Source organism: Mustela nigripes, chromosome 2 (genome assembly GCF_022355385.1).
Source record: "Mustela nigripes isolate SB6536 chromosome 2, MUSNIG.SB6536, whole genome shotgun sequence".
In the NCBI taxonomy this organism is placed as follows: domain Eukaryota; kingdom Metazoa; phylum Chordata; class Mammalia; order Carnivora; family Mustelidae; genus Mustela; species Mustela nigripes.
In genome coordinates this window covers 144,605,216-144,893,573 of record NC_081558.1, presented here as the reverse complement: position 1 = coordinate 144,893,573, position 288,358 = coordinate 144,605,216, and the positions used below count along the sequence as shown (strand labels likewise).

The 288,358-nt window shown below is 38.1% G+C and overlaps 4 protein-coding genes and 1 long non-coding RNA gene across 13 annotated transcripts; 3 read left to right on the top strand and 2 right to left on the bottom strand.

Annotated features, from left to right (window-relative positions):
- Positions 1–13,657: 13,657 nt before the first annotated feature.
- Positions 13,658–48,681, top strand: CPB1 (carboxypeptidase B1). The gene is made up of 11 exons (XM_059388093.1): positions 13,658–13,728; positions 13,835–13,910; positions 21,084–21,208; positions 29,795–29,894; positions 29,982–30,083; positions 30,917–31,018; positions 34,016–34,126; positions 34,216–34,306; positions 34,984–35,186; positions 46,588–46,672; positions 48,494–48,681. Exons 1-11 carry the CDS (start codon positions 13,658–13,660, stop codon positions 48,679–48,681), a joined length of 1,254 nt encoding a protein of 417 aa, XP_059244076.1.
- A 5,767-nt stretch (positions 48,682–54,448) lies between these two features.
- On the top strand, positions 54,449–85,671 carry CPA3 (carboxypeptidase A3). Its single transcript, XM_059388092.1, has 11 exons — positions 54,449–54,521; positions 54,620–54,695; positions 57,271–57,395; positions 67,304–67,406; positions 67,553–67,654; positions 68,664–68,765; positions 70,080–70,190; positions 71,127–71,217; positions 72,453–72,655; positions 74,480–74,564; positions 85,096–85,671. Exons 1-11 carry the CDS (start codon positions 54,454–54,456, stop codon positions 85,281–85,283), a joined length of 1,254 nt encoding a protein of 417 aa, XP_059244075.1. The 5' UTR covers positions 54,449–54,453; the 3' UTR covers positions 85,284–85,671.
- Positions 85,672–134,450: 48,779 nt separating this feature from the next.
- LOC132012147 (uncharacterized) lies at positions 134,451–179,066 on the bottom strand. The gene is made up of 5 exons (XR_009402537.1): positions 177,032–179,066; positions 154,715–154,881; positions 137,653–137,772; positions 135,532–135,680; positions 134,451–134,885 (listed from the first exon to the last, which is right to left on the bottom strand). It is a non-coding gene; the product is annotated as an uncharacterized LOC132012147 (long non-coding RNA).
- On the top strand, positions 176,502–210,675 carry GYG1 (glycogenin 1). Of its 4 annotated transcripts, XM_059391773.1 has the most exons (9): positions 176,502–176,721; positions 179,076–179,211; positions 181,063–181,237; positions 181,530–181,692; positions 193,296–193,422; positions 206,569–206,788; positions 208,685–208,735; positions 208,998–209,210; positions 210,485–210,675. In XM_059391773.1, the coding sequence occupies exons 1-8, from the start codon at positions 176,715–176,717 to the stop codon at positions 209,169–209,171; spliced, it is 1,053 nt and encodes a 350-aa protein (XP_059247756.1). In that variant the 5' UTR covers positions 176,502–176,714; the 3' UTR covers positions 209,172–209,210; positions 210,485–210,675. The 4 variants fall into 4 exon arrangements, with proteins under 4 accessions (XP_059247756.1, XP_059247758.1, XP_059247755.1 ...); XM_059391775.1 differs by lacking the exon at positions 210,485–210,675 and having other exon boundaries at positions 179,081–179,211; positions 208,998–209,860; XM_059391772.1 differs by lacking the exon at positions 210,485–210,675 and having other exon boundaries at positions 208,998–209,860.
- A 4,960-nt stretch (positions 210,676–215,635) lies between these two features.
- HLTF (helicase like transcription factor) lies at positions 215,636–269,064 on the bottom strand. 6 transcript variants are annotated; one of them, XM_059391767.1, is made up of 26 exons: positions 268,845–269,064; positions 267,500–267,707; positions 258,035–258,201; positions 256,426–256,559; positions 255,544–255,641; positions 253,812–253,886; positions 253,044–253,235; positions 250,523–250,618; positions 247,051–247,126; positions 245,933–246,023; positions 244,305–244,384; positions 244,177–244,218; positions 243,253–243,342; positions 240,949–241,046; positions 235,317–235,460; positions 234,812–234,950; positions 234,005–234,140; positions 232,351–232,530; positions 227,245–227,369; positions 226,600–226,790; positions 224,731–224,856; positions 223,891–224,003; positions 223,386–223,566; positions 220,153–220,233; positions 217,645–217,816; positions 215,636–216,813 (listed from the first exon to the last, which is right to left on the bottom strand). In XM_059391767.1, exons 1-25 carry the CDS (start codon positions 268,862–268,864, stop codon positions 217,664–217,666), a joined length of 3,036 nt encoding a protein of 1,011 aa, XP_059247750.1. In that variant the 5' UTR covers positions 268,865–269,064; the 3' UTR covers positions 215,636–216,813; positions 217,645–217,663. The 6 variants fall into 6 exon arrangements, with proteins under 6 accessions (XP_059247750.1, XP_059247751.1, XP_059247749.1 ...); XM_059391768.1 differs by having other exon boundaries at positions 217,650–217,816; XM_059391766.1 differs by having other exon boundaries at positions 215,636–217,816.
- Between the last annotated feature and the right edge of the window lie 19,294 nt (positions 269,065–288,358).

Sequence of the window (288,358 nt, the reverse complement as noted above, 5' to 3'; positions counted from 1 at the left end):
ACAGCAAGACAGAAAAAAGAGAAATTAAGGAGTCAGTCCCATTTACAATTGCGCCCCAAACCATAAGATACTTAGCAATAAACCTAACCAAAGAGGCAAAGAATCCGTACTCAGAAAACTATAAAGTACTCATGAAAGAAATTGAGGAAGACACAAAGAAATGGAAAAATGTTCCATGCTCATGGATTGGAAGAACAAATACTGTGAAAATGTCTATGCTACCTAAAGCAATCTACACATTTAATGCAATCCCTATCAAAACCCCATCCCTTTTTTTCAAAGAAATGGAACAGATAATCCTAAAATCTATATGGAGCCAGAAGAGACCCCAAATACCCAGAGGAATGTTGAAAAAGAAAACCAGAGTTGGCAGCATCACAATTCCAGACTTCAAGCTCTGTTACAAAGCTGTCATCATCATGACAGTATGGTACTGGTTCACATACAGTCACATAGATCAATGGAACAGAATAGAGAGCCTGGAAATGGACCCTCAACTCTACGGTCAACTAATCTTTGACAAAGCAGGAAAGAACGTCCAGTGGAAAAAAGACAGTCTCTTCACCAAATGGTTTGGGAAAACTGTACAGCCACATAAGGAAGATTGAAGCTGGACCATTTCCTTACACCACACGTGAAAACAGACTCAACATGGATGAAGGACCTCAATGTGAGAATGGAATCCATCAAAATCCTTGAGGAGAACACGGGCAGCAACCTCTTTGACCTCAGCCGCAGCAACTTCTTCCTGGAAATATCACCAAAAGCAAGGGAAGCAGGGGCAAAAATGAACTTGGGTCTTTGTTAAGATCAAAAGCTTTTCACAGCAAAGGAAATAGTCAACAAAACCAAAAGACAACTGACAGAATGGGAGAAGATATTTGCAAATGACGTATCAGTTAAAGAGCTAGTATCCAAAATCTATAAAGAACTTATCAAACTCAACACCCAAGGAACTAATAATCTGACCAAGAAATGAGCAGATGACATGAACAGATATTTCTTCAAAGAAGACATCCAGATGGCCAATAGACATATGAAAATGTACTCTACATCAGTTGGTATCAGGGAAATACAAATCAAAACCACAATGAGATACAACCTCACACCAGTCTGAATGGCTAAAATTAACCAGTCAGGAAATGACAGATGCTGGCAAGGATGCAGAGAAAGGGGAACCCTCCTACACTTTTGTTGGGAATGCAAGCTGGTGCAGCCACTCTGGAAAAATGTATGGAGGTCCCTCAGAAAGTTGAAAAGAGAGTTACCCTACAACCCAGCTATTGCACTACTGGATATTTACCCTAAACATACAATTGTAGTGATCCAAAGAGGCACATGCACCCTAATGTTTATAGGAGCAATGTCCACAACAACCAAACTATGGAAAGAGCCTAGATGTCCATCAACAGATGAATGGATAAAGAACATGTTGTATATATATACAAGAGAATATTATGCAGTCATTAAAGCCCCGAAATCTTGCCATTTGCAATGATGTGGATGGAACTACAGGGTATTATGCTAATTGAAATAAGTCAATCAGAGAAAGACAATTATCATATGATCTTTCTGATATGACGAATTTGAGCGGCCAGTGGGGGGTCATGGGAGGTAGGGAGGGAAAAAATAAAACAAGATGGCATAGGGAGGGAGACAAATCATAATAGACTCTTAACCTCATGAAACAAACTGAGGGTTGCTGGGGGGTGGGGGAGTAGAGATAGAGTGGCTTGGTGATGGACATTAGGGAGGGTATGTGCTATGATGAATGCTGTGAAATGTGTAAGCCTGATGATTCACAGACTTGTACCCCTGGGGCAAATAATATACTTTATGCTAATAAATGAGTAGTTTTGAGTACCTTAAAAAAACATAAATTTATTATCTTATACTTCTGAGTGTCAAGTCCACAATTACTCCTTCTGGGATAAAAATCAAAGTGTTAGCAAGGCTCTCTTCCTTTTGGAGGATCTAGGCAAGAATCTGGTTCCCTCTTTTTTCTAGCTTCTAGTGACTGCTTGTGTTTCTTGACTTGTGACTCCTTCTTCCATCTTCAAGACTCTTTGACTCTCAAATCTTTGCTTCTACATACAGATGGCCAACAGACACAGAAAAAGATGCTCAATATCATTCACCATCAGGAAAATACAAATCAAAACTATACTCACCTCACACCAGTCAGAATGACTAAATTTAACAACACAAGAAACAACCGGTGTTGGTGAGGATGGGGAGAAAGAGAACCCTCTTTCACTGTTGGTGGAATGCAAACTGGTACATCCACTCTGGAGAACTGTATTTCGGTTCCTCAAGACGTTAAAAGTAGAACTACGCTGTGATGGAGTAATTTCACTACTAGGTATTCAGTCAAAGGATACAAAAATACTGATTTGAAGGCATACATGCACCCTGATGTTTATAGCAGCAATATCAACAATAGCTAAATTATGGAAAGAGCCCAAATGTCCATCAACTGATGAATGAATAAAGATGTGGTATATATATATATGCAATGGAATATTGCTCAGCCATATAAAAGAATGAAATCTTGCCATTTGCAATGACATGAATGGAGCTAGAGAGCATTATGCTAAGTGAAATAAGTCAGAGAAAGACAAATACCACTTGATTTCACTCATATGTAGAACTTAAGAAACAAAATAAACAATCATAGGGGAAAGAAAGAGAGAGGCAAATCAAGAGGCAAATCTCTAGAGAACAAACTTATGGTTACCAAAAGGGAGGTAGGTGGAAGGATGGGTTAAATAGGTGATGGAGATTAAGGAGTGCACCTGGGATGAGCACCAGGAGTTGTATGGATCTGTTGAATCACTAAACTGTATACCTGAGACTAATATTATACTGTATGCTAACTAACTAGAATTTAAATAAAAAGTTAAGAGGAAAAACCCTCGAAAAAAATAATTCTATAACTCAGAAATTAGCAAATTACTTTTGCTCTTTAAAATTCTAAATAGTTTTCTTTTAAAAATGTATGTTAAGGATGGGAAAAAAGCAAATAAATAAGGAAGAATTTCTGGTGCTCATACAGATTTTAACTAATAGTATTAAGCAAGCCAAAGTCAAGAATGTTCTACAGTCTATGGGAAAATGTCAAGGACAACAGAAAAATATTTACTTGAATCATAAATTAACAAGAATTGCAAGAAATGGGTCCATCCTCCTCACCTCAATTTTGAGAGATAGTATCATAACTAAACAATAGAAAGGAAGTATACATAAGTACACAGATCCTAGTTGTTCCTGTCCCTGCTCATCTTCACTTAGAAAGGGTAGAAGGAATTAAGCCCAAGAAAAATAAGGAATAGTAAGAAGTTTCCAGTCTATTTACTATGGTCACAGCCTCTAGGCTCAGCTGGACTATGCAAAGAACTCAATTTCCTTGAGGGACTGGAAGCACTTGTAGATGTTCAGAAGGTATGAAGTATGGAATATTAAATCAAAATATTTCCATTCAAGTAAAGCCTCCCTCCCACTCAGTATCTACTGCCTTCTTTGCAGGCAACTTGTCACATCTCAGCTTCCATTCTTTAAGCCATGCTTAAGGATTTCTTTTACCCTGGGTAAAGTTCTTCCATTTCATCTCACAAAACTGAAGCCATCTACAAGGCTGCCAACTTCTCTCACTGTTCTGCACAGTTCCAAAGAATAATCTATTGGAGCAAGGATAGTTTTCATGCTAGCATGTAAGTACCTCATTGTTGCTGATACTGTCTTGTTAATTAATGCTTTAATAGGGTCTTATTATGCCAATGGAGCCATCAAAAAGCCATGATTAATGTCTAATCTAAATATCCTACACATACAACTTTTTTTCCTGATTTGTCTCTCCATCTGTGTCTACAATCTTATTAAAGTTCAAGGAAGCCTTAGCTATATTTGGAAACAAGCTAATCCTATCAGTAGGCCAGGGTTCTCAATAGGAGAAGCTTATCCCTGAGGAGACATTAGGCAATGTCTAAAGACATTTTTGGTTTCACAACTCAGAGGGAGAAAGGGAAATTACTGCTGGCATCTAAATGGTACTATCAGGAAACAGTACTAAACATCCTACAATGCACGTAACAGCCTGCACAACAGAGAATTATCCAGTCCAAAATGTCAAAAGTGATAAGACTGAGAAAACCTGCAGTAGTCTAACAAAATATTCTAATTCCAAGACTATAAAGTCATTTTGATTTGACATGTATTCTTGGTGTATAGAATTACAGAACCTGCCTTCAAAGACTAAACAATAAATGAGCCAGAATATAAGCCTGTTCTGTATATCTGTCATGCATACATTTATACCACAGAGATCACCAGCCATCAGATAAAATAATGCACGTTAAAAGCATTGTTGACTTTTTAAATATTATTCCCCAAATACATGTAAGTTATTAATATGAATAAATAATTAACAAATCATTTAGTAAGTATAAGAAAAAGGAGTTACTAATGGTTTCTATGCATAATTTTCATTTATGACTCTGTCTCCAGATTATTTGTTGGCCTCATTTAAACTTTACCTGCATTTAACATGAAATCCCCTCACCATAACCAGGAAGAATATTTAAGGAGTCCTTCTTTCATATCAGGTGGTCTGTGCCACACAGCTGACCCTACATAGCTGGAGTGTATATTCTGGATCTGCCTAATGTACATCATGATGCACCCACACTGTTGTACTGATTCATGTAAACATTTTGTTTGTTGGGTAATATACTAAGTAGAACCATGAATGATACATGGTTTAAAAAACATATATAACTGAGAGAGTGAAAAGGGAAGAAAACCAGGAACAAACAGAGAGAAAGAGGTTTTTGTTTCTTCTTCTTTTTTTTTTTTTTTTCATCATTAAGGCTTATGCCAGAGATGTTGGGGATAAATTACTTCAGCTGTGTCCTCGCTCTGCCTCTGAAGCCCTGCCATCGTCCACAATTTGTGACCTGGTCCTGTATATCTCTTGATCAACTTGTCTATCAGTTAAAATTTTCCATCAAACAAAACTTTTACCAAATGCTACCCTTATGCCCATTGGACTTAAACCAGCTACTCTTCCCCACATTTTATACTCTGAATTAAATTGTGTGTGAAAATTACCTTTTATTGACTTTAGTGAGAGCCTTATACAAAGAACTGAGGGCAGATTTCAACTGCCCACTGCCAAAATAGCCCTCTGTCCCATCTGTTGGATGCACATATCATTAAGACTTTTATTATCCTCAGAAATAGAGAACTCATTTTACAGTTAGCTAAAAATCTATGAAAGTCCTTGAAAAGCAGCTCTTCCTGGTCCTGGTAACCACTGCAACTCAGCAAATGCTGCTAAAGAACAAGACTAGCAATAGATATCAAAAGTATAAAATGCTTCTAAATGATAGCACCAAAATGTAATTCCATGTCTATAAATTCATGCTCTACATTAAACTCTTCAAGGAAAATCTATCTACTGTGCCTCCAAAAGCAGAGAATTTTTAAAATTAAAGTTTTAAAGGAATATTAAGAAAAGTTCCTCAGAAACATTGGAAAGATATAATGTCTTACAGAACTATGAAGTAAAGACATGGCATAAGACATGGCATCAAAAGAAATCAAGAACTTTCTTGGAAATGAAAAGGTTGTAAAGGGCTTAACCATTAGGGGCCCAGGGAGAAGTAATGACCTTTTACCAGAAGAAGAGAATAAAATCATGGAAGCCTAATATGGCTTTTTACAGTTCTGCTTACAATTATGCACTAGACAATTTACCCCTTGTGGATGAGTTCCTAAAGCCTGCTGAGATGTTGCACTCAGAGAACGTATACATGCTGTTTTTTCTTCTGCTGTGGTTCATTTTTATTAAAACAAAAACTCACAACAACTAAAAAAAAAAAAAAATTCACTTTTGCTGAATTTTACTCTTTCCGAGAAGACTGACAGCATGAATGAACATTTGTCCAATATTTGTAGTAAGTCCAACAATAAAAGACAATGGCTTATACATTCATGCCCAGTCAATGTCCTATGGGCTGGAATTCATAAAACAAAGGCAGCAGATGGCATACCTAAATTTAATTTGCTATTTGATTTATCCTTGTGTTACCATTCTGAAATGCAGACACTGAGTGTTTTCTAAAACTGTTAGAAAACATAAGACCATGGTTTGAGGAAGTTTATCATATAATCTGATGCTGGATCATCAATCCTCAAAAATGAAAACTATATTCTATCCACAAAGGCGCTCTTCTCAGATTAAGGGGAACCTGTCAACAGCCAATATTCCATGTGTCAGGGATGCCATTTCATGTAGTTTGGAACCACTACTCATGGCAATAGAGCAATACCAGACGTCATCAAAAGGAAGAATGTGCTTTTGATTCTGCTGGACTAATTTGAAATTAGCAGGGGCATTTCTTGGTTTCATCTTTACTTTCCAATGTTTCCTGAGAAAACTGATGTTTTGGTTTTTTGGGTTTGTTTGTTTTTTTTAATTAATGTGATCACTTTTCCTTGTGGGTTCTTCTCTTGAACACTGCGCTACCATCTTTGATTGCCTATTAGTATGCATACAGACCAATATTCTAGGCTACCACATTCTAAAATGAGAACTTCTTAAGCCTTATGTTACTGCTTCTGGCAGCTGTCAAAATAACTCCTGCTGATATCATGTTTAACAGACTTGCCTCCAAGTCAGATCAATGTTGGGAAACAGCATGCAGTGTTACAAAATTAGGTCATTAATTGTGAAGCAACCTCAACCCTCCTTGCATTTGGAGACAAAAACTTTTGAGGTAAAAGGAAACAGCAATCAAAGAGTCTGAATCTTTTTTTTTTTTAATCTCAATTAAGGTGTCAATTTAGGTATTTAATTCTCAAAATTCTTTGGAAGGATTTTATTATTTTAAAAGTACAGTGATAAGGTATTTAGTTCTTCTAAGGGACTGTAGAACATTCCAGCATAAAACATATATCCCTCCTAACAGGGGAAAACTCAAGTGCAAATATCCATTGTACTGATTATCTTACAGCACTTAAATGTCAACTTTTTCTAATAACTCCAGGAGAATCTGTTGTCAACCTGTTACCCTCAAATATCAACCAGACTAATCATCCTAGGGTTAGTCTATCAAATGACCTCAAGTAATATAATAGCAACGTAAGAGTCTCAATGAGTTAGAGTCTGGGAACAGAAAAAACAATCTGGTAGTTAGAACCAGACTGCCAAATGATAGCATCAGCTGCATTATCTGTGTGCCTGGAGGTTGCCCTTCCAAACTAATTTTAAGAATAAATTGAAATTGAACTGGAGCCATGCAAAGTAGAACACAGACCTTTTCGAAGATTCATATCAGGTAAATATTAAACAGGTTGTCAGAAAATACTGACATTTTCTTTTTTGAATTGATTGTATGCTTTTATTTCTCTACCCATACAGCATTTCATATTATTAACATTTTATTTATTAAAACCCTGCCCTTCCCTCAAAAGGCTTTAAGGGACTTTCATGTTATGTCACAGCATATTAAGAATAAAGATAATTCCCCACTATCTTACAAACAGCATAAAACAAATATTTCGTGTATTGAATTAAAGGTAGAAATGTACATCTTCCCACAAGTTTGTTTTCAATAAAATAAAGACATTAATATTCAAATATAACATTTAATTTATTCATTTAATAATTAGAAATACCTTGGAATTTCTTCTTAAAATCCATAACCTAATACACAAATATCAAAATATTAAGATGGCCTATAAGAATTAACAAAGATAAATGTAGGTGCAAAAACAGGTTGATTTATTTGGCACCATTCCAATTTACCTCCCCCCTCTTCTGTCCTGATTAATTGCCTTCAGCAAGGAGCTGGAGCCTAGTTATGCTGTTTCCTTAATTCCTGTTGATGGAGTGTTGATATAAGGAAAGACAGAAAACCAACTGCCTTTGAACTAACCCATTCTTCAAGAGTTAATCAATCATAACCTGTCCATTTTAATTATCTCCCAAATTCCAAATAGAGATATGTTTGCAGTTTCCAAATATTTGTTTGATTAAAGATGTTTTCCTTATTTCAATAAGAAACTTCAAATTGATGAGTCAGGTGGTAAGATTTATGGAATGAAGTAGCCCAGTTTATCTTCCAGTTTTCAAAAATTCTGGTCTGCAATTCAACAATAAACAACATTCCCCCAGAGATATGCAGACTATTCCCATTAATGATGATGCATATATATATATATATATATTTATATTTATATATATTTATTATATATATATATATATATATATATATATATAAAAATCAGTAGATCTCAGAGAGAAAAGCCTGCCAAGAAAATGTTTACTAGCCTCCCTCTTCATATCCATAAAAAAACAGTTCATTGGAATATTAAATATAATTACACAAAGCTAACAGGCCATTGGTGCACCTGGATAACATTTTTGGTTGTTTTTGCCCTCCTTGGAGCAATACCAACAGATAGGGTCATCAATCAGTTATACCCATCAAGTTACAGGGAAATTCTGGCTGCCTCACAAACAACCAGACAGTTCAGTTAAGATACGGATTTTAGCAGAATTTTCCCTGAATTGACTAAACTAATTAGTTGTCTTAATTAGATGCACACAAAAACAAAAGCTAACTCTTCCTGGAAATAATTCCCCATTTAGGAGCTGTGTTTGTAACATCAGAATCAAAGCACCAAAGTTCTCCTCTCATAGACCTTTCATGGTCTAGCAATGATGATAGAATATGATGATAATGATGACTATGATGATGATGATAATACAAGATTTCTGAAAAAGATAGTTTTTATATAAAATTTCTCCTGTTTAATATGAATAAATGCAAATACATGTATAAAGTACTTTTAAGACTTAAAAAAGTCAGTTAAAACTGTTTTCTCTGACATAAGAGAAATTATACATTCCCTAATTCATCTCTCTTCCCATAGATCATTCAGTCCTTTAACAGTGAAGAAGAGCCCTCACCCACTCATTCAATATAGTTTGCAAGTTGAGAGAATGGTTTACTCAGAATCACCAATTGACCCAATTATTAAATCCACACTTCAAAATAAAAAAGGAAGATGTCAAGAAAACTATTCCTTTAATATTTGTACCTAACCACTTCCATGCCTGGCACAGCAGGGCCTGAAGAGCAGAAATCAAGCTCTTTTCATCTCTGAGTACTCCACAGCACTTAACCCTGTGACCTTAACATTGAAGTCATAATAAACTCCTCAGCCTTGAACAAAACAGACCAAGAATGTACAGAACCAAATTTTAAGTTAATGTGACTCCATTTATGAACTCAGTCTAGAGTTTACCAAAATGTGTTCCCAAAATCACCAGTCCTAATTGATGCTTTTGAAGAAATATGTTTCACAGCCAAAAATACTGAATGTAGCAATGGTCCTAAGTCTTCTAATTTTACCTAGACTTAACCAACCTGGCACTCTACTATGAGATATATTTGGGAAATGCTGTCAGGGTCCCTTTTTGATGATTTACCATACATATTTTAAGAGTCTTTAGACTCTAAAAAGCCCCCCTAAAGGAGCTTGTTTGTTTTAGTGTAAAGCAAACACATTTGACTTCAGAACCCTTTCTTATTTAACACCATGGAAGGTGTTTGGAGAAATGTTTTTCCAAAAACTGAGACATCATACAGGATGAATTATAACACCATGGGGCAGTTTACAGACTCTCCACAATCTCACGCTGTTACATGAAACACAAACAGACACAAAGGTGCCTCTGGGCTTATTAATCACCAAGCTGTACATAAAAAAGAAGAATTTAAATATATAAACATGTGATGGGAAGCAGAAATTTCAATATCTATGGAAAAATTATTACAACTAACAAAAACAAATTTTAATTACTAACTGAAAATCCTAATTATCCTCCTCTTGCATTCACAAAGCATCAACTAAAATAAACTGTTTACTATGTTTAAGTCCCAAGATCACACGTCATCCACAAATGATTTATCCCCTTTAGTATATATTTGTCATTCTTTTTAACTGGCCAGATCTGAATCCCTGCTCTAAGTTTGGAGAATGTTCTAGCTAAAGAGCAATACAAGGCTCCCATTATTTAAGTTAAAATTTGAAATCCTACTTTCCCAGCTTCTCTAGAAGCTAGGGCACTGACCTAAGATCTTGACCTTGACTGACTGCTTAAGATCATCCTGGGAAGGGTAACAGTATCAACAGTAATAGCTATATTAGATATTTTGCATGAGGTGTATACTAAGGTTCCAGGGGGTGGTCAAATGACTTAGGCTTGGCCAATCAGCACATCTCACCATCCTGACTATAGAATTGCCTCAAGGATAGAGAAGTCAGTCCACTAGGATTTAACTGAAGATCTGGGTTAAATTTTTGAGAAGAAATTAGTTTTCCAATAGATATATACACACACACATACATATATATAATGTGTATATATATATATATATGTATGTATGCATATATAAATATGTGTATATATATGTATATGTGTGTATATCTTTGTAAAAATATAAACATCATCAACTGAACTTGTGAAGCCAGCACCATCGCTGAGGATTCCAGCTGCATGAATAATGAGTTTTCTCTTTCATTCAGCTAGTTTAGACCAGCATTGTTATGCATGATAGAATTGCCATAGACTCTCTCCTTGAAGACCATGGTAGAGTTTGTACAGTAGCTAATAGATCCTGCTGTAACTGTATTATTGTCTCAGGGAAAGTGAAACCGTCAATACCGAAATTGAAGAAGAAAGCTACCTGTCTCTCTAAAGCAGATATTGATAGTTTATGGAATCTTCAGCTAGTTGGGTATGGTACCCTAGAAAGGAATGGCTGAGGTCAATGTTACAGATTAGTTTCATCATGCTTCTTAGAGTCCTATTGATACTAACCTTAACTAAATACAACACTAGATAAAAATGAATGAATTTGGTCCTAGCCCCTGTCAGTAAGATTAATCAGAGTGACCAACAGAGCAACATACTCACAAGGAAATTCACCAGAAGTGAAGAGCATATAAAAAAAGGTAGGTATTGTTGAGAAAATTCTCCATGGATCCCTCTCTTTCAGCACATCCTATGGCAGATTTTATTCTGGACTATCTTTTCAAAAAATGTTTATATAACAAAGAGTGTAGAAAACATCTCCCTTTGGGGCAAAGGGAAGTTCTGTTTTATAGGACAATAAAGCTAATGTCTCCTGTAAGACAAAAGTTGAGCAGATTTGCTAGCAGCTGCCTCGTGAGATTGAGAGTTTCCTAAACTCAGTATACCTCAACTGTGACACAAACCTCTGCACCCAGTATCTAGCTGGAATGCCTTTACATCATCCCCCATAGGACAGGGAAATTAAAGGACTGACACACAAAGTCTATGCTGTCTGCTAGACCATATATAATAAAGCCCTTTGCTTCTGACCCAGAAGTTTCACATCTTCTGCCAGCTCTATGAAACTGGAACAGGATAACTTTGTATCTTGTAAGTAGGATAAAAACCCAGACCCTTCCACTTTTTGACAAAGACCCAGATTAATAAGAGATGACATATGTAAGAGCCGAAGACTAAATATTGTAATTATATCAGTTCTCCCCAAATTGATCTATAGATTCAGTGCAATCGCAATCAAAATTCCAGCAAAATTTTTCATTGAAATTGATAAGTTAATACTAAAATATAAATAGAAAGGTAAAGTATTTGGAATCAAACTTGGAAAAGAATGAAGTTGTGGGATTTACATATTATTTGACCTTAAGTCTTACTATAAAGTAAAAAAATCAAGACACTGTAATAATTGTATAAAACTAAACAAATAGTTCAATGGGACATAATAGAAAGTCCAAAATTACACCACATATATATAGCCAAATAACTTTTGACATAGAAACCCAAGTTAATTAAATGGGTAAAGAAGTCTGCTCTATATATAGTACTGGATCTACTGGATATCCATATATTAAAAGTTTTGTTGATCAGGGTACCTGGGTGGCTCTGTCCATTAAGCGGCTGTCTTCAGCTCAGGTAATGACCCTGGGGTCCTGGGATCGAGCTCTGTATCGGGCTCTCTGCTCAGCTGAGAGCCTGCTTCTCCCTCTCCTTCTGTCTGCCACTCTGACTACTTGCATGCTCTCTCTCTGTCAATAAATAAATAAAATCTAAATTAATTAATTAATTAAAATTTTTTGATCCCTACCTTATACCATACATAAGACCCAAATGACAAAGCTCTTTATAAGAAAATGTAAGCAAATACGTTTGAGAACTTGGGATAGGAAAGATTGCTTGGAAAGAATGTAAAAGGCATGAACTATAAAGAAAAACATGGATAACCTGAAACTTCATCAAAATTTAAAACTTCTGCTCATCAAAAGATAAAATTGAGAAAATGAAAATAAAAGTTACATACTGAGAAGAAATATTCGTGATATACATTTCTAATAAAGGACTTGTATCCAGAATATATAAAGAACTGCTACAACGCAATAATAAAGCCAAATAACAACTTTCTTTAAAAAGGCAAATAACTTCAACAGATCCTTCACAAAAAAAGATTTACAAATGGTCCTATATATATGAAAATATATTCAACATCATTAGTACCAGGAAAATACAAATTAAAAGCACAATTAGATAACACAGCATACTCTCCAGAATTGTCAAAATTAAAGACTAAAAATACCAAAATCCTGGAGAAAATGGAGAGCTACTGGACACTGGTAGAAGCTTAAAATGGAATAACTACTGGACACTGATAGAAGCCTAAAATGGAACAACTACTATGGGAAAATGTATGACAGATTCTTATAATGTTAAACCCTCACCTACATTAATATTTAGCAATTCCACTCTAAAGATATTTACTCCCCCAAAGTGAAAACATGCCAACAAAAAGGTCTGTACAAAAATGTTTACTGCAGCTCTATTCATAGTAACACCAAATTGGAAACAACACAAATATCCATCAACAGGAAAATGGATAAACAAACTGTGGTATATTCATACAATAAAACATTACTTAATATTAAAGAACAAGTTAATAATGCAAACAAAAATACTAATATATCATAAAAACAGTACCTTGAATGAAAGAATACATACACAAAGGAATATTTATGGTATGACCTTATTTACATGAAGTTTTGCCTGAAGTACAGGCAAAACTAATATATGAAGCTAGAGATCCAAATATTGATTTCCTGAGGGGAATACAGAAAGAGACTGGAATGATGCTCAAAAGAACTTCTTAGGGTGATGAAAATGTTCTATACCTTCACTGGGATCTTTGTTACATGAATGTATGCACTTGTCAAAAGTCATCAACTATTACACTTATATCATTGTATGTTATACTCAATTCAAAATGAAAAAAAATACTACAAAAAAATGACTAAAAAATGTATTTTATTTAAAACTCATTTAGCTCCCAACTATTCAAGGTCTGACATCTAAACTAGATGGGTTGAACTTGAGATTATTTGCTCTGTATCCACAGGTGTTGAGAGAGATATCCTCTCTGACTTTACACAGCTACCAAGGCAATAATGCTAGGAAAACCATTAATCAAAATTTGATAGTGCCTATCTGCAATCAGAAGAAGAAAACAAAGAACACCTTGGACTATAAAAGCAGGTAAAACACACCCAAAGGATCTAGTCAGTCACAATGCTGACATTCTTGCTTCTTGTGACTCTGGCCCTAGCATCTTCTCACCATTCTGGTGAGCACTTTGAAGGGTAAGTAAGCAACTCCTTAAAAGATTAAGTCCTCTTCCTTGCTATCCCAAAAAATGTGAATGCACTACCCAATTTTAAATTTTGTCTTCTGCTACCCACCATTCAGTGAGAAGGTGTTCCGGGTCAATGTTGAAGATGAAAATCACATCAACTTACTCCATAAGTTGGCCAGCACCACCCAAGTAAGTAATGATCCTGTAGTACAGGTTTGCTTTACACTTACTTTAAAATCTTAGAATGTACTGTGATTCCATAAAAGGAAGAATGACTAAAATATTAACCACAGCAAGAAATAACTTGAAAAAAAAAACATTTAATGCCATGATACCTTCTTTTCTGCCTAAATTAGATTGTCATGGCCCTACAGTATTATAAATCCATGAAAACATTTTAAGGAGCTGACAGGACATGACAACTGGATGAGATGGAACTGCCACAAAGGTCACAGTACATCTAATGTACAGTCACTTGCCTTCTAAGGCAAAAGTGAAAAATGATCAACTTGGATATTACTGAAAAACTGGGCTTCTGTCCAACTTGAAATTCATTTCCACATCCCATGTATCATCTGTTCCCTTTGATTTTCTTTCATTCCAAATCAAACAGCTTGAGTTTTCATGACCTTGATTCAGGCCCTCTTAACGATATGACATGAAGGGCTGGGGCGGGCAAAGGAGGTAAAAGCCATGAATGATTTCCATATTTGTTTTTACTTTCAATAAACCAAAATCTCTATGCTAATTTTTTAAAAATCCACTGTATATGGGGTGAGAACTGATATTTTTAATTACATATGCATTTAACAGGAAGCTATTGCTGACCACAAATGGTTCACTTGGGCCAAACCTGTTTCCTCATGAAATATAAACCAAAATAATTTGCTAGCCCCTAAATATCCATCTCCTATTTATATCTATATCTATATTTATATCTATATCTATCTATCTATCTATCTATCTATCTATCTACCTTTTTATAGGTTTTTTTCTTTTAGCTTTTAAGGTATGGGGAGAAAAAAGAAGATACAGTATCATAATCTGAAACAGATTCAAAAGTTTAGAATTTAAAGAAAATAAAGTCATTTATTCCAACTCAAACCTGGAATTTCCTCCATAGAAATATCATCCCTGGTTTTTAGTTCCAACAACACCTGCTTGAGCACCTCCAGGGATAGCAGGAATACTGCTTTCAAAGTAGCCCATTTGCCTTACAAGTCATTCCAATTGTTATATGAAGCTAAAAATCTACCTTCTCCAACTCTAGCCCATTGGACCTAGCTGAGCCAAATATTGTGTATCACCCTCTAAAATTTGTTTTATTTTATTTTATTTTTAATTTATTTCTTTTCAGCGTAACAGAATTCATTGTTTATGCACCACACCCAGTGCTCCATGCAATACATGCCCTCCATAATACCCACCACCTGGCTCCTCCAACCTCCCACCCCCCACCCCTTCAAAACCCTCAGATTGTTTTTCAGAGCCCATAGTCTCTCATGGTTCATCTCCCCTTCCAATTTCCTTCAACTCCCTTCTCCTCTCCATCTCCCCATGTCCTCCATGTTATGTGTTATGCTCCACAAATAAGTGAAACCATATGATAACTGGCTCTCTCTGCTTGACTTATTTCACTCAGCATAATGTCTTCCAGTCCTGTCCATGTTGCTACAAAAGTTGGGTATTCATCCTTTCTGATGGAGGCATAATACTCCACAGTGTATATGGACCACATCTTCCTTATCCATTCATCCGTTGAGGGGCATCTTGGTTCTTTCAACAGTTTGGCGACCGTGGCCATTGCTGCTATAAACATTGGGGTACAGATGGCCCTTCACCCTCTAAAATTTATTTATTCTAGGCCTTTTATAATTTCTCTTAGCATGGGTTTACAGACACCTGATCATTCTGGTCACCTCTGGATATAGCTCAATCTTTCTGTCTATATTTCTTTTTTTAAATGTAGCTTTCAGAATTGACAATGGACCCCTAGCTATGCTCTGATTAATACATACTGCAGGACCATTGCCTGTCTTCATCTGTAAAATGGACATTTATTAAGGAGGCCTGAGATTCTTTTCAACATCTTGAACAGTTTACAGAATAATCTTGGGTTATAACAAATATATTGGCCAATTGAAACCATTAGGTTATTCTTTTTTCACATGAATCACCTTCAAACAAGATATTACTTCTTCTTGCCTAATTTATTTTTTAACCTAAATGCAGGATTTTGGATTTACCCTGTTAAATATGTCTTTATAGCCTGTTTTCAGCAGGTTGAGATCATTTTTATAATGAATTCAGTCACCCAGGGAAATAATTCTTCTCCCTAACTTTATATTACCAGAAGTTTGACAAGCATGACTTTCCAACTTTTATCTTTGTCACTGATAAAAATATTAGGTGAATGAGGGGTCACCACAGAATTAGAGGCCTCCTTCATGGCTTATTCATTCAATACATACTTATCATGAGTTTCCAATGTGTTAAGTACTGAAAGTGATGCATTAACCAACCATCCTCAGGTAAGTTTGCTCAAGTATCCACATTACTGTTAGCTGTAGCTAACATTGTATTTTCCAGCTTATAAAGAATATAAATGCAGAGACTTGGTCAAATGTTTTGCTAAGATCCAGATTCAGCATTCCATCAGGATAGTGGTCTTTTTCAATAATAAGATGAAGTTCATTAGGCCTGACCTGACTCACTCTTGCTTTAAACCATGTTGGCTCCCAGGGATCATAGCTTCCTTTTCTGAACATTCACAATCCATCTACTTCCAGTTTACTCTGCAGCTTTGCCAGAATCCACACCAGGCCCCAAGGAGCTCCTGCTTCTGGAATTCACCTGTTTTCCTATTTCTGAAATCCAAGATTTACCCTCTCCACTCTTTAGTAATTCCTTCAAGCTCTGATTCCTCCAAGGGTGCTGAGAAATTTCTGCAATCACACATGCAGTTATTTTTTTAGTTACCTAAGATTCAGCATTTTAAAATAGTCGAGAGCAGAGAACCTGGACTCAGACTCCTGGATTCAATTCCTGGCTCTACCACTTGCTAGCTGGACCTTGGACACCTCTCTGGGTCTCAACTTTCTATTTTGTCAAATGAGAATACTAGTATTTACCTTATAGGATTGTTGTGAGATTTAAAGGACTTACATTAAGTCCTCTAAATCTTTAAATCACTTAGAAAGAACTTATATAATGATATCTATAGAAGTATTTGTTATTATTACCATCTTTAGAACTGGAATCTTGAATGCAATTTACATGGCCAGTATAATCCATTCTCTCCTCATCTATCTTGGGCCTCAATATTCTCTTTCCAAAGAAGGTGTTTCTGCTAAAAATCCTAACATGTGAAAATTTTTTTACTTATGGTTATTTTTTCTCTCTAGAAATAGAAGAAACAAGAAATAGTATACCCCCTGAGAAAAGACAAAAGTCAAACAATAGTTAAATAGAGTGACTTTCTCTCTCCCAGCTGCAAACATCAAGCTTTAGCTCCAAGCAATGGGACTGCATGTTTGTTCTTTATTCATTTTATTTCCAACATGAATGAAAAGATTTTTATTCTCCTCAGCAATTTTGCAAGTGCAGCATAGTCTGGACTGTAGCCTTCCTGATAAGATCATTACAAGGGCATCTAGTCTTTGTATTCATCCTTGGCCATGTGTCCTTCCTCCCAGCTTTTGAACATATCCTTTTCTAAGCTGAATGTACAGGAGAGCTGTGACCACATGGGACACTGGTAGCCTCCCCTTTTCATCTGTAATTATACAGTAAGTGTTTTATTTCATCTCCTTGCAATCAGAGTTGCACTTGTTCCTCTATTGGAGACATTAACCACAAAACCTATTCTCTTTTCTCTATGCTTTCTTGGACCTTGTTTCTCTGTGATAAGGTGCAAGTTAATCTATGGCCAAAGTAACATCATTACAGTCTTCCAGGGTTCCCATTACCCCTACTATATTTTTCTACTAAGTTCTTCCCTGCTCTCTGGAACTGAGCCTCAATTAGAAGTCACTTTTTCTTCTAAGAGGAAAAGAAAATTCCATTATATAAATGAAAAGTCCGTCAGATGTTCAACTTAGAGTCAAATGCAATGTGAAGAAACAAATTTATATAAATTTATAAAGAATCAAAGACTCCTGATACCAATACCAATATTTATTTTCTTCTAAGCCCTAAAAGAATGTATAGTGGATACACTACTTTATCTTGCTTTTGTGCTGGTCTCTTAATATATTAAAAAAGGCTCTTCAGTTATTAGCCAGCTGGCTGATTAAGTTGACATTCCCACAGTATTATCACATAAAGATACCCCATTACCTTCCAACAAATGTCCTTTATGATTTTTTATAACTCAGCTTCCTAGAATTGTAATTTTATAACCTCCATTTTATAAATTATTAACACATAATTCAATTCTCCATATCTCATATCATCTTTTGCTCTATTTCCATATTTCAGAAATAGATCTCATTCACAAGGTCTTGATAATTACTGAAATGTATATTTACTTCCTTGTGATAACATTTTTAGTTTATTATTTGTATCCATACTTCATGTATTGGTGAACATCTATGGGGCTATAGAGTTGCTTCTGATTTTTGGCTCCATTTCTCCTAAGAAGCACTGGGAATTAACTTCAGTAGTAAGTCTGCATCACACTTGGAAAACTTCATACTGCTGGATTTTGGTATATATGTTGATCAATCTTCTCCATGTCAAAATGAAATCTTAAGGTACCTCAGGTTAGGTCTGCAAGTTTTCTGTTGAACATTTTCATGAGATTTATCTACCCCATTTTAAAGAATCCATCATTCTCCCTACAGAATCTTAAAAGTCTTTCTCTCTGTGTGTATCTCTCTCTTCTTTCTCCCTCTCCTCTCTCTCTGTACATATATAGAGATATCTGCATATGTAGATATGCAGATAAATATATAGAAAGAAAGAGATCAATCTCCCAATAATTAGGAGAACCAAGACCAATGAGCAAGAAATAAGACGTTAGGAAAGGTAACTTTCAACTTAATATAGCAAAGAAAACCCATTCATAAAGCAATTAGGCTATTCTGAAGTGATACTAAATGTACTCAAGATTGTATTAAAACCATCACCAAGACGGTATGCAGGTATATGCTGCTGTATATGAAAAGGTAGTATCTTAATATAGATTCTTCAAAGCAGAATCGTAGACAAAGATTTCAGGCCAAAGATTTTGTGTGGGAAATATAGGGAATACTGGTAGAGGAGTGAGAAGTGATGTAGAGAAGGGAAGGCAGCTAACAAAAGGGATACTATTAAGACAGTTAGCACAGAGTATGACTAGAGCTTAATCCAAAAGAGAACTCAAGGAATGGGTGTGTAAATCATACACCTTAGAATTATTTATCCCACCTACAAAACAAGGGAATTGGAGTATTTAGACATCTATTTTCCAGGGTCACTGGTTGAGCACGTCTCTGGAAAGAGTTTTATTTGTTTGGGGGTTTTTTGCCATCCCCTGCTTGCTGCGAGCTGTTCGTTTGGTTTTTTCCAGTTCTAGGGGAAAGAGCTTTCAAACACAGAGATGCAGATCTTGGCAGTGGGGAGTTCCCTGAGTATGCTCAAAGGTCCCTGCATTATGTATGGGTGCAGCTCAGTCAAGTTGCCTACAGATGCCTGGAGGGCTTTATGTGCTCTACCAATTCTAAACCTCTGTGACTATAATAAAGATATACATCCCTGTCCCATCCCATCTTGGAATGATAAGCATTTATTAGAAACACAAATTCAGTTAACTTTTAAAAATATGCTTTCTTCCATAATATGCTTGTCTTCAGTGTCCTTCTCTTTACAATGTTGGCTAACTAGAATTCATCACCAGCCCCTAGCTTTTTCTGTTCTTATCATGGCATGTCTTTGTATTTCCCCTACTGTCTCTTAACCTTTCATCTTTATCCTCTCATCTTTGACTCACTAGATCACATTGTGTAGCCAATCCTTATCAAATCATCAATACTGTCACCTTTCAACACCTTAGTGACAACCACGCTCATATTTTTCTTCTGGAATCCCTTCTGATATTGTCCCAATGTCCCTGCCTCATACTGCCCTTATACACTCTACAGCCCTGACTCATCACTCAGCACCCACTAGACATCTACAGTGGTCTGAAGATTACCAGGACAAGACATAGATTATTGGATTCTCCCCAGGCAAGTGTATCTGAAATTGAGTCATCTTAATATCTTACCTATTAGTTTCTATTAAATGAACTCTAAGTATTGCCAAAACTTGCTTCTAAGTTTCCAAGCAATGGTCCTAAATATCACCTGTAACATCTCCAGACTAAGACCAGCTCATAATTACCTACAGGGATTGGGTGAGAATCAGAGGCAGAGAAAGACCCATTGTCAGGCTCATCTCAAGCTCACTTTCCTCTGCTCAAAGAAGAAACAGAAAACAGAAACCTGAGAGAGACAACACACCCTTGGTTAATGTTTTTCCATGAAAAAAGGAGATTTGAAACCACACATCCACAAGGAAAAGCATTAGAATTATCAAATATGTTATTCTGTTATTTTTGTGCATAATTTTCTCCAAAATCTCCCCCATAAGAACAGAAGCTATGTTTGATTTGCTCACTAATGTAATTCTAGTCTCAGGCACAAAGCCTAGCACATAGTAGGTCCTTAGTAAAAGCTGATGAATAACTGAACAAATGAAAATGTCTGGATCTTTGAGAGCATTTTGTTTCTGGCCATGACGACAAGATGACCACTGGAGAAAGATGTACGTTCCTTTCCAATATATCCTCCACAGGTTAGAGATGTAGATCCTGGTTCTGCACATTACTGTGAGTGCTGAGTTCCAAGTACAAATTAATAAAATAAATCATTTAAAAAGTAAAAAGGAAAGCTCAATTTCTTTCTATTAAATTTCGTGGCTGTAGTTAATTCATCATCATTCATTCAGAACATTTATCCATTATCACAAACACTACTATCACAATAAGCAATTGCTACAGAAAATCAATAAATAGAATAAGAGCCATTATAAAATACTGGTATTATGGGAAATTAACTAGCATTATGGGAAATAATTATATGTTCTTCATGCTTGATGATAATCAGTATATATATGTATATGTATATATATATATATAAACATTTTTATTGACATACTGCTTGGTCCCAACTCTTGTTCACTCAAGGAGATATTTTTAAGAGATTTCATGGATAATTTGAGTTTGAAAATAACTCAGTGAGGTAGAGTAAGAGTGTGCTTGCTGATGATAACTCACTATCATTGAATTCACTATCACTGAATTATAGGTGTCAAACATAATATATTTTTCTCCTTATTCAGATTGACTTCTGGAAACCGGATTCTGTCACACAAATCAAACCTCACAGTACAGTTGACTTCCGTGTAAAAGCAGAAGATATTTTCACTGTGGAAGATTTTCTGGAGCAGAATGAACTACAATATGAGTAAGTTTATGTTTTATAGCTATTAAAATTCTCTCCTATGTATGCTTTCATCTGAGCCTCTGAATAACCCTGGGAAAGTAAAAGTAAGACCAAGACCATGGCTTCCCTGAGACCCCACAAATAGCTGATGGCAAAACTGGTCCTAGATTCCAAATTGTAAGACTTTAAGCCTGGTAGATATTTTGTTTAGTTCTTATTCCAATTTAAAAAAAAATGGTTTTGACTCCTGAACCCCAATTCAGCAAGATATCTGACCTGCTAAATGGTTATAGATAGACTATAGGCCAAACCAATAAACACTGTTATCAGCTAGACACAGTTTTAGTCCCAAATAACATCAAGTCTTCCTTCCAACTGAGCAACCAGACCTATTAGGAGCTTTAAGGACTCCTCAGGCTTCTTACTTTTCGTGTATGCATACCAGACTCAATCAATATTTATTTCAACTTAACCATTCATATATTTTCTTATCATTTGATTGTTTTTTCATCATAATAAGTATACTCTTTAATCTCCATCTTCTATTTCCTCCACTCCCCGACCTATCCTCCCTCTGGTAACCATCAGTTTGTTCTCTATAATTAAGAGTCTGTTTTTTGGTTTGTCTATCTACTCTTTGTTTTTCCTTTGTTTGTTTTGTTTCTTAAATTCCACATATAGTATTTGTCTTCTCTGACTTACTTCGCTTAGCATTATATTCTCAAGCTCTATCCATGTTGTTGGAAATGGCAAAATTCCATTCTTTTTTAAGACTAATATTCCATTGTGTATATATGCCACATCTTCTATATCCATTCACCTATTGAAAGACACTTGGGGTGCTTCCATAATCTGACTACTTTAAATAATGTCACAATAAAAGTAGACGTACATGTATCCCTTTGAACTAGTGTTTTTGCATTTGGGGGGTAAATATACTTCCTGGATCACAGAGTAGTTCTATTTTTAATTTTTTGAGGAACCTCTATACTTTTTCCACAATGGTTGCACCAATTTGCATTCCTACCAATGGTGCAAGTGGGTTCCTTTTTCTCCACATCCTCACCAACACTTATTGTTTCTTGTGTTTTTGATTTTCACCATTCTCATAGATGTGATGTGATATCTCATTGTAGTTTTGATTGCATTTCCCTGATGAGTGATGTTGAGCATTTTTTCATATGTCTGTTCATTTCTTTTGCTCATCTAAAATTGGATTATTTGCTTTTTTCAATATTCGGTTGTATCAGAGCTCTTTATATATTTTGGATACTAACCATTTATCAGATATGTTATTTTCAAATATTTTCTCTGATTTCATAGGCTGCCTTTTAGTTTTGTTAATTATTTCCTTCACTGTGCAGAAACTTTTGATTTTGATATAGTCCCAATAGTTTATTTTTGTCTTTATTTCCCCTGCCTCAGGAGACATAGCTAGAAAAATGTTGCTACATCTGATGTCAGAGAGACTACTGCCTATACTCTCTCTTCTAGAGTTTTTATGCTTTTGATTGTCACACTAGATCTTTAATCCACTTTGAGTTTATTCTTGTGGATGGTGAAAGAAAGTGAGCCAGTTTCATTCTTTTGCATTAGCTGTCCTGTTTTCCCAATATCATTTGTTGAACAGACTTTTCCCCATTGTATATCCATTCCTCTTTTGTAAATATTACTGACCATATAATTGTGGGTTTATTTCTAGGTTGTCTGTTATAATCCATTGATCTATGTGTCTATTTTTATGCCAGTACTATACTGTTTTAATTACTACTGCTTTGTAATATAACTTGAAATCCGGAAATGTGATACCTCCAGTTTTGTTTTTCTTCCTCATACTCCTTTAGATTAAGGACAAGATTAGGGTCAGACTGAATGGTTCTCTGTCCTTTTATCCTCCACAGCCCTCACCACTATTTCTAATGATAGAAGTCATAGAGAAAATACGAAAAAAAAAAAAAAAAAAAAAGAAAAAGAAAAAGAAAGTGATTCCCCAGAGGCCTAGAACAGAGTTAGCTAAGCTGATCATCACATGTCTCCTCTCCCCAAATACCACACTGGGCCATGTAACCCTTTTTAGATGAAAGTGTCTTCCTAAGTAGAAGCAGTTGTCCATTGTTGATCAAAAAACAGACAGTAAGTGCCTACCTGTACCAAGCACCATAAAGGATAGATATGGTCCCAACCCCTTCAGAGGAAAACAGAGAATTTAACTTTAAACAAAGAATTTCAGAATTGTGTAACAGATGTTAAGAAGAATGAAGTGCTAGAGATATAGGGGAATTGAGCAGCTCTGGGAATCAAAGGCCACAAGAGGAAATGAGTCTTCACCTGAGAACTGAGATGAGCCAAAGTTAGCCAAAGAAAAGGAAAAAATTATACTCTAGGCAGAGAACTGACAATATGGTAAGCTTAGAACTTGGAGAGATCACGCTAACCTGGAGGTATCTGCACTAGAGAGAAGAAAGAAATGAGGTATTTTGTTCAAAACAGTTCTTCCTCCAGGGAGTGGATCAGTAAGAAGCAAACAGGCAGTATCAAGCTCCAGTCCTGAACACGCAAATGTTTATCCAACAATACCCCACCACAAGCTCAAGTCTTCATTAATTTTGAGTAAATGTAACTTAAAATTTTTTAACGGAAATTTTCTCTTGTTTTTCACATTTTAAAAATATTAAATAGTATTTATGCTAGTGAAGATGTCAGAATTATTACCTATAAAGTCTGTATCTCATCAGGAGAAGTGGTACAATATAACATAACAAGTAAATGCTCTAGGAAAAAACAAAACAAAACAAAAAAACCAAATTCAAGTCCTAACTCTGCAACTTCCTGAATGTGTAACCTTAGATAATTTACTTAATTTTTCTTTTTTTTTTTTTAAAGATTTTATTTATTTACTTGAGAGAGACAGTGAGAGAGAGCATGAACGAGGAGAAGGTCAGAGAGAGAAGCAGACTCCCCATGGAGCTGGGAGCCTGATGCGGGACTCGATCCCGGGAATCCAGGATCATGACCTGAGCCAAAGGCAGTCGTCCAACTGAGCCACCCAGGCATCCCTTTTTTTTTTTTTTTAAAGATTTTATTTATTTATTTGACAGAGAGAAATCACAAGTAGATGGAGAGACAGGCAGAGAGAGAGAGAGGGAAGCAGGCTCTCCGCCGAGCAGAGAGCCCGATGCGGGACCTGATCCCAGGACCCTGAGATCATGACCTGAGCGGAAGGCAGCGGCTTAAACCACTGAGCCACCCAGGCGCCCCAGATAATTTACTTAATTTTTCTGAACTTCCATTTCCTTATCCATAATATGAAGATATAATACCTCTTTCAAAGGACTGTGAAGATGAACTAAAACAATATGTAAATAAATTGCTACTGGCATTACTATTGTTATGGTTTATTATTATACTAAGAGAGAAATGAAATATTTCTTAAAGATCAAGAGAAACTGTTTTGCTTAACCCCATTATCAGGCTTCATATAGCTTAGCTACCTGCTTCTACCTAAGGGAAGTGTCAAAATGTGACCACAAGAATGGACTGTCTTTTTATTTTTTTTCTTCTGTTTTTAATTTTTTATTTTTTATAAACATATATTTTTATCCCCAGGGGTACAGGTCTGTGAATCACCAAGTTTACACACTTCACAGCACTCACCAAAGCACATACCCTCCCCAATGTCCATAATACCGCTCCCTTCTCCCAAACCCCCTCCCCCCAGCAACCCTCAGTTTGTTTTGTGAGATTAAGAGTCACTTATGGTTTGTCTCCCTCCCAATCCCATCTTGTTTCATTGATTCTTCTCCTACCCACTTAAGCCCCCATGTTGCATCACCACTTCCTCATATCAGGGAGATCATATGATAGTTGTCTTTCTCTGCTTGACTTATTTCGCTAAGCATGATACGCTCTAGTTCCATCCATGTTGTCACAAATGGCAAGATTTCATTTCTTTTGATGGCTGCATAGTATTCCATTGTGTATATATACCACATCTTCTTGATCCATTCATCTGTTGATGGACAAACTATGGAAAGAACCTAGATGTCCATCAACAGATGAATGGACTATCTTTTTAAAACAAAGATATAACACAGTTAAGTTTCAAAATTTGATTAAGACTCATGTCTGTGACTTTTTGCTCTTCTTATTACACTAGGAAGAACTTTTAAAATCCTAGCCTTTAGGAGCCTTTGGTAATTTTTTTAAAATATTTTTTTAACGACAGTTTCTTTATAATTCTTTGATAAAAACAAAAGGAAGATCAGACACCATAAGCTAACCCTAGCTACCTAAATGACATCCTAATTCTACCTATATCACAAAGTAGCAATATGGCTTCTAATTGCATATAAATCTCCCTTTATCAGATGGAAAATTTATATCCTTTTTTAGTGGATAAACTTCTTGGGAATTGGATATGAATGTTATCTCATGTAGAACATTGGAAATTCCCCAAGAGCTAAACTCTTGTTAATTTTTGCTTCTCTGTTCACTGCTTAGCACACATGTAGCATACAATTTTCTAAATACTAAATAATTATAAGTCCCTAGAGACTTTATTGCTGGAGGAGCATACCAGCAATATCCTAGCTGGGACTGTAAGCAGTCCCTGTGCATCCCATTATTATCTCATATGGTAACTAATTTGTATTTAGACAGGTTCTTGCTGGCAAGAGTTTGTAATCATGTTTATATCCAACAGGAACCATCTACTACTGCACAAGTTCCACCAAAATAGCTTTGCAGACTTTTCCATGGTTGCATCCCTCTTCACCAAGACTTGTTATCACTTTGGAAGCTTTAACCAATTTCTGAGTTGCCATGGGAAAAAATTCAGAAAGTGTGCACCAAGAATAATAACTGTATCTTTATGTTTATGCTGCACCCTTAGATACAGAAAGACTAGGAAATGGATGGTGCAAATCTCCAACTTATTGTTTTGAAGCCGTTAACAGACTTTTTGGTGGGCAGGCTTTCACAGAATACCTTCCTACAAATTACAGGAATGTTGCCTTTGCCCCCATCCAATCCCGGGAGAGACTGTTAGTAATATAACTTCCTATAACATTATTTTTCTGTGTATTTCAGATTAAGACAGGAACATGTCCTTGGATAGCAATGGGTACATAACAATGTTCGTCACTAGCAATGGGCATGTAGTAGAGGAACTAACCAAATACTCATTTTTCAAGAATGTATAAGGGGGAAAAAAGTGAGTCATGCCTCCTTTTCTCAGATATTCTGTTCCTTGTTTTTTTGGGAGTCCCTGTTATCTAATTAGCCTGCATGTTTATAAAAAAGAAGTTGGATAGCACTATAAAAGGAAAATATGAAAGTATGAACAGTGTACACACCTCTATTTTGGAGCTGTAATGCAGTCTCTATTACATTAAGAGGCATTGTTTTAATCTCCTAGAATAGAAGCTCATTATTTAATAATAATATTTGTAATATAGCTTAAGTAGTGCTTTGTCTTAAATCTAATAAAATCAAATAATCACAAGGCTGGAAAGGATCATTTGAGGTCAATCCCCTGCCTTCAGGCAAAAGTAAGCACCACACTTCTACCTCATTTTGATGCTCTTTTGCAACTTACTAGAGGGTAGTTATACTCCTGGGTGTCATCTTAAATTTAACAGGAAGTTTGCCTGTTTTTTTTTAATGCTTCTTTGCCCTAATTATTAATGTAAAGATTTAATAGTTAACATAGTAATGACTCTAACAGAATGCCTCATCTAACTACCAAACAAAACACTAATCCCTACATAGTCACTGATTCTCCTAAATAATGTGAATTTGAGGATTAGGTGCAGAGAAAGGATAGCAATATTTTGTGAAAGGTCTATTGTTCCCTCTACTCAGGTGGTTCCTGATAGAGCAGAGCTTCCTATGGTTATGGTCTTAGATCCAGTTGAGGCTGTGGAATGCCTGTGAGCATTTAAGTGATTATTTCTTTTCTCTGGGCACCACTAACAATCAAAATGTCCTAGATGATATTGTACTCACTCATTGACAATGAAAAATCTTGTTCAAGTGATTGTTCAAGTAGATGTCATTTACCATTGCCTCTTGGAGTTTTAGTTTTGCCATTCAGCCAGAAAAGTTCAACCTTGTTATACTGCATTTGTTCTTTCAAACTGATGATTTCGGTATATAGTTGTTTTCTTTAAGATTTTGGCCAGTCGACTTTTTTGTTTCAAAGGTTTTTGTTTTGCTTGTTTTGCTTTGGTTTTGTTTTTTGTTTTTAGTTTTTATAAATGTTGTATTTGAAAATCATTTTCCTAAACTATCTATTTTAGGTGTTTCCTGGAGTTTTTGAAGTTTATGGTAACCAGAAATTTCAGTTTAAATTTTTTTTCATAAACCTTGAAAGACAACTATGACCAAGGCCTACAGATTTGAGTCAAGTCACTGCATTTTAGAAAAGAAAAGGACATTTAATGTCAGCCAATCAAATGCCCCATTCTAAAAATTATAAAAGTAAGGCCCAGAGATTAAATGATTTTTCTGAAGCCAATTTATAAGTTAGGCAAAACCATGACCCCTGACCTTTTGATTCTAATTCTGGATTCCTTCTACTTCTGTTCTATCCTAACAATCCAACTTGGGTATTGAATATAATTACAGCACTTACTATAATCATTGTTATAGTAACAATGCCTAACTGAAGCAGGCAGAATGGTGTTCCTGCCCCAAATGTCTATATCCTAATCCCCAGAACACCTGAATGTGTCACGTTCCATGCCAAAGAGGAGTTAGGTTTGTAGATGGAACTAGAGTTGTTGAGCAGCTGAACTTAAAATAGGCAGATTATTCTACATTGTCCAGAAAGGTCCAACATGATCACAGGGTTCTTACAAGTGGTAGAGGGAGGCAGAAGATGGGGTCAGAGTGATGTGACATCCAAAAGACTTGAGCTGTCATTGCTGGGTTCAAAGTTAAAAGAGAAGGGCAAAGAACCAAGGAATGTGGGCAGCTTCTAGAAGCTGGAAAGGGCAGGGAATCAGATTCTTCCCTAGAACTTTTAGGTAAAAGCACACCACTGCTGACACTTTGATTTTAGCCCACTGAGACCTGTGTTGGACTTCTAACCTACAGAACTGCAAAATCATAAATTCATGTTGTTTTACATCACCGTATTTGTGGTAATTTATAGCAGCCATAAAAACTAATACACTAACAGAGTATTAATGGCTGCTCAAGGAGAAATTTTCTTTCCACAAGCTAAATCTTAAAATCCACTCCTTTTCCCCCTTTTTTTTTTTTTTTGGTAATACCACCTTAAGATAGTTAAGACCTTAAGACAGTATTTGCCACTTGCTAGGAAGAAAATATCATTTAGTATTAATTTACTGCATTTTCCACAAACAGACACAAGTTCATTCCCAAGTTAACCAAATGAAGAAGAGACCAGGAGGAAGGTTCAGAGGACGTCCCTGACATACTTCATCAGAATGCCCTTGGGGCAGCCACAGGAGAAGTACACTTTTTGATGTGTGGCTGCAATTCTCTCTGTGTCAGATAAAAACATTTCAAGGCTTGACTGTGGATAATAGAAGCTTCTGCAAACTAGCTTCTGTCCATAATATTCACAATGTTGTGATCAAGAACATTAATGGTCACAAAATTTTGTCCTTTCAGAACATACTTTCAGCAGTAGCAAAGACAAATGAAGTCACACACATCCACACATTCCAGCCTGCCTTTTATAATAGAAACTTTCACCTAAACAATCCCTTATAGAAATACACAGGCCTCAAAGTTCTGTCACCAATTTTCATACTACCTTGCTTTAGAACCATTCTTTGGTTACTTTAAACCAGCCAAAAGAAAAACAAGCAAAAACTAGCTCTTTAACCCAGCATTTTTTGCCTAATAAATATTTAGCTTATTAATATTTCTAAATTTCTACCTTTCAATTATTTTTCTCAAAACCTAGAGAAAGGGGGCGCCTGGGTGGCTCAGTGGGTTGAGCCACTGCCTTCGGCTCCGGTCCCGATCTCAGGGTCTTGGGATCGAGTCCTGCACAGGGCTCTCTGCTCAGCAGGGAGCCTGCTTCCTCCTCTCTCTCTGCCTGCCTCTCTGCCTACTTGTGATCTCTCTCTGTCAAATAAATAGATAAAATCTTTAAAAACAAACAAACAAACAAAAAAACCTAGAGAAAGGCCCTCAAGTGACCAACTGTCCCAGTTTACCTGGGATGTACTTGTTCCTGGGACATTGGACTTTTAGTGCTAACACTAGGAAAGTCCCAAGGAAAAAAGTCCACAGATAGGACTCAATTGCATATTTTTGGGTGGCAGCCCAAGGCTGTTCCAGAATGCTCCAGGTTCCAGATGAAACCATTTTCTGAATTCACAGTCCAAGGACACTTAAATATGTCAAGTTTGGGCTGAGAAAGGGTCTGCCTTGCTTGCAGTCTTCAGTGATATATTCACTTTTTGTGATGAGCAGCTCAGGTTGAAGGGTATCAAGAACACTCAGAGGATACAAGTAACTCCATGGAGAATGTACTGCACAATTTACTAAGGCAGCAACTCTGCTTTTTTGCATGTTCACTAGGAAATACTCTTTGTTCACAGGAGCACATCCTTTGGTTTATTGCAGGGTATTGATAAGCAACCTGAGATCTGTGCTGGAAGGTCAATTTGACAGCCAGGTCCGTTCAACTGGACACAGTTATGAGAAGTACAACAAATGGGAAACGGTATGATGTGCACATGATTTAGACAGACATTGTTATGGGAACTGAACTAAGAATGGCACATTAATCTACAAATGGTTGCATTGGTAGATAGAGGCTTGGACTCAACAAGTCACCAGTGAGAATCCAGGCCTCATCTCTCGCAGAGCCATTGGAACCACATTTGAAGGACGCACTATGTACCTCCTCAAGGTAATCATTTTTACCCTTGACCTTCCCATATCTGAGGGCTTTAAATCAATGAATTCTAACACATTAACATCTGTTTCACAGACATGCTTATCCCAAACATTGCTATAACTCTTTCCCTGCCTATATGCCCCAGGGAGTCAAACAGATTCCCCAGCTTCTTTTATCATATGTGGATTTTTAAATCATTATTTTGATTTATTCAAAAGGAAAATGCAATAAAATACAAGAAGTCCTATAAATTTAACCACATTCCTGTAAGCAATGTAAATGATTACCTACCTTGAAGAAATTCTTCTCTCCCAGATGTTGTTTGCAAATCCATTTGTTAAAGAGATTCATAAACTTCACGTCTATCAGACAACATTACAGAGCGTATCAACGATTTGCTTCTGTCATTCTCTAATGCCATTTTTGTCATGTAATTCTAATGAAGAAAATAAAAAGACAAGGAGTAAGTAGGAGAGAAGGAAAACTCTTACAAGATTAGCAACAATCATCATTACTTCTAATTACTCATCCAGTTGTCTTGGTCATGTCACCTAATAATAGCAGCTGAAAATAACCTCCACGTGAGTACAATTAAGCAGGGTAATCAGCATCTTCTGAAAATATGAGCTTGTCAAGCTTAATAAAAATAATAAACAGCCATGTAAGCTCAAACATTGTATCTAGAGGCAAGAACATACTGTGCTAGTATTGTGTTTTAATTTAATCATGGGATATATCTCTTGCTGCTGTCAAGTTTCACCTGTTGAATCCAAAGCCCAGACAGGTAGTGAATGTTAACTCCTGACTGTGATGAATCACAATTTCCCTTTTTTTGTTTGCAATAGGTTGGCAAAGCTGGACCAAATAAGCCTGCCATTTTCATGGACTGTGGTTTCCATGCCAGGGAATGGATTTCTCCTGCATTTTGCCAATGGTTTGTGAGAGAGGTCAGTATGTAGAATCATTTTTGGTGGAGGGAAGTAGAAAGTATTTCATTTATTTAAATCAATTTCTTATAATCTACCTATAATAAGAGAGAATAATAACAGAAAAACTTTGTAATTCCAAGTTCCCATTTCTGGGTAGTAGTTTTAGCTTTCACCAAGAAATCTTTATAAGGTAAGATTTTAAAACAGCTGTTAAATTGTATTTATTTATATTTGACTCATCTGAACTTTCTCACCCACCTTTGGTGGAGAGACCAACCAGTAGTATAATACATAGGCCATTTAAAAATTAAAGATTGTGGATAAGCCACTAAGTTTATTATTATCTCCTGAACAATAATCATTATATACTTCAATGGCAATCCCACTGTAAATGATACTGTTTTTCATTCCTCATAATTCTAATGATAAGATATATGTGAAAAACCTTTAACTAAAGTTTTTAAACATCTATGAGCCCATTCTAATATAGATAATTTGTTCAATAAATAAAGAGAAGAGAAGGAACAACTCCTTCTTAAAGAAGAATTATAACTAATGGATGCACAAAGAATGAACAAAATAGAAAACTATCATTAGAACACCACAGTAATAATATTTCACAAAAACCTATGTACATATGTAAATTAGTGAGCAAATTTTTTTTTTAAGATTTTATTTATTTATTTGACAGAGAGAGATCACAAGCAGGCAGAGAGGCAGGCAGCAAGAGAGGAGGAAGCAGGCTCCCTGCTGAGCAGAGAGTCTGATGCGGGGCTTGATCCCAGGACCCTGAGATCATGACCTGAGCCGAAGGCAGTGGTTTAATTTAAACCACTGAGCCACCCAGGTGACCCAGTGAGTAAATGTTTAAAGACAAATAGGATAATTCCTATCTCAAAGTATCCCCCCCAAAATATGTATTACATTACAAAAGCATAGTTTACAGTAGAGAAACTTAGCAGAAATTATTTAACCAATTGATCAAGGTTAATATCACCAGCATTAAGACAAAATCAGTATCATGTACCCCCTGATACTATGTACTGAAAAGATACATCATCTGTATGGTATTCTTCCTCAAAATTCATAACCTTCCTCTAATCATAAATATATATATATATATATATATATAGAGAGAGAGAGAGAGAAAGAGAGAGAGAGACACACAAACCTAAATTGAGGGACCTTCTTCAAAGTAACCGGACCAGTACTCTTCAACTGTGTCAAAGACATAAGAGACAAGTAAAGACTGAGAACTCATAGATAAGAGGAAACTGAGGAGACATGATAACCAGTGCAATGTGGGATTGTTTGTATATTGGATCCTAGACCATAAAACGGATAATAGGGATGCCTGGGTGGCTCAGTCGTTGGGCATCTGCCTTTGGCTCAGCTCATTGATCCCAGGGTCCTGGGATCGAGTCCCACATCGGACTCCCTGCTTGGTGAGAAGCCTGCTTCTCCTTCTTCTCCCTCTCCCCTGGCTTGTGTTTCCTGTGTAACTAGCTATCTCTCTGTCAAATAAATAAATAAAATTTTAAAAAAGAAAAAGAAAAAGGGCAAGAGTGGAAAAATTGGTGTTATATGTAAACAATGAATCTTGGAATACAACATCAAAAACTAATGACGTACTACTATATGTTGACTAACAACATACTAAAAAAATAATTAAAAAATAAAAAATTGGTTAACTCTAAATAAAACCTATAGTTTAACTTTATTACTGTATTAGTGTTAATTCCTTCACTTTGATCATTGTACCATGGTTAAGTAAGATGAAAACATTAGGGGAAGCTGAGTGATGGGTATATGGGAACTATTTCTGACTCTTCTCTAAGTCTAAAATTACTTCAAAATTAGAAGTTTAAAATATTGAAGTACTTTTAAAATTAAGAATATTACTATATACAATATACTGTCTTTTGTGTGAAATATTTCTGTATCTATTTGTCACGGTCTTGGTTTCTAGACATGTTATGTGTCCAATTAGAACCATTTAACTTCAATGGATATCTCACCATATGCCCTCTAGAATGAAGAAATTTTATCACTACTTTGGTTATCTCCAAGATTAAAAGAATGTGGTTCACTAAAAGAATGTGGTTCTATAACTCCTCCAGCCTAAAAATCACTTATTTTATCATGTGCTATTATAATAAATACAATGTATAGAGTCACAAAAATATATAATAACTATTAATACACAGAAGCCTTAAATATTTTAAAGTCTATTCAAGAAAGCCTGAGAAAGAGTTGAATTTAAGTTTAATATGATCCTGGGGCTGGGGAACTATGACTAAGAGAACATAATAAATGAGCATGAAGTCCTTCATTCATAAAGAAGTCCTTCATTCATAGAGAGATCACTTAGAAATCATCACTTAGCAAGGAGAACTAGTCTCTTAACTCTTACTCAGTGTAGAGGAGTAAGAAGGATACTTTCATCATTATTCAGCCTGGAGCCTTGGTGAGAACCACCCAAAATCCATCAGTGTGAGCTCACTTCATAATGGGAGGCCTTCTTCATTCTTCTTCCTTATTGGACACACTCTCTAGTGCAACCATCTACTTCACAACTTTAAATAAACTTCTAGATGATATTAGACACATGCACAGCCATCCATAGACATTCTTTACTTACTAAGTATAGGTCTTACCCTCACATCCTACTCACTCTGAAAAAAAAATTATTGCAAAATAAGTAAACACATGTATGTTTCTTAAAAGTCTATAATGTTATTAAATCTTTTGTTCATCTTTAAAGTAAAAAGTGAAATAATTATGTGAGTTATATATGGATATAAAAGAATATCCTGGAAACAAAGAATTAAAAACAACTATTTTAACCAAAATTATAGGTAATATTTTACTAACTGCCTTTTAAATATTAATAATGTCTACCTCAAAGAGACATGGCTTCCATTACAAAAGTCAATATTCACCCAGTCTATGTAAATTTTAGTAGCATCACGTATTCTATTTTTCCATGAAATTCTCTTCCTCATTGATACTTAGGCTATCCGCACCTATGGACAAGAAATCCACATGACAGAACTTCTCGACAAGTTAGACTTTTATGTCTTGCCTGTGGTCAATATCGACGGCTACGTCTACACCTGGACCAAGGTATATGAGCCAATACTGAAAGGGGATGATGAAATTAAAACCAACCCACTTTCTATTATACTTGGCCTAACCACATAATCCACTTTCAGAACCGAATGTGGAGAAAGACTCGTTCCACCCAGGCTGGAACTACCTGCATTGGCACAGACCCCAACAGAAATTTTGATGCTGGTTGGTGCAGTAAGTATCAGGATCACCATTTTGCAAGCATCTGTTGAAAAAGCACAGAAGAAAAAATAATACAAGAAAACACAACAGTGTCTAAAACAAGAAAAAATATAAAATTTTATATTTTAGAATTCTAACTTTCTGAAAGCCACAGACAATAAATGGTTTATTTATTTATTTAAAAAAAACATATTGTGTGCTCTACTGCATTCCCAGCTATGTTAGAAGCTGGAAACACAAGACTGAGAATACAGACGTAATCCTACTACTTCAAGATATATAATCTAAAGGACACAGTCATTAAATAATTGTTTAAATAAAATTGTGATATAATTCTAATTTTGTGATTCAACTCTCAGAGAAAGATTAGAGTAATAAGGAAATTTCTCATGGATATTAGTTTGTCCCCTAATTATTAATTTTTTTACACTATATTGATCTCATTGTATATTATTACACAGGGACACACTGGTGATTTCACATGCAACTTTTACCCCATAAGCTTAAAAACATACCACCCCTAATCTTGTGAGTAATGCATGCATGCTTTATTATATACATATATACATACATTATCATAAGGATCCAGGTAAAAATAGCTTATTTTTAACTTTCTAATTTGAAAGTTTGAAATATGCCTTGTGGTAACTTCCATAGATGACCATTCCATTAACAACCTGTTTTTCTAGAAATCGGAGCTTCTCGAAGCCCCTGTGATGAAACTTACTGTGGACCTGCTGCAGAGTCTGAAAAAGAGACCAAGGCCCTGGCTAATTTCATCCGCAGCAACCTCTCTTCCATCAAAGCATATCTGACAATCCATTCATACTCCCAAATGATGCTCTACCCTTACTCCTATGATTATAAACTCACAGAGAACAACGCTGAGTTGGTAAGTGGTCATGGTAGTAAATATGGTATTTCACAGTTAAGATTTTCTTAAATCCTATTCCTGAGAAAAAATTCTAAGAACAATTTTTAAAGATTCCATTATTAATTACTGATAGCAGGAGCAAAAAAAAAAAAAATTACTACAGATTTATAAGGAATCCAGAATTGGCTAGATAAATTAGCTAAAAGAGATAGGATTTTGATCCAGGAAACAGTTCCCAACATGTTAAACTGGTTTAGTCTTCAAAATGACAATAGGTCACTTACCCTGGCTTCACCACAATACTAACTCACATGATGATTTCAGATGCATCTGGGATAATCAACAAAGTAGTTCTGTCTCACACACAATTAGAAAGTCAATTTTGTTAAGTTGCCTTGAGCTGGATTTGACATAGGCAGAAGCATGGCAGATGTAATTAGGAACCTGGCACATTTGGTTGATAAGATCCTAAAATTATTTCACTATTTGATTAGGCGAGACACAGAAATAAAGCAATCAATGAACAAATGGTATGACTGGATCCTTACTAGATACAGGAAGCAATGTAAAAAAATTTAAGTAGCCATGACTCAAAAAACTAGCAATCTTGTTACAGAATCATGATATAACCACATGAAAAGTTAAATAAGAGTTTTATAACATTCCCATTAACAAATATCACATATCAATGCATAATTTTTTTAAACCAGAAGTTTTGAACCCTTTGCACAATATTTTTTTTCTAACTTATAAAACATCTGGCTGCCAGAAGTTGGGACCAGTGATCTAAAAGAATAAGTGTAAGATTTAAAGCATTTGAGTTATGCCAAAAAAAAAAAAAAAGAAAGAAAGAAAGAAAGAAAGTGCTCCACTTAGACAATGACATAGATATTTGGCTTACCTAAATGCATAAATTTGAAGACCCAGTAACTTTAACAATTGGAAACTGTTGTTTTGTACTTTTAGTCCTTCAGAAACCAAATAAAACATGTAATGCTATAAATATTTTGTTAAGAGTAAAACAGAAAATAACTTAGCCTCTTAGAAAATTGATAGCTAATAGTTGGCCAGGTCCTCCTCATTAAAAATGACAATAATAGGGGCACCTTGGTTGCTCACTGGGTTAAAAATGACAATAATAATAATAATGTTATTTTCATAAAGCTTCCCATTTTCCTTATCCAGAGCCAAAAAAAAAAAAAAAAAAAAAAAAAAGGAAGGAAAACATCATTAGTTGGAACCTTTAACTATTTCAGTTTTCCAGTTATGCTCCATCTGTTAAATGTTCCCAGTGGGTGCTCACAGTCCTGCTATCCCAGAGATGGGTGTGGTCAGCTCCTCATTTCAATCCCAGATTTGAGTCCCAGAGGAGAGAAGGTGGAGCTATGTTGTTTGCTTTATTCAAGTGAATATTTAAATTGTACCACATCAGAAAAGAAAAAGACAAAGCCATAATAACTAAGCACTAATGAGTTAATAAGTAAAATATTAAAACTAAAATTATAAACCATATTAAGTGTAACAATAATATATCCAGTTTTGCTTAATATAGCTAGTTTTAAACACAAATTCTAAAAGACAAATGCTTACAGAAAAACAAAGTGTTCTCTGGAAATGAGCTGTTTCACAAAGTTTCAATACCTTTTCCTATTTGGGGAATAAGTTAATTCTAATTAACAAAGAAGTGGAATAAATAGAATTATATCACAATAAAATATTCATAATCTATTCTCAACAAAAGCACAAACCATAAAATAATCTTATCTTGGAAGTTTAATTATGTATTCACAAAACTAATAAATTCAAGAAGTACATGCTACTTCTTATACTTTCTAAGCATGATAAGATGGGTGGCTAAACTATAAAATTTAATTGCACTTATATCACATTAATTGATTTTAAAGTTATTTTAATTTCTAATATTTTTTTTCTATGATTAATCTTTTGCCTCGCATCTTAGAAGAAATATTTAAATGAATGTTAATTTGATTAGTAAATTCATTGGGAATCTGAATTTAGTTCAGCACCCCCAAAGCAACTTAAATCTTTTGAAAAACTAGAGATCCTTTCAATCTTTTTCTTATTTTGCATAATTCCAATTCACTTACTTCCTAAGCACATATGGCAGAACTCATAACTATAGTGTTAATGAGTATAAATATATGTGTGTGTGTATATATATATATATTATATATATATATAATATATATATAGCCAAATGAGAATCTGAATCTCTCATAAGGAAAAATATTAGCTTTTTCATGGTTTTTATTTGCAATGAGAATATTAAGGAAAAAGGTAAAAGTCATGATAAATGTTCCATCCAAATCTAATGCTTCTGTATGAATTTTCAGCTAAAAAAATGTGACCCTGCTGTAGAAAACTAAAGGTAGGAAAAGATTTATAAGATGCCTTCTTGGCACATCACATTATGGATAACTCAGAATTTCTTAAAGTATTGTCTTACCTAGAATTCAGTGTATAGATATAGATATGATTCTTATTTATCTTTACACTTACAAAATTTGTAAGATTATATCTGTAGCAAAAAAAAAATGCTTCAAGGAGACTATGACTCCCAACAAAAGGAAATAATTCTTTACTTCTAGTAACATTCTCAGCCCAAATTTAGGATATACACAGAAATCTCTGATATCTGAGTCATGATAAAAATGTATGTGGCTTCATTTCTGAAAGATCTTATATGTAGATTGCCTGATTATTCACATCATGAGACAACCTTCAGAGGGAAGAAAGGCAGAGATGAGAATGCAAAAGACCAATGAGGTAAAAGAATAGAAGTGACAGCATGGATTACAAAGAAAGCTACCAAAAATATCTTTACAGCAGATCAGTAAAAAGAATGAGAGATCATAAAAATACCTTACATATATAATGCTTTTCAGTTTGCTAACTGTTTTTACACATACTATATTATTTAAAGAAAAAATACAAAGTATACTGTGAGTTTCCAATGGCTTCATACACCTTCCAGTTCCTCAGTGTTAACTTCTTCAATAGGAAGCTATCACTATCTTTAAAGGAAGCTTTAAGATCCACGAGAATAATATACTTTACATTTTCAAAATTCTGAAGGATAATGAAATATTGAATTGTATGACCTCTTTATTGTGAGAGTAGTTCTCTTTTTATTAAGAAGACTTAACTGAAAATGTTCCCAAACCTATCCATATCTTTGCATTTATTGAGCATAGAAGAAGCTCCAAATCTTTGGTCTGCCTACCCACCCCAAAAAGGCACATGTGTCACTGTTACTTATTATTACTATTTATCATAATACCATTTCTAAGTCCAAAAGCAGGAATGTAAAATAATAACTGGTCAACCAAGTATCTTGACCCATTCCCCAGACTGACCAAACTGGAAGTTGATATGCACTCCACAAAGGTGCTGATCCAGGGCATACAGCTGACACCACATGTCTTCATTAAAAGCACAGAACTTTACAGCTGGAAATCTTTGAATTTCTCTGGTTCTGCTTTCTCATTTTCCAGCTGAAGCAATGAAGGCTTGGCTAAGCCAATACAGTAAAATAGGCAGCCTTGGGCCTAGACTTATTGAATCCTGAAGAATTTCCTAGACTGACCCAATTTCCAAAGATACCCACACATATTTGTATGGCCATGGGTACCCCATGTAGCTGTTTTACAGAACATCCATCAAATAGTCTTTCATCCCACAAATACCTTATTACCTCTGTCCCTGGACATTGCTAAGGATTTGCAGTGGTCAGCTGGGACACCTAAATTCCCAGGACCCAGTCTTTATGATTTTGGTCCTATGCTTTCAAGGGCATATATTCACTAACCAGGAGAAAAATGACAATCTTTCTGAAAAATTATTAAACTTGACCAAAATATAAGAATCCACTTCTAAACTCTAACACCTTCCAGTACAGTGGCACCTCCCTCTTAATTAAAATGTGAGTTAATGAGCCACCAAGATAGATATCTACTGTTCCACCCAAGTACTGAGCATAAAGCAAGACCATGATTAGAGATAAACATAAAAATCAGAGAGAACAAATGTTGTGATTAGAAGGTGGATAATTGCAGGGTCATGTGCACACCCTATCACAGCTGTCCCCATGGCCCTGCCTAATAACAATAACAAGTCCATAACCCCTCCGTCAAGCAGGCTACCAGAACCTAAGGAAGACAGAATCTGAGGCACAAAATATCCACATCTGACAACTGCAGAATTTATTTAATTAGAGAAACTGTTGTTGATTTATCACTATACATTTTAAAAGACTTCTTGGCTTATTAAGATATTCCTACAGAGGCCTGGTCAGAACAGAGTTCATCAGACAATTATCAGAAATTTCACTGAGTACCTATTAAGTACTCAGCATAAAACATGGTTTTTGCTATTAAGAATGTAGGATCTTACTGAAATTGTAAGACTCATATATCAAAAACCATATAAGAGACGTACAAAATTTGGAGTTTCAAACTAAGCATGGTAATAGGAATTTAGGGCAAGAAAATGGTAATATGTAATGAGGCTGGTCAGTGAAAGTTACGGAGAGGAGAAAAACCCCATTTATTCTGGGCCTTGAAGGATGGGCAGGATTTGGGCAACAAAAGACAGAAGAGTGCATTTTAGGCAGAGAAAAGAGCCAACAAATGGCCAGCAATAAGTTTGAAAAATGGGGAGAGAAGAAAGATCAACCTGTTTCCAGTGTTCTTGTGAAGGAAGAGATAATGACATTACCCAGGAGACTTAAATGTCGTAATGAGTCCTGTGTCACAGCAGGCTCTAGAGCCAGTAACTTGGTAAATAGGATTGCCGAGTCAAATACAGGGCTCCCAGTTAGATGTGAATTTCAGATAAACAATATAATAATAGTGTAAGTATTGTCCAAATATTACAGATTTATACTGAAAAAGTATTCACTGTCGATCTGAAATTTACATTTAACTGGGTATGCTGTATTTTTGGCCAAGATTGGCAACCCTGCTAGTAGAGGGATATTTTAGCAGCACTGAGCTAGCAGCAGTATTTAAGAGACACCTGTACTATCATCAGCAAAAAAGACAGGCATTCAGAGCACCTTCAAAACAAGTTGTCTTTCTTTTTAATTCTTTCTCCAAAATACATTCATGTTTACCAGAATTATGTCTTTTATCTGATTTCTTTCAAGCTAATTCTGTCCCCTCCCCTACCTCCTAGGAGATATTTGGCAATGCTGGGGAGACATTTTTGGTTGTTGTAACTGTGGGAGTACTATAGGCATCTAGTGGGTAGAAGCCAGAGGATGCTGATAAACATTCTACAATGCACAGGACAGCCCCCACAACAAAGAATTCTCCAGCACACATGTCAGGAACGCCAAGGTTGAGAAACCCTGCTTTATGCTAAGATAAGAACAGAGTCACATTCCTGGCTAAAGTCCCCTGGCTTTCACCCTCCTCGCAAACAGCTTACAGTGTTCTGCAAATCTGAAGTGCCAGAGACCCAGTACCTTCCCATTATACAACATGTATTATTTAATATTTATTTGGAAGAAGTACCACTTACAGTGGTAGGTGCTCACCTACATGGCTCACCTACACAAACACACACACATACACACACACACAAACATGCTCTAGACTTTGCAACTTCAGCTGACTCACATTTCACATTTTCCTTGAATTTTAAAGAGCTTAAAAATATGCAGGCAGATCAGCCAAAGGAAAAAATTGCTTTACATCAGTGAAAGCATTCCCACACCCGCCAGGGGCTCTGCCAAGATGGGCAGGCCCTGCTCTCCCGAGCCAAACCTTTCGCTAACTCCTTGCCTTTCTCTAATCTCAGGCTTTGCAACCAGAGCCTGCGCTTGTTTACCCTCCTGTTTTTCTCAGAAACATATTTGTTTTTTCAAATCCCGAAGGCTTTCTCCTCAGTGCTTCCTTGAAGGCCTTGCGGGTTTCTCCTCTAGCATCAAAATTATAAAAGTTAAATTCCTCATTGGTCCCTTGGTATACGTTACCCGTTATCATAGGACAGAAGGAAGGAAACCGCAGTTAAAGATTATTTTGATGCTTTCATTTTCACATGTATTCACCCAGAGGAATAATTAAACTCAGAACTTCAAGTTAGAAACAAAGTTCTGGGGAAAATTTCCTTCCAACTGGTTTATGCCCATAGTCAGTTTGGAACTTTTGTTTTCTTGTACTGTAATAACGGACCAGTGGAAGATTAGAAGAGGCAGCCCCCACCTCCCATGACACTGGCTTGCAATGAGGACCATGAGCACAGCCATGAGACAGGGGCTTCCTGATCACATGTTACCTGGGAAGGCAGGTCAGTGGAAAAGAACACCTTCGCCTTATTCATCTTACCAGCCTCCTGGAGCTCAGAGCCTGGGAAACATTACACTAGTTGGTCTTTTGTCTCTTGGGCTTTGAGTTAGATGTGACATTTTAGACTCTCTCTGTCTTTTGCTCTATGACCAAGGCCTCTTTTTAAGAAAACAGGTGACAAAAGAGAACATGCATAAGACATGGTAGGAAACTCATATCTAAGGATTAATAAAGGCTGGCCATGTTTGGCCTTGACTGAAAGCAAAGTTTTCTCTGAGGCTGATTTATATTTAGCTTCCTTCTGTTCTTTACAATTGGTAAAACCAGCTCCAGCAACACTTCTTTTGAAGTATTCCAAGGCCACAAGGAGAAGTGAAAAAGAGCACAGAATTTAAAGCAAGAAGAACCTAGCTCAAGTCAGCCACTTATGGGGCTGCATGCCCTTGGGAAAGTTCTTTTATCCTCTCTGTGTTTCAGTTCTTTTATCCGTAAAATGGGGATAAAAATATCTAGCTCTTATCAAGAGCTCTTTGTAAAGTCTAAGGTTTTATGTAAATGTTAGTTCTTATTTTGAACCCATTGAGCAAGGATGTAAGATGTCCCTCAAATGACAGGTTGTAAAGAAAGTGTCTTTAATTGGAGTTTCAAGATGTGGATCACACTTTCTGATGTGCTATTGCTTCTGCGGATCTTTCGTCAGCTGTCTTAGTCCGTTTTTACAGAAATGCAGAAGGGAAAGGAGTTACCACTCTAACGTTTTAGCAAATACAGGAATTATCTCTCTTTTACCATTCCTGGCTGGGGTCAGTCACCCAGCTTGGTTGGAACATTCCCACTGAGCATGCTGCCCCACGTGGCATTCCATTCTGCAAGAAAATTCTATGCTGATGAAATGTGGACAGATAGTGTTAGAAAGATAAATGAGTAACATTTGTGAAAGTATTTGAACTCTTCAAAAGAAAAGACCCACATTGATTCCAGGGATTTTTGTTAAGATCATTGGAATTTAAAATATGATATTTTGGTCAATTAATGTCTGTTCTGATTTTTTTTTTTTTTTTTTTTTGGTCTCTTGGCCCCAGAGGGGCAGAGAGAAAGGGTCCACAGACTTCGTTTTTTTTTTTTAATTAATGGAAATAAGTAAAATGCATAGCAGAAGTCATTGTGTAAATGTGGCAACCCATCAACCATCACTACATGGTACTATGCCCTCACATTATGTCACAGCCTTTACAGGGCTCGGTGTCCTGCACACACACCCAAACCGGGCTCATCTGTAATGCCCCAGCCCTAATATAAGACTCAATCACCCAACCATGTGCTAGATGCTATACAATCTGTTGAGAATAAAAAATAAATAGCCAAGAACCCGTTCCTATAAGAAGCTTACCTGGGAGGTGATACAAAACAGATGCAAAAACAACTCATTATACAACACAGTGACAGGAACTCTGATAGTGGTATTAGCCTTCACAAAGGAGGGGGAATCGTTGCTCCCTAAGAGATTCAGGGGCAGCTTCACTAACAAAATGACACTAAAACTGAATGTGGACAAACAACAGTAGTTCTCCAAGTGAACAAAGATGAGAAGAGGATTCCAACAAAGGGAGAAAGATATCCAAAGTGAGGAGGTAAGGAGAGTCAGGAAGAGGTGTATGGGGAAGAAGTTCAGGGAAACCTAGCTCCAAAGGAACACGGAGTGCACAGCAAGTGACGCAGACTGAAAGAGAAAGAAGGGGCTACCTCACACCCTTTAGGCTAAGGAAGGAAGTTGGGACTTCAAGAGAAGGTGAGAAAGCCACTGAAAGATGTGGTGATGAAATGACACTCAGAAGATGAGTGATGAGGTAGACATCAAGAGGACAGAGCAACTGAGAACAAGGAAAGCAAAGGCGGACACAAACTAAATGCTCCTGCAATGTGCACCATGACAGCAACATGTTAATATCCTTTTTAAACTGATATCAATCTTAAATATTTCGGTCAGCACCAAAGGCAGAACAACTTCTTCAGAAGATGCCTAAGGAAGTCTTAGAAAACACATAATTCTCACTTTGAGGAAAGGCAAACTGAACATTTTTGTGTGGTCCTAACAGTAGTTATGACTAAAATGATAAATTGGTAAGTCAAATGAGGAAACAGATCATAAGTAGACCCCTTCAGTTTTGTCAGATAACTCATATATTACATCATATCAATAAACATATTAAGAGACTTGAAGTTTTTGAAGTTGAAACTTGAAGTTAATGGATAACTTCAATGATCTTCTTATTTTAAGTCTTCTCTAGTCTTCGTAACTTCATGTTTAGAACTAATCCTACAGAATCACACTACTTTTTTCTCAGCTTTATTGAGCTATAATTGACTTATAACACTGTGTGAGTTTAAGAGGTACAATGTGATGATTTGATGCACATAGATATAGGGAAATGTTCACCACATTAGTAACATGTCCTTTACCTCACATAACTATCATTTTGTTGTTGTTGCTATTTTGTTGTTTTGTAATGGTGACAACATTAAAGCTCTACTCTCAAAGCAACCTTTAAGTATATAGTACAGTACTGCTAATCATAGTCATAACGCTTTACCTTAGGTCCCCGGAACTTAATAGAACTGTATTTCTAACTAGAAGTAATAATTCAAGACTTAAATGGGGAGAGGGGAAACCAGAACTGAAGAAAAGCCTCAGAATGGTAACTAGCAAAGGAATCAGAGTTCTTTAGAATTAGAGGTTCTGCCTTACAGAAAAATAACTACAGGTGTCCTCAGATGAATGGCAAGTTAAAGAAATTGTAGAACAATAGAAAATGTACTATTTACTTACCAAAAATATTAGCACCTCACCACATTTCACATTTCTACATGATGATTTTATATCTATTCTGAGCACTGTGCAACTGTTAATTATTCTCATTTCAATCTGCAATAGGCCCTATACTAAAGGGTAAAGAGAAGACTTAGCTCTAGTGTGTTGGTTAGAACAAGATTAAACAACAGGAACTATACATTTAGATCACAATAGTAAAGATCCTACGCAGTAATAGAAAGCATGTATTAGTTTACCAGATTGGAAAAAAGGGAAGTAAAACCCTAAAATTTTCAAGTTAGTGTTTCAAAGCTCTGAGAATAAATTAGTTGCAAGAAACAGATTATACCATTTCAGCGGACCAGACCAGAAAATCATGAATTATGTTTTATAACTCTTTTTAAATTTTCTAATTTATCACTCAGTTGGTGCAGCACTAACAATTAGGGAGGTGGAACTTTGAAATTTTATAGACATGCCCTTGTCAATCTGACATAGGACACTACTAAACTGGTTTTCATATTATAACAAGGTCTAAGGGAAGCTGCTACTTTGTAAAACAAGGAGTATTTTGATTTCATCACCAATCTCACTGCTTTCCAAGCATATGTACAAGACATAATTATGATGCCAAAATATGAAATATAGCTAGTTTCATAACCAGAATGAATTATGGCTAATTCTCCTGTAGTAAACAATCAGATTTTCAAATCTGTATTCCCAAGACAGCCAAGTCAGGCCTTACTTTTTGAGTGATTTCATTTAAATATGCAGTATGTCAGTGGATGCTGGGAAGTTTACAGCATAGGGAGGCTGGGGCCACAGAGCCCTTGCCCTTGAAGAGTTGGGGGGCATTGAGGCAGAAAAGCAATGGGTCTTTTGAGAAAATGAAGCCACTTCTTTAAAAAAAAAAAAATACACATAAGCTAATACTTGCTGCTTTTTTTTTTTAATTCTGGAATTCAAATGTTCTTCATTTTGAAAAGAGTAGATGTTGTCTAATTCTTTAGTCTAAAAATCTTCCAAGATGGAACCACCCTGATTCCTGGAACTGCCAATTCCTAAGTATTTCTATGTTGGCAGTGAACACTGTATTAAGTATCCCATCATTCATATGTGTAATTTTTAATGCTCTTGCCCCAGCTCATATAATTCTATCCTGTCCTGGCTTTATAATTTGCCACATTTCCAGGTATTTTATGTTTTGTTTTGTTGGGGTTTACTTTGTATGCGTTTGATTTTTGTTTACCTGTATTAGGTAGACAACCTCTTTGTACAAACACAAAGACTTTCTTGTCTCCTGCTTTTCTCTTACAAGCTCCAGACACAATATAGATTTGCCAAACTAATCCTTACACATAAACTAATTCTTAATATTATTAACACTGACATTTTACTAAATCAATGAATGTGATATCTGGGACAGTTACAGATTGCTATAGTCTCATTTCTCTAGCCTAAACTAAGGTTTAAAAAAAAAAAAATGTTTAACAAGCCTAAGGAAGAATACCTGGGAAAAAAAGACACACTAAGTTCTATGTAAATAAAAAAGAAAAGAAAGTCGGGGCACCTGGGTGGCTCAGTGGGTTAAAGCCTCTGCCTTCAGCTCAGGTCATAATGCCAGGGTTCTGGGATCCAGCCCCCCCCCCCCCCCCCCCCCCCCCCCCCACTGGGCTCTTGGCTCAGCAGGGAGGCTGCTTCCCTTCCTCTCTCTCTGCCTGCCTCTCTGCCTGCTTGGGATGTCTGTCAAATAAATAAATAAAATCTTAAAAAAAAAAAAAGAAAGAAAGAAAGTAAAAGACTGTCCTCTGACTAAAACAGAAGTTACTGCTAGGACCCATACTTTACTGCAACAATTATTTACAATGAATTTAAAGACCTAATGCTCAGATAAGGGGGTAATATGCTAATGATCTTCAGAGTTCCAACAAATAGTTCCTGGACAACCACCAAGTGGTAAGCCTTGACCAGGGCTCTGAAGACATGGAGATAAAAGACAGAAAAAGTCACTGAAAACTCAGAGGCCAGTAAATGGTATTGCCACAATATGACACACATTCAGAGGGAAGCTCAGAGTGAGTGCCTGGAGAAGGCATTAGGGAAGACATATTTTCACAAGAATTACTTGGATCATATAATCAGGTTAGCGAGAAAAATTGGATGGACACTGAGCAGGAGTAAAACTAACTCAAATTGTGTCTTATACCTCTTCAATGTCTTAAAAATAATGTACAGTTGTTTGTTTGTCAGTGTGTGCTTTTATTTATTTACTCACGAACTGCTGCCGGTTCTTTTGCAGAATGCCCTGGCTAAAGCCACCATAAAAGAACTTGCCACCCTACATGGCACCAAGTACACATATGGCCCAGGAGCTACAACAATCTGTGAGTCTTGGCTTCAGAACTGTGCAAAGAGACCACATGCCTAAAAAGGCAACAAATGGTTCCCAGACCCTTTCCTTTCAGATCATGTAAAGCATGTGGCTTTTGCCACATGAATTTTTGCCACAGTGAATTTTTTATATATGTCATCAGTTTTCTGTTCAGAAAAAGTATCCCCTCCAAACCAAGAAAACACTTGCGCCTGGTAAATAACCATTGAGCAGCCACTGCTATGTTCCAGGTCCTCAGTAGGTGCTAGGAAAGAAAGGAAAGGAGGATGGAGGGAAGGCAAGAGAAAAGGAGAAATGGACGTTGGGGAACTAGTACAGTCTTCAAAAAGGGCAGAGGAAAACTAAATATAGGGTGCTGGATGTTATGACAAAAGATGCACAAGGAAAGAACATACTCCAGCACCAACAGAGCCCATCCCACAGCATCAGGGATGACTGCCCAGGATAATGACATAGCCGCTTTACCTGGAAGGACAATCGCTGAAGAAAGTATAAGAAGGAGTGTTTTCCTGACTAAACAGATTGCAGACGCAAGCAAGGGCTGATTCAGGCTCAAGCTACTTTCCAGTGGTAGATGTCAGCCCCTCTGACCAGTCACTCAGTGTGTTGGAGCAAGTGGCAAGAGAGTTAGATAGGGGCTAGACCCCAGATTTCACTTAGATGCTGCGGAGTTTAAATTTCACTGGGAAGGCACATCCTGCAGGCCCCATTTTAAATTTCTACTTATATTTTCCTTTGCCTTTGCATGATTTCTTTTTGCCCCAGATCTGAAAGGACTAGAAATACAAGGGAAAAGACCCAGTCCTGTCATCACAGGGCCCTCCATGCAGCTGGAGAGGCTCCAGTCCTGAGTTCTGTTTTGTTTAGTTTTATGTAAAATACAGTTTTCTATAGTTTTATCCTTTTTTAACCTGCTCTGAATCGTACGGGGTACAGTGTTTTCCAAAGGGGGTTCTAACAGAAGTAGCCCATCTATTCATATACTGTGAACTTCTTATATGTTTTATGCAGAGTAGTTCAGTGAGGGTTCTTTTCTCATACTGTAAACCCTTGAAGGGCATTAAGTCACATCTTTCCTTTATTCTGGCATCTCCAGAGGAGAGACCATGGCCTACTGCTCAGTGAGGGCTGTATTGCTGTTGGCTGAACAAATAGATGAAAGAATGAATTAATGAATGAACAAACAAATGACCTAGTGACTGAAGAGATACAAAATCTACAAGGCAGTGACTTGGTAACTGCTACCAAATGAAGAACTGAACAAATGCCTAACCTCGGCCAGACCATCTGCTAGGCCCTGAGGAAACACAAACAAAGGCCCAGCCTTGCCCTCAAGATGCTCTGATTTCATCAGTCAGCAGTGTTTCCTTGGGGTTTGGAGCTCTCTCCTATCATCAGTCATCATGTGGCTCTCCATATTTTCCTAGGAAACACAAACATTCTTTCCTAAGAAATTATCTCTATTTTGTAAACAAATTACATATGATATAGTTTACCACAGCATACAAGCACAGTGAGAGGTTTATATTTTATTATAAATTACATACTTCCTGGGTATGAAATACATCATTCCCACTAATGAGGCTTAGAGGTTAAGATTGGACTGATTTTTTAAAACAGCCCCCATATCTATTATAATCCAGTTTTCCGGAAAATTGGCCTACCTATAATATTTTGCCCAGTGAAACAGTTGTTAACTATAAAAGAAAGCTGGCTGGTTTTCTTCTTCTTCTTTTTTTTTTTTTAAGTTTCCTTCCTGGATTTAAAGTTTTGGGGGGTTTGTTTGTTTTTTTCTGCTCTTTGCATATTTCAGATCCTGCTGCTGGGGGCTCTGATGACTGGGCTTATGACCAAGGTATCAAATATTCCTTTACCTTTGAACTCCGGGACAAAGGCAGATACGGCTTTGCCCTCCCTGAATCCCAGATTCGGCCAACCTGTGAGGAGACGATGCTGGCCATCAAGTACCTTGCCAGATATGTCCTGGGACATCTGTACTAGCAGAGAATGCTGACAGCCTTATTTCAAAGTGCTCACTCTTTGTCTCTTTCCTATCCTGAATTCTTATTTTTGTCTGCCTGCATATTTTCTAGATCCCAATCTTTCTTTTAAGCCTCTAGTCTATTAAACTACTCGGATCTTTCAATACTGATCATAATAAAAAGGATTCATTATAATTAGAAACCTGACAGACTGTCTACTTCTTTGGGGGGAAAAATGATGTGAACCAGTGACTAAGCAAGCCATCCACACAGGTAATGATGCGGATCAACTATATAGGAGTTAAAGTCCTCAGGGTATTTGCCAACACTGGCAGAGTCTAGAGATGTATGGTTATAATGGGGGCTTATGAGGAAGAAGATATATACAGGGAAATTCAGGGGAAAGACCGCATCTTCCCATCTTGCTTTAGCTCTCTTCTCAGCTCATTTATTTTATGAACTGTCGACTACATGTCAAACACTTTGTTAAGCAATTAGAGACAGAACAATGAAAAAGAAAGACCATTCTTGCCTTCAATGAACATTTGGGAAGACAGACATGAAATAAATAATTAGATATTTCACAAATTATTTAGTAATTCGTGATTTAATTTACATTAAGCAAGTAAGTGCTAGACAAATTACGTAAAAAGAACATATACTCAGTCTACCTCCCTGATGTGGAAGAGAAGGCTCTCTCAGAGAATGCTGGAACCTGAAGAAAGAATCACAATGATCTGGATGAAGAGAGTGCCCCTTCCAAGCCCTGTTAAGATGCAGAAACCTTAGGAAGAAAGCCAGAGGGAAGAAGGGCATGTACTGGGGCTGAGGAGGGAGGGAGGGATTATTAAATAGAGCTTAGAGCTTAAGGGTTTGGAACATTGGTCTAAGAATAATGGGAAGCCATGGAAAACATTCAGTTGCAAATGACATGATCAGAGTTTTTAAAACGTCAACCAGCTAAGGTGGAAAGCAGACTGAAGTAAAACAAGAGGGTGTCAGAAGGGTGTTAACAAGGAGATTTGTTAAGGAGAGTGATACGAAGCAGATGGGAGGTAAAACAAGAGGGTGTTTGGTCTTAAACAAAAGAGGCAAAAATTACTCCATGACTTGAAGTTTCCCAGAATTAGAATTGAACATGCTAATGTCAGAGAGTATTATGCAAAGTTCAAATTTTAAAATATAATAATAGGTATTTAGTTGCAGTTCAGGAGCATCTCTTAACTTAAAATCTACTTTACTATTCTATTTACTTTAAAATACGAACTCGTTGTTTTCTATGTGGATCCAAGGAAAACAGGATTCCATATCGAGCAAAACATGTTAAAATATCTATGATTGTGTCCTATTCAAAAGAAGAATACTTTGTGATTAAAAAAATGAAATGAAATGAAACACAACAACAACAACAACAAAAGAAGAATCCTTTGAAGCCACAGTAGTTCAGAAGCTGTCAAGCCAAAGAATGATTAATTGCATTAATTGTCCACTAGATGGTAGCTGCAGTGCAGCTGCCACACTTTGTCAAACAAATTGACAAAATTTAGTACATTTAAATAGATACAGAGACACTTAGGTGAAAAAAAAAGAAACTCCCATGAATTCTCAAGCAGTACTGATCACAACAGAAAAAACAGATGTAATTTAGTTAAATTATCTTTTCCTGTGTTATTTAAATTTATATCCATGTTGGGAATTGGAGAGCTAACTCAACCAGAATTACCTGAGTGAAGTTATCTTGCTGGATGTATATCATTCAATCCATAGATAGTTCCACAAGACACTCCCATATTCTACCTCTAGCAGATAACACTGACTTCTAAGAAATGTTGTGTGTGATCCAAAGTTCAAAAGTCGTGTGTGTCAACCATAAAGAACTACGTCTCTAAATTGAGCACTTTAAATTAGAGATTAGAAATGTTCAAAAATTCCAAGGAATTTTTTTTAAAGGTAAGGACCAGGAAAGTAAGTATGGAAATATTCTCATTTAAAATCCCTTGTATCCAAGATTTCTTACACCAGAAAAACTTTTGCTGTATCTCTGGCCGACTGAAAGTCAACAGCAAGCTGGTTAGGAGTGCCACTTGCCTGAGCTAAACTGAGCTAAAACAAAAAGACATGTCTGCTTTAGTCCTTCCCAGTGCAGTAATACCATATGACCTCCTACAAGTGGACCAGGGACTGCAAAGAGTTCCTACCCAGCCCTGCCCACCCAAGAGCCTCTGACTGTAAGAGCACCTCCCTTTAACTCCCTCCTTTAAATTACCCCCACATTGAGATCCCAGGACAGGCTCTGAGCCTTTCCTCAGTCCCAAGCCCTTATCTCCCCAAATGGTAATTAGCCAACAGCACAGAAATGGCTCCCTGAATTTTTCCTATGTCAAACAGTGTTGCTATAACATAGCAAGACTGATTTTCCAGTCTGGAATATGGGAGTAGAGTCTTCACATCTAGAATAACATCCCATGTATTCACCTGTTTTTGCTAGCTAACCTATATGAATTGCTCAAAGAAAATTTCAGGCACAGAGGAAAACCAGAAGGAACCATGACAGCTAATGAGGTTATTTGGGGGCCAAATGGGGTCTTGATGATCCTCTTAGGTCATCTCATTTGAGCAGATAGTCACTTCTCCCCACTCTAGCCAGCTCTGACACTGCCTGAACTACACACCCACAACTCTGTCTAGAAATGCTACCTTTCCTTCAAATAATGAAGACAAGTTTCCTGCAGGATTTTGCAGGGCAGCTTCATTTCCATGTTAAGAATCCAATATCCACAACTAAAGGCAACAATTTTTTCTTTCAACATACCCTTTCTGAGATATCTAAAGGTATTTCAGAAGCTTATTGGATTTGATTTGAAGATGGAGAAGTATCTGAAAGAGTCTAGTAAAATCACAAGAGAATTTTCATTTTCTAGGATATCTCTTTTATAGTGATAACGTTTGAAAATATGCATAAAAATATAGCTTCAAAAATAAAGCAGTATCTTATTTTTCTTAAGATTTTATTTATTTGAGAGAGAGAAAGTGAGAGAGAGAGAGACAGCATGAGCAGAAGGGGAGGGGCAGAGGGAAAGAGAAGCAGGCTCCACAGAGAGCAGGGAACACAATGTGGTGCTTGATCCCAGGACCCTGAGATCATGACCTTAGCCAAAGGCAGACACACAACCAGCTGAGCCGCCCAGATGCCCCTAAAACAAGTTTTTAAACTATGGCTAGATATCCTGGGAGTATAGAGATCCAGAAGGATGAAAAATTACTGTTGAGTGAGCCATTCAACTTTAAATTTCTTTTTAATTTGACCTATGAAACATCATACCACCTTACAAAGTCAATCCTAAAATATGCTGTCCAATAGCTATTATCTTATTCTATACATAATGCCAAGATCTTTTATAAATTTTGATGCAATAATATAAGATTATTCAGAATTATAACTACCAAGAAATCACTTGTTCTGAGGAAAAGCTTCAGAATACTCTTGAAATCTATCTATTGTATCTGTTCTTCAAAGGCTAAGTAAACTGGGGAATAGTGGGAAGTCTTAAAAGCATCACATGCCAATATCCTGTTATAGAAACAGGGAACTGAAATACGTACAGATATTAAGTCCAAGATTATTTATAATCAGAGTCTTATCCTAAGAGATACTAGAATCCTTCACACATTTACATAGATTCCCAAATAAAACAGAAGTGTCCTTCATACTTGACCTGAAAAACAGATATACAAGCCTTCTCCAGTTTTAATACTAGTCGTACAGAAAAAAGGCTTTAAGAAAACTTAAAAGAATGTTAGAATCAAAAGTGATTTCTATTTTCTTCTTTCAAATTTTCTGTTTCTGCTAAATTATTTCTAGTAGGCATTCATTACTTGAGGAATCAGAAAATAAAACTCCAAAAAGAAAAGCCCTAACAAAAAATTTTTCCTGAAGTAGTCCACATTAAAACAAATACAGAAAGATATTTCACCCCTAAAGGAAACAGCCACCACTTTATTTATTTCTTCATCAGACAAATAGAGAAAGAATGGGTGCATGAGTGGGGAAGAGCTACATCTAACTACACTACTTCTCCAAGAGGGAGAAGCAGACTTCACACTATGCAGGGAGTGGGATGCTGTATTCGATCCCAGGACTCTGGGATCATGACGTGAGTCGAAGGCAGACATTTAACCTACTAAGACACCCAGGCACCACTGTAGCCACGGCTTTAATCTACCACATGATACATGCTGATAACCCAGCTGACAGTGGTCAACTATAAGTCTGTTCACAGAACTTAGCAACCTTAACAAGTGCTTAGAGGGCACAAGCATATGTTTTAGCACCTACTATTCACCAAGTCCTTCACATATGCTATCTCATTTACTGCTCACACCACTTGACAGAGTCCAATTTGCATCTCCATTTTACAGATGAGGAAACAAAGATGACTAAGCAGCTCGCTCAGGGTGAAGGAGCCATTCTATGGTTATGTGTTTCTCACTGTAATGTCAACCTCTTCCTTTTCTTCTCTAACCCTACCAAATACATCCTCAGAAGCAATGGAGCAAATATTTGCTTTGGGTATTTCTAGTGTTGATGAGCTTGTCCAGTGTCAAAAACGTGAAGGTGTTTGTAAAACCCACCTCTCCCTTACCTTCAAGGTTGGGGCAAGAAGAGCCCCCTGGGGATATGTTCTAATCCACACCTATCAGAGAGAGGGGAATGAAGCTATTGCTGTGGTACATGCAACACGGGCATCTCCCCAATACTATTATTTTGATAATAAAACTATATAACCATGACTCTGAGAAGTTTCCTATAGGACGAGCTATATACATTTGTCAATGTGAAGAAGTAGCTTTTAAAAAAGAAAGTCTAGTAAGTTATCTAATTAGCTAAGTTTACTCACTCCGTTAGGTTACCTTAATTCTACTGAGCAGAGGTGATGACTTCTCCCAAATAACCCATGTTCAAAGTTAAAGATCCCTCAAGAGACTATTTAGAATGGTCTATAAATGACTTTCATTAATTCAATTTTCTGAAAGCATTTATTGTACCCTGCATCCAGACCCTAAAGAAAGCAGCCAAGGAACAAACACTTGAGCAACCATATAATGGTGCCTTCTAGGAGTCCTCAAGTTCTTTAGATACAGGGATTATCTCTGAGAACAGAGGGAGGAGAAGGAGAAAGGAGTGGGGATGTGATTCCTTTAGCTCTTTCTGTAACCGTTACTTCTTCACAGAGAGGTACGGAGAAAATACGGCAAGAGCACAAAATACAGAAAGTGAACACATCAACATTTTTGAAATTATAGTATTTTTAGTATACTCAAAATATTTTATAACTTACCAAGTTACAATGTAGCTTCAAAAACATATTTTATGTTATTAAGGACCACCCACCAAGGTTCTGAAGCCAGATACCCAAATTCATCTCAGGTTCCAAGTGCAAATTTGAAGTGATGTTTTCCATCACGGAAAAGCTGTATGTCAGAACAAAGAACTGGGCTCAAATCTCAACTCTGTGAACATACTAGCTCTGCTATTTTGGACAAGTTATTTCCTAAAAAATGAATTTGCCTTCCACCTGTAATACGGGTAATTCCCAATCCCAAAAGGGTAGCGTGACGTTGCATCTGCCACCAAATGGGCATTTGGTGTTCGTGTTGCCATCCTATCCCTCCCTCCCCAATTAGAAAAACATTTCATCCACCAGAACCCTCAGAGGAAATCAGCTGCTCTTCCAGATAAGACCCGAGACATAAAACTGGTAGAGGATCTTGGGGCGGTCAAAGAAGAACCATGCGGTTCATCCTGCCTTTGGGTTTGATCGCTACCACCCTAGCAATTGCTCCTGTCCGCTTTGACAGGTAAACCTAACTGCCCTGCATTCCAGTCTCTATGCAGGAAGAGGATAAAGGAATGCTTCTTTACAGTTCACATGTTTCATCTTTTTACATTCTTAAAGGGAGAAGGTGCTCCGCGTGAAGCCCCAGGATGAAAAACAAGCAAATATCATAAAGGACTTGGCCAAAACCAACCAGGTAAAGCATTTAGAGGGTTGTTTTATCTTTTCTTCTTGTTTTCTAAAAGCTGCCTCTTTTGTATTTTATTTTTAATGCACACAGAGCTTCCAAAGGCAAAGAAGGGGAAAGTGGCAGAAGGTACTTAGATAATTCAGCCAATCACCACTATAGTGCTTCCCTTGTTTTTGTTTATTTTTTCCCCCAAATTACCACTCCTGTTTTTCCCTCCCAAAAGCTTTGGCAAACAACAGCTTTTTCTAGGTGAAACTGTGAAATAAGGAAGCAGGCATTCTTGACATCTTTCTGGGGGCCTCTTTCCCCCTCCCTGCTAGTCCCTTGCTCCATTCTCCTCTCTCCCACTCTGATATCCACCAGTGCCATAGTTTCTCTTAAAACTATGTAACATCAAGGTACTGGTTAACTGGTAACATCAAAGTAATGGTTTATAATACCAAGATGTGACCGTTCCCAAATGTAGACCCATATTAAAAGGAAACTCTTAAAGAGTTTGATCATTCTTTTAAAATCCAGTGAGCTAACATAATCATTTTCTCATTTATTCAGAGGCTCCCATATACAAAGCACACAGCGCAAGTCACCTTCTATGTATGATTTCAAACTCTCCAACAGATTTTGGGTCAGTGGCATAATTAAACCCACTTAAAACAAAAGAACTGAAATTCAAAGACAGTAAATTAAATGACCAAGATGACACGGCAGACTTAAATCCAGAACTAAATCTGAGATTTATTCTAGTCACAGCCCCCTCATCACATCAAACTAATCAAAAGTTCTGCTCTTCTAATTTCCCAAATGTTTTTCAAATCCATACTTTCCTTTTCATTCCCTCCCTGTCACTGACAAATTTATGTCTGCCCCACCTTTTTTTTTTTTTTTAAGATTTTATTTATTTATTTGAGAGAGAGACAGTGAGAGAGAGCATGAGCCAGGAGAAGGTCAGAGGGAGAAACAGACTCCGCATGGAGCTGGGATCCCCATGTGGGACTCGATCCCAGGACTCCGGGATCATGACCTGAGCCGAAGGCAGTCGTCCAACCAACTGAGCCACTCAGGCATCCCTGTCTGCCCCACCTTTTAACTGGACTATTTCAATAGCCCCTTATCCAGGGTTCAGGTTCTAGTACTGCCTCCTAAAAAGCCACGTCTGCACTCCAGCCTGACTGCTCTAAAGCTTGATCATTGTATTCCTCCATTTGAAGATTTTTAGTGAGAGGCAGCCTGGTATGAAAAGAGCACAGTCTTCAAAATTTAAAGTACTAGCTCTACACAAGTTCTGTGGCCTTAGGAGAGTTACTTAATTAACTTCTCTCTATCTGTTTCCACCTCTGTAAAGTAAGGATAATAATCATACCTACTTCTTAAGGTTGTTATAAAGACTAAGTAAGCTAATAATCTGGTGATGCTAAGAAGGATGCCTGGTCATAATAAGCACTATAGAAGCACTTTCTATTGGTACTGGTGTGACATTTGAAATCCTTCATGATCTGCCAAACTGCAGATCTCTACGGTCTCCCACTCCTCCACCCTCTTTCTCACTGTTCAAGCTCCATGAGCACCCAAACTCCTTTCAATCATACTACATCTCTCATGAGTCCAATTTATGCTGCAGGTTTCTCATCAAAATAAGCTAATAAATACTTGTTGGTTCATAGCAGCCTCATATTAGGGTATAACAGACTGACCTAGAGGTAGAGTGGGATTCAACTACAAAATACTCAGGTGGACTTAGACATGTCTACAAGCTTGGAATGGTGGGTAAAAATTGAGCATTTCCTTCACACTTCCCAAGTTGGGGAATTGTACTTCAGTTGATTTCATGATGGAGTAGGATTTTGAAGAACAACAAGAATTGGAATCTTCGAAAAGTTATTTTAACCTGAATGCTATCCTTTTGGACCAATTCACCAAATTTCTGAAATTCTTAGCTAGAGGAAGAAAAGAAAAGGGAATCAGCAGCTGTTAAATGTCTGCAGGTCCCAGAGTTCACATCCATTTCATAATCTTTACAGAGGACTCCAAATGGAGTTCTCTTAACCCTATTCCTTTACAGAAAAGGACTGAAACTCAAGGAGTTTTAGTATTGCCCAAGGGCATATGGATATAACAGAGCTGGAGATTAATATGCCTTCTGTTGGACACAAAACTTGCAGGAATTCCAGAGTTTACAGGGGCAACTGGTTTTGAGGCCTGACTCAGGGGCAGGGTTGAAGAAGCCATATTTTAATCTATACTCCCACTTAGAGACAGATTCTATGGTTAAATAAACTGTGAAACAACCCCACTCAACCCCAAGATGGTAGAAGCAAACAGATTAAGAAAAAACTACTCTCTTTTTTTTTGCATTTATAGATACTATCTATATCCTGAAAAAGTAATCAGTGCAAATGATCAGTACAATCTCTCCCACTCCCTGATATTCAATAGTGTATTTGCACACTCTCTTAAGCTTACTAAGAGAAGGGCCCATACCTTTGTCCAGATTCCTTTTGTAGTGTATGACACATGCATTACTTAAAAAATATGTGTTGGGTGAACAAATTACTGTGACTAACGTTGGAACTCTTCTCTACAGCTTGACTTCTGGTATCCAGATGCTATCCACCACATAGCTGCTAACATGACAATAGACTTCCGAGTTAGTGAAAAGGAATTCCACTCCATCCAGTCTGCCTTGGATCAAAATAAAATGCACTATGAGTAAGTCCTATGAAATATTCAAATGCGTTAGACACTCAAAGTTTGGAGTATCTTGAAATTGAGAAGGAAGTACTATTTTTTTAATTGGGACAAAAAAATGAAAGCTCTGTGAGATAAAAATTTACAGTTACTTCTGAACATACTATTGAGGCCTGCTTACAGAGGTGACGAGATCAAACATGACCACTCAACTTCCATCTTTTTTTGCTTTGATCTGCAAGCAGGGCAATTATCTATGTCTGCCCTCTCCAAAATTCAGCTCCTACTAAGGACATTGTGCATCTGTGCAGGCATGAATGGCTTAGCTACACTCATTGCCTCTGAAAGGTAATCAACACAGAGCTCAAGCACTACTGGTGACCACCAGCACCAATTCTTGAGAATTTTAATTCTCCTGCTACATAAAAAGAGACCCAAATAACTGAGTCAGAGATATAGGAATATAAGATATATAATAAATAATTCTTTATGAAAGAAATTCTACCTCAGAGAAAGCAAAAGCAATGCAACAGAGTAAGATTTAAATCCAACAGGAGTGAATTCTAAGTGACTAAAGATGCAGAAATGAGTCATTGTGCTCCCATAGAGAAATGAGGGAAAATTAGAATTCATTGCCCACCAACCATTGGCCATGCACAGTCTGGGCCCTGGGGCACTGAACAAGGGAGCCCAGTGATGAATTTCACAAATTCACATATACATAGAAAACAAAATGTGTTTGATGGACTGAGGGGTCCGGTTTTAACTCTACCAGCCCTTGTCATCCCAGTAATTCCCTTAACTGAGACCCTCGCCATTCAAATCACTAAGCACTCTCTCTTTCTTTTTGACTTGCTATTTCATGCCTCTGCTACCCAACATGGAGCTGTAACTAAAGAAGCCTTCTTATTCTGGCTGAAAAATATGTTATTTGGCATAGCAGGATTTACTGCTGCTTACCACAGCTTGCTTGTGTTCTTATTGCCACAATATCCTTAATAAATATAAGCTCTTTTGAAATTAAGGAAAGACAAATATAAGACAAGTAAAAAAATTCTTGTTCATGGCTTAATGGCTTAAAAAGTAGCAGGCTTTATTTGTGATTTTTGTTAACAACTGTCTTTGTTTCAAGAGGGTAGTGAAACAAATGTAGAAATTAATAATTGAGGAGCACATATTCAGAATTAATTTCTATCAGCATTTAATAACCCTTTCTAACTAATATATCAATATGTGTTTTTCTATGTTCTTATAAATTGTACCATTAAAATTAGAATTAGAAAGACACTATATAAACGTACCTCAGAAACTAGTAGTATATTAGAGTCTAGTAGTATATTAGAAGATCTCAGAAACTAGTAGTATATTAGAGACTCTCTACTTACACTAAGGTTCAGATGGTCTTGATTCTTTCATCTAAAAGAAATCATTCCTCCCCCCCCCGTATATTCTCCAGTGCCTGTGTCTCTTGATTCACTTCATAGCCAGTCTTCTTAAATGTGTGCCTCAATTATTATACACTTTATTTTACTTCATTAGCATAGACCTGACCCAAATTCCTGTGATCAACCAATTCTTAAAAGGTATCCAGCCCAAGCTAAAATAAATTTTAATTAATTAACTTATTTATTTATTAATTTTAGCAGGTCACTTTTGTTTAATTTGATTTGAAGAGCAACAGAAAATAAAGTATTAAGTTTTCTGTAATATACTAGTAATATAGACAAAAAGCTAGTTGCTTGGCATGAGTTTGGACAATAGAACAGATCGCGGTGACAGAAGATATCTAGGCAGGCAGCACTTCTCTCTCCTCTTTGGACCTCTAGGTTTCCCTTAGGCTGAAACAATTCTGACTCAAGCAGAGGTCTAAATCCAGATTCTCACAAATACAGTGTGTTTTTCACTTTGTCTTATGCCAAAATACTTCCTTGCTACCTACATCAAGAACCAAAGTGTTAAGCTACCAATAAAAATTAGTGTTATCTAATTAGGACATGATTTCCAGAAATTGGTCCAAATTAGCCACAGTTGTGGGAAAGCCATATAATTAGATAGTTACCTTCCTCAGAAATATAAATATGTAAAGTGATCTGTGCAGATAAGGACTATTTAAATCTTCTCTCCAAGTACTAATTATATAGATAATTTTATTTGCATATTAATTATATGTGTTACTTGGTGTCAGTCAGTAACAGAAAAGTGTTCTAAGAACAGAAACATCTGGTGGACCCAGGCACCAGTCTGAAAAAAACCACATTAAGAAGCTGGTTTGACACAACAATTTACTTAGATATCCTTCATTAGACAGCACATATAAACCATTATTTAAAGTATCTGTGTGTGATTTTTTTTAAGTTTTAGAAAATTAAATTACCAAGACAGATCTTATTTCATTTGTTTTATTTATTTATTTGACAGAGAGAGAGAGATCATAAGCAGGCAGAGAGGCAGGCAGAGAGAGAGGAAGCCGGCTCCCCGCTGAGCAGAGAGCCCAATGCAGGGCTCAATCCCAGGATCCTGAGATCATGAACTGAGCTGAAGGCAGAGGCTTAACCCACTGAGCCACCCAGGTGCCCCAGATTTAATTTTAAAGCAGCATGTTTGAGGGGCATCTGGGTGGCTCAGTCATTGGGTGTCTGCCTTTGGCTCAGGTCATGATCCCAGGGTCTTGGGATCGAGCCCTGCATAGGACTCCCTGCTTGGGCCTGAAGCCTGCTTCTCCCTCTCCCACTCCCCCTGCTGGTGTTTCCTCTGTCACTGTGTCCCTCTGTCAAATAAATATAATCTTTAAAAATATAGATATATATATAGCATGTTTGCTCCATTTTTATTTACAATTTTACAAAATCATAAAAGACCAAATAAAACAAATAATACCTATATACCAACAAACCTGAACAGACTTGTAAATAGACTTCTAAAAAAAGCACACCTAAGGGGTATCTGGGTGGCTCAGTTAGTTAAGTGACTGCCTTCGACTCAGGTCATGATCCTGGGGTCCTGGCATTGAGTCCCACATCGGGCTCCCCTTGCTCTGTAGGGAGTCTGCTTCTTCCTCTCCCTGCCATTTCCCCTGCTTGTACTTTCTCTGTCAAATAAACAAATAAAATCAAGAAAGAAAGAGAGAAGGAAGGAAGGAAGGAAGGAAAAAGAAAGAAAGAAAGAAAAAGAAAGAAAGAAAGAAAAGTAGATCTATTGGAGTGATTCTATAGGAGCAGACACCATATTTAGATTCAGTAGTTAAAAACCCCAGTGCTTTTACCAATTCTTTTACACATTTTAGATTATCTTTTCTTTGATCAAAAGTTAAAATTAGAAAATAAGGAATTATTAATGAAAGGTAATTCAGAAAGCAACTACTAATATAAATGGTACAACACAAATAAAGCAGTGGGTTAAAACCTCTGCCTTCACTCAAATCAAGATCCCAGGGTCCTGGAATCAAGCCCTACATCGGGCTCTCTGCTCAGCAGGGAGCCTGCTTCCCCCATCCCCCCATCTCTTTCTGTCTGCCTTTCTGCCTACTTGTGATCTCTGTCAAATAAATAAATAAAATCTTTTTTAAAAAATTAAGTGAAATCTTATTAAGATGCACATAAGATTATGTGGGAAATGCAAAAGAAATCTATATCAAACTGACCAATCTATATCAAACTGACTTACTGACACTTCATATTAATATCCAATTACCTAATAAAGATCAGACACAATTTAATACTCCAAATGTATACACAGTCCTATCAGATAAGTATTTCAAATAAATCATCCTAATGTCTTGTCCCATTTTTCCTTTTGTTCTACATTTTTATATATCACTTGCCCAAGAATGAAACATGTGTGTTGATACCTGCTACAAACTGCAAAGAGATGTTGGTCATGGTGGAAAGCAGTAAAGTAAATAAGAAAATTAAAATAAAATAAAATTAAAGTAAAGTAAAGTAAATAAGCAGTAAATAAGAATGTGGATTCTCAGTGAGGCTGCCTGGGTCCAGTCCCATCTAAACTACATGTTAGTTATTTAAACAACGATAATTTACTTAACTTCTCTTCACCTCATTTTCTTCATCTCTAAAATAGAGGTTTCATGAAGATTGGCTGGGACAATAAAATCATCCTTTGCCTGGTTCCTCTCCTTTACTAATGCAAGTGAGGGAAAGACCACTTATACATGTATTTATATGAGTGCACACACATACATTCACACATACACACTCTACAACAGAGGATAACTAGGGGCTATCACTAGATGCTCCCTTTCCCTCCTAGTGAGTAAATTAGTGCCTTAAAGTTTATTATCCAACACAGAGGTGTGCCTCAAATGTTGGGAAATCCATATCAGTTAATGCCAAGTTGAATACATGGTAACCCAGTTAGGGAGTAATTTCGGACAAATGGGATCTTGTGGAAACCTGAACTCACACTTTTTGAGTAGCCCCTATCCTGCTGGAATGTGGCCATATAAGAGGGGAGGCAATCCAGACCTCTAGATTATAAGACACCATAAAAAGGACTTCGCATCCCTAAAACATGCTTCCCTATCTCTCTCTCTCTCTCTCTCTCTCACACACACACACACACACACACACACACACACACACAGCCTATGGCTGTCACATACATTGGTCTACCATTCTCCATTTCTTTGTTACTCTTTAAAAAGCAACAGAAGGAGCCCTGAAACTGTCAAATAAAGAACTCATCTTGCCTCTTCTCTGAGCTTCTTATCTACTTCCTGAGCTTGTGACACAGTCTTCTAGGAGAGAAGCTGGTCAACGGGGAGAACTTTGCACAATACTCAGTAGTCTAAGAAGACTACAGGTCTGAGGGCAATTCCCAGAGATTTCACTCCTTGTCATTGGGAGCATCATTGTAAATGGCTCACAGCTGGAATACTGAAATCAGACCCCTCTAAGTTCAAATCCCAACATCTGTATTTTAACAGTTGTGTCAACTTTGGAAACCTCTCCCTAACCTTTGGGGGTGATAATGGTACCCAATTAATAGTGACAATGTGAAGATCAAATAATAAAATCATCACATCATAGTGGTGATGTAAAGATCAAATCAAATAATAAAGATGATGTGAAGATCAAATAATAAATACCAGGCTGTGCTGAATGCCTGGCAATAAGAAAGGTTCAACAAACATTAGTCATTTATATCATTAAATCCTCAATGATAATTATCTATCCTTCCATCTACATTTAGGAATTTCTTTAACAAATTAAGCAAATCTTGGAACGCTAAAATAATATTTGGGAAAAAGTAATTTGGTTTCATCTGCTTAAGCCTAACTGCTGTTTAGTGGAGGGGCTCATGAAAATAACATCTGGCCCTAGTTTTTAATTTCCAGCCTTAGGCTTAATTTCCAGTCCTTATCAGCAACAATCTGGCACCATTCTGATGTCCTCATGCAGCTGCTTTATGGAAAGGTCGTATTTTAGCTCACATGATTTTCTTTTGCTGCTGTTACCACAAGAGCTAAATTGATATACGTAAGTCTAAAATATTCTTAGATACGAACTTCCTGTGACTAATTAATACTGCTTTATGTTATGAATCAACCTCTGGGACCATAAAATTTCTCTTTTGCTTGGTTCCTCTTCTATAAATGCAGGTAGAGCAAAAGCCTCATACCCTTTTTAGAACTTAGAACAATTAATTAAAGGAATTCATTATGTCTATAGTGACCACCCAAAATATAATTTCTAACCCTCTCAGGCTTCATGAGTTTTAGGGCAACATGTCACAGTTGATTCTAAATCTGGTGTCATAATTTTTCTTCTGAGAAATCCCAGGTTCATCATAAGTCAAAAAGCCAAGCATACAGTGAATTAGATATAATGTGCATAATAATGTGTTTGTCAGTAATGTTAATGGGAATCAATATTCATGAGTAGTACTTGGTGTCATGTGCTAAATAAACTCTAATTAGAAGTATACCTCATTTATCGTCTGTCTCCAAACTCAGATCAGTCAATCAGCAAGAAAAAACCGACAAGTAGAGTGGATGCTATGGTGTCACAGTTCATTATCGTTAAGAAACTGAAGATATCAGAGTCAAACAACTACATACCACCAAAGCCTGGTTAAAGACATGTTAAGTCTGTGAAGTGGTTGTCAATTTTGTGACTCAACTTCACTTCAGCTTCATTGGGTACCTGTGGCTTGCTAATCACTTCCCACATTTCAAATCATTTCATCCTCACCACACTCCTGGCTGATATGTTTGGTTCCATTGTAAAAGCGAGTAAACTGAGGCTGAGAGAGAGGGTTAACCCACCGAAGATCACATAAAGTATTAAGCCAAAATGGGGTTGGAATCCAAGAATGACCACAGAGCCTCTTTTCACCAGGTCACTACTTCCTTTTATGGTTGGTCTCATGGAGGTGAAAAAGTGCATGATACTGTCCTAATTTATTAGAATGCATGTTTAAAAATAGACAGTATCTTCCTACATAGGACTTACTGCTAACAGAAGGAAAATACATATGCATTTCATAAACAATAGTAACACCTTTTTTTATAAGAAATCATTTGGAACTATGATAATCCAAATAAGGAAACTATTCAAGTACAACTTAAAACAACTCTTGATTTTAAATATTTCATGAAATATTTCTATTATAAGCCATCACTCTATCCTGAAAAACAAGGTACAGTAAATACTACAGTTTAATTTGGTTGAGGAATTACCATTACTAACAGAAATTTTCACACTGTGCTTTAAAAGAATGACATCCTTAAGAGCTATTCACATTATTAAAATATGCTAGGTCATTTGGATTTACACCAAGTGATACCTATGTTTGCAAAATCCTTCTGTTGATATAGTTTATTTTCCTCTTTTTGCTATTAGCTATCTCCTAATGATAGCATGCTGCTTTCTACAAGTTATTTTACCTATGCCCAATGTATTCCTTATAGATCAAATAAGCTTTCTATAATTACATCTAAAATAAGATGAATGAAGCTTTTTGTGAGGGTGTTTATTAATCTCTGATGATTACAACATTACATATAACATACTAAGGAATCTAAAACTAAAATTCAATGCAACTAGATACCAACAGACAATAATAATTTGATCATATGGAAAAATACCACTATATTAATCTCAAAAGGCAATCAACATTATATGTAGTGGTGAAAGACTGGTTTTCTTGTTAAAAGCAGGAAAAAAATAGAATGCCCTCTTTCACCATTACTACTTTCCATTGTTCAGGAGGTTTAACCAATGCAATAAAGCAAGGGGAAAAAAATGGTTATTGGAATAAAAAAAAGTAGAAAGTATTATTTTTTATAAAAGAAATAACTACCTCAACAAATGAATGGATAAAGAAGATGTAATATATAGATATATAGATATATATACATACACAATGGAATATATAGATGTAATATATAGATATATAGATATATATACATACACAATGGAATACTATGCAGCCATCAAAAGAAATGAAATCTTGCCATTTGCAACGATGTGGATGGAATTAGAGGGCATTGTGCTGAGCAAAATAAGTTAATCAGAGAAAGACGATTATCATATGATCTCCCTGATATAAGAAATTTGAGAGGCAGGGTGGGAGATTTGGAGGGTAGTGAAGGAAAAAATAAAACAAGATGTGATCAGGAGGGAGACAAACCATAAGAGACTTTTAATCTTACAAAACAAAATGAGGGTTGCCAGGGAGGGGAGGCAGGAGAGGGTGGTTGGGTTATGGATATTGGGGAGGGTAAGTGCTAGGGTGAGTGCTGTGAAGTTGTAAGCCTGATGATTCACAGACCTGTACCCCTGGGGCAAAAAATAAATTATATGTTAATAAAAATAATTAATAAAAAAGAAGAAATAACTACCCCAAAACCCTACAAAAAAAAACCCTAAAGCCATAGCTAAAAAATTCTCAGAAGTGAAAAGATCATTTTTAACTAATAAGGTGGCTAACAGATAAGTGTAACTAAAGCAATGTTTTTTTTAATAATATGAATAGCTAGTTCAAATGGTTAGTAAGAAAAAAAGCCACTCATAAGACTAATAAAAATATATGAATAAACAAAATATACAAAATTTTACTGAAGAATCAAGAAGACAGTTTTATTATGGTCCATAATTAATAAGGATCTTCTCAAAAAAAATAAGGTTCTTCTCAAATTTATTCCTAATTTAATACAGTTCTAATGAAAAGCCTATATTTTTCTAATAATTCTAATCACTTCTAAAATGATTCTGACCAAATATTTATTAATAACAGGAAAACTTGGAAACAAGAATAAAGAGAGAGACACTACATTAAACATTAAAATTCAATATTAAAACTATAATTAAATATGGTTTGGTTCTTATGTAACAGTAGGAAAACAGGCCAGTGGAGCACAACAGAAAATCCCCAAACAGACAAAACATACAAAAATATTTGAGTACATATGAGATGACAATGGCATTTCTGAACCATAAATCTTAAAGTCAAGCAAAGTTGCATTCAAACTCCCAACCCCAACATACACAAATTATGGGTATTTAAGTTTTCTAAGCAACAATGTCCCCATCTGTAAAATGGTGCTAATATTAATAAGATAAAAACAAAACAATGTATGTGAAGCAGGACCTGACCCATAAGAAACAATGGATGTTCAAGTGAAAATGTCAGGTAGGCAGCTGGATGAACAAGGCATGGGAGAAGAGCTAGAAACATGGGAGGTTCAGGAGAGAGTCCAGAACTGGAAATACAAATGTTGGCAACCATTACAGCCATGGAATTCAATGAAATGAGATAAGATAACTCAGGAATAGAGATAAAAATAGAGAAGAGGGTAGAGGTATGAGAGTTCTGGGTCCCCAATTAGCCTCCAACAATTCTTCCTGTCTCTTATCTCACTCTCTCCAAATCAAACTATTTTCTAGCTCTGTAACTTTGGACAAGTTATTTAAACACTTTGTGTCTCAGTTTTGTCATCTATAAAATGAGGATAATACTTTCATGTGACGATTGAAGAGTTAATGTACATAATGTACATAATATACATAAGGTTTAGAGCAATGACTGGGACATGGTAAGTAAGTACTTACTATGACAGTTATTCAAGTTTCTCCCACCTCTCAAAGCATCAAGTGATATGGGATGGTCAGTAAATTTGTACCTAAGAATATCCACTATTACCTGTGTTGCGTGTATGTGAATGTGTGTATGTTTGAAGAATGCTGGAGAATGACTATAGATCAATGCTGACCAACAGTAGTATAATGCAAGCCCTATGTGCAATTTTAAACATTCTAGTAGCCACATTAAAAAAGTTAAAAAGCAACAGACAAATTACTTTTAGCAATATAGTATAACCCAATATTATTACTTCAAAATATTATTTCAACACATAATGAATATAAAACTCATTAGTGAGATGTTTTACATAATTTTTTATAAAAAGTCTTCATAATGTAGTATACATCTGACATAACAGCAACCTCTTTTTTGGACAACCCCTATTCTAAATGCTCCATAGCAATGTGTGGTTAGACTACCACACTGAACAACTCAGCTCTAGATAAATGAGAAGTTTAAAAAAAAAAAAATTTTATTTATTTATTTGACAGAGAGAGACAGAGCAAGACAGGGAACACAGCAGAGGGAGTGGGAGAGAGAAAAGCAGGCTCCTTGCTCTGCGGGGAGGGGCTCGATCCCAGGACCGTGGGATCATGACCTGAGCTAAAGGCAGACACTCAACGACTGAGCCACCCAGGAGCCCCAAATGGAAAGTTCTGAAGCCAGACACATGACATATCTAAAAGAGATGGTTAGAGAATAATGAAGAAACAGGGCAAACTTGATCTAAGATAGAGAAGAAGGAAGAGAAAATTTCTGTAAATGAGAGATAACTGGTTTTTTTTTCCTCCAATAAATGTGTATTTTATCATTCCCCTGTCAAACAGAATCTTGATTCATGATCTGCAAGAAGAGATTGAGAAACAGTTTGATGTTAAAGAAGATATCCCAGGCAGGCACAGTTATGCAAAATACAATAACTGGAATAAGGTACAGTATACTTAAAAAAAAAAAAAACTTCAAAAAACAAAACAAAACAAAACAAAAAAACTATAACCCTTAACATTTGTTCTCATTTAGTTTTTTTAGTTGTTTTTTTTTTATTCTAATTCCTCAAAATTGGTTTTGTTCTCAAGATTATTGCTTGGACTAAAAAAATGGTGCATAAGCATCCTGAAATGGTCTCTCGTATTAAAATTGGAACCACTGTTGAAGATAATCCACTGTATGTTCTCAAGGTAAAAATAATTCAAGAGCTACTGATTCTTATTATTTTGGGAAAATATTAACTTAAAAGTTACTTTGTGACCCAACTAGTGAATTCTGAGGCAATAAAAAATTTATATTTTTCTGAAGAACATATAGAAGTGATAGGTGGTTTTAGGTAGTACCAATAAAGTCCCTGAATAAACCATTTGTGGGACACAATGGACAAACTCAGACAAATCTCTTATCCCATATCTTTATTAGAAGAGTTTATGATGTCCCTGATAGATAAAAGTTTTCCATCCATTAAAATTGAGTGAAGCTAGTGATTAAATGTCATGAAGAAGAGAATTTTAAGTATCACAGAATCACAGGATCCTGGAAGAGTATCTAAGCCATTTCAACCCTATGTTGACAGGGAATTCCCTTCTCTAATGGAGCTGACAATTACTGTTCAGCTGCTGCTGGATTTTTCTACATCCAAAGACACTCTTCCCTGAAACATGCCCTTAATAACTGAGAAGTCCTTCCTTACCCTGAATTGCCATCCATTTATTCTAAGTACCCAAACAAAACAAATCTAAATTCTCCTCAAAATGATAATTCTTCAAATATCCAGCCACTGTTCCTCCTCCCCACTGCAAACACAACTATAAAATCTTTTCCACCCAAAGCTAAATGTCCCATTTATGAAACCAGAAAAATAAAAGGAAATGGCAGAAACAGAAACAACACATAATCTATTTCTCAGACCGAAGGATGTTAACAATAAAATAAGAAAACAATATACTACGATTTTTTAAAAACCCTAAAAGCAATTCTGATACTAGGAAAATTTTTTGAAAAAATAGACTATGTGATAGATTATGAATTATGTATAGACATTTAAGGATATGTGCCATCGTCCTCCCTGAGAACAATATGTGCATATGCAGTTATTCAACAGAAGACAGGGAAAAGAATTGCTTTGAGCATAAGAGTTACTGGACAACAAAGGATCAATGTGTGACAAAATAATATCTCAAGTTTATTTTTAAATAGATTGGGAAAAGGGATGAAAGAAGAAAGGCTATCTTTATGGATTGTGGCATTCATGCACGAGAATGGATCTCCCCAGCATTCTGCCAGTGGTTTGTCTATCAGGTAAGTGAATCGGAACACTCATCCAATTCTCCTTTGATTGTCAAATCTCCAGCCCTTCACTGTGTGGCAACACCCCTTTCCAAATGAGTGCAATTCCACTTAACTGGAAGGGTTCACATTTGGTGCTGTCAGGAAATAAATGCTCTGGATTTTACTCATTGTTGGGGTTTTTATAAAATTGACACCTTCCTTCAAACTTCTTGAATTTCAGCTGACAGTTTACAAAACTAAAAGAATTTTTTGAGGTTATGATATGGTTTCTCCTATACTGAAGTACAGACAATCTGAAGCTACCTTCATATTACAACCTATAATCTTAGCCTTTCTTCGGTGAGCTCAAAGCAGAGACCTCGAGTTCCTGTTCAGATCTTTAACTGGCCAATCACACACTTGGAATTTTCATACTTAATTCCCTCTCCAAGGGAAAAACAACTCATCCTTTTTAAAGGTAAATCCAGCTTATAAGTTGTTCCTCTCATTCTGTTCTATTCTGATTCTTACCATCTTTTAAATTTCTCTTTCATGCCAGCTTTTGCAAACAACATGCTGATGTGATACGCATGACAATGGCTCTCTGGGCATGGATGCTTTAACTAGGAATGAATCTGCCAGTAGAACTGATTTATCCCTGCAGTTGTTTTAGCTCTTCCAGCTGAGGGCCAAGAGTTCCCCTTACTCAACCTATAAAGAAATACATGTGACAGGGCTACAAGAAATGCCCTGGCTCTGGAACAAATGTACCTGGAAGAGATTTTCCAAGAATGAGAGAGATTTTAGGCAGCCATAGGAAGTACAGATAATTCCAGAAATATCAGTCTGTTGGGAGAAAAGGAGTTGATTGGTCAATCTAAATGCTTGAGTTTTTTTTATTAATCAAGCATTTTTCTTTAATCCTATTTATAATTAATTTATAAATAATCTCCAATATTTACATATTTCTATGCTTACAAACTCAATCTTTATTTACCTAAAGGATGTGAGGGGTAGAATCTATTTAAATCAAGGTGTATGTCTAATTTTTTACTTGGCTCTGTTCTTCCTATATAACATATCTTGCATACTATACGTGGAATGCTACAGTCTTGACAATTAAATGATCCTTTAAAGAATGGTCAGTTCAATTATTTTCACTAGTCTGAATAAGTAACTTTTATATGGGTCACTTATTTTTATGCTATTTGGAGGAAATATGTTTGAAATCACGTAACACTGGGCAAATGGCCAAAGCGGTGGTAGTTATTACTATTATAGCCACAGCTTTCCACATGGTGGTGAACTTTCCACCAATAGCTTAATTTTTTCCTATTCTTATAGGCAGCCAAAACTTATGGAAAAAATAAAATTATGACCAAACTCCTGGACCGAATGAATTTTTATGTTCTTCCTGTATTCAATGTTGATGGATATATTTGGTCATGGACACAGGTAAGAGACCATAATCTCTTGTTTGCATTTGGACAATATAGTATTTACTGACTTTAATGCACAGTTTGTTATGCATTAAGTTTAAGGTTTCAATAACCAGTTAATTCTAATTCAGAAAAATGTAATTTTAAAGAATCTCAATTTCAGACTAAGGCAAGCATGATTTCCTGGTTACATAGGTGTCCTTGAAATAATATGAAATTTCTGCTGCTGAAGCTAGTAATGAATAAAAAGAAAAAGAGCAATAATTATAAAAGAAATGTATGTTATATGATATGGAAAAAAGCACATTCTACCTAAAAAATAAAAGTCAATTAAAGACATTGTGAACACTGATCTCAAAGCAAAAGGCACTGTATTCCAGTCTATCTGTAACAGAATCTGATGTGGAATAAATGTATCAAAATAAACAAATATATAAAAGAGTGACACAGTTATCTACCTGTCCTTTAACTAGATCCCTTACTGCCCTATTGTTGCTAAATAACATTAATACTGAATATTCAGACAGATACTATCACATTCAGTTCTTTCTGAAAATTATGCTCCAACAGTCACAATTTGGCCTGTTTAATACCCGAAATCTATAAATGGTGAAGGATGTAATGAAGTTGAAATTTAAATTACAGGTAATTTCAGAACATTATTCATCACTTTCTAGTACCAAGAACCAATCAACAGTTCTTGAAGTTAATTAAATTATTTTATCAAGGCCTTAGAACAGTAATTTAAAAAAACAATGTTTCTGAAAATATTACAAATTACAGGAAAACAATATATTTTTCTTCATAAAAAGGAGCCTCAGGTTAACTAGGCAGATTTCAAATAATGCTGTGGACACCTGCAGAGAGGGTCTGAAATGATCCTCTGAAATGAAATGAAATTGAAAAATGTAAACTGATCTAGTATAAACACTTAAAGCATTCAATCCTGCAGAACCGCATGTGGAGAAAAAATCGTTCCAAGAACCAAAACTCCAAATGCATCGGCACTGACCTCAACAGGAATTTTAATGTCTCATGGAACTGTAAGTAGTACACTTGATCTCAAGGAAAATAGCTATAAAAGAGTGTTCAGGGGCACCTGGGTGGCTCAGTGGATTAAAGCCTTTGCCTTGGCTCAGATCATGATCCCAGGATCCCAGGATCGAGCTCCACATAGGGCTCTCGGCTTGGCAGGGAGCCTGCTTCCTCCCTCTCTCTCCGCCTGCCTCTCTGGCCTACCTGTGATCTGTCAAATAAATAAATACATAAAATCTTTAAAAAAAAAAAAAAAGTGTTCACACAGCAAATTCAGTTAAACCACTGACTTATTTCAGTAAAATATGTATCCCCTGAGTGTTAATTTTATAATCTAAAAAATAAAAGATAATCATCCCTACTTTAGAAATATTATGAATGTTTTGTCATATGGGAGGAAGTGCGGGGCGGGGGTGGTGTTTATCAAACCATCTCTTACTTAATATATCTAGCTTGCTAAAACTTGGGCACAATCCAGATGCACAAAAATTCAGAATCTGAAGAGAGGTTTCAGGTCCCTCCTCTTCTGGTCTGATAACAGCTGAGAAATACCAGTGGTTAAAACCAGCATACAGATAGTTCTTCAGATGTTTAGTGAAAAGAAACAGCTGGGTCAAAGAATCTGAAAGGTTTAATAGAAATGCAATGATAAGCAGAAGCCTGCTACATCAAATAACACTGTAGTTGTTACAAAAATCTGACTTCATCATTACATACATTCAAGGAGAAATTACCACTACCCCTATTCGTAAATTTTTTTCTTTACCTAACTTGGTTGAAAATACCACCTTAGCTTTTAATTTTATTCTACCACAGTAATTATGATAATAGCAGCTATCCCTAAGCAAGAGCTGCCTGATGAAATGGGTTGAAGAAACTCAAAACTCCAAAAAGGTAATTCATACCAGTCCCTAACAAGTTGGAGTGGAACTGGGTTCTGAACTGGAACTGGGTTCTATCCGGCTCCAGGCTCTGGGCTGCTTCTAGTGTACTATTCTTATAATCTTGGGAAACAGAGGCAAAATAAACAAGGCTAAGAATACTCCAGTGGACTGAGTCTGTCACATTCTGAGTTGTGTGTACAAAGTTGGTCTGCAATGACTATGACACCAGAGACATTGAGGCAGCCTGTAAACCTGGGAGATAAAAATGTCTAAAACATTTTGTGTGTCCATATCAGAAGAGGCAGGAGCTTTTCTGAGGGGAAGCAGACTGTGATCTCATCCACCCATGTCCACTGCAGCTTTTCCGAACACCAAGAATCCATGTTTGAATACCTATGGAGGCCCAGAACCAGAGTCCGAGAAAGAGACCAAGGCTGTCACTGATTTCATTCGAAGTCACCTGAAATCAATCAAGGCCTATATCACCTTCCACTCCTATTCCCAGATGCTACTGTTTCCCTATGGATATACATCAAAACTGCCAGCTAACCACAAGGACCTGGTATGTAGAAAAAAAAAAAAAAAAAAAAACCTACAGTTACTCACTGACAGACATTGCCACTGACTTTCACAAACAACCCTTCTCTATGAACAACTGCATGAATTGAAAGAATTTCACATTTTAATACCAAAGGAAAAAACTAATAGAGTTTATCTTAAAGTTTACTTTAGAGTTAAAAAGTAATAATTCCTAGATTAATCTTTCATGTGATAAAAAGATAGAGACAAAATCTTTCAATGGGATTCTCAGATTAAGCCAGTGGAGAAAAATGTCTAGGCCATCCAGACCAGAATTCCATTATTACTCAGATTGTTATATAAACACTTACCATGGACAAATTATAAAACCACAAGCACCAAAAGTCTAATAGAACAGCAAAGATATCTATTTCTGTCCCTAAAATGCCATATTTAAGAAGATCCATTGTATTTTTATCCTCCTAGTCCACTTGGAAATAATATTAATTCTGTTACTACCCAAAGAAAGAACATTATGAATGTTTGTGAAGTTTCCTCACTGAGAACATACTGTCTTTCAGGAACGAAGATCCACTATGCATCCTTTCCCTTTGTATGAAAACTAATGTGATCATGTTGGCTTAAAACAAATAAAACCTCTGCATATGGGTTCCAGTGCATGACAAGAAGCTGTAGTATGAATATCCATAAAAAGGGGTATTTTTTGCTGTAAAGAAAAGAAATAAAGCAGATAAAGTTCAGTGTCCCAGATCCCATGCAGGGCTGACAAATAGAACAACATTCAGTAAAAGCTATGGCTCCAATACTGCCTCATATTTTTAAAAATAAAAAGAAGTCGCTATTGTCATTTTGATTTCCATCCATTGTATTCAGCACAACAGCATTTAATTTCAGTTGCTGCGGAGATTTGAACCAGTCATTAAAACCATCTGTATATATACAACAAAGAAAATATACAAGCAATATGCGGCCCAGAGTCATTTATTTAGCCAATATAGTTGAGATTCTGAACCCATGAGTCATTAGTTCATGAAAAGCTACAGCAATGCAATTTCAGTCTGCCCTTAGGAAAATGGTATTATGGATTAAAAATACAAATACACACAACAAACCATTCTGAGTAAAGAGTTCTTAAACAGCAACTAAATTAATTAAGAAAAAACTTATCTTTTGGTTATATATATTATACATACGAAGTAAAAATCTTCATTGAGGGTAGTAATATGTTAGTGACTACATTCCATTAAAATTCATTCCAATAATCATTCTCATAGCATGAAACACTAATATATATTAAAGGTCATGAAATGCATTCATGTTGGAAGAGAAACTCTAATTTAACAACTATTTTAAAGAAGAGTCAACCACATTTCCTCCCTCAGCATGCTAAAATTCAGTGTGGAAAATGTCCATTGGCAATGTGGCGCCCATAAAAACAAAGGAAGCAGAAACAGAAGAAACTGACTTTGGAAGAGACAAGTATCTGCAGCCAGAAAGTATATGAGAAGAAGTAGAAAGAATCCTTCTTTCTACTTTTAGAAGGAAAGACAAAAGGAAGGCGGGGGGGGGGGGGGGCAATGAGGGAGGGAGAAAGAAGAGAGAAAAGAAAGGATAGAAATCTAAAATGAGATATGACATTACTATATATAACTGATTTCACATTTAGAATTCTTCACAATAACAATATATCTTACCAAAAATAAATTCCTAATTTAACTGTTGATTTTATTTTGATCTTCAGTTGCCAAAATAACCAGTAAAATTTACTTTTTTTTTTATTCCCAAACAAATTAATACTGTTTACATAGTTTTCTATCATTCCAACTCTAACTTCCTTTTTCTCCAGGCCAAAGTTGCAAAAATCGGCACTGATGTTCTAGCAACTCGATATGAAACCCGCTACATCTATGGCCCAATAGCATCAACAATCTGTAAGTTTTTCCTATTATTTACTGTGTTATTTTCACTAATTCTTTTTATAAATATTAAAGAAATTTTAGCATTTGTAAATTAGGATTAGAACATCTAGAATTGTTCATTTAAACTTCAGTTTTAATGGATGATTCTGAATTACATGTGAAACTAGGGGATACATTTTGCCCTTTTCGGGGATAAGATTTTTCTTGAAACAAATTATACAAGGTTACAAGGTCAGTAGAAATGGTTAAGTCAAGATGAAGTTTTGGTTTAGAATTAAACCACCCTCCCGTTCCCCACCAACATTTATCCTCACAGGAACTAATGAGAATTAGTTGAAGCACACTCTATAATTTTTGTCGTTGTTGTTGTTGTTTAACTGGACAGTCTTCCCCAGCTGCTGATAGGAAAATGGGCCGCAAGTTTCAGCCACTTTGATCATATAAAACCAGTTTCTTGTCCTTCTCATCAGCCCCTTTCTATGGTGTTAAACTGAAATGTGTATGGTGGGTTAAGAAAGATGATATAAAGATTCTAGTGCTGTTGCTTTTGTTTTAGTGTCTAAGTACCACTTCTTACTCTTCACTATTTTTAGACTTCTTTGTCTTTGTGCATTTTTTTAATTTCTGACAGATTTCTGACAAGTCAGGCACTGTGCTTGACCCTTGATTTCACAATCTCACTAATCATCAGAACATCCTATGAGGTAGGCTGTACTTACAACTGGCTAAATTGAGATTTAGTCCTAGGTTTCAAAACCAAAAACCATGATCTTGGCCACTACATATAACACTTTCTCATTTGGTTTCTTTAGCTAAAATAACCAGGTTTTTCTATTTTTAAGAAATGAAAAGAAATTCATTTGATTTTTCACCGAAGACCATTAATTCAGGCCTTGGGAAATAAAATCATTTGTTCTCTTATAGCAAGATCCCACTGATCTTAGTTTGCAAACACTTCAGTAAAAATTGCCTTTTCTCCAAATCATTTTGCAGTTTCAATTCTTAGAACTGAAGAATGGAAAATTCCCAAAGAACTGCTTACAAAACCTTAACTTCCTAACAGAACTTAATTCCTCAAAAGCAAGGATTACACTTCAGATCTCTTCTCAGATCACAAAATACGTAGCACAGTGCAAGGCATGGAACAATAGCAGAATTCCCATAAACTTGCTCGATTAAAATAGCACCCTGACTGATCCAAAAAGAATGAATGTGGATTGAAACCACAAGACTGAACTCGATTTAGCCTGCATCACTCTTCAGAGCCAGGACATCCAATATTTTTAGTATGAAGACTGCTGTTTAACCTTTAAACATTTCTAAAAGGTTTTATTTATTTATTTATTTATTTATTTATTCATTTGAGAGAGAGAAAGTGTGTGAGAGAGAAAGAGAGTATGAGTCGGGTGGGGCCAGAGGGAGAAGCAGACTCCCGGCTGAGCAGGGAACCTGACTTGGGGCTAGATCCCAGGACTCTGGGATCATGACTTGAGCCAAAGGCAGACGCTTAACTGACACAGACACCTAGGTGTAACCTTTAAACATTTCATGAGCAACCCACCACCACCAAACACATATACTTATTTCCATTACCCTTTTTAAATTCATGGATTGAAGAAAAGAAATATGTATGTGTGAATCCATGGACTCTTTGCAGTAATTCTACCTGGCCTGGCCACACCTCATAAAATACTTCCCCAACCCAAGCTAAAAGTATAATCTAGGAATTAAGGTCTATACCCTCAATAATGGCTAATTGCTATGCTATCATATTGGAAGCTCCTTTGGTGGAATTAGAAAAATGATCAATAAACCAGACAAGTCCCATTCCCAGAGAACATTCATCAGCAATCACCTATCAACTACTCATTATTAAAAGGCTGAAGAGAAAGTACAGTGACACAATCATTCACCAATATCAATTCAAATCTCTTGTTGCAACATAGCCATGCTAGCAATTAATTATACATACGAGTGGATGAAAATGGGATTTCAAAAAAGATGATATACTCAGCTATGTTAGGTGGACCAAAAGTGGGCAAAGAATGATAGGACAAATTAGAACATCAGTTTAAAATGGCCGCCTACTTAGTGGATATTGAGAATTGCAGTAGCAGACAAGCTAGATGTTCTTTCTTGACAGCAAAGAACAAAGGGTTCCAAACAGGAGCACACTTTGCAAATGGCAACTAGAACATCAAAGGATTATTGCTCCTACACTTTCCACACAAATATATGTAATGTACATTTACATATATATGCAAATTTTGAGCACACTAAAGCTATGCATGGCATTGTATCAGTCAATTTAATGAGCAAGAATTTATGGAATGCCTCTTTCACAGCCCAGAACTTTGGAGCTTTGAGAGGTAGGTTAGAAGAATTAAGATAAAATAACTGCTCTCAAGGAGTTATATTCTAACTAGGAGAAAGACAGGCAAGCAAAAATACCATGGCCCCAAGTCATCACATATCACTTTCAAAATGGGAGGATAAGGTGAAGAGGAATTACATTCTGTACAACTTTGTAACCGGATCTTAAATTTTTTTAGTTATATTAAAAGATTTTTTAAAGAAATGCAGATTTAGAAAAAATTGCCTCTTCCATATAGGGCTAGAGCAGCTTGTTTAATTTTTTTAGGAGTGACTTCTTTAATAAAGTACCTGATTGAGTTAATCAACCATTCATGAGAAGCAGAGGGTAACAAAGTGTTAACTTGGTAAGAACAGAAAATAAGGGCACCCCACAATTAAAATTTAGTCATTCTAACACCCTGGTTGTCACTTTAAAAAGTCCTAGGACTCAGGGAAAGCATTGATAGCATTTGCTAGTGGTTTTCTCTCTTTAATTTGATGGAAACCAAAGAAAAGGGCTAAGAAACATTTTTAAACGCAAATTATGGAGAGAGCTCTCACCTCCAGAAAAAATAAGTTTGCAATTTGAACCTAAGAAGCAAATATAACCAATAAATAAAAATCATAAAATTTGAAACCAGGAGGAAATCTAGGAGATGATCTAATTCAAGGTTCTTAATCCTGACTTACCATCAGAATCATCTGAGCTTTTAAAATATGTGGATGATTGACCCCACCCCCAGAAATTCTGATTTCATTAGTTTGTGGTGTGGGCCAGTCACCTGCATTTTTTTTTAAATGCCCAAAGTGATTCAAAGATGAAACTAGGTTTGAGGGCACGCAGGTGGCTTAGTCATTAAGCACCTGCCTTTTAATCAGGTCATAATCCTGCGGTCCTGGGATCAAGCCCCACATCGAGCCCCACATCAAGTGCCGCACAGGAAGCCTGCTTCTCCCTCTCCCACTTACCCTGCCTGTGTTCCCTCTCTCACTGTCTCTCTCTGTGAGAGAAAAAAAAAAAAAAAAGATGAAACTAGGATTGAGAACCAGTGGTCTAAGCTTAATCCCTCTTTCATAGACTATAAAAATAAGATAAAGAAGGATTTGATCAATTTGGGGAAAAATAGGAACAAAGATTAGCATTCCAGACCAAAGTCAAAAGGTATACCAACTACTTTGCCACAAAGCAACAATATTTAGATGACACAAAAACTGATGTAACAGGTTGTGAAATGTTTACATTTGTATATTGGTGACCTATCCAATCCTTTATTATCTTAGAAATAACAGAACATAGTACCTACTTAGAAAGAACAGTTCACTGAATTGATAGGGACAGATAGCTTGCATCATTAATATCATCCACCTTGTGTCATATCATAAATTAAATACTTAATTTCAATGTGCCTTTCTTGTTGCCTTCCCTACACACCAAATTGCTAGATCTGTTCCTATATCTCAACCCCGTACTGTTTTCCACACTCTGTACCACTTCCACGTTTTGAAAAAGAAAAAATCAAGACCTCACATTTGTAGCTCACAACACCCAATCTCTATCTACTAAGACATTCAAGCTGAGATTATATTAAGGAGCCATAAAAATGCAAAGAAAATATTTCAATTTATGCCCACATACCTCTAGCTTAGCTCTTGCTTCAAAAAGAAATTTCACTTAGTATTGACATAAAAGTGCCGGTTATTATGTTTAATGCATGTCAATAACACTTTTTTTGAAAAACAAATGTTAAGCCACCAGCATTATGTTATGTAGATTCCTGTGGACTGAAGCCAGATTCCCAGTTTGGTTCAGTTTTATTTTTACTTGTTTTGATTGTATTACAGTAAGTTCCTTGCACCTAACATGCCTTGAAAGGCACAGAATTTTTTCAATGACAATATATTAAGAAAATAATGTCAACAACAAAAAGTTATCTTGTAGAAATCAAAGAAGAGTTTTTATTGGGAGGACTATAGACTGACATACAGTAGGTAGTATAGTACAATGGTTAATAGCACAAACCCTAAAGACATGCAGCTTGGGTTTGATTCCTGACTCAACCTTTACTAGCTAATGTTTTTGAGCAAACTGTTCAATCCCTGTGGGCCTAAATTTCCTCTTCTGTAAAACAAGCAACTGCGGGGCACCTGGGTGGCTCAGTGGGTTAAAGCCTCTGACTTCGGCTCAGGCCATGATCCCAGGATCCTGGGATCGAGCCCCACATCGGGCTCTCTGCTCCGTAGGGAGCCTGCTTCCTTCTCTCTCTCTGCCTGCCTCTCTGCCTACTTGTGATCTGTCGGTCAAATAAATAAATAAATAAAATCTTAAAAAACAAACAAACAAAAAAAAAACCGAGCAACTGGTACTTAAATCCTAAGATTGTGATAGGAATTTGTTAAATGAGTTAACACACGTGAAGCACTAAAAGGGTGCCTGGCATTTAGCAAGTGGCTATTATATTTTATAAATATATACGGGGCACTTGGGTGGCTCACTGGGTTAAGCCTCTGCCTTTGGCTCAGGTCATGATCTCAGGATCCTGGGATCAAGTCCTGCATCAGGCTCTCTGCTCAGCAGGGAGCCTGCCTCCCCCCCCCCCCTCTGCCTGCCTCTCTGCCTAGGTGTGGTCTCTGTCAAATAAATAAATAAATTTTTTTAAAAAAATTAAATAAATATATATATATACACACACAAATATTTTAGTAGGTTTAGCTGTAGATAAACAAAAAGCTAAGTATCATGTTCAAAAAAGTTCTATAAACATGTATTCTTACAAGTAAAAAGCTTTCAGTTTTGCATTTATTTTATGCCTTATATAGTTTTTGTTTGCAAAGTTAAGGTTTTGAAGATACAAAAAGTGGTATCAAGAAAGAAAATGTAGGGGCGCCTGGGTGGCTCAGTCATTAAGCGGCTGCCTTTGGCTCAGGTTGTGATCTCAGGGTCCTGGGATGGAGCCCTGCAATGGGCTCCCAGGAAACCTGCTTCTCCTTCTCCCACTCCCTCTGCTTCTGTTCGCTCTCTCACTGTGTCTCTCTCTGTCAAATAAATAAATAAAATCTTTTAAAAAAAGTATTACACTCAATAACATCACACAATTATGAAGAATCACAAATTACATATATTCTCAATAACCACTATTAATTTTAACGAGAAGCTTCACATAAAGCAAATCTGTCAAAGTGATACAGCCATACTCTTTAACTCTTTTAAATCGCAATAGTTTACTTAACTGCAAATGGGGAACTAGTACAGCTAGAAATTGGCCAAGTTTATTAAAATGCCTAGTAGACTCTAAATCACCATATAAGATATAATTCCTACATACCTTAACCTTTATTGCTACCAAATTCTTACTTTTATGTGCTTTTTTCTAATGAACTTAAACCCAATTCTAGCTAAAAATGACAGTCTTCCTGATCACTAATACTAATACACTTAGCTCACACATTCCACAATCTCCCTACAACACTGGACCCTGGTGATATCCCTTCTTCCTGACATTCCTTTGCCTTCCTTAAACAATGAACTCTCTTGGGTGCCTGGGTGGCTCAGTGGATTAAGCCTCTGCTTTTGGCCCAGGTCATGGTCTCAGGGTCCTGGGATCAAACCCCACACTGGGCTCTCTGCTCAGCAGGGAGCCTGCTTCCCCTCCCCCTCAACTGCCTGCCTCTCTGCCTACTTGTGATCTGTCTCTGTGTCAAATAAATAAATAAAATCTTTAAGAAAATAACCAATAAACTCTCTTGGATTGCCTCTACCACGTTCTTTTCTACTCTTTCTCTGCTGACTACCTCTAGAAGTAGACATTTAAAAAACAAAAACAAAAACAAAAAAACCACAAAACACAAAACCAGGTACACTACACATATACCACACAGGGTTCTCTTTTCAGTTCCCTCCTCCTCTTTCTTCCTTCTTCCTCATCAGGGAAGGGCTCTCTACCCTTCAGGGTAGAACCCTCATTCGCCACCTAGAGGCACCAGGTGGCCAAGCTAGGGGGATCACCTTCCACCCATGTAGTAGTACCTGCAGCAATCAATGGGAAAACAGCTGCACTAGGGGAACCAATCAGTCCAAAATAGCCATGCAGAGATTTTTTTTTTTAAGATTTTATTTATTTGACATACAGAGATCGCAAGTAGGCAGAGAGAGAGGAGGAAGCAGGCTCCCCGCTGAGCAGAGAGCCCACAGGGCTCTATTCCAGGATACTGGGATCATGACATGAGCTGAAGGCAGAAGCTTTAACCCACTGAGCCACCCAGGTGCCCTGCCATGCAGAGATTTTAAACACCATATTGTCATTGGAACAATGGAACAAGGCTCAAAAGAAGATGAGGGTCTCATGCTAAATCTAAACAGGAAGGATGACTGCTAAAATAGCTTTCAGTTAAGATTTAAAATTTTAAAAAATGGACAAAATGTCCAGGATACAAGGAAAAATTACTTGTCACAGCAAAAATGAAGATGATCACAGCATGAATGAGAAAAGACAACCAAAAGATGCTAACACTGAGGTTATTTACATGTTAGAATTATCTGATAAGAATTTTGAAGTCGCAATCATAAAAATGCTTCAACAAGTAATTAGATAGCCTTGAAACGTCACAGAAAATCTCACTGAAAAAAGGCAAGATATAAAAGGAACCAAATGGAAATCACAGAACTAGAAAATACAGTAACTTAAATTCTTAAAAACTCACTGGCAGGACTCAATAGCAGAATGAGTATATGGAGAGAAGAATCAATTAACTTAAAGGCAGAATAAGAATTCAAGCAAACTGAAGAGAGAAAACAAATTGGAAAAAAAAAAAAAGATAAGCAAAACTTCAGGGACGTGAGATGTAGTAATAAAAGAGCCAACATTCATATCATCAAAGTCTCAGAAGAGGAGAAGGAGAGTGAGAATGGAAAAAATATGTGAAAAAAAAAAATAAAAGACTGAAAACATACACCAACATACCAAAAAGCTAAGTGAGTGCAAAATAGGATAAACTCAAAGAAATTCACACTGAGTACCTCATAATTAAAATTTTGAAAACGAGAGACAAAGAAAATACTCTCGAAAGCAACCAGAGAGTAACAATCTAAAGGGGAAAAAAGAATTCAAAGGATAGATTTTTCCATTGAAACCATGGAAAACCAAAAGGAAATGACAATATTTTTCAAGTGCTAAAAGAAAAGAACTATCAACCCTTAATTCTATATTCAGCAAAAAATATCCTTCAGAAGCAAAGAGGAAATGAAGACCTTCTCAGACAAAGGAAAACTAAGAGAATTAATCACCGAAAGACCTACCCTTTAAAAATGGTTAAAGAAGACTCCCCAAATAACAAAGAAATGTAACAGAAAAAGCCTTAAAAGTGGTAGAAATGAAGCAAGAATGAATTAATGAATGAATGAGTGAATGAACAACTATGTCTTCATGATGGTGGAACCACAAAATATAATTCCATTTGATGTGATCCTTAGTGCATGTACAGAAGTACTCAAGATGATTACGTTTAAAAAGTAGGAAGTAAAAAGAACCTAAATGCAAGTAAGATTTCTATATGTCACTTGACGTGGTAAAACAGATATCAGCAGATGTTAGTAAATCATGTATATTGTAAAATATGTATATTGTAATACCTGGAGCAACCACTAAAAACTACATGAAGTCATAGACTTAAAAAACTTTATTATAAATACATCAAAATGGGGGCACCTGGGTGGCTCAGTCGGTTCAGGTCATGATCCCAGGGTCAAGAGATCGAGCCCCATGTCCAGCTCCCTGCTGAGTAGGGAAGCCTGCTTCTCCTGTTCCCCCTGCAGTTCCACCTGCTTATGCTCTCTCTTTCCATGTGTCAAATAAATAAATAAAATCTAAAAAATAAAAATAAATACATCAAAATGGAATCCTTAAAATGTTCATTTATCCAGAAAAAGTAAATAAAAGAAAAATAAAAGAATGAAAAACATATGGAACAAATAAAAATCAAACAATAAGATGGCAGATTTAAGTCATAGCAATAATTTACCTAAAGATATTAAATAAAGACAGATTGGCAGGTGGATTTAAAAAAGTGCAATTGAACAATACACTGTGTACGATAAACTCATTTTAAACATAACATAGACGGGTTGAAATTGAAATGCCTAAAAGAGATATGCCATACAAATGTTAATCAAAGGAGAAGTGGCCATATTAATATGATATTCATCTAATATTTAAATATTAAATAAATTTCAGACCAAAGAAATTTTCTAGAAACAAAGAGAGACATTAATAAAGATAAAAGGATCAATCCACCAAGAAAACATAATGATCCTGAATGTGCGCAAGCCAATTTCACCTATAATATTTCTGCCAATACCTGCAAAATTCATTTTTGCAAGCTCCTTCTTAAATGTGGTTGATGCTAAACAACCTTTTGTCTTTCCTCCTTTATCCTCTCTTTTCCCCATCACTATCCTGAGTTCCTATTTGTATTAATTCTGAAATCTCAGACTGAAATCTCCTTCATTTTTATCAGATTTTGTGACTCTTCCATTCCAGAGTTTTTGACATAAAACCCTCAGCACTATTCCTGGTGTAGCGACTCTACACAAGTTCACGTTTTCCTTTCGCAATACCTCCTCACTGGTCTCTACTCTTTCCAGTCCAAGTTACCTGTCCTAAGTGCAGCACTAAAATAACTGTTATTGCCTCCCAAACAAAACACCTTTCCTGATTTATCAGGTTTTCTGAACTTTGCCCACAAACTCTCACTGCGCCATTTGTTCCAGTCCAGCTGGATCCAATGGTCCCTGAAAAGGCCTCCATGCTTTTCTGTCTTTGTAGCTCACTGACCAGAATGCCCTTCTTCCATTTCCATCTAGAAAAATACCTTCCAAGGCTCTCCATCATGAAGGCGGTATTTAACAGGCACTGAGCATGAAATATCATCCTCCTCATCAGACATACATACTTTTTTTTAATCTCCATAAGAGATTGCACCTTCCTTATGGTACTTACACATTCTGCCCTATCTCTATTGATTTGCATCTTTGACTTATCTCCCCTGAACAGTAAGTTCCCAAAGACACCAATATCATCTTTATCTTTGTACCCCGCACAGCCACCCTCCAACAGTGCCAAGTAAAGTGCACTGTGCATATTAAACCTTTTTTTTAAAGATTTTATTTATTTATTTGACAGAGAGATCAAAAGTATGCAGAGAGGCCGGGGGGGGGGGGGGGGGGGGGGGGGGGGGGCAGGGGAAGCAGCCCCCTGCTGAGCAGAGAGCCTGATACAGGGCTTGATCCCAGGACCCTGAGACCATGACCTGGCAGAAGGCAGAGGCTTAATCCACTGAGCCACCCAGGCACCCCCATATTAAAGCTTTAATAAATATTTGTTGAATAGTTTAAGACCCAACCTTCTTTCTACCAAAATATTTCTTCCCTCTTTTCTTCATCACAGCTTTGAATTTTTATCATTCAAACCTAAAACATTACTATTAGTTAAACTCTTTATCCGTGCTAGAACATAAATGATTCTATGTACAAGAAAGTAGTTTCATTATTATGCAAAGCAAAATATACATAAATGCATTTATAGTATATATAGGCACTTGTATAAACCTTACATGTACATAATTTATAGATGTCTGTTTAGATTTGCAGATAACATTCTTAGTAAGATCTCATAAATATTGACATTGAAAAGTTGGGTTAAGGGATTAAATACATCCTTAAAATAACTGATTTAAGCTTTCTTGGTTTTTTAACTATAAAAATTGTTTATCCAAGCAACATGAATAGAAAGAGACCTGAAGGATTAGAAAGAATACTTTTATCTAGCTTGTATGCTGAGTTTTCACTGACCAGAGGCCCCTCCTCAGTTGGTTTCCACAGCTGCTTGCCCTTGCCCAGACCACCTCCATCTGCAACACTGTGTGCCCAGGAAACAAAATCAGTTTATAGTACTGACCCAAGCAAAATGTGATTTTGAAAATGCAGCACATATTTAAAATGTGTGATGGATCCCAAAATCATGATTATATTTTACTCTAACACTTAATACTATGTAGAACACTACTGCTATCCATTACTGCAATTAACTGTACACATAATTATTTTTTACTGCTAATTTTACACCAGTGAATTTCCATTTCAAGAAAAACATTAGCATTTGTTTCTAATTAAATATTTATTGCTTATGTTTTACAGACCCGACATCAGGTTCTTCTTTAGACTGGGCTTACAACCTGGGCATCAAACACACATTTGCCTTTGAACTCCGAGATAAAGGCAAATTTGGTTTTCTCCTTCCAGAGTCCCTGATAAAGCCAACCTGTAAAGAGACCTTGCTAGCTGTTAAATATATTGCCAAGTATATCCTCAAGCATACTTCCTAAAGAAGTGGCTTCAGTTTGGAATGAGCCAATTAATCCTTTTTTGTGCCTTTTACCAGAAAGTCAATCTTCAATTATCCTGAAATATAAGGTTCCACATTATGTGAACAGGTTCCTCTCTTGCTCACTTAAATCCTATGTCATTTCTTTTTGCTTTTATTCTTAATAGCATCTTAACATATAGCTTTAAGTGAAAGCTTTCAACTTCCTTTCTTTGCTCCAAATGAAGTTCAAACCCAGCAAGAAGTATATTTTGAGTATTTCAAAACATGATATACAGTTGGTCACAGAAAAGAAATGAGAGCCTTAAGTTTCTCCAGAATCAGATTTTCCATATGGCTTCATCATTTCATGTACTTATATAATAAAATAAACTGTATTCCAAAATGCATCTTCTGTTTTTTATATACTCTCTACATTTCTCTATTAGCATTAATAATCAAGCATTAATGTGTCTCATGCGGTCTGTTAATAAGAAATAGTATCTTTGATTCAAAGACATACTTTGCCTGCATATATATTTCTTTTTAATAGAAGGAGACATTGTTTATATCTTTGCAATAGCAAAAGGATGTCCTAACAGGAAATAAAGTGGTTCATATAGAGATGAATCTCAGTGCTTCAAACAATTAATCTCTTAATTGTTCTCTTCAACATGACATACATTAAATTCAAAATAGTTTAATTTATCCTGTCATAATCCAAGGAAACTACCTGCCAAAACATTTCTTGGTAGTTACTGACACAGCCAAGACAGTCTGGTCAGATGTGAGCCCTGCCCTCATAATGGATGGGAAATAAAGTCTGGAAATGTAGTACAAGTGTAAGAGAAAAAGTCATGTTGAGCAAGGACAATCAGAGTAACTTCAAATTTTATATTGCTTATAGTCCTATTGTTTTAAGAGAGAGTTACAAAGTATCTCCCCTATCCTGCCTCCAGCACCATGACTTTTCAATACCTCATCATATGACTACAGCAGTATCTACATTCTAGAACGTAAGGGACAAGTAAAGAGTTCATTGACTTCCTATAAACTGACTTCTCATAACACTGAACAAAGTTTTTGAAGATCCTCCATGATCCTGATATACAGGTATACAGGTATACAGATAATCTGGGACATTCTTCATTAATCCTATAGGAGGTCCTAAAAAGAAAGAATGCCATCAAATCTACAATGTGGTGAATATTTCTGATAGTTATGATGTAGGTAAAAGTTTCCTGTGCAAAATTTTCTAGAGGAAACCAATATAAACTAACAAAATTGCTTTATAGGTATGGGGGGAAAGGTGACAAGAGTCAAGAAAGTAAAAGGCAAAACGGTACTTATGAGATTATATTGCCTCTTATTATAAAACATAATATCTATAACTAAATATTTAATATTCAAAACTGGCTCAGAAAATGGGAATGTAAATTCATTCCATTAAACTTACCATATGGCAATTATTCACTCATTCACACACTTACTCAACTGAGAAAAGACCAAGAGAAATTTTAACCTTAAAATTTACATAAATAGTTCTAATTCCAGTGGGTCTTTAAATGGAGGAGGTAGGGCACCTGGGTGGCTCAGTGGGTTGGGCCGCTGCCTTCGGCTCCAGTCATGATCTCAGGGTCCTGGGATGGAGTCCCGCATCGGGCTCTCTGCTCGGCAGGTAGCCTGCTTCCTCCTCTCTCTGCCTGCCTCTCTGCCTACTTGTGATCTCTCTCTGTCAAATAAATGAATAAAATCTTTAAAAAAATATATTTAATAAATAAATAAATGAAGGAGGTAAAATAGATAATCTCAACTGTTGACTATCTTCTGTGTTCATTCATTATTTAGATTATAAAAGACACAAAAGTTTTATATACCATTTTATTTCAGTTATTATGTAGTTTAATATTTCTTTTCTCAATCGGAGAAAAATTACTTGAGTGGCTAAAAATAAAAAATCCTAATAAGACCATTCTTTGTGGTAATTAAAATCTTTTGCATGATATCTCAGAGTATTTGTTTCTTTGACTTCATATGACTTGTAAAAATATGTGAAGAAACATATATTAAAATTTTAAAACTAAAACATCATTTTATTTATGGAAAAGTTTGAGTAGTCAGTGCTGTAATTCTTCTCTTGTCATTTCTTATTTATCAGTAAAAGGATTTTGTACCCAAATTACAAGTTGAGCTATCTCTTACAATATTCCTGACAATATGTCTCACCAAGAAAATCTTCTAAATCCTCATTCCTTTTCTAGTTTTAACTCAAGAGACACTGTTTAGTATTTTGAAAATTTATTATTTAATAGCATTGGTCTAGTGGCTAAGACCTACATCTCCATTATATGAGGAAATGAAGCATCTCACAGATTATTTTCACTAATGTAAATAAATGAGTTTCCAGTGGACTTATGACTCCAAACTGCTTTTAAAATGTTGTATCAGAGGTTCCCTCCCCACATCCTACACAATGTATATCTTCTATAACTATGTAAGTGCTCACTGGCTAAATAAACTTTAGGTTTATTGACAAGAGTTTCTGTTTTTCATTTGAAGCAAACATCTATGCCTGATTTTCTTTGGATTAAAAAAAAATTAATCCCAGGGAAACTTAGATCGCTGAGAATATACAAGTTCTCTCTGTTGTCAGACTCTCATCCAGCACCTTGTTCTCATAAAAGAATTTAAATGAATTTGGTCATTCCAAATGGATGGATGTTGGGCTTTCCTGAGCATGGGAAAAGATCATGGACAGACGATTCTTCTTGATTCCACCACATGGTTCTCTCAGTACTATAATCTCCTACTGTTAATATAGAATATGTATTGATTCCAAAAATCTGCAGTGAAATGTGGTGATATTAAACTGATATTGGTTTCCCAAGATACATATAATACAGAGCAGCAGCAGTAAGCAATCTTAGTTGAACACTCATTTATTTGAGCATCTATAAGAAACAATGGGGTCCAGAAACTGCCTGACTTTAAAAACTTCCAGTTGTCCTCTAAAATCTATTCTTCCTTCTTCCATAGTAATAGGTCTCCTAATTCTGAACTGGCACACAGTCACTCAAACAAAATCTTAAATTCAAAACTTCCCTTTCAAAATGAGATGGCTCTTGAACTGTTCTGGCCAGTAAGTTGGAAGAACAAACATCATGTGGCAATGTCTAAGCAGCTAACTTCAAAGACCTCTGGTATATATACTTTGGTCTTTCTTTCAGACTGAAATACAATTGTGCTGACTGATACTAAGCAATCATCTTGAACCATAAACTGCTCTCAAGAACTGAAGCAAAAACATAACAGTAGAAGCCTATGCTCATGACAATTAGCATAACAGTTCTAGACATCCTGTGTGGAAATCCTTGGAGAGTAATGCTATGTTATATAAAATTATGGGACTAGAAATCAGAAAGTTTGGATGAGAATTCTGATACCCAGTAAGACACAATCACCCTTTGCCTGCCTTGCTTATCTTGTAGATATTTGTTAGTATTTGAAATAATAAATGCTCACCAAGGTAAGCCACTAATTTCCATTTTGTTTGTATTGGGGACAAAGCACACTTATCTTAAAGAGACCTGGGTTAGGTGGTTTCTATTTGAGATAGGTATTTGGGTGGCACAAAAACAGTGGCACAACTGCTCCTCTCAAATGTGGTTCTTCCCCAAGGCCCTGCTACCATGGGAAGCAAAGTGACATTCGTATGTGCGTATGCACATTTTCCTGTATGCAAATGGAAATCAACAAATTTTTACAGTCTAAATGTCACTGATCCTCAAATGCAAATATTAAGAACAATAGAAAACAAAATCCAACATAATTTGAAAAAATATTTGCATACATCAAAGTAAGTATTAACTTCAACTGAGGAAAGTCAGTTTGTGTAGTAATTTGCTTCTTTTGTGTTGTTTGTTACTATGAATTTTTGTTTGTTTAGCAATATTCAAAGAAATATATAAAATACCTATTACATTTCCAATTACCAGAATCAAGAAAATTAAATATCCTAAAATTTAACAAAATTATTAAAGCCTGCCAAGTTATTTGTTATGTGGAAGTCCAGGGACCTAGTGGAGAAGTTCCAGCATATAAGTGGAGCAAACACATTTCAGTCAGGACACATTGGAGAGGGTAAGAGGAACAGTTTTACCTTTACCCACATCACCTCTCCTGCAGGGTGGCACAGCTCAACCCACAAAATCAAGACAACGCGTACAAGCTTAAGAATTCTACCACTAGAGGGAGCAAGAAGTGCGGAACAGGCAAATCCATAGGAGGTCTGAAAAAAAACCTCAGAATCCCTAGCAAGACAGAAAGAAGGTATTTCTTCTCCAAGGTCAACAGAGACTAGAGGAAGTAATTGCTACTTCAAATGTGAAGACAGCAACATAAGATTTCGAGGAACATGAAAAAATCAAACAGAACAGTACCAAAGTTATTAGTAACTTTATTTTCCAATAACTGACCCCAAAGACATGGAGACCTGCAATTTACCAGATAATTCAAAATAGCTATTTTAAGGAAGCTCAATGAGCTACAATAAAATGCAGAAAGATAATCCCCTTTAAAAAAAAAAAACAGGAAAACACTACATGAACAAAATGAGAAGTTTAACAAAGAGATAGATATCATAAAATCAAAACCTAAAAGAAATTCTGGAGTGGGAGAAAACAACAAAGCAAACGAAAAATACAATAGAGAGCATCAATAGAACACACCAAGCAGAAGAAAAAAATCCATGAAATAAAGACAGGAACTTTGAAATCATCTATCCAGAGGAAAAGGATTTTTTTAATGAATGAAAAGAGTGAAGAAAGCCAATGTGAATTGTGGGATACCATCAAGGGAAGCAACTTGCAAATTATGGAGTAGCAGAAAAGAAAAGGGAGAAAGAGGCAGAAAGCTTATTTAAAAAAACAATGCCTGAGAACATCCCAAATATGGGGAGAGATTTGCCCATTCAAGTTTATGAAGCTCATAGATTCCCAAATAAATTCAATTCTAAAGATATTCCCCAAAACACATTATAATAAAATTGGCAAAAATCAAAGACAAACACAGAACAAAAAAATAGCAAAAAGAAAGAAGTTTATCATTTATAAGGGAATCCCCATAAGTCTATCAGCAGATTTATCCAGAGAAAACTTACAGACCAGGAGCAAATAGGATCATATATTCAGAGTGCTGAAAGAAAACAACGCCAATTGACTTTGTCCCATTAAGTTTTTCCTCAAAAATGAAGAAGAGATCAAAATTTCCCCAGAAAAACAAAAGCTGAGGGAGTTCATCACCACTGGATCTGCCTTATAAGAAATGCTAAAGGAGTCCTTGAAGTTGAAATGAAGTTGAAATGAAAGGACTCTATCAGTAACATGAAAACATGTAAAAATATACAACACACTGGTAAAAGTAAGTATATAATCAAATTCATAATACTCTGAAATGGTGTTATATTAACCACTTAACTCTAGTTTTTTTAAAAAAGGTTAAAGACAAAAGTATTAAAAATAACTACAGCTATAATAATTTGTTAATGAATATACAATATAAAAAGAGGCAAATTATGACATCAAAATCATATAAGATGGGGAGAAAGGGAGTAGAGGTTTTGTGTGCTATTGAATGTACATTGTTATCACTGTAAAAGAGACTGTTATATCTATAAGATATTTTATGTAATCTTCCCAGTAACCACAAAGCAAAAATCTCTCAGTATACATGAAAGATAAAGAACCAAGGCATACCACTCTGGAAAATCATGAATTTGCAAAGGAAAACAGCAAGAGAGGAAGAAAGGAACAAGGGAACCATAATAAAGCCAAAAACCAGTAAGATGGCATCAGTAAATACTTACCTATCAAAAATTACTCTAAGTGTAAATAAAGTCTCCAATCAAAAGACAAAGAACAGAAAAAAAATTAATCATATGCTGCTTATAAGAGACTCATCTCAGGTTTAAGGACACACAGAGGTTCAGAGTGAAGGAATGGAAAAAGTTATTCCATGCAAATGGAAACCATTTAATTCAAAATGGCTTAAAGACTTAAACGTAAGACCTGCAACCATAAAACTCCTGGAAGAAAACATAGGGTAAAGTCTCCCTGACACTGGTCTTAGAAATGATTTTTTTGGATATGACACCAAAAGCACAGCAACAAAAGCAAAATAAATAAGTAGAACTACATCAAACTAGAAATCCTGTAGGTAGAGGCAAAGGAATAATCAACAAAATGAAAAGACAACCGATCGAATGGGAGAAAACATTTACAAACCACCTATTTGATAAGGGGTTAACAACCAAATATATAAGGAACTCATATAATAAATAGCAAAAAAAAAAAAAAAAGGCAATCCAATTAGACTGAGAACCTGAACAGACATTTTCCAAAGACATACAAATGGCTAATTAGTACACGAAAAGATGCTCAGTACCACCAATTACCAGGGAAATGCAAACTGAAGCCACAGTGACCTATCACTTCACACCTGTCAAAAGAACAAGAGCTAACAAGGGTTGGCGAAGATTTGGAAAAAAGGGAATCCTTGGGCACTACTCATAGAAATTGGTAGAGCCACTGTAATAATACAGAGTCCTCAAAAAAATAAAAATAGAGCTGCCAGATGATCCAGTAATCCCACTTCTTGGTATATATCTAAATGAAATGAAATGAAATCAAGATCTCAAAGAGATATCTGTAGTCCCATGTTCACTGCAGTATTATTCACAATAGCTAAGACATGGAAACAACCTAAGTATCCATCTATGGAGGAAAAGATAAAGAAGATGTGAGATACATATAATGTGGGTATGTGTATAATAAGAATATGTGTGTGAAACATGCATGTTTATATGTAACATATGTAACATGAATGTCATTGTAATGGTATTCACATACATACATACATATACACTAGGCTATCACTCAGCCTTGAGAAAGAAGGCAATCACTATTACGAAAACCCAGATGATCCTTGAGGGCATTACACTAAGTGAAATAAGACAGACAGTAAAAGACAAATACTGTATGATAATACTTATATGTGGAATCTAAAAAAGCCAAACTCTCAGAAACAGCAGAATAGTGGCTACCAGGCTGAGGATGGGGAAACAGGGAAATGTTCATCAAAAGGTACAAACTTCCAGCTGAAAGATGAATAAATTCTGGGGCTCTGATATAGAGCATGATGACAACAGTTAACAACACTGTATCATATACATGGGTGCCTGGGTGGCTCAGAGGGTTGAGCCTCTGCTTTCAGCTCAGGTCATGGTCTCAGGGTCCTGGGATCGAGTCCCATATCGGGCTCTCTGCTCAACGGGAGCCTGCTTCTTTCTCTCCCTCTGCTGTCATTTCCTCTGTTTGTGCTCTCACTTTCTGGCAAATAAATAAATAAAATCTTTAAAAAAAAAAAAAAAAGGAAGTTACTAAGAGAATAAATTTTAAATGTTCTCACCACACATACACACACACAAATGGTAGTTAGGTGAGGTGACAGAGGTGTTAACCCTATTGTGGTCATCATTTCACAATATATACATGTATCAAATAGGCAGGGTGTACACCTTAAACTTATACAATGTTTATATTATTATAACTGAATAAAACTGAGGAGAAGAAAAGAAAAAACTATGCAGCCCTTACAGATGCTGTGAAATTTTCAACTGCATGTGTTATAATATTTTGAGGCATCTTTATATTATCCCTGAAAAAAAATGAACCTACTGAAATGGAAGAAGAAGCAGTATCACTTAGGGAAGAAAGAACTTACAGGAAATAACTTAAATTCAGATTACCTCTAATTACAGAAGACACCTCTATTCATTCAACTAGTGACATGCAGAAAATTATGACTGGAAGTCAAATTAGGAGTAACAAATATATGCAAATTAAAAACCACAATAAGGGCAGGCTGGTGGTCCAGTCGGTTAAAGCACCCCACTTTAGGTTATGACTCAGGTCATAATCTCAGGGTCATGAGATTGAGCCCTGCATTGGACTCCACACTCTCCACGAAGTATGCTTAAACACTCTCCCTCTCCTTCTGCCCCCACCATTGTTCATTCCCTCTCTCTCTCAAATAAATAAATCTTTTTTAAAAAATATTTTTAAGAAACAGTAAAAGCAACAACATCTACTAATGGTGCAGCTAATATGAATACATTGCAATATTTCAAAGATTATGTCTTTACGCTTCTTTTTCCTCTTTGACACAACTGTATGTTCATGATTAAAATACCAAGCCATTTTTCTGTAATGAGTAGAAATGAGTCATAATAGCATCTTGAAAATTTTGGTAGCATACAGGCTACTGTCAGAAATTTCTTAGGCAAAGCTTTTGGGAGACTCTCTTGCATTTCACTGTCACAAAATCCATTATATCAGGACAGATCTCAGCCTGCGTGAGTAACATCGATCTAAGGGTTATAATTTTGTCATAAAAATTTATTCTCAGATGAACTTAGCATAAAAGGTCTCCGTCCAGAAAACAGGAATTGAAATGGATATATTATCACTTGAACTGCTTTTTTGTTCACTTATCCTTCAATTACAAGCCTTAAGTTCACTGGTGTCAAGAGAGGTTAAACCAGAAAAAAAATGTGAAACAATTTTTAAAATATGTGAGGGAAATCTGACACTTAATGTTCCAAATGCATTATTATTGCTATGGTATCACTGAAGTGTGCCAGATTCATTTTACATTGTGGATTAAATGTTTAAAAGACTATTCATGAAACAAAGAAAAAATCTGCAAGTATCATTTCATATATAAAAGAAATTGTAAGAACTCTGGGTTTTCTCTTGTTTAAAAAGTTTCCAATTTCTTTTTTTTTTTTTAATCTCGCTTTGTAAAACTTAAATTTCAAGAGGTAATTAAATTTTAATGGGGCAAAGACAGGGAAGGTGAGAAGGGTAAGTTTTGAGAACTGTAATCATACTGGCAGTAATGATCATATGAAAAGTAACATTTGCACAGCACTGGATAATTTAAAAATTGCCCTCACATGCATGTCTGCATTTGATCATAGCAACTCTATGAGACTGAGTTGTGGGGAGGCTATCATTATCACCATTTTATATATTAGAAACTTCTTCAGTGATTTGCATATATAAAGTTGCAAACTGAAACCAAATCTTCACACTTCAAAATTCAAATTCACTTCACTACACCACACTGTCCAACAGTCATCACTTTTCTCAAAGGCAAAGAGAAAAAGAGGTTATCTAATTTCTAAGTCATCAATTTACATTCTAGTACTCAAATCTTGCTAAAGGTATAATGACCCATTAGACACTCTTCTGGAGGGTTTAGAGCAGAGATTCTCACACCTGAACATGTACAGGAATCACCTAAGGAAGATTAGAGTACAGACAGGTGGGCCCTCCACCAGTCTCTGAAACAGTAGGTCTCCAGTGGAACACAACAATTTTCATTTTTAACAAGTTCTCAAGTAATGCTGATATTGCTGGTCCAGAAGCCACACTTTGAGAACCACTGATAAAGAAAAGTTCTAAATTTTCTTTCTATTTTTCAATGATTGAGGTTTTTTTCAATAACTTTAGTGGTCTTTATTGAAATGTGCAGTTTATTTGCAAAAGTAACCTACTCACGGGTTTTATCTTCAATGAAAATTGTAGGCAGATCAAATAGATGAAACTGGGATAGTTCCATTTAAATTCTTATCTTCTATAAAAATGTTTGTAAATAGCAAAATCAAGCATTTGAACATACACATTTCAAATCCATTATACATTAAAACAGTTTACAAATATACATAAATAAAAAGTATAACAAAGGGTCCCTACTTTAAAATTTTGTTGATTCTACATATTTTAAGATAACTAGCATTAATTTATTTTGTATTATTTATATCTTTATTTTATATAAATGCCTTGAATTTTTAGAGTTTTTGGTTTTTATGTTAAATGTCATATCCAAGTCCATTTTTAAACAAAAAAATGTGACTTCCCCTGAGGGCCAGGTTCACTAGGGTTATATCTAACTAAGGAAACTCTTGTTTGGAAACTATTGTAAGAATTCCTTTGGCAATAAGCAGTAGCTCTCTTAATAGTAAAATTGAGCAAATTCTGTGAGAAGTATTGTAGAAGTATTTTTGGAGCTAAGAACATTTGTTTCATGAAGACTAAAGCAAGGATTCCAGCTGATACAGCTCTCTGGCTGTCACATAAAAAGCTTAGACAGGATAATGGGATAATATGAGGACTTTCTTATGTTCGGGAATCCCTTGATGTTGCCACTTGACAAAGTTCACTTGTGTCCACTTCAATTAATTTTTTACAAAGGCAGAGAAATGAAGATAGGTAAGGAATACCTATTTGGTCGTTTTGGCAGAAGACTAAAAAGAAAAGGGTCAAAAAGAAAAAAGTAGTAAAATCGGATTTTCCCTAGAACTCCTTCCACAAACTCCTATCCTCTTCCTTCCACAAACTCTTATCGTGTACAAGAATTATATAGTCTGCCACTGAGCCCCCATCTTAATCCAACTGTCCATTTTATTTAGTCTACAAAATGCAGACTTTGAGATGAAAAAGTCCTTGAGATGAGTCATCTTTCCTCAGACCTTAGATCAGGGCAGGCAGTCTCATGATTCTTGCATGTCCAGTATATCCCTTTTTACCTGCTTTTTATGAACTTTGTGAAGGTTGAATATCTTGTATTCTTTTACCTTATTCTAAACCAAATATGCTTCTGATATACATTTTGAAAGACTACATAAGAATACAGCAACAACATTTGATTGTACAACAGATGTAATGAAGCATCCAAGGACTATGAAGTTACTCAAAGGCAGATTTGAATAGAGACTTCACCCTAAACCCATAAATATAAGGGTGACCAACTCTACTAATTGCTCAGAAATGAAGGGTTTCCCAGGACAAAAGACTTTCAGGATTAAAACCACTGAAAAACCGGTTCTGGGAAAAATGGGACAACTGGTCACTGAGTTGCAATGAAATATTTCTCAAGCAAAAATAAATAAATATTAGGACTCCCCTTCTCCTCTTCCAATTTTCTGAAAGGTATTTTCACCAGATAAAATATATTAAAATTTATTAGTAGTTATCACTTTGCTATTAGATGTTAAATACTTTATGTGGGCTCTATCAGTTATTCTTAAAATGAACTCTTAGAGCCAAATGCCATTTTAATCACTCCCATGTTGACAGATGCCAAAAATAGAGACACAGAGCTGCTAAACACCCTACACAAGGTCATAGGGATAATAAAGAGTACAGCAAGTGCTCGAACCCAAGCAGTCAGATTTTCAAATGTGCACACTGAGCTCTTTCTACTCAGTGGGCTCCTCAGACCAGCGGCCTCAGCATCACCTGAGACTTAGTGAAGGAAACTAAAGTTAAACTACAGTAGAACTTGCATCTCTAGAAGTAAATTTAAACACACTAAGTAAAAACTTAAAACTGAAACTCAGACAATGCTTTCTTATAGCACAGGTTTGGGGGGGGTCCTCAAAATATACCTATTTAGAACATGACCAAGACTATCCCTTTTTTCTAATACAAATGAATCACAAAGCAGGAAAGACAGAGACCAAAATAGCAAAGAATTTTGAAAGAAACTTTGAGCTGATCTACTTTTTGTGCTGTTTAAGTTCCTAGCTTTCACATAAAACTGAAAATAGGAGGGAAATTCATAATTAGGAGACTTACTTATGTTTAGCACAGATTTAGAGTTTTGAATATAAATATAAATTAACAAGTATTTAATGTTCTTCTCAAAAACAGAATTTAGCAGTGATAGTCTATCAAGCACTCTTAGCGAAAGCTGAAAGCACAGCAATAAAATCTCATTCCCAGCTAAACCAGACACACAAAGTCAGAAGTGATAAAGTCATTATCGTTTGCTAGATTAAAAACACTCAGTCTCAATAACAACTGAGACCCAGTTCAAAATAACAGCTTCAGTCTATCAGAGTAAATATTTTATGTGCCAAAATATGTTGGGTACACAGTCTATACCAAATTATGTGTTTAATTAGCTGCATTTCATCACATGCCTTTATATCAAGACTATCTCTTCTATATAACATTACTTTTTCTCTATAAAGTGAATAGTCACTAGAAACAAATGCATTTAGAAAATAAGACCATAATTCTATCTTCAAAATTCCTGTTTAAATCTAAAGATTTTTCTCACTCTTTTTTTTAAATAATGCATAAATATATTATTTTTTCTTTAAATTTAATGGAATCTTTGAAGGCTTTAGCTTCAGGAATCACAACTGACATTCAGGCTACAGTAGAAGGAAACTACATTTCTAAAGCTCTGTGCCAGGGACTTTAATCATTATTTTATTTAATCTCCCAACGATGCTATGAAACAGGTATAATTAACCACCATATAAAGGAGGTAGCAAGACTCAAAGAATCTAAGAGAATCACCCATGGTTTTCCTCAGAGGAGCTGCATCAGGATTTGAACCCAGCTCTGAGACCCAAGTACAATGCCTTCCAAAGGTGACCGTAAGTCCTTGTGGTACATCATTCAAGGCCTCTAGAGCTGAAAGTAAACTCTTCCCTATCTAACAAGTGACAGTTTAGGGATAGCATAGACTCACAAGGAACAAAAAAACAAAAGGAAGGTTTGATATTCCACCCAGCCACCTTAGGCCCCCACCGCCAAGCCACCATAGCCCATGGTAAAATGTAACCAAAGTAAGTGGCACAACTTCTCCCTAGTGATAAGAGGTGTTGGGGAGGTGTGCAATGGCTCTTCAAAGTGCAAGTCCACCTAGGAGTTGGTCAGTATCATCCAGCAAGCCAGGGGCAACAACTCCCACCGGCTATTCCCCAGCACAGATGATACAATGGCTTGAACCCAAGTGCATGGACCTAACTAAATATGTCTGGCTGCCCCAAAGAGTAAACCACGAGGTTCTCCTCTTTATGGGTTCCACTGCATGTGTGGCTCTTATCCAGAAGTGCCAGGCATTCCAGAAACTGACATTTCCATACACAAGTAAGTCACCAAGCCTCTTCAAGGACACTGCTAAATGTCAGTCATCCAGCTCTTTGGCAAACACGGCATTTGAACCCACACTCAACCTCAATCCCACAATCAAGTTGTCTGCTTTTAAGGTTTATAGTTTTCAACTAACTTCTCAGACATTTGGTGATCAAAGAAGAGTAAGATCACATTTTAAAATGACATTTGCTTGGGGTGTCCAGCCTCCAAAAATAATGTGTCCAAAAAGCCCTTTTCAAAATTGCTCTCCCAATTCAAATTTATTAATCAGACCCAGTCCCCTCATGGGGCCTTTCCAAAAGGCTCCAGTCCATAAAGGCTCTCTTCTGTCTCAACTGCTTCAAGTATAAGGTAAACTCGCCTCTGTGGAGGGCTATTCCTGAGCATGCATCTTTACTGCCCAAAATCAGCCACTATTGCATGGACTTCTTGTTTATTCTCCACATCTATGACATAGTAAAGGATAAGACCTGCCAGTCCTGGCAGGTTGCTTCAGCAGAGCCTCCTGGGATGGCAACACCTAGGCAGAGGGACCACAGTACAAAATCTGATGTGCAAAAACGTGATGAGGCATAAACGAGCTCTGTTAAATGAACACATGTCAACAGGTTCACTATGGTCTGATTTCCATGTAAGATCGCTAACCTATTCATCAACTACGGGCTGACAGGGGTTTGGAAGGAAACAGAGAAAGCAGAGTAGATACACTTGGGGTACACAGATAGCATCCATCCCAAGCAGTTGTTAAAGAGGCAGAAATGCAAATAGGCTGTGAGAATAAATGTCATAAGATCATGCTATGCTTCAACTTCATGCACTTTGAACTAGCAAGTAATATGGAGAAAACAAAACTAGCATATGCTTCCCAGTGGCCAACTTTCACTTTTCATCACTGTTCTTTCCCTTCACTCAAAACAATAAGGTATCTCTGCTCTTGTACCTCAGAGAAGCCTGGCAGCTGGGGTGTGGAGGCAGTAAATGGCTCTCGGGTGAAATTAATGGCTGTAGAGGATAATGTGCTTTCAGAGAGCACTTCCCTGTTTGTTTGTTTTTAATATTTACTTATCTTATCTGAGAGAGAGAGAGAATACACATGTGAGGAAGGGGAGGGACAGAGGGAGATGAAGATGGAGAAAGAAGCTCAAGCAGACTCCATGCTGAGCAGTGAGCCCAAGCACAGGGCTCCCATATCTTGACCCTGAGATCACAATCTGAGCTGAAACCAAGAATCAGATCTTAACTGACTGAGCCACCCAGGCGCCTCTATTTTTAAAGATTTATTTATTTATTTTAGAGAGAGAGAGCAGCGGGATGGGCAGATGAAGAGGGAGAAAGAACCTCCTGCAAATTCTCCACTGAGCTCAGAGCCGGAAGTGGGATTTCATCTCACAATTCTGAGATCATGACCTGAATCAAAATTAAGAGTTGGATGCTTAACCCACTGAGTCATCCAGGCACCCTCAGAGAACACTTTCTAAATAGGCTCTCTAAGTACCCACATCCTTATCTCAGGCTCTGCTTTTAGGAAAACCCAAACTAAGAGGAAAATCAAGACAGAAGAAATTGCATAGTCATCCAGAAGAGCTGAAAAAGAGGTTTCTGTGAATAATTTATGTATCATCCAAGATTATCCTTTAAGGCCCTAAGTATCAATTTGTCAGAAACTTTTTGCTGACTATGAATAGCAGTTACTTAATTGCCAGTAACCTGCAGTTCAGTTGAGTAAATTAATAAAACCATTTGTTTGGTCAAACAGAAAACGCTAAAGAAACTCCAGTGCTGATACTGTCACTACTAAAGATGCTAAAGACAACAACACCATGACACAGGTTATAAAAAGTAGCCTAACTCTGTAAAGGTATAAATAATTACCAGTAACAAGATTATTTTTATATTTAATATTTTAATAGACTTTTTTCAATTTTTTAGAATGATTTTAGGTTCACAGCAAAACTGAGCAGAAAGTAGAGTCCCATAAAACAGAGTTCCCATATACTCCCTGCCACACACATGCATAGCCTCCCTCACCAATATCTCACACCATGGTGGCATATTTATTACAATCAATGAATCAACACTGACACATCCCTATCACTCAAAGTCCATATATACATTAGCTTTCACTCTTGCTGTTCAACATTCTAAAGGTTTAGATTTAATTTTAAATTGCAAAATGGTATACAAAAATGAGATCTTCACTCAAGTTGTCACAGCTCAGAAAACAGACAGATACCCAACTGAGCTAGCTAAAAGTCTTTGGAACAGGTCCCTAGCAATCCTATACAACCCACTGATCGATTCTTGATGCATCACAGAAATGTCTATCAAGAAGAATAAAGAATAAGCTCACAGAGAAGTGCACAGGGTCATTCCCAATGGCATGACTCAACCACTGTAAAATCCTTATACTCTAAATCCACAAACCATTTAAGTACTCTTTGTGAATGGAACAGGATTTGACATAAAATTAAGACAACTCCAGCCAAACTAGCAGAATGTTTATTAGCAGCTTGGAAGAAAAGACAGTAGGTAATGATGGAGTACTCTTAAGAAATGATCCATTACCATTTCTCCCACTGCCTCCTGATGAGGGGAAAAACTCACATCGAGGACTCTAAGTGGAAAAAATGATTCAGAAGAGCAAAATTCTTGATATAAAGTTATTTCAGGAATGGTAGATTTATTGTGCTCATATTTACATTTTTATGTATGTACAATCATATGTACAGGTATTTTAAAACCTATCTAATTAAGTCTAAAAGAGCCTTTTCTAAAAATATGGAACAGAAAGCTTAGGGATAAAAAAAAATTTATCTAATTAGTAGCTCTTTTTCCTTTCTTAGCAACACAATTGATGGCATCTTAAATTCAATAAAATATGACAAGTGCTTACAAAATTAAGGGAAGCTCTGGGGGATCCAAGGTAAGGGAAAACCACCAATGGCTTTCAGAGGTCAGAAGGTTTAAGGAATCACAGAAAATCTCTGATGATGGCAATCTCAGCTGCTAGTACCTAGTAATTCTATAGAAGAATGCCCAGAACTTAAAAGTAAACCTTTGTCTGCCATTGCCCTTTACCTGCCCACCTGCTGACAGAGTGGACTCCCATGACACAATGTGCTCTTACAAGAAGTCACTGGAGAGCTGGATCCTTCCCTCTGCCCACCACTTGAGAGCAAAGTGAGAAGGTGACAAGCCAAACAGAGAGCACTCACCAGAACCCAATCATGCTGGTACCCTAATGTGAGGCTCTACAACTGTGAGAAAGAAATTTCTGTTGTTTAAGCCACCCAGTCGATGAGATTTTGTTATGGCAGCCCAAGCTAATTAATACACTAGGCTTCTCTCCTAAAATGAAGTGCAATCAGCACCTTTAATATCATATAGGGGATGACGATGACCGTGAGTTAACAAGAGACAATCTATACAATTGTTCTCGGTTCTTCACTCACTCCTTAATAAGATTACATACACATCTACACTCTTTCCCACTGACTTTGCAGTACCTCCCACTGTGGCAAAGTATACATATCTCAACCTACTGCAGCTGCACTTGGCATGTGAGTTGCATGAGACAATGGAATTTTAGTAGACGTAAGTCAAGCAGAAGTTTTAAATATGTTTGTGTGGTTTAGCCTGCCTACTTACACTTCAGTTGTCTGTAATAAGAAGACCATGCCCCAGACAGCCAATGGCACTGGAGAAGCAGACAGGAACTCAACCCACAGCCTAGAGGCAAGGCCAGGTAATCTTGGAGCCCAGGTGAGCCACAGACCTATGAGGGAGAAAATGAATGTTTATTATTGTAAACCCCCAAGATTTTGGCATTGTTTATTATGCAACAAGAATTATTGCAAGGATTAAATATACATCTAAAACAGTGTTTGGTACATATTAACCATAACATTTCAGGAATCTTGAAATTATGAGCATGATGTAAGCAATATATGTAAGCAAAGTATTCAGAGTTTTTGCTTAGAGATAATAGCAGGTATGAATAGCAAGGCTTCAAAATGTGAATAATGTTACATTTTTACATTTTCTATATCAAATTATATCTAGTTTGAGCACTAGACATCAGGGTTGGCAACAAGTCTAACAGCCCTTTTTTACACCCCTCAGCCCTTTCTTTTTTTTTTTCTTTTTTTAAAGATTTTATTTATTTATTTGACAGAGAGATCACAAGTAGGCAGAGAGGCAGGCAGAGAGAGAGAGAGGAGGAAGCAGGCTCCCCGATGAGCAGAGAGCCCGACGCGGGACTCGATCCCAGGACCCTGAGATCACAACCCAAGCAGAAGGCAGCGGCTTAACCCACTGAGCCACCCAGGTGCCCCCCTCAGTCCTTTCTTGCATGACACAAAACTCCCAGGACTTAGATGGTTCCAAACAGAGGGGGAAGGCCAGACTTTCAGACAACTTGTGGAAGTAAATGGAGTTCAAAAAACATTTTGTACCTTTACACCTAAGACCTCAAACTATATAAGTAATACATGCTCTCTACATTGCTAGAATCTAAGGGAGTAAATGTCACCCATTGTCTTAATTTATATTTATATTCCTAATTACTTAAATTAGAATTAGAATTAGAATTAAGAGGACTTTAAAGGGCTATTTGGAAGTAATAGTGGTTTTAAAAAAAAAAGGAGATGGTCTATCACCATTTTAATTTAATGTATCTTTAAAAAATGTAATCAGAGTAGTGTAAAAAGACAGAAGAGGATTTGTCTTAAGTGATATACAACAAGTTTGTGGATATGCAATTAAGTATACATCAGAATAAGTATATAGAAAACCATTCAAAGAATAGTATCATTCTTTGAAGGGCAATTTGGTAATTCTTATCAAGAGCCATAAAGTTTTTATATCCATGGATCCTGTAATCTCATTCTTAAAACAAATATAAACCAATAAATCAAAAGACAAAAGATGCATTTATAAAGCTGTTATATTCACCTCTAACAGTGGAAAGTAAAAATAACCTAAACCTAAGAGAGCCTTGGTAAACTTTGTTATATCATTTTTAAGAATATTATGCAGTATGTCAAAATAACAACATAGAACCATAAAAATCAACAAGAAAAACAAAAATAAGTACACTCAAAGTAATGTATGGTTAAAAAAAAAACAACAAAACCCTGCAGCATAAAAAAAAGTGATTGCACATGTGGCAAAAGTTTAGAAACAACACAAAGAGTTTGAGTATAATATTTTTCATTTTACATTTTTACTTATATTCTAAACACCTTTTGTAAAAATAAAACAATAAGAAAAACTATAGGTTACTTTGTGCTGGGGCAGGGGGAATGATGGTCCCTAAAAATGGTAGCAAAGAGTAGGTGGATCAATTTCTAGATCCTACTAGGTTAGGAAGGTGAAGAGGCAATTGTTCTTAACTCTCAGTCCCAAGACCAACCAAAGATATCAAGAAAGGTATGAGAAATCCCTGAGATGAAAACAAAGGGCTATCTTGAATTGATGTGAGAGGATGAGACTGGCTTCAGGGAGAACAAGAGGCAGCTCAGTAGAGTGTAGAGGATAGAAAATATAATAAAATATAAAAGACACTGTTGGGATAAAGAGTATTTACTCTATACCTACAGCAATTCAAATGTGTTCTGCGTGATCTCAAAAACAAAGGAAAATCAATGGCAGGAGCTACTGTGACACCATGCAAAAAGTAAAGTATCAACTCCGGTTAAGTCGCTATGTTTAAGGAAGATCCCCACCTAAAGCTACTCTTTTCTGAGGGGCAAAGGGCAAAGCCCTACATTACCTTCTTTTTTTAGGATGAGGAGAGATGGACTGAGTTTTTCACTGCCTGAGCCTCTGGACTCCAGGGCTCATACATATACCTCACTCCTGTTCCTTGAGCTAACTGAGGTGACAAAGGAAGGGTCTGACCTTCCTCTATACGCTCTGCTGAATAACCCCAAGAAAAACAAAGCACATAAATCAAAAGCATAAGATATTTAAGGATTATAACAATCTGGCTTTTCATATTCTATCAAAAGCAAAAATACACACACCACTAACTTTAAATCAGCTTAATGAAATGTTTTTTTATTTCTTCTTAAGATTTTATTTACCCATTTGAGAGAGAGAGAAAGAACATGAGAGGGGAGAAGGTCAGAGAGAGAAGCAGACTCCCCGTGGAGCTGGGAGCCTGATGTAGACCGATCCTGGGACTCCAGGATCATGACCTAAGTAAGCCAAAGGCAGTAGCTTAAACAACTGGGCCACCCAGGCACCTGAAATATTCTTTTTAAAGGAAAGAATTCATAAATAGGATTAAAAATTTATTAAAGAGTGAAGCAAATATTTTAAAGACAAGATTATAATAGTTGAAATAAATAACACAAAAATGATGCATTTCAAAAAGAACACTGCTCAGAAAGGAAGGGCAAAGAAATAAAAAAAAATCAATAGACATAAGGAATAGAAAGAGAAGTGCTAAAATGCAAATCACAGAAAGAGAGAAAAATTGAAGAGGAGTAAATATTTGAAGAAGCAATGCAGATAAATACTCGATTTTTTAAAAGATAACAGGCCTAAAATGGAAAGAGTCTGTACAGTGGCAAGAAAGAGAAAGAAAGAAAAATCCACACCACATTATATTAAAAATTAAGAATAAGAAAGATAAAGAAAAATCCTAAAAGTTAACAAAAAGAAAAAAACATATTACATTAAGGAAATAAGAATCAAATTATTCAGAAACAACACTGTCGTAAAGACTGTGGAAGTAGGAGTGCCTGGGTGGCTCAGTGGGTTAAGCCACTGCCTTCGGCTCAGGTCATGATCTCAGGGTCCTGGGATCCGAGTCCCGCATCAGGCTCTCTGCTCAGCAGGGAGCCTGCTTCCCTCTCTCTCTGCCTGCCTCTCTGCCTACTTGTGATCTCTTTCTGTCAAATAAATAAAATCATTAAAAAAAAAAAAAAAAAAAGACTATGGAAGTAGAATTCCCAAAGTACTGAAGAAAAAGAACTTAGTATTTAGAACTGTATATCCAGCCCAAATATAAATCAAATCAAGCCTTAATAAACACATTCATTCTCAGGAATATAAGGCCTCAGAAGGTATGCCATGCAAAGATCCATGATGACAACAGGGTGGGAGATGCTTAAATAAAAGGGCAAACAAGAGATGCTGCAAGTGATATGTGAATAAAAGAGATTAAGTATCTTGGTTGCTATGCTAAAGTTGGTTCCTACCTTAATAAGAGTGAAGGAAAGAAATCTATTATCAACATAAAAGAGGAAATATAATAATCCTATTTAAAAACTTAGATTTTATCGGTATGTTGAGAGTTAGTTTCTCACTAAGGGTGTAAGAACGCAACCTATAGTCCACCAAGCTAGCCGGTTTGTGAACTGTTTGTCAGTTCTTAACAACTTTCTTGCACCAAAGTGTGTATCAATCACATCACTAAAATCACTTAGCTCAGGTAATGTGATTTTTACATATAAAGACTTTCTCAATGAAGGGAGTGGTGCTTATTTTAAATTCTAGCAGGAGGTCTTTATCTCATGAATCAGTAACAATTCCCAGACTAGCATTTTGAGTAGACAAAGCTATTAATTTAAAGGAGAGAAGGAGATGAAGTGGGTGAAAAGAAATAGAAATAGAGGGGGGTGAAAGGTCCCCCAATAATGGGTCTATGATTAAAGGAGCGAGACTGATACAAATTGAAGGTCAAGCAAAGCTTTATTTCGCACCAAGCATCAGGAATCAAACTGAAAGCTCATGGCCGCGCCTCTTACAGAGAGGGCAACCCCTCTCTGCTTCACAGACTAGCTTTTAAGGGCAAAGTCCATGAGACTGTAACACACGGAGAAAGCTACACAGTCATGCTAGGTCACACATAAGTGACCAACTGAATTACAATTTACCCTATAGTAGACGTTTGAACTAGCCTATCACCTTGGTCAGAATTGGCACCCAAAAGGTGGGGGGCCCACACTCCTTGGTAGCTAGGGAGACAGTATATGCGCTCTACTGATTGGATGTCTCCATCTGACCCAACTCATCCCTGCATTCAGGCTGTTATTTCCACCTGACCTGACCTACCCTTGTATTTTGGCTTTCTTACCTGGGACTGGTTTCCCCGACTTGCTTTTAAGTAAGTTCCCCTGGAGCAGGGGGAGCAGGGTCAATTTAAGTTTTACTGCATAACAACAAAATGGCTGTTCAACTGAGGTGGGGCCGCTCTGGCTGAATAGGCCCTTACAGGGGGAAAAAAAAACAAATAAGTTGAGATATTTTGGGCTGGTCCAAATATATTAATAATTGGCATAAATATTAACTGGATTTTAAAAAGATAAAGTCACAGTTTAGATTTTATAAAATCTAAAATATGCTGTTTATAAAAGATATTCCTAAAGCATAAGAACACACAAAAACTAAAAGTAAAATGATAGAAAATTAAATACAAAGCAAATACAACCAAAACTAAGTTGCTACAGCTATTACTAACAATATATTAAATAAATATCAAAGTAAAACGTATTATTAAAGAGAGAATTCAATTCACTACTTAATGCAATTATCCAAGAAGATAAAGTAGTTTTAAAGATGTGGTTACTAATGAAATGCCTAAAAATATATAAAGTAAATTTTATGAGAACTGCAAGTGATGAGGGAACAGAAATATGGCTGAAGACAAAGCAGAAGCTGACACCCTTAAACCCACCCCACACTCAATGGTGGGCCCAGTGTGACATTCCTCCTTGAATCTCCCAACTACCTCACCATTAATGCCTTGCTAGAGGGGAAAACCACCTAACTCGACAAAGGCAAGGCCTCAGGTATCTTGCAGGTCCTCTTTAGCATATGAAAGTTCCTTTGAAACCCCCCCCCCCCACTTCCTTAACCTCCTCCTTCCAACTTGTAGGTAGAGAATGAGCCACTCCTCCTGACCCTGGTGAGGCTCTTTCTGCCCACGGGTTCTGTCCCCGTGCTCTAATAAACCACCATTTTGCACCACAGAGGTCTCAAGAATTTTTTCTTGGTCCTTGGCTCTGGACCTCACTTATATTCTAAAACTTCATCACAAAGACAGCATAATAAACCTACCATCATAGTGAGGGATTTCAGCACAGCTTTCTCAATTATTGAGAAGACAAATAGAGGGAAAAAACAACAAAGATATACAAGATCTGGATGACATAACTAAAAAACATAACCTAATGAACATCTGATACTTTGAATAAAAATATTCTCAAGTACAGATGACTATAAAAATTTATCATGAATTAGGCCATAAGGCCTCAACAATTTTACCCAAAAGAGTATGCAATTTGACATTAATAATGCAAATAGAAATTTTTAATTCCCACTTATTCAAAATTTATTTTTCAAAGCCCTGATAAATGACTCATGGGTTAAAATAAGATCTTAATGGAAATTTTAAAATATCTGGAACAAATTAAATTTTTTTTACTTTTTCAATTTTATTTTATTGATTTATTATTTTTTTAGCAGAATAATCTCAAACACATTTTTATTGATTGGAGTTCTTTTTTTTATTTTTTTCTTCCAAGTTTTTATTAAATTCTATTTAGGTAACATACACTGTAATATTGGTCTATAGTGCAGGATTTAGTGATTCATCACTTATATACAATACCCAGTGCTCATCACAAGCGCTCTCCTTAATCTCCATCACCTATTTAACCCATCTCCCCACCCACCTCCTTCTAATAATCATCAGTTTGTTCTCTAAAAATCTGTTTTCTGTTTTGTCTCTTTTTTCCTATTATGTTCATCACTTTGTTTCTTAAATTCCACAGATGAGTGGAATATGGTATTTGTCTTTCTCTGACTGACTTATTTCACTTAGCATAATACTCTCTAACTCCATGATAAGTATACTTTTTTTAATCAGCCAACATATAGTATATCATTAGTTTTTGATGAAGTGCTCAATGATAGAACTGATTTAAAAAATTTTTAAGTTACATATCAAAATTCATGTGATGTGAGAAAAACAGTGATCAGAGGGAAAGTTATATAGCCTCTTTAGGACTATTGACAGAAAAAAACTGAAAGCCTCAAAATTAATGAATTAATTGTCCATCTTAAGAGATCAGAAAAGGAGCAACAGGATAAAACTAAAGAAAATACAAGATAAGAGATGAATGAAAACATAGAATAGAGAAGACCAACAAAGATAAAATGCTAAAATATGGCTCTTTGGAAAAACTGACTAAACTTTGCCAAACTTAATCAAGGAAAGTAGAGAATAAACACAAATAATTTTATAAATTAAAAAAAAAGCAATTATTACAGGAAAAATAGGAGTTTAAATGATTTTAAAAGACTTCTTCTTTCAAGCAAGACAGTCTTAGGGACCAGATTAACTCATCTGCCAGAAACTTAAAACAAAACAAAACAAAATATTTGAAAAAGTAGTTTTTAGATATTGGTCATTACACAACAATTAGTTAAGTGATGCTAGAGAGAGAAAATTTGAAGGGAGCCCCACAGTCACCCAGAAGCTTACTGCCCGGGAGAGTTTTAAACTTCAGCTCAGTAAACATCTCTTGTATCTGTAAAACACAGCTAGGGGGAATGTAAATTAGTAAAACCACTTTGCTAAAGAATTTAACATTATATTCTATAGTTGGAAGACTTACATAACCTGTAGTCTAGCAATTCATTCCACTCCTAGGTATTTATTAAAAAAAACTCTAGCTTCTGTAGGATAGGATACTCGTAAAACATCGTTCATACCAGAATTGTTCACAATAATGAAAACATCACAAATATCTATCCACAGTAACTTGGATGAATGAACCATGCTATATATACATAGCAGGCAAAACTAATTAACTACACAGGGACTTGTTGCCATAAGGAGAACTTTTTTCAATATGACATTAATTCAACATGATATTAATATCATTAATATGATATCAATGATATATTATACAACGTGATAAGATAACAGGAAAAAAAGAGACAAAACAGAAAGGTTAAACATGATACTCTTTTTGTAAAGTTAAAGATTAACAAAGGCTACATTAGAATATGTAAAAAGAGGGGTGCCTGGGTGGCTCACTGGTTTAAGCTTCCAACTCTTAGTTTCTTATCTCATGTGAGATGGAGTCCCAGTTGGCTCCTTGCTGAAGGAAATCCACTTGTGCCCCTCCCCCCATGGGTGGGAGCACACAAGAAGGTGTGCACCTCTCTCTAAAACAAATAAATACATCTTAAAAAAAAAAAAAAGTAAAACTACAATTTATCCATACAAAAAAGGAAAGCAGCTCCCACTTCCAGGGGCTTAGATGTATTTTTCCCTACTCCTCCCACTAAGTATAACTAAAAACCCCGTATATAATATATAAGACAAATATCATGCTGAACATTACATTCTCATGACTTATTTACTCTGTTAGCTTGTAATTTTGACCCCCTTCACCTACTTCACACAACCCGGGTATGCCTGGAGTATTGGTGACCCCAGCCAACAAAGCAGTACTCAGTAGCCTCCCCGTCTGCTGGTTCTCAGAAGTTATCAGAATTTTCCCCTCGCAGACTCAATCATGTGTACTTACAGAACGAGTCAGCAAAAGAAGACGTGTCTTCTATGAGAGACCAAAAGAGAGTTTTGCTCGCACAGTTTCTTCAGCTCACCCAGTCGCTAAATTAACACAGAAGCCACCATTGTAACCCACCGCAGAGACAACACAGAAGTTAAGAATGAAGATCAGAGTCGGGGTCTCCCTCAGGCTTGTCAGCAGGCACGACACGATCTCCTGCTGGCTGTGAAGAGCTTAAAGACTGACAAGACAACTGAAAGGACTGATGCTATCGTTCATCACTACATCGGCAGTCATGGTGCCTCTCTCTCAACTTCTAGGCTATGGAGGTTTTTTGACGTCTGTAGCTCCGTAAACAAAGTGCCATGTCATGGTATTCCTGGCAACTGACCCCTTCAGACTGGAGATAGGATCAACAGAGGTCAGGGTCTACTGCAAGAACTAACTGTCCCGGAGACACCTCAGAAACATCTTTGGTGGAAGACGTGGACCAATGTGGTAACAACTCAGCAGAGTCAGCCAGGAGGTGTAGAGATAAAGCAACTGCCCCCGTACAGAGCAGGGTTCCTTTCGCTGGAATTGCAAGCACAATCAGCCACAGAACTCATCCAAATGGTTTTTGCAAGTCTTTCCCCGTTTGGGGGCGTTGCAGGGCAGAAAGGCACTTCTTCACCTCCGCAGGATGGATGGGGCCAGGACTTTGCACGCAGTTGCCCCACGAATCCCACGGCAGCGGTGGCCAGGGGTGGCAGGGGCCACTAGAGTCACCACGTCTAAGTCCTGGTCTGGATCCCACCACACTTTTCCCAGCCCAGCCGGGTCTGCCACGACGGACGCAAACAAGCAGCTCTCTAACTTCTTCCACAGGCAGTCGCGCTCCACACACTCTAGGGGCCAGTGCGTGCGCAGGTCACGCACGTCACGCACCTCATGCACCTCACTGCTGGATCGGCACTTGACAAGCTCTTCCGGTGCAGTTTCTATGCTGCGGCTTGTTCCGGTCACGGGACCTGTGTGGCTCGCCCTTGCGGATTAAAACTCAGGGCGTCTGCCGTGGGGCCGGCCGCCTCCGGTGTGGAGAGTGCTTTTCAAGAGCACAAACAGCGTAGCCTTGTATGGTTTCTTCCTCCTGGAGTCGAGCGACGTCAAGATTTCCAGCCACCTCCACTTCACTGCCTGTGCGGGAAGGCCTCTACTTTCCTCTCCTGGAAGATGTGGGAGTCCCAGAGCCGCTGACCTCCATCTCAAAAAGGTTCCTATTCCAGCAGGTATGAAGTGATAGCTCATTGTGGTTTTCATTTGCATTTCCTGATGATGAGTGACATTGAGCATCCTTTCCTGTGTCAGTTGGTCATTCCTATGTATTCTTTGGAGCAATGTCTGTGTCTTCTGCCCATCTTTTTACTGGATTATGTTTTCTGGGTTTGAGTTGTATAAGTTCTTCATATATTTTATCAGATATGTCATTTGCAAATATCTTCTCCCATTGAGTAGGTTGTCTTTTAGTTTTGCTGGTTGTTTACTTGGCTGTGCAGAAGCTTTTTATTTTCACGTAGTCCCAGTAGTTTAATTTTGCTTTTGTTTCCCTTGCCTCGGGAGACATATCTAGAAAGACATTGCTGCAACCAATGTCTGAGAAATTACTGCTCTCTTCTAAGATTTTTAGGGTTTCAGGTCTCATATTTAGATCCTTAATCTGTTTTGAGTTTATTTTTATGTGTGGTGTAAGAAACTGGTATGTTAGCTACCCTGGAATTAAAATTTTAAAAATATATTAGATAAGTAGATAGATAGATAGTTGTTCATAGATTGAAATTAAAAAAAAAAAAAAAATCTCTCACCATGGCGGTTCAAGTGCATGTTGCTGAGGTCAGCTTGTATAGCATGGTGTACAACATGGTGACTATAGTTAATACAGTATTGCATATTTTAAAGTTGCCAAGTGAGTAGATCTTAAAAGTCTTCACAAGAAAAAAGTGTTCCAACTATTATGATGACAGATATTAACTAGACAATTGTGATCATTCATACATATATAGAACCATTATGTTGTATGCCTGAAACTGAAAAATGTTATATGTCAACTATACCTCTATTTAATTAATAAACAAACAAACAACAACAACAACAAAAAGACAATCATTAGAAGATCTGAAAAGTGGAGGGAAAAAAGTAGACAAGCTAGGGATGTGTTGTGACCTACGGAAGTCTGGGGAGTTTTCTGGGTTTTATTTTTGCCTTTATATATACAACACATATAGCTGAAGAATCCAGCAACATAGAAATACCAATGGACGCAGAGAAAAAAAGGCCCCAACAAAGCCTATTCTCCCTGGCCAAAGAACGAGGAAAGGGACAGCCTAGCAAGACAAAAAAACCTGTAGGCAAAAACTGCTCTATTCCATCAAAACACCACAGAAAACTGTGGCCCAACCCATGCCAGCAACGACTGAGTAAACTGCCTACACTTCCACCACAATCCCACCACTCACCCACATCCCGTCAAGCAGTAACAAAGAACTCCAAACCACCAACTGCAGTAGTGTCAAAGAGTAGAGTAGGGAATCAGGACTTCCATCTGCACCATGCAAGAATAACGTCCCTTGTGGGTTTAGGGAAGACAAGATGGAGAACCTGGATTTTTTTACTCCAACCTGAGAGTAACAGGGTGCTAGTCTTTCCTCTCCACTGTGGTGGTGTGAGAGGAAGGCCTGGGGAAATTCAGTACCTTCGTCGCTACCCAGCATAGTGACGCTGACATGGTTACAGTAGAGACCACATGAGGAGCAATAATGTGGTATTCATAACCCTCTCTGCCAGGGAAGTACCACTGGAGGCCTACTAAGGAGGCAGAACTCCCAAACCTGCCCATCAGTAATGAGGAACCACATCCTCAGGTACCAACAAAGACCAGGTAGGGAACCTGAACTTCTATACCTACCTGGTAGTAGTGAGGCAGGGCCCTCCCTTATTCTCCAGAGAGATACCAGAACAGAAGGTTTACAAGAAAATCCAGAATCTCATAATGTAATACACGAAATGTCCAGGTTTTATTTGAAAAATCACTTGTCAGACTAAAAACACTGAAGATCTAAAACTGAGTTAATTAAGATAGTTGAAAAGACAGAGATGAAAGTAATGTTAATATTATCTAATAAACATTTTAAAGTAGCCATAATATAAAATGCATGTGCACAATTATGAGCACAAAAAAAAAGAAACAGTGTCAATGAAAAAATAAATAGTATCAACAAAGAAGGTAAAAAGAAGAACTAATGGAAATTTTAGAACTCAAAAAAATTTTTTTAACAAAATAAAAACCTCAGTGGATGTAAGCAAAATGGATGACAAATAAAAAGTACAATAAAATAAGCAGAAATTAACCAACCTAAACAACAGGGAAAAAGTAGGCCCCCCAAAAACAAAATTAACAGAACTTTAGATACCAGTTCTATGAAATCTCTTCTAATAAGAAGGCATTGAATAGAAAGGAAAAGGATACTTTCCAATTCAATTATGAAGCCAGAATTAGCCTGATACCAAAACCACAGACAGTATTAAAAGAGAAATCTATAGGTCAACATCCCTGAGGAACATAAATGCAAAAATCCCTAATAAAATATTAACAAATAGAATTCAACAGTATATAAAAAGGATTTTATGCCATCACCAAATGGAGCCTTACAAATTCCCAGAAGAAAAATCCCAGGATTATATCAATAGATCCAGAAAAGACATTTGACAATTCAATACTCATTCATTACAAAACCTCTCAGAAAAAAATAGAGATGAAATTCCCTCAAGCTGATAAAGAGCATTTACCAAAAAAAAAAAAAAAAAAACCTTCCAAAGATAATATTATATTTAGGGTGAAAGGCTGATGCTTTCACCTTAAATTCAGAACAAGACAAGGGTATCCACTCTCACACTCTTATTCCACATAGGACTAGAAGGTCTATCCAGTGCAATAATGTGAGAAAATGAAATAAAAGCATAAAGGTCAGAAAAGAAGATATAAAAGTGTCCCTATTGCAGAGACATGATTTTCTATATAGAATATCCCAAGGAATTTCCAAAAAAAAAAACCAAAACCAAAAACCTCCTAGGACTAATAAGTGAATTCAAGAAGGTTGTGGGATACAAGATAAACAGAAGTATCAATTAAATTTCTGTACACTAGCAATAAATACATGTGGACACTGAAATTAAAAATATGTCATTAAAAATTGTACAAAACAGGTATAAATCTAATAACACAGGTACGGGTCTTGTACTATAAACTACAAAGCACAATTTAAATAAAAGATTTAAATAAAAAGAGAGTCACACCATGTTCATGGATTAGTAGATTCAACACAGTAAAGCTGTCAGTTCCCCCCAAATTGATATACAAATTTTAACACAATTTCTACCAAAATCCTAGCAAGGTGTTTTGTAGATGTAGACAAAGTTATTCTAGAGTTTGTGTGGAAGGACAAGAGGACTATCAAAGTTAAAACATGAACTTCACCAATTGCACTCCTGGGCACTTATCCTAGAGAAATGAAGATTTATGTTCCAAAAAAAAAGAAGAAAAAGAAGAAGAAGAAGAAGCTATACACAAATATTCATAGGAACTTTATTTGTGTACCTCAAAACTGAAAACAATTCAGTTGCCGTTTGTTGGGAAATGGCTAAACAATTGCAGTACCTCCGTACCATGGAATATACTGAGCAAATAAAGGGAATGAACTATTAATATCCACAGCAATCTGGATGAGTTTCCAGAGAATTACGCTGAGAGAAGAAAATCCCAAACCCAAAATGAAGTGGTTCTCTTTGTATAACATTCTTGAAATGACAGAATTATAAACGTGGGGAACAATCTAGGATATACCAGGGCTAAGGAGGGATTGAGGACCAGAGGGGAAATGGTGTGACTACCGAAGTGCAACATAACTGATCCTGTCCGTGATGGAAATATTTTATATCTTGAGTGTAGTAGCAATGTTAAGATCCTGGTTATAATGCTGTAGTATAATTTTTTAGGATGTTACCATTGGGGGAATCTGGATAAATGGCACAAAGGATCTCTCTCTGTTATTACTTCCACCTGTGTGTGAATCTCAAATTACCTCAAGAGAATGGTTGATTTTTTTAAAGAAAGAAAAACAACGGAACGATCAATACAGTTTCAGAATGGTGATAATCTTGTGTAGGGAGTCAGGATCGAGGTGGGGAAGAGCATTTAGTTAGTTGCAGGATTTTGTCAAGGTCCTTGCTCATATTTAGGGTAGTGAGTTTGCAGGGGCTTATCACCTAATTAATGATAACTAAGTAAATAATTAAAAGTAAAAGTTAAATAAACGAAACATAATGGTTTTAAATTCTGTCACAGGGTCTTCCATCCTCAGTAAAATGTGGTGGCTGGACAATACTATAAATTCACCAAACTCATTTATTTTTCCTCTGAGGCTCAGAAAAAGGCTACATTCCCTGGACCCCTTGTGGCTAGGTAGGACTATGTTATTGAGTTCTGGCTGGTGGTGTTAGCCAACAGTGAAGTAAATCACATTCAGAACTGGCTGCTGACCGTACTTCACAATCTGTGACCATCTTTCTCTCCATCTCTTAAGAAGCCTAGGTCCATGAGTACATTGCTTGGAGAACCAGTCAGAAAAGCCCACTGACCAGGAATATCTGCATTGGATACTGCAGGAGCTAGAATGAAACATGGGCTAGTTTAAGCCACTGTGCTTTGCATTTTTATTTATTATCACAGTATATTCTAGTCTACTCTGACTAATACAGGTGCTCAAAAAGCCCCCCAATAAGTGCTGAGAACTCACAGCAGTGAAAACTAGACCTGGCTCTTAATCGCCAAAATCTAGAGAAATGGCCTCTATTTGTAAAATCCTTAGAATTGGATCGAGAAATGTAATTGGTGATCCATGAATGTGTTGGCACTGGGTTGCAGAAAACCTGATGGCTGAAAAGAAGGTGCAAAGGTGCTTTGCCACTCCCCACTGTCTGCCCTGGCTCAGAATGAGAAAGGCACTGCCAAACAGACAATGGGGCAACCACTCTTCCAAGACGGTGAGGCTTCCAACAAGCGCTCCTTCCTCCTCTGCCGCTTCTAGCCCATCTTCACCACAAAGTAAATGGACACTAGAGCCTTATTTAAAACCCCCTCGCATTCTCCCCAGATTCTTCATCTTTCCTTATTCATGGGCTCCGAATATGGTCTCTGTTGTTTCTGTCCATTTTTTTATACTTGTCCTATGGGTGTATTTGTTCCAAAGTAATATATGAGTGTGGGATGTTTTAAAAGATTTACTTCAATATTACTCTAGCCTATGAATCCTTCTACAACTTGTTTTTTCATTTAGTACCATGTTTTCTGTATTTATTCAAATTGACACAGCAGTTTGTTCATGTTAACTGCTATTATATATTCAATATATCACAATTTTTATCCATTCCTCTACTAATATGTTGTATATACATTTTGACTATTAGAAGTAATACTCCAAAAAACATTTTTACATGTCTCATTATGCATATTGTAAGCATTCTCTAGGGCATATATATACATAAGAGTATAGGAATCTTCAGCTATACTAGATGTAGTCAAGTAGCTGTCACTGTTACTAAATCAGCAGGGTATGGGTTTCTGTTTCCCCTCATCCTCGATAATACTTAATATTTTTAGATGTTTTTTATTAAGTTCAATTAGTCAACATATAGTACATCATTAGTTTTTGATGTAGTGTTCATTGATTGATTAGTTGCATATAACACCCAGTGCTTATCACCACACATGCCCTCCTTAATGCCCATCACCCAGTTACCCCACCCCATCCTCCTCCCTTCTATAGGCCTCATTTTGTTTCCCAGAGTCCAGAGTGTCTCATGGTTTGTCTCCCTCTCTGATTTCTTCCCATCCAGGTTTCCCTCCCTTCCACTATGGTCATCTGCACTATTCCTTATGTTCCACATATTAGTCAAACCATAGGATAACTGTCTTTCTCTACTTGACTTATTTCACTTAGCATAATACCCTCCAGTTCCGTCCATGTCGGTAGAAATCGTAGGTATTCATCCTTTCTGACAGAATATTTTCAGACTTTTAATGAGTATGAAATGTTCGTTCTGAGTAACCTCGTTTTTAAATTTTCAGTTTCCTGATTATGTGAGTTTGAGCATTTTTTCATATGCTTATTAGCTGCTGAGCTTCTAATTCTGTTAATCTCTTGCTTACATCTCCTGTCCATTTTCCAACTAAGCTTTCTTTTTTTCTTACTGATTTACAGAAATTTTCTGCATATTCTAAGTATTAATTCTTCAGTTACATGCTTTGAAAATAATTTCTCTTGGTCAGTTGTTTTTCTTTTCACCTTGCTTATGAAATCTTTTGCAATTTATCAGGTAAAAATATTTTCCTTTATGATTTGAGCTTTGTGGGTCTACCCCTCTGCTTTATAATGCTGCTTTATAATGTGAGCTCTTTCATTTACCATACATCTATATATATACATGACAATATTTCTGGCTCTCCATTCTGTTATATTGTCTGTTGGTTTATTCCTATGTCAATTACCATATCACATTAATTACTGCAGCTTTGTAAAAAGATCTTGATATATGCTAAAGATACTCCCAAGTCCATATTCTTAAATTGTTTCAGCTTCTCCTCTCCTATTACTCTTTAAAGTTTAGGATTGACTTGCAAATTTCCTTTAAGAAAGAATTTTTAATATTTAGAGAACAAACAAAATACTCTTTTATATAATTATCTTTTCAGAATTAGTATTACAGAGGATACTGAAAATTAATGCATGTCAAAAAATCTTTAAATAATTATGTTATTAAAGAAATGCCTGCAGTTATCAGAAAAACATGTAGTTTTTCTATATGAAGTTCTTGGTAGAGGGCGTGGGGGACTGCTGGGTAGGAAGAGTAGATGTGACTTCACTTTTGTGAATCCCGGAGATTAGCAACCTATGAAGATCTCATAATAATTAAAGTTGTCAATCCAGTGTGTTTCATTTAAGAAATTTTTAATGGAGGAAAGAGGTAAGATATTTACATTGCTGTAGACAACAGTTTGATATTGTACTCTATTGATCAGAACTGATATTTTTTCTGAGCCAAGTACATTTTATATTGCAAAAAAAAAATAAATAAATTTCTTCAATTCTCTGCCATTCACAGAATTTGGATATTGTATTAGCCAGGGTTCTCCAGAGGAACAGAACAAGTATAATGTGTGCCTATATGGAGAGATTTATTTTAAGGAATTGGTTCATGTAAGGCTGGCAAGTCCAAAATCTCTAGAGTAGACAGGCAGGCTGAATACCCAGGGAAGTTTGGGTTCAAAGGCTGTCTGCTGGCAAAATTACATCTTCTTCATAGAGGTCAGTCTTTTTTCCTAAGACCTTCCAACTCATTGGATAAGCCTACCAACATCATGGAGAGCCATCCGCTTTACTCAAAGTCTACTAATTTAAACATTTATCTTGTCTAAAAAATACCTTTATAGCAACATCCATAGATGTTTGGCCAAATACCTGAGTACCATGATCTAGCCAAACTGACACACAGAAAGTTGACTATCACAGGTATTCCAAGTAAATTTCATAAAATTAATGAAGCAATAGTTAAGATATTTCAGGAAACACTTTAAGCAAGAAAAAAATACTTACACTGAATATAATGGTAAATTTGGTAGTATAGGCAAGTAAAGAAAAATAGCTTTTATGAATGAACATGTCTTGTCAGCATTCTAGATTACATACAAAAAGGGAGAAACTGATGAAATTTCATATTTCATATTGTTCTAGAGTCTCAACGTCAAGTTGGGTTTTTGTCTCCTGTTTTCAGGGATATGAGAATTGACTTTTCACTATTTCTAATTTTGCTAAGAGGTGAACAAGGTCATTCATACCAATATTTTTCCCAACAAATTTTTTCAATTTGAACTAAATTCATTTTTATTTGAATCTCAACTGAAAAATGTTGGTTAAGTAAAAATACTATAAAGATTTTTTATTAAATTGGATATAGAATTGCTTTCTTGCTCTAGTATTTTAAGAACTGAAAGACTGTTGAACACAAAGCTAAAATCCGCCATCTCATGTAAACTCAAATGGGATCATAGTTTTATTGCTATTTATTGATTACAGCTATTTTATTGCTGTCATATTCTCCATATAATTCTTCTTTAAAAGAAATTGTTTGAAAAAAGGAATCCAGTGACTCCCTGCCTTTCCTGCCAATTGTCTAATTGACTATAACTAGACTCTATGGGCTGTATGCATAATATGCCAAAATTTCAGACAATAAAGAATTGGACAAGTACCTATTTTGTGTGTGCTGGCGGAGGAAAAGGAGTAACACTTTTCAAGTTTCCCAAAGATGAGAAGGCTAGGTTTTTCCCCCCACTGTTTTGCTCTGTGTCAGTAATTAGCAGACATCCTTACGTATTTAAAGGTAACTGCTCAAGCTAAGAGCTTTCTGCTTTCTTGGCTCTTTGCCCCATGGAAGAAATCCCATCAATAATTTTTTGGCTTTTTCTTCCTGGCGAACCTTTAAGATTTTTGGTTTTATTGTTTTTTATTTCTTTATTAATTTTCATTTCTTTTCTTAATCTTTTCTCTCTGCTACTTTTATATTCTAAACTTTTATATCATAGGTTTTAGTCTTTATGTTCATCTTTTCTCTCTTTTATTATTTTTTTCTTAATTAGAGAAAGCAATCGTGAGCCTGAGGGGGGAAGGAACAAAGGAAGAAGGAGAGAGAGAATCTCAAGCAAACTCCCCCCTGAGCCCAGATCCCAACATGGGGCTCAATCTCATGACCCTGAGATCTTGACCTAAGCAGAAATCAAGAGTTGGAAACTTAGCCAACTGAGCCACCCCTTTTTCTTAGAGGGAGTTACTGATATATTTTTAATCATTGATTGTTTATATCCTTATTTTTAAACCACCTATAATTTTAGCTCCTAACCTTTTGCCTTTATTGCAATTTAATTGTCATATTTACATTACATTGTTTTTTCATTTCTTCTACATCTCATTTTTCTTGTAATCTCTTCATAGTACTTTAAAGTAACAGGTAAAAATCTTTCTATTGCTTGGGACAGAAGCCCTCTCTCCCAAGAGCTGGAGTAAAATAAAGGTTTAGGTGGAGAGAGTGGAATATATTAACCCACATTCCTAAAAATAACAACTTAGAGGCTTGATTTCAGGCATAACTAAATTAGAAATTTCAAAAACTTTCCTTAGGACCTTGCCTCCGTGTCTACTCTATATTGCTACTACATCCTGGACAGGTTTCACCACCACTGTCCACAGAGTGGCAAGAAGTCTACAAGAGTTTCAAACTACTGACATCCTTCTTCATTCAAGTCCTTCTGAAGAGAGAGAGCACCTCCCCTTCCCAATCAGCTTCCTGACATCTCACACCATCCAGGCTTTAAATAAATAAAAACGTTTTCCATTTTAAAATTCAATGGCGGGAGAGTGTTTTTGAGCCAAGAGGGGCTGGAATAAGAGTCCTTCTTTGAGGAGAAGAGCCAGTGGCTTCAGTGAATAACAAGCATCAAACTAAAGCCAATAGCTGTATTTTGTAAGCTCCAGTAGACTCCTTGGAGTATGCTCCTCAACAGAAAAGACTCCTAAAATAAGGCAGAAACCCACAGCTTTTACCATTTATATTACCATTTTATAGTTTCATCTCCTTTTGACTTGTCATAACAGGGGAAGAATTATGACAGGCATTAGTGTGGTTGAGTTACATTTATTGCATCAGTCGAATACCCAGTTTTGCACCTGATTTCATCAGAGCTCCTTCCTTCCCAGCCAAGGTCAATTCCAGGAAGATGATAGGGTTATCATCCTACTCTCGAGCCAATTTTTTAGATGATTTTACAATTTTTATTTACTCAACACACCCAAAAATTAATCACACAATGAATGATACATGCATAAACTTAATACATGTGTCAACTTAAGAAGCTCTCTCTCTTTTGTTCCTATTTTGCTGGAATCCCTTTGTGATATTTTGGGGGTGATTTCTATTGCTTCAATGTAAGTGTGAGGAATTAAAGCAAATGTCATTCACCAAATCGTGTGCCTTGCCTCATGACTTAATGCCTTTCACAATTATATAAATCCCAAACCCCAAGGTTCAGCCTGGAGCCAAAAACATGCCACATCTACATGACACAAAGGAGCTTAACCTTGAAATGCATCATACCAAATGGAACCCCATTCCTTGCCAAAAGCTTTGCAGGCATCTGTCACAACATTTATCTCCCTTCAAGCCAGCAGCAAAGTTCACATTGGTTTCTAACACTCATGCTCTGGCCCAAGTCTCTTCTGCTCCATCTTCTTCAGACCTTGTTCCAAATGCCTAGAATAGGTCTCTTCCCCTCCGCAACCCCCATCCAGCCCCCGCCACCCAGCACACCTAACCTTCTTTCCATTATGAGCGTCCCTGGTTCACCCTACAACAACTATTGTTCACACCACTAAGAAGCTGCTTTAACATATACAGAATCGGCATGTATCTTTCTGCGCTATTTCTGAACTCAGTCTTCTATTCATTAGTACCGAACAATTTTCACTATTTTAGTTTTTAATTGTTTTAAATAATACATGCACATATTTTTATTTTAAAAGTTCAGAAGGGTATTAAACGAAAAAATACATCTTCTTCTCATACTGGCCTTCATCGTGAGCTCCTCTTTCCAAAGTAACTGCTAAAAACAAAAATAGTTTATTGTGTTTTTCAAGATAACCTCCTTTATTTATTTATAACCTTTATTCATTTATATAGTTTGTTGTGTTTTTCAAGATAACCTCCTTTATTTTTCAAGATAACCTCCTTTATTTATATACAGAGATAGCATTCTGGTTTATTGAGAAATATCAAGTAAGTGGAGTTAAATTGTGATAGCATTATTTTTTCCAAGCATGACACCTTGGACTGAGCTCTGGAGAATTTCCTTTCTTGCCTACATGACTTCTTCAGGAAATCCTCTTGCCACTGTCAGTTAAATTTCATTTTAATTTGTTTAAAATTCCCACCTTATTTCAAGTTTAAATCTTATCTCCTCACTTCTCCCCAGTGAAGACCTAACACTGCCTCAAAGGACTTGGAGTTGGGGAGATGCTCTTTCATTGTGTTTGGGAAGAATGAGAGGGTCTGGTTCCTTTTCTGGATCAGACATTTTGGATTGGGGTGAGGACTGAAAGCAGAGACTTCCTTACATCACTGGCAGCCTGTGGGTCCTTGGGAGGCTCCCCCTGGTCTTACTCTGGCTTCATCTAGTTCTACCTGCCCTTGTAGCTTCTGAAGATAGGGAGGTCTTTCCATGCATAGGATGATTTTCTTGAAATGATGCCCTGTTTCTCTATGCCTTCCTCTGTCTCCTTTCAGTCTCAAAAAAAAAAAAAAAAGAAAAAGAAAAAGAAAAAGAAAAAACTTATGCCCCTGTTATGAGCTGAATTCTGTCCCTTCAAATTCATTTATTGAATTAGAACATTCCAGTATCTCAGAATGTGACTGGAGATAGGTCTTTAAAGAAGTGATTAAGTTAAAATGAAGTGTTAGGGTGGACCTTAATTCAATCTGACTGGTGTCCTTTCAAGAAAAAGAAATTTAGACACACAAAAAGAGATAACCATGACTGCACACACACCTAGGAAAGACCACGTGAGAACACAGCAAAAAGGCAGCCATCTGCAAGCCAAGGAGAAAGGCCTCAGAAGAAACCAACGTCACTGACACCTTGATCTTGGACTTCTAGGCTTCATAACTAAGAAAAAATGAATTTCTGTTGTTTAAGCCTCCCAGTCTGTGGTATTTTGTTATGGCAACCCTAACAAACTGATATAGTCTCCACATTCTGTACCTCCCAGAGGTTTCCAGGACAACCTTGTGGCCTGTATCTCCATTCTCTCTCTGTATCTCCATTCATGCTCTTTTACAAGAAGATCCAGTACCCTGTAAATTAATCTTCCATTTTTCCAAAGGACATGGAGAGCTGCAGGTGAGGGCTGCCCACTCCCTCTTCCCAAGCAAACTACCCCCATCCTTTCTCACCTTTCTGCAATAGATAACACTTGCAAGCCTCCTTGCCAAAATCTCCAGATAAGTAGTCTCTGGGTTCAGATTACCTCCAAACTACCAGAGCACCTGTTAAGCTCTCTCAGGAAGTAAACTGAGTTCCAGTAGTAACACCACAGTGAGCCTCCACATGGAATTTAATCCAACCAGGAGAGGAAATGTCAGCCACCCTCAGCACCTTTTTCCAGCAGCCCCCATTCCTGTGAATAAGTCTTCTGAAGCCTCTTCACTGTATCTTGGGAGGAAAAACCCTTAACCACTGGACTTATTTCTTAATCTTCTTACATAAGCATATGGGGGAGAGTTGATGGTTGAGGTGACAGTACTCATTCAGCACCTCTTCGTAAGCCCAAATGGAAGTGTCTGATCGTAATTGTGGGCAGCTCTCTTTAGCATGTGGGACCCGAACACCTTTTTGTTCTCTACTTTGAGCCTTACGCACCAATTTGGGAGAAGTAGGAAAAGTACAACTCCACATACATGTACATTTTCCAAGTTTTTACTCAGATGTGTAGTTTGTTTTGACTATAATTAATTTGTCTTCAGCATCAGCCCCTTCAGTTCCATTAACCCTTGTAAGGGTTGGTAGAACACAAACTTAAATCTCTCTGGTTTGATACTTTATCCGATCCCTTCAATAACCACTTTCAGAAGGTGTTCAGTCTCTGGGGAGAACTGCTCAGTCTTTTGCTACAAAAATACTACATTAATTGACTACCAGTGTTTATGTTGCTTTGTGCACAGAACTGTGTCATAGAATAAATTCCTTGAAGAAGAATTGCTGGATCAAATGGCATTCAGTAAACTCAAAAAATTTCAGTAAATATTTGGAAACCACAATAAATAAGGTAGTCATATAGTACATTAGAAGATGGTAACATTTACAGAAATAAGTAAAGAAGATCGCTTCTCAGCCTTTTGGCTAAGATCAAGTGTAGAAATAAGTAAAGAAGAGAAAGAGGGAATGGGATCAGGAGGTTGTAATTTTAAACTGAGGGGTCAGTGAAGGCCTCATTGAGAAGGTACTATTTCAGTAAAGACCTGTAGGAGGTGAGGGATTTGGCCTTGCATATATGTAGAAAAAACTGTTCCAAGCAGAGGGAACATGCCATGCAAAAGCTCTGGAATGGAAGGATCACTGACATGTTTAAGAAAAAGCAAATAGGTCAGTGTGGCTGGAGCAGAGGAAGCAAGGAGGACAAAACAAGAGAGAAGATCAAAGAGATGCTAGGGCCACATTATGTAGGGCCCTATAGCGCATTATGGGAATGCGGGCTTTTGCTCTTAATAAAATGGCATGCCATGCTAGTGGAGGGATTTGAGCAAGACGTGACATGATATGGCTTTTGTTTTAAAATTCTTACTCTGAACATGTGTTGAGAAGAGACTTCAGGGACTGAGTGGAAGCAAGAGGCCATTACAACACTCCAGGTGAGAGACGTGATGGCTCAGACCTAGATGGCAGGAGTGAAGGTGCTAAAATGTGGTCAGAGTTTAGCTATGTTTTTTGATTGTGTGTGACTAAGGTTGCCAAATTGCCCCTCTAACTGTTTGCAGCAATTTCTCTTCCCACCAACAAAGATGAGTTCCAGTGTCCCCGCATGCTGACCAATGCGGCACAGGTAACAAACTCTGAGGTTTCACCATATTGGTAAGTCAAAAAGCAGCAGCTCAGTTTTGCTTTTGTTTTTGTTTTTGAGTTTGTGTTTTTCCATCTGTGAGAGATATTTTTCTCTTTCTACCTGTTCATTCATTCAAAAATGTGCCCATTTTTCTAGGGGTTTGTAACCATATAAATTGATTTATCCTAAACTTTTATATATTAAGGAGATTAACTTTTGTTTTGTCTGTCATCTTTTCTCAGTCATTTTCCCTTGTCATTCCCTTGTCATTTTCCCTTGACTTTTCTATAATATTTTTCTCATGTGGGTATTTTTAATTTTTATATACTTAATATTATTGATCATTTCTTTTATTTTTTTAAAAATTTTATTTATTTATTTGACAGAGAGAGATCACAAGTAGGCAGAGAGGCAGGTAGAGTGAGAGGTAGGAAGCAGGCTCCCCACTGAGCAGTGAGCCCGACTTAGGACTCGATCCCAGGACCCTGGGATCATGACCTGAGCTGAAGGCAGAGGCTTTAACCCACTGAGCCATCCAGACGCCCTTTCTTTTAAAATAACTCCTTTAGAAAAACATTTCTTATCCACCAACACTCCCTTTCCCAAAGTCTGTTCAGAGTCCAGTGGGTCTCTAAGTGTCCAAAAGAATGACTCCTGTGCTCAAAAAAAGTCTAGAATAACTCTAACAATACTCCCTTCCTAGAGACTTAACCATACACTCGAGCATAGTGAGGAAAGTCAGTTAAGGGCTCCTGGGTGGCTCAGTTGGTTAAGCGACTGCCTTCAGCTCAGGTCATGATCCTGAATTCCCAGGATCGAGTCCTATATCAGGCTTCTGTTTGGCGGGGAGTCTGCTTCTCCCTCTGACCCTAGCCCCTTTTGTGCTCTCTCTCTGTCTCTTTTGTTTTCTCTCTCTCAAGTAAATAAATAAAATCTTTAAGAAAAAAAAAAAAAAGAGAGAAGAAAAATCAGTAAAGAAATGTATTTGGTTTGCTAACCCTGTGTTTCCCAAACTTACTGATTCACAAACCACAGCTATCAGCCTGCTTTCCTTTTATTAAATTCCATGGAAGTAGTTTTACTTAGAACATGGTTTTGGTTTTTTTTTTTTTTTTCAATAAACATATAATGTATTATTAGCCCCAGGGGTACAGGTCTGTGAATCACCAGGTTTACACACTTCACACTTCACAGCACTCACCATAGCACATACCCTCCCCAATGTCCATAACCCCACCACCCTCTCCCTACCCCCCTCCCCCACCGGCAACCCTCAGTTTGTTTTGTGAGATTAAGAGTCTGTTATGGTTTGTCTCCCTCCCGATCCCATCTTGTGTCATTTATTCCTTTATTCTCCCTGTTGTATGAAGTGCTGTTATATGAAGTGCTGAGAATATAAAGATAATTAGAAAGGAGGAGCCTGCGGCATTGAGTCTGAAGGTTGGAGGAAAGTAAAAGTAAGGATTCCTGACTTCAGCAGCCTATCAAGGCTCAAGAATTGCATGGTCCTCAATAGCAAATGCCCTCTCCTGTCCTCATCTGTCACAAGGTGGGCGGGGGGTGGGATGGTCCACCAGAAGACAAGCTGAGACCTCAGCTGTGGGTCAGCAGAAAATGGGGGGAAATTGAAATTAGAGGGGACCAGAGCTTTGGGAATTGGGCCAAATTCGGGCTGGTCCTCAAGGAGGTCTAGCAAGGCCCCATGACAGTGCCTGGCAGAGATCTAATTGAGTGCCCCTGAAAGGCGGTGGGATATCAACTGTCTGGTGGCGCATGGTCTGAGCAGTTTAAATAGGACTATGGAGGACAGGTTTCCAGGAAAAGAGACCCAATTCAGGAGATGCAAGAGTGGAGTGGTTAAGAGAAGGACCTTTGGTGCCACATTGCCTGGATTCAAATCCCAGTTCAGCCATTGACTGGTTGTATGGCTACAAGAAAATTAATTAAATTAATTAATTAAAATTAATTATCTTCTCTGAGCCTTAGTTGCCTCATCCTTTAAAAAAAAAGGAGGGAGGGGGTGGTTAACAGCATAAGACTCAATGAGTTAGCATCCATCAGGATGCCAGAAAAGCATCTGGCATAAAGTAAGGACTAAGGGGAAGAACCCAGCAAGAAGCCCTTTAGGCTCAGGAGAGAACAAATGGAAGCCAGGGGGAACTGAAGAATGCAGATACCCCATGCTTTGTTTTTTGTTTGCTTATTTTGGAATGATCAGCAAGTTGGGAGGAAGGTCCTAAGTTGAAGCACAGCAGGGTACAACCAATCTAGACTAATCATTTCAATTCAGTTACAGGCCTAAGACCAAAGGAGCAAAAATAAACCGTTCAGTCCATGTCAGGATCACTGCTTTCCCAGATGGCACCTTTGTGCAAAGTGGAGGGAGGGGGACAGGGGAGGGGTCACTTGCCCAAGACATTTCCATGCGATTTGCTAGGAAATTCGTGTCATAAACCTATGATGACTCTGATGTGAATGGAGTCCCCAGCACAGTGCATTCTCCACAACTACACACGCAGCCTTCTGGCTCCCACTGAAAGTGTGTTTTATTGTCTTTATGCAGTCTGTTGTACATTCTTTCATCATAGGAAGTTTTAAACAACAGGAAAAAGGAGAGTGGTATGTACCATGTTAATCTTTCCTCCTGTGTGGTAGACAGGAATATTTTAATCCTTCTGAAATGTTTCACTTGAGATGTGACTACTTCCAAATGCAATTTTTTACAACAGAACTTAGTTCAAAATGTTCAAGTTGTTTAAAAGTTAAAAAATGTTGAATATGATCTAATGTTGGAAAGACTGTGTTAGTACCTCCTTCGTTTTGAAATAAAGTTCTGGAGAGGTTTAACAAAAGCTGAAAAGCTTTAAAAACCCATTCCTGCAACAATTAAGGTCCACGGAAGTGTATGACAGGGCTTGAAGCACTTTGGCTGAAACAAACACAGATTCAATTTCTGGTTTGGGTAGAGTTTCCCCCACCCCAAATAATTTTCCTTTCATCACAAACTAGAAAACCTCTTTGTTTCATGTATCCAGCTGCGCACCCATGGGCATTCATTCTGGTTTGGTCTCGGCTAAATGCAGAGAAACACAGTGGACCTGTTTCAAGTCTACGCTGCCAAGTCGTCATGAATTCATCACTATCCTGTCACAAATGTCCTCCCACAGTGTTTTTCATTGCCTGTGGTACCAAAAGAAAGGAGCCAGTATTGTTTATGAAATGGCTGTGAAACAGATATTTGATTCTTTTTTCCCCTTAGAATCAGTTATAAGCCACGGAAGCAAAAGAAGGGGGAAGAAAAAAAGAAGGGCAGTCATTTCAGTCATGTCAAACAGAGAAGAAGGAAAAGGGGAAAAAGAAATAGAAGGAAAGAGCTGAAAGAAAAAAGAAGAAAGCTAGAGGAAAAGAAGGGAAGGAATAAAGGAAAAAATTCTCAGCTTTCCAGGCCATGTACCTGGAATATAGACAGAACCTAATTTGGAGGAAGATTTTTTTTTTCCTTTTTGTACCTTAAATGATAAATGTCTACATCTTGTAAAGCTGTGAATGATCTCTATCTTTACTACAATGTAAGCTTCATAATCACCTGAGAACTTCCTTTCCAAAGGTGTGATGTTTAGATTTTATATGAACCTCTGGGTAACCAAAATAGGAGTTAAGTTTGAAACTGTATCAGAGGAAACAGAATGTCCCACCATCCTACTATGCTGCCTGAGCCAGGACTGGGATGAGCAAGCCACGCCCCCACCCACAGTAAAAGTTTAAGGCGGTGGTCACTCTCAGGCTCTGGTCCCACACCCACAAGAACCTGACTGTGGGTACCTCCTTAAAACGTAGTGCCCCACCCTACTCCTGACCTGCCCCCAGCTCCCACAGCAATGCACCTAGGCTCTGGCAACTATTTCAGGGCTCTTTCTCTTAGTTCTACCTAAAAGCAAGTTGCTGTGGCTCCTCTCCCATCTGAATCTCACCCTGTGCTCCCACTACCTTCCCCCACTTCCCCAAGCCCTGCTCCCACCTAACTCAACCAAGCTGCTCTGGCCTTAGGAATGTATGGCTGAGTTTTGAACAAGCCTCAGAATTTTAGAGGTTAACAAGTAATTCTGGACCTTGCTTCAAGAAGAAAAAAGTGAGCCAAAGAAATTTCCTTTGTTATGCTGTGAAACTATGAAATCCCATTTAGTGACATCATGCCTTAGAAACCATCCAAAATTCTATCCAAAACAGATTTTTATCTAAAGAAAAGACAATGTCTAACAAGATGGGCCTTTCTGGTTAATTATTGATTAGATTACTTTATTATTAATTTAAACCCCTGGCGCACCTGGTTGGCTCAGTTGGTTAAGCTTCTTGACTCTTGGTCTTGGCTCAGGTCACGATCTCACAGTGCTGATATTGAGCCCCAGGTCCGGCTCCTTACTCAGCCCAGAGCCTGCTTGTTCATTCTTTCCCTTTTCCTCTCTCCCTGTTCTTCGCTGCCCTCCCACCCCCACCTCCCACTCCTGTGTGTGTGCTCTCTCTCTTTCTCTCTAAAACACATACATACATACATAAAATCTTTTAAAAAATAAATTCCTGACTGAGATTTTTCTAGAGGAAATTATAATATCCCAATTTCCTGCAGAGGGCTTGCATCAGGCTCCCAGAGATACTCCTTCTCCCCACCCATTCTGCTTTCTTTCTTCTCTACAAAACAATTGCACTTTGCCAAGCCTTTCTCAAAGAGAAGAGTGCAGCATATCCCTCAGGTGTGCCGAAAAGCATGGCTTTTGCTGGAGAGAGTCCAGTGACTCGGGAGAACAAGACCCATGTCAAAGCAACAAGGTTCTAGTGAGGACCTCACTGGAGTGCAGGCCTCACTGGCAGGTGAGCAGAGCTCTGTCGGGGTCCGTGGCTCTTCTTCGGGACCCACCCCCTATCCCCACTGTGGGGCAGTCAGCACCTTCCCCACTTCCTCTAAAAACAGCCTCTGGATTCTGAACACAATTCTTCCTTCGGTTCTTTTGATGACAGAGCAACCACAAAATGCTGTGGCAATCAAAACTGCCTGAAAACAGCATATTAACCATTCAGAGTTTTAATTGAGTTAATCGAGGAACGTCAGCACATATGCTCCGTGCAGTTCTTCTCATGGAGATGAACTCTGGTTGCTGCGTCCTTGAGACTTTGCTCCTGCTCACATAAAGATGGGGTGCTGGTGTTCACAGGAATGACTTCCACATGGGATGAGGGCTGAAATGAAGATATGCCAGTCATTTACAGACACACTCTCATTTCCGTTCCAAAAGAACCCTGCCAGACACATCCCAGTGTCATCACTTTGCAAATGAAATTGATACTAAGAGAAGTTCAGTGCCTTTCCTATGGTCACTCGGTTAGGAAAAGGTAGAATTAGAACTGGAACCTGTGTCAAATCTTGTTAGACTTTACACACTCTGTCCCTCTTAGGCCCTCTCCACCACTATGTCCTCCCATAATACAATGCTACCAGCACTCCTCTCCAGAGCACAGTACTTGGTTGACAATGTGATTTATTTATAAGAGCTGGGTCTTGGCCTTTCTTAAGTGAGCTCCAGTCATCAGAAACTAATGCTGAACAACCCCTCTGAAACTGTCTCGTGCAATCTCTTTAAATTATGATAAGAAAACTAATGTGCCATCATTAAGTTACTCTGCCCCTAGTGAGCCATTAAGTCAATGTCTGGAGCAGGACCAGCACTACTGACTCCACCAGTGTCTTGGACCCTCACTGTGCTGCCTAGATCTTCCAAGGAAAAGAAACCCATGTCCTAGATGGAACTGAGTTCTCTCAAGCCTGCAACCTTTCTGGAGACACACTTGTAAGTGTTGAGGTCTGGTGTGGTGGTGAAGGGCAACATCCATACATGTCCATCATGTTTGGCCCCAGAGTTGGCTCTTTCCTTTTGGCAGAGCAGTGCTACTCATCTAATCCCATAGAGAAAACGTGTAAAAATCAGAGTGAACAGGAAATACAGTTGCCAGTACTTTACCAGTGGATTCCTGTATCTTCTAGGACTTCCTGATTCTCTGATTCTCAAGCATTTGCAGGGCTTCCTACAGCAGTACCAGACCCAAACTACTCCTTGAATCACCACCACCACCACCACCCCCAACTCCTTGTAACCTATTTTCCAATATGGTCCCTCAGTCTGAGTCAACTCGGTCTATATATACCAACCCCAGGGTACACACTCTCAACTTCCTGTTCCCAATTCTGGTCCCATATTCATGCCCCAACTCCTGGATGTCTGCCTCGTCCCTCCTGTGTCCCACTCCCCAGCTCCTCTAAGATGGGGTTGCAACAACAAATGTCTTTGAGGGCCAGGAAGATAAGGGACATAAATACATGAAGTGCTAGGTGCACAATGAAGGGAATGGTGGGAAGTAGAGCGAACTAAGAAGTGCATGGCCCACCTAAATAAAATTCAGATTTTCAGAAATTTAAAGTATTAAGTTGTTCAAAGTACCTCCCACAGCCTGGATTTGGTAGGCACCCGTTTTCAACCCGTTTGCACTCTAATCTGTAGGCATTACTTTCTTCAAATCCTGACTCAGAGTCAAACACATATCTCTAATATTATTTTACTCATAACCACTCCTTTAAACCCTCTTAACTGTATAGAGTTTCTGCACCATATTCCCTGGCTTTTGTATTCTATATACCTTAAGGGCAAGAACAGTTCACCTTTGTTCATACCTCAACTTTAGATCAGCCCTGCCTCAAATTTAGTTAACCAGAACCTCCAACAATATATAGTGTAGAGTGTACAATATATAGTGTATAGTATATAGTCTATAGTGTGCAAGTCTTAAAGAAAAAAGAAACTTTATTTGGTGCAAATCCTTTTCCTAAGTATGTAGATTTGTTTCTTGGCATCTTTGGAAATACCTAACAATGGAGCAGAAGTTAGTTTTCTGCATCTCCATAGTTCAGAGGAGAGGGAAACATTCTGTTGTTAATTTGCACCAGTACAAATAAACCATACGGCTTTCTGAATGACAGAGTCACTGTGACACTCAGCCAGCTACGCCTGGACCATTTCTCACTTGTCTCCCAGAGATCTGTCAACACAGAAGTTAACCTTAATAGCCCATGAGTCCTGTCATCTGCTGACCTCTAGTGGACAGAAGGGATATAGTGGCGAGTACGGTCTGGAATCCAGAACTCCTCCCTGAGGCCTGACTCCAGAAGATGGTTGACAGTCACATAGCAAAATCATCCCTTCCTCTGCAGTATAGAGTCGGAGTGACTATAACAAAAAAAAAAAAAAAAATTTTACAGAGGCATTGAGCTGTGGTCTTCTATTGTGGAACACAAAGTTAAAATAACTAGGAATCGGGGCACCTGGGTGGCTCAGTGGGTTTAAGCCTCTGCCTTCCGGTCTGGTCTTGATCCCAGAGCCCTGGGATCGAGCCCCTCGTCAGGCTCTCTGCTCAGCAGGGAGCCTGCCCCTCTCTCTTTCTCTCTCTCTCTCTCTGCCTGCCTCTCTGCCTACTTGTGATCTCTCTCTATCGAATAAATAAATAAAATCTTAAAAAAAATATTAAGTAGGAATCAATAACTCATTAGTGAGTTATAAAAAAAACCAGTGAGGCTGAGAGGAAACCAAGATGTGATCTTCACACCATGCAACAAACACCACTTCAAAAAAAAAAAAAATCTTTCAGTGCTGTTTGTTCTCTAATTTGTTTGTTCTTTATTGCACATGTTTTTCTTTGTTACATAAGTATGTGTTTATCTTATAAAGTATGGATATGCAACAAATCTCAAATAAAATCACTCAGAAACCACATTCCTCTAAAATAATACCACTGGCAATATTGTGACAAGATCATTTTAGATGTTATGGACTGCATATGTAGATAGATAGAGGATCACATTTTGCATCCACTTTCACTTACTGCTTCATTACTGCCATGTTCCGAAGTCATCAAAGTTGCATGTTTTCTGAAGTTACTCTTCACCTGTGTTGTGTGTGCCAGCCACTCAGAATCCGGGCTCATGAGTGCTATACCAGGCAAAATTACCTGCATCTCTCACCTACCACTCCCCTCTCATCCGACTTTGCCAGCTGGCTTAAGCAAGTGACTAATCACAGCATACCATTTTCTTTTCCAGATGGTAGTTAAAATAATAAATCTGGGCATGGGGAAAATAAATTAATATTAGTAGTATCTATTGCAACTATATTTATCATAGATTTAAACTGTGTGGATATGGCATTCTAGTCCTGCTTTAATAAATGTATTTTTTAAATGATATCCACAAAATATTTTCCTTCCAAAATTATGGGAGATATTTAACACACTTGAGAGAAAATTTCTAAATAATCAATCTGTACTTAGAAGCGAGACGTGATCCTTGTTTCTCCAGGCATGTGTAGTTTGCCGCCATGTGATAAACACAACAAGGAAAAGAAGAGCATCTACTTAAGAGAAAGCCGTGATTGTGGGAATGAGAGACAGCATGACCAGATTTAATGTTAAAGCAAAACTAAAAACTCTAGGATGGCACTTAAGTGAGCGTGATGGGAAAGTATTGTTTCCTTATAATGATTTTAAATGGAAATTACAATTCAATCACAAATAAAAGTAAATTGTAGACAGTGAGGCGAACAAATCTGTTTCACTCGGATTCACGGTGATTATCAAATTAGCAGCTACTCATTCACCACTAACCGTTTTCAGTCTTCTTGGTCTCTCTAACAACCCTGAACTGAAGCTTCATGGTGATTGCAATAGTGGCAGCTCATCAGGGCTGTATTTTAGCTCTGCTTTTACCTTCCTTGTTTTTCCTTTTCATTGCTTGGCAAGGTAAAAGAAGAAAAGACCATTTGAAGATTGAAAACTTGTGCTTGCACCTGTTTTTAAATTATTTTTTTTGAAAGATTTTATTTATTTATTTGACAGAGAGAGATCACAGGTAGGAAGAGAGGCAGGCAGAGAGAGAGGGGAGGAAGCAGGCTCCCTGCTGAGCAGAGAGCCCGATGTGGGACTCTGATCCCAGGACCCTGAGATCATGACCTGAGCTGAAGGCAGCGGCTTAACCCACTGAGCCACCCAGGCGCCCCATGCACCTGTTTTTAAAAGTCATGCAGTACCAGTTGAAGGCCTAGCATCTGGCTACACGCTGTCTCCCAATGCATCTCCTAGCACTCTGCCCTCATTAACTCCACCCTAGCCACCTGGTCACCTTCCTCTTGATCCACATGTCAAGCACACTCCTGCCTCAGGGCCTTTGAACCTGCTATTCCCTCTGCTAGAACATCCTTCTCACCTACATCTGTAAACTTCACTGCCCCACTTCATTCAGACCTGAGTTCAGATGTCCCCACCTCAGAAAATTTGGCCTTCCCCAATTGACTCTTCCTAAATTAATACCCCTGTTACTTTCTACTTCCCCAGTGAGCTTTGTTTTTCTTCCCAAAATATCCTCTTTACCTGATGTAATATTATATGCCTACTTTGTGTTTTGTTAGTGAATGAACCCAATATCGGGGAATTCTGAAAGAATGTCCAGCATGGGTCTGGGAGTACATTGAAATCACCAGGACATTTTGATATACACCTTGGTTAAGAACATGGTATAAGGTAGGTACTTCATAGCTTTTGGCATCAGTTGGTCTAGATTAAAATTCCAGTTTGACAAGCATAGGACGTCACAACTGTAGGCCCAATCAGATACACAGTAGTAATAATACCTGTTTCCCAAGGTTATGCAGAAACTACCACCAGGTGATGGATTTGAGACAACTTCCTGAACCAGAAAGTGTTATATAAATATTAGTTACTAGTGCATCATTTCTTCTCTGAAGGTGATCTTATATTTTGAAGAATAAAAATTTTTAATAAGAATAAAATATATTTTTATTAGAACCCCAGACAGTCTTCTCTGAATCAGATCGTTGCTTCTATGTAAACTCTAAATTGTACGTCCATTTCTATCTCTGAAGGCAGTGCAAATGAGAAATGAATCAAATTTGGCCAATACTCATAGCCAATCGAAATAATTCTGTATTCCGAAATTCAGTATTACCACAGCGATTTTGGCAGCACTGCCCCAGTGTGGGCGCGGTGAAGAGCCGACCTCCCGGGGTTGAGAGTCGCTGAACTTCTCTTTGCCCTTCCGGAGTCCAGCTCACCCAGGAAGGTGGAAGCGGCTGGCAGGAGCGCGTGGAGAGGTGGAGGACAGGTGCGGCGGTGAAGGTGCCTCTGGTGGGGAGAGCCGCAGACAGCACTTCTGGGAGCAGCAAGCGGGAAATGTGGCAGTAGCTCTAATCAGAGGAGATTCCAGTGTGGTCCCCGAAGGGGCTGGGTCCTGTGACATAAAACAATCGGTGAACTGAGTTTCCGACTCTCGCGGCCAGCCTGCACCACGCCAAAGAGGTATTACAACAGAAGTGGCAGTGATAGGAATTAATCCTCCAGAGAGCAGATGTGTGGTTGTCTTTTATGATCATCAGGGAAGGACTTCAGAACACACAGGTGGGGACATTTTGTTATTCATATTTACGTAACCAAGGAAATAAATGTTTTACAGATACACTCCTATTTAGAAACACCGCCAGCGGGTTTAATTGGGTCAAGAGTGACACCTAGTGGAAAAACTTTGCTAAGCTCTGTTTTCTATCTCTTCCCCACCCTACCCCATCCGGAAGAGTTGAATTAATTTAGTTTATAAAGTTATTCCACAATATCTCCAAGGGGTCCTAACGCCAATGTCTTTGAAAATTGCACCCCAAATCCTGTAACATCAGGCTCTGTAAGAAATATGGCAAAAGGGGACTAAAAGCCTTGAACTAGTTTTAAAAGTATGAATGAAGAAACTGATAAAGGCGACAGTAAAAAAAAAAAAAAAAAAAAAAAAAAAAATAAATTAGACAAGGCACATTTGAGCAAGGTAAAAAAAAAAAAAAAAACAAAAAAAAAAACGAAAAAACCGTCTGGAAACCCTGCTGAGTGACCTGGCCTCTGGCAATTGGCCCTTGGCTTGGGGTCCAGGAATCCACTCTCGCACGCAATCCAGGAGCTTCTGCAATTCATACTTCCCAACTAAAACTGGAGCAGGGCCATCTGGATGTCATCTTGGGCTTCTATCTCATTTTTTCTCACCCTAAAATCAGAACACATGACTTAACACCAGTTGAACCATAAAACAGAGCCATTGTACTAAAGACTGCTACAAGATATCCAAGATATTCACTTGCTGTAATGACATAGATGTGTATTTGCTCTTTAAGTTCTTTTTTTTTTTAATTTAGAGATCACGTGCATGTAAGCAGGGAGATGGGGCCGAGGGAGAAAGAGAATCCCAAACAGACACCCCACTGAGCACAGAGCTGATGTGAGGTTTGATCTAACAACCCTAATCAGAACCTGAGCCAAAATCATTCAAGAGTCAGACACTTAACGGACTGAGCCACCTAGGCGCCGAGGTGTATTTGCATTTAATGATTTCATATAAGAATTCATTCTACTTCCTAAATGGCTTCTGGTATCATAGTTTGCCTCTCCCCAGAGCTCCACAACTATTTGCAGCTTTTCCGGAGGAGGACTTTACCAGCCCTTCAGTGACATCTCTGTGACCTTCCAGTGCTCTCTGCTTTCTCTTAGTCCTTCATCCCCTCCTGGCCTGATTGCAGCTCTCCAGTTTTTAACCTTTCTCTTCTGCACTCCTCTCGGTCGCCTTCTCATGGGACTCCCACGGGCCCCTGTGCAGGGTTTCCATCCCAGAGTGCTCCCACCCAGCACCTCCATCCCCGGCGCCTCACAATGATTCCTCTGAAACTCACTGAGTAAACATCAATTTGCCATGGAACAGCTCCCACTCCAGGGTCTCCTTTCCACTTAAAGCACACACTTTATGACTCCCATGCCTGGTCTGCACCACGCAGTTGGTTTGCTCTAGAAGCCCCGTTGAGCCTAATGGCATAATTCACTCCTGTTTGTTTAATTGGTTAAATCAGATTAAAATGTGTTTTTGGCAGGGGTATAGTGTGCTCACTTGTGTGTATTTTAATTTTCACACACGCTCTCAACGCTGAGACCCAAAGGCACAGTTTAAAAATTAAAAGTTTACAAAGCCATGCTGATGACAGTCAATGGTAGTGAATAGGCTTTGCAACCAGCAAATACTTAAAATAACTTCAGTTCTCTTGAAGAACTACTGCTCTTCCAGGCCCAAAGATGTATTGCTCCCTTCTTCAAGGTTCCCAAGTGGCTTCACCCAGCACCATCAGGTAACCTTCATGAAAACAAACAGTCCTGGGCCCCATCCCAGAACTCCTGAACTAAAATCTTCCGGTAGAAGTTTTTCCAAAACTCTCAGCCAGCCTCACATATTTTCAGTCCAATGTTAGGATACACTGCTCTGAACCACTGCCCAAAGCTCACAACATTCAGAAAAATCTAGGAAAGCAACTTTTGTCAGTATTTCCCAGTCTAAAGACATGCACACTATCTTGATTTTGGCCATATCCATGAACCACCTACTCTACGACTAATCTGTCTGTAGCTATTAGCTTGCGTTTTTGCATAAATGATTTTCCTTTTTTTAACTTTTAACATGACCATAAAATCATGACTTTGATGTATAGTGCACAATATAATAAATATGCATCATTAAAAATTATTTTAAAATGTTTTTTCCTGCAGCAATATGCATAGTTTGTGTACCAATGGGGTACACCTACCCTACCTGAGAAAACGCTGATGGAAAGAATCTCTGGTCCCACTTTTCCTTACAAAGAGGGCCCTGAGGACAGTTACGAGTAGGGGAGTTTGTATGGTTCCATTCTTTACCCATCCTCTCTTCCCTTTAATCCATAACCAACCAAATCACTGGAAGTGGGGGCCAGGGATCAGTCATTCTAATATAAAACCAGGGGTAGAACCCATCATTACATTTCCCCTCTAAAAGCCATTCTCCCCAGTTGGGAACTCCCAATAACCTCTACTACCTCCATAGGGCTACCTTGTATTTGCTGATAAACAGAGGACTAAAAAGCTACTTAAAGTATTCCCACAAGTACAATTCAGAGCCAAAAGGTTGATGCCTTGACTTCAGAATGCCGGGGAATACCAACCTCCAGGGCTGTCTTGTTCTTGTGCTGGACTGATACTCTTGTACCTTCACAGCAGCAGGCCCTTTTCTTCCTTCTTGTTTTACCCTTTCATTAGTTAAATGACGTATTTTTGGTTTTTTACTGTGAAAACAGATGTTCATAGAAGAAAAATTAGAAAGAAAAGGTAAAACAATGAATTTTGGAACACTGAAAAGAAATAAAATAAAATGGAAAAAAAAAAAAAAGAAGGAAAAGGTAATCTACATAAACATTTTTAAACGTCCATAATGCAAAGATAAGACACTTACTTTTGACCCTTGAGGATATATATATTCCGAACCTTTCCTAGAATGTGTGCCAGGATTATTCACAGATTGATGTGTGCTGAACTCAGTACTAGAAAAGAACAAGGGGTGCTTCTTTTGGCCTCCTTTATTTCGAACCCAGCACTTGATACATTTCAGTTGCAGAGCTGGAAATGGAAGCTAGCTGGCACTAGAAGGCAAAGGCTTACCCCTTCAGGACGGAGGCTGGTGCTGAGTGGAGGAGGTCTGAACTGGGACAGGAGGCTCATTAGGGAGGAGGCCAGTGGTAGTGGGTTCTTCAAAAGGGGAAGACCTATGTCCCACTGCACCCCAGACAGCCTTCAAGTAGTGACTTGGCTTCTCAGAAGGGGGACTGAACCCCAGATTTTTGGCCTTATCCTACAATGTAAGATCTTTGTACCCAGCTTGGTGGAAGAAATGAAGCTGATATCTTAGAAAAAGGGCAATAAGCACCTCGATGGCTCCCACAGAGACCTGAACAGTTGTAGCCCCTCTCTTTGCTGTATACCATGTAAAACTCAGCTGAGATGGAATTTCCAGCCTCTTCTGGTGAGTGGGTGGGGCCCAGTTTATCTCCTTTAGCATGGTTAAAGCCCTTTGGCTGGAGACCCCAAAAAGGGAATTGAGAGGGTTTTTTAGGGCATTTGGGCTCTTTCTGGATATGTTTAAGGAGACATTAGGGCAACGGGGATCAAATCTGGACTGGGTTCTGTCAAAAAGAAAGGAAATTTGGTGATAACTATCTTAATTTTCACCTTAAAAGGAAAAAACTCAAGTGGGGGAGAGTTTAAAAAGAAAGTAGCAGTCATCAGTGTTAGAAAAGATATTTTAGGTTGTAGAGTGGCTTTTTCTTTATCTTGTTCCAAACATGGTCAGAATGGCCTAGTACAGTATTGTTTATATTCTTTAAACATTGTTAACTTCCACTTGGCAACATCATGATCCAGCCACTAGCAGAGCCATTTTTTTACTTTACTGAACACAGGACTATGTAATTTCTTTGGCCAAATTAATATCCATTATATATCTACACAGATTTTTTTTTACAAATATAGGAGTATACTCTACATACTGTTTAAAAATCTATTTTACCTAATAATATATCAGCAAGAGTACTTTGTGACAGTATTCCTGTGTTATTTTAAATGAGATTAATGGGGTTCCATTGTGCAGATAAGCCATACATAGCTAGCTAGTCCCATACTGCTCCACACTAGAATGATTTCCTCCATGCATTTAAGCCTGTGTGTGTGTGTGTGTGTGTGTGTGTGCATGCTTTTGTAATCAGTGCAGTAATGGACATCTCTCTGTATCTAAGATTTTGTGTATATCCACAGTTAGTTCCTTAGGATAAATTTCCACAAGGATGATCACCAAATTTAAGTGGGACCACAGTTCTAAGGCTTTTGGTAATATTGTCAAATTACCCTTAAAAGTTGTACAATGTATACTCTCACAAAGCAGTGTGGGAGAGTGATTTTAGCCCTGTTCCTTCAATGTGCTTTGTAATTTTGCAATTACCTGCTTTTATTGGTTTCACATTTGGTAGATTTATCTACCTCCACGTGAGTTCAGTTGATCTAAACATGTTAGAGAGACCAAACTATCCACTTAATTGCTTCCTGAGTAAGAGTTTTTTTTTTATCACTAGTTAAGTAAACAGTCAAAGGAGATGTCCTATTGATAGTAAATCAAGACTGGTTTCCATACACAGAGGACAGTGTATTAAAGTTAAGGTTTTTGCTGACAGAAGTAGTTCTTTGAGTTGTATCTCGAGCATTTATGATTTCATACTCTATGACATTTCAATAAACATTTGTTGACTCTCTTTTAAACACTGTCTGATCCAATTAGATTCTTCTGGTTGCAAGTGACAGAAAAACTCAATTCTTTTTTTTTTTTTTTAGGATTTTATTTACTTATTTGACAGAGATCACAAGTAGGCAGAGAGGCAGGCAGAGAGAGAAAGTGGGGGTGGGGGTAGCAGGCTCCCTGCTGAGCAGAGGGTCCAATGCGGGGCTGGATCCCAGGACCCTGGGATCATGACCTGAGCAGAAGGCAGAGGCTTTAACCCACTGAGCCACTCAGGTGCCCCAAAAAACTCAACTCTAAATGGCTTAAACCAAAAGCAGAGTGGAATTTATTGACTCACATAACTGAAAACCCTGGAAGACGGTATAGGCACAGGTGTGGCTTCGTCCTGAAATTAAAGGCTGCCACCAGGATACCCCTCTGTTTAGCTGCCTTTGGACTGGCTTGATGCCTAAGCTTTCTGTAGTGGCCTTTGGCAGCCTCAGGCTTTTTGGTGGATTGAAGATCTTTTGCTTTCTTGGGGCACCTGGGCAGTTCTTTCGGTTCAGTAGCTGCCTTGGGCTCAGGTCATGATCTCAGGGTCCTGGGATGGAGCCTCACATAGGGCTCCCCCTCAGCATAGAGTCTGCTTTTTCCTCTCCCTTGGCCCCTCCACCCTGCTCATGCCTGCTCATGCTCACTCTCTCTCTCTCAAATAAATAAAATCTTCAAAAAATACCTTTTGCTTTCTTCACATAAGATATTATGATAAAACCAAATACATAAAATAGAATAAAACAGAACTGCTCATATTGAAACAGGGATGAGAATCCTAAGCCCCATGTATTTCAACCCCTGTCTTCTTCCTCATCCTCTCTGAACCTCCTATAAGGAGCACTGATCACTTTCGAGTAGGGAAGATGTGGCCCCGAGCACATCATGGCTGACTCCAGGACACACAGCCCATGAGGGATAGAGCCAATGGAGCTCAAGTGCCCTTCACCCTGTCCCTCTGTCTTGCTTCCCTCACCTCTGTTTATTTCTCACTGCCATTCTGAGTATTGTGTTTCACTTCTATTTTTGACTTAGCACCTCTGCACCCACCAAAAAAAAAAAAGGTAAACAGAACTAAAAGTCTCGGTTGCCCACCATGCATGTATATGCCCAGCCCTTGTGCCTCCAGCCATAGTGGATCAGCGAGACAGGCTGAGGACCAAGCAGGTTCAAAGGTCCATAGAGCTTCTGTATTCCTCCAAGGCCACTTGAGGTTTTTATTTTAAATCACCAAGATGATGCCAGAAATCAGTGTTTCTCAAGGTATCACCTAAAGACATTGTGGCAACTTCTCTAAGAGCCTCTTAGGGATTCTTGAGTTTAGAAGATATTTTGGGGCAGAGTGCCGGATGAGCGACAGAAGCGAAGGGACCCAAAACAAGAGTCCTAGAGTTCACTGTCCTATGAGAAAGGAAGATCATCAGTTCACCTTTAAGGGATAGAAACATTTTCTTTAGTACACAACTGAAAGTTACAGCCAATATTGAGAAAGAAATGAAAAAGATGACCAAGGTTATGCAAATACAAAAAAGAATATGAAGTGGTTACAAATAAATATTTTAAATAGCAAAATAAATAGAAATAAAATAACAAATGACTCCATCCATGCCTGGTGAGAAGTATAGCCCAAAATATCACCATTATGTTTCATATCACCGTAATGATTTTCCTGTCACCATTATCATCATATCACTATTACATTTCATTTGCTTTCATAGCCAAGAGATAGATATGGAGGACTAATGTAATTCACCAATATATTCTCTTTCTTTCTACCCATCATCCAACTCTTTCTCCCAGTTTTAATTAAAGCTTTTCTTGTGCAGAAGATTTGGGGCATAGAAAAAACTAAGAAAACTAAATTAATACATTTTCCAAATAAAACAAAAGAAAAGGGTAAAGGTCATTGGGACCTTGGTAACATTGAGAGCTCCATATATATAAGATCGTGGGTTAGAACCAATAGATAAATGTCACAGAAGATCAGGAAGGGGGCAAGCCTCTCCTCTGTAAAGAATGAATTTTGAAGGGTCTCAGTAAATATAACTCACCGTTTATATGGAGGAAAAGAGTTTCTATCGAAACTATGCTTCCTATAAAAACCCACATGCAACCTTTTTCATTGTACACTGGTATTCTGCAATTAAAAGCAATATGTAATTTGTTGAAGCTAGAGATGTAGAGTGTCTCCAAATGTTCAAATTATAAAAGGAAAATTTTTTTGTTGAACATAGAAGAAATAGTTAAGAGAAGACTGAGCATGTATGGATATATTCCTTCCAGATCCAGAATCTCTTTGTGAGATTAGTAACATAGAAAATATAGGGGCGCCTGGGTGGCTCAGTGGGTTAAGCCGCTGCCTTCGGCTCAGGTCATGATCTCAGGGTCCTGGGATCGAGTCCCGCATCGGGCTCTCTGCTCAGCAGGGAGCCTGCTTCCCTTCCTCTCTCTCTGCCTGCCTCTCTGCCTACTTGTGATCTCTCTCTCTGTCAAATAAATAAATAAATCTTTAAAAAAAAAAAAAAAGAAAAAAGAAAAAGAAAATATATTAAGCCTCTCATGATTTGTTTATAGAATTTTGAGGTCTAGTTCACAGAGAAATGTGATTGTCAGGAGAAATAAGTTCATTTTTTTTCATTCATTTTTTTTTTTCACCTTTGGGTTTGAATAATCAAAGAAATTAATTCATATCCCCCTGTGACCACTCACTTTATTCTTCACACCTCAGTTTTTGGCCATCTGGTGGCCAAATTATATTGTAATTTTGTGTTTATTCATCCATCTTTCCCACCACCAAACTCAGCAAAGGCAAGGACGGTATCTTACTCATTTAGGATCCCGAAGGTCCTTGGAGAATGCTTGTCCCTCAGTAAATAAAAGGAACAGAGGCAGAAAAGCGATCAAATGAATTGTATCAACACCTCTTCAATGCTTTGATTTGCTGCCATTTTAACCTTTTTTCCAAATTAATAAAAGGCTAAGTATAAATTCCAAAGAAGAATTGGGTCAGATGATTCATAGACCATGGTCAATTAAGAATTAGGACTGTGGAAGAAAGTTCTAGAAACATTGGTTGAAATTGATTTATCCCCAATAACACCTTTTGCTTTTTTCCTCTGCCAATTTTGTGAAAAAGATAATTAAGCCTAAAACGCAGTATTGTCAGGGAAATGGCAGCTGAAGACAAATAGGGTATACCAGAGGAGGGCGCTCTTACCACAGATATTTACAGTTAACATTTTTTGAACGTTTGCCCCACAGCAGGGCCAACAGAGAAAGTACAGCATTCTTTCCTAAGGAGCTCATAATTCTCCCAGCCAAGCAAGGAAAAGGAAAAGCACCAAGGGTAAAAAATTAGAGAAGAATGCCAAAGGTGATGACCACGCTCCCTGGCCACTGCAATCCGGAAGCAGAGCTTTATATGGTTCTCAGAGGACTATTTACCTTCTCCTCACAAAAGCCAAATAAATAAATAAATAAATAAATAAATAAAAGAAGGAAAAGATTAAAAAAAAAAAAAAGCCAAAGAGAAACTACCGCTATGCCAGCCAACCCACATTCTGGCCTGCCTCAACCCCTCCCTCTGTATTGCCTTTCAACTCTTTTTATTTTCCTTCCTGTATTAAAAAAAGTCATTTCATTCTAGGGCTAGGCCAAACCACGTTTGCCAGAAGTCTATAGTGTTAATGATAGTGTTGTACTTTATAGGAGAAAAACAGCCACATACTCCCTGATGCCCCGTGGAGAATGCCTAGGCTTCTGAGCTGTGGAAACAGATGAACCCTATCTCTGTCTTCACGCTTCTTTGGAACAGTTACAGATACAGAACTTTTGGTTTTCCTCCTCCTCTGATACCTATCATTGTACACGATTGATCCAGAGATTGGGAGGAAGGTACCCCATCTCATCCTGTCCCAAAAGCCCGGTCTTTCCCTAGGCCAACCCTGTTTGGGGATTTCATTTGTGTGCTGGTCCAAAAGATGCTCTCCTCCTAGACTATGTATGACTCTACAGTTCCAACTCAATTGTCCCACCCTGGTGTAGGTCCTCTTCATTCCTATGGGCTCCTAGGGGTCTCCCTGCTCCAGTGCTCATCCTCTATCTATCCATCACACTGCACTGGAGTTCCCTTCCTAGAAAAAGAGCTGATGCTTGATTCCTACAGCCTTAACCCATTATTCTTCTCATTGCTTACTCCAGCCAGATTGGCCTATATGTTTTTCCAGGAACATAACTGTGCTGCTGCCTAAGGGCCTTTGTACTTACTGTTCTCTCTGTCTAGAATTATATTCTCCAATACCCACATGATTCAAGTCACCTCATTCAGGGTTTTGCCCAAATATCATGCTTTCCCTGACCATGGGCATCCAAAGCAACTACCTCCCATGTTACACTCTACCTCTTACTTCTCCTTACACTGCTTTATTTTTCTTACAGCATTATGACATTATGTTATATATCTGATTGCTTATTTCTGTCAGCTCCCTGAGGGCAGAGACTTAGTTCTGTCTTGTCCACAACTACATTTACAGTACCTGGCACTTTGGATGTTTCCAATAAATATTTTCTGAATTAATTAATTAAACCATGCCTTTCATCCACTCAGTTCCTTCCTCCATTCCCTCAGGTACACCTCATTCATTCCAAAGTTGAATCAAACCCTCTGGCATGGCTTTCAGGGCTCATGATCTCACTCTCCCCTCCTTTTCTGGCCTTATTTCCTACCACACCTCCCCCACCTGCAGTGGACCCTGAGCTATAGTCAAATCTAGTGATATATCCTCCACTCTCATGGCTGTTCCCCTGTGCTGCTAACTCTGTGCCGTCACCATTTGCTGAAATCCCCCTAATCTCTCAAAAGCCTTCTGACGTGCTGTCTCCCCACAGTGGAGACTTCTCTATTCTCCCCCTCCATCCCAGCCATTGACAATTCTGTCCTTGGTATCAGTTTGTACATCTCTTGGGTTATGTACTGTCTTACACATTATCTCTCCATTTTAACTTTCTCTACCCGTAGACAAAATATCAGAACTGGATATTTTCTCACAGAGAGCGGGGATCTCAACTTCAAATGCCGGCAGAAGCTAGGCACAAAGGGAAATACATGCGAGTATCAGTCTCCTTGGGCTTCTGTAACAGAACACCACAGATGGAGGACTTAAACAACAGAAACTTCCTTTCTTACAGTTCTAGAGGCTGGGAGTCCAAGATGGAGTTCCCATCAGGACTGGTTTCCAGTGCGAGCTCTCTTTGGGTTTACGGACATCTGCCGCCTTCTCCCTGTGTCGGTGTCTTTCCTTTTCTTCTGTAGACACATGGTGAGAGTGAGAGAGAGAGAGAGAGCTCTCTGGTGTCCCTTCCGCTAAGGACATGGGTCCTAACTGCTTGCTTGCTTGCTTGCTTTTTTAAAAAAGATTTTATTTATTTGAGAAAGAGGAGAGACGGTGAGGGAGAAGCAGAAGCAGACTCCCTGCTGAGCAGAGAGCCCGACCTGGGGCTTGATTCCGGGACTCTGGGATCATGTATGACCTGAGCTGAAAGCAGACACTTAACCTACTGAGCCACCCAGGTGCCCATCCTAACTGCTTTCTTAACGGCCCTGTCTCTGCATATAGTCACATTGGGGTTAGAGCTTCAAAATAGGAATTTAGGGAGACACAATTCCATCCATAACAACAGGCCAGATAGGATTTAGGGAAACTGGAGGCAGTGCCCCCACTTATCTGGGACCACTGCCACTCAGCTCTAACACACGATCCCAGGCCTGACATAGAAACCTCATATCCCCTCACTTCAGAATTTGAAAGAAGCTGAAAATCTAGGTCATATGTAGGTGAGAACTCTTCATTTGAAGTTGCCAGTAACTAGTTAAAATGTATGTCTAGCCTATGAGGACAAAACATTTAACAAGGCAGTGTTCTGGACGCCGGTGGAAGAACTGGGCCAATAGCAAAGAAATGCTTCCCTGATATCTGTTTGTGCCATTGTTTGGAGAACTATGAAATGAAGACGACATGGCAGGGGAAAGTCTGATTTCTAACTTACGTAAAGACTGCCTACTGCTCCCCCCATTTTCCATGGTGGTTGTCCACTAACAAATTCGGCTGGCCCTGCCCGCCTCCGTTCCCATCTCCCTGGCCACGCGAACCCGGGCAGACCCTTTCTCAGGTCTGCAGTTAATGCAGGAGAGTGAGAAACTGGAGTTGATTCACAGAAAGCCACCGAAGAGGTGAGAGGTCTGAGAAATAAAGATCAGGGAAGGTGAAAGGAACCAAGGTAATTCCGCTCAGAGGCGAGAGGGTTACAGAGTTCGCCAGCAGTGGTTTTCAAGTATATAAAAGGCTCTTGCCCAGGACAGTAATGAGCTGTTCTCCCTACTGAGAACAGAACAAACAGAAAACAGACTCCAAATGCAACATGGGGATTTGGATATCTCTTTCCCCAACGTAAGCATTTGTAAGGACTTTTGTGTTTGAATGGAACTTCATAGTGGAAAAGTTCTTTTTTTCATTCATTATCTCCCTTTTGGCTGTAACATTCTGTGATTCTTTGAAAGTTCTGTTAGAAAAGGTTGTTCATAACGAGAGACGAGAGAATGAGCCATAAGGTGAAAGAAAGACTTCCATCTAGATACAAGGGTGATGTGACGTTGCTCAATGAAGGGTATTCTATTTCTGTATTTACCTATGAGATTCACTATGCACAAAGAAACAAAAATCCAAATGAACTTAGTAATATGTTCTAGGTCGTAGATGACTATCAACAGCCACATTCTCCCCCTCATATACTTTCCAGTTACATACTAAGACAGCCAGGTTTTCTCCAGGAAATGAGGAGTGATAAAGAAGATATATAAATAAATAGATACACATAAGCAAACACACGACCTGTTCCGTGAGAAGTGCAGAGTCGTGATCCTCCAGGGCTAAGAGGATCTGCCCTTGAAGGACAGCTGGACCTTCCCTAGGGGCCATGGTGGTGACTTGCATTTCCTTAATTTGCTAAGTGAAAGGAAGAGGAGGAGTGAGCTCACGTCTCTCGAAATTTGGCAAACCTGGAGCTACAGTGAACTGGCCTCCAAGGCAGCCCTTGGCAGCACAACAACGTTGATAAAGTCCTGGATGTTTCCTCTGTGCTTCCTCTCCCCTCTGTGGCCCAAAGATCCCTGTCCCCGCACACCTCCACTCACAGCCAGCTCTTTTTGCCCAGTGCATCCACAAACCCCAAAAGCAGCCTGCTCTCTTTCCTCACAGGCTCTCTCTGACGAGGAATTCCTGCCGAAGTTATATGGCTTACTCCTCTTTCGAAGAATGCCCATTGTCACATAAGTCACAGGAATGAATCTGGATGATTTCCCCAATTTCAGATGAGCACATGCCCTCACACAGGTAAAACCTGCCTGCCATGTTTTTTGGCATTCCTCTTTCCTCCTCTTTTTGCCAATTCCCAAGATTTGTTTCTTTACCCCAGTATTGCCCAACTCGATGTTTCTTCTTGGTGGACTTTTAAAGGCACTCTGTATCCTATTTTAAAGAGGACTAGTTTTTAACTAATAAGAGCAAGAATGCCAAAATTAGATCAAAGAGAAGTGTTTTTGTTTTGTTTTGTGTGATAGGACTCTGTCTGAAGGATACAATAAGGAGAAGGGATCCTATTTAATTAGAGCTCATAAATTGTGGCTGGACATCTGGAATCAAGGGTGAGTATACCAGGAATTTGAAAGGCTGACAAGCACAAAGAAGGTATTTGAGTCCATGAATTCAGAATAAGCGAAGGGGCAGCTTATCTCATTGCTAGTGGTTTCTTCCAAAGCTGTTATGCTCAGTGCTACTGGACTCTGCACTGAATTAGCATAAAAATGGGGGGATGAGGACATTGAATCTATTTGTTTTGAGTAGAGATTACACGTTTGAAATTCCGTCACTTAAATTTGGAGCCAGACAACCTGGATTCAAATCCCAGATCTGCCATTTGCTGTGACAACCTGGCCAAAAAATGTCATCTCTAAAATAAGGAGAAGAATACCAGCCTCCAAGGTTGCTGTAAAAATTAATTTATATAAGATACATTATGCCCATGGCAGTTGTTAGCACGTATCTTTTGAGATGTGGTGACTGTTATCATCATTATAGTAATAATTAATGATAATAATAAAACATTTTCACTCCTTGTAGCCTTCTGGAACACACTTCTACAGCTTCCAATCAAACAAACTTACCTTGAAAGTAGACATTAGCAACCTGGAGTATTGCGGCAAAGGCAGCCCTGGAATTGGCTCAGGCATTGTACTTCTAGTATCTTCCGCTGAGGTACAGAAATGTGTTTACTGTATCCTAGGCAACCTCCCTCTTTCTGTCACCCTCCCTCCACCTTCCAGCAAACCTAGTCACCTCTGTCCTGCCCGGTGGCTGCTCCTCTTTTCATCCTCTGTTCTTTAATCAAAACTCTTTTCCTTCCGGACTGCGATGTTCTGTGTGTGTGCTCAGACAAAGGTATCATCAGTTTCCTCCTCAGCCAACTGAAACTGCGCTAGGTACTCAAGAGGTCTTGATAAACGGGAGTTCTCATCCCTCATCTGTGAAGTGAGAGATCTGGACATGGTTACCTCTAAATTCCTGGGATTCCACAGAAATTCATAGCCAGTTGTGAAGCTGATGTATATTTTCGTGCTGACAAGAGAATTTTTTTAACCACCCACACTCCTCCTAGTTGAGACTAATCTCTGGTTGGGAGGTTAAGTGATATTTAAAGATACCCAGAGAAACTGGATCACCCCCAGCCCACACACAAACGCCAGAACAGTATTAAGCTCCTTACCACCCCACTTCTGAATGGTGGCTGGCCCTCACTCTGGACATGAACATGGCTAGAGAATTAAAATTAGGGTTGCCACCTGTTAAGAATGTTTATGGACAGTCCACGGACACGTAGGTCAGCTTCATCCAAGAGGGACCCTTTGATCAGAAGCTGTGACTTTGGGTTATCAAAAGCGTGACAGGCTTCTTGAGCAGACTCTAAGAACAGTCCAGGCACCCCAGGTTTCTGGTAGCATCTACTGGATTCAGGCTGGGGTGATCTCTGGTGACCTGAAGATGGCACTTGAGATTAAGTCAAGTTTAGAATTCAATGGCTGGTCTGTCAAGCAGAGAGGACCATCTATGGGACTGATGGCTCCATAAGGGCCCAGTAATGAAATCATGTGCCTGGGATACGCAGCTGGCAATCATGCTCTTTATGGATCACTTTCAGCAGCAATAAAGATAAAGTGCTTTATAATGTGTTCATCCATTTCAATAGAGTCAGTAGTAATGTTAGAAAGTGTTTTGTATTAAGAAAAGACTGAACTGCATTTGAAAAGGAGAAGTGTGTTTTCTTCACGGGATTATTTTGGAGAACCAAATGAATGTACATGAGATGCTTCATTAAATCATAAGTCAGTTTGGCAGGTGATCCTAATCTGCTCCTGGCAAAAGTGGGAATTGGAGCAATTGAAACAGTAGAAACAAATGAGCTACAGGTGTGCCTTGTTTTGTTTTGGGTCTCATTTGGATTATTATGGGTTACATCAAATATATTTCAAAAAGTTTGTAGTAGATCATCCCAATAAACAGATTTCGAGTTTCTAGGAAGCATCAGACATTTATTTGATGGACACACAAGGGACAAAATACGGTTTCTAGGATGTCCTCCTGGAGACTCAACACCTTCTGAGTAAATCCCCCTATTCCAAAGCTGTTCTCTACCCCCTCTCTTCCACGGGAAGAAGTTAGTCACGTGGAGGGAAACTGGATTCCTACAGTGAGGTGGAAAACACCGAGATAGCTACCCAGACAGAGGCACTCTGCAGGAAAATGTGGCTCTGATCCTTAGAAAGAAAGTAAACCTACAGAGTGCCAAGCTGGGTCCCGAGCCATGAAATCCCACCAATCACCATCTAAAGTGTTTTTCCTACTAAGCTGATCCATGCTTAAAGCTAACACATCATCTTCCTTTTCTTCATCTCCTCAAATAACCCTCTTTTATGAACTAGATTTCTAGTTCATTGATTTAATTAACAAATCTTTATTGAGAACTTAACTACAGGCCAGGGCACTGTGTGAAGGGCAGAGGTAAAAATGAGGGATAGTCCTTGTCTATCTGCCCTCACATTTTACTAACAAACAAGCAAACAAATAGAAAGTAACCAAACAAATGGCTAAACACATAACATATTATTAGATGAGGAAACATAGTAAGAAAAATTAAATAGAGTAAGGGGAAAGGGAGGAACGGAGTAGTCAGAGAAGGCCTTTCTAACACAGGTACATTTTAGGAATCTCTGTGAACCTACAGGAACTTTGCGGGAGAGTAATATTGTCATGTTTTATGTATTGGCTGAAAATACCAATTTTCTAAACTACAAAGGTAAAATAAATGTGTGGAGCGGCAAGATAGGGACTGAAAGTGAGGGAGCAAGCAGGTAGATAACCTGGAGGAGAAGGTTCGGGTTGGAGAAACTGGCAATGGAAAGGCCTTATGTGGGATTTTGCTGGCCTTATTCAGGGAACAGCAAGGACATGTGTGTGGCTGGAGAAAGTGAGCAGGGGGGACAATGGGCAGAAATGGCTCTTTGGGAACTACAGGTGTCTTTTGCTCCTCCCACCCTTTCCTGTATTTGGTTATCTTTTCTAAAGGGTGATTCTCTGAAATCACCCTCCTGCTGCTTCTCTCTGATCTCTCACCCAAATTCAGGCTCCATTCACTTTATGCCTGGATTACTGAAGAGCATGCTAACTGGCCTTCCAAACTCCTGCAGCAGCTTCTATTGCTCTAATCACTTTACTCTAAGCTAGATTAGTCTTCCTAGAGCTTTGCTTTCATCCTGTCTCTTCCTCCCTTGCATAAAAATAGCTTAACGTTACCTATAGGATAAAGCAGCAGCTCCTTAACACACCCCACCTCCATTCCTGCCTCAGTCTGCCCTGAGCTTCATCTTCCTGTATCTCTCTGTTCCCATCTTCTCAACTCTAGTGACCACCACTCATCATGCCATATACCCTTGGTCTTCACTCTCAAGCCTTGAAGCCCAGCCTATGACCACTTTAGCCTATTCTGAGTAACCCATCCCAAAAAAGATCTCCTCCTCTCTTGAACAGCTGGCACACTAAGTCATAAATATATCTCCAACTTACCACTTACTATACAGCAATATATAAGGCCCATAACTTTATTCTCTAGACCTAGCCCCCCTCCACATTAGTCTAAGTTCATTGAGGGTGTGAACCATGTCTTCTACATTCTTTACATCATTTGAATGCCATATATATATATACATATATATATATATATATATATGTATATATACATGCCTCTAAAATCTCATTGTTAAGTAGCAAGGTTTCCAACAAGAAACTCAAGTAGAAATCATTTCACCTTTGAGTGCCTGATGGCCTTGCCAAGCATTGCCCAACGGAACTGAACTGCCTGGACAATATTTTATGTGTGGTCTTTGAAGTTAGCACCTGCCAGGGTCTTTGAAGTCCTATCTTGCAAACTCATAATAATCATAATTAAGTTAAAAATAAGAGATGCAAGAATTCTGTACTCAAATCATATTTCACCTGATTTCAGCAAGATGAGGCACTGGAAGGGAAGGGTGGGTGTGTAGGTAGATGGGAGGGGTTGGGTGGCAAATCATTAACTTTGCCTTTCCTCTTCCCTTTATTCCTGGAGAGCCTGTCTCTGTGTTTACACCATCCATGGGAAGGTTGGGGAGGAGACTGGCTCATAGTGACAGTAGGTAGAGGCCTTACCTGACATGGGAGGCAGAGGCTCCAGGACCCTCCCAGTCTTCCCACCAGCTAAAGCCTGGAATCCCTTTATTATTGGCTAATTTGCAGCTTTCTTCCTTCTCTGTGAACCTGTAGGACTTTTGAGGAAAGCTAATTCTTGAAGCTGTCATGTATATGTGAGGGCAAAGGTTGAAATTTCCTGGCTTATCGGGCCTGGCAGGGCTAAGAGGGGACTGAAGCAAACACCTGCAGTGAACTCCAGCTGCGCAGAGCTGTGCAGTGTGGGCCACTGCTACCAAGCCTTCCGACCTTTCCAAAGAAGCCAAGAAGCCACATCTTTATGTGAAGTCCCCTCCCCCAACTTTTTGACATTGACCACTAACTCTGGCTCGATGCAACACTGTACAGACCAGACCAAACGCACCCACAGGCCAGCAGTGAAACGCATCAGCACGCGTGTCTCAGTTCAGTGCATGGGAGAAGTGAGGGTAGAGCCCGCAGCCACCTGGTCACAAAGGCAGGAGTGAAGGGCAGTGCTTCAAGAGAATCTGAAGGTCTGAGCGTGAGTAGAGCAACTCTGCTAAAGGTAGGCTCTGCAACAACTTGCCTGGGCACCAGCCTGCACAGGAGAGGAAGGGCCCACACAAGGAGCCTCCAGAGGGTTTCTGAGCAGCAGCTTTGGCCACAGCGCATCTACCTCAACTCTACCCCTTGTCCAGGCCCACCATAGGATATTCCCAGGCACATTGAAAAATACATCAGCTATGGCTATGCCAGTATAAAGACAAATAGGAACCAGGCTAGATTAGTATTCTTTTTTTTTTCTTCTGATTTGGAAAGAAATTTAAAACTTTTCTTGGGCCCCTTAAAGTATTGTGGGCCTTGGGCCCTGGCCTCGGGGGCCTATGGGATAAATGTGGCCCTGCCTGCCTCCGGCCCACCAGTGCTTGGACTAAATGCTGAATGAAAACTCTTGGTTACTAGCTTCTGGTGCCCATCACTGTGAATACGACAAATCAATAGTCCTGTTAGGAGATGGCTAGATTATTGTGGACACAAAGCATAAGCCATAAAAGTGGACTATATCAGTTTGAATCCCAGCCCTGTCACTTACCCTCTCTGTGCCTTGATCTCCTCATCCATGAAGCAAGAATAGTAACAGTACTTACCTGAGAATTGCTGTGAAGATTAAATGGGTTAATACATGTAAAAAGCTTAGGAAAGTACCTGGCAAAAGTTGGAAATACGTGTTAGATGTTATTTTGTTCTGTTGTGTTCCCACATCTCACTGGCTTTATGGTTCTGGATATTGATGATGAAAGCATCAAGGGAACATGTTAAAAACTCGTGAAGGACCAACCATTCCCTGGTCTTGAAGACAGCAGATTTACCATAATTTCCTAAAGGTAACTTAACTGCATAAAATTCAAGAGATGGATAAATATCTGTGCAGGCTTGCCTTGGCTAATTTTTAATCATGTGTTGTTTTCCTTCTATCTGCTTCTTGATTTCCCCCATTTGTCTCTAAAAGAAGTTCAAAGTGGAAACTTGAACTTAGAAGCTTAACCATGGATTGTGTTTGACATTCTGAAGAGATACAGTCTTTTAATAAATAAATAGGCCTTGCGTTCACTCAAAGTTGCCTAGCAACTTTCAAAGCACTCAAATATTATACAGTGATAAATGCTATACATTCAAAGCAGCTAAAAGCAAGAGAGAATTTTAGAAAAGTTCATGCCCCTGGGAGGACCCAGAGCACCAGCCTCCCCTGTTGTTCTGGGATAACTATGGACAGTGATTTCTGTTGTCATTCATTGAGTCGTGGAGTGAGAAGGAGGCTCTCAAGTTATCAGCCCGTCCTTCATTTGCTGAGGACACTAAACAGAGAGTTGTTTCCTCAAAGTCACGTTGGATGGTCTCAGGCTCTTTATGTCTAGTCTTGCCACCTGGGTCATCATTTTGCATGCCTTACTTACTCTGAGTGCTTTTGTAGGAATCCATACTTCTAACACTAGAGGTGTTGCAGCTAAAGACGGCTATAGACTTTTGTGCAGATTTTAAATACTTTTGGTGGAAAAGGAAAAACTCCTTGCTAAATGAATGAATGAAAGTTCTTTAAGCTTTCATTTCATGTTTCTTGTGATCCCATTGAATTCCTCACCATTTTACAAAGTAGGAGGAAGAAATAGAGACCTTCATGTATTATATTCTCAGCCTACATGTAGTCCATATGGTTCATAACCACATGTGGAATGAAGTATTTCTATTTCCAACTGTTTATAGATACATTAACATGAGTGTTGTTTGATTTCAAAAGAACTAACAACAATGTATCCAAAGCCACGTGATTTGGTGATTTCCTGAAGACAAGAGTCAGGAAGCTCATGTAGAAATGTGAGCTAATCTGAGCCTGTATCTCTCTCTACATAATTACCTTTAACTGCTCAAACTACAAAAAATATTTATTCTCATCTAATCCAAAGAAATGGCACAACTTCGAATCTCTTAACAACAGCCAAAAACAATATGTTTTTCCAGATTATCACGTCAAAAAATGGGCAGAAGACAGGAACAGACACTTCTTCAAAGAAGACATAGAAATGGCTATCAGACATATGGGCGTCTGGGTGGCTCAGTGGGTTAGGCTGCTGCCTTTGGCTCGGGTTGGGATCTCAGGGTCCTGGGATCGAGTCCCGCATCGGGCTCTCTGCTCGGTGGGGAACCTGCTTCCCTTCCTCTCTCTGCCTGCGTCTCTGCTTACTTGTGATCTCTCTCTGTCAGATAGATAAATAAAATCTTAAAAAAAAAAAATACAACTTTAACTAATGAGAAGTTGTACTGGTCATGCTGAAAGGTGACCTTGAGAAAAACCTATACCAGCAGCAGGCCTCTGTGGGAGAGGATGATCTATGTCATTGAAGCCCAGCAGCTGGGAACACCCGGCCGCTCAGGATGGAACACTGCCAGCTTCCCCTTTTCGTTGTCTCCCCTACCTCAGAGAAAGCCTGCTGTTAAGGTAATCTATTTAAATACGCTTGCTGAACAAATTCCATGCTGCTTGACCAGACACAGCTTACTCTTCTTGTTTACCTATAGGACTTGTGATCAAGGTATGACACACATTCCTTCTTATTTACTTACCAGACCTTTGACTAATGTATAGCGTTCTTCTCCTTTGTTGGTTGTTATCTTGTATCTAATAAATACAGGACTGAGGAGTTGTTCGGGGAGATGGTCCTTCCAGCTGTTGTCCCCTGCTCCCTCTCTTTTACAGCTGACTTGTTGGTGCCTCATTCTTCTCCCGTGGGCTGTTAAGTAGTGGCAATCATCATTAGCCATCAGGGAGATTCAAATTAAAATCACATTGAGATACTACTTACACCAGTCACTAGGTCAACATCAACAAGAGAGTAAACAACAAGTGTTGGGGAGGATGTGGAGAAAGGGGAACCCTCTCACACTCTTGGTGGGAATGCAAGTTGGTTGGCCACTTTGGAAAAAGTGTGGAGATTCCTTAAGAAATTAAAAATAGAGCTACTCTATGACCCTGCAATTGCACTACTGGGTATTTACCCCAAAGATACAGATGTAGTGAAAAGAAGGGCTATATGTACCACAGTGTTCATAGCAGCAATGGCCACAATCGCCAAACTGTGGAAAGAGCCAAGATACCCTTCAACAGACGAATGGTAAAGAAGATATAGTCCAGGGGCATCTGGGTGGCTGAGTGGGTTAAACCTCTGCTTTCGGTTCAGGTCATGATCTCAGGATCCTGGAATCAAGCCCTACATCGGGCTCTCTGCTCAGCAGAAAGCCTTCCTCCTCTCTCTCTGCTTAGTTGTGATCTCGCTCTCTCTGTCAAATAAATAAAATCTTAGAAGAAGAAGAAGAAGAAGAAGAAGAAGAAGAAGAAGAAGAAGGAGAAGGAGAAGGAGAAGGAGAAGGAGAAGATATGATCCATGTATACAATGGAATATTATGCCTCCATCAGAAAGGATGAATACCAAACTTTTGTATCAACATGGATGGGACTGGAGGAGATTATGCTGAGTGAAATAAGTCAAGCAGAGAGAGTCAATTATCATACGGCTTCACGTAGTTGTGGAGCATAAGGAATAACATGGAGGGCATTAGGAGAAGAAAAGGAAAAGAGAATTGGAGGAAATCAGAAGGGGAGACGAACCATGTGAAACTATGGACTCTTGAGAAACAAGCTAAGGGTTTTGGAGGGGAGGGGCGAGAGGGTTAGGTGAGCCTGGTGGTGGGTATTGAGGAGGGCATACACTGCATGGAGCACTGGGTGGGTGCATAAACAATAAATCTTGGAACATTGAACAAATAAAATTTTTTAAAAAGTGCGTTTCTCAAAATACAGCTTTACTATAGTCTGATAGTTTCCAAAAAAACTAATCAACAAAAATCTCTTGCACGTTTGCAAAATACTGGAAAATCAGTAATTTCTCTGAATAGTATTGCTAGCTCACTTTATAGTGAAGGTGCTAAAGAAAGTTTGAGACATATTATGGAATTTTATATAATTCGCGTTCTAGTCAATTGTAGAATCCAGTGAGCCATGCTGTGCTCCTAATGTTAAATGGATGTCCAAATCTTTCTTTGGGCCAAAATAAACCAATTGGTTTAATCTGAAATAGCTGTTTTGTTAAAAACCAGAGTCATTTATAAACAGAATGGTGATTTCTTTATAGCAAAAGAACAAAACCCGTTACTAACCTATGCTCACATGTGATGTTCAACTCCGTGGGCCCAAATGCAATTCTTGAACATAAGCCATGTCAGCATTAAGTGCTGAATACAGGCTAATATATGGACTCTTTTTAACTGGACTATTAAGTCCATTAACATTTAATGAAACAATTTTAACTTTATCCACAAAAACACTCACAATGCCTTTCCATCAACTCCCTAAAGGCAAAACAACATAAATTTAAAAGAAAAATAACCATGAAGCTTTGCTAAGTGCAGATGGTTTCCATAGGACAGGTTAAGTCCTGAATTTCTGTCTCAATGCAGTCCACATTTGATTTTTAGTACAAAGATAAACTCAAACTGGCAATTACCCTTTGTTAACCCTACCAAATAATCTCAGCATGAAAACACTGGCATTTTTCTCACTACAATGTATGGAGAATTAACTAAAGTAATTTCACCAAGAGGCTTAGTAATCCATTGCAAATTTATGCAATGAAACATTATCTTTAAAAATATCGATGTTAATGATTTTCCATTTACAGCAGGCTCAAAATAAAACTATATTCACTTTGGCTTGAATGATGAGGATCTGGAAATCAAGGTCCTTTATAGAGATCCACTGTCCCATTGACACAAAGATAAACATGGGACACAGGGAACTCAAATTGTTCAGTCGGTTGTGCTTTTTTCCATTACCTTTGACACATCTATGCTAGTTTAAACTTATAGTTTGTTCTGAACCCAAATCGGGATATTTGTTTTTAACATGGATTTTTTTTTTTTAGATTTTATTTATTTATTTGACAGAGAGATAGAGAGCACAAGTAGGCAGAGCAGCAGGCAGAAGGAGAGGGAGAAGCAGGCTCTCCGCTGAGCAGGGAGCCCTATGTGGGACTCGATCCTGTAACCCTGGGATCATGACCTGAGCCAAAAGCAGCTGCTTAACTGACTGAGCTGCCCAGGTGGCCCCAAGTCTGGATATTTTTATATGTATGTTACTCCCCCCGCCCACACTGCCAAGGCCTATATTGAAACTTCTAAAGTAGAGAGAAGTGAAATTGGTTCCCTTATTAAGCTTTTCAAAAAACTCATTAACATATTCATCTTCATGTTTCTTAGTGTGAAGCTCCTATCTGGACAGTTCTGTAGATTTAACAATTCTCCATCCATTCTTCCAAATCTGACCCCTTTGAAAACAGCTCTCCCTCAGTTAATAAAATAAGAAAAACTACAAGCATCCATGACTCAGAGTCATGTTTTTGGCAAACTTATTTAATAATCTAATAATTTAAAAGTAAATCATATTTTTTTCAAACACCTGTCTTGAAAGACCTCCCGTAGCCGCTTCGGGGATTTGAATACCTTTGAGAAGCCTGAACATCTAAAGGAGTTAGTGGGACTGATGCAGTTGAGGCACTGAACATTTGACATGGCAGTTGTAGGACTTGTAAATGTACCACAGTAGGAAGCTGCTTTCCATGGACTTCAAAGCAAATGGCAGTTAATTATCTAGCTTTCTGGAGCAGTGTGGACTTAGCGTGACAGCTGTTAGGCGAGGACACATGGGCATCTCCACAACTGAACATCAGCTCATGTCATTGTCTGGCTTGGATCTCATTGGAAAGAAATGCTTAAGGTCTCAGCTTGGTTCGATTCAAATTAGTCTACGAGTTTTCCCAGATGGTTTCTCAACACAAGCTTATTTCTCACCCCAGAGCCTGTGCTTCGCCATCACCTCAGATCTGCCGTCGACATGCTGTTTGCATATGCTCAAGCTCCATTTTTAATGCCATGCATGGGACATATCCATTTGAACTTTCTCCTCCCTGTTATTATTGTGAATTCAACCTGGAGGTCTTATACCTTCGGTGAGAAAAGGAATGCTTCTACCTTTTAATCTCTCTCTTTTTCTCCCTCTCTCTCTATCCCTCCCCATCCCTCTCATCCATTCTTCTCTTTTTTTCACCGACAAAGGTTGACGGTTTCTACCTGGTGCCTAGCAGGTGGGATGTCTTGGGGTCTTCTTCCTGGTTGGCCAAATGTAGTGGGTCTAGCCGCTACTTGACCTGCATGACTCCTAGCAGAGCCTGGCTTGTTCAGTTTCCTAGAGCATCAGCTTCTCTCTATGACCTGATCAGCCTTCAGATCAGCCTTGACAAATGCCCAGAAAAACTAGGCTCATTCTTGGCCTCTCCTAACACCACTTCTCAGTCGAGGATTGTGGTCACAACTGTGCCCTTTGCTACATTGTAGAAGCATTTTTAGATCCGGATCTCATCCTTCTTCAACAATGTCAGGTCGTGCATAAACACAAGGATGTACCTTCAAGGAAAGATAGCAAAAAGAAAGTAAAGAACATATTCCTTTGATTAGACCTGCCAGAGATAGGGAAGAATAAAATGTGAAGGGCGAAAAGTGAGGGACAGAGTTATTGGGATCAGAAGCTAATCAGGAAAGAGTTGAGAAAAGGAAAACTTTTCAAAAACAGGGAAAAAAAAATCAAGTTCTGAACTGACCTAAACTAACTTCATCCCTTTGAGAAAAATGTCTGCCTTTAAGTACTCTAAGTTAGTGAGGTCTTGCTGTTAAACTTGAAAAGTAAAAAAATAACACTTGAAAAAAACCCTCAGCAATTGCTGACCTCTCATTACCATTCACTTCAATCAGCCCCATGCTGTTTCTTGACATGTCCAAAGACCCAAATGAGGCCTTGCTGATTTCGAGCAGTTGGTAACTATGTGCAATATATGCAGAATCATTTTCTGGGGACTCCAAAGACCTAGGACTCTGCTAGTCCCTCCACCTCCAGGAAACAAATACCAAATGCTTTCATCTTTCCAGTATGCAAAATGTTTTCAAGCTGCCTATAAAACGTGTGCTGTGAGTGATTTGACAAAAATATTCTACAAATTTATTAATTATCTTTAAACATGTTTCTTTGCAGTTTTCAGTTCATCTTATATTAAGTGCTGAGCAGAACCTGGCTTTATTTCTTACAGTAAAATTACACAAGATGTATAAATCTTTAATGTTCTTGGTTTCCTTTAGTGACTTTGATTTCTTCTAAAAAGTGTCTGAGTACGTCTGAAATGCATGCTAGATAAATTCCCAAGATGCCAGGCTGCTGGCCAAAGTACTCAAAGGTGATGGGCTACAGCTGCTTCCTCCTTCCTAAAGAAAATGGTGCAAAGATGCAGGTCACTGGAGAGTTGACAATTGTTTGATTGCTGAGCGTTCAGGCCTTGACTTCTAGGAAGATGCTGAGTAGACCATGTGAAAGCAAAGTGCTTAATGAATAGTTAACCAAACCTAGGTTTTCTAGTCTAAATAAGGCAGTATGTGACTAGTGAATCATAAAAGCTGAGAATGGGAATGTACTTTAAAAATCACATGGTCCTAGGATGGTAGGTGGCTCAGTTGGTTAGGCGTTTGACTCTGGATTTCCACTCAGGTCATGATTCCAGGGTCCTGGGATCGAGCTCCACATTGGGCTCTACGCTTAGCAGGGAGTCTGCTTGAGGATTCTTTCTTCCCTCAGTTCTCTCCCCCTGCTTATGCTTGCTCATGTGTGTGCTCCCTCTCTCTTTCTAAAATAAATAGATAAATCTTTTTTTTTTTTTTTTTAAATCACATGGCCCAGAGATCTAATCCAAGAATACCTGCTGTATAATCCTACCAAGTGACCGTATGTTTGAACACCTCTGGAGCAGATAATCTACTCTGTGTTAAAATAGTTTATATATGTACACACAGTTGTAATTCACACAAGACAAATGGATAATCTCCATAATACATTAGGAGATACTACACTTCACTAAGAAAAAGATCAATAGTCCAATTAAAAAAAAAAAGGCAAAGGATATAGAAAGAAAAGGAAATGATTATAAATTTTAAAAACGGACAATTGCAGGGTGCCTGGGTGGCTCAGATAGTTAAGCATCTGCCTTTGGCTCAGGTCATGGTCCCAGGGTCCTGGGATCAAGCCCTCTCCTACTCTTCCCCCTGCTTGTGCTCTCTCATTCTTTCTGTCAAATAAATAAATAAAATTGCTTAAAAATTTTTTAAAAATTAAAAATGTTCTAAAAAGAGACAGTTGGTTAAGTTTCTCTTTCAGCTCAAGTTGTGATCTTAGGGTCCTGGGATCAAGCCCCACTTGGGGCTCCCTACTTAGCAGGGAGTCTGTTTCTCCCTCTCCCTCTGTCCCTCTCACCCCCCACTCATGCTAATGCTCTCACTCTCTCAAATAAATAAATAAATAATATCTTTAAAATTTTTTTTAAATTAAATAATAAAAAATAAAGGGGCACCTGGGTGGCTCAGTGGGTGAAAGCCTCTGCTTTCGGCTCAGGTCATGATCCCAGGGTCCTGGGATCGAGCCCCTCGTCGGGCTCTCTGCTCAGCGGGGAGCCTGCTTCCTCCTCTCTCTCTCTCTGCCTGCCTCTCTGCCTACTTGTGATCTCTGTCAAATAAATAAATAAAATCTTTTAAATAAATAAATAAAAATAAAAAGAGAAGATATGCTCAACTTCACTTATAGCAAGAGAAACACATACCAAAACCACACTGAAACACAACTTTTCACATATTTCTATATTCCTGATATGAGTATAAATTTGTACAATCTATATAGAGTAAAACAGTAATTAAAGCCATAGATGCATATACATGCTTTTACTCACTGTTTCAACTTTTAGGAATTTTTAAACATGCAAAATGGTCTACTTATAAAGGTAGCCACTTCAGCATTATTAGTGCTAACAAAAGATGTGGAAATAACCTGATTCACATCAACAAAGATCCAGTTAAATGGCATATGCATGCAATGGAGTACTATGCAGCTATAGGTAATAATAATGGTAATAAGGCAGCTCTTAATGTTCAAAAGAGAAAGTTCTCCAGACTTTATTATTTAAAAAAAAAAAATCAAGGTACCCTCAGGAAAAGAGAACTTCCTCAACTTGATAATAAACCACTATAAAAACAACAACAACCACCTAACATTATACTTATTGGTGAGAAACTTGAAGCTTTCCCACTAAAATCAGGAAGACAAAGATGTCCCCTCTTACCACTGCTTTTCAACATTGCACTGGAAATCCTAGCTAATGCAATAAGATAATAAAAGGAAATAAGAGGTATACAGATTGGGAAAAAGAAATAAAACTATCTTTGTTCATAGATGATGATATGATGATCTAAATAGAAAATCTGAAACAATTGGAACTAATAAGCAATTATAACAAAGCTGCAGGGTACAAGGTTAATATACAAAAGTTGATCACATTCCTATATACCATCAATTAACAAGCGGAATTTGCTTAAAACACATCGTTATTTACTTCTGTAACCCCCAAAATGAAATAAATCTAAAAAAGATGTGCAAGATTTACATGAGGCTAACTACAAAATTCTGGTGAAAGATTATCAGAGGAGAACTAAATAAATGGAGAGATATTCCATGTTCACGGCTAAGAAAAATCAGTATTGTCAAGATGTCAATTTTCCCAACCCGATCTATAGATTCAACACGATCCCAGTCAAAATCCCAGAAAGTTATTTTGTGGATGTTGGCAAACTGGTTATAAAATTTATATCGAAAGGCAAAAGATCCAGATAAGAAACTCAAGATTAAAGAAGAACAAAGTTGGGGCTCCTGGGTGGCTCAGTGGGTTAAAACCTCTGCCTTCGGCTCAGGTCATGATCCCAGGGTCCTGGGATCGAGCCCCACATCGGGCTCTCTGCTCAGCCGGGAGCCTGCTTCCTCCTCTCTCTCTGCTTGCCTCTCTCTGCCTGCCTCTCTGCCTGCTTGTGATCTCTATCTGTCAAATACATAAATAAAAAATCTTAAAAAAAAAAAAAAAGAACAAAGTTGAAGAAGTGATACTACCCGACTTCAAGACTTACTATTAAGTTATAATAATCAAGACAGTGTGATATTTCAAAAGAATAGATTAATACATCATGGAATAGAAAATCCAGAAATAGACCCACATAAATATAATCAATTTATCTTTGACAAAGGGATAAAGGCCCTACAATAGAAAAAATTCATCTTTGCTACAAGTGCCAGATCAACTGGACATTCACATGCAAAATAATTATTCTAGACCCAGACTTCACACTTTTTCTCAAACATTAACTCCAAATGGATCATGGATCTAAATGTAAAACACCAAACCATGAAACTCCTAGAAGGTAACACAGGAGAAAATACGGATGACCTCGGTTTGGTAACAACTTTTTAAATGGAACAACAAAACACAGTTTGTGAAAGAAAGAATTGATAAGCTGGATTTCATTAAAATTAAAAATTTCTGATCTGTGAAAGACACTGTCAAGAGAATGAAAAGATAAGCCACAGACTGGAAGAAAGTATTTGGGAAAGCATGTTTGATAAAGGACTGTTATCCAAAGTATACAAAGAACTCCTGAAAGTAAACAATAGGAAAACAAACAATCCAATTAATAAAAAGGACAAAGGCCTTAACAGATCCCTCACCAAAGAAGATAGACAGATGGCAAATAATCATATGGAAAGATGTTCCACCTCATGAGTGACCAGGGAAATGCAAATTAAAACAATAAGAAGATACCATTACACATCTCTTAGAATGGCCAAAATTTAGAACCCTGACACCAGCAAATGCTGTGAGCATGTCAACGACATTTGTAGCAGAGATGCAAAATGGTACATACACTTTGGAAGACAGTTTGGCAATTTCTACAAAACTAAACATATTCTTATCATATGACCCAGCAGTTACACTCTTTGACATTTACCCAACAGAACCAAAAACTATGTCCACACAAAAACTGGCCTATGGATGTTTACAGCAGCTTTTTTCATCATTGCCAAAACTTGGGAGCAGCCAAGACGTCCTTCAGGAGATGAATGGACAAATAATCTGTGGTACACAATGGAATTTTATTCAGCACTAAAAGAACATGAGCTATCCAGCCATAAAATGACATGAAGGAAACTTAAAAGCACATTACTAAGTGAAAGCAGCCAATCTGAAAGATCAGTGGTTGCCCAGGTTTGGAGGAAAGAGGGATGAATTGGCAGACATGGAGGAACTTCAGAGCACTGAAACTGTTCTGTACAATATTGCCATGCTGGATACTTGTCCTTACACATATGTCCAAACCCATAGAATGTACAACACACCAACACCACACCCTAATGTAAACAGTGGCCTTCTGATGATAACGATGTGTCACTGTAGGTTCCCTGATGGTAACAAATGTGGTACTGTGATGTGGAATGTTGGTAGGGGGAGGCTGTAGGTGTGTGAGGACAGGGGGTATATGGGAACTCTGTACTTTCTGTTCAATTTTGCTATGACCCTAAAACCACTCTAAAAAATAAAGTTTGCTAATTAAAAAAAAGGGGGGGATACCATATAACAAGATGTATAGGATGTTCCCCTTACATAAAATTGGGGAAGGAGCTACCTATATATTCATTTTTCTTATGCATGAAATTGTTACCTGTGGAGAGTAGGACAGGAGTTGCAGAAAGACTTTTCACCATAGAGCTTTTTATACTTATTTTTGAACCATTAAATACTTACTTATTCAAAATATTAAATAAAATAATTTAAAATATATGAAAATGGTCTATTCTATCCCTTTCAGTTGAAAAAAAAATAGTATTGAAATACTGCCTCGACCAGTTAACTCTTTTTATCTTTCTTTTAAAACTGAGACCATCACACAATGGCCTATTTATCCTAACCCTAAAAATTTGAACCCAATTTTCAGTCTTCTTGAAACCAATAAAAGTATAAAGAAAACCTTAAGAAATCTCCAAAAGAGAAAAATCAAATCTTAAAAGAATGTGGATTCCGATATGAACCTCCACCATTTTTTCTCTTATCTAAACTTTACCTTAAACATCAGCCCATCAGTCTTGATTATTTATCTACTGTTTAAGGTCTTCACTGTTAAGCCTCCAGTCTTTAAGGCTCCACAGGCAGGAATATATTGTGTTTTGTTGTGCCGTGCTGGAAATGCCCAGCTGTCCTCGCCAGCTGAGCATATTCTTTGGAACTGCTAGTTGCAGGGCTTCTGGACCTTTAAGGAATTTTTCTTTTCACCTCAAAAAAAAAAAAAAAATCCAGACACCTATTCTGGACAAATGCTGTTTCTTTCAGAACTGATTCGTGGGGTTCCTGGGTGCTCAGTCGGTTAAACGTCTGCCTTGGGCTCAGGTCCTGATCCCAGGGTCTGAGGATGGAGTCCTGGGTCAGTCTCCTTGCTCAGTGTGGTGTCTGCCCCTCCCACTGCTTGTGTGCTCTCTCTCTCTCTCTAACAAATAAATAAATAAATACAATCTTTAAAAAAAAAAAAAAAAGAACCAATGTGTCCAGGAGATCTGTCAAATTCCTGTAGCCAATATGTTTGATACAAACTATTCTTCTGCTTGTCCCTCAGGTAGTCAGTACCTTTCCTACAGATATGCCTTTATGAGAGTCACATACGGTACTCACAGACTTTCTTGAATTTGATTCTAGGAGGTGGCAGGGCAGCGCCACCTCTCCTTCCTTTGGGAGAACCCACTTGCCTCCAGAAAGGGTTGCCCTCAGCTGACACAAGCAGAACCTGCCAAAGAGCTCACATGCTGATTTTCTGATAGGCCCAGCAAGGTTAGATGCTATTACCGCTCTTAAGCTTTTGGCCAGGCCAGAAGCTGGGTGCGTCCCAATGATGTACCATGACCAAACATTTTGGGCTATAGCACCCTCTCTGGCGTAGAATGATGGAGTATCAAATTCTGGCAACAGCTTTCAGCTCTGTAGTATTCAAGGAAGATCCTGGGCTGCTGGAGGGGTTTTCCTGATGCAAACTAACAGTGAGAAATTTTCAGCTCAAGGTCAGTCAGTCCACGCTGCACAAGTTTGGCTTACCCACCAGCCCTTGAGCTATTGATTGCAAATGTTTCTGAAATATTGAGGTTAGCGGACAATCATTCCTAAATACTTGCCAATGAAATTTAATGTGGTGGATACTTTAGTACATTTATTTAAAAAAAAAAAGATTTTATTTATTTACTTGACAGAGATCAGTAGTAGAAAGAGAGGCAGGCAGAGAGAGAAGAGGGGAAGCAGGTCCCTGCCGAGCAGACAGCCCGATGTGGGCTCAATCCCAGGACCCCAGGATCTGAGCCGAAGGCAGAGGCTTTAACTCACTCAGCCACCCAGGTGCCCTGCTTTAGTACATTTTTAAAGTTGTATAAATCCAGATAAAAAATGGAATCCAGATAAAAAAATAAATCCAGATAAAAAATGATCTCAATCATCTGACCAAAAAAACTGAAATACTTTGGGAACCAAAGATTTATCTAGTTATAACACAGCCCACCCCAACTCCCCCCCCCAAAAAAAAACAAAATGAAAATAAAGAACTTCAAAGTTCATCAGAAGCAAAATTGGAAGCAGCCAGGAGCAATATGTTTAAGAGCTATGTAACACAAAACAGAAGTGGGAAGTATTTTAAAGCTTGAGGGCTGTATTGATTTGTTTGGAATAATAAAAAGTCTCTCGTTCTCGCCTTATGTTAAAAAAAAAAAAAAGCTTAAGGGCCGCCTAGGTGGTTTAGTAAGTTAAGTATCTGCCTTGGCTCAGGGTCCAGGAATCCAGCCCCCCCCCCCCCCCCCCCCCCCCCCCCCCCCCCCCCTTGCTCAGCAGGGAGCCTGTTTCTCCCTCTCCTCCCCTCTCCTGCTCTTTCTTGCTATCTTTGTCACTCTCTCTCTGTGTCTCTCTCTCTCTCTGAAATAAATAACCAAAATCTTTAAATAATAAAATAAAATAAATACTTTAAATACTTATTTGGAAAAAAACTCTTAAATATCCCTTGAAATTTTTAATTACAAGACGGAGTAAATTTCAGTTTCTACATAAACCCCTCTTTAATGTATAAATGACCACAAAAGCACTAGGTATTCATGGTTCTAAGAATTATATGTTACTATAATTGCTCTGTGGGCAAAATAGGCATACGTCAATGAATGGATCTTCTGAAAGCATGTTGCTTATCTTAATAAAGTTTGGGTTGTTGTTTTTTTTAAGATTTTATTTATTTGACAGAGATCACAAGTAGGCAGAGAGGCGCACAGAGAGAGAGAGGAAGGGAAGCAGGCTCCCCGCTGAGCAGAAAGCCCAATGTAGGGCTCCATCCCAGGTCCCTAAGATCACGACCTGAGCCGAAGATAGAGGCTTATAATCCGCTGAGCCACCCAGGCACCCCTGGTTATTTTTTTTAAAAAAGAAGTTTGTTTTGGGGGCGCCTGGGTGGCTCAGTGGGTTAAAGCCTCCGCCTTCGGCTCAGGTCATGATCTCAGGGTCCTGGGATCGAGCCCCACATCAGGCTCTCTGCTCCGTGGGAAGCCTGCTTCCCTCTCTCCCTCTGTCTGCCTCTGCCTACTCTCTGTCAAATAAATAAATAAAATCTTTTTTTAAAAAAAAGAAGTTTGTAAAAAAAAAAAAAAAAAAGAAGTTTGTTTTCAAATATCTTCAGTAATCATGTCAAGCAAAGCTGTACCCACAAACTGTATTCATGTATGACAAAAATACCTCCAGACACGGAATCTATTTACTGGCTCATGAAAGGCATATTCACACATCGAAAGTAAACAGTTTCCTAACCTCTGTGTCTCATCATTTTGTGTGCAAAATGGAGGTAATAATATCTCCTGCACAGGGCTGTCGAAAAGATTAAATGAGATTATGTATGTGGTACCTATTCCTTACTGTGCCTCATAAAATTAGCTCTTCAAATAAATGTCTCTTCTTAACCAGAATTTATTTTTTCTCTCTAATTATAGGTGAAATATATTTTCCTCTATAAAAGGAATTTCAGATATTTTAGGAGTTTAGGACACTCAGAGAAGTCATTGAGCCTTTGTTCCGATGACCCCTCCCCAGAATGAGAGTAAGCGATAGGATCTATTCTAGAAGCTGCTTAGGAATTACTAAGAGTGCAGTGACATATGTCCTTTGACAGCAGCTTTTTTGGGACCTTGGAACCTTCTTGGCTCTTTTTCACTTGAACTCTGACTCCTTCTTTGCCTGCTGTGGGCTAGAACCTCTCTCAGGCTGCTTCCAACATTCATCTATCTCCTACTTTCTACCCCCTTTTTTTTCTTCTTAGAGATTCTTCTTCAAAAATCCAATACCTCATTGACTCCTCCATCTCCTCCGTGTCAAAAGGAGAAGCAGATGTGGATTGCCAGAACTGGCAATGAGTGTCTCTGAGGTCTCAAATTCTGAAGAATGCTCTGATTCCCACTCAAATTCCAGGAAGGCAGCACAGTTCAAGAAGCTCCGGACATTTAAAAAAAAAAAAAAAAAAAAAAAAAACAACTCCAGACATGTAGTCAAATGACCTTGAGCAATTTTCTTACCTCTCTGAGTTTCAGTTATATCATCTATAATACAGGGAAAGTAATTCTGCATGAACCAAAGAAGGCCATTTTCACCCAGTGGAAAAGGAAAAAAAAAAAAAAAAAAACTACAACAAAAACCTTTTTTGTTTCCAAACATTGTGTTCAACAGACATCCCTCAACTTCACACTCCCTTTGGAGATTCAGGGCTGGGATCGAGCTCAGAGATGTGATGATCCTGAGGGACTGGCTGTAGTTCAGTAATGTAAGAGGGCTCAGGGCTGGGCAGCCTTTAGTTTTGTTGTTGTTGTTGTTGTTTAAGCTGAAAGTTGAATGCTTTTTAGAAAAAAGAATAAAACTATTTCTTGAGTCACAATGGCCTTATAAAAATATCATGTAGGTGATCTGATAGGCTAGATGACCTGATAGGCTGTTTTGAAGATCAAATGATATAATCCACAAGAGAGTATTTTCTATAATATATATCGTGTCCTAGATGTTTGGTGACAGTGATGTTCTTCAGGTAAAAGCCTGCAGTCCACAGATCACTAAGACTCTGAATCATAATGACTCTTGGGATCATCTTTTCTAATCCTCCTCAAATGAGACCCTAAGCATACACATGCCAGACAGTTAGAAGCAGATGGCATTGGCATGCTAAAGGAGGGTCATTCTCCAGTAACACAAGTGGGGACTTATGTCCCCTTCCTTCTCGGTGTACTATGAATGGACATCACATCATCTCCACAATCAATTTTATATAAAAATGATCACTTCCATTCTTCATGATCTCATCCAGTTTTTACAATGAACTTTGAAAGTCAACTGCCATTCTTACAAACTTACATATACAATACTACACAATCCAGTAATCCTGCTCCTTGTAGGGGTGCCTGGGTGGCTTAGTGGGTTAAAGCCTCTGCTTTTGGCTCAGGTCATGATCCTAGGGTCCTGGGATTGAGACCCGCATTGGGCTCTCTGCTCAGCAGGGAGCCTGCTTCCTCCTCTCTCTGCTTGCCTCTCTGCCTACTTGTGATCTCTGTCTGTCAAGTAAATAAATTAAGAAAAAAAAAAATCCTGCTCCTAGCAGTTGAATATTCATGGCAGCTTTATTCATAAAACCCAAAGTAAAAGAAACTCAAATGTCCATCTGCTGGTGAATGAATAAATACATGTTGGTATATGCATGCAAAAGAATTCTACTCAGCAATAAAAAGTAATGAACCATTGATACTCAGCAAATAATAAACCTCAAAAGCCTTATGCTGAAAGAAGCCAGACACAAAGACTGTATACTGTATGATTGCATTTGTATGAAATTCTACAAAAGGCAAATCTATTTGCTCAGAAATCAGAGCTGTGTTGGCCAGGGACCAGGGTAGGGGGATGAGATTAACCACAAAGGCACTAGAGGGAAATCTGGGAGGTGATTGTGTTGATGGTTATACGATAGTATATATTTGTCAAAGCTCATTGAATTATAATCCTTTTTAAAATTTTTTTATTTTATTTTTTTAAAGATTTTATTTTTTTATTTGTCAGAGAGAGTGAGCACAGGCAGACAGAGTGGCAGGCAGAGGCAGATATATATACACACATATATGTGTGTGTGTGTGTGTGTGTGTATTCCCCCCCCCGCCCCCCGCCGAAGAGTTCATGGTTAAAGATGCTGGACAACTGTATTTCTGCTTTTTGACCACCATCATGTTGCTATTGTATTACTGGTAGACTAAATAATAAAAGTAAGATTGAAAGATCAAGCAATTACTTTGTCTTGGACTAATTACAGAAGGTTATTCCCATGTCTGGATCCATAACCCTGAGTCTCTAATCTATGGAATCTTCATTTTACTGAGAAACCACCACAAAACCTCTAGAGTCACCCAAATTGAGCTGAAATTTCATTTTCTGTGCTCTACTCCCACTAGAAACCTCTGATCATTTAATTATTTACTAATTAATTCCACATGCCTCCCCTACTTCCAAAGGATCTCATGCAACTTCATGAATTAGGCAAGCGTAATAATGAGAGTAAGTAATGCAAGTAAATGCAGGGTGCAGAGGCCAAATAACAAGAAGTAGCTGCAGATTTGCCATAAGCTTCTAAGTGGACCAAAAAAGGGGGAAGTATGTATAAATTTCAAAATGCCTATAAAATAAAGAAAAAACAAAGTATTAAGGAGAGGCAACATTCTTTCTGATTCTAAGACTAGGGTGAAAATTTTCCCATGGATCCTCTGAAAGAAGAACTTGTGTGACACAGCAAACATCATCAACAGCACATCGGAAAAGCCGAAGTGAGTTTTCTGTGGCATCCTTAGATCCACAGAGAGAGCCGAGAACATAATGCCGCTCTATGCAGGGAAACACAGCGGCTGTAGGGAAAAGGCTGGAGGGGACTGACTCTTGACTGCACACATCTCCTTTCACAGCTTTTGAATAGTACACAACCTGCACGCATAACCAAACCCTGGTTATTGCGCAGACTGGGGAAGCACCTCCACAAATTACTAGTTGTATAATGTTGGGTGAGCTCTGTGTCTCCAATCGACATTGGGGATTAGAGACTATCTACCTCATTTGATTGTTAAAGGTTAAATGATTAATTTTAAGGTTAAATGATTTAATATGTACAAGCCTAGCATCAGGTGAGTGATAGCTATTACTAATGATAATGCCAAAGTGGAGTTTGTAAAGGTTTTCTTGTGATGGAGCAAAACAATGTTGTTCCTTGTATAAAAGTTGATGATAATCTCATTTTAGTCAAGAATATAAATTTAGAGTATCTACTAGATATGAAAACCAGATATGTTGGTGGGAATGCAAACTGGCACAGCCACTCTAGAAAACAGTATGGAATTTCCTCAGAAGGTTAAAAATAGAGCTACCCTCTGACCCAGCAGTTGCACTACTAGGTATTTATCCAAAGGATACAAACGTAATGACTCAAAGGAGCACATGTGCCCCAATGTTTATAGCAGCAATGTCCACAATTGCCAAAATATGGAAAGAGCCCAGATGTCCACTGACAGATTAATGGATAAAGAAAATGTGGTGTGTGTGTGTATATATATATATATATGAATATTATGCAGCCATCAAAAATGAAATCTTGCCACTTGCAATGATGTGGATGGAACTAGAGGGTCTTAGGCTAAGTGACATAAATCAGTCAGAGAAAGACTAATGCCATATGATTTCACTCATATGTGGAATTTAAGAAACAAAACAGATGAACATAGAGGAAGGGAAGGAAAAATTTAAAAAGAGGAAAACAGAAAAGAAGGCAAACCACAAGAGACTCTTAACTATAGGGAACAAACTGAGGGTTGCTGAAAGGGAGGGGGTTGGGGGGAGGGGTACCTGGGGGATGGGCATTAAGGAGGGCATGTGATGTGATGAGCACTGGGAGTTGTATGCAACCGATGAAATCACTGAATTCTACCTCTGAAACTTATATGCAATATATGTTAATTAAATTGAATTTAAATACAATTTTTAAAAAATAATTAAAGATGAAAATTACTGGGATAAAAAAGAAAATCAGGTGTCATGACTGTGGGGTTTATGCAGTTAACAGACCTAGTTTGTTTGAATTTTGTTATGTGCTTTATTTTTTTTTTTTTTTTTTTAAGATTTTATTTTTTTATTTGACAGAGAGAAATCACAAGTAGATGGAGAGGCAGGCAGAGAGAGAGAGAGGGAAGCAGGCTCCCTGCTGAGCAAAGAGCCCGATGCGGGACTCGATCCCAGGACCCTGAGATCATGACCTGAGCCGAAGGCAGTGGCTTAACCCACTGAGCCACCCAGGCGCCCTTGTTATGTGCTTTAAAAGGCAATGTACTACTAGGCATTGTTGAAAGAAATTAAGGAAAATCTAAGTAAATGAGAAGACATCTCATGTTCATGGATCAGAAGTTTTAAGTTTTTAAGTTGTCAGTTCTCCTCAAATTGACCTAAAAATTAAGTGCAATCTCTATAAAAATCCCGTCTTCCCTTATTGGAGAAATTAAAAAAGCTGAACCTAAAATTCATATGGAAATACACGGAATCCAGAACAACCAGAATAATCTTGAAAAAAGAACAAAAATGAAGGACTCACTCTTCTCAATTCCAAACTTACTACAAAGCTGCAGAAATCAAGGCAATGTAGAATTAGCATTAGGATAGACACATAGATCAATGGAATAGAATGAGTTCAGAACTAGAATTGTCACACTGATGGTCAACTGATTTTCAACAAAGGGGCCAAGACCATTCAATGGAGAAACAATGGACTTTTCAATAAACAGTGCTGGGACAATTCAATATCCACATGCACAAGAAAGAACCTGGACTTCCACTGCACACGATGCACAAAAATTAACACAAAATGGATTATAGACCTAAATTTAAGAGCTAAAGCTATAAATCTCATAGAAGAAAACAAAAGGGCAAATCTTCATGACTGCAGGTTAGACAATGGTTTCCTAGACATAATACTAAAAGCACAAGCAAAAAAGAAAAAAATAAATTGGACTGTGTAAAATTTAAAACTTTTATGCTAAAATACTACTATCAAGAAAGTGAAAAGTCAACAAACAGAATAAGAGGATATATTACACATTATTTACATATGTATATTATATATATATATATATATATATATATATATGACTCAGGGGTGCTTGCATGGCTCAGTTGTTTAAGTGTCTGCCTTAGGTTTAGGTCATGATCCTAAGGTCCTGGGATTGATCCCCACCTTGGGCTCCTTGCTCAGTGGGGAGTCTGCTTCTTCCTCTCCCTCTGCCCTTCCCTCTGCTCATGCTCTCTCTCTCTCTCTCAAATAAATAAAATCTTTAAAAATTTTTAAAAAATAAATAAAAATCATACATTATACAATATATATCTGATAAGGGCTTGTATCCAGAATACATAAAGAAACCTTATAACTCAATAACAAAAAATAGACTCAATTTAAAAATGGGTAAAGTCATTTCTCTAAAGAAGATATGCAAATGGACAATAAGCACATGAAAAAATGCTCAACATCACAAGCCATTAGGGAAATGCAAATCAAATCCACAATGAAATGCTACTCCAAACCCATTAGGATAGCTATAATAAAAGACAACAACATTGGTTAAGAAATTCTCATACTAATCAGAATGCAAAATGATGCAGACACTTTGGAAAGCAGTTTGGCCATCTTAAAATGTTAAACATACATTTAGCATAGGACCCAGCAATTCTACAGTTGGTATAGATCCGGGAGGAGACAAATATGTATTTTTAAAAATATACGTAAGTGTCAAGCAAAAACTTGGATACAAATAAATGTTCTTAGCAGCATTATTTGCTGTATCTAGAAAGTAGAAACTACCCAAATGTTCACCAACATGTTTATTCATGAATGGTAACTAAAACATCATATATCCACATAACGAAATATTATTTGCCAATAAAAAGGAATGAAACACTGATACATGCCCTTACATGAAAGAACTATGAAAACACTAAGGTAGTAAATGAAAGAAGCCAGTACAAAAGACCACATATAGGCAAATCTTTCTAGACAAATCTATAGAGACAGAATTATTAGTAGGTGCTGAGGGCTGAGGGAGAGCGAGAATGAGGAGTGATTGCTTATGGGTATAGTTTTCTTTTGGGGTGATGAAATGTTCTAAAGTTAGATCGTGATGATATTTGCACAATCCTGTGAATACACTCAAAACCCTCTAATTGGATACTTTAAATGGCTGAATTCTGTGGTATGTGAATTATATCTTTTTTTAAAGATTTTATTTATTTATTTGTCAGAGAGACTGAGAGAACAAGAGAGCACAAGTCAGGGGGAGCAGCAGGCAGAGGGAGAAGCAGGTTCCTCACTGAGCAAGGGACTTGGTGCAGGACTTGATCCCAGGACCCTGGGATCATGACCTGAGCGGAAGGTAGGCGTTTAACTGACTGAGCCACCAAGGTGTCTCTGAATTATATCTTAATAAAGTTGTTGGGTCTTTTTTTCTTTTTAAGGCATTAAAAAAATACCCTAGTCAACAGGCCCTTGCAACTTGTGGAGTTTGAGATTCTAGCTTTCAAGTGAAGAATGAACAACTTTGGGCCTCCGAGGATAACATTTCTTGAATAAGCTTTCAGTTGGAGTTAGACGGGGATGTGATCACTGGCAACAATTCCAGGTACAGATTTTGTGTGTTACCAATTAAGGGCAAAATTTTAAGTAGTTAGTTAACTAGTTAGTTCCTGTGTCTGGGCAGATGTGGTATATTGATTTCATGGACCGCCCGTGGGAACTGTTTGTCTTAGGCCAGCAGGTTGCCCTCTAGAGTATATTTCTAGGTCAGTGGCTCCCACCATCAATTAGTGTGTGTTCTCAAGGGAATGCAAACTGATTTCAGCATTATCTTAAACAAAACATAATTAGGAAGGTTAAGTATCCTGCCAAAAAATTACATAATGCATTCCAAAGCCAACTAAAAATGAATTTTGGAACAACTGTGCTAAATATACACATTCAGCATGGGTTTAAATGGTTAATAGTCATGCTAACACTAAGTTTTTAGTACCCATGTAAGTTTTCTTTTTGAACTTATTTAAATCTCTCTTTAAGGATTTAGAAATTCTGCTACACAAGTTTCACTGGGAAAAAAGTTAATAAATTAAATTCTTAGACATCTGCCCCACTACAACATTGTCTGTCTTTCCTCTACGTTTGACTCCTTCTAGCATGTTCAATCACCTTGCTATGCAAAATTGGTCCACAACCTGGACATCACCAGGGAGAGCCACTCCAAACTGTTGAGTCAGAATCTGCATTTTAACAGGATCCCCAGAAAATCTGTGTGCCCGTTTAAGTTTGAGACGCCTTGCTCTCATACCTAACTGAAACTCAATGTAAAACAGCCTCAGGAAAACTGGGTGGTGCGTCACTATTAGTAATCTCAATTGAGACATTGTAGCAACCTCAAAATCCCTATTTGATTAAGGTGGTGAAACCTATAAACGTTCTCTTACTGTAAATGTGCATAAAGCACAGGAAAGAACGCTGTGATGACCACTCTTGCTTAAACATCCTGGATGATGGAGCAGAGAGGAGCTTGTTCTTAAGGAAATTTTCCCTCCTGTTCTAGTTGTCCCCAGATCTTCTGCTGGCTTTGCCCTTTTGGATCCAGCATCACGCTTTGTGAAAGCCCAGCCCGGACACTCCGCTGTCAAGCAGCAGGTGGTAAAGAATCATCAAGGGCAGGAGGGTTCCAGAGTGAAAGATGTACACTTCACTATTTCCTATTTTCTATATCAGTATAGAAAGAAGCAATTTAGACCTGGAGCACCACTGTTTTCCCTCACCCAGGTGGGTACAATTCACACACATGTGCCTTCATATTCCTTAAAGAGCATCAACTCTTCTGAACCCACAGGGTCTGAATACATGAACACCCCTCCATTGTACCTTTGCCCCCACATTTCCACTTCCTACAAATGAAGTTTATAAAGCTAAGTAACCAGGAGGTCTTTCCAGGAGACTGGGAAGGAATCAAGAGAGATTTCTGAAGAATGATAATTAAGATGCTGATTCTTAGATTCCACCCTTAAGATTCTGATTCAGGAGGTTTGGACTAAGGACCAAAAATTAACATTTTAACAAGTGTCCTAAGCAATTCTAATGTAGGTGGTACAGGCCTATACTTGAGGGAACCAAGATAATGGGTTTAAGAATATCAATACCACCTTTGCAATCAAACACTTATTCTTATGCATCTGTTTCATTTTATTTTTAAAGATTTTATTTATTTATTTGACAGAGAGAAATCACAAGTAGATGGAGAGGCAGGCAGAGAGAGAGAGAGAGGGGAGCCTGCTTCCTCTCTGCTGAGCAGAGAGCCCAATGCAGGACTCAATCCCAGGACTCTGAGATCATGACCTGAGCCGAAGGCAGCGGCTTAACCCACTGAGCCACCCAGGCGCCCATCTGTTTCATTTTTGAACTGATGTTGTCAGTTTCCTATTTGGCCTCCATGCAGCATTTACTGAGCAACTGTTGTTGGCAGAGAATTGTACTACCTATTCCTTTTCTGGTATGTTTGGGCTGGGTGGAGGGGATGGGCAGACGAGAAGGGTGTGATCACAATAGAAAGCGATTTCTCAACTTCCTAGCAAAATGGCAAATTCACCTTTTCATGATTTGTGAAACAGATTAACCTAAACAACTATATTACTCAACCAGAGTTACCATCATTTGCTAATTTTTTTAGGGCACCCACTACCTGGGATGTCCTAGCCTTACCGGTAGGAAGGTCAGTTCTGTAAACCCAACTGCCCACCTTCTCCCCTTGAAATGACCACAGACAAGTAACTCAACCTTTCCGTAACGCAGTTTCTTCATCTGTAAAATAAGGCTACCACCTACTTCGTGGGGATGTTGTAAGGAGTAAACAAAACCTTATCTAATGGATGCAGAGGGCTCCAAGAATCTGAACAATACAGTGAAGAATTCATTCCATTTTTCAGTCAAAGCTACAAGACCATTGTGAGAATACCAAAAACTGTTTCCAGAAGCTGATTTGTAATTCTCGGAGTAGAGTGAAATTTAAACCTTGTTTATTTCAAACAGTTCAAGTGAATTATCGTCAGTCGAGTGACCTGAGATTTTTATTTTTTAGAGTTCTCTAACCCTTGGCTTCTTCGGGAGTTTGTCCTGCTGATGCCACGCTCTGCCCCAAAGTTCCGTTCCAAATCCCCGCTTGAGGCGGGGATGCAGAGGCGCGAGGTCCCGGGCAGGTGCCCCTCGGAAGCTGGCCGGGAGCCCAGCGCCGGGGGTGGAGGGGCTGGGAGCGGACGGGGGTCGGCGGCCCCCGCCGGCGGCTCAGCGGGGAGGATGCCGGCAGGCGCCGGGAGCGTGCGCGGCCACGTGACGGCCGCTATAAGAGCGCTCCGGGCCCACGCTCGGCTCCCGCCGCGCCTCCTCGCTGGCCGCGCTCCCTCCCGGCACCCGGCTTCTCCTAGCCAGCAACCTGCGGCTGCGGCGGCCGCCCGCCCCCCTCGGCAGCACCATGACAGGTACGCGCCGCGCCGCCCCCCCCCCCCCCGGACTCCAGCTCCTCGCCCCGCGCTGTGGCCGCCAGCCGCCTCCCCGCCCCGCAGCCCCGGGGGAGTTCCTGGCAGGACGAGAACCGCCGCAAAGTTGCAGGCTGGCTGCAGTCGGGCGTGCCGCTTCCTGCGTCAGCTGCTGCCCCGCCGCCCCCCGGCGCCGGAGCTGCGGCGCGGAGCCCGGGACGCTGTCGTGGGGGTGGCAGCCTGGCGGCGCCGGGGCCCCCTGCCGAAGCCCCCGTTCCTGCTTCCGTCTCCGTGCCCTTCCTCCTGCTCTTACCGTGAAGGGCGGGCGGAGCAGCTGCGGCGGGGCCGGGTGGGGGTGGGGAGCCGGTTCCTGGGGGCGCCAGTCCCGCGCCCTGGGGCGCGGCGGGGTCGCTTGTTGGCCGCCCCCGCCTCCCGCAAGCAGGAACACTGGGAAGGGCCGGCTTCGAGGCCCGGACGGCGGCGGCCCGGGCCCGGCCCCGCTCCTCTCCCGGCCGCCGGGGCGCTGGCCGCCACGCCGAGCCTATTTTTAGGCCTTTGGGGCCGGGTTGCGGAAAGCTAGAGCTGGGCGAGCGCCCCAGGGGAGCGGGCCGCAGGCGGTGGGCGTGCGCCGGCTCACTTGTTGCAGGGGTTGACTCTGCCGGGAGTAGGGGAAGCTCGGAGATAATTGGTTGGTCTTCCGATGTTGCTGAAGCTAATAGCGCGGTTACGAGAGCGGCTGAAGTGCCGAAAGATTGCAGATGTAGCCGAAGGTGTTCTTTTTTACCCAGCTGTCCCTGGTCTCTCCTGTACCTGTGTAATGTTTGCTAGGTGTTCCAGTTTATGTTCCTAAGCATCTGTCCTGTCGCTACTTCATCTTGGACAGTATCCACATCCTTGCTTCCTGAAGCCCTTGAGTCCTCTTTACCTTATTAAACTTGAATCCAGGTTCCCCCAATCTGGACTGCTTTTGAGTTAAAACATTAATCCTCATCCCCCAGATTACATACTCCTGGGGCAGACTGTCTGAAATGTTGCCATCTCATCATGGGTTGAAGGAACAAGTCAAGGCAGAGATTGATGGGCACGTCAAAGGACAGGTTACTGTTCTGAGCTTTCCTAGGTGGGAAGCCGGTGCCCCTTGAGGAGTGGGGGACACCAGTCTCTCTACAGCTTAATTACTATCCTGTTCAGGAAGAATGTCCCGTGGGATGTGAAGATACTCTTTGGTGTGTGGCTGGCTCGCTGGCTCCTGCTGTAGCCCCCTGACAGCCTACAACTTTCTTTGGCTTCTCCACGGAATTCACTCTGCCTCCATCCAGCCTCCAGATTGGAAAACAGGCAAAGGGAAAATGAGACAGAGCGTGACTTCATGACAAAATGTCCCAACTCCTGGGTTGGGCAACAGTGCCCCCAAGTGACCCCTGCCACTGTTTGATCCTAAGTATCCTGTACATTTGGATGCCCACTGCCTTGCTAGAATCCCCGCAGATAGAGTGGACCTCAGATTCATTCCAGGGAACCGGAGAACTGGAGGGAGGGGTAATCCTTGTATTTGCCTTCCCTTCTGGCAACTTCGAGATTGTGTGTGTGTGTGTGTGTGTGTGTGTGTTGGGGGGGCAGGATACAGGTTAGGGGTTGCTGCTTGGTTTTCCTAAAGAAAAAAAAAAAAAAAGAAAAGCAAGTTTGTTAGTGGTTTTGAGGTGGTTCCTAAAGCCGGCTAACATGGATTGGCTGCTGGTTAGATAGAAGCACTAAAGAGGGAAGGCCTGTCTATCAAGGTGATATTTGAGCAGACACTCAGAGTGACTTGAGATGTGGTGGGTGGTGTGGGTGCCTTTGCTTCAGGTTGAGGAAACAATATATAAAGCCTGAGGCTTGGCAGAAGCCTAAGCATCAGAATGAAGAATATGGCCTCTGCTTTCAGATGCTGTCAATTGAGGTCCTTAGTTGCATTTGTGCTTGGCTGAAAGTACTTGTAGGAAACAGAAAATGTGCTTCTTGATGGCGTTGTCACCTGTTAATTTCCTGAGGTTTACTTTCTGATGTTAAGCTACTATTTAGTCTGAGAATTTTGTGTGTTCAGACTCTAAATTGGGTTTAATTTTTAAAGCTAATCAGCCTGTTGGAGATTGCCAAAGATGCTAAAGAATGGTCTTGAATCATTCTTAAAGTGGGCACTTGGGTTCTTTCCTTACTCCCAAAGAAGCTGCTCCTTTATTAATAGAGAAAGTTGATCTCAGAGGAGTTGATTTTGCCAAGTTAGTGGTTGAAAAGGGTCCTGGGGTAGCTTTTTCCAGGTAGGATATTATTAATAATGAGTGTGTTGTTGTTGTTGTTTTCTTTCTCTTTGTATTAAGATCAGGCCTTTGTGACACTGACCACAAACGATGCCTACGCCAAAGGAGCCTTAGTCCTGGGCTCGTCTCTGAAGCAGCACAGGACCACCAGGAAGCTGGCCGTGCTTGCCACTCCTCAGGTCTCCGATTCCATGAGGTGAGGACCTTCCTGCCGGTCTGTCCGTGGAGCTCTGAAGTCTTTATCCCATTACTGGCATCACTGGGCATTGAGGCCATACCATTTACAGGGCTTGAGCACTAGGTGGAGAAAGATCAGAATTGCTGAGTGATGGATTTCTGGAGCTGAAACCTCTTCCTAGCTCTTGGGAACTATTCCAGCTGAGCTCCCTTCTGGAAGGTGTGGTTCTGATCCATGCTTTTACTGGTTCCAGCTGTGAGAAGGACCCTCCTGTAAGCAAGGCCTCTAGGATGACCTGAGTGAATGTTTTAGTCCAGGCATTCCTTTTATGTCCTCACACTCCACTTGCATTTCTTTCCCAAATGCAGAGGGGCTACTTTGTTTCCTGTTTCTAACCAGGGAAACCTCAGATGACCGAAAGTAAGTAGCAGTTTTCCCCACTCTCATTTGTAATCTAAAGAACTGTATTTATCATTTAATAGACTAGAATATTTTCCAGGATTTTCTGAACTAGGGATTGTCTGAAGAAAGCACCCTGGGGGTGGGGGGGGGGAGGGGCGATGGGGGGGGGGCACAAACTGCTGGTTGGTTGGGTTAGTTCACTTTGATTTGTTGGTATTAAACTTTGAAATATTTGATTGAACTACCTAGATCCTAATACTACAGAAATATCTGGGCACACTAGCAGCTCTGTAGGTGTTTATTTTTGTTTTCCTATGCCTCTTAGAAATTGAAAATGCCCTTTTTGTGACTTTTTTTTCTCACAAGAAATGAAAGCACATGCCAAGGACCTCTGAAAAGGCTGCTGTATATTGGGAGATACTTCTCACACTAATAACCTTATTCAAAAAGGGTAATTTAGGAAAATGCACAAAAGACTGTTTCCTAAAGTGTACATCTTAATTTGTAGTCTGTTTAGTGAGGCTGTGTGCAAGAAGACACATGTAGTCTCCCATTCCTCCTCTACTGTACTAAATGGCTCCACTGACCATTTATTTTCAAAAAGCTGATGTTTACTGTGTGAATTGGAACATCTTTTTCTACAGTGTGGACACAGAATACAATACCAGTTTTGTTCTGCATGTTTCATATTGTTATAAATGTGTAGTGATGATGGGGCTTTATGGTATGTGTTCCCCTGCTCTGAGCTTAGTGTTCTATCTAAGTATACCTCCACTTAACCCACCTCAAGATTGCTTTCTAAAATAAATCTTGAGTTAATTTGGGGCCTGGAGAAGTGTTGCACCTCACAAACCAAAGTGATTCTCTCATTATGCCAAAAGTGCTAAGCATACTGTAAGTGTTGGTTATATTTGATTCTAATAACTGGCAGCTGAATAACCAAGTCCTTTAATGTCCTTTGGGACACATGACTCGCTGTCAACTGCTTCAGCAAAAATGGTTATTTATAGGCTTTATTGCAGGTATTATATGCACTTAGCATTTGTAAAACATGCAGTAATCGGCAGAAGTAATTAATGAAATACCATTGTTAAATACATAGGTTGTTGTAAAGATGTGCTCTTTTGAAAGGGAGTCAAATTTTGAGAGGTGGTTTCTGTAATTTGCCTGGTATTCAGTGATACAATAAACAATAGAAAAGTGCTGCTATAATAATGTATAAGACAAGTACTTTATCCTCACCAAAGCAATTTTTATTAGTGAAGTTAGCTGCCCATGCAAATTGATACAGTTTGGCCTGAAGTAAATTAAGACCACCTATTTAAGAGATTGTACTATATCAAAGTAACAGATTGCTCTACTAGTTGATGTGGTAGACTAATAAGAACACAATTTTACATTAGATGGGTTACTTGTTACTTATCTGAAAAGACACTAAGCGCTGTTTTCTGGATTTGATTTTGGCAGAAAAGTTTTAGAGACAGTCTTTGATGAAGTCATCACCGTAGATGTCTTGGACAGTGGCGATTCTGCACATCTAACCTTAATGAAGAGGCCTGAGTTGGGTGTCACATTAACGAAACTCCATTGCTGGTCACTTACGCAGTATTCAAAATGCGTGTTCATGGATGCAGATACTCTGGTGAGTGTGGCTTTGGTGACTGGAAAGATGTATATAGTAACTGAGACCAGTTAGGCATTTGAGGAATGCTCTCAAGACGTGCCGGTGAAGTTCAGATAAAACCACTCATTGAAAGTATCAGGTGATGGAGGAGACTGAGCCCAGGCTACCTGACAGCTGTCATCTGAATGGTTAAGATCAGCAGCAGATTGCATCTTTTGTGTTGGATAACTTAGGGAGAACTTAAGAGTATGCTGGGGCAGAACATTTCTGTAATGCTTTCCCTCCCACCTCCCTCCCCCCTTTGAATTAGGTCCTAGCAAATATCGATGATCTTTTTGAGCGAGAAGAATTGTCGGCGGCACCAGACCCAGGGTGGCCTGATTGCTTCAACTCTGGAGTCTTTGTTTATCAGCCTTCAGTTGAAACATACAATCAGCTGTTGCACCTTGCTTCTGAGCAAGGCAGTTTTGATGGTAGGTATCTGTTATCTTTATATTTGATGAAATGGTAGTAGCTTCTAGAGGCTGCTCTTCTCCAGGATCTAGTTGCTTTCATTCCTTGTGCCTGGAAGACAGCAGTGCATGAGGTGGAGAAAACATTTTCATTTGTGCTCTTGTTGGAAAGACTGTTGTGTGTCTATGTGTACATATGCATTTTTCTTTAAGTGTATAAGATTGAGCTAAGAGACATTTTTATACACCTGACTTTAACTGGCTTCCTTCTGTTTTAGAGTGATAAATGAACCATGATTGTTCAAGAATTCAAAAGACTATTAAATCAAGAACTTTAACCACTGTCTTTAAATCTAAGTAAACTTAACTAAAGGAGCTAACAGGAGGACCAGTCATTGTTTTCATAGAAATTGGAGGAATAAACCTGATAACTTGGCTCTCATTCTCTTGGGAAGCATTGGGAAAAAAGATAGAAAATTAACTGATTAATCTCGCTCTCCAAATTGTCATTCCCTGTAAGGCTGCACATACGAGTGGTATTTGGAAAGTCAAAGAGTAGAACATTGGCAAAGTCAGCATCCATTTTCCATAACACAGAATCCTATCTATTTACATGTATATAGAGAAAGGTTCTGACTATTCGTGGATTTAGGGTGCCACAGCCTTTGGAGAAATTTGAACAAATGAATTAGGTATGTTTCCATTTCAGGCCAGTCTCTGAAATAATAAATAATCTTTTTTTTTTTGTTTTGTTTTTTTTAGAAAAAAACAAACTATCCCAAGACAGAACTAGTTAATGTGCAAAAGCAGCATTTTTTAAAATTAATGTTAATAAATCTTTTGAATAAAGAAGAATGCCAGTTACATTAGAGAAGAAGGATCTGCTCTAAGAAGGGACTTACTATCAGATACTTGACATTGTGGCAAAGATCCCTGAGCTCTGAAGCAGATTTTGGGCACCAGGAGGTTCTTTTTCTCTCTCTGCCCCATTCCCCCAAGAGCAGATCTGAGATTGCAGAGAGTAGATCTTTTGAAAGTAGCAGAAATAGCTTTCCTCAGTTGACAAAAGGTTTGGCCCTCAGTAAAGATATGAAGATTCATTTCCATTAACTAGTTATAAAGTTAAAAGGCTTAATCTCAAATTTAAACATTTTAAAATAAAAGATTAAAAGTTTGTCAAATTGCTGAAGTTAAAACATTTTCAGCTATATATAAAACTGAAATTGGATTTGTTGTTGCTATTCACAGGAAATAAATTGTTTGATCACTTAACTAAGGATTTGGGATATACAACTATTGAAATGTCATGAAGAAGATTAAGAAAATTCAAGTCTTCATCTCATGTGACTATTTGGCTAGTTTAAACTCTATGCCAGGAGCCCTCACAGTGGGGTTGATTTGGCTTCCTAGGGGACAGACCTATATGGTTGTCACAACTGAAGGGTGCTGCTGGCCCTAGTAAGTAGAGGCTTGGGTTGCTGCTGAGAGTCCTACAGTGAATGTGGACAACCCACACAGTGAAGGATTATCAGGCCCTAGTTGTCAGTAAGGCCAAGGCTGAGAAACTTTGCTCTGTGCCAAGACCTTATATGCTCTACATGAGCAGGAGTGTATACATCATAATGAATGACGACACCTGATACAAAGTAGTCTTAACTTTAAGCACCCTTAAATAGGAAACTGTGTTGAGTGTTCTACTGCGGTCAGGACCAAATGCAACTTCACTTCACTGACTTATTTTTTTTAGGTCCATAGAAGAAATGAAAGAGGTATTAGTACATGAGTTCAAAACACTTACTCTTTATTTCTACTGCTTATACTAAAACCATGACCTTTGCATAAAAGGAAGGTGAGAGTATTTTTAGCAGAAGTCCATAGTTTGTCTTAACCTTCCTGTCAAAATAGAGCTTTCTTCACCTCCTCTGATCAAATTTGAAGGAAGTAGTGTAATCTGCCAGAAACTCAGCATAAATGGTCCACTCCAGTAAATAATTCACATTAGAAAATAGACCCAGCAACCTGAAATCGAAATGACTGTAATAGCATAGTCCAGTTTCTAATCTACAAGAGTACTTGGTTTTGTTGTTAAGAGTTTGGATACTAAACAGTAGTATGCCATGGCAAATTACCCAGGTTATAATTTTAGAATATAAAACTAATTGATTAACTGGTAGAGACCCCTCTGGATCAATCTTGTTTGAGAATAAAGAGGGACTGGAGGAGTTGATGAATTCATTGTTAAGAAGCCCAGGATGTGTGGAAAGTGCTCAACTAGAAAGCACTTTCTGCTTTTTTGGGCCAGAATCTGAAACCACTGAGCGATTCTCTCTGTGCCTGGTAGCACATTTCATTATTCAGCAGCAGGGTTTCCAGGAGCTGGTCTTTCTATAAGGTGCTCCATTTAGCTGACTTGTTGGTGGTGAAGCATTGAATTCTTTTGGTTAATAGAAATGCTTAATTGAAGGAGTTGAAAATTTCAGTTATGCAGATTGAACTTACAGTTATTCTCAATATGCTATTTAAATTCAGCAAAAGAATAGATTAGCAGCTTTTAAGTGAAAGGTAGTTTTCCCTTTGTGTTGATAAGCTTTAACTTTGTTGTTGTTGTTTTTTAAGATTTTATTTTTTTGACAGAGAGCACAAGTAGGCAGAGAGGCAGGCAGAGAGAGGAGGAAGCAGGCTCCCCACTGAGCAGAGAGCCCAATGCAGAGCTCTATCTCAGGACCCTAGGATCATGACCTGAGCCGAAAGCAGAGTCTTTAACCTGCCCAGGCCCCCTGTTGATAAACTTTGCTTACCAGAAAAAGCTCACAACATACTGAGGGAGCTGTTTCACTCTAGAGGAGTTTACTATCCTATTGAATTAATACCTGTGTGACATAAAGACTTACTGGACTGACACTTAACATTTCATCATGAGCTACATCTTTTTTCCTTTTTTTTTTTTTTTTAAATTTTTTTTTTTTTTACTCATTTGAGAGAGAGAGCGACAGAGACAGAGCACAAGCTGGGGGAGAGACAGAGGCAGAGGGAGAAGCAGACTCCCTGCTGAGCTGGGAGCCCACTGTGGGGTTCGATCCTAAGACCTGGAGATCATGACCTGAGCAGAAGGCAGATGCTTAACCATCTAAGCCATCCAGGTGCCCCTACATCTTTTTTTTTTTTTTCTAACGGCAGTAGTAACCTTGCTTTACTTTGAGTTTTCAGCAGTGCACGGTTTTGTTTAGATGTCCTGTCACAGGCACTGAGATAGGAACGTTTTCAGGTGTTTTACATTTTCTAATATCTGCAGATACTTGCCATCCCCCTCATCACCCAGTTTTACTGAACAGAGGGCTTAGGTTCCAGTATTTTTAGACTGGTATTAAAGGAAACCCATTTGTAGATGATTGTAGCTCAGTTTGAATATCTCCCAAGTCCTTCTTAATCTCTTGCATACGTTCAACAAAAACTATGGGGCCGGGTGTCCACTGACAAGCCAGGCAGGCTGCTCTGGCTGAGTGTTTGCAGCTGCGTTTACAGCCCTTCTGCTGCAGAGGAATGTGGCTGGAATGCTTCTAATCATCAGCCCTCTAATGGCTACCCCTCCCCATGCCTCTGGCCAAAAGAATAACAGTACCATGGCCAGTCCTGCTAGATACCTTGACTTTTCCTTTCCTTCCAAATATATAGAGTACTAGAATTGAGAGCTAGAGACCATGCACCTCATTCACGGCTGAATTCTAATTTTCTGTGAAGTGTCTAAGTTCCTATACTGTTATTTGTGTTTGCAGACTGTCTTGGCACTTATTTCATAACTGGAGTTACATGTTTCCTGGAAGTTGAACAATAGCTGTTGTGAAATATCTGCACACAAACATTTTATAGAATGTGACAAGATCAGGTTAATTTGGGGTTTGTTAGCAGTAAAAGGAAGCGAGGGCGTATGAGATACTGATCATCAGTTTTGTCTCTACATACTCATGTACAACAAGGATGATGCACTTGGCCCTTTAGGAAATTCATCTGAGTGCAAGTTGAGGTTTACTTTCTTTTCCCCTGCTACTCTAAAATATCCTAAATTAGGGGTGCTTGTACAGTTGAAAAGTTTAGTGCTTGAGAATTGCTGTATGTTAAATTTTATCTGTATGTGTTAGTTTCAAAAACCTAGGGCAAAAAGAGGAATGTATATTTTCCAATTTGGAGGGTTTTTTTTTTTTGTTTTTTCGTTTGTTTTGTTTTAAGCTTTTATTTGTCTGAGAGAGAGCACAAGCAAGGGGAGCAGCAGGCAAAGGGAGAAGCAGGCTCCCGGTTGAGCAGGGAGCCCTACATGGGGGTGAATCCCAGGACCTGGGATCATGACCTGAGCCGAAGGCAGACGCTTAACTGAAGGCAGACACTTAACCTACTGAACAACCCAGGTGTCGCTGGAGTGTTTTGTTGTTGTTGTTTTTAAATTGGGGACTTACACTGTAACTTAAAAACACTAAGCTATTATTGGAGTAAAGAAATTTTGGTCAATAGTTGGATTTTCAGAAAGAAGAGGAGATAGTAAATTGGTGATTGAATATTAGGTATGATTTTACTTTAGGCAGAATCCAAGACCTGCTGTGAGGTCCTTATACCTACATGTTCCGTATTCTAAGTGGCCATTTAGACCCTTAAACTGTAAGATGTTTTTTTCTGTGCTTGCAGATATAGTAAACCAGGAGAGTAGAAGTTTTTTAAATTTTTAACAGAAAAGATTGGTGGTAAATTCTTATCAAGTGTAAAACTGACCCTACTGCTATCTCCTTTAATCTTTGTAGTTACTTAGGCTTCAAACTAGACCTGCCCCAAAAAGGAATGAAGGTGAGAGGTATTTCTCGATACCACTTGTCTTATCCAACCCAAATCAGCTCAGAAATCCCAGTGTGCCTCCCTGGGTTGGCTGACTGGGTGGCTTCTCCCTTGCCCGCCGCCCGTGGTAGGCTTGCCTCAGCTGCCCCTACATGAGGCTGCTGGTGGCCTGGAGGGTACTTCAGCAGCTGCTTTGACAACTGCTCTCTTGCATTTATGTCATTTCACTGATAGCTTGAGTAGTAAGCATCTCGAATAAGTAAAAATGAAAAGTAGAAGTCACAACATGTAACAGCAAGACAAATGAGCACCCAGGTTTTTTCTCAAGAGCTATTTTTACCTCCTTATACCCATGAGTATTTCTTTAACTTAGCCATCTGTTTGTCTCTAGCCTTGTAACCAGCAGAGCTCATGAACCCCGTGAGAAATGGAGAAAGGGGAAAAGACTCACCTATTACGTGTGTACAGGCTCTTAAACTGGCCCTCCTCCTCCACTCTCTCCCACCACGCCTCACTTGTTCACGCACTCATGTGTTCATGCGGCAGACCGTTCTGGAGGGCCTGCTGTATCACTACTCTAGTACTAGGAGACCCTGGAGTCCCGTTCAGAACGGCAGCCTGGCCCAGTTCCTTAGCTGGTGGCAGAGCCTGGGCGGAACCAGACAGTGTTCCTTGACTCTGCGTCTGGGTTGTGTGTGTGGTTTTCCCCCTTCCCTCCCCATTAGTTCCTTCTGCAGCATTCATGACCATGAATCCTGATAGCAATACAGGTTGGAGGAAAATCTCTAGGACATGGCCCTTATTACAGATTAATTACTTAAAATTCATTTCCCTGAGTCGAAAATAGCTGATAACATTCCTCATCCTACAGATAAGGCAGTGGAGGCTCAAGTCTACTCTCTCTAGAGAGTAGAACCACAGTATCTAGAAGTACTTTGCCTTTCCAAATCAGCTGCACAGTTAAGGGTCTTGCATTGTTTTCTGAGTCTGGAAGTATTCTTGGAAATACTACTTTCTACATTTCTTTCATCCTCTTAGCATTTACATAATGTTAAGTACTAATCTGGGCAAGATGGTAAGTTTAATGACCAGCGATAGACTGGTAAATAATTCTGAGTTTTATCTCTGCCTCTATAAAGCTTATGAGACCTTACAGAAATGTAAGAACTAATTATTAAATTTTTTACACAACTAATAATGTAATTAAGTTATTACATAACTAATAATGTAATTGTGATTCTGATAAATTCAGAGTGCTAAGACAATCTAGACTAGGAAGAACTGCCTTAAATTGAAGAAGTGAAATTAGGCCAAGAATAAATGTTCTCTTGCTTTTATACACTATCTAACCCCCTACCCCCACCTGCCTCTATGCCTACTTGTGAGCTCTCTCTGTGTCAAATAAATAAAATCTTAAAAAAATTATTTATTAGAGAGTACATGTGAGGGGTGTGCATGACTGTGGGGGCATGAAGGTAGGGGAGGGAAAAGCAGGCTCCCCACTGAGCTGGGAGCCTGACTAGAGGGGTGGTGGTGATATGCAGTAGTAGTGAGACCCAAGCTCCAAGTGCCTAGATTTCTACCAGCCACCTGGGATTCATTCAGTGATCCTTGGTAAACCTCATAGAAATATCCCCAAGATCTGGGCCATTCATAGACTATAATCCTTGGCATTTTTGCTATAGGCAGAAGTGCTGATACCAATGTATAGTGGATGTCAGTTTTAACACAGCGAGTCACATTTTCATTTCAGTGCTTGCCTGTATCACTGTAAAGTATTAAGCATATTTTACTTTAAATTCTTTGCTTAATACTTGGTCCTCTGCCCTTTCGTTAGATTGAGAACCATTTGAGAGCTAAACCTACCTTACTAATCATCCTAGCCAAAATGCCTATACCTAATTTATGTTACTTCAGACATTTTCTATAGAAATGACTGTGCAAATTGCATTCTCCAATTTAAAAAAAAAAAAAAAAGTAATTCCCTAGAAGACTCTAAACCAGTGCTTCACATATTTTAATATGCAAAGAAATCACCTAGAGGTTAAAACATGGATTCTGATTCTGTAGGTCTGGGTTGGGGCTTAACATTCTGCCTTTCTGTCAAGCTCCCCGGTGATGCCCATGGTGCTGAAAACTGGACCGCTTTGCCTAGGATGGTTTTAGAGGGAGCGTTCCTGTGGCTGAGCTGCTAGGGTTCATGTTTAAACCAGAATTGACCCACCCTTCCTGCTATCCAGAGGAGGAAGGCCAAGTGCCAACAAACTGTGGAGGGGCACAAAAACAAATGCACAGATTTAAAGACGTTACTCAACTCCATTTCTGCCTTACAAGATTGAGCTTCTGACAAATGCTGTGATGTGTCTGTGGTTACCGGTTCATGACCCTGCTCAAAAGACCTGGAAAATACGGAGTGGTTGCAAGGTCATTACCGTACTTGGGCAGCCAGGTGGAAGGATGAGGCAGAATCTGATATTTGCTTTTGTTTGCGAAACAAGTGCCATGTGTCACTTGTCCCATTTCCTTCTGTCTCTCACCTGTGTTGCCACGCCCTGGCCTGTGCATCATAACTGCTGGTGATGTCTCCTAATCGTGTTTGTCAGTTCAGAGATGATGGAGATTAAAAGTGTCTTAACGTGTCAGAATAAATAAAGCTGCCTCCAGAAGTCTGATTGAATGTACTGGACTAGAAAGTCCTGGGGATTTTGTGGTGAAAATGCAGTAGTCTTCATAGCATCCCTATATCTTTTGTAGTGTGGACATGCTGAGATTTGCATTCTGCTTTGAATTGTGCTCTACTTCAGGGATTTCTCAAAACACAGTATTGATGATGCTACATAGATTTTTCTGATGCAGTTAAAACATTTGCCTGACCTTGAAATGTGGAATTGTGCATTTGAAAAAAGATCTTTGAAATGCTAAACTTAAAAATCATGTAAAAAGCTACAGACTTTTAGGTGATGTTTAATTCTATTTTTAATCCACAATTTGGGGCTGGAATTCGACCCTCTGTAGTCACATAATGAGGTCGGAGGCCGTGAAAGTTGTATGCTCTGTGCTGTCCCCTCTAGAGGCAAGGTTCTTGTTGACTACGTAAGGATTTGCCAGTTGAATGCATATGACTGACTCACACGTCTTCCCTGCGTGTTCCACCTCTTGCTGGTTTCCTGTCCCACCGGTGCTGCTCCGCCCTGCTGTGGCACACGGCTGAGGGACCGATGAGGTTTGTAAGGTACCTGAGGGTAAGCAGAAACAGCCTTCAGTGGCCAGGGGCAGCTGGCCAGGGGCTTTGAGGGATCAACAGGGCTGACTTCTGTTTCCCAGGATCATCCTGTCCGATTGGGAAGTTCTGCTTTACAACTGCTATTCTGACCTTTACGGAATTAGATTTCTTCATTGTCCTACATGTAGTCAGTAGTACTTTTCAGTAGAAATGCTTAATTTTAAAAAAGTCTTCTAATGTAGAACTAAAAAAAAAATAGTAGAAAAATATATATAGCATGATGCCTGATTTTCCGAAGTTCAGAAACAAGTGAAACTACCGATGTTGTCTGGGGATACATATGCATGTGGTAAAACCAAGAAATCATGACCATTAAACAAAACTTTTCATTAGTAGTTCTGGGGGATGGGCAGTGGGATTGGATTAGGTAGCCCGCACAGAGTTTAAATAGGACTGGTAGCATTTGAGTTCTTAAATTGGGTATTGGATAGAGTTTTATAATTAATGTTTTATAAACTACACATATACTTTTTTACAGTTTATTTTGTAATGAAGATAAATTAACAGGTAAAGAATATTTACAAAAGGTCTTGGCACAATCTTGTTCTTGTCCCTCATCTATTATTTTAAAATAACAAAAATACGGCCTTACTAAGGAAAAATCAGGGAGAGCATATCTATAACACCAGTCCCCTTATACAATGACTATTGTTTCACTTATTTTTTTCCAGTCTGAATGTTTATGTTTTTAGTTATGATAACGATGTCTGTCACTGTGTATCTTTATATTGCTCGGTGGACTGATGGTCATTATAGCCCTTAATTTTAGTGACCAAATAATATTCCCACCAGTGTATGTAGCATAATGTACTAACCATTCCTCTTGGGTGGAATAGTCAAGTTTTTCAACTTCTCTGCTATTAGAGAACATCAAGTTTCTTGCATTCGTCCCACAAATAGGTTGTATATGTGTAAGGCATTCTGCTATGTGGTAGAATTACAGTAAAGAGCAAAAAGCCATAGTCTCTGTCCTTGCAGAATTCAGAATCTAATAGCTAACAGTTCTTCATCATATTTTGTATTTTAAGCACATTAATCCTCAGACTTATAAAAAAATAATTTTCAGAATAGTAGGTACACATGCAGTTGTAAGAAATAATACATAAAGTTCCCATGTATCCTTCACCCAGTTTCCCCATGATAACATCTCAATTCCACAAAAAGTAAATTGACATTGATACGACCCCTAAGCTTTATTCAGATTTCAGTAGTTTCAAGAGTTTGGCGTGTTGTGTGTTTGTGTATGTGTATGGGTTTTCTATGCAGTTTTATTACATGTGTAGTTTGGTGTGACCACAACCACAGTCAAGACAGAACAGTTCTATCACCGGGACCCCTCCTGCTTCTCATGGAGCCATGGCCGCTTCTCCTCCACTCTCTCCCCCTCTTTGACCCCTGACAACCACAATTATAAACTCTGTTTATAATTTCATAGTGTAAAGGATGCTCTATAACTGGCACAGTAGAACACGTTTTTTTTTCATGCAGCATAATTCTCTTGAGATCCCTCCAAGTTGCTGTGGGTATGCATAGTTCTTTCCTTTATATTGTTGAGTAATGCTTCATTGTATGGAGACACCACATTCCTACACCTGTGACATTTGGACTACTTCCAGTTTTGTGTTGTTATGAATAGAGCTTCTACACACATTTCCTCAACTTTTATTTTGATGATTACATGCAAAAGGAAATTAGTAAGACTTCAGGCCTCTGTACCTCAAACTCCAGTGTTTATGCCCACATCTGGGGTGTCTTTGTAGAATCCAAAGTAAGCCACTGATGAATGTTATGGTGTTTTGGCTTTAATATTTTGTGTTTCAAAATGTTGTCAGTATAGCTAAACTCAGTTTTTGTTCATGTAACTGGTGAAGTACATCCTACCCCCATCTTTACCATCCTTCAGAATTCATGAGGGTAAAATCCCAATTTCTCTGTTGAGCTGTTTGTCCCTTGAAGAATGAGGACCCATCTAAGCACCCAGTACAGAGCAGTTGCTCCACAGACATTAGTTCAATGAAGGCCTTTGATCCATAGAGTCAACTGAGGGTAATAAGAAATGGTGAGATACACAGAGGACAGATAAGGTACGCTTGGACTTCAGACCGAATGTTTTGATCTTACTACTTAGTTCCAAATATTAAGTGTAATCTCCAGATTTTTAAAGTCTCTCTCAAAACCAGTGAAAACCAAATAATAATGAGAGGCAGTTGGGCCTGTTGTATATTTAAGAAGAAAACTGGGTCCTGGGGCAAAACAGACTAAGGAGGGAGGCAATCACTCAGTATGGCAGCCTTGTACTTGGGAAGAACAGGATTCTCCCTGCCTGCCATCTGCCGTAGACTGCGCTTACTTACCCACACACATGTACACAAACACACCACCACCACCACCACCACCACCACCACCACCACCACCACCACCCCCCAAGCTGCTGTTTTGCTGTATGTGCATGTTTTCCAAAATCTCATGAGCCTAACCCAGAAAGGACATGAGTTATGGGGCAGAATATGTTTTGAGTTGGCACATTAACTTGTTTGGTTACTTGTGTGTTTATGATTTAGGTTAGACACTTTTAGTTTCTTTTGAATGAATGGCCATGGTTATCACTTTGCAAGGAAGGCATAAAGATCAGGAACCCCCAAGGGCTAAGCAGATGCTATGCTATATAGTCGTGGCTGACCTTGGGCCCAGTAATGACTGACCTGGACCTGTCCAGAGGCTTGGTCAGTGGTAGGAGAATGTACCAGGATGATGTGTCTTTCTGGGCCTCTGTCGATGAGCCAACAGCTGGGGCTCTGAAAGACCATTCGATTAACCCAGTTTGCTCTCTTTTGCTTTTTACCACCCCCGCCCCCATAGCCTCTTAAAGTCTAAAATCCTTAACTGGGGATAAAATCCATGTAGTCTGAGCCCTGTGTGATCTGGTCCCTTCCCACATCTCTGAGACCCACCCTTTCCCCTGCTGCAATCCAGGCACACAGGCCAGCTTCCAGGTCTTTCCACAGCCTCATGTTCCGCCCACCTCACATCTTCGGTACATGCTGTTTGTTCTGCCTGAAACACCATCTGGCCGCCTCCTCTTCTACCCCTGTATTTGTCAGCCTCCTCATGGATGTCTTCCTGACACGTCACGTGCTCTTGAGCCACTTCCACATGCCTCACAGCACCCAGCACTTCGCCACTCTCCTTCTCCTCTGTGGTGATGCTTATTGACTTCTAGTTTGCTGGTACCAGTGTATCCTTCCTCCTCCTGCCCTGCCCCTCATGAAGACGATGGCCATTTCTCTGTTCCCTGTTGACTCTCCAGTGCTTGGTTCCATGTTCGGCACATAGCAGCTGCTCAGTAAATACTTGTTGAATTCGTGAATTAACTCCGGAAAATGGCTTTAGTAGGTTTAACACAGAGTTTCTTATTTTAAAAATGGAATCCATACCTATTTTTAAAGATCCAGCTATGTGTTCCTATAAAATTATTGACCTGTCTCTGAAGTTTATAACAGTAATTCATTTCTTTTTCTTTCAGGTGGGGACCAGGGTTTACTGAACACATTTTTTAACAGCTGGGCAACAACAGATATCAGAAAACACCTGCCATTTATTTATAACCTAAGCAGCATTTCTATATACTCCTACCTCCCAGCATTTAAAGCGTAAGTGCAAATGGTTTAACTGCTGTTGGGGGTGGTCAGGGCAGGGGAATGGGTTTGGGGGGGTGTCCCTCATTGTCATTCTGAAGGCAGTAGCAGGTGGAAATTTGGAGGGAAGTCTTTCTCATATGAGAAACATGGCTATGGTGGGGAAGGGCCTTGATATTACCAGTTACTTTGTTCGGAGTAACCCTGAGGGCACTTAACCACCTACAGGAAAAAGTTCCCGTTTGTTCTTGGGGTGCCACACCCTCTGTTCAATTGTCCCTCTGTCATGGTCATGAATCCATAGCGGGCACAAACCCAGCCTCTGCGTCATAGTGGCTGCTGAGCTTCAGTTCCTGTACCTCTAAAATGAGGACATTAACAGCTTTCTCTGTGGTGACTGTGGGGGATGAAGCAAGATGCCGGCCACAGTGTGCGGTCCTTGTCCAGGGCAGGGCTGTGGAGCCAAGCTCCCTCATTCATATTCTGGAGCAGCTTTTTCCTGGTTGGTGACTGGTTCCTGAACTTCTGTCTCAGGAGGAGTTAGACTTGTTACCAGACTTCTCTGCCTCAGTGTCCTCCAAAGCTAGTCGTGATCGTTAAGGGAGGTAATCCTATGAGGTGGGTAGAAGAGGGCACTCAGTGAACAGTCACATGATTAGTCCTTTTAGTTAGCGATGTGGTCTAGCAGTAGGCATAATCTGTGAAGCCAGAAAGGCAGGGTGTGTTCTCACTCTGCCACTTACCTACTCAGTGGTTTAGCCCTGTGCCTCAGTTTATCCGTATGCAAAATGACAAGGAAAATCAGACCTACCTCACAGAGTTGTCCTGAGGACAGTGCGAGTTCAGACAGGCATAAAGATCTCAGTGGACATCTTGGTTTTGGCAGTATTGTTTGTGTCCCCCCGCCCCCCCGACCCCCACGCCAGTTGGTTCTAATTCAGCAGTTAATACAGCCTAGTTGTAGGGCTGGTCTCACCGAACAGGGCCCAGGCCCTGTTCTTTAGCCTCTGACTCATTTGTGTTGCATGAAGATGATGATTCAGGTTTCTTGAGTGGCGGCCAAGCTGTCAGGTTGATCCTGAGACACAGCCGTGAGCAGCAAAACTCTTCGTTGAGTTGGGCTCAGCTCTACAGTTTCTGTCCCGCACCGGCATTCCTGAGCCAGTGGAAAACAAAGGGCCTTTCTCTCCTCATATTTCGTTATCCAGACTCCTCTCTTTACGTCTCCCACCACAATAATGAGTGCATCTGGCTTCTCGTGGCAGAAGTGTTTCCTTTTCTGTTCTTTTCTGGTCAAACTCTGTCAGCGTTCCCCCAGATAAGGATTATAAGTATCTTGTGTTCTTTCCTCCCTAACTGTTCTCTGGCATATGTCTCCAACATATTACAGCCTCTTGATTGTCTTCCCTCTCTAGAATGAAGCAGGGAAACTATCAAATATACCAACTGTCATCTGAGGAACACAAATAGAACAGGATTCACTATCAAGGGGTGGATTTGGGAAAACATTTTTTTTTTTTTTTTTTTGGTCTCTCCGTCCTTGGCCTTGTCAAGTACCAGCCTGTCTTGACCTGGAAATAGGGCCTGATTCTTTTCATTCTTATTGCCTCATAACTAATGCTGCAGCTTTGAACGGTGCTCCCACAGACCATGATAGCTCCATCCTGTAGAACTGAATTTGTGTTAATAAGGCGGTTGGTTAATGTAATTGACTAGACTCCGTTGAGCAAGCAAAAAGATGAGTGGGTGAAGAGGAAAGGATCATTAGTAGTGTGAGCAGTTCCACCCACCGTTCCACTTAATGCTGCCCAGTGAGCACATGTCCTGGGGGGAAAATGTTGGGGAGACATGAATCTCATCTCCTTCCATTTGGTCTCAGTTCCCAGAGTTAACCCTAGTGTTCAGAGATTTGTGTTTTTCTTTCATGTAATGTGGCCCCCAGTGCCTAGCAACTATCTCCCCTGCAAGTCATTTGGACTCCATCTGATTTTTACCCCAACACCAAAATTGAACACACTGCACCTTTCAGTTGCCTGGTTTGCACAGACACGGCTTGCTTTTATTTTGTTTTGACAAGAACAAGAAGCCCGTAGAGCAGAGTGAAGGTTTATCATGGGAAGTGGGGATAGACTTACTTGCAACAACCAGGTTCCCTTTCTCAGGAACCCAATTTTTATATCCTCTAAATGAATTTCCTGGAAAAACAATGTGGGGTCTAAATGACCAAAATGATTAGGATGTTTCTTTTTCCTGGCTCACAAATTAGTGCTAATTTTGGAAATCTCCTTGGTTTACTGCCATAATGCAAGGTATATGATGCACTCGGAGGCTGGGAGCAGCTCCCTCCATGAGCTGCCCTCAGCTGGCCCCATGGCCCTACAGAAGCTCTGTGCCTCCGTGTAGCCCGCCCTTGGGGGTGTCTGCTCTGCGCTTCTGTGGTAAGACTTCTCAGAGTGCTGCTTCTCTTACCCTGTTGCTGCTTATTTGGGAATGTTGAAACCCCATCAGAGAACTCCTTTTCCCCTTCCTCTACCGGAAAACGCTTTTTTTTCTTGCAGAGATCCACTTCCAGAGACAGTTTTCATACCATTGGGAAGGGTGTAAAAGACAGTTCTATCCTTTTTTTGTTCCAAGTGAATGTCAGCTTGTGACCCAATCTTTTAAGCTGAAGCGGATGATCATGAACACTCGGGCTGCCATGGCTCCCCCTCGGATCGCCCCGTGGACCTCTGGGAGCTTGTCATGAATGTGACACCTTGTTGCTGGGCTCAGTCACCTCAGGGGTCTCCAGGACCTGGTGGCCTGTGGCGTGCTGGCCTCCCCTAGGACGGCACATAGGTGGTGGGAGGTAGAATGAGAGACCATGAAGTGCTTCGGAGCGACTTGGGCTTGGTGGAGCAAGTGAAAATTTGTCTCACCAGATCCAGGCAACCATGTGCCATGATGAGGTCACCAAGGCAGTATTTAGCTGCCCCAGAATCTTAGACCCATGGGCATCTTCAAACAAATGCTGCACTTAGGACAGTGTAGCCTTGTAGTTTTATGTGAAGTTTTTGCTAAAGGATGGCCGAATATGAACCTTACTTGGCAAATGAATTTGAGTCATGAAGGCAACATTTCTCATACCTTTATCTATATACCATTGGATATTGGAAGGAAACACTTACTAAAGGAAACACTAGTTTTACCACTGTAAGTGAATTCTCAAACATAGTTTCTGAAAAACAAAATTAGTGCTGTTTTCTGTAATAGGAGATAGTCTTTAACACAGCATAATTTGAGAGCTGAAATGCTTGATTTAGTAACTTTTAAGGTAATTTGTAATATATGAATTGAGAAACAAGTTCATAAATGTATTTCTTTTTTTTTTTTTTTAAAGATTTTATTTATTTGACAGAGAGATCACAAGTAGACAGGCAGGCAGAGAGAGAGAGAGGGAAGCAGGCTCCCTGCTGAGCAGAGAGCCCGATTCGGGACTCGATCCCAGGGCCCTGAGATTGTGACCTGAGCCGAAGGCAGCGGCTTAATCCACTGAGCCATCCAGGTGCCCCATAAATGCATTTCTTAATGAAATATTTTGAAAGTGCCTACCATAATGTTTAGGAAATGGTAGTCTTTTAGTTAATACGAGTTTCTTTTTGGTTTTCTTCATCTGGAGGGCCTATTTTATTCATGTAGGTTAAAATCTGGCTTATGCATAGCGCTAGGCAAAATCTCATCAGCCTTTTTAAAAATCAGTCATTTAGCTCTATTTTAGTTTTCTACTCTGTCTACTGACTAAAACCTGTTTATGGCCTTTTGTGCCATTTAAATGGGCCCAAAGGAAAGAGAGTTCTCTGGTATTGCTTTAAGTTGCCAAATTAATTAACCCTATTGATTGACACCAGAGCTTATTTTGCCAAATAATTTCAAAATATTTTAACTTTATCTTTTTACTTGAGTTCAGATATGATCTTGAGTTCAGCCTTGTCCTGGTCTAGTCTCAGAAAGTGTGTCTAGAAACCTAAAACATTTCTCTCCATTTGCTTACTGCTTTAAATTCTTCTGAGGATATTTGTATCCACTGTTCTTTTTCAGGAATGGGGCTTATTCACTAAGACCTCACCAAACCTCTTTAAAATCAGTATTTTCCAAAAATGAAGTGAACATTTGGCGTCCAGAATTTTGTGTTCATGTATTTGATTTGATTTTTTTCCTTGACCCCTGAGATACCCTTAGGTCCAGCTCCCCACTGTAACTGTTGTCACTGAAGTCATAGTTTTCTGTTTTCCTTACTTTCACACTCTTAACATCTTCACTTAAAACACTGAGGCCTCAGAGTTTGGATTTATCTTATTTCGTCAGCCGTCTGTTCGTCCACTCACCTGTTTGGTTGGATGGTTGCTGGGCCTGCGGCACGCAGGGGCTCACAGCTGAATGGGGGTGCTCTAGTTTAATCAGCCTACGACTTCCTACATGTGGAGAGTTGCCCGGATGTCAGTGGCATGGTCCGTCATGATCTGAGTGTGAGAGAAGAATCCAGCAGTGGTCGCCCAGCTGTCTGATTACTTCTTTGTGGGTGTCAGGAATCCCTGTTGGGGCCCCAGGTCCCCCAGGGTCCAGCATGGCCATCTGGTGCTTCCAACCTCCTCTCTGCTTATCAGGTGATGTGTCCTCTCTTCTTACTGCTGCCTGTTCCACTCCCCTACTTCACTTTTATCACCAAGGGGAAAGCTTCCCCATCAGACCGAGCCCAGCCATTAGAGGCTGCCCTGACCGTGGGCCAAAAAGGCATGAGGAGTGGTATCTCTGGGCCGAGGTCCAAGTGAGAAGTGTCCGCAGGGGGAGATGGAGCTCATAGAAGGGGAGAGGCGGTGGATGGAGTAGAAGACCTACCATCTTCCAGATCTCAGACTGCTGGGCCACACACTCTCTTTCTTTGTCCCACAGATAACGTTCTGTCTTCCTTACAAAGTTTTCTTCTTTTTTTTTTTCCCCCTAACTACTGCTTAGAAATCAGGAAATTTCACCTGAAACCTAGATTTTCAAATTCTTTTGAAAAAAGGTATTTGGAGAAAGATGTCCAGTGACTGTTAAACATGTTAAAGGTTTGGGGCCTTAAGTAGTTGGGAAGATGAGGCCAAGCAGGTGTGTGGGGACAGGGTTTGACCGGAGATGGATTGAATGTATCCAGTATGGGATGAATTACATTTGACGGGTGTGTGATGCATCCATGGGAAGATGGGGAGTAGGTGAGTAGATGCAGGAGTGGGAGTTGAGGAGAGAGGTCTAGGTGAGACAGACCTTTGGGACTGTCAGCATAGATGTGCTGTTTATAGCCATGAGACAGGCTGATGTCACCCAGAGAGTGACTGTGATAGAAGAGTCCTGAAGACTGAGCCCTAAAACAGGAAAGTGTGGAGGAGCAGGGCCCTGAGACCAAGAACAGTGAGGCAAGAGGAGGCCCAGGAAGGTGAGGTGCTGCACAAGCCAGCCAGAGAGAATGTGCCCGGCAGGAGGGAGGGACCCATCTGTATCAGACGATGTTGTTGAGAACTGGCTCTAACCTGGAATGTGGAGGTCACTTTGTGACATTAACAAGAGCATGTCTGGTGGAGTGGTGGGAAAAAGCCTGATTGAAATGCATCCAAGAGAATGGAGAATTGGAGACGGTGAATGTAGAAAACTCTTCTGAAGCATTTTCTTTGAGAGGGAGCAGAAAAATGGGCTGGTGGCTAGATTGGGATATGGGATCCAGAGAGAGTAGCAGAAGTGGTTTTTTCGAAGGTGGGAGATGTAAGAGCATAGTGGTCTGTTGATGGGAATGGACAAGAAGAGTAAGAGAGGGCGCTTAACCATGCAGAAAGCTGAAGGGGGCCTTTTTGAAGTCTGGTCCTGGAGCAGCTGAAAGGACGTGTGTCCTGGAGCACAGGTGGAGAGGTTGGTGTCAGGTAAGAGCCAAGACAGCTTGGTCTTGTAACGTGAAGGAAGGCAGAGTATGTAGACACAGAAGGCAGGTGGACATGGTTTTTGGTTGAGTGAATGGTTCAGCAAGCACCCAGCCGGAGGGATGGAGATTGACAGGGTGTCCCTAGGAAAGTCTCCATGGTGGCCTGGAGTCATGGTGTGTCCTTGGCCTACTGGGTGAGGACAGGCCACCCTGACAGGGGCAGTAGTCGACTAGGTCCTCGTCGAGGTGGTTAAAGTCCACGCCTGAATATTGTTGTTCTGATGTCCAGGGCATGAGTGGGAGGGTTATTTAGCTTGAACGGCAGGGAAAAGTCAGGGGGGATCTGTGATGGCCACAGTTCTTTGCTGCTAGGTGGCAGCTATCTTTTGGTGATGCGACATGTGCTCGCTTGTGCTCCGCGGTCCCGACGCTCAGCAGATCCACCACTCCTCTGCGCGGCCAGCCCACCCCTTTGGCCGCTGTGCTCATGACGCTTGGTGTAGACCATGAGTAGCTGGGTAAGAGGAGGAATTTGAGGGTGAGAGAGGAAGGGGGCTGACTGGCAGTAGGGAAGGGACTGTGCAGGAGAGCGAGGCTGAGGAGGTGGCGCAGGAGTGAGCGGCCTGGTGCAGGGGAACATGAGTCACGGAGGTGGGTGGAGGCCGGCTGACCCCCACTGCTGCATTTCCCAGAGAAAGGTCTCACAAGCCATGCTGTTTCTTCTTCTTGGCTCCTCATTGAACATCCCAGATAAATTGCTCAGTGAGACGTAAAATGGCTCCCGTACGCACTGTCACGGGGTGGTTCCGTTTCCATTCTGTATACTTCTGTAGTCTCAGCCACACGTTACCAGCTGCTGAACTAGTCATGAAAATTCTATCTGATCTTTTGGTAACACCAGGTCACAGGGATTATTTTAACGGCTAACATAAGCAGTATTATTGCTGGCTCAGGTTCAAACTATGTCTTGTGATCTGGATGTCTCTTTTGAGATTCTATCAAGTTAAAATTAGAACACTTATTTTAAGAGATGTATGCAAGCTGAGACAAATCCCCATTACTGGGTCAGAATGAATGGCTCTTAGTAATTTAGAGACAATTGTAATATGTACCCAGTGTTGTTTTGTTTTTGTTTTTGTTTTTGTTTTTGTTTTTTTTATTCCTGGCTGGTAATTTGGTGGATAAATCAGGCAGTGAGTCAGTGAATCTTCCCGTTACCCTTGCTCTGGGTCGAGGTCAGTTGAACTTTATCTTTTGACATCAGTATTTCCCCTTCTTATTTGTCAGCTATTTTGCCTTTAGCCAGGCAACATAGATTCTGAGTGGTACCTCTGTGTGGCCCATGGTGAAAGAGCCAAAACAAGAAAAATACCCTGAGTTTACTTTCTATAAGAAATATGCCCGAATTTGTATTTAGGCTAAAATATTCTTGTAAGCAAAAAAGTGATTTCCCTTTTTACTTAGGACCTGTTCTCCTATTTCATTTTGATACAGTTATTTTGGATTTTCAGGATTAAGAGATAAAAATAATTACATGAAATTTATATCTAGATTAATTGAAATTCTAGATACAAAAACAGTGAGACCTTTTGCTCATCTTTTTTGCAAACTGTTCTATTATGAAAGCTAATAGAGCAAGCCCTTCAGGCTACTTTGCTGTGTAAGTAAATACTGTTCTATTTGCACAGTTAGAGCATAGTTATATAGTTTTACCCATGTAACTCACACACCTTCACAGAAGGTGGCCAGTGTTAGGCCTGACAGCATCCCTTCTACCAAGCCAAGGGCAGCCCTAGGTGCTCTCCAGAACATGGCTGTGTATGACGACCTTATGTCTGTCTTCTCTCCGCTCCCACCTTCCTCTCAGAGCCCCATGTCTCCCACCTGCCAGCTGCCTTCCTTTGCACCCTGCCCCACCCTCCCACCGTCAGTGGGCTTGTGGGCTGGCCAGAACGTTCCATGTTCAGTGACTCAGCCAGGCCTGTGCTTCCCAAAGAATCCTTGTTCTAACACTTGCTTTTCTCCTACCCCGACTCCTTTCCTTAGGTCAGCTTGGTGTGTGGTAGTTAGGTTAAAGGAATACCTTGATCCCTTTAAAAAGTTCCCATCTTCACTGTACAGAAGTCGGGGGCTTGGACCCCCTACTTGGACCATGGCCTTGACCCCATGACCTCTGAAGCCTGCACGTGGCTTCTTTATGCCACACCATCTTTCTTACTTCCTGTCGCATCTCTCCACTGTCTCCCTCCCGAATCCCCATGAGCACTTTCTGGTCAGTTCCTCAGTCCTCCCAGCCGCAGTGGAGACCTAGTCACATTGTGCATTTTATGATTTGTTTAGTTTTTGCCGAAACTTGGGTAGCTGTTGGGTGGTTATGTCACATCTCCACCATCCCACTCGCTCTCGTCCCGCCCCCATCTCACTGGCACCAAGGAATTCCCTGGCTTCAGGCACAAAGGGCCGTTCCATGCACATTTAGGAACCCTTATGACCTCTGCGTCTACCTCAAACAGGCTTACTGAGGACTGTCTTCAAAGTAAGACTGCTCAGTCTAGGAAAGGACCCTCCAGTGGGTACAGTTTTCTCGGTGGTAACAGTGGAATAGGTAGAGAAGGTAATCTTGAGGAGGAAGGATCCTTCTAGCCACAGAGGGTGTTGATGATTTAGATTAAAGAGATGCTCAGGGACCATGGCTTCATGAAGGTGGAGCCCAGGCCTGAGCCCCAAGTGAGGTGCAGGCTGTGGACTGTCCCCAGATGGGGTGTCTGTGGACATGGCAGGGGGAAGGCATTGAACCATATGGGGTGGTCGCTAACCAGAGGTTGCAGAGGCCCCTGAGCCACCATGGGGCACAGACGGACCCAGAGACAGAAGTGTCCCCTCCTGCCGTCAGCTGAGATGGGGGTTCTGTCTCACTGGGCGGTGTTTGCAGCTCTGCAGTGGGCCAGACCATCGTGTCCTTCTTTGCGTGAGCTCTAAAGGCCCAGTTCCGGGAGCGAGGTGCTGGAGAGGAGCTGGGTGGCCCTTACACCCGGTGTAGCACAGTCCACATAGGGGTCAGCTGCTGGTCCTAAGTGCCACCGTCCATTTCTCGTTCTCCCCACCTTTCCCTTACCTTAGTGCAAACTAAACCCTTGTGAGAACAGTCTGTCTTGGGCAGTGCCAGCTTGCCTGTTTTGTAGCTTTCTTTCCTATCGGTTACTTTCTTGCTCTGTCCTTGACTATATTTGGAGTATTTCCAGGGCTCATTAGACACATCCTTTCCACTCTTCAGATTGACCGTCTGTAAGCAGGGAATTAATCTCTCAAGTAACAGATGCACTCTCAGATGACGTCCTTCCAATTCTGGGAGTGTCTTTCACTGAGAGCCTAGCTGTGGCTAAGAACCTTGGCTGTGGAACCAGACTGCCTCCGTGGAAGCCCAGCCCTGTCACTCACCAGCCGTGTGATCTTAGACTTATTGAACTATTTCATGCCTTGGTTTCCTCACATAGTTGTTTTGGAGATTAACTGGGATATAAAACATGCAATTGTCAGCCAGTGTCTCGTCCACATAAGTACTCAGTAGGTGTTAGCTCTTCTGTGACTCCTGTTGAAGCGTGTGCAAACTGTCGGGAAGCAGGTTAGTTCAAGAAATAGTGTTTATGTTCTGGCCAGGTCTTATTTTAATTAGCATCGTTACTCTCCTATAATGACTGTAGCACATTCATTCATATGGCAAAATCATGGATTGAAACCTACCAGTCAGTTTTATTCTAGGAGGAGCAAACAAGTAGTCTTGCTCCAGGCAAAATGAGTGAGGAGGCGGGATGTCTGAGAAGGCGGAAGCGAGTGCTCTGTTCTGGTCTCAGGGGGGTTGGTATTGCAGAAAAGGTAGGGCCTGCCAACCCCCAAAACACACGCAAGTGTCCGGTCTCTGGGATGGGTCCCCCCATCACCACTGGAGCGTTTGTTGAAGGCTGTTTGTTACCTTCAGCTGCTGTCTTTCCCAGGTCTTTGCTGGGCCCTGTTCTGCACAAAGCCTCTTCTGAAAATCCGCACCTGCTCTCATGGCTTGGGGGTTCATTCCCGTAGCCCCTCGTGTCAGCATTGCCGGGTCGCCCTGCTTGTTACTCATTTGTGCTGTTGTTCCTCATTTTTATGTTAGATGACTCCTTTCCCTGTTTGGGTGAAAATCTTTTGGGGTCCTGCACTGACCATATGTAATAGTTGCTTATTTAATTAATAGCCCTGTGTGCACAAATTTTGAGCGTTACCCTTTAAGGATAAAACTGAGAGTACTGTGTGTGTGTGTGTGTGTGTGTGTGTGTGTGTGTGTGTAAAATATGAAATGAAGAGTCAGCCTGGGAATTTCCAGTATCTACTTCGTTTTCAGAAGAAAGGCACTGTGGTGTAGTGTCCATCAGTCTTGGGAGGAAATTTACAGGAGGCTCTATTTTTCTTGCATACTTTTGGAGTGGCAGAGTGGTAGGGTTGGTAAGAGCGCAGGCTTGAGAGAAAGGCAGAACTGTACCAAATCCCTTTTCTGCCACCTAATGGCTGTACCCACCTAATAGCTATGGGGCTCTGGCTGACCCCCTGGCCTCTAGGAGCGTCTGTTAACACGTTCGTAAGATCTCCCTTTAGACTGTTAATTACCCACAGTCACGCCCTTAAAAAGGTTTGGGCCCAGGATGCCTGGGTGGCTCAGTTGGTTAAGTGCCTGCCTTTGGCTCAGGTCATGATCCCAGGACCCTAGGATGGAGTCCTGCATGGGCCTCTCTGCTGCTCAGCAGGGATCCTGCTTCTGCTCCTGCTCCCCTGACTCATGCATGCTTTCACTCACTCATTGGCTCTGACAAATGAATAAAAAAAATCTTAAAAAAAAAAAATGGGGCCCTAAACATAGGAAACTCTCAGATAATGATAGCTATGTAATGGGTCTCTGGCATTTAAAAAAACAAAACAAAAAAACTTTAAAAGATTAGAAAGGCTACAGGAATAGTTTGCATTATTTCAGTCTGTACTTCATGCTCCACCACTTTGGTTGCCTGTAGGATAAATCCACTAATATCTGACATTCGAACCCAATGCCCAGGGATCCATCCCATTTTTCCTTTTCCCTATCAGAGTTTCATCTTTGGCTCCTGACTTTGGCTCCCTCGGTCTGACTCTCCTATACTATCTGATTCCTGCTCTTCCCCTACCTAGAACTCGTGGCACTCCAGCTCCTGTCTGTTGTACAAGCTTTAAGTCATTGCCCCACAGAACTGACCTTTCATGACCGCCCTGCCTTTGCATTCCCGGAGCATTCACTGTTCCCATATTTCTTTTGGAACTTGTTGTATTCACTTTTATTATGTGGCTTTATGTACATAAATTTCCTTCCCACTAGAATGGGACCACCCCTAACTCTTTTTTAAGAAATTATGAAATATAGTATATAAACAAAAGGGTATATAAATTTTTTTTGTTTTTTGTTTTTTTACTTAATCCAGGCTAAGAAGTGGAACACAAGCAGGGTGCCTTGCTGGCCCAAGATGGTTAAAAATTTGCCTTCAGGGACGCCTGGGTGGCTCAGTTGGTTGGACGACTGCCTTCGGCTCAGGTCATGATCCTGGAGTCCCGGGATCGAGTCCCACATCAGGCTCCCAGCTCCATGGGGAGTCTGCTTTGCTCTCTGACCTTCTCCTCGCTCATGCTCACTCTCACTGTCTCTCTCTCAAATAAATAAATAAAATCTTAAAAAAAAAAAAAAAATTTGCCTTCAGCTCAGATCTTGATCCTAGCGTCCTGGGATCGAGCCCCACATGAGGCTGCTGGCTTCGCAGGGAGTCCGCTTCTCCTTCTCCCTCTGCTTCTCCCCCTGCTTGTCCCCTCTCTCTCTCTCTCTCTCCATATATATATCTGTCTCAAATAAAAAAAACATTTAAAAAATTCTTCAAAAAAGAAAAAAAATCAAACACAACTAGTACCTTAGAAGCTGCCTTGTCTATCCCTTCCCCATCACAGCTTCCCCTTTCCCACAGAGATGACCAACATCATGACACATCTATTGATTACAGTTCTCTACTTTTTTTTTTTTTTTTTAAGATTTTATTTATTTGAGAGAGAGAGCATGAGCAGGGGGAGAAGCAGAGGGAAAGAGAGAGGGAGAAGCTGACCTTCCTCTGAGCAGGGTGCCTGATGGAGGGCTCAGTCCCAGGTCCTGGCATCATGACCTGAGCCGAAGGCAGATGCCCAATTCCACTGAAACACCCCGCCCCCCCCCCCCCCCAGTTTTCTAGTCTTTAAATAGTACCTTTTTTTGTTTTGTCTTGCCCTGTATAAGTGGATTCATATATATGAATTTCTATTTGAATATTTAATAAATTCATCCATTTGCTATATAATGTATGTAGCTCTAGTTGATTTTCACTGCTATATTGTATTCCCTGATCTGAATATACCAGAAGTTGTCCTTTAAGAATGACAAAATAGACAGATAATCTTAAAATCTCAGTGACATTCAATAGTAAGTATGTCTTTCTTGCTGGTTTGTTGGTGGCAAGGCTGGTGCAGCTCTGATGATCTCAGCAGGCTTGGGAGCTGGGCCATAGGTTTGATTCACATCCACTCCATGGGTCTCCTGCATTCTTCTGCTGACAGAAGTCCCTCAGAGAGAAGGCAAGGTTTTTGTTTTGTTTTAGACACACTGTTGCTTCCTCCTCCATTTCACTGGCAAAGGCAGGTTCTGTGAACATGCCCAATTAATTATCAGGGTGGCAGGGAAGTGTACTCCCCTGTGGAGATTGGGAAAAGGGGTGAACACTTGCTGAACAAGCTTGAAGATCCGGTCACTCAGGTGGTTTATAGTTCTGTTTCAAACAGTGCTGCTGCTATGAACATTTCGGCTGTGTCTCTGGTTCCACATGGGAAAGACCTGTCGGGTCTGTTTCTAGGAGCTGAGCGCCTGGGTCAGAGGTGCGAGCGTTTCCAGTGTCACTAGGTTATACCAAATGGTTTTCCAGGTGGTTGTGCCTTTCCTACCACAGTGGATTGGTGTTTGGTTTGTTGCACTGACCCACTGCTACTTTTGGATTTTTGTATATATTTAACGTACAACTGAATAATTTCAAAAATAGGTCTAAAAATTTTTTCAGTAAGCTCAAGTTCTTTTCCAACCACTATTTCCAGTGGAAGGTGCATTGTTAAGGCTACAAAACAAAGTGCTCAGAATCCACTAATGGTTTCAACTTGTGCTCTCTTGGCAGATTTGGTGCAAATGCCAAAGTTGTTCATTTCCTGGGACGAATCAAACCATGGAATTATACTTACGATCCCAGCACAAAGAGTGTTAAAAGTGAGTCCCATGATCCAACCATGACTCATCCAGAGTTTCTCAACCTGTGGTGGGACATCTTCACCACCAGCGTTTTGCCTCTGCTTCAACAATTTGGCCTTGTCAAAGACACCCACTCATACCTAAATGTGGTAGGTTCTGTTTTTTTCTTTCAGGCAATTTAATGCTGTAGTTTTTAAAACTTGGTATACTGATAGAGGTAGTGTTTAGTGGTACTTTAAATGGAGGTGGTATTTGTAGCAAAAGGAAATGTCCATCTTACAGGGAAGGAATACTGTCCCAAAGACTTTGTAGATTTTGTGGCAGATTTTATTAGATCTGAGTGCGTAAGAAAGGACTTTAGAGGTATGTATGTGTGTGCGAGAGTGTGTGTGTGTGTGTGTGTGTGTGTATACACATATATATCTGTATCTAGTATGTACAGAATTCTTAGCCCATTATCCTAAGATTCTGAGATTATTCCTAAAGTATAAAGAATGTCTTATTTCAGATTTTAGAAACTACAAACATTTAAATAGACATATTGTTTATTTTTGCTATCTGCTTAGAAGAATGTATTTTCAGTGAACATTACAGTAACACATGAAAACAAACACTTGCAAAAACAAATTCATTTATAGTGTTATTTTGGTTTGCCATCCTTCTGCTCTTAGGGTTACATAGAATCTTGAAAAAGAAGTCTCCTTATAAGAGGACGATGGCATTAACATTTTAACAGCAACTTGCTTAGCCTCTTTTCCAAGTTTAAATGTCTTCCTCTGAGGTTTGTTCTTTTGGAAGCATTGGAAGATGAGAAGTTACACTTCTCTGCTACATATTAAGATACAAAGAACAGAACTGAATGGATGAATTACAGTCGAGTCTAAGGTTGTAAGAGATCCTTTCTTTGCCATGGTAGAGATTTTAGCCATTTCACTTGGTAGCACTTGTACCAATATATAAAAAGGAGAAAGGGAAATGTACACTAAGATTCTTATTTTGCTTTACATGGACCATGAAATAATACTTTGTATAGTACTCAGAACATTGCCTGGCATAGTAAGTGTGTAAGGAATGCTAGCTATTACTATGTAACCCTTAGGACTACTGTCAAGTAAGTGATACTGTTATTATGTCCTTTTGTATATTAAAATTAAGTGAGGCTTAAAGAAGTAACTTCTCTTAGTGATAAAACATATTCATCAAAAGCAGAACTGGGACGCAAATCTAGGTCTGCAAGACTCTTACCTTCCAAACAATATTATGAAACAAGAACTTTGGAAGAGCCTCCCAATATCATTGCTGTTCAAGTGGAAGCAAAGGCAGGGCTAATACAGGGTAAGGACTTATGTTGATTGAGCTGTGAAACCTCCCCATGGAATCCGCCCAAATATCTTGGAGTTTCAACATATTTAAACATGTTTATATATATATACACTGACCTATATATAGCAACAAAAACCAATAATCAAAAATTTTGTTCTCCCATTTTCTCTGTTAAAAGCAATACCTGTATGCATTCATTCGCCTTCCTTTTTCTCTATTTCTAGTACCTCCTCACCTCAGAGTTTTTTGAAGGATAGCTTTGATATTCTTCTACAGTCAATTGAAGTTAATGGCCTTTCTATAAGTAATGAGATTCTGATTGAATGTAGAGTAGGTTTGCTCCATTTCCTGCACATTTCACTTGTTCCTTCCACAACCCAAGGACTGAGAATTATGAACTAAGGGAAGGGGATGGGAATTTAAACAGCTATTCAAGACTAAGCCAATTAACACGAGCTACGAGAGTAAATGCTACTTGATAACAAGCTTGAACAGGCAGAGGAGTTTGGTGCATAGTCTCAAACCATTTAGCTCCCACTTTTATAACATGACAACTGTGTATGTGGTGTGGCTCTCTGGTTAGGTGCTTTCTGAAGGTTAGCCTCTGAGGTATCATTTTGTTTAAGTTCTCAACCTTTCAGAGCCCACACAGATCGAGAATTGATCGTGAGACTGTGTTCCCTTGTCTGTCCATCTTACACTTTCTAATGAACTGTTTGCAGCTTTCAGACTTGGTCTATACACTGGCTTTCTCTTGTGGCTTCTGTAGAAAGGTATGCAGAACTTAAACATTGACCCTAATTTACTTTGTTCTCCCAATGTTTTCACTGAGTCAAGAAGTCTTCATTTCGTTAGGAATAAATCATATGACCCTTGTATTTTTGTGTCTTTTGTTCGTTTCGTGTAATACTTTTCAGTTTTTGCTACTTTGCATGATAATTCATCCTGGCTTTTCTCACCTTCAACTTCTTGCGTTCTTTAAAACAGTCTGATTTGCAGCTCTCAAGGAGTCTGTGATTATGCTCTCCTTTTTAGGAAGGCGTCTCAGGAGCCGTATCACATCTGTCCCTTGGGGAGATCCCGGCTGCAGCCCAGCCTTTTGTGTCCTCAGAAGAACGGAAGGAGCGGTGGGAGCAGGGCCAGGCTGATTACATGGGAGCAGATTCCTTTGACAACATCAAGAGGAAACTGGACACTTACCTCCAGTAGAAACACTGCCTTTTTCCCATGGACACATCCACTTCACAGGCACTTGTTTCTGATATTTAATATCTCGAGCTGGGTTAGGAAAGGTCTGTTACAGTTGCTAGAAGCTTTGCTAGAATTCATCAGATAAGGGGATTTTGCAAGACAACAGGTGAGAACTGGGCAAAAGTTGTGAAGTAGCAGTTCTATTTATGTGGACAGCGTTCTGCTTGTTAACCCTAGGCTTATTCAATACTCAGCTCTTGTCGGAAATTCTTAATTTTGTTGACGGCCAGCATACGTGGTAAGGGAGAGTCAGGCTAATTAAAATGGCTGTTATCGACTCTAAAAATGTGCCAATATGGCTCTAGATCAGTCTCTCTTCAGATGGGACAGGGTATCTCTCGCTTGCACTTTCATTAGACCTGCATTTTATTTAGAATGGCCCAGAGACTGCCAGAGTGATTGTGATTCTGCTTTCAGGTGAAGATATCCTGTAACACTGCTGAGTGATTCATAAACCTATTGGCAAGCGGCGTTAACCCATTTTATTTCCTAACTGTAGTGTCTGAAATTGTTCACCAGTTTTCTGTGTACAGTAAGGCAGCATGCTAAAATGCTTTTTTCAGTTCTATGTATCTGTAAAGAGCAGTGTGTTCTCTGATGGTTACCTACGGTGGCACCTTGTATGAAAATAAAGGCTTTTTGCCATATTTTGTTTGTCTAATTAAGGGATTCCCACTCCCCTTAGGGAAAAAAATGTATTAGGTAGTTTTTCATAATCTGTAGAATTTGTCAATGTTTTAAAAAAACAGCATAAAACTTGACACTTGGAATTGGTTTCTAGATATCTAGAAATAGTTCAGTCTAGTGTTCTCCAGTGATGGTGATTTATCTGTTCTGTCACTCACACTGTCTCTCCATATCAAGTGATGTTCAGATTTTAGAAAATACTACAATGCTAAAATCATCACAGGTTCATTGTCAATCTCTGGACATACTTGATAATCTTTCCAGACTTCTAGAATCAGTACTGGAACCAGTGACTTCTAGTGTTTCTATCCATGAATTAAAATGATACACGTGTAAAGGATATTTATTAAATGTATAGAGGATTCTAGGTTGCAAGGATGGCAAGCCAGTTTAGGGCAGGATCCAAAATGACCTTTTAAAAGCGATGTGAGTAATTACTCTATTGGAGGAAAACCAACCAACCAACCAGCCAGCCAACCAGGAGAGAAGACCAGGACCAGAAACTCGAGAGGTTTAATTGGGCAGAAGCTGCAGTGGCTTTTGTGACCTAACTAACCTGCAAGGTCACCCTTTTATTTCCACAGCATCCTACTGGTTACACGAGTCAGCCCTATTCAATTTGGGTGCAAATGAATACACGGGGATACAGAATCCTGGAGGCAAGAATGGTTAAGGGCTACCTTGGAGGCAGACTACAGAAGAGCTCAAGAAGTACCTGAGGATTTACCTAAAATTGTAAAATATCAAATAAATGATTTCTGAGGATAAACTACGATTGGGTGCCTCTTCTCAAATTATTCCTAAATCCAAGGATCTCCATGTTGGGGGCATTTATCAGGATGTAACCCCATCATAAGTCGAGAGATGGGTATATAAAATAGGAAACTGGTTTCCTGCTATCCTCCAAAGGTAACCAAAGTGATTTTGGGGAGATTGTGTTCTTAGCATCATTATGAATTACTGAATTTTGATGTAGTTGGTAACTGTTCGTTGCAGTTATTCTTAAAGATGATCTAATTGTTCTACCTTTATGATTTACATTTTAAGAACACTGCTTTTGCAGCTGGTGGAAAATAGTTTGAATTGAGGACAAGAGAGTTGATGGGAAGGACAGTTAGTTTACACTCATGGTCCCCGACAGAGACTGTGGTAATCTAGCATACCTTTCACCAGGATGAAGGCAGTGAAGTTGCTGATGGATTGGAAGTGAAGAGTGAGGAAAAGGAGTAACTGAAGATGAGGGGCTTGAGCAACTGTGTGAGTCTCCAGCCTCGCTGCTCCCTAAAGCATTGGAGACTTAACTGTAAGTAGTTTTTTATGCCTCATCACTTAAAAATTGATTCAGTAGGTCTCGGTTGAGGCCAGTTACTCGGTGCATTGTCTCTGCTCCAAGTAACTGCCAGGCAATCCAAAGACTCCAACCCAAATAACATTTGAAAACCACCTGATACATTAAAGTGGTATTTATACTAACTACAACGGGGAATGAGGTTTTTAGCAGAAGATGCATGAAGAGGTCAGGTGGTGGTTACATAGCAGGAGGCTCAACTTCTAATAATGAAAGTGAAGCCTTTCCAAAAGATAATCTCAGTTCTTTGAGGGATATAGAAAACATTACCATAAATAACATGTGTAAATATATTTGTATAGTATTTATCTTTTTAATGTCACTGAGACTTGGAGCATTAAGCTGAAGTCAGATTTGGCATGTCCTTAAAATGGTCTGTTATGGTTTACTTTTTTCTTTGCTTATTATTACAAACACACAAATGGATTACAGTCTTTTTATACTTGAGTTATTTGATTAACTTATTCTCTGGTTTTCAGATGCTGAAATTCAGTCTCCTTTAAATAATATGTAAGAAAGCAAAAGAGGAAAGTTTACTAGGCATTTCCATCTCAATTCTGTCAATCCTATGATGTATATATGGTATACACATTATCGCAGATAAGCAGAGAATAAGGTAAATAATCTGTAGATTTTGATTCAAATTATTATACTCCAAACCCCAAAGCTATGTTCTGCATTTAAAAAAAAGTATTGTCAAAAAAAAAAAAATAGTATTGTCACATAGTGAGATCAGAGAAATCTCTCTATGTAATGAGAATTACAAATGCCAGAAATCTGGGGAGTAATACAGTGTGTAATAATAAACGAGTTTTCATTTTGCTATGAAGGACCAGGGCTTGAAAGAGGAGTTGGGAAATACCGTTTACCTTTAAAGGCTTTCATTAAATAGATTGCCTGAAATTATAATATAAAAATAAACTGATAAAACTCCAGGATAGAATTTGTTGTGAGATTTGGCTGGGACTTTGATTCAGCTTCTCTACACAAGAAGCCTCTGTTACCCTGTTTTCAGAGGTTTTATTGGCCTAGAAGAGGCACAAATTCTATTACAGGACTATGCTGTGATATTGTGATGTATTCAAGGTCAACATACACCTGTATGGGCAAAGGCTCTGCACACCTTATACAAAGCAGTTCAGTTCTTGTGACCTAGTTATTCTGTATTTGTTTCTTGAATGGTTCTTTCAGCTACCATTTCTCACTACTGTTTGCCTAGTAAAAATAGGAAGAGTCAAATGTTTAGGAAAGAGCCTTTGAATGCTAGTCCTTTTCCACTGGGTCAAGTACAGTTGGCCTTGAACAACCTAAGTTGAACTGTGAGGGTATACTTAACACATGAATTTTTTTAATACAGTATTGTATTTGATTTTAATAATTTTTCCAGCTTCATTATAAAAATACAGTACACAAGACCTGTATCTATGTACATGTTGAGTGTTATCAGTAAGGCTTCTGGTTAGTAGTAGGCTAAGTTTTGGGGGAGTCAGAAGTTTTATGTGGATTTTCAATACAAACCAAAAGCACAGATGGGGTCAGCTCGCCTAACCCTCATGTTGTTCAAGAGTCAACTATATAGGTATTTACCAAAGGCTGCTATTTTAGGTGATCAAACAGTTTTTTGGCTCCTGGGTCCCTGGTTGAGATTAACAGAAATCTTTTCAGACAACTCTACTGCCATGCACTATGAAATCTGAATAATTAAGTGTATTTTGGAACTCTGTCTGTAACACAAGATTCAAAGCCTTTTTTTTTTTACAATTGAGAAAAGGTTATCCAAAGCATCAGATTTGGTATGTGTGGGGGAATCAAACATATCACTTGGTGTTTTTTGTCTTAATACTTTCTGTCCCCCCTCCCCCCCTTTTTTACATTGTATAAGCAATAAAAGCTCTAAAGTGAAAAAGCTTACATAATTTAAGTAAATACTTTTTGAAGGTTATTAATGTTTTGATTCCAAAAGGGTGATAGATATTCCATAGAAAATAGCATATAATGTGCATAAAAGTATCCAGTTAATAGGCTGAGAAGTCACTGAACTAGGCTAACAGATTTCTTCCCTTGATCTTTTAAAGGATATGCCTTAATTAAGGTGAAGTACTAACTTTTCCAACTCCAGGGAGCCTAAAATACCAAGAGTCAGCTAGTAAGATGTATAAAATGGCAACAATAACTCAGATTATAAGAACATTTGTAGAGGATCAATATATCATTTCTTTTTAATCTTCTTGTGAACAGTGGTGGATAGAATAGCCTTTCGCTGTAAGACAGATTTGCCCACACAAAGGTCAGATCCATGCCTTTGGGGATTAACTCCATGCTTAATCAAAGTCTGTAATTCATGCCTAATGTGAATGTTTATCTTAAATCTCCTTACTTAAACCTGCAAGAAGCCTATTAGGTCTCCTTCACTGGAACATTTCTCATGAAATAGTTAATTTACCTTTTCTTTACCAACATTGATACCAGGGCAAGTTTTCTTTAAAAACCTACGGTGGGGGGTGGCGCGTAGGTGGCTCAGTGGGCTAAAGCCTCTGCTCAGGTCATGATCCCATGGTCCTGGGATTGAGCCCCGCATCTGGCTCTCTGCTCAGCAGGGGCTTGTTTCTCTTCCTCTCTCTCTGCCTGCCTCTCTGCCTAGTTGTGATCTGTCAAATAAATAAATAAAATCTTAAAAACAAACAAACAAACAAACCCCAAAACCTACAGTGGGGGTGGCTGGGTGGCTCAGTGGATTGAGACCTCTGTCTTTAGCTCAGGTCATGATCTCGGGGTCCTGGGATAGAGCCCCAAGTCGGGCTCTCTGCTCGGCGGGGAACCTGCTTCCCACCCCACCTCTGCCTGCCTCTCTACTTGTGATATCTCTGTCAAATAAATAAAAAAATCCTTAAAAAATTTTTTTAAAAAGCCTACAATGTACTAGTAGGAGAATAGCCCTTTCCTCCCCTAACAAAAAAGTAAGTTAAGCATTCAGGAAGCTGTATCCTGGTTAATTTTATCTGCTTTCATTTTTAATTAACTAGAATGCTGAAAACACCACAAACTTACTGAAAATCTTCCTGAAAGTATTCATATCTCTTCTTTAGTAAGTACAGCACATACTTAAGAATATATACTCTTTGAGGACTCTTACTGTCCCTTCTGATCACACTAAATATCCTCTTGTAATAGTCTAGACTATTTCATGTGAACACATGTCCTACAATTTTTGTTCACCAATCTAAAAAAATCATTTTGACATTTGATAGCCTTCTAAATGAAGTCCTGTAGCCTTAGTTATTATAAAGTTTTTGGACACTTGGCTGAGGTTAATGGAGTGGCCTGTGCCATATATGTTAAATTACAAGCATTATTAAAATTGTGTTCTTTTCCTATAGAAAACAATTTCCATAAAAAGTAGAAATGGATTTAAATTTGTCAGAAAACTCTTGACCAGGAAGCCTGAATAGGGGATTGGAAAAAGATTTAAACATCCTACATTTTAATCAAAAATCCTGATAGTAAATCATTTGCCCTTTCAAATGAAGTAAATTATTGTGGGTTCATATAGAAGACTATTGTCTCTTATTACATACAAGAAATATGAATATATTAACAGGGAAAGAAGACATCTGCTTACAAGTTTTCTAATCAACAGTTTTCCCTTTGAAGTAGGTAGTACTGCAGGGAAGCATCCCAGTCATTATTCACAGTGACCAGTTTCTGGCTCTTCTTATTCACAAGTACTACACAAATGAGGTAGCAAATTCCAGAATGTAGAACCTGGTTACTACATACTTCCTAATGAGGGAAAATTGTATTATAACTTTTGCAAGTATTTTATAGCTAATACAGCTAAAAACTTAAGGTTAAACAACTGAGTTATTATTATTAAGCCAAAACTGATACTTGTCCCCGTGTGTTTAATGAATCTTCCAAATTCTAATGAATAGAATTTTGGCAAGTACTATAAAGAAAAAAAACACCAATGCCTTGGATTTCCCCGAACAGAAAAACACACTGCTGTGAAGATGATAATTACATTGGTACTCACTAGTAATAAATTTTCCTGATTACTCCTTCAATCCTAGATTAGAGCAAAATCTACAATACAGAGTGCTATCTATTAATACCACTCCATAGAAGTATTCTTTTTTCCTGGTAGATGAGGAAAATAACTGGAACCAATGTTTTAGAAGATCAAGGCACTTAACTTCAAAATATACACACTCTGTTTTCTAAGCAAATTCAAATTGAGCAAAATAAAGGGCTAAGAATAAACTTGTTACAGTACTTTTTAGGTACTATCAGTAAAAAACAATTGTGTAAAGTAGGTATCTTCACAGAAGTATGAGATTTATAAAAATTTTCTTCAAGGAAAAAGGCACAAAAATTACGGCATAGAAGCTGATTTTTAAAACTTTATTGATTTTAAAACAAAATCCAGTTTGAACCACAAAATTCAGTTTGAACCACAAGTGGGAATACAATATCTTCAAGATAACTTCTAAAACTATTACTCTACATAATGATGAAACAGAATTAACAGTAGAGCAGAATACGAACTTTTCATTTTGGTGGTTTATATATATTCTTAGGATGAATTTTAACACCATTTAAGAGGACTGTACAAAAACAGGTATTTTTTTAAATGACTTGCCAAATTTATCATTATGAATGCTTAAAAATGCAAGTCTGTAAATGGGTAAAGAAGCAAGCAAACTTACAGTGAGTTTGCAAGGCTTTGCTTTTGTAAGCAAGAGAAGTGTGTATATTTTTGCTGAAAATTCTTTTTGTACTTAATCTCATGGGAGTATTGGTATATAGATATCCACATACTGTATTTCATGAGATTTTCATCAACCTGATTTTTTTTGTGTGTAAAATGCTAGTTCTACAAGGTAAAGAAATACCCTATTGCTCCTAATGCTAATGGACCAACCCCAATTTCTGTTCCACTCTTACCCATACAGAAAGGTCTGTTGATCTTTTAACCAGCCCTCTGCCTTACCTGCTACCAAAGAGAAAAAGGGCTGGAAAGATTCTTGCTGTCTAATCCACTGTTCCCTTGGGAGCACAAGACCAAGCACAGGGAGGGGAGAATTTAGCTGTTAACAGATTTAGTACATATCTAGATGTATGCTCTAGAACACAACACTGCCTCCAAGCTCACCTTTAAGTCCTTTCTTAACACTATAAGTAAAATGAAGTGTTCTTAAGTCTCCATGGTCAAACAGGAAGCTTCTCCTATACAGTAATCTTTCTTTGGATTAAAAAATTCCCCTTAAGGAAAAACATCACTAACGTGATTGCCAATGTAGAGCTTGTTTAAATGTGACTCAAAGGGTCATCTAGAATGCCATAACAACTACTGTGTCTGATTATTAACAAGAAAAAGAGGACTAATTTTATAGATAAATATAGGGTGAAATTACTGAAGTTCCAAAATCAATGTCTGATTCTAAACACCGTAACAAAGAAATTTTTCCATTCAGGATTAAGATGTCTTTAAGAGTTGAAACGATTTTGGAGGTCATCCAGCCCAACTTCCATCCAGATATCACGCCTCTCACATATAGTAGTCTTCTGAATTATAAAAATTTATAAAGTTATTTTTTTAAAAAAAGCTACATAAATAAAAATTATCTCTATATATAGAAATATCTATTCAGCACTTCCATAATTTAAATATTCAAATTAAACTGGGTAGAATTGGTTCCTTCTCACCCCTACAGACTGTATTTACACACTAACACATTGAATTACATTTAAACAATAATAGTACTACTTCACTAAAAATGGAGAAAAATAGTATTCTAACACAGTCCCTAATATTTTCATAAACATAAAAACTGCAAATTACATATGTGAATTAGATCTCAAACTGTTAAAAAAAATATATAAGTTGCTAACCTGGACTTCAGTCTCATTTAAGGTTTGATTCTGGAATGCAAATATGGTTTTTTAAAGTAATAAAATCTCTTGTATATAGTCTACGTATTAACCATTTACAAGGACTGTGAATCCATCACATCACAAATGGAAGGCTCTAGTGATTAATCAGATGTGTCCAACACAGAAAATAACTCTTTATTTGGTCAAAATTATAAAAGGTTTGACCTTATTTGAAATATGAAAAGGCTGAGTACTTGAAAGATATGAAAATACTCAGCAAAGACACTATGAAAAGCTGAATAACAAAGTAACTTTCTCAAAAAATTATTTTAGGCCACAGTATATAACAGAACTTATTGCTATTTGAAATATTAAAAATAGGTTCATATATAGAAGAGATTATCAGTAATACTTTACTAATATAAAATGATACACTTCTTTTAGAAGACATACTCTAGATCTCATTTCTAAAACACTATTTTCTCATTTCCAAAATTTCAGTATATATCTAATCAAACTGACCTTACCAAAATCCCACAAATTATAAATCAATTAAAGTTCTGATTTCATTAATTTTAGCTTGTTTCATTTCATTAGCATTTGTTTTCTTAGTTCCAAAGGCTCCCGCAGCAAGTTCTCTCTTTGTGTTTTGTATTTTCAGCATATTTTCTTCAACAGAATCCTTCACAATGAACTTAAAAAAAAAAAAAAAAAAAAAAAAAAACAAACTTTTTAGGTCACAGTATTTAAAATCTTCAATAGGAAAAAATGAAAACTTAAGACAGGTTGAAATGTTAGTCCACTATAAAAAAAACTTGCTTTCTTACAGTATATTACATAGATTAACCAATTTTGAAAGCTATTAAGTTTTATAATACACATAATCTAATATCTAATAATTTTTTCTCAATATGCAGTAAGCATATTTAGAATACAGTAGAATAACCAGAGCTGAGCACTGCTTTCCCTCATCACTCATATGGTTTTCTTATATAAAGAATATGGCTGTAAGGCCTTAAGTTACATCTTAAGAACAGCACCAAACCAGCAAACTTTATAGGCAACTCTGTAACTGGAATACTTGCAAGATAAATTTATCATTATATTTAAATAGCCAAATGAGATTCTCCCAGAAATGCAAGAATGTGCCTTTATCTGGTTTAATTTAAAACATGGAGTAAAGAAAAAAAGACATCTTCTCAACTGATGCTTAAGAAGCATTTCTGATAAAAACCTTGATTAAAAAAAATCTTCATTAGCCTATAAATAAATGTCCCTTAATCTTAAGTGTATCCACTGGAAACTTACCAAGAACAATGGAGTCACAATGTAAAACAATAAAAGGAACAGTGCAAGAATTACTACTATGACTACTATTAGTCAACACTGCATAGAGGTCTAGTTACTGTAATAACAATACAACATTACTGAAATACATAAAAGACCAAAAAAAAATGACTAAATTCTTGTATGGGAACACTCCTTACTCATAAGGAGTATTTATATATATTTATAAAAATCATTCTCGAATTAATCATAACTTCAATAAATCCAAAATAAGATTTCTTAAATGAGATCTGGTAACCTAAATCCAAAGCTCAATTTAAGAGTAAGTAATTGTATTAACAAATTTCCAAAAAGAAGGGTAATGAGAGCGCACTGCTCTGCTAGATACAAAAGCATACTTTAGAAAACCATAGTAATTTTAATAGTAATGTCCCAGGAATAGGAAAAGAAATCAAAGAAATAGAAACACAAAGTCTGGAAAGAGATTCACATTAATATATACAAATTAGTTTATGATAAAAGTGACATTTCAAATAAGTAGAAAAAAAAGATATACTTAAAATTTTTGAAGCTTTTTCATGAAAAAACACATCCAGTTCAAAGAGTTTGAAATAAACCATTTCTAATGTAACAAATTTAAAATCAGTGTATAAAGGAGTCTTTTACATTATAAAACTGTATTTGTACTTTATGAAAACTGGGCAAAAAAACAATTTACTGAAAAAAATATTAACTGACAATAGATTAGTGAAAAATAAATATGCTCAAGGTCTTAGATGTACAGAAATTAAAGGAGCACTTTTCTGACTATTACATAAGCAAAAATTTACATCATTCTCATACATCTTTAAGTCTGTTTAGAAAGCAAAGTTTAAAGAATCCTAAATCCAGAATTTAGTTTTCTTTTTTTTAAAAAGATTTGAGAGAAAGCCCAAAAGGGGGAAGGGGCAGTTGGGCAGAGGGAGAAGTGGACTCCCCACTGAGCAGAGACCCAACACACGGCTGGATTCCAGGACCCGGAGATCATGAGCTGAGCCAAAGGCAGCCGTTTAACTGATTGAGCTACCCAGGTACCCCCAGAATTCTAGTTTTCTTAATCCTGAAGAAGTACTTGCATATAATATAATTCTCATTATGGAACTGTTTTTATTAGCAAAATATTAGACTGGCTAAATTATGATATATCTATATATGATATTAAAAAGAATGGGTTTGTAGAATCATTAAATTCACAAAGTATAAGGGTAGTTGCTGAGGGCTGAGTTTCAAATTGAGATGAAAAAGTTCTAGGGACAGATGATGTTGAAAAATTACACAACGGTGTGAAAGTATGTAATGCCTCTTAAGTGTACACTTTGGATAAAATGGTAAATATTCTGTATGTTTTACTGTGTTTATATGTACTTTTATGGTAGTGTACTTACATGGGTGGTTCCCAATATAGACTGTTAAGGGAGCAAAGTATGCTGCAGAATAATAAAGGGCGATCTTACTTACCTTAAGAGATATTTTTAAAGGAGAGACATACACACAAATGAATCTATGTAAACACTGAGAAGGAGACTTTGAATAACATGTAAAATTACTGATAGTAGTTTCCCCTAGAGGAGATTAAAGCTGACCTTCATACTTTGTTCTGCCTAATTCTACTGCAGTCTTTCATAATAATACATTCATGCATTATTTGTATAATCTTAAAAACCTCATCAACCTAATTTTAAAACAGATGGCTTAAAAACTCACTTTTGTGATGATAACTTCTTGCTTCTGTCCAAGTCTATGGCATCTGTCAAAGCACTGATCTTCAGCAGCTGGATTCCAGGCCTAACAAGAATATGATTGCTTTATTACCACCCTGATCTGTGAGTGTTCTGCCCAATTCCTTTCATTTCAGTATTACTCATTCACCTTTTACTGACTCAAGATTTTTCTGATGGAATTCAGAAACTGACCTAAATGCTCTGGGGGGAAAAAATATACCCCACCCCCAACTATGACAGGCAGGTATTCCTCATTTCACTGCACTGCTTCTAGTATCTAATACAGTGCCTGATACATAGAAAGCAATCACCCAATACACAGCAATCACCCAATGCTTAAGTAATCAAATAGTACCTTTTCCACTTTAAAATTGATCTATGTCTGTTTAACAAAGAAAAAAAAAAGTTACACATCCTTAAATGACTTAATTTATGTCAGAAAAGATGTAATTTATTCCATTTATGAAAAAGTGTTCTCCCCTTTTGCTGATCTTTTTATTCTTTTTCTTTCACTTTCTTCCATTTGTTAAATAAAAGCACAAAAAAAGCTTTCAGGAGTAATCAAAAGTATTAAAAATTAAAGGCTTTGTTGATGTAATTTTCTGTATCTATATTTGAATCTGACTTTAAAATTGAACTAAAATAACATTAACTCATTAAATACAAGTATTATCATGGGGACTGTCTTAAAGTGAAGAATGAAACAAGCAAAGAAAAAAGCAAAACGATACAGAGTTCTTCTGTCTAGAAAGACAGGAGTCAAGTGGTTTGGAAATAACTATAATGAACTACCAAGGTTAGCGATCATTAAAATTTTAAACTATGGGATGATTCTTAAAGGATGTTTAGGACAAAGGAAACTTTATACAGCAAAATACCACCTGAAAATGTAACAAAATCGCAAATGCCTATGTTGATGACAAGTTTATAGTGTGATTCATACTTAGGCTGTTATTTTCTTCTGTTTAAAATTCCACTGATGGATACCTGGGTGGCTCAGTTGGATAGGCATCTGTTGATTTTGACTTGGGTCATATACTGGGGGTCGTGAGACTGGGCCCCACATCTGGCTCTGTGCTGAGTGTAGAGTCTCCCTCCCATCCCTAGCTCTTAAAAAATAAAGTTCCCATGAGCTCTAGAGAAAAGGAGATTTTACTATTATTGTAATTTAAGTATTGGGTGATTTTTCATATTTCATATTTCATAGTCAGATTTTAAGAATATACTTAGCTTACGATTTTCTAAAAGTATCATATTTTATGTATATTCTGTATTTCATGATTTAATACATATTGAAATTGTTATTACCAAGAGCCCAGGTACACGTTCCTTTCTGTTGTCTTCTATTTTATCAAGGAACGTTCTAGTGAGTGGCAATATATATCTAGTATGACTACCAAGAGTCAAAATTTTTTTTTAAGTAGGCTCATGCCCAGCATGGACCCCAATACAGGGCAGAGCTTGAACTCAAAACCCTGAGATCAAGAGTAAAATGCTTAGCCAACTGAGCTACCTAGGTACCCCTACCAGGGATCAAATTTATCTCATGATAATATAAAACTGATAGCTTCCATTTTCAGCAGTACTGATGAAGGAAGTTAATTAACTTTATCAAAAGACCAAAACTAAATATTTAAAATACATCTTAACTCTAATGCAACATCCCATGAAAAGGTAAAATATTTTCATGAATAAAGTTTTTTTGATTTAATCTTATTTTCATTTTAAAGGTAGAAACATTTGAAGTGTTCAATGAAAATTTACTATGAACTGCTAAAACATTCTAGCAGTTTTTTTAAACTACTAAAGAGTACAGTCTGTGATTGGCTTTATAATACTATATTTGGTATTGACAACCTTTTCTGTATCAGATACTAAGATTATAACAAAAGAAGCAAGTAATTTGGGAATTTGTCCAAAAATCATATAAGATTATCATCAGGTTAGTTAATATAACTTAATATGTAATTACAATGACTTTTTTTTATAATAACCATAAAATATTAAAACTCTAGCAAAGATTTAAAACTTCATCCACAGAACTAAGGCAAGAAAATACAATAGATCACTGCCATCCATAACATCAGTATGAAATCTGTGAATGTTAAAATGTGGTTCTGTTCGGTATTTCACTTGGGGAGGTTAACCCAGCTGAGCAAAAAGGCCTTGGTAATGGGTGCATGCATGAACTAGCTAGCCTAATCAGAATAACTCAAATTTGTATCTCAGTGAACTATGTTAACGAAATTTTCTGAATTTCAGGTAACAAGCTAAAACTACAAATCTTAAATCTGTGAATCACAGAAATAGCAAATAGGGTTGCCTCTGGCCCTGACACAGTAACCCAGTGCGAATTAGAAACTGAATTGAATTATTCCAGAGTGCCTACAGCACTATGTGCTGTTAGAAGAAGGTGCTGCTCTATATATGCTTCTCTTAGGTCAGTTCGGTGAATAAAGTTCAGAATGAATTTTAGCTCCCACTCTACAGCTAGATCTGTATTGTACAACTACAAGTGATCTGTATTAGATGCTAAAATTTATCCAAAATGTTCATTAATGGCATTAGTTTCTAAAACTGTGATGCTGGACCAACTCCACCTGAATCACCTATGATCTTTATAAAAATGCAGCTTCCTGGGTCTCATGCAAGAACTCCTTAATCTCTGAGCACAGAGGTGAGAAATTGTATTTTACCTAATTTTTTGCACATTAAAACAGACCATTAAAATCACGACAGTAACTACGTCTACCTTGTTTATAGCCAGATTCCTGGTGCCTGTAAGACTCCCTGACACAATGCAGGATTCACATTATTTGTTGGCCAAATGAATGAAACCACTACACTTTCTATTAGTTAATAGAAACTAATTTTATATATGGAAGCAGAAAACCATAGAAATTAAGAACATGGAATCCTGGTTTGCATATTACTGCATGAGGTTGGGCAAGTTATTTTATTTCTCTCTGCTTCAGAGAAATTAAAATAAGGACAATAATAAAATCTCATAAGGATCCATTCTAGAAATATCCTAGGGATATTGTGCGAATTTCAGTTGGTGTACGTAAAGCACTTAAAGCCCTCATTACACATTTACTAAGTTACTGTTTTTACCAAGAATTTTCACAATCAGTTACAACTATGATGGTATTTACCAAATAGTTTATTTTTTTTTAAAGTTTAATAACATACCAAAAAGTCTACAGAATTACTTACTGGATCCATTAAAAACACTCGAGAAGCTGCAGAAAGATTCAGACCAACTCCACCTGCTTTTAAGGATAGAAGCATTATGGTTGGAGATCCTGCTTCAGTGTTTTGAAAACACTGAATTGATTCAACTCTTTTCTTCTGTGCCATGGAACCATCCAAACGAGTAAACACAAATCCAGAGGCTCTGTGGAGGGACAAAAAAGACAAGTAACACTTTCCATTTGATTAAAAAAAATGTAAGTAATTAAAAATCTGTTCATTCAACCAATTCTTCTACTCATTTGACAAATATATACTAACCCATCTACTAACATGTCATGCTCTGCTCTTTTTTCTGATAAAGTCAGGACTAAATCTTTAAAATCCTATGCTCCCAGGCAATATTCTTTATTGTGATTCTGTCATTTTCGATAGATGAAATGAATATAACTGGTAAAACAATTTTTGCTAACCAAATCAAAACACACAAAATCCTTTCACTCAAAGTGAGAATCAATATTGAATTTACCTGAGTGGTGTTTCAATTAAAGACAGGAATGTTGTAAACTGAGAAACAACTAAACTTTTTATGTTGGGATTCTTCTTTCTTAAGTCAATCAGTGCATGCATTAGAGCATTAATCTGAAAAAAAAAAAATGAGGACATCCATTAGATTCTATTTTGAATAGGCAAAATACATACAACTTTTTTTAAATTAGGAAAAGAACGTTCCTGCCCCATTATTTCTCTAAAATGCCAAAGTCAAAGAAAACTAATGTTTTTAAAATCTAAGATTGAAAGAATGCACTCAAACTGAAGCTCCTTTCCTCTCAAACTCACTAGATATAAAAATGTTAACACCCACATAGTATATTCTTTTTTTTTTTTTAAATATTTTATTTATTTGACAGACATAGATCACAAGCAGGCAGAGAGGCAGGCAGAGAGAGAGGAGGAAGCAGGCTCCCTGCTGAGCAGAAAGCCCGATATGGGGCTCGATCCCAGGACCCTGGGATCATGACCTGAGCCGAAGGCAGAAGCTTTAACCCACTGAGCCACCCAGGCGCCCCCAGAGTATAATATTCTAATGATAGGGTTTAAAGCAGAATTATTTTAAGATATGGTACCCTTTTAAAAAGAAAAAAAAAGATTATATTAATTAGAGGGGGAGAAAGAGCACAGTGAAGACAGGCAGAAGGAGAGAGAGAAGGAGCCTCCCCACTGAGCAGGGAGCCTGACATAGGGCTCGATCCCAGGACCTGAGCTGAAGGCAGAGGCCCAACTGACGGAGCTACCCAGGTGCCCAAGACATGGTATCCTTTTATAAGTGTAAAACAAATACTCAAATATTTGCCCATGTGCATTTTACCTTTGAACTAGATGTCCATTCCATATTAGACTTTTTCTCAGTGTCACATGCCAATTCTTCTGGAGGGCATTCTAATAAATTGTCTCCATGTATATCATTTCTGCACAAAGGACATTTAGCATGTGGCTGTATAAAAGTGAGATATAAGTAAAGTTTATCAGAGGAAGAAATATAAATTTCCCTAAAATTTTCAAAAAGATGATAAATTCTATATCCTTAATAGCTAACACTTTCTTAGACTTTTTATTAGATTCATCCATTTAAGATAAATTTGTACATGCTGAACTCCAGGCAGATTCCTATGTGTTAAGTGGGACTGGGTAAAATAGGGAGCTAAAGTATGGTATGTGATCTTGACTAACAGCAGGAACTTCAAACAAGTATTATAATACAATTTGCTCTGGAAATGGTCTGAACTCCAGAGGTCCACTTATAGTGGGATTTTTTTCAATAAATATAGCATAGTACTTATATATGATAATATATATTATGTATAGTATATACATATATATATAGTACAATATAAATGGATATTCTCTTATCATTTTAGTATTTTCTCTAGCTTACTTTAAGAATACCACATATAGGGGCATCAAGCTGGCTTAGTTGGGAGAAGCATGCAATTCTTGATCTTGGGGTCATGAGTGTTAGCCTTACATTGGCTGTAGAGATTACTTAAATAAAAACTTCAAAAAGTAAATAAAATATGTGTTAACTGTTATTGGTAAAGCTTCTAGTCAACAGTAGACAGAAGTTTTATAGGAGTCAAAAGTGATATGCAGATTTTCAACTGCACAGGGGGTTGGCACCCCTAACTCCTACATTGTTCATGGTGAACTGTACTATTTGCAGACAAATAAAGAAACCATGAGTAACAGTATCTTGAACCTAACTACAATACAGCACACTATTTGGAATGGTTTTTTCGAAGAAAAAAATATCCTTCTTAATGGCTTATAAAGCTGGTGTAGACCTGTTAAATCCTATCAGACTCATTCAAAGCAGTATTTGTTGTGTCCATTTGTACCAAGACATGCTAATATGTCCTACATTACTATATACCAAATACCTTTACCAAAAAAAAAAATCTGAAACTGAAACAATGTTAAAAGATTAGTGCCGTTACCTTTAGGGAGCAGGGAGAAGGTAACTGATTAGAAGGGGACACAAGGAGACCAGGATAGTAGTCACATGGATGTATTTACTTCATGATTCACTCAACTGTACAATCATGACTTGTGCATTTTTTTCTATACGTATGCCAATGAAAATATTTAAAAACAAACAAATACACCTCTACCTCTGCTGAAGAACTGCTTAAAGAATTATTCCACTTCAAAAAATTATACCATACATAAGAATCCAGGCCTACCTTATCCAATAAACAAATGAGACAATTAAGCCCTTGAATATGGTGAAGCCAAACTGAGATATTTTCTATGTATACAATATCACCAGACTTTGAACACTTAAGTTAAAAAACCATGCATATTATCTCAGTAATTTTTATGTTTTAGATAAATTAGATAAAAATGTCATTAACTTCATCTCTTTCTACTAGAAAATTTAAAATTACCTTTGTGTCTCACATTATTGATCTATTTATTAGACAGCAATGATCTTACCAACAGAACTAGGATACTAACTGATCATGCCTCTAAAAGTGTACTGTCTTTTCATGTTTAAAAGAGCTTAATTATAAGAAATATATCAATATGAAATACTGACATACATAATTAACCATAAAACATGCACTGGTAAATCCAAGTGCAAAACTCTTTAGTTGTTGGACTTAGGTTTCATTACACTCAAGAATAACTAGTGTACCACTCTGTCAAACACTGAATATGTACCTAGTACAAAACTAACCTGCTCATTCTGAATGACTTGGCAAATACAGGGTTTACAAAAGACATGTGCACAATGTGTTATGACAGGAACTGTTAAAGAATCCAAGCAAATTGCACATTCTTCATCAGAACCTGAGCTCAGAATTAACTTCATCTTCCTTATTAACTTTTTCCGTAGTTCCTCAGGTGTATCATTTCCTAGAGAAAAGGCTGAAAAATTAATATCACAGCAAGATTTGTAATATGATTAGACAAGTTCATTTTATATAGAGAAAAGTTTTACTTGGGTAGTCTTTATTTAGGCTTCCTTTATCACAGGAGACAAACATGATTTAAATTTAAAGAAAATTCAGAAGCTGAAATAGAGCTAACCCACGTAATGCATCTTACACAAAAGCATCATTACAATCTGCACATACTACCACAGAAAAAAAGGCAGATCCAATTTGAAACAATCACCTAAGAGTATAACTGGAAGACACCTGGAAGACATCACTATTATTTCATTTCATTGGTAAGAATTTGTGAGTATATTCCACTTATGTCCTATCCTAAAAACAATGTCCATTTGACAAATAAGACACTATAGGCCATACAAAAAATTTCATTCTGATTTAAATATTCTTGACAAATATAATAGTGTAAACAAATCACATCTACTTACCTGAGGGACCACTGGAAGACACTGCATTTGTAAGAAGGTGAGTATGACAACAAATCTGCCGCAATCTAAGCAAAAGACCCAGGACATCTGCATAGTGCGCAAGGACAGTGCCTTCATTAAAATACCTAGGGGTAAAAAATGTTAAATATTATGAAGGCCTCTAAATATCATTCCCTATTCTAAAACGGTAGAATAAAAATGGCATTGTTCTTTTCTCTGGAAATCACGTCAAAACTATCTTTAATGAAACCACAAGAGACTGTAACCATAAAGCAATATATATCAGAAATGGCTGCCAATTGCAAAAGAAGTTGGATAGGAAGATGCTGAGAGACAGGACTCCAGATCTCAAACAGCTGCCAGAGAACAATTCTTCAAAATAGATGGCAAGCCCTGAAGGTAAAATCAATATCCTTCATGTGCAAAAACAAAACCAGGGTGCATGGCTGTGGTCTGAACTTACATGGACAAGTTTTACATCAAGGCGAGAAGGCAAGCTAAATAAGGAAACATAGCAAACCTACTGTGTTTTCAGAAAAGATTATAGGCACTAGAGTCCACATTAAAAAGAACCCTACAGCTTCTGATCTTTGTTGTGTAAGCACGAATAAAACCTGAAACAACTCAGCTATAACCCTGAGACATAATTAACAAGGATACTTCCTATTAGTCTGGGACACGCTATGCCTTCTCACCCCATTCATATTAACCTCTTGCAAATAACTAAGCCAGAACTCAAGATACTCAAATATAAGTAATAATCAGCAAAGAGCAATGGAGAACAAATGGCAGTGAAAGAATATTCATCAAAAAATGCTGCCATAAAGCAAATAAAAATTATGAGCAAGGATACTGCCATGATTTACCATCACAGCGAAATAACAGAGATGAAAAATGAGGTGGTACAGCTCAGTAGTGTAAAAGAGAAAAATGAACCATCAGAAAAATGAAAGCCACACTGAAACCAGCATAAAAGAGACAAACCACGGTGAAAAAAAAAAAAAACGTGGGAAACATAAGAGATAAAAAGAAAAACAAAAACATAAGAATAAAATTTTACCTATGGAACAAAGAACATCCTACACACATGAAGATAAAATAATGGAAAAGAAAACATTTAAAGAAAACCTGATAGGAAAGGGAGTGGGGTGGGGTGGGGTGGGGGAATCCAGATTTAAATGGTATATGTTTCCAGAAAAATAAAATCAAATCAGGGTTTTCTTGGGGCGCCTGGGTGGCTCAGTGGGTTAAAGCCTCTGCCTTCGGCTCAGGTCATGGTCCCAGGGTCCTGAGATCAAGCCCCGCATCAAGCTCTCTGCTTGGCAGGGAGCCTGCTTCCCCACTCTCTCTCTCTGCCTACTTATGATCTGTTAAATAAATAAATTTTTAAAAAACAAATAAAAATCAGGTTTTTCAATAGAAGTAAACCAGAACAATGACAGTACAGGCTTCTGAAGGAAGAATGGATGATTCAAATACTATTTACTAAGTCTATCACATACTTAAATATATTAAAGCAATTGAAAAAGTACAGCTTAATGATTAGGAGCACAGACTCTAGAGCTAGGCTAAGTTCAAAACCTGGCTTTGCCAATTTAACTGTGAAGCTTTGGGTAGGTTTCTTAACCTTTCTTAACTTCAGCTGCTTCATCTTTAATGGTGGCATGGTAATAATACATACCTCACAGGACTGTTGTATTAAAAGAAGCTAATACATGGAAAATACTTAGAATAGTGTCTGGATTATGGTAAGTAATATATCTGTATGTGTGTGTATGTGTGTGTGTGTGTATATATATATGTATATACACATACTAATAATATTAGTATATTATTAGAATATGTATCCTATACATATTAGTAATACTATGTCAACAATTCCAAATATTCAACAGTATAAAGGGGCAATATAATATAAAGGTTGAACTTATAAGCTCTAGAACCAAACTGCCTGAATTTAAATACCAGCTGTCATTCACCAGCTGTGCAACACAGTACAAGTTTCTTAACTACTCTGTGCTTCAGATTCATCTTTAAAATGTGGGTAATCCTTGTGCTGACTTTTTAAGATTACTGTTAACTAATACGTATAAAAGCACTTACGGGGCTCGTGGATGGCTCAGTCTGTTAAGTGTCCAACTCTTGGCTTAAGCTCAGGTCTAGGCTCAGGTCATGATCTCAGGGTCCTGAGATCCACCCTGTGTTGGGTTCTGTTCCCAGAGGATTACTTGAGATTCTTTCTCCCTTGTCCTCTGCCCACCCCCCAACTAGCACTTGCATTAAATTAAAAAAAAAAATTTTTTTTTAAGATTTTATTCATTTATTTGAGAGAGAGCACAAGCAGGAGGAGTGGCAGGGAGAGGGAGAGGGAAAAGCAGGCTCCCGGATGAGCAAGGAGCCCAACGCAGGGCTCAATTCCAGGACCCCAGGGATCACTACCACAGCTGAAGGCAGACACCTAACTGAGCCGCCACCCAGGTGCCCCTAAATAAATAAAATCTTTAAAAAACACATATAAAGCACTTAAATAAATGCATTAACACCTACAAAGTGCTCAGTAAATGTTACTAAATGTACTACATATTTAAAAGAATAAAAATAACCTATTTTCTAAGGTTTCAATAAAGTTATTCTTCTCAAACTTTTCAAACAGAATAACCTTTACAGTCTATTCCCTGGCATGGTCACTTATTACACTAATAGTCAGCACTTCAGTTTAACAAATCCCTTTTGAGTACCAGATTAGAGCAGAAGCCTCCTCCAACCTCACTAGCCATTCCTGTCTTCTTTGTTAGACCTGTTCTCCAACTTCACTCATTCTTGGTGATCTCATCCAGTTTCATGCTTTAACTAACCATCAGGTGACTAACCACAGGTGACTTTCAAATTTACATCAAGAACATTCCATGAATCTAACCTTGTATCTAACTCCACTCAGATTTCTAAGACATCTCCACTTAGAAATCTCAGAGGACATCATGCAATCAATGGGTCCAAAACTGAACTGATCTTCCCTGAAAAAAACCTCTGTTCCTCCCATAGACCTAGTTCTACAAATGGTAATTCCAACCTTCCAGTCACACTTATGTGAAAAATCATGCTGTTACCTTTGACTCCTCTCTCTCACTCCCCCATACCACATCAGTCAGGAAGTTCTGCTGGCTTTATAACAGAACCCAACTGTTTTTCACCCCCTTCATCACTACTACTACTGTAGTGAACACGTGATCTCTTTCTTTATTGCCATTCATCCCTATTTATGCCCTTACTGCTAGAATATCAATCTTAACACAGCAGCCAGTGATCCTTTTAAAATATAAATAAGATTATGTCACTCTCCTGGGTTAAAACCCTTCAAAGTTTTCTAATCTAATAAAAAGTAAAATCCAAAGTCCTTGAAATATGTGCAATGCCTTATGAAACTGTCATGTACTCCCACTCCAATCTCTGACATCATGAGATCCTGCTCATTATTACCCAGCAATACTTCCCTCTTTGCTGTTCTTCAAGCTCACTGAATATTCTTTCAACTCAGAGGCTTTACACTTGTGGCTCCCTCTGCCTGAAATGTCTCCTAACTCCACTCTCTTTTTAGATCTTTTCCCACATAGACTCTTCTCAGTAAGGTCTTCACCATTTTCCATTCCTTTTCTCTGCTTTAATTTTTTTCCATCAAATTTTATTTTTTAAAATTGTCTGTTCCCCTCCGTTAAAATATAAACTCCTTGAGGGCAGAGATTCTTGTCTGTTTTTTTAATGCTATATCCCAGTATGTGTTACACAGGCACATATTACATTTTGGTTGACAGAATGAATATGAAAATTTCAAACACCACTGAGATTTTGAACTCTGAAATCACTTGCTTAGTTAGAACAATCTTTTTCAATCTAATTCCTGTTAAACCTACTTTGTATTCTAGTGAAGTTTTTAAATTTGAAGATTCCCCTATTTTCTCTGCCCTCTTCTGCTTTCACTTCTACTCATTCTGGTGCATGGGCACTCACATCGAACATGTTCTTGCCTCAACTAGAATTTCTTACCTTCTACCAATCCCCAATCCCTTTATTATCTACTTCATAATTCCTATTCCCAAGATTTCATTGCTGTTTGGAAAGTCGTATTGACTTCTACATATATCCAATACTACAGAAAGCCTATTAAGCCCACATTAAGAACCTTACAACTTTTTAGAATGGCTGTAATCCTGTGATCTTCCTCAACTTCCCATCACCTTTCCCTGTAGATACCCTTGTCTTATATTTCACTGACTGTACTCTTTACAACCCACTAGGCTTCATTTTTCTCCACCAATTTGCTTTATTCTCTTCTCTATCTATAGTCTCTTCCATGGTCTCTCCTCAAAGCAGTTTACCCAAATAAAATGCAAAAAAGTTGATAGAGCAACCAACTATCAGTCCTATGTACTAGTCTTACTTTCTTCTTCCTTCTGCAAACGTCATGAAAAATGGTCTCACCCTACCTACTGCTGCTACTTCTTTGTGATCCACACCTCAGTGTTCTGGTGAAACTATGCTAAGAGTTTATACCGGTAACTTCTGAATCACCAAATTAAACAGCTTTTCTAAGTCTCTAATAGTATCATGTGATACTATTAACCATTCCCTCTTTCTTGACTATGCTTTCATGGGATTCTCCCAACAGTTTACTTTTCTTACTAATTCTGTTCTTCACAGAATCTTCTACGGTAATTTCTCTTTGTTTTCCTATTTCTTAAATATGGGCATTCCCCAAGGTTTTGTTCCTTAAATAGGTTTATTATCTCTTGCTCTATGTACTTTTCTCAATGTTTTTATCTACTCCCCTGATAGCCAGGAATAGAAGCAAGCAAGGTCTTCTCACTAGCCACTCAGAACTTGCCACTTCATGTAAACTTTTAATTTTTTCCTAACTTAAGGAATTACTCACCTGTAAATTATAATACTATTTCATTTACTTCAACTAATTTGTAAAAAGAAATTTAAATCAAGAGGCAAGTTATCTTTCTGTATACTTCAGACTTTCCTAACATTTCTAAGAAATACTATTGAGTTAAATTGGAAAGAAAATAAAAATTATTTTCTAAAATAGCTTTCTTTTTTCCATACCTTCCAATAGTAGCTCTGCCCTCATTTTTCACAGACTGATAAATTTTTCTTTCTTCATCTGAAAGTGTAATGTGCTGAATAAATACTTTACGTTCTGGTAACTCCAAAACAGGTTTTCCTTTGATTTTGCTTGTCTTTGTTCTTCTTAGGGTAATATTTTTAATTAGGGATTGTAAGCGCCTAAGTCAAAATAAAATAAATAATTACATAGCCTTTTATTTCTATATAAGTTGACTCAACAAGAACAAGAAAGAATAATATATCACTATTTAAGAAGCAAAGTCAAGTTTTTTTTTAAAAAGATCCTTTTGTTTTGAGTCTTATCCAATCTGATAATCAGATAAATATTCTACCAACAGAAAAATATAACAATAATGCATTCATTGCCCTCAATTCAGTACCTGTCACAATTTAATCTTCTTTTATCCTGTCTTTATTTTTCTTAGCTTCTCCTTCTTTTTGTTCTATTCATGAATATATTTCTCACTTCTGTCAACTATATCACCTAATATTCAACATTCACATTCTTAAGTACCTACACAAAGTACAAGGCATTATACTAAATATCATAAAACAAATATGTGGAAAGATAAGAATCTTCAAAAAAAATTTTCAGTAATATAAAAACCAAAGTACAAAAATAATTTTTACAAAGATGCCAAAAAAAATTCAAACATGATGTGACAGTTCAGAAGAGGGAGAAATGCCTTCTGGGTTCTACAATCTTTACACTGCCTTCTCAACATCAGAAAAAAAGGAGGCACATCAATTCTTTACAGAAAGAAAGGTTTTTAAGGAAAGGTTTTTCCTAACACTGAAATATAAATACAATTTCCTAAATTAGAATTTACACAGTTGATTCTGAGAATCAAGCAGACAGTTCTGTAAACTAGGTTGGTGGCTGTTGAACCTTTTTCGCTATAACCACAATAAGAAACACATTTTATTCCATCCAGCAAGTATATATATATAAACACATACACATGTAACAGAAACCTTTCACAAAATAATGTGTGACGATTTAAATTTCTTTAAATCTTCTACTACTTCATTTTCTTTTATAATGTTTGATGCCATTTTTATAATGATTTTACGACCTGCTAATGGATCCCAAACTCTAAAAATCACTGCTCTAGGCAAAAACCTTAAGCCACATATTAGCCAGTACCCTGTGAAATAGCTACCATACCAAGCTAAATTTCATTTATCTGTCTCCATGAGAAACAACTTTCTTTCTTAAACTCTTATGGATGCCAGTGTATGTCATACCATTCAATTACCACTATATAAAAGCTACATAAGTTGTGAAAATTTAATGCACATTAGATCCTCAGAGCATACAGTTTTTCCTGTCATTGTTTAATTAATTAATGGTGATTTCAAGGGCAACAGCAACACACAAAGACTACAAAGCTCTGCCTTTCCTTTCTGTTTGGCTAAAATCAAAGAAAGGGAAGGCTTATGTTTTAGTGGTAGTTAGAAATCCTTGTATCCCCAAACAAGAATCACTAGGCTCTGAGAGCCAAACACATTAAGCTATAAATGCTCTTGGAAGAAAGCCAGCAGTGGAGTTAAAATAATAAAGTGACAATTGGTTCAAGCTGCTTACAGTTATTTGTTGCCAATATTAATCAGTTTACATGAGATTACTTACCTAAGTCCTCCTTCATCTCCCATTGTGACAGGACGTTGTATTGTTCTATGCCACCATTCTCTATCAAGAAACGGTTTAAGTTTTAAAAAGGAAAGAAGAGACCACAAGTCCTTTAAAGAATTTTGAATCGGAGTACCTAAAAATAACAGAAAACTGTTGTAACTCTATAGTGTATCCATTCAGAATATTCATCTCACCCAATCAGAGGAAACAAGAGTTGAAAATGGGCATTCTGCACCAGGAACACCCACTAACTATCAATATAACTATAATCCATTATTAAACATATATGTAATCTCAAAATGAAGTTTTGCTATAATTTTTGCTCTCACCCGCCATACTAACAAAGAAAAAGACCATAGGTCCAGTAAATTCAACTTTCTCCTTATCCAAGAACATTTGTTTATTTGATTTTAAATCAGCAGTACTAGCAAGAAGGAAAAATGAATCTGAGTTTACACTGTCTTCCCCATGTCCTAGTAGAGGTGCACAAGTAGCAAACAGGCCCGGCTTCAAGATAAGAAACAGAGAAATCAAAATTCTGATTGGAGAATTTAAGTGTTTAATGAATTTCCAAAGTTCAAAAAAAAAGTCTAGTGATTTGTTCCATAAACTGACTATAATTCAAATGTTGCCACAGCATAGGCAACTGTGAAAAACAAGTCAAAATACTTTATTAAAAGACTTTCATGATTAATTTTGGACAAACTTTATATGCATGTGAAGTTTACAAAGTTACCTCACTAAAACTTACTTAATGATACATATTTGAGAATTAATTTTTTTTAAAAAACGTAACATTTTTACCTGTTAATACCCATCTTCTTTCTGCTTCTAAATCAAGTACAGCTTTTGTCTGCTGAGCATTCGGATTTCGGATGGCATGTCCTTCATCCAGGATCACTCTTAGCCACCTTATGCTATGTAATGGACTATCACCTTTAGTCTGAAATAAATGTTTCATGTGAATTAAAAAACACAGGAAAGTAAAATGGTACACTTCATGTAATTTGGTAAACACAAATTATTATTCTTTAATATCAACACCCACTAGGTGGGAGATAGTGCTTTGAGCACTATATACATACATCATTAAATGCCCAAAAGCTTATGAAGTATTATTTACTCCTGTTTTACAGATGAGAAAACTGAAGCACCAAGGCTGGGAAGTATGTTGCTCAAAGGACCACAGCTAGGAAACAGCAGGGCTACCATTTAAAACTAGAATTTAAAGTCTGAATTTTAGAACACTTTTGAAACCTGAAGCTTACTTCTTATATTCAACTTCTGAAATGAGTCTCGGTATACTTACTCCGTAGTCATGAGTTAAAATGTTGTATGTAGTCAAAACAATATCCTGTTTTGAAAGCAAGGCTGGGTCTCTTATACGATCAGGACCATAATAAACATAAAAATTCAAGTGCACATCTGCTTTTATATGTTGTCCAAACTGGTCCTAGAAGAAAATTAGAAATATTTAGAATAAACAGATAAATAAAAAATAATTTAAAAAGTTTGATAAACTACTGTCCTGTACACAAATCACTACTAAAATTACATAAAATCAAGTTTCCTACAATCTCAGCTAAAATAACAATAGTAACAATACTAATTATTATCTTGTCAGGAAAATGGATATATATGCAGAAATAATGCATTACATACATTTTGCTTAACCCTACCAATGAGCAGCCACTTCACTTTTAGGAGGAAAAATAACCAAATTTCTTTAAAACTGTAATTATTTTTTTTAAGTTAGTATTTTAACAGATCGGATCTTTAATGCTTCTAGTTAGTAAAGTTTGTAAAATCAAAATTAAACTGTAAAAGAACAAGCAATATTTTCAAGAATGTAGGCAGAGATTCAAGATAGTATCCACTTTCATTCATTTATCACAGACTTACTATTTACCAGGTTATCAACAGAAAGGTAGTAAAGCTAAAAAGAAAAATAAGACCTGGGGGCGCCTGGGTGGCTCAGTGGTTTAAAGCCTCTGCCTTTGGCTCAGGTCACGATCCCAGAGTCCTGGGATCGAGACCCGCATCGTGCTCTCTGCTCAGCAGGGAGCCTGCTTCCCTTCCTCTCTCTGCCTGCCTCTCTGCCTACTTGTGATCTATCTGTCAAATAAATAAATAAATAAATCTTTTAAAAAAAAAAAAAAAAAAGACCTGGTCCCAGCCCTCTCTGAGGACATGATCTGTTTAAAACACTTGCCTTTTTCTCTCATATCTGAGAGATTCTGAGGGGGGGGGGGGAATCATGGTTAGATTGGAAAAAAATAAAAAGGATACCAGAGAGGGGCGCCTAGGTGGCTCAGTCAGTTATGTGTCTGCTGTCAGCCTAAGTCATGATCCTGGAGTCCTGGGATTGAACCCTGCATCAGGCTCCCTGCTCAGTGAGGAATCTGCTTCTCCCTCTGCCCCTCCCCTCCCACTGCTTCTGTGCTTGTTCTCTCTCTCAAATAAATAAAATCTTTACTTAAAAAAAATATATATCAGAAAAATAAAACAGAGAACCCATCATATGAAAGATGATAAATAAAGCCCTAATGTACCAGAAGTAAGAAAAGAATGGGTAAAAGATAACCAAGAAAAAGGGACTAATGGGACTTGAGGACTAATTAAATATGGGATATTAAAAAAAGGGCGGGGGAGACAAAGAAGACTCTCATACTTTAAGTGAGTGCCTAGAAGCTATATGATAAAGATATAAAGAAGTTTAAAAAAAGAAGGGGAAAGTGGGTATAAAAATGAGAAAGAAATGGGGCACCTGGGTGGCTCGGTCAGTTAAATGTTTGACTTTGGTTGGCTTAGGTCATGATCTTGGGGCCTAGAACCAAGCCCCATGTTGGGGGTTTGTGCTCAACAGGGAATCTGCTTGAGATTCTCTCTCTCCCTCTCCATCTGCCCCTCCCCTAGCTCATGCTTTCATGTTCTCAAATAAAATCTTAAAATGAGAAAGAAATAGTATTATTATTTTAGACATTTAAAATTTTTGAATACTATACAATGACTGGATATGTAAATTAGAAATATTTATTTATTTACTTATAAAGATGTATTTATTTGAGAGAGAGAGAATGTACAAGTGGGAGGATAGGCAGAGCGGGAGAGAGGGAGGGGGAAAGAGGAAAAGAGAAAATAAAACCCAAGGAGGCTCTCTGCCAAGTGCGGAGCTGATATGGCTCAATCCCAGGACCCCCAAAGATCATGACCTGATCAAAATCAAGAACTGGACAAAACAGACTAGGTCACCCAGGTGCCCCTACTAGGAAAAGTAAAATACTGGTCTGTAATACAATGGAGAGATGGACTTAACAAAGTTATCAGCAGATAGTACATGAAGCTACAGGAATGAGTAAGATTTTCTAAGAACATACATAATGAGAAAAGGAAGTTAGGGCAGAACCTACCGGAGCAGTATTTAAACTGTGGGCCTGTTTTTATTGGGGTAATTTAAAATATTGCAGCAAATAAAAAAATAAAAATAAAGCAAATGTGGCAGACTTTTGAAATTTTTGAATCTTGTTAAGTAAAATTTTCCTGTTTCAAAAACCATACCACGCTTTAAGGTGGGGGTGGGCAGAAGAAGGCAGACTAAATAGAAACCATGGAAGAAAAAGAGTGGTCAGAAAATTGGGGAAGCAACAAAATTGGGTAGGGGAGGGGGAAAATAGCAAAGCTTCAGGATGGAATACGGTGTTGATTTTTTAACTTGTAATTTATGTTCATTCCCTTCTTTACACAAAGGTTTAAAGATGGCTTATAAAAATAAGACATAACAAAATGCTACAAAAAGAAAAATAAAAGAGCCCAGGAAAAGAAAAAGGGAGCTCACTGAACATGGTAACAATGAGGTCCCTGAAGGCCTTCACAGTTTCTACCGAGGGTGGGAGCAAAAACCCAGACTATTAGGGTGGGCTGAAGAGAGAATAATAACTGAAACAGTAAAGGCAAAAATACTAAGAAAGAGGATAAAAGATGAAAGAGTAAAGGTGAAAACTTACAGAATTTTATTAAGAAATCTGGTGAAAAAGAGAAATAATTCAATATGAGAAAACTGAGTCAATGGGCTGCCTTGAAATGAAATAGAACAAATCTGTAGCAGGATTAGACCTAAAATAGAAAAAAATTAACTTTCTAGAGAAAAAGAATGATAGTATTGAGTTTCTAGTCACTGTGCTTCAGTTTGTGTGTGTGTGTGTATGTGAATAAAATATGTGTTATTTCATTTTCTCTTGGGAAGATAAAATGTCCAAATATCTAGAACAAGTATGTGCTAGAAGTGGGATTGGTATCTTACACCTTTAAATGGACTCTCCCCTATCTAAGGACAAAAAAAAAATGAAGTACTACCAGCTCACTAGGGTGCTATGACATTTATTTGGGGGCTAGAAAGAGAGTAGCTTATTGAAAGATTGCAAAATTCTAATTTTTTAAAAAGATTTTATTTATTTACTTACAAATAAATAAAAGAAAGAGACAGTGTATGTATGTGCACATGAGCAGGGGGAGGGACAGAAGGAGAAGCAGACTCCCTGGCTTAGCAGGGAGCCTGACTCAGGGCCTGGTTTGGGGACTCCAGGATCATGACCTGAGCCCAAGGCAGACGCTCAACCAACTGAGCCACCCAGGCACGCCACAAAATTCTAATTCTTGACCAGGAATCCAAACAAGCCCAACCATTCCTCATCCTTAAAAATCAGTTTTTTCTATAATCTCATTTAGGCAAGACTTTGCCAAGGAGTTTCCTTTTGAAGCTTCTATTATCTAAAATTTTGTTTTCCACATACAAAATTATAATGAAATACTGATGACCCATTTTTTTTAAAAGATTATATTTATTTATTTGAGAGAGAGACAGTGAGAGAGAACATGAGTGAGGAGAAGGTCAGAGAGAGAAGCAGACTCCCCGTGGAGCTGGGAGCCCAATGCGGGACTCGATCACGGGACTCGATCCCGGGACTCCGGGATCATGACCTGAGCCGAAGGCAGTCGTCCAACCAACTGAGCCACCCAGGCGTCCCCTGATGACCCATTTTTAAAATACATATCCCCAAACCAAGCTAAACAGTTCTACTGTTTATATCTCCATTAATACTTGCAAACCTCACCTTCAAACTGTCATTCTAGTACCTAAGTATTGGCCTTCCCAAAATGCAATACATTTCTTAAGAGAATACTTCTGTTGGAATAAAAAAAAAAAGACCAAAAAGACCAAGAAAGAACTAAACCTCACTCTTGTCCTAAGAGGAAAAATGACACACTAATCAGAGGTTAATTAAAAAAAAAAAATACACCAAAAACTTAAAAAGAACAAGACAAGAGTATCTAAGAGTCAAGAAGAAAGAAGCATAGAATCTGACAATTAGACAATAACTACTAATCTTTTCCAAAGCAATTTAGAGAAAAAGTGGCAGAAGCCAGATTACAAGTTAAATAGTAAATAAAAGCACAAAGTGGAAATTAAACCCCAAAAGATAGGACAGCAAAGGAAAGGATAAGAGCAGCAACTTAAAAGTGAGATATAATCAAGAGGAAGTATTCAAAATTAAAAAAGATTCTAGAGCGCCTGGGTGGCTCAGTCGTTAAGCATCTGCTTCTGGTTCTGGTCATGATTCCAGGGGCCTGGGATCAAGCCCCGTATTGGGCTCCGTGCTTGGCGGGAAGCCTGCTTCTCCCTCTCTCATTCCCCCTGCTTATGTTCCCTCAGTGAATGAATGAATGAATGAATACATTAATATATAAAAAAACAAAAAAAATAAAAAAGATCCAAGTATATTTCATGAAAAAGTCAGTGGGAAAAGACTAACCAGACAAGAAAAAATAACAGATAAAATGCAAAGGTGGGAAGAGATGAAATCCAATGTACAGACCTAAGGTAATGATCTTAAAAAGACTAGGACCTCTTCCATCTCTGAGATTAGAGGAGGAAAGGTCAGGAGAGATGCAACAACCTTGGACGTGGCAAGAATAGAAGTTCATGTCCAGCAGTCTTTCTGTTCACAATACTTCTAATAGAGCCATTATTTCATTTTAACATGCAGCTTGAAGCTCAGACTGGAAACCTAACCAAGCTGCTCCTTATAAATAATATATCAAGAGGTTCCATTCCAATGTAATATTTTAGAATAGAAAAGCAATCTGGAAAGAAAAAAAAAAGTTTTCTGGTGGGTAGCCTTAAAAGCATAGGCTCTAGAATCAGTATGTTGGAGACTATATCCTAATTTTGTCATTTATTAGCTGGATGATCTTAAGCAAATTACTTAATTACTGTGTTTCAATTTGATCACCAGGAAAGTGAGAATAATGGTTGTGAGGACTAAATGAGAAAATCAATTAAAAGAACTTAGGGAAAAACTGAGCTTAGTAAATGCTACAAGTTGTTATACACAGAAGTTAGTGTAGTTCTTAGAAAAGAGTTTTCAATAATTTGTAAATATAGCAACCTTAAATTATGTATCTTTCCTACCTTGTGGGACAGAAATGGCAGAGGAAGAAGTACAAACCTAATCTTGATAATAATTAAAGATGTTTCCTTCTTGGGGCAACTGGGTGGTTCAGTGGGTTAAAGCCTCTGCCTTCAGCTCGGGTCATGATCTCACAGTCCTGGGATAAAGCCCCACATCAGGCTCTCTGCTCAGCAGGGAGCCTGCTTCCTCCCCTTTCTCTCTGCCTGCCTCTCTGCCTACTTGTGATCTCTGCCTGTCAAATAAATAAATAAAATCTTTAAAAAAAAAAAAAGATGTTTCCTTCTCTACTATAAATCTTCAAATAATTACTTTTATTCAGCAAATAAAACCCTAATTCACTTAACAATTATTTTAACTTAACGTGCTGACCAAGCTTATCTTTCCCAATGAATGACTCTAACAGAACACTTTTTACTATACATGACTAAAATATAAATTATGTCATATTTTTAAAAGGCTGTCAAGACTTACAATCCAGTTGCTTAACACCGAAAGTGGGCAGATGATCAGTGTTGTTCTTGATCTCTCTTCAACATCAGTTTTCTTTGAACCCTCCACTGAAGATGCTCCTGAAAAGAATGAATCAGTTGAAACAGTCTTTAGTTTTATTCTCATATATATGAAGTCAATAAAGAGATGACAATATATGCCTTCATGAAAAGAGAAAATAGGAAGAATTAAAATGAAGTAGATAGACTGTTTCCAGCCATGATGACATAATAAGAACTAGATTTTACCTTGTCAATTTATTATTTTTTACCTTGTCCCTTTAAACAACTAAAATCCAGACAGTGCTTACTTATAAGGGGAGGTAGAGAATTATGATTGAGAGTAAATACAAGGAAAAAGTTTGGAGTATCTCCTGATATGTATTTAAGTTATTCATTAAGATAGCATTTGTTTAATGCAGTTTTTGGAATCTGTACAGTCACAACCTCATGTAATTTCCTCCCACACTCTACTAGTGACAAACAGGATACAGCAAAAGTGGTGGTATACCACTTCTGAGATTAAGTTATAAAGGATGCAGTTTCTGTCTTGGGTGCTCTCTTCCTCTCTCTCTCTGCCCACTCCCTTTGGAGGAAACCAGCTGCCATGTTGCAAGAATACTCAGGCAGCCTATGAAAGGACACACTATAATTTTATTTTCCATTCCCCTACTGGACAGTATTACATTACTTCCAATATTTTTCTAAAGTAACACAGCAGTGAAAACTGCTTTTTCATGTGTCCTTCTACATATCTAGATGATATATCTATCTTCATTATATCTTGCCTAACTGCTCTCCATAGTAATTTACTCCCATCCACAGTGCATAAGAGTTCCTGTTGCTGTCCAATCTTGCCTATACACGGCACTGTGAGGTTTTTAAATGTTTGTAAATATAACGGGTGAAATGGTATCTCTGTTCCTTTAGTTTGATTTTTACAGTGACTGACTCTATCTGCACAGCTTTCCCTACGTTTACTGGTTCTTTACATTTACTTTCCTTAGAATGTGCATTTTTATTCTTAGTGGCTATTCCCCTACTGGACTGTCTTTTTCCAACTGATTTGCAGAGGTTTCTTTTACACATTCTAGATACGAATCCTCTGTTTAAGTTACACTTAACCAGAAATATCTTCTTCAGTCTTATCATTTTTTCACCTTGTTTATGTTACACTTTGATGCATGATAATTTAAAATGTAGGAGAATTTTATCAATTTTTTATGACTTTTTGTGTCTTATTTAAGAAAGCACAATCATTTCTGTCTCCACTCACTGATTTTTGTTTCTATTCTGTTTTTCTTTCAGAAATGTGGTTACTTTTTTTTTTCACAGCTATGACTTTAAAGTTTTTCTCTTCTATTATAGTAGAAGTTATGTTATGAGCCTGCAAGAAAGAACTTTTTGAGATGAACTTAATTATATCTGAATTCTAATTTTACCTCAAAAAAAGAATTCCATGTTTCTTAAAATTTCTAAAATTAGGGTTAAGAGTATTCTATCTGAAATGCCTATATTTTCAATTCAATTAATTAATTCTCAGACCAAAAGTTAGCTCTTTTTTCATCATTCTGTGTTGGGCCAAATATCATCTCCTTAAACAGGACCCTTTCATCAAGCATTATTTCACTATCCCCCTTTATTTTATTCACAATTCCCATTATTTAAAATTGTATGTTCCCTTGTTTATGTTTTCCCATCATTAGTCATAAACTTCATGAAAATAGACTTCTGCATGGTATATCCCCAACATGTAAGACATAGGAGACTAAGTTACAGAGATAAAATAACTAGACCCAGATTTCCTTAACCTTAGGGTTCAAACTCTTTCCTTCTCAAATATTTAGATTCTTATGCAATGTTTTCCTCTGAACTACAAAATATAAAATTATAATAAAGATGACTAACATTCATAAATGAAAAACAAATTCTACTCACACCAAGAACTGAGTCTTTATTATAATTTAAATAAATTCAAATAATTTAGCTTTTAAAGAGCCATCAATCGCTCTGGGCCTTCAGTAGAAGAAAACATTTCTGTTACTCAGATGATTTAAGGACCTCTTTTCCATCTATTTTTTACCTAACTAAAATAAGTAGAATTAGAAAAGGTACTAGGAGAACATATAAACATGCACTTCCAGGAAAAATGGAATTATCTTTTTCTTTTCTCTACTTTCTAAACTTGTACATGTTCTCTTAACTGCTGTCATTAAAACATTTTAAAATTGAAAAACAAAGTTTTAAGTTGAAAAACAGAAGCTAAAAAACCATGAAATTTACTGACCCTTTTTCAACATTCTCCTTTTTGTTGTAGGGGTAGATGAAGTAAGTGCACATACAAACTCTGTATCTTCTTTAACCTTAGAAGATCCTGCTGAAATAAAACCACAGAATCATTAAGATATTTGGAAACTTATTCTCTCCTATGCTGAGGCACAGGTACCTCCTGAGGATAGAAAATAAAAATAACACTTTCATACTCCAAATCTTAAGAGTGTATATTATCCAAAAAAACCCCAAAATATCTGGTGACCAAAATTGTTGACATAGCATATCATTCCTGCTCAACAAAGACATGTAGTCACTTGTCATAAAGTGTTACTTCTCTTGAGGAAGAGATGTGAAAGCAGGAGCAACCATATACAAAGTGATTCAGCTTCCAGGTGGAAGAATATTTTCAAGGAAATGGATGTTTGACTTCTAATGATGAGGCTGCCAAATTTTCATATTATCAGCTGGTGGTAATGAGTAATTTTCCAAATATAATATAATTTCTCAACTAATTAGTAATACAGTATGATCTAGTTTACAAGAAAAGAAAGAGTTATGTTTAAAAGGCATAGGAAAAAGTAATGATAATCACTGGTTATTTTTACATCTATATGACAAAGTGAACAGTACTAACACTAAGAAGGAGCTCCCACCCAACTTTTATAATTAAAATTTATTCACATAAGGTTTTAGAGGAGTCATTTAATAAGTAGTAAAAATTACTTTGTTTAAAGTTAGTTTAAATATTTCTGCTAGATTTTAATTTGAAATTAATATTTCAATTTGCCTCATTTACCACCCTTGGTAAGTGTAAATGGCAATCAAGTGTAAGACCTATTACCAAAGAATCCAAGATAGATAAATATAAACCTATGGAGTTTTACTTTAAGTAATCCTTAAGTGTAGATTATGGATACTGAGATTTATATATATATACCTTTTACTCTTTTAGTCTCAGACTGTGGATTTTTCAGTTTCCCTACAACAAAATAAAACACAAAAAGAGTCACACTAGGAAATTAGAATGTAAGACACATTATCAAAATCAAATCCATTTCATACTACCTTTCATCTTCTGTGGCAATTCACTTATTTCATTTTCCTCTGAATCACTGCTTTCAGTGTGCTGGATAGCAGTTTTTCTTCTAAAATAGAAGTATACACAAATATTTTCAAACCAAAACAAAATGGGATATGAAAACATCGATTGAATACATGCAGTATAAATGCTTCTGTGTTGCCTGTTTATCTTCTGAAAAAATTTCAAGGAAAATTTGACAAGTGTATGCAAAATCTGCTAAAAGCATTTTGCTTTTATATGCAGATGCATTTACTACACAAAATACAGTACCACTATTATTAAATTTGAAAAAGTCAACCATCCTAAAAATAATACTCATTTTTAATACTGAGCTTAATATTTGGCAATTCAAACAAAACAAAATATCTATATAAAAGTAGAACTAAAAAGTAACTCTTGTCAAAGGAAATACTTCTAATATAATGAGCAGCTAAGATGCAAAAATGCAATTCTCTTACAATGAAAAATTTTATGTATTTTGTGTAGAAACGCTACATTACAGTGATTAAGTACCTAAAAATAATGGACTTTGGAGTCAGACTGTCTAGATACAAATTTCTATTCCCCTACTTATTTGCTATGTGACTTTAGGGAAGTCACTTAATATTCTTCTATGCCTGTTTCCTCATTTGCAAAACAGAAATAAAAATACAATTCACTTCATAGATGTGTTAGTATATGCAATGTCCCTAAAACAATGCCTGTTGCACAGTAAATGTACATGTATTAACTATCCTATGTGTGTTAGTTATTACTTTTTCCTCCACGGCCTCATTACTATTTCCATGTCCTTTATATCTTATTTGGTGAATCTAACAGTGCTGTTCTCATGATAGTGGTCAGTTCAGAGTTGTAAGATTTTAGATCTATATGAGAAACTGAGGAGTCCTGGATTTGTGCTCAGTTTAGACAGGTATTAATGACAGAAAACAATTAACAAAGCCCCAGTTTTGAGATCCTTACTGGACTAGCTAATACAGACTCAGTTTTGTGGTCCCACCTACAGATATTATGGCAGACAATATATAAAAAGCCAAGTATGTAGACCTACTTCTGAGGGTAAATGAAATTTATAAAGTTAACAGATTCAAGTTAAGATCAGAGGAGCATTATGTATTTTATTCAAATTCTCCCTCTAGTTTACATTAATATAATACTCTCCATAAAAAACCTCATCACGTCTTATTTCTAAAGGTGAAATGACAACTGCGATGAGCAAAGAGCACTTCTATCAAATCATCTAATAGCAGTCTGTTTTCATCCCCTCAAAATATAAAGAAAACTCTTCTAAAATCAACAACAACAACAACAAAAAAGCCTTAGGAGCTAGATCTTAGTTCCTATGTGAAAGAAATAGAAAAAAGGTAGTAGAAAGATAAGTAATTATTAACTACCAATTCACTTATTTCATAGATTAGTATTACTTTTCTTCACCTATAAAATGAGAACACCTACCTGCCTAAGTCAGTGATTTTGGAAGTTTCAAGTAACAGAATGAATTTGAAAGAACTATATAACTGAGATAAATGGTTATATTTCTCTCCTATATCTAAGAAAATGGAGAAAGAGTTTAAACAAACATTACATACAATCAAACCATAGCAAAGTTTACCTTTTAGGGCGGGAGCTAGACAATTCTGACTTGGGATATTTATTCTTTCCCTTGACATCTGAAATACTGGGTTCTCCACTACATCTAGATCCTTTCATTTCAAAGAAAAGGACAAATATACAGAGTATTAGTAAATTGTCTTGACCACTAGCAGTATCCTTAAACCTTGGTTTTCCAAATCAGTAGTTCAACTTTTTAAACATCTTCACTCTTGTTCTTTCAATCAGCCAGCTCCTCTCTCCACCCACTCACCACAAAGGTCTACACCATACTGGAACCTGTGCTTAGACTCTTAACTCCTCTGACTCCCAGATGCTGATCTACTTCACTTTACAAAGAAAATTGAATGCTATCTTCTATAAACTGCTAATTTTCTTACATTTTATTCCCTCAATTATCTGTATTTTCCATCAACCTTACTTCCTCCTTTCCTTCTAACATTAACTCACCTATCTATTCTCTTGATCCCTCTGCCCCCACAGAGGCCTACAAATTCTCTACATAGTACCCAAAACCTCTTCCTATCCATGGATTTCTTTCAACTGTGCCTTCATCTCCAACTATTTCTCCATTTCTATTTCAAACTTAGCAAAATACATAATAAATAACAACTGTTATTTCCAAGTCTTCACCTACTGATCTTAAAATGTTTTTGGTTTTGCTCCACTCTAACCAATCTTCAAAGATTAATTTTGTGAATTTATTGCTAAATCAGCTATGTAACTGCTAAATCCAGAGATCTCTTTTCAGTTCTCCTCTACTTCACAATTTGGCTCTTACCTATCTTTCTACCCTTATCTGCTATTGTCCGTGTACATTACAATTACCATAAATTTCTCTGAGGTCTCAGAACAAAATATGCCTTATGTTCCTATTGTTTTGTTTTTACTGTCCTTTCATGTAATTTCTTCTCAACCAAAATGTTCTCCTCAGCTTCTCTAACTGGTGTACAACCACCCAATTGCATTGTGACCTCCTTGATGAAATTTTTCCTACCAGTTCCCATGAGATTTTTAGAAGAGATCTTAAAATTTTTACATATTACAAAGCCAGAGCGCAATTACATCATCAGACTGGAAAAATGTAAATACAGGATCATGTTCAAAAGTAAACTTTACCTTTGATTAGTCCATCTGCCTTTTCACTGGTATTGCTTCCTCCAAGTTTCATAGATTGATCGTTAACATTACACTCCTGGATGAAAAGGCATATTTCTTACATAGCACTGCTGTCAGTTTTAAATAAACTTAAAATGCATCCTTTATATTGCTTTACTTTACATATTAAAGATTACTTAGATTGGTACTCCATTCTGGAGCAATGCGGGGAGGTGCATTAAGCGAAGAGGAAAAAATAAACAAATAGATTAAAAATGTTTTCACAGGTATCTCAAAAGAGAACTAGTTGGTCTTTACCTGTTCAAAAGGAATACAAATAGCAAAACTCAATTACAAATTCATGTATATGCCTTTGTTTCAAAATCTATCAGTGTACATATAGAATACATGAATACCAAAACTTCTGTAGAAGTAAAAATTTACAGTTCTTTGTAAAAATATTTTTACATGAGTCTGAAAGGGTAGAGTTCCTCTAATCTTTCTTTCATTCTATAGGTACAAATGACAAAGGCCAATTGGGGTGAATTTAATTCTTCCCATTAAAAAAGAAAGGCAGGTGATTAAGTCATATCAAGTAGAGACTAGGACTGGGGGGCAGCAGGAGTACAAAGTAATTTTTGCTGAGATTGGGATAAGAAAGGATAATTTTAGTATTAAAAAAATATAATTTGAAACATCTTCTAAAATCCTACAAGTTTTACTAAAAATGTAGATGAAAAGATCCATCCCCTTCTAATGGTATGAGTCTAAATAAGCTGAAAATTTTAAATATAACATATCTAGAAATCATGTTAAATAGTTATTTTAAGTAATTTTTATTTGTATTTTTTCAGAGCTGAGGATATTTTATTTTAATCAATGTCAAATATTTACAATAAGACTGCATAGGCATTATAAAATTAACACACTGCAGTCCAAAATTGCCATTTTTATCATATCAGTATTACACCTTTCTTTACTTTTTTTCACAAGCTCGATAAATGATCTGATTTTTTTCTCCAAGTTTTCATTTAAATTCCAGTTAGCTAACAGTATATTAGTTTCAGGTATAGAACTGAAGTGATTCGTCACTTAATATACAATACCCAATATAAGAAACTGATACTAAAATTACTTTTCATCAAATGTTCTATGTACTCCTCTTTAATAATTAGTTCAACCATTTATTAAACAAATGCAAAAAAGAACCTAACAGTTTATCCAGAAATAAAGGATGCTCATTACTCTTTTTTTTTTTTTTTAAAGATTGTATTTATTTAGGGGCGCCTGGGTGGCTCAGTCATTAAGTTGTCTGCCTTCGGCCCAGGTCATGATCCCAAGGACTTGTAATCGAGCCCCACAGCAGGCTCCCCGCTCAGCTGGAAGCCTGATTCTCCCTCTGCTTGTGTTCCCTCTTTCGCTGCATCTCTCTCTGTCAAATAAATAAATCAAATCTTCAAAAAAAAAAAAAAAAAAGATTTGATTTATTTATTTGAGAGAGAGAGCAATAGATCACAAGTAGGCAGAGAGGCAGGCAGAAAGAGGGGGGAAGCAGGCTCCCTGCTCAGCAGAGAGCCTGACAAGGGGCTCGATCCCAGGACCCTGAGATCTTGACCTGGGTTGAAGGCAGAAGCTAAACCCACTGAGCCACCCAGGAGCCCCTCATTATTCTTTTATATGAAATGATTTTGCTCAGCAAGTTTTTTCTACACGGAGTTCAAAATTAAGCCTTCTACAACATCCAAATCTATCAAGTCATATTACACTCCAAATTAATGGAACTTAAATCAATGACATTTCACTCTATAAGCTTGGACTAGCTAAATCTATTTAAAACTGTAATATTTTTGTTGCAATAAATTCTTAGTTGGAAATCACACTTTCAGCCTCAATTTCAATAAATTTGACAAAGCAGAAACACTAACACCTTCCTGCTACATAACACCTTAAATGCATGGCTGATTTTCGGGGTTGGGCGGGGGAGGCCTTATTGGTAATAGGTAATTTTTTAAGCTAATAATTGCTACTGAAGCTGAAAGTTGTCTTGCGTGGTAGTGTTCTGTTTTAATAACAAAATGTAAGAAAAACAGGATATAAAGTATCAAAACTACTCATGGTAAGGAACTGAATCCCAGATATTTGACAATAGAGTTAAACTCCAACAAAAGTACAAAGTAGGAAATGCAACCAAGGTGCAGAAATTAATAATACAGACTCTGAGTAAACAGTGGCAGGAAACTGATACACAGCCTCTTTGAAAACTAAAAAATTAGAAGAGCAGTAGTTTAAAAAAAAAGTCAAAAATTAAGTCAAAACACGTAAAAAAAATTTTAAAAAGAGGTATTTTATATATGCTTTTTGCTGTTATTCCCTACTTTAAGTTCTTTGAATTTTAAGCTGAAAATGGAAAATAACTGTTTCATTCTAATAAAATTTATTTTTTCCATAAAACTAATTCATTTTTATTCTTAGAAACTGAGTGAAGTATGTTTATATGCGATATGTAAAAAAATATATAAAAATTAAGTATCAAGAAAGTCACCCATGTTATCATCACTAGGACATGATTGTCACTATGTATGACTACATTCAGACTCAATACATACATAAATACACCTTTCTAAAATGAGACCCAGGGGACCTGGGGAGGTCAGTCAGTTAAGTGTCCGCCTTTGGCTCAGATCATGACCCCAGAATCCTGGGACTGAGTCCTGCATCGGGTTCCCTGCTCAGCCAAGAGTCTGCTCCTCCCTCTCCCTCTGCTCCTTCCCTAATTCGTGCATGCTGTCTCACTCTCTCTCGAATAAATAAATGAAATATTAAAAATAAATAAAAATAAATAAATGAGACTCAACTCTATTCACAAATTTGTCCCTGGCCTCTTTTTTTCTTTTAACTAAGAAATATAAAAATAAGTGCTTTTCAAAAATAGGATTTTATAGTTACAAAATATTAAATTTTAAGGCTATATAATAATAGAACTTATTGGGAGGAGTTCCTTTTCTGCCTTAAATAATGCATAGAGGAAAAAGTCTGTACTTTTATCTCTGGAAAAAAATTGATTTCTGATGATTTACTTACTTCTTTATTTTTTAAACAAATTTACTTTTTGAAGTAGGCTCCATGCCCAGTGTGGAGCCCAACACAGGGCTTGTACTCACAACCCTGATGTCAAGATGTGGGCTAAAATCAAGAGTCAGATGCTTAACTGACAAAGCCACCCAAGCACCCCTCTGATAACTCCTTTACATAATTTCTCTGAAATGGCACTACTGAGTCACAGATTATAAACGCTTTCAAGATTCTTGATATATATTACCCAATTACCCCCAAGAACACAGTACCCAACTTTCATTCTTACAGCAACACATAAGAGAGGCCATTCATCATTTCTCTAAAAACACTGGATATTATCAATTTTTTGGCAAATTATTTTTTAATGACAAAATTAAAATGAACCAGGGACTTCGGGAGAAAACACACTCAACTTTACCTTCTTCAGCTGACTTTTTTTAATTCTTTCAATAGGAAGAGGTTTGCCATCATGGAAGTTGGTAAGAATAACTGCAATGGCTGTCAGGGTTTTGCCCTTTAAAAATGTTTTTAAAAGACAAATGGTCAGATTCTGAAACCTAGTTAACCAGAGAACATTCCAAAACCAATTTTAAAATCAAATGGGCAAAATCATATAGCATTCAAGGTCACAGAAGCATACTATTGTATTAAATAATCTACGTATTAATAAAAAGTACTTTATTGATTAAGAAATGCTTTCCCACACTGTATTACTAAGAATTATTAAATGGTTTACTCTATAAAATACTATAAGCATCCCTGAGAAATGTCATTCTACTGAAAGACTGCTATTATAAGATGTTTAACCCTGAACTAATAACTTTATCATGAAACTAAAACTTTGCTTGCCAGGTAGTTCAGAGCTAATTAAATGATTATTAATTCCAGTATGCACATAAGATAATTTTATTAAGTTTCATTTAAAGATCACTGTTAAGACTCAAAAGCTTTAACTTATCAACAAAGCATAAACGACATATTTCTTGTGCATTTTTCTTAAATAGAAGCATGTGACTTTTCATTACTTTCCATAGCTCAGTTTATAATTAGCAATACAGAAATAACTCTTTGGCAATTTTAAAATAGTTAAAGCAACAGTTTTCTAAAGTGTAGCCCACAGGTCCTAGAGTTTCCCAGGACCCTCTCGGCAGCATGTACAAATCTGTTTTCAAAATACTGCTAAGACCTTATTTGTGTTTTTATCTATAGTAATACCACAAAAAGGAATTATGGACAAAACCACCGGTGCCTTAGCATGAAAACAAAGCAGCTGGCACTACATCATACTAGTGGTCATTGTATTCTTGGCTGCCACATACTCACATATCACACACAAAAAATCTACTTATAAGAATATTCTCTGAGAATATTCTTGATGAAGCAGTACACATGACTTTTATTAAATTTTACCTCAAGTATATATGTAAATATTCTTAAATATAACAAGATGGGAAGAGCACATCAAAATACTCTTGTTCCACACCAAAATATGAGGGCTATCTAGAGAAAAATGACTTGTGAGACTGAGGTTATAAGCTCAACTAGCACCATGCATCACTATTTTTACAAAGAATGACCAACAGTTATTCATGACTGAGTGGGAGACGTTTTTAAAAAATTAACAAAGTACAGCTATTTCAAGGGAAAATAATTGACAGATTTGTTGTAAGTGATAAAATCTGAACCTTCAAGCAAAAATTAAAATGTTGGAAAACTTGTATCTGGGGGTGCCTGGGTGGCTCAGTGGGTTAAAACTTGTATGTGACACCATGAGCACAGCAGCTTCCCAAGATGTAAATGCCTTTCTAATAAGATTAGCAGTATTATCAAAGAATATAAACTTTTGATACTACATAATGAAATGTTATCAACATCTGGCAGATCTGTGTAACTCAATGAACCAGTATTTTCCAAATAAGCAATGACTTATGTTATAAAATTATGCATAAGCGCAATATTCATTCAATGTGCAAGCTACACCAATGGATTTTAATGCAAGAGAGTACGAAAAGCTCACTCATACCATTTTTAAGTTCCATGTTGTAACTGTTATCCTTTAATAAACTAATCCTTGCTTAATTCTGTTGTACCAAAGAATTACACACAGTTATCTAAAAAGACTATTAAGATATTCCTTAGGTTTCCCAACTACATATCTGTGTGAGAACTAATCCTTATGTACCTATATCAAAGCACCTTATCAACAGAATGAATGAAAAAGCAGTTATGAGGACTCAGAATTCATCTCTTGGGCCAAACATTAAAGAAATTTGCAAAAATGTAAAACAATGCCAGTCTTATCTAAATTATTTTTGTTTTGGAATAGTCCCTTTTCATTTAAAAATATGCTATGTATGTTAATAAGTAATGAGTTTATTGTTTTTAAATTACTAACTTCAAAATTTTTACTTTAATAATTAATACTATTAATATTGATATAACCCGCAAATATAAAAAGCCCTTTGGGACTGTCAAAAATTTTTTTAAGAATGTAATGGTTATTGAGACCAAAAAGTATTAAAACTGCTCGTGTAAGGAATCACAAATATATATTTAATACTCTATATATCATAATACTGTGACAGAATACAAACAATTCCATATAACATTGTTGTCTTTCCCTCCCTTTTGTAAAGATCCATGAAAGATAAGCTACCTCGAATTTCCAAAGAAAACTGAAAGTACATTCATACATTATTGTATGAATATTGTATTGTAATACAATATTATATTAATTGTACCTTAACAAAATAAACCAAAACAAACAAATATGTATAACCTCATTTTAAGTTAAAGACATAGAGAAAATTATTCTATACTGAAAGTGAAATCTAGTCCCATACTGGCACCAACATATTCCTAACTACTTCAAAATTACCTTCTATAAAATCTTAATTACAAAATAAAATTTTATGAAATCAAGAAAAAAAAATAATTACCAAACCCATATCATCAGCTAAAATTCCTCCATGAACATTTTCTGGTCGGTCCTTCTCAGAAAAATTTGTTATTGTGTTATAGTATAAGTCATTTCGTTGTTCCCAAAATGGCGGAAGGTCTTTACTGTTTTCCCGTGAAACCATCCAAGCTAGAGCTTGTTTTTGATGTGGAAGCAATGGTGTTTCAACAGCCTATAAATAAAAGGAAGGTCTTAAATAGAAATAAAACCAGTCTTTTTCTCCATGCAGATTCTGGAAAACACTTGATCTTGTACTAAAAACTACACAGATTAAGATAGTATTTTAAAATTCCAAATAGTTCTAAATAAAAAATATTGGGGGGTGCCTGAGTGGCCCAGAAGAAATCAGGCCAAATCAAAAAAGAGAGGTAACCTGGGGTCTACACACCATACAAAGGCTCAAGCCCTACGAGCAGGTAAAATATGGTAACTACAATTACAAGACAAAAAGGTTAACAGAGATAGGTAGAGACAAAAAAAAAAAAACAAAACCCTGATGTATTTGTAGACTGATTTGAAAGGGTTAAGTGTCTGACTCTTGATTTCGACTCAGGTCAGGATCTTGGTGTCATGGGATTGAATCCCACTTCAGGCTCCACACTCAAGAGTCTTCTTGAGATTCTCTGTCTCCCTCTGCCTCTTCTATCTCACATAAGCATGCTCTCTCCCTTTCTAAATAAAGTATTTTTAGAAGTTAAATAAATACATACATATATACATAAATAAGTAGAAAATATTGGTTCAGTACCTCAGCTGGTTCCATTTCATGAGTTTTATCATCTTCTTTTAAATCTTCAAACAATTTGTCAAATTCTGTTTTAAGCTACAACAAATAGGAACAAGAAACATCATGAAACAAACCAATTAAAATAATTTCACTTAATTCAGGGCTTTCAAATCATTTAATTAACTAAAAGATTTGAATAACAAAAGGTACCTAACACATTTTTTGAGTTGCTACATTGCTCACTGAAGGCAGAATGAATAGATGCTTTAGGTTTACGAGGAACTGTGTTACAATCAAAAGAATATACATGAGAGGCACCAGGGTGACTCAGTGGGTTAAGCCTCCACCTTCAGCTCAGGTCATGATCTCAGGGTGTTGGGATCGAGTCCCGCATCCGGCTCTCTGCTCAGCGGGGAGCCTGTTTCTCCCTCCCTCTCTCTGACTGCCTCTGCCTACTTGTGATTTCTATCTGTCAAATAAGTAAATAAAATCTTTAAAAAAAAAAAAAAGAATACGAATGAGATAAATCTAAGGTTTGTCACAGCTCTGTCACAAATCTGTACATAACACTGGGCAAGAGATTTAACCCTTATTGCCTCTATTTCACTCTTATAAAATGAAAGGGATAATGTAGATTTAGAGTGTCTCTAAGGTTCCTTCTGCCATTGCAATTCTGTGATTCTATTAATTGTATTCAAAACATTCTGTCGGATCCTACCAGGTACATTTATTTGACTTTTTTCCTAAGTTAATGTCACTTCATTTACTATTACTACAAACAACTTGCTATGTGCTGCAAAATATTAATAGATGATTTTTATCTTATGCTAATTTAGTTGGTTCTTTAAACTGATCTAATCTAATTCTGTAACAACATGTGTTATAATTACTTTTATAAATAAGCACATGACTACAAAGCAGTAGCCCAGAAGAAATCAGGCCAAGTCAAAAAAGTTAGAGGTAACCTGGGGTTTACCCACCAGACACAGGCTCAAGCCCTACCAACAACAAGCAGGTAAACTATGATAACTACAATTACAAGACAAAAAGGCTAACAGAGATAGGTAGAGACAAACAAAACAAAACAAAACAAAAACTGATGTATTTATAGACTGATCTCCATTAATTTATTATATATTCTTTTTTCCCAAATTAACTTAACCTAATAGTATCTTACAAATTAGACAAAGTAAGTACTACACTAATGTCTACGATTTAGAATTTTTTTTGCATCCCATTTGCAAACTTACTGAAACAAGTTTCAAGCTTAAATTTTTTAAAATATTTGAACATTTAAAAAAATCCAAATAATATAAAAACATCAAAACATACTAAAACATCCCATGCATATACAACAATGCATGTGTTTTAATATATGTACGAATGTGTATGCATTCCTTATCACTGCTTTCTTTTCACATAAAAGTTTTTAACATAGGCACGCCTGGGTGGCTTAGTTGGTTAAGCATCTGCCTTTAGCTCAGGTCATTATCTCAGGGTCCTGGGATCCTGCTCAACAGGGAGTCTGCTTCTCTCTCCCTTCTGCCCTTCCCACCTGCTTATGCTTGCCCTCACTTGCTCTCTCAAATAAAGTCTTAAAATAGTTTTTAATATATATTCTATAACATGTTTCATAACTTAACATACCCGAAGATCACATATACTAGCACATACATATTTATCTTATTTTTTAAAACACTATCTTCAACATTTAAAATTCACTTTTAGATTATAAAATAAAAAAGCAGCATACCTGGTCAGTTGTCATCTGTACTGCAGCATGAACTGGCATACTATAGCTTGGTCCAGCTCTTCCAGAGCCCCAACTACTTTCTAAACTGAATCCTAAAGCTGTAATTTACAAAATGAAAAGAATAAAATCATCAAATGAATTATCTTTTAGTGACTTTTAGAACTTATGTTTGAAATATATTTAAAAGATTTTTTAAAAAACTAAAAGTCGGGGCGCCTGGGTAGCTCAGTGGGTTAAAGCCTCTGCCTTCCACTCAGGTCGTGATCCCGGGGTCCTGAGACCAAGCCCCGTGTTGGGCTCTCTGTTTGGCGGGGAGCCTGCTTCCCTTCCTTTCTCTGCCTGCCTCTCTGCCTACTTGTGATCTCTCTCTCTGTCAAATAAATGAATAAAATCTTAAAAAAAAAAAAAAACCTAAAAGTTATTAAAAAATACATTGTTAAAATAATTTCACATTTTTGAACAAGCTCTTGCCAAATAAATATTAGTTCTTCATTTCCTATTGGGAGATTCTTTTTGTCTTTTTCAAAGATGAAGTTTAAAATCAGTGATTTCCAGATGTTATCATTGAGGAAACCTAGGGAAAGGAATACAGAACCTCTTTGTACATAGTCTGTGTTGTGTGTGCATGTTCTCACACACACACACACACACACACATGCGCGCGCGTGCGCCCCTTCCTATGAAGCTATAATAATTTCAAAATAAAGAGGAAAAAAAATCAGGTATTTCCTTAAAACAATTTCTGAGTTACAACTCAGAGCCTTCAACACACAAATCAGTTTAGCCAAACAAACTCAAATTATTTCTCAAGAGAAGAAATGTTTTACAATTCCTACATCTTACAATAGCAAAAAAAATAGGAGCTTAAACTCTAAAACCTACTTTTTGGTGCAGGACCCAATTTAAATCCATGCTTCTTCAACTGATCTAAAACCGCTTTTCTATGTTCTTCTTTTCCCCAAAAAGTCATATGGAGAGGCATGGTAAAGGCATTGTTTGCACCAAAAGGAACGACCCTATTATATTTAAGAGAAAAAAAAAAAGAAGAGAGAAAATTAGAAATGTTTTATTTTTTACTTCCATTAAGAATGTGACTATTAAATACTGTAAGCACCTCATTCAAATTTTGCAAGGAAGTGAAATAAGAAGGAACTATATGGGCAAACTAGAAAGACAGAAGTAGTACAGGGACAGTATCAACAACCATCACTTTCTGTTCCTCTGTTTTTGAAACAGAAAGAAGAAACTGAAAGAATAAAGCAGGGTAACCTATAATTGAGATTGTAAGATAGGTACAATAGTAAGTTTAATTGGGGTAGAGCTTTCACTAACAGAACCACTGAGGGTAGCAACCAATTCTGGGAGAATGGGAAATAATTTGCAAGAACTACATCTGACCCTTAACAACATGGGGACACTGACCCCCTATGCAGTCAAAAATCCACATATAACCTTTGACACCCTAAAATCTTAACTACTAATAGCCTATTGTAAGCCTTACCAATACCATAGTTAACATATATTTTGTAGGTTATATGCATGAGAGACTGTTTTCTTAAAGTAAGCTAAAGAAAACATTCACAAAATCATAAAGAAGACAGAATACGTTCACAGTACTATAACCGCATTTATTTTTTAAAAATCTGCATTTAAGTGGACCCATACGGGTCAAACCCATGTTGTACAAGGGTCAACTGCATTTTTGACCCAGAATTCACTAAAAATTTATTCTCAATATCCAAAAAATTTAATGAACTGAGAATGGAGAAAACAAGTGAGAAGACATTACTCAGTATTTATCATCCAACATCACCTTTTCATATTCTAAACATTCCATACTTAAAGTTGAGCTCACAGACTAAATGCCTAGAAGAGAAAAAAAGGTAACCAAGGACACTGGGAGTTTTAAAAAAGGAAGGGGTGGTAGAACTGGGAGCGTATAGGCCTTGCCTAAAGTAGCAGCTGCTACCCTGTTCCAGTCAACTGATATCCTGTGAAAATGAAGGTCAGATCTTCCATTTGTCAAGATAAATCTATATAAATAATTTTTACATTAGGTAAAAAATAAACTTGTATAAAATGCAGAATATCCAGATATTTGAATATTAGAAATGAATGAAAAATTACAAAACACTATGTAGGCAAAATGAAACTCACTTACATATGATCACAGGCTACTAGTTTACAACCTCTGATTTAAACACTTTTAAACTCCCAAATCGATGCACTAAAAAGTTTGGACACATGGTGTGGACCTCCTAATATTTGAGCCAAAGTCTACTATTCTCCGTGGTAATAATTTAGTAGAAAAGTAAGGGAATAGTTGTTTCATGGATGGGGTAGTAGAGGCAGATGGGAAAAGAATTAACACATTTATTAACACACAATAAAGGCATAGTGATAAAAGTTGTAAGGGCAACTATACAGCCTCTTAACAAATTCAAATATCACAACTTCTAATTATTAAAACTAAACTCTGAAAATACATTACCCTTCAATCTGTGCCAATTTGTTGTCCATGATATAGGCCAATGCAGCTGCAAGATCTTTCTTTAAATGGCCAACCTGATTTCCATTTACATTGTTTACTTTAATTGCATTCTTATCATAGGGATTATTGGGCTCTCGTTGTAATGCAACCATTTCATTATTATTAACCTAATAATAAACAGATAATATTATAAATAATAAACGCAATAGGAACTTTCTTCATTAAACTTTTCTGGGCTTCCCATTTACTTTTTAATACTTAATAATAGCATATAAAAATGTATATTTTATTAGGCTTATATTGTATATTAACATAAAAATATATTTTATAATATTTTTATAGTATTTTTTAAACTTACATTCACTGGAAAGTTAAAAGATCCTTGATATCTGCATGATACATTCAAAACTAAATAAAAGAGTCACACTAACATTTTTCAACATCATAACTTCCGAAAACAGGTGATCTTTATTGAATGCTTATCATATGCTATTGTTCTAAGTATATTACATAGAATTAGAATTTACATCCAAGCAAGCTGGTTCCTAAGTGTGATTTCTCCAGACTCTAAAAAGGGAAAAAGTTATTAATTCTAAGCCAGAATGGAACAAAATTAAGAAAATATATCCAACCTTCAACTCATGCCATTCTGATTCTACCAGATTAGAAATTGCCTGAAGGTGACATCACTGAAAACAGAAGAGTTAAGGACTTTTGAAAATTCTCTCTTCCATAATGGCAATGAAAAAAATGACAGAAATTTTCAGAATCAACTTTTCCAGATATCTAGAAAACCAACCAAAGGACTGCAGAAACCTGAAGGGTGTTAATTGGAGAAAAACAGCTAAACATCAGTGCTCTAGTCCCTCTCCATCTCTCAGCTGCATGATAGCCTTTAAAAATAACTTGCTAAAAGTCTTAGTGCAGTCTAGCAGTCACCAAAGGGAGTGCAATGGAACAGAATCTTTCACAGATTCATTCCCAAAGAATTGTTATTATTTGACCTGTATGATGGTTCTCCAGAAGATCTCCACGTGCAAAGTGATCTCTATTTGATCTCTGAGCGCATCCAATACAAAAAAACCTTCTTCCTTGGGGGGGTATTTATCAGAAACAATTTTAAAGGCAGTGGGTAATAGATGGGGCAAACAATACAATAACCGAGAAGATTAAAAGGAAAGCTGGGGACTAAGATGTCCATCTTTGAATGGCTTTGAAAAGCTCCAATGGCTTTGAAAAGCTCCAATACATTTCTGGGAATGTACAAGGCCATATTCAAGCAGAGGGCTGTATGCAAGCCTGGGGCTGTGCATATGATCAGGGATAGACTTCAGAAGACCCTAAGCTCACACCTCTGACTACACTTGCGGCTCTGAACAAGCAGGACATGAATGTTAAGGAAGCGATGTCAACTGAAGAGTGCCCCAAATGCATATAGATCCCCTCATTTAGTAAAGACTGAAAGACTGGTATAATTATAAGCTGACTACTAAGTTAACCAAATGCAGACATCAGTACATTTTACAGGGTTAATTCAGGAAAATCATTAAACAAGCAACAATTAGCAAAATCAGCAACAACAAACAACCCTGGAGACAGAGAAGAATATCTAATTTTTACTGTTGCCACATTATTTAAAATGTCTCCTTTTCAACAACAACAACAACAAAAGACATGCAAAGAAATGAGAAGGTATAGTTCACTCATAAGAAAAAAGCTATCAGGGGCGCCTGGGTGGCTCAGTGGGTTAAAGCCTCTGCCTTTGGCTCAAGTCATGACCCCAGGGTCCTGGGATCGAGCCTCATGTCGGGCTCTCTGCTCTGCAGGGAGCCTGCTTCCTCCTCCTCTCTCTCTCTCTGCCTGCCTCTCTGCCTACTTGTGATCTCTGTCAAATAAATAAATAAAATCTTAAAAAAAAAAAAAGCTATCAACTGCCCGTGAGGAAGCAAAGATGTTTGACCTACTAGGAAAAAAATTTAAAGTTATGTTCAAAAACCTAAAGCAAACCATGTCTAAAAATACTAAAGGAACGCACAAAAACTATGTCTCACCAAATACAAAGTCTATTGTCAAAAAGTGAAGTAAAAAAAAAAAAAAATTTCACTAGAAAGGCTCAATAGCGGATATGCGGAGGCAGAAATATTAATGAAGTTGAAGACAGGTCAATTAGATTAGTCTAAGAATGGTTAAAGAGTCTGAGAAATAGAAAGACAAAAGATGGAGAAACATGAACAGGCCTTAGAGATCTGTGGGACAATAGCAACCATATCTAAGATACACACCAGTCTCAGAAGGAGAGGAGAAAAGGGGTAGAGAGGATATTTGAAGAAATAATACCTGAAAACTCCCCAAATTTGATGAAAAACGTTAATCTACATATCTTAGAAAGTCAACAAACTCCAAATAAACTAAAAGAGATCTAAACCCAGACACAGCATAATTAAGCTGTGGTAAAAAATGCTGAAAGCAACAAGAGGAGAAACGCCTTAGTTATAGGGGGATCCTCAATAAGGTTAAATATCTGATTTCTCATTAGAAAGCATAGAGGCCAGAAGACAGTGCAATAACTTTTCAAAGTGCTTCCAAAAAAACTAAAGCCAAGAACTGTATATCCAGTAAAACCACCCTTCAAAAGTATAGGAGAAATTAAAGACATACCAGTTAAACAAAAACTGAGAAATCACCACCAGCAGACCTGTCCTATAAGAAATATTAGAGACCTACATCTGAAATCAAAGGACTAGACAATAACTTGAATCTACACAAAGAAGTAAGGACTACAGATAAGGGTAATTAGGTAAATATAAACAGTATAATTTCTTTTGGTTATTAACTTTTTTCTCCTACCTGATTTAAAAGTACATAAAACAATCATAAATACATGTTGATGAGCATTCACTGTATATAATCTGTATGTTAACAGCACAAAGGAATGGGAGATGAGGGAAATGGAGCTATCTATAAGCAAAATTTTTGTATGCTATTAAAATTAAATTGGCACTAATCCAAACTAGATTTTTTATGAATTAAGATATTAACTGTAATTTCCCAGAGCAACAAATAAGGAAACAACTCAAAATATATAGCCAAAGAAACAAGGAACTTAAAATGGCACACAGAGAATGTTAACACAAAAGATGGCAGTAATGCAGGCCAGACAGAAAGGTCACATATTGTATGGCTCAATTTATATGCATTGCATACAGTAGGCACATCCATAGAAGTAGAAAATAAATTAGTAGATACCAGAGACTGAGGAGAGAGAATAATGGCGAGTGATTTCTAATGCATACAGGGTTCTTTCTGGAGTGATGAAACATTCTGGAACCAGACAGCGGGGATAGTTACATAACCTTGTGTATAAAAACCACTCAAATCTATGTACACTTAAAAAATGGTGAATATTGGTGGGGGTGCCTGGGTAGCTCAGTGGGTTAAGCCTCTGCCTTCAGCATAGGTCATGATCTCAGGGTCCTAGGATTGAGCCCCGCATCGGGTTCTCTGCTCAGCGGGGAGCCTGCTTCCCCCTCTCCCTCTTCCTGCCTCTCTGCCTACTTGTAATCTCTCTGTCTCTGTCAAATAAATAAATAATTTTTTTTAAAAAAATGGTGAATATTGAGACACCTGGGTCACTCAGTTGGTTAAGCGTCTGCCCTCAGGTCAGGTCACTATCCCAGCATCCTGGGATCAAATCCTGCATCATGCTCCTTGCTGAACAAGGAGCCTGCTTCTCCCTCTGACTGCCCTTCTCTCTGACAAATAAATCTTTAAAAAAATAAAAATGGTGAATTTTATGGTAGTGTTTATCACTTTTTTAATTGTCTGAAAAAGACAAGGGAATGCTGCTTCAAACCACCACCAAGATCTGTCTACTGATTTTTCACTATAGCCTGACCAATCAGATTATCAGATACTCCTTCTCTAGTCCTTTGGAGATATTCATAAGGCATAGCTCTATCCTCTCCCAGTCCCATCCTCTCTGCCAATGCGCCTGCAAGCCTGATATTTTTTTACACAAAATTATGCAAATCCCAGGAAATATACAACCTCAAAAAGGCAAAAAGAAAACAACCAATATATTTTAGATTTTATCTCAAACAAGAAAATTAGGTAAGTTTCTTTTATTGTAATAAATTATCACTTATTAAAATTAGGTAACTGTCACTTACTACAGACGTAAGTAATTACTGATAGTAGACAGTAGATAGATAGTAGAAAGTAATTAATGATAGTAGAATTAATTAATTTGGCCTACATATAGGCCAAAATGCTAGAGACAACAAAAACAAAGAAAACAAGACCTGAGCACCAAGACAAAAAAGGACATATTAAAAAAAAAAGATTAAAAACAATAAAAAGAGAATTATGACTACTTATAACAATATTTTTAGAATAGGAAAAAAATAATCTATTTTATTATAAAATACTTTGATGTGTCAAGAAATAAATTTAACCATAAACTTTAAAAAGCACGTTAAAAAAAAAATTAGCAATTCCTGGGGCACCTGGATTGCTGAGTCAGTTAAGCCTCAGACACTGACTCTTCAGCTTAGGTCATGATCTCAGGGAGATCCAGCACCACACAGGGCTCCACACTCAGCAGGGAGTCTGCTTCTGTCCCTAGCTCTCCCCCTGTGCAAGTGCAGTTGGAGGCACTTGCACGCACGTGCGTGCTTTCTCTCTAAAACAAATAAATAGGCTAAATCGGTTAACCATCTGCCCTCAGCTCAGATCATAATCCAGGGGTCCTGGGATTGAGCCCCACATCAGGCCCCCAGGATTCTTACTCAGCGGAGAGTCTGCATTTCCTTTTCCCTCTGTCCTTCTCCACCCCTCCCCAACTGAAGCTCTTTCTCTCTCAACTAAATACAATAATAAAATCTTTAAAAATAAAATAAATAATCTTAAAAAAATAGCAATGCCAACTTTTTGTATCAAAACTTAGGAGATACAACTAATATAGTACTTTGAAGAATGTTTAAAAGATTAAAAGCTATTTTTTTTTAAGATTTTAATTTGACAGATAGAGATCACAAGTAGGCAGCGAAGCAGGCAGACAGAGAGGAGGAGGCAGGCTCCCAGCTGAGCAGAGAGCCCAATGTGGGCTTGACTCCAGGATCCTGAGATCATGACCTGAGCCGGAAGCAGAGGCTTTAACCCACTGAGCCACCCAGGCGCCCCAAAAAGCTATCATTATTTTTTTTAAATATTTTATTTATTTATTTGACAGAGACACAGCAAGAGAGGAAACACAAACAGGGGGAGTGGGAGAGGAATAAGCAGGCTTCTCACTGAGCAGGGAGCCCCATGCAGGGCTCCATCCCAGAACCCTGGGATTAGGACCTGAGCTGAAGGCAGATGCTTAATGACTGAGCCACCCAGACGACCCTAAAAGCTATTATTAGTAAGGTTAAAATGAAGCATTCAAATCGAAAACCTAAAAATAAAATAAAATAAACTTCAGGAAAATAAGATAACAGATACAAAACAGAAGGAATGAAGAAAAATAACAACCATTAAGAAAAATCCAAGAAAGGTTGTTTGAAAAGATGAAACTTAAATCTCTACCAAAACTAACTGATAAAAACTAGACACAAATGTATAGCACAAAGAATGAACACAGTCAAAATGTTACTAAGCACAACTCTGCAACAATAAGTATGAAAATTTAGATGATTTTCTTTAAAAATATAAATTGCCAAAATTGACTATTTGAATTATGCTGAGTTTGAATGAAATGAGAATTAAAAAGTACATAATGTATGATTTAATGCATATAAATCTCTAGAACAGCCTAAATTAACTATGAGCAACAGAAATTAGGTTGTAGTTGTAGGGCAGGTAGAGCAGAAATGAATAAGAAAATACAACCAAACTTTTAGGGGTGATAGAAATAATCTACATCTTGCCTAAAGTGGTGATTATCATATATTTATCTTTCTCAAAACTCATGGAATCATTTACTTGAAAATATGCATATATTCTCATGTAAATCCCATCTCAATAAAACTGCAAAAAGTTGAAAATAATAACTATGCAAAGTTAAATACCTCAATTTTTATTATATTCTCACAATAGTGATCAATCCCAAAATGACCATCAATAAGGAAACTAAAAATATGATATAGATTTGTACTGACATGAAAAGATAGTCCTAATATTCTACCAGGAGAAAAAAGGGTGATCACTATAACATACTAATAACGATCATATTTTTTAACACATAATATAATTTCAATTTACATGCATATGTTCATAGAGTGAAGTGTGAAAAAATAAAATGAATAAGTTATGGTCCAGAATGATAAACTACAGGGAGATTTAGTGTTTTTTCTTTTAGCCATTTAAAAATAATGAATATGTATTACTTATAAAATAAATAACACATATTTTAAAAAATAAAAAAACTTAAGTGATGATTACTTTAATGGGTTCAATATTTTTATTAGCTTATTAATATCATGGAAATTATTCTAACTCAACAAATAGTAAATGTTCTAAAATCAGAAACCATAATCCAGTATTTCACAATGGCTTAAAATAATTTAGAAAACAATCAAAGTTTTGAAAAAATAGCACAAATCAGAAATAGGCAAGCTCAGAGATTGATATGAGAACTAAAGAAGAGATGAACAGGGATGCCTGGGTTCCTCAGTCAGTTGAGCATCTGCCTTTGGCTCACGTTATGATCCCAGGGTCCTGGGATTGAGTCCCACATCAGGCTCCCTGCTCTGTGAGAAGTCTGCTTCTCCCACTGCCTGCAGCTTCCCTTACTTATGCAGGCGCGCTCTCTCTGACAAATAAATAAAATATTTAAAAAGAAAAAAAGAGATGGATAGGACATTGGAACTGATAGATTTCAGGAAAAAATTAGAAATGAAAAACTATTTCAGAATTAAAAACTAGAAGGAACACAAAGTGCACAGACCTTGCAGATAACTATATGGTAAGGGAAATAAATGATGAAAAATTAAAAAGTGAAGAAGTTTAACAGAAAGGAATTCAGAGGGCAAAAGATATGAACAGACACTTCTCCAAAGAAGACATAAAATGGCTAAGAGACACATGAAAAAATGTTCATCATCATTAGCCATCGGGGAGATTCAAATAAAAACCACATTGAGATACCATCTTACACTAGTCAGAATGGCCAAAATTAACAAGACAAGAAAGGACAATTGTTGCAGAGGATGTGGAGAAAGGGGAACCCTCTTACACTGGTGGTGGGAATGCAAGTTGGTGCAGCCACTTTGGAAAACAGTGTGGAGATTCCTTAAGAAATTAAAAATACAGCTACCCTATGACCCTGCAATTGCACTACTGGGTATTTACCCCAAAGTACAGATGTAGTGAAAAGAAGGGCCCCAATATTCATAGCAGCAATGGCCACAATCACCAAACTGCCAAAAGAGCCAAGATGCCCTTCAACAGACGAATGGATAAAGAAGATATGGTCCATATGTACAATGGAATATTACGCCTCCATCAGAAAGAATACCCAACTTTTGTATCAACATGGATGGGACTGGAGGAGATTATACTGAATGAAGTAAGACAAGCAGTGAGAGTCAATTATCATATAGCTTCACTTAGTTGTGGAGCATAAGAAATAACATGGAGGACAGTAGGAGAAGGAAAGGAAAAGTGAATTGGAAGAAATCAGAAGGGGAGACGAACCATGAGAAACCGTGGACTCTGAGAAACAAGCTAAGGGTTTTGGAGGGGAGGGAAGTGGGGGATTAGATGAGCCTAGTGGTGGGTATTAAGGAGGGCACCTGTTGCATGGAGCACTGGGTGTGGTGCATAAACAATGAATCTTGGAACACTGAAAAAACAAAATTAAATTTTAAAAATGTTAATATAATTTAAATTTTTTAAAAAAAGGATTTCAAAGACAGCAATAGACATATACACGGGCACAGATATATGCAGAGGAGATCTAATACATAGATGGTAGAATGGAGTCCCTGAAAAACAAAACAAACACTTAAAGCTATAATTAAAGAAAAAATAACTGGAACAGAAAAAAATGAAGTTACAGGGCAATCATAAGACCTTTCAAGATAAGGAAAAATACCCTTTAGTTATGGAGGCAAAAATACCCAATTCACTTATATGGGAGAGAAATCATATTGTCATCAGAATTCTAACCAACATTTTATGCAACATCAAAATATCACATAGCAAAAAATGGGTCAAGGACTTTGTATTTAGCCAAACTGCCCGTTAATATAAATATCACAATTAGAAACATAGAAAAACTTAGGAAATCGTGTTCTTTCCTAAGAAATTTCCTAGCAACACATTTCAAACAATTACAAAATATTCTAAGAAGCTCCAATATAAAGAAAATATAGGAGGTGTGCCAGGTGAGGTGGCTCAGTCACTTGTCTCTAAGGGTCATGAGATCCAGCCCCTTGTGGGGCTCCACACTTGAGCCTGCATAAGATTCTGTCTCTTCCTCTCCTGACCCTCCCCGCACATGCTCTAGCTTGTTCTCTCTCAAAAAAAAAAACTATAAAAAGACATTTTTAAACAATCAAGAAAACTGATTATGAATTAGTTATTAGATGTAATAAGGAATTACTAATTTTAAGTATGAAAATAACAAAGTTTGAATTTTTTTACAGAGACATACTGAATTATATGAATGTGAACTGATACAGTAGAGATTTTTTTGTCCTAAAGGACCAAAGAAAAAGTGATGAAAGAAATGTGAGAAAAATTTGTTATATTTGGGTATATGGATTTGGGTATATGGGAGTTTGTTATACTATTCTACTCTTATGCATGCTTAAAATACTTCGTAATAAAAAAGAAAACTAGTGACACATCATCCAAATAACGCAAAAACATCCTACATAACCATAACAAAGACAACTTCTCACCAGCTATGAAATCATGTACTATCTCTATCTCTCACACATACACACAATGCAAAAAGAGAAACAGTAAGATAGACATAGGGAGAAAAATTAGGAGACAGGTAGTCTTACTACAGAAAGGGGAAAAAAGGACCTAAAAATAGACAATTCCCTTATCTAGCAGGAATTAATCTTCCTAAATTAAAAACACTGAAGTAGAGAAATGCGGTAAGGGACAGAAGGGGAGAAAGCAAAGAACTGACTTGGAAGTTACTCTACAAATGTACCCCAAGTATCTGCTTTTTGGGCCAGTCATCTAACCCTCCTAAGTTTTAGTTCTTCAGTTATAAAAACGGGATAACAGATGTTCTATCTACCTTTGAGTCATTACAGCTATCAAATGAAACCATACTGGAAAAAGTGCCCTGTGTATTACAAGCAGAATATAAATGCAAAAGAAAATTAGTCATTAAATATTTGTTATCTCTTAACTAGATACATTCTAATTAAAGTAAAATAAGTAGTAATTGTACATATCACCTTCAAATTCTTTTCTAGGTTAATAAGATAAATATATTTCAACTTAATATGTAATACTCACTACTCCTGTGTAATAGCGTAGTCCAACTACATGACCTCTCAAAGTTCCAAATAAAACTGAATCTAGCTCTTCATCACTAGTTAGGAAGTCATCTGGAGGTATAATATCTTGGAATTCAAAACGGGGAAAGAAAGTTGGATATGAGAGGCGTGGAAAATTTCCATGGGTTCCGTATTGGACAGTCTGCAAGTACTTCCAAACAGGATCTCTATTAAAAAAGAAAAAGCACAAGAAAATGATACACCATTTAACCAAAGACCATGTTATATACACAGGCCAAATGTTTTCTCATTTTATTTCGACATGTTAAATCTTTAGAGGGAACTGTTATATAAAAAGATCGACAGAGTGCTACTATGGGTAAAGCAGGTATTGGAGTGAGTGGGGAAGGTCTCCAGGAACCCTACCTGCTCCGTAATGCCTCTTCTACCCACTGAGTACTCAAAATGAAAACTCCAACAAGGGCTCACAAATCTTTTTCCTAGTGATGATAACCTATTTAAACTAAAATGTATATGATGTCTGTAATTCTAATCACACACCATATTTCAATAAAAATCGAACTAGAAAGGACTTGCAAATATGGAACTATTATTATATGTGAAGCCATCTATACGGTTACAGATAATACGTCCAGCATCCACTATTTTAATTCTCTCCAAACAGAACCCTTATTCAGGCATCCAAATCATACCATCATGGGAAGATGACCTCAAGCCTTCCATTCCCATTGGTTTAAGGGTACCCTCAATCCTTTCATGGATAACTGTTCCAGGAAGAGGCGTGTGCACCAATTTGGAAAATGAAAAATAAGGGGAAGTCCATTGAGGGGCTTCCTGAAACTTTCCTAAAAACAGACGGAAGCTATTTCCCCGCGTTTTCCTTGTACGCTCCGCATACCTCTGGCTCCATTGCAAATACATATTTCCAGGTATGTACATGCACATAAATTCTAAGCTACCTGGGGACAAGGGCTCTCTTAATTGGTCCTTTATTCTGAGCACACCGTCTAGCGCACATTGAGCATCTAACGGGTGCTGACTGAATAAAGCTCAGATCAGGACCCATGTTAAAGAGCGGAGCTTTGAATCCCGGGCCCCCCAGAATCCCCCCATAACCCCTGATATGCCCAAGCCCTGGCATGAGGCTCGCCTGAGGAGCCTCCCCTCGCCAGCTAAGGCAATGCATTTATTTCTCCGGCGGTGATATGAGCCACCAGCAAGACGAATATAAGCTGCACCGGGAACGCGAGGAGAACTCGAAGGGAACGCAGGGAAGGTCAGGTTCATTTGGGGACGCCAACAGGCCGTTACCCCCTGCGCCCCACCCCCTTCGCCCCCTTCACCTCTTGAACATCCAGGACATGGCGCAGAGCGGGTAACGAACGGAACGCTTGGGCGCCCCAGATAGCTCTCGAGCCGCCTCAATACGCCTCCCTCCAGGCCCCACAGCCGAGAAGCTGAGGATAGGTTCCGAGCGCCGAAGGAAAAGCGCTCTGGTGGAAGTGAGACGCCGCGAATCTAGTCAGACGTCGACGCCGTCGCCTTCTAGCAACAATCTAAGAGACCAGTGACGCTTTGTGACTGACACTGGCAAAGTCCAATCGCGAGGAGAGGGCCTACGGAAATAAACCAATCAGAGCATGGAAGGGAGGGCAACTCCGCCCCACGCAAGGATTCAAAGACTGTAGGGGGTCCCGGCTGCAGGGGCGGTTCCATCCGGGTTCTTCCCCGCCCCCGAGGCGAGCGCGCGGGAAAGCCACGCGGCCCTAGGAGTCAGAGTGGCGTGCGGGCGGTGTCTGCGTTTTCGATTTGATTCCCAGCTTCAAACGCAGCAGAATGACCCTCCTTTTCCATTGTTTGTCTCAGACCCATTCTTCAGGCCTGACCTCATCCTGCCTCATCCTTACCTCATCTCATGTGACCTGTACCAGGATTTTACACTGAATAAGCTTCGCGATTTTATGAGCCCTGGAGCGACCAGCGAGATACTTTATTTCATTTCCTGGGGTGAACCTCGGGTGATTGCCCTCAAACTATTCATTTTAAGTGTCACTAGCGAATCTATGAGACACAACGAATTCAGGAGACTTTAATTGGAATTTAGATTTACAGCCCCCCCCCCCTCCCGCTTCCATTTTCTTTTTTAAGGAAAAATTGATTTCTAGCAGTTGTTGATAGCTGGGAGTGATGAGCAGGGCCGGGTACACCTGAGGCACGTGGCTGCCCGTGTGAATAGGTGGAAAGAAGCTTGTTTTCCTTCAGGAACCATAGGAGGAACGGAGCTACACAGTTGGCTTTTGAGTCAGAGGAGAATCAGAAAATGTACTTTGGGGGGGTTGGCCAGCGGGCTGACTGCAACCAAGAGGCTGGCAAGGCTGAGCTCTGCAGCTTGGGAGCCCAGAACAAGCTAATTCGGCTGACCTTTAAAATGGTGCAGCAGCAGCACCACAGTAAGAAGCTGGTGCTGGTTTTGAACAGCACTTAGGCCCTGTGTAACTCTCAAAGAAGAATGAAAAGATCAAAGAGGAAATGTATCTGTGAATGTGGTCAATATTGGCACTTGCCCTTCATAGAGTGGTGCTTTTTACATTTCCTTCAGCAGAGTATGAAGAGTAGTCAATAAGACAGCTTTTTGAAGAGGCATTTGTTCATTTTCTTAAGCTATCATCTGTAAGCATGAACTAGCAATGGAAAGAGAAATTGAATTTGCAGCAATTTATTCATTTCACTAAACAGAAGGAAGATGATGAAGAAGATGAAAACAGTGGCATTTCAAATAATATTAATTTACTTTCTTCTGGAACAATTAGATAAATGGCAATATAGTTCAGTTTTTGGTGTGCCAAAATCTAAGTAAGTTTTTGGAAAATATGCCAGAAAGCACCCAGACTGAAAATGTTGTATGTGTAAAATCAATGAAGAAGCCATGATCATTAGACTGAAAGACAAAATTGCTAATATGAAAAGAGAGGTAAACCCAACTCCTTAAGATCTGTAATTACCACCCCATTGTTAAAGAATGCAGATTAAGGTAAAAAAAAATGCCATTTAAAGTCAACTTTTTTGACATTAAAGTCAACAATTTTAGTGTCTTACATTGTTTTACATTTCAGATCTAGCAGCTGAACAGTCTTTCACTTAGTCATGGCACAAAGGGGATGGTGGTGAATGTAAGAGCCGGATTCCATAGAAATTTAGGGTCTATGATAGAGTTTGTATTTTATTTTAAATGTAGTAGACCCTCAATTGTTTTCAGCAAGAGAATAACACTGTGCGTTAGGCTTTAAAGAATCCATTCTGGCAGCCATGTGGAGATTATAGGGAAAAAACAGAAGTAGGCTGCTTAGTAGATAATTAGGAAACAATTGTGTCCAGCTAAGAGATAATGGTAGCTTGGAAAAGGGAGATGATGAAGCTAGAGAACCAACACAGTGTGCTGATGGATTTGGTATGGATGCTGAGGAAGGGGAAGGAATAAAAAATTCCTCCAGCCGCTCACTTTCCAGTCACAAACACAATTTCTCATCATTACCCGTTTATGCACATTAATCATGTCACTCTCCTGTTTGATGCTGTGAGCTTGAAATCAAAGAATGGCAGGTGTGACTCTTTATAATCTGTCCCCTACCTCCCACTCCTATCACTTCCCAACCCAGCCTGCCTATAAAAGCCTTCACTAACTTCTCTAAAAATTATATTTAGATATAATATAATATTTTCATACAGACCCACAAGGCCATTCTCACACCCCACAAAATTAATGATAAATTGATCTTTGGTATCTTCTAATAACATAATCAAATTTTCACAATTGTATACAAAAATTTTTTTTAAAAATAATTTAACAGAATGGAATTTTGAAACCCTTGGCAAAGAAAACAAGAATCTGAATTTCCAAAAGGCCGACTGTAATACAAAATATTCCAAGTTATGTCCTAATAGGTTTGGAAGAATATATGATGTTGTGTGTTTGCTTGTTTGCTTGTTTTATTCACCCGTAAGGAGATAAAGACAAAGTTCAGTGGAAGAGGAGAATTTTCAGGAATAACATAGTAGAGTTCACAGAGTAAATCTTTCTTAAGTGGATCTCAGGGAAACAGCCTGAATGCCATCACCCTAGACCACAAAGGGAAGGATAATAGCCCAGTAATTTCTGGGGATCCCATTAAAAAAAGACAGCTATGCTTCATTTTCCAGAGTGTAGCCTCAAGGTTCTGCAAATCTTAAGAGTCTTAAGAGATCAGAAATGTGCCAGGGCAATAAAGGAGTAAAAGCTAATAAGGTGGCTCTGTTAAGGAGCTCAAGGGCAGCCTTTCAAAAGCTTTTCATAATTCCCAGTGAGCCTCCAGCACTGTGAAGGTTCAGTAGTTGGTACCTGCTGAAGGTGAATGGTGCCCAAACATAGCCTATAGGGTAAGAGAAAGGAGAATGATTCTGAAACCTGTATCTAATTGACTTTAAATCTTAAAATGCCTGAGCAACCTGGAAGTGACTAAATTAAGTTACCTCCCATTAGGAAAACTGAAGGTATAAGATAAATTAAATTCAATAAAAAAATACAAAATTTCATCTTTGTAAATGGAGTCAGTGATCAAAATTAATACATACTACATATCCATACACATACACCTCTCAGTGACTTTACATTTATATAGTTATAGCAGATACCTCTAGCTGGTTGACTTAGGAGGTTTTCATTTTCTTCTTTTTACTTACATTCATGTAAAATTTTCTGTTTTGAACATGTATTGCTTTTCTGTCACAAGAAAATAATGAAAGATATAAAGTATAATAAAAAAATATGAAGTTTTTCAAGTTTTTTTTTTAAGATTTTATTTATTTATTTGACGGACAGAGATCACAAGTAGGCAGAGAGGCAGGCAGAGAGAGGGGGGGAAGCAACCTCCCTGCTTAGGAGAGAGCCCGATGCAGAACTTGATCCCAGGACCCTGAGATCATGACCTGAGCCGAAGGCAGAGGCTTAACCACTGAGCCACCCAGGTGCCCCTCAAGTTTGTTTTTAATTAATGTTAACCTTAAAGAAAAGTTGCAAAATTACTACAGAATGTTCCCTCACATCTCTTACCCTATTTATTTTAACATACACAATCACAGTACAATTATCAAAATCAAAAAACATTGGTACAATACTATTTCTAACTTTTTTTTTTAAATAAGAAGACAGAGGAAATGATGGAAGTTAAAATCTTTTGTAACTTAGCTATTTACAATGGAATTTTCTCAGATTTAATCAGGACCACAACAGATTCTGAGGCAGATTTCTGGGTATAACAGCTGGTAGGGCAGAGGAAGTAATATATAATGAATACCAAGTAAAAGTCTTAATAATATGATGAATATAAAGTGCCTGCCTTTAAATAATAAATGCTTATTGCCATTACTATTATTGTAATAGAATTATTATCTAATTTTCTCTAGCACTTAACAAGAAGTACAGTTGACTGAAGCTTATTTCCTGGTGCTCAGCAGCTGAGTTATTCCCAAATACCAGAATAACACTGTTTCTAGAAGCCAGTCATTTTCCCAGGTGTGTGTCCTTGATCATACTGAATTGTTTCATCAAGAACCAGAAGACACTCTGATGCCAACTCCCATTCTGAGAAATCTGTGGTGTTCCAGATTACAAAGGACTTTCCCAGGAGATACCAGTTTCCTCCTCCTTTAGACCTTGACTCACTAAGTGCTCCTACTCAACAGAAGACCAGAATTTTCTAAAGAATCAGGGAATCTATCCCTTGGGATCTATCCCTTCCTTTGTGTCCTACATAGAACGCTTTCCCGAACTTCAGGAAAGCACAATTCCGAGCCATGGAATTATTTAGTGTTCTTGTCACCATGGCCATGGTGAAAGATCTTATTTTATTTTTTTTAAGATTTTATTTATTAATTTGACAGAGAGAGAGAGACAGGGAGAGAAGGAACACAAGCAGGGAGAGTGTGAGAGGGAGAAGCAGGGCTTTGGGCTGAGAAGGGAGCCTGATGCAGGGCTCCATCCCAGGATCCTGGGATCATGACTTGAGCTGAAGGCAGATGCTTAACAACTGTGCCACGTAGGTGCCCTGAAAGCACTTATTTTAATAATACTACAAGAATTAGTGAATGTTTTTCTGTCTTCTTTATAGCTAAAAAATTAAAAGACCAAAACTTCAACTCTAAATATACTTTGGAAATTTTCAAAAACACTTTTTATAAATGTGAGAAACTTCACTGTATTAGCCAATCAGTTTAAATCATCAGTCATAGGGCACCTGGGTGGCTCAGTGGGTTAAGCCGCTGCCTTTGGCTTGGGTCATGATCTCAGGGTCCTGGGATGGAGCCCTGCATCCGGGCTCTCTGCTCAGCAGGGAGCCTGCTTCCCTCTCTCTCTCTGTCTGCCTGCCTCTCTGTCTACTTGTGATCTCTCTCTGTCAAATAAATAAATAAAATCTTTTTAATCAATCAATCATCAGTCATCATCATAGTTTACCAAACTACTGCATCCTACAACCACAGGACTATGGTTTGTTAACCCAGAATTAAGGCTTAACTTGCCATTTCCAAAAGTCCTTTAAAACTGCAAAATGTCAAACACATTTCTCAAATTTAAAGAAAAAGTATTTGAAAAGATTTTGAGAGGAATTTAATCTCCTGACCTAACAGAATGAGAAATTCCAAAAGATTCAAGTTCATAAACATGAAATTTTAGGGACAAAATATATTAATATCCTGCTTGAACTGCTAATTTTGTAGTATTTACAAATAAAATTTCCATTTCTCAAATATTTTTAGATAAGATATTGGGTCAAAAAGAAAGTCAGATGTAACCCTAGGTGAACAGGTAGCACCCTCAGGAACTGGGTGTTTGCAGTCACCACTGTGTACTTGAGTCTGATATATGATATAAACTAGCATGGTCTTATATCCCAGTCTGTGCACTTTATCAGGCTAGGTTGGGCAGGTTACCCTGGGGAGTGCAGAGAGTTGGAAGAACTGCTCGCAGTGTACTCTGAGAATAAAGCCCATTATATCTGACTGCTTCTTCCTCCATAGCCCCAGGATGTACTTGTAAGCACCCACCTTCCCTGAACTTTAGCTAAATTGCTGCCACCAGATGAAAAGGAAAGAGCCTTTCTACCATATTGTCTTTTGGGTTCTTCTTCAAATTTTTTTGTACAAAGTACTAAGTAGGATAGTTCTCAATCTTTTCCCAAAAATCCCTTTGTTATTGAAAGATCACCTAGAACTTTATTCAGGTTATTATTATTATTACTTTTAAAGATTTTTTTTTTTTTAATTTGACAGAAAGAGACACAGTGAGAGAAGGAACACAAGCAGGGGGAGTGGGAGAGGGATAAGGAGGCTTCCTGCCAGGCAGAGATCTCAATGTCAGGCTCAATCTCAGCACTCTGGGATCAGGACTTGAGCTGAAGGCAGATGACTGAGCCACCCAGGTGCTCCTTTATTCAGGTTTTTAATCGTTTTTAATTAGCTTTTAACAAACTTTTACATTTTGAGTAAAAATAATTTTTAAAAGCTTTTTAAAAATCTATACATTTTTTTTTTAGGAGCTACGTTTAACCCTTTTTTTGACACCAAAAATAGGTGGATAAATATTATTAGCTTTGCCAGGGGTTCCTGGCCTCAAGCCAGGAATTATAGAGGTCTATGTGCTAGACACTTGCATATACACATGCAAAAATGAATAGTACGTGATAATATTAAGAATAAAAGGGCGCCAGGATGGCTCAGATGGTTAGGCTCAGGTCATGATCCCAGCCAAGGTCCTAGGATCAAGCCCTACATCGGGCTCTCTGCACAGCAGTGAGTCTGCTTCTCCCTCTCCCTCTATAATCTCTCTCACTTTCACTCTCTCTCAAATAAACAAGTAAAATCTTTTAAAAGAATAAAAGACAGTGGGAAGGAGGTGCCTGAGTGGCTCACTCAGTTAAGCGTCTGCCTTCAGCTCAGGTAATGATCCTGGAGTCCTGGGATCTAGCCCCACTTCCGGCTCCCTGATCAATGGGGAACCTCCTTCTCCCTCTCCCACTGCTGCTCCCCTGCTTGTGCTCTCTCACTCACTCTCCCTGTCTCAAATCAATAAATAAAATATTAAAAATAAAAAATAACAAAAGGATCATGTCGGTCAGTTAAGCATCTAACTCACTCTCAGCTCAGGTCTCAATCTCAGGGTTGTGAGTTCAAGCCCCCACTGGGCTCCACACCCAGTGTACTTTAAGAAAAAAAGAATAAAGGATAACTAACATATGGTCTTTAAATACACAAAAGAAAAACTGCATGTCTTAAATGGTTTTATAAAGCAGCAAAGTAAACAAAATGAGATACAAATCACTAAACTGCAAGGAAAATTAACAAATCAGAGTAATGGAGATAAAAATACCATGCTCTGGGAACTAAGAAGCGGTGTTTAGAGGCTTCATGAACTAGGAAGCAGCTAAGCTGGAGGAAAATGACAATTTCATTTTTTAAAAAGATTTACTTACTTTAATGAGAGAGTACATACACAAGAACAGAACAGAGGGAGAGAGAATCCTCAAGCTGACTCCCTCACTGAGTGCAGAGCCTAAAACAAGGCTCTATCCCAGGACCCTGGGATCATGACCGGAGCTGGACATTTAAATAACTAGGCCACCCAGGCGCCCTGGGGAATGACAATGTCAATGGGTGGGTTGCAAAGGGGTCTTTAAAGCTGGAGAAAAAACAAGTCAGAGAAACAGCCAATTTAAAATATGATTAAGTGCTTATTGTGGGTAAAAGAATGTCTAAAAGACTGTATAAAACAGAGAAATGAAAATCTCACTCAACTAAATCCCAAAAGAATGCAGTTCTGAATTTCTCAATATCAATTTAATATAGATTCTGGGGTGGACTACAAAAATGACAGGAGATTAAATATTTTCCTAAACACTAAGACTTGAAATGCTTTTTGTTTCATTAATTAACCAAGGGGTTATCCTGCTGTCCACCACCCAGGTATCTTCCTTAATGAATATTGTCTCTGTCTAAAACAAACTATAGATCTTTGTCAACTTATGGGCTTATGTCTTGATAAACCCATCCCATGTTGAAAATGTCTTAAGTTGAAAATGCATTTTATACACTTAACCTACATCATCACTTAAACCCAGCCTTACCTTAAACATGCTCAGATTTGTTAGTGCACAGTGGGACTGCATCATCTAACAATTTTATACTAAAGTGTGGATTATCTCATATAATATGTTGAATACTGTACTGAAAGTGAAAAACAGAAAGGCTGTAAATCAGTATCAGCTGATTACCCTTGTGATATCATTGTTGATTGGAAACTGTAGCTCACTGCCCCTCACTGCTGCTGCCGCCACCCAGTATCACGAGAGAGTATCATACTGCGTAACAGCCCAGAAAAAGACCCCAATTCAGAATTTAAAGTGCAGTTTCTACTGAATGTATACTGCCTTTGCACCACAGAAAAGAGAAAACAAATCATTAAGTCAAACTATCGTAAATTAGGATTGTCTGTAAAGCTAAAACAAAACAAAACAAAACAAACACAAATCCAAAACAAAACTAAAAGACCATCACAGGTCTCTTTAAGCCCTCATAATTGACCTGTGCCCCCAAAGATTTCCTTTCTTACCCCCTCCACATTAAACACACGCAAACGCCAGAAATCCACATCAACCTAAAAATCTTACTGTACTGCTACTGTAAAACCATATGTTATTCTCCTCCTCCTCCTACCTATTTAAAAAATATTCTCATTCAGAGAGCTAGGGGATCATTACAAATATTACTGCTTTAGATTTCTATTCTTTTTTCTTTTTTTTAAGATTTCATTTGTTTATTTGACAGAGAGAGAGAGCGCACAAGTAGGCAGAGCTGCTGACAGGGAGAGGGAGAAGCAGGCTCTCCATTGAGCAGAAAGCCTGATGCGGGGCTTGACCCCAGTGCCCTGGGATCTTGACCCCAGCGGAAGGCAGATGCTTAACTGAGTCAACCAGGCACCCCTAGACTTCTATTCTTAAGGGAGTTCAAAGTCCCGAAACACAATAAAATTACATATTTTCCTTCATTACTGAGGATTATTCCAAAGGTCGACATTCTAAATGCTCATTTCCAGATCCCAAAAGTAGTGTAATGTTCTCACATCATACAACTTAAGGTAACAACTGAAAATATACACAAAGACATCAAAAGTCACAAAAAAATTGGAGAACCTGAGTGGCTCAGTCATTCAGCATCTACCTTTGGCTCAGGTTATGATCCCAGAGTCCTGGGATAGAGCCCTGCATGGCTCTCACTGCTGCCTGGGAAGCATGCTTCTCCCTCTCCAACTCCCCCTGCTTGTATTCCCTTTCTCACTGTCTCTCTGTCAAATAAATAAATAAAATATTTTTAAAAATTAAAAATAAAAAAAAGTCACACAAAAAAGTCAATAGTAGAAAAAAAAAGCAAAAACAAAAACAAAAACAAAAACCCCGCCCCCCCCCCCATCTAAACGTGGCATCATACTAACAGGCTAAACTTAGCTAAAGACACAAAAATTTACTTGTTTTACTTGAACTATGGGCATCTTAGGAAGTACTCGAGAAATTAACAGTTTATTAAAATAGGGTAAAAATTTCAGGTGGGAGGAGAAAACTAAAATCACATTATACTCGACTCGAAGCCTTGGCCCTGACTGTACTCCTTGCCAGGCCCCTGCCTTAAAGTCAATCCTTCACCTTTCATCTCCCAACTTCGTTCGCTCTGGGAAACCTCTCTCACCTACTTGCTTCTGCTCAGCACAGCCATTACAATACAAGCCCTTCTACTCACACTATTTTGTCAGTTTGCTTGTTAGCCCTTCCCATATCGTGAGCTCTGGAATGAATAAACCCTTTCCGGTAGGAAGGTCAGACTGAACCTCGATTAAGAAGCCGAGGGACGAACAGTCGCCGTGCCAGCCATGCAGCCTTCAAGCTGCACCAATCCAAACCCCAGATGACACCCAGCATGTGCCTACTTGGCACGGGAGCTAGCATCAAGGTCCAGAGCGCATTGCGCAAGAGGAGTTGGGCATGCGTGTTTGCAGACCAAAAACTACTAATCCCAGAATCCTCTGGGAATGCATTTTCCTTATCCAGGACTATGTTTCCCAGAAAGCCCTGCAGGCTTCAGTTAGTGTTTGGAAGCTCTTCTTTCATCAGAATACAAAGGGCGGAATTAACCGGTGTGTTGGGGGTGATTCCTTCTGCCACGGGAGCCAGAGCCACGGAGACACTCCCTAGCTTCCCCAGGATGGCTTCAGCGAAGCCTATTTTAGACTTGTCACAGTTTGTTAGACCATGGAGTCATTAGAAATTCCAAGAAATCGACATTTTGGAAGGAGTGGAAAGGGGCGGGGAGACAGCTATACCGGACCCTGCTTTGTGCCAAGCAACGCCAGATGGCTTAGGACTGCTAGGTCTTCTCCACTCACACTGGCAGAGATGGTGTCTTTTTTTTTTTTCTTTTTTTTAAAGATTTTATTTATTTACTTGACAGAAAGAGATCACAAGTAGGCAAAGAGGTAGGCAGAGGGAGCAGGAAAGCAGGCTCTCCGCTGAGCAGAGAGCCTGATGCGGGGCTCCATCCCAGAACCCTGGTATCATGACCCCATCAGAGGTGGGGAGAGGCTTAACCCACTGAACCACCCAGGAACCCCACAAGATGGTGTCTTGGTCCCCAGAAGCCCCATCTCCTGGGAGTCACACTGGTGGCCACCAGGCATCTGCTGCAGAAGTCTTGGTAGGGACAGTGGAGCAGCTGGCTGTTTTCCATCTCAGTCTCAGTCTCGTTCCCCCGGGAAACTACTTAAACGGGACCCAGACCTTCCTTCTCCCCTGTTCCTGCTCTTCAGTTCCACTCCATTTCTGCTTCAGAGACTCAATTCTGCCAGTTTATGTGCAAGAATCCACCCCACCCCTTCTCCCCACCTTCAGTACCTAAATCGTCAGCCTCTATATCCAACACTGATATCCTCCTTTCTCTCAGACTCTATAGTCCCATACTTTTTGCTAGTATCCTGACAGCATTTAGTGTTACCTCATACTGAGCATGACATACTGAAGCATGGCTTCAGTTTCCCTGCTTGATATGAAGCCCCTTGGACTCAGGACAGAGAAAAGATGTATGTATCAAGATGAATCATCACCTACCGATGATGGCAACACCTTCCATTACACCTTATTCTCACTTGTAAAATGGAGAGTTATTATCCTTAACCAGAAGGCCCAGTCAATGACTTTCCTAGCCAACAGTGAAAACTTTGCCCTCTACTCCAAAGAATAAACAGAACCCTCAGACATAGAAGAAAGAAATTATTACTTTTCTGGTGGTGCTCGCACTGGGAATTTAAGATGAGGCCACTCTGGGGAGGATGACTTTGAAAGGAAGGGGAAGTTGGAGGACCAATTAATTTCAGTTCCACAGAAACCAATGGTTTTCTTATGTGTGCTCTTGGTTAGCTTACTTCTGAGACCTAAAGTTTCCTTTCTAGATATATGTGTTTATGGTAGAGGGGCACAGAGGTGGGGGATAGAGCTCATTGACACCTTTTCCCAGTGTTTAAAGCATTCTTATCCCAAGTAGATTATTTTAGATTCTAATATCACCACCAGGGGGCACTATTGACTGGCTGAAGAGCGCTTAGTTTACAATTTGAACAGCCTTGTTCACTGCCGTCATAGTTTTTACACGCATTACTTAGAAAAATGAAACAAGGTCCCAGATAAAGGCATCGATTTATTTAGCACCATAAACTCACAAAGAAAACCAGGCTGTTAAGCCAGAGGTTCCCAACTTTGTTTCAAATTGGAATCTTTAAAAGATACTGATTGCTGGGGCATCTGGGTGGCTGGTCTATTATGGGTATGCCTTTGGCTCAGGTGGTGATCCCAGGGTCCTGGGATGGATTGCCATGACGAACTCCTTGCTCAGCAGGGAGCCTGCTTCTCCCTCTCCTCCCCACTCCTCCTGTCTCTCACTATCTCTGGCTCTCTCTCAAATAAATAAAATCTTTTAAAAATATATGCTGATTCCTGGGCCCTGTCTTCAAATATTCTAATTTCCCTGATAAGGGTCACAGTGTGGGCATCAGTACTTTTAAAAGCTCCCCAGTGATTCTAATGTGCAGTAAAATGTGGGAACTGCAGCCTTAAGTCCTCTGCTCAGTTTTAAGAAAGGAGTGGGATGTGGGATTTGATCCCAGGACCCTGAGATCATGATCTGAGCTGAAGGCAGAGGCTTAACCCTGTTTTCCAGAGGTTAACCCTGCCTTCCGCCTGCCAGGTGCCCCAAAAGCACAAACTCTTAAACACTGTGCTATTCCACTCCCTAATCCACAAATAGTGAATTTTTTCCTTTTCTCCCCACTTGATCTATGTTCCCTCCATTAGTGTTCACGCCCATTTTCATCCCCTCTCCATTCTCCACTCTCATCTCCAAGGCCTACATTTATGGCCATTGTTCATTTTCAAGTCACTCAAGTTTCTAGTCCTACATCACACTGTGTACTCGGAGGAGTTAGGAAGATATAAAATTTTCTTACTATGTGGCAGGCCCTTCACTAAAAGCTTTATGTATATTATCTCAAATGAAGCTTACAATAACAGTGTTGCCGTTGAAGAAATCAGCTTAGTGAGGTAAAGTAACTTGTTCGGCCGTTTGGCTTGGTTTTAGGCTGTTTGTCCTGACTTTACTCAGGGCATTTTCATTTGTCTTACAGGTCCCAGTAAGTATTTATCGAAAAAGGAGCACCGCAGTGGCTCAGTGGGTAAAGTGACTGCCTTCCACTCTGGTCATGATCCCAGAGTCCCAGTATCTAGTCCACATCAGGCTCCCTGCTCAGTGGCAAGTCTGCTTCTCCCTCTGACCCTTTCCCCTCTCCTGCTCTCTCTATATCACTCTCTCTCAAATAAATAAGTAAACAAAATTTTTTTTTTTAAAGATTTTATTTATTTATTTGACAGAAAGTAGTAGGCAGGTAGGCAGAGAGGCAGGCAGAGAGAGAAAGGAGGAAGCAGGCTCCCTGCTGAGCAAAGAGCCCCATGTGGGGCTCGATCCCTGGACTCCGGGATCATGACCTGAGCTGAAGGCAGAGGCTTTAACCCACTGAGCCACCCAGGCGCCCCAGTAAACAAGATTTTTAAAAGAAAAAGGGAAAAACGGAAGAAACAAAGGAAAGAAGGAAGGAGGGAAAGAGGGAAGAAAGAAAAGCGAAAGACATTTCCTCTGTTAAAGAGGATGGTTTCCCAACTTTTGCATCAACTTGGATGGGACTGGAGGAGATTATGCTGAGTGAAATAAACCAGAGAGTGAATTATCATATGCTTTCACTTACTTGTGGAGCATAAGGAATAACACGGAGGACATTGGGAGGTGGAGAGGAGAAGTGAGTTGGGGGAAATCAGAAGGGGAGATGAACCACAAGAAACTGTGGATTCTAGGAAACAAACTGAGGGTTTTGTGGGAGAGAGTGGGGGTGGTGAGCCTGGTGGTGGGTATTAAGGAGAGCATGGAGCATGGATTGCATGGAGCACTGGGTGTGGTGCATGAACAATGAATCTTGCAACACTGCAACACTGAAAAAATTAAATTAAATTTTAAAAAAGAAAATAACTAAAAATATATGCATTCATGTAATACATTTACACTTTTAGGACATAATTTGATAGAATTCTAATCATGCTGATTTTTTTCAAAGTCCTAAACTAACATGATAGCAAGGTACAAGACTATCTGCCTATGAACATGCTGTGTGTGGATAACAACTCTGTAACTGAGCCATTGCTATCACTTTCATGTGTTTGTATATATGGTTATATTTTATAAACTTAGCTCATCTTGGAAATCTGCATTTACTCCATAACTCAGGGAGACTATTCATGGACATAACACAGTTACATCTTATTTATGTTTTAGTGAATGAAGGTGAAAAGAAAGTAGTCTGAATATTTGAAAAACAAAAAAAGGTATTATTAATATTATAGAACAGGTCCAAATTCCTTTAGTCTGAACCTGAGTGAAGAGGTGGTTTTCCTAACATCATTCCACCAGGATGAATTCTGAAGCTCCATTTCCCTTTGGCTTGTATCTTTTTCTGGGTATGTATCTTGTGTTCCCAGCAAAGGAGAAAGCTCTATGTTTCACACTCCCTCACTTCACTCAGCACATTGGCTTGTATGTCATAGATGCAAAGAATCAACAGTGCTTTTAGATATGGTTGACACTTCATCTTGCCCACTCCCCTCAGTCTGCAGCTGTGGAAACTCAGGTCTAGGGAGACTGAGGGTTGGCACCAAGACCACCGTTAGTTGTAAAGCTGGGATTAGCATTGACTATGGACTGAATACTCTTGGCACTCTTCCTAATTCAATAAATATTTGTTGATTTGTGGGTCGATTTATTTTAATGTCAAAATGACCTGTATTGTGATTGGTACATTATATATGTAGAGACTTGAAACTATTTCATGAGGTAGTTACCGCCATAAATAATTTTGGGTTGTAACACCCTTTCAGATTCATGCAGCCAAACAGTTTGCTGAATGGTTCTCAAAGTTTGGTCTGGAGATCAGTAGCATTAATATTGCCTAAGAATTTATCAGAAATGCAGTTTCTCTGGCTACTGCAGACTTGCTGAATTAGAAAGTGGGAGTGAGGCATAACAAAAAGTGTTTTAACAAGTGCCCAAGTAATATCTGATGGACGGTCAGATTTGTGAGCCACTGGTTTAGTGTGAAGTGTCTGTTTGGTTTAAAAAACATATATAACCATAAGAGACTCTTAATCTCAGGAAACAAACTGAGGGTTGCTGGAGGAGAGGGGTGTGGGAGGGATAGGGTGTCTGGGTGATGGACATTGGGGAGGGTATGTGTTGTGGTGAGTGCTGGGTATTGTGTAAGACTGATGAATCACAGACCTGTACCTTTGAAACAAATAATACATTATATGTTAATCAACTGAATTTAAATTTTAAAAGAAATATATAACCAATGAAAACTCTCTAAAGATTTTGTATAATACTCTTTAAAAAAAACGCAGATATCCTATTTATATATTACCTTGATTAGGACTTGTCTGGACCAGAAATAAGAAAATGGTAACTGAAAATATTTTGTCAACAACTCAGTTTTTACTATAAAAACATTCTCCAGAATAAATCTATCTGAAAAGATAAGGGATTAGACTCTCATGACAAAAGCAGTGCAAGGCCAGTAATTGTAGGTTTATGTGTTTAACAGGTACATCCTCTTAAAAAAATTAATAGGGGTAGTTCATAGAAAATTCTGTTAGTTCAGAGTTCATAGAAAAATAATGTTAACTCATGAAATAGGTATATTAATACTAGGTATAGTTAATTTATGTATGTTTGCCTGTGTGGGCTAAAGGGAATATGTACTTAGAATGTTCGAATCTGAGAAGTCTGTGATTATTTAGGAAACAGTTTTCATACAATTTCATCAATAACCTAGCTCAGTAGAGGATGCTACTAATTCTTTCAAACTAGGAGTCATTTTACATAAGGAAATTCCAAAAGAGGCCACTCTTGAATAAGATAGAAGCTGAGTGAGCTAGCATAACCCAGTCTGGAAGTCACCAGAAATGTATATTGTCCCTTTGAGCAAAGGAGGCATCAATTCCATTAGCCCTGCCTTATTGGTAGCGCTAAAGGTAGTGATGGAAATGTATGTTTGTATGTGCATGCATACACATGTGTGTGGCATTAGGTATAAGGAGAAATTTTCTTTAAGGAAATTGGGACCTGTAGCCCAGAGGAATATTCTGAGAAGCTTGTGAGAAACTGCAACCTTGGGAAATCACCCATTTTGTTATTTACTGTTACTCCCTGTTTGTTTTGTTTTCCTAGTATTAGTTAGGAGCAAATATATTCAAAATCCAGAGTACCAGAAGATTTGATTTTAGTAGTCCTATGGGAGAAAGAATCCCAAGGCCCAAAGTGGGTAGGGAGGTATCCTAGCAACAACACTGGCCTGGCTGGGCCTCAGTGAAGGCATTGGCATGAACAAACCAAAGGGCCCATGCAGATGTTCTCTTGTGATCCTGCCTGACATTCGGAAAATGGGAGTTGTAAGGACCTATTTAGCCAGAGCGATTTCATCTGGGTTAAATGGTGATTTTGTTATTTATGCAGTAAAACTTTAAATGACCCTGCCCTCTCCCTCAGGGGACTTACTTAAAAGCAAGTCCAGGAAACTAGTAAAATATGGTTGACCAGTCCCAGGTAACAGCGCCCAAATACAAGGGCAGGGCAGATCAGGTGGAGATAACAGAGCCCGAAAGCAGGGATGAGTCGGGCCAAGTGGAGACATCCAATCAGTGGAGCGTGCATACTGTCTCCCTAGCTACCAAGGAGTGTGGGCCCCGCCTTTTGGGCGCCTTTTGGGTGCCATTTCTGCCCAAGGTGATAGGCTAGTTCAAGTAGCTACTGTGGGGTGAATTGTAATTCAACTGGCCACCTGTGTGTGACCTAGTATGACTGTGCAGCTTTCTCTGTGTGTTGCAATCTCATTGGCCACTTGTGTGTGGCCAGGCTCAACCACATGGCCTTTGCTCTATAGAAGCTTGTCTGTGAGGCTGGGAGTGGCTTGCCCTCTTTGGAAGAGGCAGCCCTGAACAGTTTGATTCTCGATGGTTGGCTTGAAATAAAGCTTTGCTTGACCTTCGCTTTGTATCAGTCTCTCTCCTTTGATCACACACCTAACAGGAGTAAAGGTTGGCTTTGGTGGCAACTCGGACATACAAGCAGTTGCTGCCCGGCTTTCTAAACTAAGTATCATTCATCCTTTCTTTAAAGCCCATAACAAATTCTGAATACCAATACACCTTGGGTTGCTGTAGAAATCCACAAGCTCTGCTTTAATAACACTTAGTAGTTTACATTTCTAGAATGGTTTTTCCACCCTTTTGCCCTTATGAGTTGCTCTCTTTAAGCAAAAATCCACAAGAAGACATGAGGTGATATATCAGTAATAAATTCTGGGCTGGGATATTTTGTTCCTTTAGATAAGTTTTCCTGAGTGAAAATTCCCAAAGGTGCTCTCTGGACATTCATGTTTTTTAAAACATGAACAGTATGGATGGTTTGACTTCTATATTTTTAAATTGAATGAATAAAATAACTATTGAAATAAAATGTCCCATTTAAGCAAAACAATGTGAAAGACCCTACACGTTTTTTTCAGTGAGGAATGGGGACATAGAGGAGATTAGATGAGCATCTGCTGTGGATAGTCCCATTTAAGTCGCACACTCTACTCTGTGCTCAGTGGATCTGGAAATATTAACAGAAAAAGGAGAAAAGTCATGGAGGTCAAAGAGGGAGACCAACTCTCTGTTACAGCAGAGAATTAAAAGGATTGCACATTACGTGGAAAGGGCTCAAAAATGAGAATGGTGCAAAGAGGCACTGCTTTGCATTCTTCCCGGTCCCCGCCTTGATATGTCTCTAGGCTTATTATATTCACCAATCCTGTAAATGTAGAAACTAATCTCCAACTTTGCAGGCTGCAGGACAGCCAATCTAACTTCATTCCCCCTTTCCAGTCTATTAACCAATGTTGGGATACCAGCAAATGGAAGGGGCACCCATAGCACAAGAATGGGTTGATCGATAAATGAAGTACATGGAATGATTTTGAGAGCAATTCTACATTTCTGTAGAAGCCAGCAAACTGATACAAACATTAAAAGTAGTAAGATTCACTTGAGTAAGAGATTATGATCTTTCCATCACGTTATTGTCTGAGTAACAGTCGCTGAACACTGTAACTTTGCACATGCTGGGTCTAAATGCCAGACCATCTGTGGAGATGAGGGATGCCCCATAAGGTCCTGGCAGTCTTCCGAGAGAGCTCTGCAGCTGGAACCCACTTTTGCTTGAGGCTTCTAAAATTCCTATAAATAGCAAAGATTCTATTAAAATAATATGTCTTCTATGGGTGCCTGTGTGGCTCAGTTGGCTAAGTGTCCAACTCTAAGTGTCCAACTTTGGCTTGGGTCATGATCTCAGGGTCGTGAGACTGAGACCCATGTAGGAGGATATTCTCTCTCCCTCTCCCACTGCTCCTCCCCACTGCTCTCTCTCTCTCTTTCTAAAACAAAGTAAAAACAAACAAACAAACAAACATGTCTTCTAGAGTTACATTTGTGATTATGACTCTTGCTTTCCGCAAACCCATAAAGAAGAAAAGTGAGTCTACATGGTCTGGAGGGTATGTTTCACAGAATGTCAGGGAAGTAATATTAGGGAGGCCCTAAAAAGCAGCAAGACAGTAAGTCATGGCAAGATTTGGGAACAAACTCTAGGTGCAGAAAACAGCAAGTGATAAAATCCTACGAGAACAAGCAGGGGATTTTTAGAGAACACAGAGAGGACTTCTGTGTCTATGGCACGATGGAAGAGAGTGGTAGGAAATGAGGTGGGAGAGAGATAATGAGGTTGACCAGATAATATAGGGCCTTGCAGGCCAAGCCAGGAAATATTAGTTTTGATCTGAATATCATGGAAAGCCACTGGAATGTTTGGAGTGACACTGTTTCTCTTTTATTTAAAAAAAATAAATTAAAAAAGCATTTAGAATTTTTAAATATTTTCCAGAACATAGCAAATATCTTAGAACACATTATTTACCATTGAACTCCAAACCACAGCATTCTTATTTTAAATTTCCTTTTTGGGGATGACATATTTTATTTTTTTATTAACTTATTTTACTTAAATTCAATTAGTTAACATATAGTGTATCTTAAGTTTCAGATTTAGAGTTCAGTAATTCTCTTATTTTAAATTCTCAAAGAAATACTTGTGAAATACCTTCTATATAATTGAGCTTCGCTTTGCAATTATGCAATAATTTGCTAATTAATGAGTTAATTAGCAATTTGATTTTGGGTAAGTCTCTTAGCTGTTACACATCCTGTAGTCTTTTTTAAAAATTTCACGTATTGAAAGTACACAGTCTGACATGCTATAACATATATATTCACCCATAAACCTGTTATAAAAATCAGGATAATGGACAAATCTAACATTCCCAAAGTTTACTCCTGCTCTTTTTTAATCTACCATATCTCTGCCCATCACTGAGACCCAGGCAACCACTAATGTCTGCTACTATAGTTTGTATTTTCTAGAATTTTATTTAAGTAGAATCGTTTATATTAATACTACATTCTATTTTTGTCTGGTTTCTTTCAGCATAATTATTTTTTTAATTTATTTTTATTTATTTTCAGCATAACAGTATTCATTATTTTTGCACCACACCCAGTGCTCCATGCAATCTGCGCCCTCTATAATACCCACCAACTGGTGCCCCAACTTCCCACCCACCCACCAATTCAAAACCCTCAGATTGTTTTTTTTTTTTTTAAGATTTTATGTATTTATTTGACAGAGAGAAATCACAAGTAGATGGAGAGGCAGGCAGAGAGAGAGGGAAGCAGGCTCCCTGCTGAGCAGAGAGCCCGATGCGGGACTCGATCCCAGGGCCCTGAGATCATGACCTGAGCCGAAGGCAGCGGCTTAACCCACTGAGCCACCCAGGCGCCCCCCTCAGATTGTTTTTTAGAGTCCATAGTCTCTCATGGTTCACCTCTCCTTCCAATTTCCCCCAACTCCCTTCTCTCTAACTCCCCATGTCCTCCATGCTATTTGTTATGCTCCACAAATAAGTGAAACCATATGATAATTGACTTTCTCTGCTTGACTGATTTCACTCAGCATAATCTCTTCCAGTCCCGTCCATGTTGCTACAAAAGTTGGGTATTCATCCTTTCTGATGGAGGCATAATACTCCATAGTGTATATGGAC

What these genes read in the sequence shown, in the direction of transcription:
- CPB1 (XM_059388093.1), top strand. Translation starts at nt 13,658, where the DNA reads ATGCTGACATTCTTGCTTCTTGTGACTCTGGCCCTAGCATCTTCTCAC. An exon ending in ACGTCTACACCTGGACCAAG is followed by an intron (nt 34,127 to 34,215) that starts GTATATGAGCCA and finishes ATCCACTTTCAG; the next exon opens with AACCGAATGTGGAGAAAGAC. An exon ending in CAGAGAACAACGCTGAGTTG is followed by an intron (nt 35,187 to 46,587) that starts GTAAGTGGTCAT and finishes GTTCTTTTGCAG; the next exon opens with AATGCCCTGGCTAAAGCCAC.
- CPA3 (XM_059388092.1), top strand. Translation starts at nt 54,454, where the DNA reads ATGCGGTTCATCCTGCCTTTGGGTTTGATCGCTACCACCCTAGCAATT. An exon ending in AATACAATAACTGGAATAAG is followed by an intron (nt 67,407 to 67,552) that starts GTACAGTATACT and finishes TTTGTTCTCAAG; the next exon opens with ATTATTGCTTGGACTAAAAA. An exon ending in CCCAATAGCATCAACAATCT is followed by an intron (nt 74,565 to 85,095) that starts GTAAGTTTTTCC and finishes TATGTTTTACAG; the next exon opens with ACCCGACATCAGGTTCTTCT.
- GYG1 (XM_059391773.1), top strand. An exon ending in TCATGGATGCAGATACTCTG is followed by an intron (nt 181,238 to 181,529) that starts GTGAGTGTGGCT and finishes CCTTTGAATTAG; the next exon opens with GTCCTAGCAAATATCGATGA. An exon ending in TACCTCCCAGCATTTAAAGC is followed by an intron (nt 193,423 to 206,568) that starts GTAAGTGCAAAT and finishes CTCTCTTGGCAG; the next exon opens with ATTTGGTGCAAATGCCAAAG.
- HLTF (XM_059391766.1), bottom strand. Translation starts at nt 268,864, where the DNA reads ATGTCCTGGATGTTCAAGAG. An exon ending in ATGAAATGGAACCAGCTGAG is followed by an intron (nt 253,236 to 253,811) that starts GTACTGAACCAA and finishes TTTTATTTATAG; the next exon opens with GCTGTTGAAACACCATTGCT. An exon ending in TTAATTGAAACACCACTCAG is followed by an intron (nt 223,567 to 223,890) that starts GTAAATTCAATA and finishes GTCCCTCCACAG; the next exon opens with AGCCTCTGGATTTGTGTTTA.